This window comes from Strix aluco, chromosome W, assembly GCF_031877795.1.
Source record: "Strix aluco isolate bStrAlu1 chromosome W, bStrAlu1.hap1, whole genome shotgun sequence".
NCBI classification, from domain to species: domain Eukaryota; kingdom Metazoa; phylum Chordata; class Aves; order Strigiformes; family Strigidae; genus Strix; species Strix aluco.
The window spans coordinates 34,552,838-34,841,195 of record NC_133970.1 but is presented as its reverse complement, the minus strand read 5'-3'; positions in this window follow the sequence as shown (position 1 = coordinate 34,841,195).

Sequence of the window (288,358 nt, the reverse complement as noted above, 5' to 3'; positions counted from 1 at the left end):
TCTGCCCTCAGGGCAGGTTTCCGGGTGGTGCTATTGTTGGAGAAGTACCGCATGGCCCAAAACAAGATCTGGCAGACATTTAGAAAGCACAGTGCCGCAAGCACACTGGCCTGGGTGCTCCAGGGATAGCTGAAACTCTCAAAAACCGTGAGGATCTCTTCCCCTGGCTCACCCATAGAGGGGGTGAGACCCCTAAGACAAGCCCAGGCAGCAAACAGGTACTGGTTCACCTCCACAAGCAGTGATGACTTGCAGAAACATGACCCCACAACCTATAAGGTTGTAAAGTAGGTGTGTTTATTCAGTGCTGAGGTGCACGGGGGATCGGTCCACCACAAACGTGCGCCCCTCTCGTGGCACCTTGTCTTGGCTTTATGCTACAAAGCATCACATATTCATAATATGTCCATACATATGCATGACCTATCCCCGCTTCGTATTATAATGAGCCTGAAAGTCTTTTTCATATGTTCCGCCCCGGTCTCCTCCTAATCACGTCTGCGCAGTGTGTCCCGGTGGTCGTGGGCTGGGGTCGCAGAGATGAAGGAGCTCCTCTTCCTCACTGTTGAACTTTTTACCCCGGTTTCTTGCGCAGTCTCTGTAGCCTCCTGGACTCAGGCCGGACCATAGGGTTGGTTTTGACCAGTTTTTAGGGCTGTCTTCCTATTCCATCAGGAAGCGTTCCCTCACAGCTTCCATTAATCAAGGTTTCCATATTGTTCTGCTCTCTGGCCCATCGACTATGATCTATTATCCTATTCAATCTTAGTTATCTTTTAACTAATGGGCCTCTAGCCCCTAGCCTGATCTCTAAGTCTTCCATCTTTATCTCTAAACTCAGTTATACCTTCATTTCTTGAGTGCCTAATTTCTATATCCTATTTTAATTTCCTAGCTCCTCATCTCAATTCCCCCCTTTTCTAATACATTAGTAAATTCTTTTACTACCTTTAATAAATTGACTCCTGATCTAACACTTTAGAAAAGTACTTGTTTGATTCCAGCCTATGCCTAAGCTGATTTTTTTTCCATGTGACATAAGCATCTCCAGTGTTCTGGCAGCACCAAAAGAAACATTTGATTAAAATACAAATTAATAGTACTAAAATCAACAGTGTCACTACCAGAACAAAAAACTGTTTTAACCATGCAAAATTAGGTAGCCATGAAGTCAATTTTTCCCAAAGATTTGTGAAACCCCAAGACGTATCATCTTGTGCTATTAAATGAAATAGTTTTGAAGCTTCCCAAATCCTATGCACATCTGTCTCAATTTGGGCCTCACGATTTACAAAGACATAGCAGCTTTGATTAATTACTGTACAGACCCCTCCTTCTTTAGCCATCAATAGATCCAAAGCCATGCGATTTTGTATAGTTACTTCTGCCAATCACAGAATCACAGAATCATCTAGGTTGGAAAGGACCCTGAAGATCATCTAGTCCAACCATTAACCTAGCACTGCCAGTTCCCATCTACACCATATCTCTCAGCGCTATGTCGACTCTACTCTTAAACACCTCCAGGGATGGGGACTCCACCACCTCCCTGGGCAATCCATTCCACTGCCTAATAACCCGTTCTGTAAAGAAATACTTCCTGACATCTAGTCTAAACCTTCCCTGGTGCAACTTGAGGCCATTCCCTCTTGTCCTATCACTTGTTACTTGGTTAAAGAGACTCATCCCCAGCTCTCTGCAACCTCCTTGCAGGTAGCTGTAGAGGGTGATGAGGTCTCCCCTCAGCCTCCTCTTCTCCAGACTAAACAACCCCAGTTCCCTCAGCCGCTCCTCATACGACATGTGCTCCAGACCCTTCACCAGCTTCGTTGCCCTTCTCTGGACACGCTCGAGTAATTCAATGTTCTTTTTGTAGTGAGGGGCCCAAAACTGAACACAGTCATCGAGGTGCGGCCTCACCAGTGCCGAGTACAGGGGCAAGATCACTTCCCTGTCCCTGCTGGCCACGCTATTTCTGATACAAGCCAGGATGCCATTGGCCTTCTTGGCCACCTGGGCACACTGCTGGGTCATGTTCAGCCGGCTGTCAATCAACACCCCCAGGTCCCTCTCTGACTGGCAGCTCTCCAGCCACTCCTCCCCAAGCCTGTAGTGCTGCTGGGGGTTGTTGTGGCCCAAGTGCAGCACCCAGCATTTGGCCTTATTGAACTTCATACAGTTGGCCTTAGCCCATCGCTCCAGCCTGTCCAGGTCTCTCTGCAGAGCCTCCCTACCCTCGAGCAGATCAACACTCCCACTCACCTTGGTGTCGTCTGCAAACTTGCTGAGGGTGCATTCGATCCCCTCGTCTAGGTCATCAATAAAGATGTTAAACAGGAGTGGCCCCAAAACCGAGCCCTGGGGGACACCACTCGTGACCGGCCTCCAACCAGATTTAACTCCGTTCACCACAACTCTTTGGGCCCGGCCATCCAGCCAGTTTTTTACCCAGCAAAGCGTGCGATCATCCAAGCCTCGAGCAGCCAGTTTTGCCAGAAGAATGCTGTGGGAAACGGTGTCAAAGGCCTTGCTAAAGTCAAGGTAAACTACATCCACAGCCTTTCCCTCATCCAATAAGTAGGTCGCCCTGTCGTAGAAGGAGATCAGGTTTGTCAAGCAGGACCTGCCTTTCATAAACCCATGCTGACTGGGCCTGATCCCCTGGTTGTCCCGCATGTGTTGTGTGATGGTACTCAGGATGAGCTGCTCCATCAGCTTCCCGGGTACCGAAGTCAAGCTGACAGGCCTGTAATTTCCTGGATCATCCTTCCGACCCTTCTTATAGATGGGTGTGACATTGGCCAGTTTCCAATCTGTCGGGACCTCCCCGGTCAGCCAGGACTGCTGGTAAATGATGGAAAGTGGCTTGGCGAGCACCCCAGCCAGCTCCTTCAGCACCCTCGAGTGTATCCCATCTGGTCCCATAGACTTGTGTGTGTCTATGTGGTGTAGCAGGTCACTGACTCTCTCCTGGATTGCGGGTGGGTCGTTCTCCCAGTCTCTATCATCTGGCTGAGGGGGCTGGATTCCCTCAATACAACTAGTCTTGTTATTAAAGACTGAGGCAAAGAAGGCATTAAGTACCTCAGCCTTCCCCTCATCACTTTTTACCAAGTTTCCTTCAGCATCTAGCAGGGGATGGAGACTCTCCCTGGTCTTTCTTTTGCTGTTGACATACTTATGGAAACATTTCTTGTTATCTTTGATTGCTGAAGCCAGATTAATTTCCAGCTGGGCTTTGGACCTCCTGATTTCCGCCCTGCATAGCCTCACAGCCTCTTTGTAATCACTGTGAGTGGCTAGCCCCTTCCTCCAAAGACTGTAAACTCCCCTTTTCTCCCTGAGTTGTAGCCAAAGCTCCCTGTTCAGCCAGGGGGGTCTTCTCTGCCGCCTGCTCCTCTTAGAGCACCGGGGGACTGCCTGCTCCTGAGCCATAAACACTTCCTTCTTAAAGAGCGCCCAGCCTTCCTGGACCCCTATACCCTTCAGGACCATCTCCCAAGGGATCCTGTCAAGCTGGTGCCTAAACAAGACAAAGTCAGCTCTTTTGAAGTCCAGAATGTCAGTCCTGCTTAGCCCTTTCCTGGCCTCTCTAAGAATAGAGAACTCTATTATTTCATGATCGCTGTGCCCTAGTCGTCCTCCAACCACCACATCATCCACCAGTCCATCTCTGTTCACAAAGAGGAGATCTAGCAGGGCACCTTCTCTGGTTGGTTCTCTCACCAGCTGTGTTAGGAAGTTGTCTCCCACACATTCCAGGAATCTTCGGGAATGGTCCCGCTCTGCTGTGTTGTATTTCCAGCAGATGTCTGGGAAGTTGAAGTCCCCCACAAGAACAAGGGCAAGCGATCGTGAGATTTCACCCAAGTGCCTATAGAATATTTCATCCACCTCTCTGTCCTGGGTGGGTGGCCTATAGTAGACTCCTACTACAACATCTGCCCTGTTGGCCTTCCCCCTGATTCTAACGCAAAGACACTCCACCCTGTCTTCACTGCACTTGTATTCAAGGCAATCATAACAGTCCCTAACATACAGTGCTACCCCACCGCCTCTCCTTCCTTGTCTATCCCTTCTAAAGAGCTTGTAGCCATCAACAGGCGCACTCCAGTCATGGGAGGCATCCCACCATGTTTCTGTGATAGCCACAACATCATAATTTTCCTGTTTCATCACGGCTTCAAGCTCCTCCTGTTTGTTACCCATGCTGTGTGCATTGGTATACATGCACTTCAGATGGGCTGGTGTTTTGCCCCCTTCCCCCTTCAAATTTAGTTTAAAGCTCTGTCAATGAGCCCAGCTAACTCCTGCCCCAAGATCCTCTTCCCCTTCTGGGACAAGTGCATCCCATGTAACGCCCAGAGGTCTGGTGCCCTGTATACCAACCCATGATCAAAAAAACCAAAGCCCTGATGGTGACACCAGTCTTGAAGCCACGAATTCATCTGCTGTGTTCTTCGGTGTTCATCCTCATCCATCCCCCCAACTGGAGGGATGGAGGAGAACACAACCTGTGCCCCCGACCCCTTGATCAGTTTCCCCAAGGCCCTGAAATCTCTCTTCATTGATTTAATACTTCTCCTGCTAATGTCATCGCTACCTACCTGAAAAACCAGAAGAGGGTAATAGTCCTTGGGTTTAACTAGAGAGGGGAGTCTTCTTGTGAGGTCCTTGATGCGGACCCCAGGGAGGCAGCAGACTTCCCTATGATGCGGGTCTGGTCTGCATATGGGGCCTTCGATACCCTTCAGAATGGAGTCCCCCACTACAATGGCTCTTCTGGGGTTCCTTTCAGAGCTGGTTTTAATACCTTTTCTAGAGTGACCTGGCCTTGGTGATCCTTGATCTTCCTCATTGTTTGTCTCATTCTCTTCCTCCATGTCTTCATTCAAAAGTTCCAGGGCCCCGAATCTATTGTGAAGGGGCACCATGGAGGGTGAGGGAGGTTGGGAGAGAATTTTCTTGCCTCCCTGAGCAGGGACCTGTTTCCAGTCTCCCTCATCTCTTAAGTCCCCTCCTTCTGCCTGGTAGCATGAGGGTGAGGGATCACCTGCCTTGCCTGGAGCCTCTATTTGCTCCTGTTGATTCATGGGTGCTGTGATAGACAGTAAACTGTTTGTTCATCAAATTCCATTGAAGATACTGGGAACTCGTGACATGTTATTCCATAAACTATGTTGGCCTAAGCTTAATCTTAACTATTACACTGTGTAACGACTAACTGACTGTAAGTGCTTATCTAAGTTGAAATGCTGAAGCAAGGACTCCTACTAGGCAAAAGACTGAAAAGAGGGAGAAAGGGAAGAAGGACAAAGGGGAGAAAGACAAAGGGGAGAAGAAGAAGAAAAAAAAAAAGGGGGTAGTGTCTATATTCTGTAAGATATAAACAAAGACTTTGTGAGCCACTCTCAGGAAAGTAGGAAATATGAGAAGCTGGTGACGTGAGGAAGACCCGGATGAAGCGACCCCCTAGCTGCAAAGTGCGCAGACGCAGGATACACCTCTCAGAGAGACCCGATAACGGAAGGCGGAGGATATAAAAAAGACGGACCCTCGGGAAGTGGGTGCGCGCCGTTGGTGGAGCAGGGACTCCCCGGCCGCCCAGCGCTGTTTTGCTTATTGCCGCTTGCTAAAATAAATAATTGAAATTTAATTTGTCCTAACTTGCATCATTTTGGCAAGATAGTCTATAACAAAATTGGTGCCGTGACTCGGATAGAGGCAATCTGGTGGGAAGCCCCATACGGGGAGGCGCGCCCCGCTGAGTTCAGCGGCCCTGGCTGAGTGCTATCACATCACACCCTCTACCGACGAACTCCAAAACTCGGCAACAAGCAAAAAAATACCGCTAACCCCGTAATCTTTGTGCACGAAGCCCCGGACGAAGACGCAGGGTTGCGTGAGTATAGGCCGGTTATCCGTTCGGTTGGGGTTGGGTTTCCCGGAGCGTGGTGTGTGAGACGCCCAGCAGGGCGAAGCGAGTGCGGACCCCTCGGTAGTGCAGTTCCCATATCCCGCGAGGGACTGGGTCACGAAAAGGGGGAAGCGAATTGTGTGAGTGTGTGAAGGCGCTCCGGAAGATGGGACAGAAGAAAAGCAAGCCTTCTGATCCCATGGGTGATTTGGGACCCGAGGTGAGGTACCCCCAAATACCACCAGATAGCCCTTTAGGCTTGATGTTAAACCATTGGGAAGATTACCCCTCTAGGCGGGGTAAGGACAAAGCAAAAATGATTTATTATTGTATGGAAGTTTGGGGAGGGAAACAAATCAGAGGCGATCATCTCTATTGGCCTGTTTTTGGGTCCTTTGAAGAATGGGTCTGCCAAGCCCTAAACATTTATGTCAACTCAAGGGAACCCTTTAATTTAGAGGAGAGTGAATATACACAGGTATGGATAGCATCAGATACCCGAATAAATCTATATCCTCTAAAAAAAAAAGTTAAGAAAAAGAAGGTATGTGATGAGGATGAACCTCCCACCTCTCCTCCTCCTTACATACCTCCACCCCCACCTCCGGCGCCTTCACCTCCTCCGACTGCGCCGGAGGACCCAGAGAATTCAGACTCCCCACCTGAATCCCCGAAAGAACCGAGACGAATAACCCGTAGTCAAACTAGAATGGGGTGGGGTGACAGTAGCTTGTACCCCCTAAGGGAGGTTGCGATGGGAGGACCCCAGCCTGGCATGGGATATGTGACTGTCCCTCTTAATTCAGGGGACGTCAGAGAATTTAAAAAAGAGATGGGGAATCTATTGGAGGATCCCTTAGGTGTGGCGGAGCGGGTGGATCAGTTTTTAGGACCAAACATCTATACCTGGGATGAAATACAAGCCATAATGGCTATACTATTCACTGTTGAAGAAAGGGATATGATCAGGAGAGCAGGAATGAGAATTTGGGATCAACAGCATCAGCAAGGTCCGGCAGCAGATGTAAAATGGCCTCTAAATCGACCTAATTGGAATAATCAAAATGAAATCGATAGAGGTCATATGCAAGACCTGAGGACGATTGTAATCCAGGGTATAAGAGAATCAGTCCCTAGAGGACAAAATATAAACAAAGCCTTTAGTGAACATCAGAAAAAGGATGAAACTCCTACTGAGTGGTTAGAGAGACTGAGGAAAAATCTTCAGCTTTACTCAGGACTAGACCCTAATACCCCAGTGGGACAGGCATTGTTAAAGACACAATTTGTGGCAAAAGCATGGATAGATATTAGAAAGAAGCTAGAAAAAATAGAAGATTGGCAGGATCGGGAGTTGGATGAATTACTGAGAGAAGCACAGAAAGTCTATGTCCGAAGGGAGGACGAGACTCAAAAGAAACATACCAGAATGATGGTAGCTGCGATAAGGGAAGGACAGAGAGTGAACAGTGCTGGGAGAAAACAAGAAGGTCAAAGAACAGGCTATAGATCAAAGGAACCGGAGAGAGAGAGAGAGAAAGGGAGTATTGTCTGCTTTTATTGCGGAAGAAAAGGTCACACAAAGAAGAGCTGCAGAAGGAGAATGATGGATGAGAGAATGTTTAAAGAAGATTAGGGGTGTCAGGGGCTCTATTTGCTGGGGACCCGAGAACGAACTGAGCCCTTGATAAAGTTAAAAGTAGATCCTCAGCAACAGGAGGTAGAATTTTTAGTAGATTCAGGAGCGGAGAGATCTACTGTTCAATCATTGCCCCAAGGATGTAAGATTTCATCAGAAAAAGTACAAGTAGTTGGGGCGAAAGGAGAACCATTCGGAGTACCGGTAATTAAAGATGTACTCCTTGAAACAGATTCTAAAGTGGGGGTGGGATCCTTATTGTTAGTACCTGAGGCAGATTATAACCTACTGGGGAGAGATCTAATGATTGAATTAGGAATTAGTTTGGAAGTAACAGAACACAAATTTGAAATCAAATTATGCCCCCTACGGGTTGAAGATGAGACTAAAATCAACCCTGAAGTATGGTACACTCCAGATACGGTGGGAAAATTGAATGTTGAACCTTTTATGGTAACCATCCGGGATCCTGAAGTACCGGTGAGGATTAAGCAATATCCCATACCTCTGGAGGGAAGGCAAGGATTAAAACCAGAAATTCAGAGATTAATAAAGCAGGGATTATTGGAACCCTGCATGTCCCCTTTTAATACTCCCATTTTACCTGTCAAGAAGGCGGATGGGGGGTACAGATTAGTCCATGACCTAAGGGAAATTAACAAAAGGACTGTAACTAGATTCCCTGTAGTAGCTAACCCACACACTCTCTTAAGTCAATTAGGCCCGAACGACCGGTGGTACAGTGTAATAGACTTGAAGGACGCTTTCTGGGCATGTCCCTTAAAAGAGGAGTGTAGAAACTATTTTGCTTTTGAGTGGGAGGACCCAGACACCCACAGGAAAACTCAACTCCCGTGGACAGTCCTACCCCAAGGTTTCACTGAATCCCCAAACCTGTTTGGGCAAGCTTTAGAACAAATTTTGCAGGATTACCAGATAGGAGATACCCTTACCCTAGTCCAGTATGTAGATGATCTTTTAATAGCAGGGGAGGATGAGGAAAGGGTTCGGGAAGAAAGCATCAAGTTGTTAAATTTCCTGAGCTTAAAGGAACTGAAGGTGTCAAAATCCAAATTGCAATTTGTTGTAAAGGAAGTTAAATACCTAGGACATCGATTAAGTCAAGGAACTAAGAAATTGGATCCAGAAAGAGTGAAAGGGATACTTTCCCTACCAAGTCCAAAAACTAAAAAACAAGTCCGGCAGCTATTAGGACTATTTGGATATTGTAGGCAGTGGATCGAAGGGTATAGTGGAAAGGTAAAGTTTTTATACACCAAAATAACTAAAAATGGATTATTAAAATGGACTCAGGAAGATGATCAACGGTTAAAAGAACTAAAAACTGAATTAGTAAATGCTCCTGTTCTGAGCTTGCCCGACCTAAAAAGACCATTTTTCTTATTTGTCAATACAGAGGAAGGAACTGCATTTGGAGTATTAGCCCAGGAATGGGCAGGAAAAAAGAAACCAGTAGCATATATCTCAAAATTACTGGACCCCGTAAGTCGAGGATGGCCTACGTGCCTACAAGTTGTGGTGGCAGCTGCTTTGTTAGTTGAGGAAGCGCATAAAATAACTTTTGGTAGTGAATTAAGGGTACTATCACCCCATAATATTAGAGGTGTGTTACAGCAAAAAACAGAAAAATGGATAACCGATGCTAGACTGGTAAAATATGAGGCAATCCTCATTACGTCCCCCCACCTGACCCTTGAAACAACATCGTTACAAAATCCAGCCCAATTTTTGTATGGAGAACCTAGTCAAGATCTTTTTCATGATTGCCTCCGTAACATCGAGGAGCAGACTAAGATAAGACCAGATTTGGAAGAAGAGGAATTAGGGAAAGGAGAAAAATTATTTGTAGATGGATCCTCTCGAGTGGTAGAAGGAAAAAGAAAATCAGGGTATGCCATAATTGATGGAAAAACTTTTAAGGTGATAGAATCAGGACCCTTGAGTCCCAGCTGGTCAGCACAGGCATGTGAATTATATGCAGTATTAAAGGCTTTACAATTACTAAATGGAAAAGTGGGAACTATATACACCGATTCTAGATATGCCTTCGGAATAGTACATACCTTTGGGAAAATATGGGAAGAAAGAGGTTTAATCAATTCTCGGGGGAAGAGCCTAGTACATCAGGAGTTAATATCACAAATTTTGCAAGCTATACGAGGGCCCAGCGAAATTGCGGTAGTACACGTAAAAGGACACCAGAGGGGGCTAAATCCTTTAGTACGAGGGAATAACCTTACTAATCAAGAGGCAAAGAGAGCAGCGCTATCAGCACTGCACTTGGATGATCCGATAGAGGACAGAAAGCGGTGTGTTAATTGTGGAAATAATTACCTCCCCTGTTATGGTTGCTGGAAAGAATACGGAGTAGACGGTATAGAATGTGTATGTGAAAGACCAGAATTTAAGTGGTACTTTTTCCATGGAAAATCCTATGAACTTTTAAGTTTTACTGTTCAAGAACAAGCAAAATTAAATCAAATGGGGATTAAACAGAAAGCTAATGGAAAATGGGAACTCCCGGACGGCCGAGAAGTTCTCCCAAAACCCATAGCTACCAAGATAATGCAGCAATTCCATAAAAACACTCATTGGGGAACTCAGGCATTAGTGGATCAATTTGCAACTAAATACATGTGCATTGGGATATATGATATAGCCAAACGAGTGATAGGAGAATGTCTCGTTTGTCAAAAAGTAAATAAACATCAAATAAGAAAACGAGTATATGGGGGGCGAGAATTGGCTCATAGACCTTTTGCAAGAATACAAATAGACTTTACTGAATTACCAAAGGTGGGGAGGTATAAATACCTATTAGTAATTATAGATCATTTAACCCAATTCGTAGAAGCCTTTCCCACAGCCCGAGCCACAGCTCACACAGTAACAAGGATATTACTTGAAGAAATTATACCTCGGTATGGAGCAATAGAAGCAATAGACTCAGATAGGGGTCCACACTTTGTATCCAGAGTAGCCAAAGAGACTTTGGCTGCTCTGGGTACACAGTGGCAGTACCACACTCCGTGGCACCCGCAGAGCTCAGGGAAAGTTGAACGTATGAATGGAGAAATAAAAAAACAACTTACCAAACTAATGTTAGAAACCAAAATGTCATGGGTAAAGTGTCTCCCTTTAGCCTTGTTAAATATCAGAACTCAGCCCCGAACTGATGTAGGCATTTCTCCCTTTGAAATGCTATATGGGATGCCCTATGATTTAGAAATGCCACCGGATCACCCCCAACTTGAAGAATTAAAGATAAAATCCTACCTGATACAGCTAATAGCAAGGAGAAAACAACTGCAGGCCCGGGGGATGGTAGTACAAAGGCCTCCATTGGATGTGGCCATGCATCAAATCCAACCAGGAGATAAAGTACTAATCAAATCATGGAAAGAATCTTCTTTGACCCCCCGTTGGGAAGGACCCTATGTTGCTCTTATCACTACAGAAACTGCTGTTCGGACTGCTGAGAAGGGGTGGACACACGCAAGCCGAGTAAAGGGACCTATACAGGATTCGGCCTGGAAAGTGACCAGCCCTCCTGGGGATCTACGAGTCACCCTTCGGAAAACCTGAAAGAGCTCTCTACACATTGTGAGATAAGAACCTACGAAGGACTCGATGAGTGAGACCCTGATATTTTTGTCCAATTGAAACTTATATTTGTTTTCCTTTTATATGCATAAAGTGTAAAGTGTAATGTATGTAAAGAAGGCTGGGGGATTCATAATGCACATGGAATAAATCTTCGGTCTAGCTGTAATCAGTGTTATTAACGAGAACGGAGATTAACTAATCAGGCCCTAAAACTGGAGTAAAAACAGGAAAATAATTGAAGATTCTAAAACTTGGTAGAAAATATTTACTAAAGGGATAAATCCTGAAAGAGAGTGCACTCACTCTAATTGACCTACTCAATAGCACTCTCAAATCCTAAGGGTGATCTGTAGAAAGCACATCCCCTGGGTCCCCTGTCGTGAACCCGAGGTCAAAGATAAAAACTGGGAGACCTATGTGTCCCGGAGTAGAGGCAAACGTACCCCTGAAGAATACGGCTGCTGCCGAGAAGATGGAACACCCTGCTGCTCTAAGCAACAGAGTAGGCAGAGGAGGCAGAGACGTATCAAAGTGGGGAAAACTTTACTGCCCTACTCTGAAGAAAAAAGGACCTCTGAGGGAGAAGGACCAGACGAGAGTGTCAGACACCCCAATACAAAAGAGACTAAGAAAAAATATACAAATCTATAGAATCCCATCAGCCTTCTATTGGAGCTATTGGATAGTCTGGCTAGGTGTATTAACTACAATGAATACACTACCAGGATGGGCTAGAACGACTAACCAATCCCACCAACCTTTTGAACATACCCTAACTAATCAAATTATATGACCTTGGACAGATGCTTATTATGGACATACAGGAAGTATGGATGCAGATTTGTATGGGACAGAGTTAGCAACCGCCATACTAAGCAATAACCTAACACTCCAAACATATAAATGGGAGAATTCATCCCATACCTGGACAGCTAAAAAAGGAGATGAGATACAGATAGGCTGCAGAGTATTCAATGTAAATGTGATAATAAGTCGGCACCCTTTAATTCAAACCGTCCGTCAGCCCCCTTTTACTCAAATCGTTATCAGAAACAAAACGGAATCTAAAATAACTCAAACCCGTTGTGAGTCGGAAGCCTGTTGGTATGCATTTACTGCAACCCAACCGGTGTCCATAGTTTGTTTGGGAGGGACCAGGTCAGGAGATCAAGCTATATCTTTCCGATTTCCATTGAATATACAGGAGGAAACTACAACAACCACAACCCACGCTCCCAAAGAGACTACTCAGACTACTCATACTGTTCCAACACAACCAACAGTCATGCTTAGCCCAAGAATTTTTAAAATTGGACCATATACAATTAGAAATACAGGTCAACAACAAATGCTGTTTAACCCGGCGTGGTCTCTCAAACAAGTTGAATTGTTAATGCAAAATAATGTTTCAAATATTCAACCAGCATGTTCACCTTTCCTAAAGACTTCTTACGAGAGATGGACAACCTGGCTGCAAAAACAAACTCCTCACACAAAAAGAACGCAGAGAGACTTAACCAGTGCTTTGGGAACAGGATTGGGAGTTTTAAATAGTATTGATTCGGAGGTGATAATGAACAAATTAGCTACCTCAATTAGTGATTTAACTAATATACAAAGGCCTTTGTGATCTTCCTTATTGGCTTTGGGGGCTAACCAGTGGCTGTTGTCGAATATATTACCAAAAGGGGAAAAGGTAAATATAAAGGATCATGAATTGATTACAGATGCACTCAGTGTGCTCCAAAATAACCTCTCTTTAGCTCTCAGCTGCATCCAGGCTCAAATATGGATGCAGTCGATAGCTGCCTCAATTATAAGAGAAGGTGAAGAAGGTATTCTTCCTACTGAAATTCGGAGAATAATTTGGGACAGTGCTACTAATTTTGAAAAGAAACTCCAATCCTGGTGGAACCTGGTAAACTTTACCTATGACCCCATCACAAACACAGCTACTACCTTTATACTCACTATTTACAATGCCACCATATACCAAATTTATCCTGTCATTGCATTAGGGCTGAATCACAACGGGACCATACTCTATCCTTCTGAGCATAGAGCATGGGCCCGAAAGGTAAACGAAAAATGGCAAACTGTCAATCTAGAGTCTTGCATTGTACGGGAACAACAAGGATTCATTTGTGAAGGCAATGCAATTGAGGCACAAGATATTTGTTTAGATACCGAACAAAATATTTGTCACTTTGAGGTCCATCCCAATGAAAATCCTAAAACAGTACTTATATATATTGGCGAAGGTTGTGTATGTTTGAGAACGGTTTGTGAATTCTTAACCGTAGACAAGATCATAATAGAGACAAAAAATTATTCAAATTTCTGTGTTTGCAATTTCACAAAGATAATCGGATGTGACTTTTCCTATTTAGCCCCGGTCACGTCTTACCAACTCCTGCAATCCAATTATACATTAATACATAATCTACAACCTACACCCATTGGAATGAACCTCACTTTGGTTAAACAGTTACTTCAACACAAAGACTTAGTTAGAATTTTAGAGAAAGTTAGAGAAAACGGACAGAAAACTCTAATAACTGTTCATCACGATGTGGAAGAAATACACCGAGTCTTGGAAAGAGCAAAAAAGAATGCAGAACATAACTGGTGGGACACCCTTTTTGGATGGTCACCTACTGCTACAGGCATCTTGAACAAGTTATGTCACCCCATTGTGGTTCTCTTGATATTAATCTTAATCAGTTTGACTTTGTCAATAATATTATATGTCATAACTTGGAGAATGATGCAACGGGTAACATATCTGATGTCTGTCACCCGTCCAATACTCATTAAAGCCAAAAACAATCAATTAGATGATGACTTTAAATTGAAAAAAACTCTCCTGTTAAGTCAACAAGAATTGCAACGATTTGATGAACAAAATGATAAAAAGAAAAAGGGGGGATTGTGATAGACAGTAAACTGTTTGTTCATCAAATTCCATTGAAGATACTGGGAGCTCGTGACATGTTATTCCATAAACTATGTTGGCCTAAGCTTAATCTTAACTATTACACTGTGTAACGACTAACTGACTGTAAGTGCTTATCTAAGTTGAAATGCTGAAGCAAGGACTCCTACTAGGCAAAAGACTGAAAAGAGGGAGAAAGGGAAGAAGGACAAAGGGGAGAAAGACAAAGGGGAGAAGAAGAAGAAAAAAAAAAAAGGGGGTAGTGTCTATATTCTGTAAGATATAAACAAAGACTTTGTGAGCCACTCTCAGGAAAGTAGGAAATACGAGAAGCTGGTGACGTGAGGAAGACCCGGATGGAGCGACCCCCTAACTGCAAAGTGCGCAGACGCAGGATACACCTCTCAGAGAGACCCGATACCGGAAGGCGGAGGATATAAAAAAGACGGACCCTCGGGAAGTGAGTGCGCGCCGTTGGTGGAGCAGGGACTCCCCGGCCGCCCAGCGCTGTTTTGCTTATTGCCGCTTGCTAAAATAAATAATTGAAATTTAATTTGTCCTAACTTGCATCATTTTGGCAAGATAGTCTATAACAGGTGCCAAGGTGGAACTCCACCAATCAATCTCCCTTTCACATTCCCTAATACTTCTTAATCTCTCGACCTCTTCTTTGAGTTCTGCCACAAGGCTGAGCAGGTCATCCAGCTGGTCGCAGCGCACACAGGCGCTGTCACTGCGGCCCTCCAACAGCACTGACAGGCTCAGGCACTCCCTGCAGCCTGGGACCTGGACTGCTGCATGTTTGCGTGGTTGCTCAGTCTGGGTCACCATGTTCTTGCTGGTGGTGCTTTTGAGGCGAGTGGAGACCATGGCTCAGGCTACCGGTGGTTGACAAGTACTATTAACCGGTGGTTTACAGGTACTGTCTGATCACCCTGACCTCCCACAGGGTTCTTATCTCCGAATTAACGGTGGGTGGTGATGGTTCCGCCCACGCTAACTAGGAAGCCCTCCCAGCTCGTTACCGAGGGGTGGGTGTGAGCTGCTCTCCTCGGCGAGTGAATTAATCTCCTTTTGTAAATTGACAATGGCATCAGCAGTAGCGTTAGCCAAGATTTCAACAGTGGCAGAGATATTTACTATGGCTTTTTCTAATTCGCTTACTCCTAGTATAGGGATGAGCCATCTTACAAAGCTATGAAATCCGGTTCCTCTAATTACCAGGGGGTTCTCAACCTCTCTTTTCTGTTTAACCTGGTACCACAGGGTCCGTGAGACACCTTGTAGATTCCTAATGGGGTATGAGATAGGCAATAATATACCTGTTGTACATTCTCCCCACCAATTTTGAGGTAAACACTTCCTGGCCTTTCTGTTTGCACATTGTTTTGCTGATTAAGGATACCAATTAAACTCGGACACCAGACTGAAAGGAGTAGGCATATTTTACTGGTGACAACCAAATAATGTAACAGAGTAATACAGAAAACATGCAGTAAGAAAAAAGCAGAATAGTGCACTTAAAGCAACAAACAGGAAAATACAGGGTAATGCATCAAATCATTACTACATGAGAGGGAGAATAGTGATTAAGAGAAATACATCACCACTTGCATATATTATCATCACCATCCAGATCCGCAGACGCTGGGCAGCCCCGGTTACAGCGAGGATTTGGAGAGCCTGTCCCGGCAAGTGGGAAATCCTACGCGGTGCGTCCACCCATAGGTAAGGCTTCCAAAGTCACTGCAAACAGGCCCAGCCTTATATACCAGAGATCGACAAGCCAGAATAGCTGGCACCTTTGTTTTGAGCGGAAAATTTCTGGTTTCATTCTCCTGTTGGATTCCACCCAAAGCCTGGCCAGGGCTCGGGGGGGGAACCAAGGGAGTTTCTAACAAGGCCAAATACTTGGGTTCTCAGCCTTGAACAAGGCTGCAAAAGGGAAGTTGAATACATTCTCTCCTCACTACTGATTATATTTTGTCTTTCACTAGTGTCCTGGTTTAACCAGGATAGGGTTAAGTTTCCCCAGCAGTGGGGGGGGAGCTCTAGCCGGGTTATTCAGATACCATGTGGACATCACATCCTGGCGCGGGAGCGCGGGGCGCGTGGTTTTATACATCTGCTCCTCTCACTCCTGTATTGGTAGATATACTTTGCTCTGTTCATTGTTATCACTGTTATTCTTATTGTTGCTGTTTGTTGTGTTGCTGTTGCTCTGTTGTATTAAACCTTTCCTTATCTCAGTCTCGGGGCTTTGTATTTCACTCCCTTTGTGGGGGAGGGGCAGCGGCCGCGTGATCTCAGACCCCGGCAGGGGCTAAACCACCACAACTAGCGAGTTTACATATTTTATTGATGACTACATGCTAAGTTAGCAGCTTCAGCTTGGGGCCTGTTGTTCAGGCTTCAGTATTTCAATGCTTTAGCACTTTTTACACCAGCATAAGTGGGTTGTTATAACTTAGTACAATACCTACTCGCACAATGGTTATCAGTTATAAAATATACAGGATTCATCTATAGGTCAACTCTGGCTTGGGCCTGTTGTCCAAGCCTTAGCACTTCACACATAAGTACCACCAACCTGGCGGTAAACTGCACCTTTTCTCACTGGGACCATGCTTCCACTCAGCGGTATCATGGCATTCACCTGGGAATTTCCCCCATCCCGTGTAGCTGGTTGTTACGGAGGCTCCCAAATGAGCAACCAACCACCAAAAATTTAAAAAGTTAATTATTAATACAGTTAACTAGCTCTCCATAAATTACAGGTTCAAATGTCTGTGAGAGGAGAACAGAACAACTTTTTAGGGTTTAATGGCAACCCAAAACGCAGAACATAGCCCCACTCCCTAGGGTTTAATGGCAACCCAAAACGCTTTATCACTCACCTAGAAAGTGAGGGCTCTCAACCTCGAGGACCTGCTCAGGGCAGCGTCCCGACCCAAAGCACCTCAAGGAGTTTCCTTGGGCAGCGTCCTGACCCAAGGGGAGAGTCCTCGACCGCAGCATGCAGCTCCAGGGGACGAGCTCAAAATGGCTCCCCCAGGGGACTCCATTTATACCCAGGCCCAATCTGACCTGTAGTCAATAGCGGCTCCCATTGGCCAAAGGCCCCAATTACCGCGAAGCCCTGAGAACAAAGGCAGCCAGGAGCTGCTGCACTTCAGCAGCCAAGAAGCTCTGCTTTCATTGGGCGGATGCACCTGCCACAGTGGTCTTCCTTATTGACCCTCTGGTGTACATATTATTGCAAGTTTGATAAGCCCCCTTTTTTGTGCCTAAGAACTGGACCGAATTACTTCCCCTGTTTCGCATCATTATTGGCTGTCAGAGTGGCCATGTGCTTTTTGCCCACATTTGTTCAATGGCTTTGGATTCATTATACAAGGCATCATTTCGGTCAACTTGATCTAATATCCATTGATATTCTAGCTCAATTTTTAAATCTAGTCCATAAAGACAATACCTGTCATAATTGCCATCGGGTGGTCTCCATACTCCCGTCAGATCATGAGGGGTGGGTCCCCCTACCCAACCTGTCGTATTTGTAAACCGTGGGATGTTAAATTTGGGAATACCTAGAAAAGGAAATTGACCTGATTTTGGTAATTCTGTGCATACCCAACAATCTGACAAATTATTTCCTTGAGCCATCCCGTGAAGAAGGCCTACAAAGAAATTCTGATTCCATGCTACCACAACGGCATAGACGGTGACCAAAATTATCGTGAAAAATACAATTTTCCTGGCTGAATTTTTGTAACCTTCCATGGAGATCTATGGGCCTTCTTCACTCTGGTATGATGGATCCAGGCGCTCTGCTCCTTGATCTTAATTGCCGTAAAGGAGGTGAGGAGTACTTGGAACGGTCCTTCCCATTGCGGTTCCAGAGTCTTTTCTGCAAGAGACTTAACATACACATAATCCCCAGGCTGTATATTATGCACAGGTCCATCTAACCCTCTACTTCGGGTTCCAAACACATGTTTTCCAATTTTATTGAGCTGTTTACCCAATGCCACCAGATATGAAGTTATAGTCTCATCCCCTGCCTGCGTGGATATGCCCTTTTTGTATGCTATAGGGTCGTCCGTACAGAATTTCAAAAGGACTTAACCCCTCTCTTGCCCTTGGCTTAGTTCGTATGCGCAGAAGGGCCACAGGAAGAGACTGAGGCCAAGCCAAATTAGTTTCCTGTCCAAGTTTCACAATCTGCTGTTTGATTAAATGATTCATCTTTTCTACTTGGCCACTTGACTGGGGATGATACGTGGTATGAAGCTGCCAATCTATACCTAAATGGTGGCTGATTTGTTGCACCACCTTTGAAATGAAATGTGGCCCTCTGTCAGAGGATATTGTTGCTGGAACCCCAAAGCATGGTATTATTTCTTGTATTAATATTCTGGTCACCTCCCGAGCTTTGGCGGTTCTGGTAGGGAACGCTTCCGGCCAGCCTGAAAAGGTATCTGTTAGTACCAATAGGTATCTATACCCCCCTTTTCTTGGAAGTTCTGAAAAATCAATCTACCATTGTTGCCCGGGCCCATTGCCTTTCCCAATTCGGCCCATTTCCAATCTGGGGGTATTTTTAGGATTAGTCTGGAGGCAAAGATCACACTGTTGGGTCACTTGTCTTACTGTAGTATATAAATTTCTAGCTCTAATATCTTTAATTAAGTGTTTATATAGGGCCTCTGCTCCCCAATGTCCTTTCTTATGTTCCTCCCTTACTAGGGACCATGTTAGAGAAGAAGGAATGACTATCTTTCCTTGCGGGGTGAGGGCCCAACCTTCCTCATTATATGATCCTTCCAGATCTGTGATAAGTTTTTGATCTTCTTTAGTATAATTAGGCTTACCCTCTAAGGAAATTTGCCCATCAGGGATTAAAGCTCCTTCTACTTTTACCTCTCCTTTGGCTGCTCGTTTTGCCTCTCTGTCCGCCAGCTCATTTCCCTTCTCCAAATCCGAGTTCACCTTTTGGTGTGCCTTGATGTGCATGATTGCTACTTTTTTAGGAAGCTGGACTGCTTCCAACAGTCTCAGAATTTCCTCTGCATGTCTGATGTTTTTACCCTGTGAGTTCAATAGTCCTCTCTCTTTCCAAATTGCTCCATGCGCGTGTATGACTCCAAAGGCGTATTTTGAGTCCGTATAGATATTCACAGCCTTGCCTTGGGCCAACTCCAAAGCGCAGGTCAGGGCAATTATTTCTGCCTTTTGCGCAGAGGTATTCATGGGCAAATGCCCTGATTCTATTATTTCCCGGCTGGTAGTAACGGCATACCCAGCATGTCTTTTACCACTTAGGACATAGCTGCTTCCATCCATGAACCAGTTCTCTGTGTTCTCCATAGGGCTGTCTCTCAAGTCCATGCAGCTTGAATACGTCGCTTCAATGGTCTCTAGACAGTCATGTTGTACTGGTTCTCCTGTGTTCCCACTGAGGAAAGAGGCTGGATTGACAATGTTAGTAACCACAATCTCTACATCATCTTGTTCTACCATTGCAGCCTGATATTTCAAGAATCTTTGCGGGAAAAGCCAATGTCCACCTTTCGCCTCCAGCACTGCAGACACTGTATGGGATACTAACACAGTCATTTTTTGTCCCAAGGTGAATTTTCGGGCTTCCTGGATGTTTAATACCACAGCCGCGACTGCTCGCAAGCATCCAGGCCAACCCTTGGCAGTTGTATCCAACTGTTTGGAAAAGTAGGCAACTGCTCGACGATACGGGCCCAGGTCTTGTGCTAATATCCCCAGGGCAATCCCCTGCTTCTCGTGAGAGAAAAGGAAAAATGGCTTACTTACATCTGGGAGTCCCAAGGCCGGAGCCGACATCAGAGCCTTTTTCAGTAGCTCAAAGGCCTGTATAGTTTCTTTATTCCATTGAAGGTGTTTTTGTTCAGTGGTTGTCAATGCATACAAGGGTTTGACAAGCAGTCCATAATTATAAATCCATAGTCAGCACCACACGGTCATTCCCAGGAAAGTCCGTAACTCTTTCACCGTTTGTGGCCTCGGGGTCTGACATATTGCTTCTTTTCGAGCTTGTCCTAAAGTTCTTTTTCCAGCACTAATTTCATAACCCAGATAAATCACTTCGCGCTGCATTACTTGGGCCTTTTTCTTAGACACTCGGTATCCCTGAAGCCCCCAAAACATTTAGCAGGCTTACCGTCCAAGTCATGCAAGCATCTTTTGTCTTGGTGGCAATCAAGATATCATCCACGTATTGTAACAGTTTCCCTTCCTCAGGCGGGGTTGGGGCTTCCCACGACTCGAGGTCTTTCGCGAGTTGATTGCCAAATATAGTGGGGCTGTTTTTAAACCCCTGTGGTAACACCGTCCAGGTCAGCTGGGTTTTACGTCCGCTTTTAGGATTTTCCCATTCGAATGCAAATATTTTCTGGCTGGCTTCGTGGAGAGGGAGGCAAAAGAAAGCATCCTTAAGGTCTAAAACAGTAAACCAGGTTAGTTCAGGTGTCAATACAGTCAATAAAGTGTATGGATTTGCCACCACCGGGTAGAGGTCTTCAGTTATCTTATTCACTGCCCGCAGGTCCTGAACCACCCGATATGACCCGTCAGGTTTACGGACAGGTAATATGGGAGTATTAAAATTAGACTCACATTCTTTCAGTAATCCTAGTTGTAGGAACTTCTCTATAACTGGCTGAATCCCTTCCTGATCCTCTCTCTTCAGAGGATATTGTTTGATTCTTACCGGCTGTTGTCCTTCTTTAAGTCTGACCTCAACAGGTGGGGCATTCTTTGCTTTCCCGGGCACATCAGTGGCCCATACTCCGGGATATACCTGGTCAATAATTTCTTTGCTGATTCTTCCTTCTGTGGGAACACTAGTTAGGGATAAGCTCATTATTTGTATAAACTCTTGGTCATTTACCTCCAGAGTAATCTCTCCTTCTTTAAATTTAATTATTGCACCCAATTGTTCTAATAAATCTCTCCCCAGAAGTGCCTTCGGGGAGTTAGGCATATATAAAAATTTGTGTATGCCCCATTGTTTTCCTAATTTATACCTTAGGGGTTTGCAAAACTATGCCTTTTCACTTTGGCCAGTCGCCCCCTTTACCATAATATAGTTGTCTTCTAAGGGCATTAGGCCTTGGTTTAAAACTGAGTATGTCGCTCCAGTGTCCACTAAAAATTCTACCTTCTTTTGTTCTTTCCCTAGCTTTATTGTAACCAGCGGATCCACTAGGGTAGATTCCTCAGGTCCCCGTCAGTCCTCTTTCATACGGGCCACTGCCCTTCCTTTCTGATTACTTCGTCCCCTTTCCTTAACTTTCCATTTTTTCGGACACTCATTTTTCCAGTGCCCAAACCATTTGCATATTGCACATTGATTTTTTCTTAATTGAGGCAGTCCTCGCCTAGGTTTCCTTTCTTCTTCTTCCCTAACAACTGCCAGTACCCTTCTCTGTCCTCGCTTATAATCCTCTTCTCTATTTCTGAACACTCTCCATGCTTCATCCAGTAATACTTCCAGGTTTCTACTTTCTGTGGAACGCAGCTTCTGAAGCTTGCATCTAATGTCCCCTGTAGATTGTCCTAAAAACAGAGAAACTAATTGTTGTATTCCTACCTCTGACCCCGGATCCAATGGTGTGTTGCGACGCATTACGTCCCTCAGTCGATCCAGGAATTCTGATGGTGACTCAGAAGGACCTTGTTTAATTTCATATAATATTGACCAATTTATTGCTTTGGGAATAGCCCTCTCCATTCCTTTTACAATCCACTCCTGGTATGCCTGCAATCTTTCCATATGTGCAGACCTGTTTGCCTCCCATTTTGGATCTTGGAGGGGGAGATATTCTTTAACGTCTCCTCCCGTAGTCTTATAATAATCCTCAGCCAAATTCCCTGCAGTTTTTAAAACCAGTTGCTTTTCCGTCTCAGTCAAATGATCTAACAATAGCTGTATATCATTCCAATCGGGATTATGTTGTTTTACAATAAACTGAAAGTATCTGGTCACGCTTGTCGGATCGTTACGGTAATCCCTGGCAACCTTTTTCCATGCCTCTAAATCGGTAGTAGAGAAAGATACCTTAATTAACATTGTCCCTCCGTTAGGTCCTACTGCCTCTCAGAGAGGTGCCTGCAAGACCATTGGAGCAGACTTTTTCCTGGTGTGGGAGGATACTGGACTACCCGGGGGAGTGGAGGGTCCATCCGAGTCCTCATCCTGTTCCTGTGGTCGAGGGGGAGGCTTAAACAAATCGGTTAGATCCTGCTCTGGTGCCTGATGAATCTTATCTGCTCTAGTGCATCTTTGCCCAATACTGCACGCTGAGCAACACCGTTTCAGTTTGCCTTTAAATTCCTTTTTATTATCTTGTTCAAGGGCGAGTACCAAAGGGTCCTGTGGAGGTACGATCCCGCAGTCCCTTTGCCGCTCTGGATGATTTCGGAGAGTGAAAAACATGTCTGCATATGATACCTCATCCCACTTCCCTTCTCTCCTCAAAAACAACATTAGTTGTAAAAGGGTGTTATAAACGAGAGTCCCATTAAACGGCCACTTGGCTTCATTCTCTAATTTATATAGTGGCCACCATTGATTACAATATTTAACAAGATTTCTTTTGCTTTCTGTGCTTCCTGTCCCAGCAATATCTTTCCAGTGGGCCAATATGCATCCCAGAGGGCTGCTCTTTATAACTCCCCCTTGTGTGTTTCCCATTTTTTTAAATTATCTTCTTTTTAATTTCCACTTAAAGCGTTTCTTACACTGCATTTTAACTCTGTCCCAGTTCTTTTCCCATACGTCCCAAAGCTCTGAAATTAAGCTACTCTTACCACATACAAATTTTATTATTGCTGACTCCTGTCTAGCCCTTTCCCAATTATAAAGATTCGGAAGTGCCGTTTCGGGTAAGCATTTAGGGCATTCAGGCCTTCGCCTATCAGATGCACAATACCACCTTTGTTTACAGAGCTTACACTCCAGCAATACCCAGGCTTGATGGTAACCCCCTCTATTATAAAAGTTATAAGGTATTAATCCACAAACAAAACAAGGAATTCTGTCTTCAATTGGGGGAAGAGCGATTTCAGAGGGTTGTTCCCAATCTAATGCTACAGGTCTCGCTAGAGGGGTTACATATAATCCCTCCAATCGATATAGACCGTTTTCCCTTCTTATCCACTCACTCTCATCATTCAAATAATCACTGGGTTCCAGCCCAAACCACCGGAGGAGAGACTCACTATTCCTTCTCCTCCTACTCATTCATTCATTCCTGCATGCTTCAGAGGCATTCAACACAAAGATCGGATTACAAGAAAAACCTCGGACTTGTATATAGGGACACCAAAAATTAATCACAGGCTCAAATAACACTTTTTACAATCTGACATACACTTCATTCGCTTCGGTTGTCTCCGGCCGCTCTCCTCGCGGAGAACACGGAACCGCGGATCAGAACTCCACACTCGCTTCGCAGCTGTGCTGCGTCTCATACACACACACAGATACTCATTCACTCGTCTAAAAGCTAGCTTAATATAATGTTGGTTATAACTGATCTGAGTTGTTTACTCTTGGATCCACAATTTGCTGATGTTATAGCTTGGTACCGGGCACACCATACAAACGTTTTTAGATGGTAATACGGTTTCCTAAACATACATAAAATTCCTAGGCATTTCACAAATTAAATACACAGTTACTACATGCCAGTTGATATCCTTCCAACAGCTGTTAATGTTTTACCAAAACCACTTAAGAGGTTCCACTTACCCTTCTCCTGCTTCTTACACAGTCATTAGCAGGTCCATCCTGGCTCCCAAAACTGGGATGCAGCGGTGACCTCGGATTCACTCGATCTACTCCCAAGATCGCTAGCGGCTGCTCTATCAGTCAGCGAATCCCCTTTACCAACATACAGGGTACCCTCCTCCCATACGGGGACTATGCTGTACACCAGACATCTCTGCGCGATTTATCAGCAGCCCCAGCCAAGCGTACGACTTATTGGCTTCCCTCGTTAAACATACCATTTGTCCGCAGCTGCAGATGGTCGTTGTTTGCCCGGCAGTGAGTGGCTGGGAGGGGAGTTCCTCCGAGAAAGGACTCAGGGCGCGCCTAGGATGTCCGCTCCTCAGTCTATCCTGCAGCCGAGCAAAGCACGTCCCATCTGGGCCAACAAAATGACTTGCAGAAACACGACTCCACAACCTATAAGGTTATAAAGTAGGTGTGTTTATTCAGCGCTGAGACGCGCGGGGGATCGGTCCACCACAAACGTGCGCCCCTCTCGTGGCACCTTGTCTTGGCTTTATGCTACAAAGCATCACATATTCATAATATGTCCATACATATGCATGACCTATCCCCGCTTCATATTATAATGAGCCTGAAAGTCTTTTTCATATGTTCCGCCCCGGTCTCCTCCTAATCATGTCTGCGCAGTGTGTCCCAGTGGTCATGGGCTGGGGTCGCAGAGATGAAGGAGCTCCTCTTCCTCACTGTTGAACTTTTTACCTCCGTTCCTTGCGCAGTCTCTGTCGCCTCCTGGACTCAGGCCGGACCATAGGGTTGGTTTTGACCAGTTTTTAGGGCTGTCTTCCTATTCCATCAGGAAGCGTTCCCTCACAGCTTCCATTAATCAAGGTTTCCATATTGTTCTGCTCTCTGGCCCATCGACTATGATCTATTATCCTATTCAATCTTAGTTATCTTTTAACTAATGGGCCTCTAGCCCCTAGCCTGATCTCTAAGTCTTCCATCTTTATCTCTAAACTAAGTTATACCTTCATTTCTTGAGTGCCTGATTTCTATATCCTATTTTAATTTCCTAGCTCCTCATCTCAGTAGTACGCCTATTTGACGTTTTATTATACTCATGTCTGTGTTTATTCTCCCTGTTTCATCTATATATGTACAGCAGCTAGTATTTACAACCGCACAAATCCCACCGTGTGAAGCCAACATCATGTCTAAAGCCATTCTATTTTGGAGAGTAATTTTAGAAAGCTCCGTAACTTCTCTCTGCAATGCTCCAATTGCATCGGTTGTGGCATTCCCAATTTCTTCCATTACCCCGGAAATATTCACTATAGCTTTTTCTAATTCACTAACCCCCAGTGCAGGAATGAGCCATCTTACAAAAGAGTGAAAAGCAGTCAGACGAATGACTAATGGATTTGGTATATTCCTATTTTGTCTTCCAATGTGTATTCTGGCCCATCCTAGTCCGTGTAATTGAGGTACTATTTTAATTTGGGGAAGAACTATCCCTAACGTGCAGGCTCCAGTCCACCAAGGGGGTAGTGACTTTCTAGCCACATTCCCACAAAGCCAGTACCAACCTTTCCCTTTTGGGACTTTCCAATATAGATCTCTTAAATTTTCATGTCTCTTTGGTAGGTGAAACTGGAAATACCAATCACACTGAGGATAGTTTCCCACCGAGTTGTTACCTCGTAGGGTGGTTTTTCGATCTGTGACACACTTAACTTTTTCCTCTAATTGAGGAACTCTGACCACCCAAGTTTGTGGGTCTTCATTTTGTTCTTTAAAGTAATCTCTAGGGGATTCCCAAAGATTATTCTAGGTAGTATTGGAAGGAATGGGAAGGCCGATCAGTGAGAGATTTGCAGCAGAGCTATGTCTTGGAAATTTAGCACACACCCAGCATTCACTCATATTAACCGCTAATGCTACCCGCTTTATCAATTGTATATGAGTGTTATCATTCCACAATGTCCCTAAACTTTGTGAGGTGCCCCCTCGGTACATTACCAACTGTAGCAGAAAGATAATTATTGCCTCTTCAGCCGAAGCTTTAAAGGGGCTTCTTCCTGAGACGTCCATGGTGCTGGGGCTTTCTTGACTCGCGAATAATGTATCCAAGGGTCCTTGCCATTTAATTTAACAGCAGTATACGTTGTCAGCAAAATCTGATAAGGTCCCTTCCATTTTTCTTGTAGTGGGTCAGAAGTCCATGATTTGAGGTAGACCCAATCTCCCGGCTGAAAGGAATGAACTGCGAATCAAGATTTAATGATCTATTCATTACAACAGATTTATTTATTTACTGTATAACCTTCCCTAGAAGAATCATGTAATTTGATAGATCATTTTCTCCCTGAATTTTCATTTTTCCAGGTAAACCTGGAATCTGGTATGGCCTTCCATAAAGGAGTTCATATGGACTCAGTCGTTGTCTACCCCTTGGCTGGACTCTTATTCTCAGCAGAGCTAGAGGTAGAACCTGTGTCCAATCCATTGAAGTCTCCTGGCACAGTTTGCTTATTTGCAATTTAAGGGTGTAATTCATTCTCTCCACCTTTCCACTCGCTTGTGGTCAATAGGGGGTGTGGCATCCCTGGAGAACAACGGACATGTTGTGAGTGATCCAGACCAAGGGGCCTCACTGTAACAGCAAGCTGCAGCTGTGTTCAAGGACATAAACAAGGCCGAGACGCCCTGAGAAACTACATTCCTGGCCAAGAGATAAAGATGTTGGAATGTCGAAAACAGGGGGTCTACCTGGGGGGAGAGCAGCGCGTGGACACCACACCGGGACCAATCATAGGGGGCAGAAGGGCGCGTGAACAAGTAGCTTTAGCCTATTAGCAATAAGATAGCGGCGCGTGAAGCTTGAGATAGAGTATAAATTGCTGTGTAGCCTTTAATAAAGTGGCATCAACTCGATCACATTGGTCGTCTAAGTTGTGTCCGGGACTTCTGCGTCAGCAAGTGGCACCCGACCAGGGACCCGAGGGAGCCTCATCGAAGATACGCGGGACTCAAGCCCTGGGGAATCGGGACCCTCCCGTCGGTGCTCGCCCGAGCAAGAGAAGACGGCCCAGAGGGGGCAGAAGCAGCCGTAGCAGGCGCTGCCCCGGCGCCTGGGAAGACGCGCGCGCGATCGTCGGGAATCTCGCCCTGATCAGGTGAGCGGCTGGGGAGGAGATGGGGTCCGCGCTGGGTAAAGAAGAAGCGGCAGTGGTTAAGCTCCTCCAACATATACTCTCTGAGAGAGGATTATCTTATCAGGGGAACCTGAGGAGGGTGCTGTTGTGGGCTCGGCAGCACGGACTAATCCCCTCAGTGAGCGCAGCCTTTGAAGCAGCTACTTGGGCGCAGCACTGTGGGACGACATTAGCTCAGGCTCTAAAGACAGTGGGAAACTCTCCACCGTGTGGAGATTGGTCCTAGACACTCTGACAGAACTGAAAGCGGAACGGCAGACCCCCGCCTCCGCTTTCGCTGCCTGGTCAGCAGAGGCCGAACGCGCTGGCGCTCAGGATTCCGCCACTGCTGGGACGTTCGCGGGATCCCTGTTCCCCAAGGCGGCTCCTAAAAGGAGGGACGGGGACGCTGCACGCGCAGCACCCGTGCGGCAGGGAAGGCAAGAGCAAAAGTCAACAGATTCACCACCGCTTGAGTCCCCCCCTCAAGCTCAAAGGACCAATCCCCGGAGCGCCCCGCCCCGCCCCCGCCGCCCCCCGCCGCCGCCTCGCCAGAGGAAGGCGCCGACCCAGCCCTGCCCCCGTCCTCGCCCCCGTCACCCCGACCGGTGCAGGAACAATCTCGTTATGGTTTACAAGATCAGCACTTGCGAGACCTAACGAGAAAATTAGAGCAACTTGAGGTCCGAATGCAGCAAGCGGCTCAGCCCACCCCTACGGCACCGCCTCCACTCTCTGTGTTAACCCCTTCTTTCGCAACACGGGGAGGGGGGGGGGTGGTCAGAGGGAAACGGTGGCGATCGGGCCGCTGCCATCGTCGGCTCAAATGGGAGGGGGGCACTGGGAGGCGCGGGTGGTAATGCTAATCCGGCACATCGATGGCGGGGAGTTACTCGGGATGCGATAATTGAGGGGCAGTTTAACGAGCTGGGACCAATGGCGTTCCCGGTAACAGTAACCCCACAGGGCAATGAGTGGGAGGCCTGAGACTGGAAAGTGATGGGGATGTGCTGGGTTACGGAATTAGTATATGGTGAAAATGAGTTAAAATCACCATGTACTGGTTCAGTAATTCAACTTCCCAGCAGCCACACCCTGTCAGCAAGGAGATCCTCTATATGGGGTGCAAGCACAAATGCTGATGGGTGCAGGCCCTTTTGCTAGCCCCGACTGCCAAGTTAGATTTCAACCAGAAGTGTTACGGTTAACCCAAGAATTGGCCTTAAAAACGATTTTAGCCGTACATGATGAAAAAGCAGCACCAGCATTTACAGGAGTAAGACAGGGGCCCACGGAGCCCTATCCAAAATTTATTGCTAGACTACATGCCGCTATTGATGGTAATCCTGAGGCTTGGGGGGCTTGGGACTTTCTTAGTTTTATCATTAGCATTACTTATGATGGTGCTGATGGGAGGGCTGAGAAAGTCTTCAGTCTTTTACACGCCTGCGGCCGAGCCCGGCACCGCACTCTCGGCCCCACCCCTCCACCCCGCCAAAAGCGGCAGTTTTTACAGAAGCTGCTGACACTGGGATGCAGCGCCCCTTGTCTGCCAACACCACATAATCAATAAGCAATGGCTTTATATATTCTTAACAGTGTTTTGATGTTTGCACCATTTATCATTTTATGTTGTGTGAGTAATAAGGGTAAGAGGCCTCTTTGTCTGATTGTTCTGCGTGTGCGAGACGCAGCCCAGCGGCAGCTGCGGAGTGCGGAGTTCTCTGACAGAGCGTCCTAGTGCCCGCTGGGTCATCGGTGCTGCCTGTTTGTTCGGGCTCAGTGTTTGAAGTGTCACAGGTGAAATATCTCCTCTAGCAGGAGGCAGTAATTCTGTGTTAATTGTTGTCTTGAATTTAGGTGCACACTCTGTGGGGAGAGTGCACCCTTGTACCATCTAGCTGAGAAGGGTATTGTCATAAAAATCATCTACAACCTTACAGGGGTTGTTCGTTTTACCAGAGGTCAAACTTACTCAGCTTGTTTATTTTACTACAGCTGGGGTGACTCAGGATTTGGATCAGCACTTACTCCTCAAACATTTTGAGCTCAGACAGGGAGACAAAGTCGACCTCTGATAAAATGTGCCCTCACTAAAGCCGAAGAATCTGTTGAACTGACAGGCATTTTACATACTGGTGCGGATGTGACTGTAATGTCTGCAACCAGATTTGCTGTTAGCTCGGGTAACTCGAGTGCTTTTCGGGGTTGGTGGTCACGCTGTAACATTTCAAAGCAAAGATCTCATTCAGGTAAGGGGCCCACAAAACCGGGTAGCAAATATTCATCCATTTATATTGGAAACCCCTGCTACATCATGGGGTCGTGACTGTATGGCTCAATGGGGAACTCAAATTGGATCAAATTTGTCTTAATGGCCACTGCAGCACAACCCACCCCTAAACCCACCCTGCAACTAACCTGGAAAACAGAATCACCTGTGTGGGTGGGTCAGTGGCCCTTGCCAATGGAACAGTTGTTCCACCTGAATGATTTAATTCATGAACAGTTAAGTGCAGGACATATCATACCTACCAGTCCTTGGAACCCCTGGTGTTTGTTATATCAAATAAAAGTGGTAAATTGTGACTTTTATATGATCTCCAACACATTGATTCCCCTAAACTGGCATTTTCTAATAATTGATCTGAAAGATTTATTTTTTCTCCATTCCCTTGCATCCGGATGATGCATCTAAATTTCCCTTTTTTGTTCCCAGTATTAATGTTAGTGAACCTACAACACGGTACCACTGGGTTGTTTTACCATAAGGCATAAAGAATACTCCCACAATGCAGGTCCCCCAGGCTGTTATCTATCATTATATGGATGACATCCTTATAGCAGCAGAAACACAGGAGATCATGGAAAAGCCTCTTGCTTTACCCAAAGACTCAGTACCTCAAATGGGGTGACAAATAGCACCTGAAAAGGTACAGCGATCATCACCGTGGCAGTACCTGGGGTGGAGAATTTGTGAACAGACCATTGTCCCCCAACACCTTAAACTTAAAACTGATGTTAAGACTTTAAATGATTGACAGAAACTGTTGGGAGCCATAAATTGGATACAGCTGTTGTTGGGCCTAACTAATGATGATCTCCATAGCTTGCTTTATATTTTGCGAGGAGATCCTTCACTGACATCACCCAGAGTACTTACAGAGAAAGCGAAACAAGATCTCTACTGTGCAGCTAATGCCATCTCAGAAACACAGCAAGCACGGCTTTCACATGCAATTTTTCCACCAAAATGCCAGGGCAATACAAAACCAGTTTTCTTTATCAAGGCCTCACGCTGAAGACATCATTGCGACTTGCCCTGAATGCCAGAAGGACTCTCTCTTCAACAGCCAGTGGTGTCAACCCTCGGGGACTCACCTCCTCAGAATTATGGCAATCTGACGTCACTCGCTTTGCTGCATTTGGATCATTAAAATAGGTGCCGTCAATATTGCATCACTTCTCATCACAGATACCAGATCAACAAGAAGTCCAGGGCAAGGCTCAAGTGTTAGCAAAAACCCTGGAAAGTGGTAACTGGGAAGGACCATATCCTTTAATAACCTGGGGAAGAGGTTATGCTTGTGTCTCCACAGGTCACGGTCCCCGGTGGTTACCGGCAAGGTGTGTGCGACCACACCTGAGGCGTGAGAGGCAGCTTTTGGTGGACACTCAGGAGCCGGCTGTGGGTGCTGTGGGTGCCCCTGTGCCGACAGTTCGTGGTCTCTTCAACTGATCATTTAAGCAGAATGGATGGGTAATGCTTGCTGCTGCAATAGGACAAAATACACTATCTCTGTCCTTAATCACACTACAGTTGCCAACTCTTTTAAGAGAAAATGCTAACAGGAATTGCAACTCCTCAAAGAACTATATAGGCTTACTAGTCACTAGTGAAAGATGTAGCTTAGACAAAATGTAGTTATTAATAAGGATGAAATGCTATAAGAATGTGTGTATTCAACTTTCTTTGTTTAGCAATGTTAAGACTTAAGAACCCAACTGTTTACCCTTATTAGAAACTCCCTTGGTTTTCCCCCCTGAGTGGTGGCCAGGCTCTGGGTGGAACCCAACAGGAGGATGAAATCAGATGTTTCCGCTCAAAGAAAATTGCCAGTTATTTTGGCCTGTTGATTTGGAGGCTGGACCTGCTTGCAGCGATGTTGGATGCCTCACCTACGGATGGACGCATCGCGTAGGATTTCCGGTTTGCGAGGAAGGGCACTCTAAATTCTCGCTGCGTCCAGGGTTCCCCAGTAATTGCGGATCTGAATGTTAGTACCCCATTAAGTGAGTGTACTATTCCGTAATTTGCCATACTATTTATTTTTGTAGCATTTAGTCATATCCCTTAGTTATGGGTACTGAAATTAGCCTACTCTTTTTTACCTAATAACTGTAACTGCTGTTTTGTTTCTAGCCTCCTGTGGAACATTTTTGACTATACTGTGTTTTTTGAAATTTGCCTAACCCTTAATTCATAAAGTCTCGAAACAAGTCTTGCAGGTGCAGCTGCAAAACAAAGAAAGGGGAGATGTGGGAGGCATTGGCCTGTCAGCCTTACACAGCCTCTGAGCAATAGCTAGGGTTGATGAAGAACAGGCCTTGGAAGACAGATAAGAAACTGCTGAGCTGTGCCAAGGGGGCAGGCAAAAACAGCGGACAGCTGTAACACTGAACTGTGAAAAAGCACTAAGCTGTGAGAAGTTACCATCGCGGTAGGGCGGAATGGGCCGGGGAATATGGGGAATTAGTTCAATTGACCCGTGAAACTCATAATGGACCAGTCTCTACCTCTCAAAAATTTGCTCTTTTTTGCCAACTCTGGGGTACACGTCACATCACAGCTATACCACATTCCCCCACGGGGCAAGCCATAGTGGAGAGAGCGCATCAAACTTTAAAAGCGCTTTTGCAAAAACAAAAAGGGGGAGAGGTCTTGGCTGCTGCAGAACCACTTGCAAAAGCGGTGTATGTGTTAAATTACTTACGGCTCACAGGTGATAGGGAGGAACCACCAGTAGTAATACATAGTATGGGTCTGAAATCTGATATAAGCCGGTGTGGAGATGGTGCTTTTGCTCAGTACAAAGATGTTGCTACAGGAGAGTGGAAAGGACCTGCAGAACTAACAATGACGGGTCGAGGCTATGCCTGCGTTATTACCGATACCGGCACTAGATGGGTTCCGAGTCGATGGGTGCGACCCTGGAAGAAGGAAGTTAAGAAAGATGAAACAGAAACCGAATGAGATATTAACTTGGAGCAAGGGTTATGTTTGTGTCTTCACAGATGCCGGCTCTCGCTGGGTTCCTGCTCGGTGTGTTCGGCCTCTATTGGAACCTGCCTCAGGGTGAAGGATGGGTGGTCTCACAACCAAACGCCACCGCAAGCCCTGAAAATCCGTTCTCTACATGCTTGGTAGAAATACCTGTGGATACATGGCCGAACCCACTGCAGTTTTGGCTTAGCAAACAAACTAATGCTACTTCTTTGGCTTTAAGTGGTCTTTTAACTGATGTTGATAGTGTCAGACATGCTACGTTACAAAATAGAGCTGCGATTGACTTTTGCTTCTAGCGCAAGGACATGGTTGTGCTGAATTTGGAGGAATGTGTTGTATGAATCTATCCGATCATTCAGAATCTGTTTTTAAAAGCATTCAGCAATTGAAGGATGGAGTCAAACGCTTAACAGAAGATGATGGCTTGGACTGGCTGACAAGGATGTTTAAAGGTTGGGGATTATCTGGTGGGTTGATAACATTAGTCAAAACTCGGAGTAGTCCTTTTGATTGTAGTGACTGTGCTCTCAACGTTGCCTTGCCTTATAGGCCTTCTGCAAAGGGCCCTGCAGAGGACTGTCGGTGCAATGTTTTTAGCACAGGAACACAGGGGAGTCTGGATCGCTCAAAAACAAAAAGGGGGATTTGTGGCATCGCTGGAGAACAACGGACATGTTGTGAGTGATCCAGACCAAGGGGCCTCGCTGTAACAGCAAGCTGCAGCTGTGTTCAAGGACATAAACAAGGCCGAGACGCCCTGAGAAACTACATTCCTGGCCAAGAGATAAAGATGTTGGAATGTCGAAAACAGGGGGTCTACCTGGGGGGAGAGCAGCGCGTGGACACCACACCGGGACCAATCATAGGGGGCAGAAGGGCGCGTGAACAAGTAGCTTTAGCCTATTAGCAATAAGATAGCGGCGCGTGAAGCTTGAGATAGAGTATAAATTGCTGTGTAGCCTTTAATAAAGTGGCATCAACTTGATCACATTGGTCGTCTAAGTTGTGTCCGAGACTTCTGCGTCGGCAAGGGGGTATGTAAGTCCCAAGCAATATTCAATACACTTGATATTCTTGAGATGATAGATGCTATAAAATGAGGACCCCTATCTGATGACATGCCTATCGGCACTCCAAACCTGGGAATTATTTCCTTTAGCAATATTTTTGCAACTTCTAGTGCTTTATTGGTGCGGCAGGGAAAAGCTTCTGGCCATCCTGTGTATGTATCCACTAACACCAATAGGTATCTCAAATTTCTTTTTCTGGGTAATTCAGTAAAGTCAATCTGCTAGTACTCTCCTGGAGCTCCCCCTTCTGTCACTTTCCCAAAGTGTATCTTATTCTGTGTTTTGGGATTGTTCTTACAACAGATTTCACACCTCTCTCTAACTGACCTTATGGTTTCTACCATATTTCGGCCAATCACAAATTTCTGTAAATGTTTTAGGAGATTCTCAGTACCCCAATGGGCGGAGTTGTGTTCCCTCTTTACTACCTCGTATAATAAGGTGTATGGGATTACTACTAAACCTGAAGATGTCACAGCCCACCCACTCTCTTTCTTTTCAGCTTCTAATTTCTCAATTAATTTTAAATCTTGATTATCATATATTGGATGTTCAGGTAAGTCTAACTGACGTTCTGGGACTAATGCCTGAACTTCTATTGAGATGCCTTTTTGTGCAGCCCATTTAGCAGCCTCATCAGCCAGTCTATTTCCACGTTGTTGTTTGCTGTCTCCTGTCTGATGGGCCTTGCAGTACATTACAGCAACTTCTGCAGGTAGCTGTACACTTTCAAGGAGTCTTAGGACTTCCTCCTTATGTTTGATTGCTGTTCCTTGTGATGTTAAGAGTCCTCGCTCCTTCCATATAGCCCCATGGGCATGAATTACTCTGAATACATATTTCGAGTCAGTCCAGATATTTACTTTCTTTTCTCTGCTCAGTTCTAATGCTCTTGTTAAGGCAATTAATTCAGCCTTTTGAGCGGATACGCTTGGTGACAATGGTTCAGCTTCTATGACATCAGTCACAGTAGTCACCGCGTATCCAGATGCATGCTGTCCATTTACAACAGAGCTGCTTCCGTCTGTATACACCTTTTCCTGATCCTGATCTAGAATTGTATCTTTTAGGTCTGTTCTGCTGGCATATACTTCCTCAATAGTTCGTAGACAGTCATGTTCTAATTCCTTTGCCTCTCTTAGGTCACCAGATAGGAAGGTTGCAGGATTTAATATAGTTGTTGTTTTTAATGTTGTGTCATCCTGGTCCAACAAGACAGCTTGGTACTTAAGCATTCGGCTTGGAGACAGCAAATGATTTCCTTTTTGCTCCAAAACTGAAATTACCATGTGGGGCACATATACAGTTATGTGCTGCCCCAAGGTAAATTTCTGAGCCTCTTTTATTAACATGACTGTTGCTGCTACTGCTCTCAGGCATCCTGGCTACCCCTGACTTGCGGTATTGTTTTGCTGATTAAGGATACCAATTAAACTCAGACACCAGAGTGAAAAGAGTAGGCGTACTTTACTGGTAATAACCAAGTAATGTAACAGCGTAATACAGAGAACATGCAGTAAGAAGAAGCAGAATAGTGCACTTAAAGCAACAGAGTAATGCATCAAATCATTACTACACGAGAGAGAGAGAGAATAGTAATTAAGAGAAATACATCACCACTTGCATATATTATCATCATCATCCAGACCCGCAGACGCTGGGCAGCCCCGGTTACAGCGAGGATTTGGAGAGCCTGTCCCGGCAAGTGGGAAATCCTACGTGGTGCGTCCACCCATAGGTGAGGCATCCAAAGTCGCTGCAAACGGGTCCAGCCTTATATACCAGAGATCGACAAGCCAGAATAGCTGGCACCTTTGTTTTGAGCAGAAAGTTTCTGGTTTCATTCTCCTGTTGGATTCCACCCGAAGCCTGGCCAGGGCTCGGGGGGGGAACCAAGGGAGTTTCTAACAAGGCCAAATACTTGGGTTCTCAGCCTTGAACAAGGCTGCGAAAGGAAAGTTGGATACATTCTCTCCTCTCTACTGATTATATTTTGTCTTTCACTAGCGAGTTTACATATTTCACTAATGACTACATGCTAAGTTAGCAGCTTCAGCTTGGGGCCTGTTGTTCAGGCTGCAGTATTTCAATGCTTTAGCACTTTTTACACCAGCATAAGTGGGTTGTTATAACTTAATACAATACCTACTAACACGATGGTTATCAGTTATAAAATATACAGGATTCATCTATAGGTCAACTCTGGCTTGGGCCTGTTGTCCAAGCCTTAGCACTTCATTCGGTCCTTTGACCTATAGGTGAATCATGGCTCTCCAACCATTTCTATGGTTAGTGACATTAGTTTTCGTTCATCAGTTGGGGATCTCCCATCAGGTACAACTACAAATTGCATTTCCATTACTGCCTGCCTAATCAACCATATACCGCAAGGAATTAAGCAAGGAATAAACACTAGACTAGTGCCAGCACATAGGAAGAAGAAAAGGACACGTTTGACCCAAGGGCCCCCTGGCAACCATGAGAATGGGTCCAGGTCCCAGCCCTTCCATGTTTGGATTGGTACATGAGCTAATTTTCGCATCTCTTGAATTATTTGTTTTACTACCTTTCCATTATCATCAATTTGCAAACAACAATTGGATTCATTTAATTTCCCACAGACTCCACCTTCTTCTGACAACAGATAATCCAAGACCATGCGATGCTGAAAGATTGCACTCCTCATTTGAGTGGATTGGTCAGCCAGAAGGTCGAGAGCTGTAGCTGTTTGGTTAGTTATCATTTCTAAGACAGCTTGTAACCGAATTATCCGATTCAAGTTATAGATTGGTTCTCTGGCACTTGCTATTATTTCATTGGGATTCCAAGAGGCTGGTCCATAATATTCTATGATTCTTTCAGGTGGCCATTCATCTTGTCCCCATTTTTGCGCACTCCCCTTAGTTAGGGAAGTGTCAATGGACCGTTTTTCCCTAACCACATCATCATATACTTTAACTCCAGGCCCCTTTCCCTGATCTTGTGATAGTAAAAAGAATAGGGGTCTGATGTATCCTACATAGCATATTCCTGACCAATTCGGGGGTAACCTCCAATAAGCATGTTGGCCACAAATCCAATAATGTCCCTTTAAAGCCCAAGCTCCATTGGCAAAGGGACCTTCCCAGGTCTCGTCATCAATTGGTGGGTCAAAATATAATGTGTTTCCCGGGCCTAGTGGCCCTCCGACCACAGTTGATTCACCATAAGAATCACAATAGGTGCATCTCCAAGCTCCCACATGAGGCAATAGGTGCATCTCCAAGCTCCCACATGAGGCTTCCATCTACAATCGCACCCCCAAGATGTTTTGTTAGATTTAGACCAGAATTCGCTAAAGTAAGTTCGTGTGCCATTTTGGTGTTGCCACTTCCACTGATAATCACGGACAACATGGGTCTTACTTGTAGAGTTATCTCTGGGACAGCTTAGAAATAGATGATCAAAAAAACTATCCCGTCCTACTGCTTTACAACCTTCAAAATCTTGTCTATAATTGTGGTAGGAACACCTCACCCAACTACCATTAGTAAGTTTAGCATGTGTCTGATTCCATCTGCCCCGATATTTGAAACAATCATAGGGGGGACAATTAGGAGTCCAACAATCAAAACCTAAAGATAAAGTCCATTCACAAACACTTTTCCCCACTTGAACCCTATGTTCTCTTGTCCGATTGAGACAATAAAGACCCTTTCCGGGAAAGTGCAGTCGCCAAGGGTCGCTATCGTCAGTCCAAAATCCCGTCATGTCATTTACATCACTTTGTGTGCTGATCCACCATTTAGGTGACACTGGCTGGGCTATCCAAGGCCAATCCTCAAATCTGGCTGGGCTTCCGCAAACCCAACAGTTGCGGAGGTCAAATATGCTTGCTATTGTTTCTCCAAGGGATAAGAATCTATTTTCCCAATTTGCAATCTGATTAAAGTGATAACATATAATTAGTAATACCAACAATGGTTCCATTGTCCTCGTATCCGCTGTTCGTCATGAAGATCAGTTTCTCAAATCGGGTGATGTGGGTAGCATCCTCTCCTGAAGGGTCTGTTGTGGTGGACAGGTAGGTTCAATGGCGTAGAACCTATAAAACAAAATTCTATACCATCTCGTTACTCTCTCAAATAACATGTTGTGGCAGGTACATATTCTCATCTTTCTTGCCCAGGTCTCACAATCAGAATAGTATTGTCTTTTCCCATAGCTATTACTTCAGCTGGTTCGGGGGGGCCATCCGGCCTTTGGACCCATACTTTGGCTCCATTATTAATACCTGTTGATCCAAACTCCTTATTTCCTTGGACTGTGGTGACTGGGGGTGGATCCCCTTTCTTAACCCCTGCTTGTAAAACTGGCAGTATTAACAGTTGTGCTACTCGGTCATGGGGCTGAATAGTCAAGCCCTGCTCACCATTGTTTAACAAGATTACTTTAATTTCACCTTGGTAGTCTGCATTAATCACCCCTACCATGACATGAACACCTTTCAGGGCTAGGCTCGAGCGGGCTGTTATTAATCCAAAATGTCCGGTAGGAATTTGAATTCCTATACCAGTATCTATCACCCTTATCTCTTTTGGGTCTACTATTGTCAATTTTAATGCATAAAGGTCTAATCCTGCAGCCTCTGGGGTGGCCCGATAAGGGGCCAGGGCACCTGGGACAATTTCCCAATAAGTTAAGGTCTCATTCACTGTCAAAGGCTTTATTTGTAGATTGGGGGTAGTCATACGCATTAAGGGGGTTTCCATCTCCCCAATGGGCCTGTTGTTGAGAATGTGTAATGCATCTGTGAGATGGGTCCTCCATTGGGATAGCTTTCCATCCCCCAATTTTCTCAATTGCTCTTTTAACAACCCATTCATTCGCTCGATCAGCCCAGCAGCTTGTGGGTAATACGGTATATGAAAAACCCATTGAATATTCTGTTGTTCAGCATATTGCTGTACAAACTTGTTCCGAAAATGAGAGCCATTGTCAGTTTGAATTTGCAGTGGAATTCCATAGTACAAAATTATTAGGTCTATGGTGCAAATAGTGCTGTGGTGGGTGGCCCTTTTACAGGGATGAGCAATCAGATATCCAGAGTAGGTGTCTACAGCTGTGCAAATGTATCTGCACCCTCGATCTTGAGGTAAGGGCCCCACATAATCCATTTGCCAAATTTGTCCTGGTAATTTTCCTCTCCCCAATTGTCCCTTTACCACATGTGGTACCGGGCATTTATGGGTGTGCTGGCACACGGGGCACCGAGCAATTATGGTTTTAATCATATCAAGTGACATTACAATGCCACGATCCTGAGCCCACCTATAAGTGGCTTTTTCCCCGAGGTGCCCACACTTTTGGTGTGCCCATTTCGCCAAACCTTCATGATCCTCCTTCTGAGGGAATTCTAATCCAGCTTGGGAAATCTTTGCCCTGTTGTCTGTAACAGTTATAAAGTCCTTCTAGAGTGTCAGTATTACTGTGGGCATCAACGTGGAACACAGTGACCTTAGTTCTTTGTACTATTTCCCAAATATCTCTCCACAGCTCCTTTCCCCAAACTTCTTTGGAATATATTTTCCAGTCCTTGGCTACCCATGTTGGCAGCCAAGTGGTCAATCCATTAGCTACTGACCAAGAGTCAGTATATAAATGACATTCTCCTAAGTCTTCTTGTCTCAAAGCCATATGCACTGCATACAATTCAGCATACTGACTGCTTTTCCCTTCTCCTGTAGTTTCTAAAAATTTTCCTGAATGAGGGTGATAAGCTACTGCTTTCCAAAACCTTTTCCCTCCTAGGTACTTTGCTGATCCATCGGTGAACCAGACATGTTCCTTTGCAGAGGGTTCTAATTGATTTAAAGCCTTTCCCCATTGTACTGGGGATTCCAGTTCAGCTGTAAAATCAGGGTTTATTTCTTGACCCTTTGTGGGGGTAGTAGCCACTTGCTCATGGAGAGTGGCTACTCCACCCACTCCCACCTTAGCTCTATCTTGTATATACCATTTCCATTTTATAATACTTGATTCCTGAGCATGCCCAATACGATGAGTTTTTGGAGAGCTTTTTACCCATTGCATAATAGGAATCTCAGGGCGAAGAGCCACTTCATGTCCTAACGTGAGTTGTTCAGTTTCAACTAATGCCCAATAACATGCTAGTAATTGTTTCTCAAAAGGAGTATAGTTGTTTCCTGCCTCTGGCAGCTTTCTTCCCCAAAATCCTAACAGAACCTTTTTCTTCCCTTGTTTCTGCCACAGACTCCAGTTAGCATGTGATTTATTTACTGACACATTTAACTCTACCTCCCCTTCCTGCAAGGGCCATAAATCTAAAGCCTTTTGAATGGCTTCTTTAGCTAACTCAAAAGCTGCTTGCTGTTCATCTCCCCATTCAAATTCGTATTTTTTCCTGGTTACCTTGTACAAAGGGGTTAAAATTTGTCCTAAATGGGGAATATGTTGTCTCCAGAAGCCGAATAACCCAATAAATCTTTGAGCTTCTTCTTTATTTTGTGGTACAGCAAAATCTAAAATTTTTTCTCGGGCTTTAGGCAGTATTTCTCGACGCCCACAGTGCCACTGAATTCCTAGAAACTTTACTGTCTGGGACGGTCCTTGGATTTTTTCAGGGTTAATTTCCCAACCTTTCTGTTTCATGTGGTCTATCACTAATTCAAGAGCTTGTTGTACCTCCCCCTCATCATTTCCTTGAATCAAAATACCATCTATATAGTGACTTAATTGTGTGTGAGGAGGCAGCTGTATTTCATCTAAGTGTTCAGCTATAATTCTATGACAGATAGTGGGGCTATGCAACCACCCCTGTGGTAATCTAGTAAAGGTGTATTGCCGGCCCTGCCATGTGAAGGCAAATTGGTCCTGGTTCTCTTCTGCAATAGGGATAGTAAAAAATGCATTAGCCAAATCTATTACAGCGTACCAGGTTTCTGGATGTTTCTGAACCTTCTCTATTAAAGTGACAATGTCTGGCACAGCTGCTGCAAGCAGTGGAGTATGTTTGTTTAGTTCTCTAAAATCCACCGTCATTCTCCAGGATCCATCACTTTTCTTAACAGGCCATATTGGATTGTTCCATGCTGTGGTGGTCGGCTTTAAAACTCCTACATCTAATAAATCTCTGTCTGTGATATCTCTTCATGTCCTCCTGGAATTCTATACTGCTTCAATGTGACTAACTTAGTTGCAGCCGGGATCTGCACAGGAGGCATTTTTACTCTACCGACTGTAACAGGTCTGGCACTAATATAGGGTCTGACTCCAAATTGATACAGACCGTCAGAAAGATTTAAAGTCAATCCTTTCAAAATGTCTATGCCAATTATATATTCAGGAATAGGAACTATCATTACCGGGTACAATCTCTTTGGGAGGTTCCCTATTTTCATTTCTATTTGTGTTTGCACTGCCTCAATCTGTTTCCCTCCTAACCCAGTAATAACTAGATTGTCCCCTATACTTCTTGGGGTTTCCAAATATTAAAGAGGCCTCCGCTCCAGTGTCAATTAGGGCATTTACAGTTTGCGGGGACCGGTTGTTCCAAAAGATTTTAAGCTCCACATGAGGCCACCGGTCCTTCCGTACCCCCTGCACTGGAGCTTGGCCATTAATTCATTTGTGCTGATCATAATGTTGACTCACCTCCCTTGCCTCCTGCAAAGGGTACAAGTCAGAGAACGGTGCCCAATCCTCCTCCTCCCCCGGAACCGGTGATCCACTCGTGGTGGGCCCCCCGCGAGCAGATGGAGGGTCCCGTTGAGGCTCGAGAGGTGGCGCCGTAGGCTGAGTTGTCCCTGCCTTTTTGGCCTGTGAATTTTGTACCTTTTTGTTGGGTTTATGCAACCCTCTCTTTTTATATATCTTCCACAATTCTGGGGTTGAAATGCCATCAATTTTATCACGGGGCATACCATCCCTTAATAAGGCAGTAAACATTTCTCGCCGAGAGATCCTGTTATCATTTCTGTTGGAATTCTCTCGGTTCCCTGCACTTCCCCGGGGGCCCCACTCTCCAAGGTCGCGTAGCTGTTGCACCTTCTCAATTACTTCACTGAGGGGATTCCCCGTTTCATTAATGAGAAGGGTCATAATTACATTCTTATAGGCAGGTGGAGCAGTTTTAATCACCCTGTTTCTCATAGTGACTGACAAAGGACACTGCATCATAATGTCAGCGTCTCCCAAAAAAATAGCTGCTTTCATCCCTTCCTCTTTCATTCGGTGTATACAATCTCGCAAAGTATACCACTGACGGTCAGATGCCAGCCAATCATTTTCTGTAGGATATTTGTTATTACATCCCAGAGCAGCCAATGCTAACAAATTAGTATCCTGAGCATTGTTTCGAAATGCATCTTGCACAAAAGAATCTGAGCATAAAATCAAAAACTTTCTAGAATCTCCTGCATCTAGGATTATCCCTGCAGCTCCCTGATCATGCAAACGCACCATCCAAGCAAGCAGGGGTTCCCCTGGTTTCTGCTTAAATCTTTCAATTATATCATTTACTTCATGCTGTGTATAGTCCTCTATTGTATCCTTCCTTATAGGTTGCCCGTGAGAATCGGCTTCTACCTTTCGCCTCCACACAGGTTTTGCATCTACAAATTCATCTGTGGAACCAACCTCATCAGAATCTGTGGAATCCCAAATATCACCATCCCACTTCTCTGGGTCCCACTGCGCACCGGCATCCGCAATCACTGCGTGCACCTTTTTATGATCCACTCGCCCCCTCCTTTTCTTATACTTATATTGTGCTACTCGCACTGCGGCTTTCTCCGCCACTGCCTGATAAGTATCCAGCTTATCAGCAAGCAACTTATTCTGGCATTGCAACATCACTATTTGACTCTGCAAATCACATCTCTGTCGCTCCATCTGGGAGCGTTCCAACAACAGCCTCTCTTTACTCTGGTGTTGTTTTCTATATGCAGTTAACAAAATCCATCCTCGTTTACTCGAGTTTGTGATCTCTTTTCCTTTTCCAATAGGTATCCTTTTCATGCAATTTAGAACATCTGATGGTTCGGCTTCTTTCAGCCAGGTCTCCCATTGTTCGCACGGCCCTCCGACCTGAGCCCACTCCTGGGCCAGTGAACTATAGGGAGGATTTTCCCAGCCAGGAATATCTGGTAGACTTGACAAATTACCTTTGAACTTGAATAATGGCATTTTGTTGGATCCCACTTCTGACACCAATTTATGTTTTGCTGATTAAGGATACCAATTAAACCCAGACACCAGAGTGAAAAGAGTAGGCGTACTTTACTGGTAATAACCAAGTAATGTAACAGCGTAATACAGAGAACATGCAGTAAGAAGAAGCAGAATAGTGCACTTAAAGCAACAAACAGAGTAATGCATCAAATCATTACTACACGAGAGAGAGAGAGAATAGTAATTAAGAGAAATACATCACCACTTGCATATATAATCATCATCATCCAGACCCGCAGACTCTGGGCAGCCCCGGTTACAGCGAGGATTTGGAGAGCCTGTCCCGGCAAGTGGGAAATCCTATGCGGTGCGTCCACCCATAGGTGAGGCATCCAAAGTCTCTGTGAACGGGCCCAGCCTTATATACCAGAGATCGACAAGCCAGAATAGCTGGCACCTTTGTTTTGAGCAGAAAGTTTCTGGTTTCATTCTCCTGTTGGATTCCACCCAAAGCCTGGCCAGGGCTCAGGGGGGAACCAAGGGAGTTTCTAACAAGGCCAAATACTTGGGTTCTCAGCCTTGAACAAGGCTGCGAAAGGAAAGTTGGATACATTCTCTCCTCACTACTGATTTTATTTTGTCTTTCACTAGCGAGTTTACATATTTTATTAATGACTACATGCTAAGTTAGCAGCTTCAGCTTGGGGCCTGTTGTTCAGGCTGCAGTATTTCAATGCTTTAGCACTTTTTACACCAGCATAAATAGGTTGTTATAACTTAATACAATACCTACTAACACGATGGTTATCAGTTATAAAATATACAGGATTCATCTATAGGTCAACTCAGGCTTGGGCCTGTTGTCCAAGCCTTAGCACTTCAGGTATCTAGTTGCTTAGAGAAGTAAGCAACTGCTCAGCGTAAGGGCCCGAGAAATTGTGCCAGCACCCCTAAGGCTATTCCTTTTCTCTCATGCACAAACAGTTCAAAAAGCTTCTTGATATTCGGCAATGCTAGCGCCGGTGCTTTTAACAGCGATTGTTTTAATTCCTTGAAGGACTGCCTCCCTTCTCTGGTCCATGTTAAACAGGAATCAGCAGAGGTTTTTAATATTTCATATAACGGTCTCACCATCAGTCCATAGTCATCAATCCATAAATGACACCAACCAGTCATCCCGAGGAAGGTTCGTAGTTCTCAGAGAGTCCTGGGTTCTGGGAGTTGACAGATGGCTCTCTTCCTTTCGGCTGACAGCTGCCGGTGTCCCTTAAAAATCTCAAAGCCCAAATACATTACAGTCTCTTGGGCAATTCTAGCTTTTTCTTGCGACACTCGGTAGCCACTCATCCCCAGGAAATTCAGGAGGCTAATGGTTACCTGCAAACATTCTTCCCTGGTTTCCCTGACTATGAGGATATCATCTACGTACTGTAGAACACCGCCCTCCCAATTTTCTAATCGCCAATCCTCGAGTTCTTTGGCGAGCTGGTTTCCAAAAATCGTCGGGCTGTTCTTAAATCCTTGTGGAAGCACCGTCCAGGTGTACTGAGTCTTTCTGCCAGTCTCTGGATTTTCCCATTCAAAGGCGAATAGGTCTTGGCTTTCTGGGGCCACGGGAATGCAGAAAAAGGCATCTTTTAAATCTAGTACAGAAAACCATCCTTGTTTATCTGTCAGTGTGGTTAGCAAAGTATAGGGATTTGCCACAACTGGATGGATATCCTGTACTATTTGATTGATGGCTCTCAAATCCTGGACCATCCTATATGTTTTCCCATCTGCTTTCTTTACTGGCAATATTGGGGTATTGTATTTGGACTCACATTCTCTTATTAAACCATGCTTTAGAAATTTTTGTATGAGAGGTAACAATCCCAATCTAGCTTCAATCTTTAAGGGGTACTGTTTCAACCTTACCGGTGTCGAATCTGGTTTTACATCTATTTTCACAGGTTCAGCTATCCGGGATCTCCCCGGTACCTCTCCAGCCCAAACAAGAGGGATTACTGCTTCTTCTATTTCTTTTGGTATTTCTCCTTCACCCTCTTTGTCTTCCTGTAACAGAAATATTGAAGCCTGGACATATTTAGTTTCTGGTATTAATACTTCTACATCTCCATCTTTAAATTTAATCTCGGCTTCCAATTTTTCTAGCAGATCCCTGCCTATTAGAGGCTTTGGAGCTCCCAGTAAGTAAAGGAATTCATGTGTTACCCACTGTTTTCCAATTTTAAATTTCAGTGGCTTGAAAAAGGGCCTTTGTTCTGCTTTTCCCGTTGCACCAATGATTTTTATCATGTTATCCCCTAATTCATGATCTTTTGTATTTAAAACTGAAAAGGTTGCCCCTGTATCTACCAAGCACTCCACTTCCTCATTTCCCAGCTCAATTGTAACCAGAGGCTCTGCTGGGGAAGAGTGCTCTGGTCCCCTTCAGTCCTCTAATGTTACTATAGGTGCTGCTCCTTTATTTTTCGCTAGTACGGGGCATTCTCTTTTCCAGTGTCCCCTTTCTCTACAGTAAGCACACTGATTCATGCTCAGAGTATTCGGCAGTGCTCTTCTGCTTCCCCTGCTTCGTGTCCCACCTCTTGCGTTCACAAACCGTCCTCGACTTTTCTGAATATCCTCCAAAACCGCTACTAACTTAGCATTAGTCCTCTGTGTCTCCTCTTCTCTGTTCCGATATACCATCCATGCCACTTCCAGCATCTTTCCTAGATCTCTAGCCTCTGTCCCCTGCAGTTTCTGTAACTTCCGCCTGATGTCGTCCATGGCCTGTCCCATGAATAGGGAAGCCAGCTGTCCTGCCCCTTCCTCTGATTCGATTCTCAGAGTAGTATATTTTCTAGCCGCCTCCTTTAGCCGATTTAAAAATTCAGTTGGGGATTCGTCCTTATTTTGCTTGATTTCGTATAATTTAGACCAATTAACAGCTTTTGGAGTTGCGTGCCATATCCCAAATACGACTAATCTCTGGTACCGTATAATCATTTCTCTATCATCTGGATTATTAGGATCCCAGTGTGGATCTTCTATGGGGAAGTGCTGTTCCACTCGCCCCTGCAGTGCGTTTGAGGCTATTAGACCTTCCAGATGCAATCGCACTGCTCTCTGGATCATTTCTCGCTCAGTGCTGTCAAACAATACTTGTAGTATTGCTTCTATATCCTGCCAATCTGGATTTTGGGTTTTAACCATCATTTCAAACGCACTGGCGACTTTTTCCAGATCTTCCCTATAACTTCCGGCAGCTAACTTCCAATTGTTTAAATCGGCGATTGAAAATGGAACTTTTACAAAAACCGGACCACTATTCCCAACTGCTTGCTGTAAGGGGGCTTGTAAGGGGGTTTGCAGCTCTGGTTTCTGCCTACTCCGAGTTCTTTCTGAGATAGGCGTGGAGCTCTCTGCTTCTGCTTCCACTGCCTCCTCTGCCTCGTCACCTCTTTCCTGCCTTACTTCAGCTTGTCTGCCCGTTACTTGTAATCTCAGTGCAGCCAACAGGTCTTAATCTTCCTCTATCTCCTCCTGAGTCCATTTTAAGCACCTCTGCCCTATGCTACATGCGGAGCAGCACCTTTTTAGTTCCGTCTTGCCCTTTTTATCTTTTTCTAATGCCAGGACAAGAGGATCTGCCGGAGCAAGATTAATCCCACACTCTTTCTGCCACTCTGGATGTTGCCGTAGCGCGAAAAACATATCAGCATACATTACTTCGTCCCACTTTCTTACCCTTCTTAGAAAAAGCATCAGCTGCAACAAGGTATCATAATTTAAAGTCCCGTTAACTGGCCACTTTTCTCCTTCATCTAGCTTATATAGTGGCCACCACTGATTGCAATATTTTATCAAATCCTCCCTTTTGGGAGACCCTCCGGGAGGACCTCCAATATATTTCCAATGTTGTAATATACAGCCTAAGGGAGATTTCTTTAGTATTCCACCTGTAGAGCTTCCAGCCCCCATTGTATAGAGTAAATAAGATATATATATCTCAATATAGCAGCAAGGAAAAAAAAATGTGCACACGCAATAGCAGCAAAAGTATACGCGTATATGAAATACAATATTTAAATAATTAATTATCAATCACTTCATCCGTCTCCGGCTGCACCTCTCGCGAGATAACAGAACCGCAGATCTGGACTCTGCACTCGCTTCGTACGTAATTGTACGTCTCACATCTCACTATCTCACACACCACTCATACAATCACACAAGTTTGAGAGCTCAGAACAGTTGTTTCATGGAAGCTGCTTAAACAAACCAAACAAAACTCACTTTGTACAAAGTTATTAAATACACCAAACCAGAGCATATGCTAGGGAGCTATATTCCCCTTGTGGGTGTTCTCCCCGTTCGGGGCGCTCCCCCATTTATTCTGCACAGCTATGCACCTGCCACCTATAAGCAGGAAACCAGGAAATCAGAAATTTTAAAATCATGAAAGAATGCCTTTACTTACAATTTGAAGTTCTTACTTCTGGCCCTTCAGTCCAGGGATCAGGGTCCCTCTCCGAGAAATCCCAGTGCCGGCTGAGGCTCTGTGATCCCAGGATCTGTCGAGCTTCAGAAGCAGAGTCCCATTTGGGGTGCCAAAACTGATACCGTAAGAGCCGGTTGGAGAACTCTCTAAAACTCAAAAGTCAGAGTGTTAGAAAGCAGGCATTCTTTATTACAGCGCTGGGTGCACGGGGGATCTCTCCACCAAACGTGCACACCTAGGCCAGTGAACCCATGACTTAAATGCAGGTAACTTATACATATTCATAAGGTCTTACAATACAAACATACATATTTGTAACAAAGTGTAATTAGTCCTAAAGTTTCTGTATCAACAGTTCCTTCCATCTTATCTGAAACGTGATGCGTATCCTTGAGATAGGAGTCATCCATTTAGGCCATAAATGTATCAACATTGTCATGCTTTCCTCCATCTTATCGAAAACATAGAATCACAGAATCACAGAATCAACTAGGTTGGAAAGGACCTTGAAGATCATCTAGTCCAACCATTAACCTAGCACTGCCAGTTCCCATCTACACCATATCTCTCAGCGCTATATCGACCCTACTCTTAAACACCTCCAGGGATGGGGATTCCACCACCTCCCTGGGCAATCCATTCCACTGCCTAATAACCCGTTCTGTAAAGAAATACTTCCTGACATCTAGTCTAAACCTTCCCTGGTGCAACTTGAGGCCATTCCCTCTTGTCCTATCACTTGTTACTTGGTTAAAGAGACTCATTCCCAGCTCCCTGCAACCTCCTTTCAGGTAGTTGTAGAGGGCGATGAGGTCTCCCCTCAGCCTCCTCTTCTCCAGACTAAACAACCCCAGTTCCCTCAGCCGCTCCTCATACGACCTGTGCTCAAGACCCTTCATCAGCTTCGTTGCCCTTCTCTGGACACGCTCGAGTAATTCAATGTCCTTTTTGTAGTGAGGGGCCCAAAACTGAACACAGGAATCGAGGTGCGGCCTCACCAGTGCCGAGTCCAGGGGTAAGATCCCTTCCCTGTCTCTGCTGGCCACGCTATTTCTGATGCAAGCCAGGATGCCATTGGCCTTCTTGGCCACCTGGGCACACTGCTGGCTCATGTTCAGCCGGCTGTCAATCAACACCCCCAGGTCCCTCTCTGACTGGCAGCTCTCCAGCCACTCCTCCCCAAGCCTGTAATGCTGCTGGGGGTTGTTGTGGCCCAAGTGCAGCACCCGGCATTTGGCCTTATTGAACTTCATACAGTTGGCCTTGGCCCATCGCTCCAGCCTGTCCAGGTCTCTCTGCAGAGCCTCCCTACACTCAAGCAGATCAACACTCCCACCCAGCTTGGTGTCGTCTGCAAACTTACTGAGGGTGCATTCGATCCCCTCGTCTAGATCATCAATAAAGATGTTGAACAGGAGTGGCCCCAAAACCGAGCCCTGGGGGACACCACTCGTGACCGGCCTCCAACCAGATTTAACTCCGTTCACCACAACTCTCTGGGCCCGGCCATCCAGCCAGTTTTTTACCCAGCAAAGTGTGCGATCATCTAAGCCTCGAGCAGCCAGTTTCGCCAGAAGAATGTTGTGGGAAACGGTGTCAAAGGCCTTGCTAAAGTCAAGGTAAACTACATCCACAGCCTTTCCCTCATCCAATAAGTAGGTTACTTTGTCATAGAAGGAGATCAGGTTTGTCAAGCAGGACCTGCCTTTCATAAACCCATGCTGACTGGGCCTGATCCCCTGGTTGTCTCGCATGTGTTGTAAGATGGTACTCTGGATGAGCTGCTCCATCAGCTTCCCGGGTATCGAAGTCAAGCTGACAGGCCTGTAATTTCCCGGATCATCCTTCCGACCCTTCTTATAGATGGGCGTCACATTGGCCAGTTTCCAATCTGTCGGGACCTCCCCGGTCAGCCAGGACTGCTGGTAAATGATGGAAAGCGGCTTGGCGAGCACCCCAGCCAGCTCCTTCAGCACCCTTGGGTGTATCCCATCTGGTCCCATAGACTTCTGTGTGTCTACATGATGCGATGTGCATCCTTGAGTGGAGCCATCCCTCCTGGTTCCCATGTTTGATGTGTGATGCGCATCCTTTGGTAATTGGTCCTCGTGTTTGATATGTGGTGCACATCCTTGAATGGGGAGTCATCCTCTTGAATTACAGATCACAGATGTCCTCCATCTCTGGGTATACAGATGTCCTCCATCTCTGGGTGTCAGAGGCCCCAGTCTCACTTCACTGAGTCATAAAATGCCCGTATATCTCTTGTCACCCTAATGCTACATCCTCTGTCCTTGGGGCCTCTATGTTTATTTATGTATGCTTGTGTTCTTTGTTCTCACAGTTCAGAAATGACTTGCTCTTACAGCTCAAAAGGATTTTTTTTAGTTTAAACGAACAATTCAACTTTACTATGGCTAACTATTCTATAGTTATATATATTTGATTTTCTTAATATTCCTATATCACCAAAGCCTTTATTTTATGTCCCAAATTTCATTTTATGATTCCAAAGATGGATTCTAGGTTTGAAAGCCTCCTTTCTATGCTCCAAACACTCATGTTTAGGGCCCAAAGCCTCCATAGGATGTCCCAAACCTTCAGTTTTAGAGTCCTAAGCTTTGATTCTAGGGGTGACAGCCTCCATTTTATGCTCCACACCCTCATTTTAGGCTTGAAACACCTTCTTTTATGCTCCAACCCGCTCATGTTTGGGGTAGTAACTCCCTTTTTTCTGGGTACAAACGCTGTACCGGGTCTGGCTGAGCCAGAATTGGTTTTCCCCTGTAGCAGCCCTCATGGTGCTGTGTTTTATGTTGGGAGCTGGCAGGGTGTTGATAGCACACTGGTGGTGTGGCTACTGCTGAGTAGTGCTTACACAGCACCAAGGCTCTTTATGACATTTCCCCCCCCACAGTGGGACGGGGTGGGCAAGATCTTGGGAGGGGACACAACCAGGACAGCTGACCCGAACTGACCAAAGGGATATTCCAGACCATATGACGTCTGCTCAGTATAAAGCTGGGAGAAAGGAGGAAGGGGGTGGGGTCACCCTTGGTCCTCCGAGGCAACCACTACGCGTATTGGAGCCCTGCTTCCTGAGAAGGCCCGACATCGCCTGTTCATGGGAAGTAGAGAATAAATCTGTTTTCTTTTTTTTGCTTCCGCGCGCGGACCTTTGCTTTGCTTTTCTTACATTAAAACTGCTGTTGTTTTACCCACAAGGGTTGTTTTGTTTTCCTATCTTATTTTCTTTCCCTTCTTTGCCCTATTGAGAAAAAAAGGGGAAAGGGGGGGAAGTGATAGAGCGACATGGTGGGTATCTGGCATTTAGCCAAGGTCAAACCACCACAAACACTCATTTTTATGCTCCAAATGCTCATTTTTAGGGCCCAAAGTCTCAATTTGAGGTACAAAAGTTTCACTGTGAGAGTCCAAAGCGTGGATTCTAGGGATGAAATCCTCCCTTTGATGCTCTGAACCCTCATTTTCTGGGGACAAACCCTCATTTCTAGGCTCCTGACCCTCATTTATAGGGTAAAACCCCTCCATAGTAGGGCCCAAAGCCTTTATTTTCTGTCCCAAATTTCATTTTGCGATTCCAAAGATTGGATTCTAGGTTTGAAAGCCTCCTTTCTATGCTCCAAACGCTCATTTTAGGGCCCAAAGCCTCCATTTTAGGGCCCAAAGTTTCATTTTGGTCCAAAGATTTGACTCTGGGGGTGACACCCTCCAGTTTTTATGCTCCAAACCCTCATTTTAGGCTTCAAAGCCTGAATTTTTGGGGACAAACCCTCATTTTCCGGGAGCAAGCCCTCATTTTCACATCCCAAAGCTTCGTTTTGAGAGTCCATGGCGTGGATTCTAGGGATGAAATCCTCCCTTTGATGCTCCAAACCCTCATTTTCTTGGGACAAACCCTCATTTTTAGGCTGCTGACCCTCATTTATAGGGTAAAACCCCTCCATAGTAGGGCCCAAAGCCTTTATTTTCTGTCCCAAATTTCCTTTTGCGATTCCAAAGATTGGATTCTAGGTTTGAAAGCCTCCTTTCTATGCTCCAAACGCTCATTTTAGGGCCCAAAGCCTCCATTTTAGGTCCCAAATTTTCATTTTGGTCCAAAGCTTTGACTCTGGGGGTGACACCCTCCAGTTTTTATGCTCCAAACCCTCATTTTAGGCTTCAAACCCTGATTTTTTTGGGGACAAACCCTCATTTTCCGGGAGCAAGCCCTCATTTTCACATCCCAAAGCTTCGTTTTGAGAGTCCATGGCATGGATTCTAGGGATGAAATCCTCCCTTTGATGCTCCGAACCCTCATGTTCTGGGGGCAAACCCACATTTTTAGGCTCCTGACCCTCATTTATAGGGTAAAACCCCTCCATAGTAGGGTCCAAAGCCTTTACTTTATGTCCCAAATTTCCTTTTGCGATTCCAAAGATTGGATTCTAGGTTTGAAAGCCTCCTTTCTATGCTCCAAACGCTCATGTTTAGGGCCCAAAGCCTCCATTTTAGGTCCCAAAGTTTCATTTTGGTCCAAAGCTTTGACTCTGGGGGTGACACCCTCCAGTTTTTATGCCCCAAACCCTCATTTTAGGCTTCAAAGCATGAATTTTTGGGGACAAACCCTCATTTTCCGGGAGCAAGCCCTCATTTTCACATCCCAAAGCTTCGTTTTGAGAGTCCATGGCGTGGATTCTAGGGATGAAATCCTCCCTTTGATGCTCCGAACCCTCATGTTCTGGGGACAAACCCTCATTTTTAGGCTCCTGACCCTCATTTATAGGTTAAAACCCCTCCATAGTAGGGCCCAAAGCCTTTATTTTCTGTCCCAAATTTCATTTTGCGATTCCAAAGATTGGATTCTAGGTTTGAAAGCCTCCTTTCTATGCTCCAAACGCTCATTTTAGGGCCCAAAGCCTCCATTTTAGGTCCCAAAGTTTCATTTTGGTCCAAAGCTTTGACTCTGGGGGTGACACCCTCCAGTTTTTATGCTCCTAACCCTCATTTTAGGCTTCAAAGCATGAATTTTTGGGGACAAACCCTCATTTTCTGGGGAGCAAGCACTCGTTTTCACATCCCAAAGCTTCGTTTTGAGAGTCCATGGCGTGGATTCTAGGGATGAAATCCTCCCTTTGATGCTCCGAACCCTCATGTTCTGGGGGCAAACCCACATTTTTAGGCTCCTGACCCTCATTTATAGGGTAAAACCCCTCCATAGTAGGGCCCAAAGCCTTTATTTTCTGTCCCAAATTTCATTTTGCGATTCCAAAGATTGGATTCTAGGTTTGAAAGCCTCCTTTCTATGCTCCAAACGCTCATTTTAGGGCCCAAAGCCTCCATTTTAGGTCCCAAAGTTTCATTTTGGTCCAAAGCTTTGACTCTGGGGGTGACACCCTCCAGTTTTTATGCTCCAAACCCTCATGTTAGGCTTCAAAGCCTGAATTTTTAGGGACAAACCCTCATTTTCTTGGGACAAACCCTCATTTTTAGGCTGCTGACCCTCATTTATAGGGTAAAACCCCTCCATAGTAGGGCCCAAAGCCTTTATTATATGTCCCAAATTTCATTTTGCGATTCCAAAGATTGGATTCTAGGTTTGAAAGCCTCCTTTCTATGCTCCAAACGCTCATTTTAGGGCCCAAAGCCTCCATTTTAGGTCCCAAAGTTTCATTTTGGTCCAAAGCTTTGACTCTGGGGGTGACACCCTCCAGTTTTTATGCTCCTAACCCTCATTTTAGGCTTCAAAGCATGAATTTTTGGGGACAAACCCTCATTTTCTGGGGAGCAAGCACTCGTTTTCACATCCCAAAGCTTCGTTTTGAGAGTCCATGGCGTGGATTCTAGGGATGAAATCCTCCCTTTGATGCTCCGAACCCTCATGTTCTGGGGGCAAACCCACATTTTTAGGCTGCTGACCCTCATTTATAGGGTAAAACCCCTCCATAGTAGGGCCCAAAGCCTTTATTTTCTGTCCCAAATTTCATTTTGCGATTCCAAAGATTGGATTCTAGGTTTGAAAGCCTCCTTTCTATGCTCCAAACGCTCATTTTAGGGCCCAAAGCCTCCATTTTAGGTCCCAAAGTTTCATTTTGGTCCAAAGCTTTGACTCTGGGGGTGACACTCTCCAGTTTTTATGCCCCAAACCCTCATTTTAGGCTTCAAACACTGATTTTTTTGGGGACAAACCCTCATTTTCCGGGAGCAAGCCCTCATTTTCACATCCCAAAGCTTCGTTTTGAGAGTCCATGGCGTGGATTCTAGGGATGAAATCCTCCCTTTGATGCTCCGAACCCTCATGTTCTGGGGACAAACCCTCATTTTTAGGCTCCTGACCCTCATTTATAGGGTAAAACCCCTCCATAGTAGGGCCCAAAGCCTTTATTTTCTGTCCCAAATTTCCTTTTGCGATTCCAAAGATTGGATTCTAGGTTTGAAAGCCTCCTTTCTATGCTCCAAACGCTCATGTTTAGGGCCCAAAGCCTCCATTTTAGGTCCCAAAGTTTCATTTTGGTCCAAAGCTTTGACTCTGGGGGTGACACCCTCCAGTTTTTATGCTCCAAACCCTCATGTTAGGCTTCAAAGCCTGAATTTTTAGGGACAAACCCTCATTTTCTTGGGACAAACCCTCATTTTTAGGCTGCTGACCCTCATTTATAGGGTAAAACCCCTCCATAGTAGGGCCCAAAGCCTTTATTATATGTCCCAAATTTCATTTTGCGATTCCAAAGATTGGATTCTAGGTTTGAAAGCCTCCTTTCTATGCTCCAAACGCTCATTTTAGGGCCCAAAGCCTCCATTTTAGGTCCCAAATTTTCATTTTGGTCCAAAGCTTTGACTCTGGGGGTGACACCCTCCAGTTTTTATGCTCCTAACCCTCATTTTAGGCTTCAAAGCGTGAATTTTTGGGGACAAACCCTCATTTTCCGGGAGCAAGCCCTCATTTTCACATCCCAAAGCTTCGTTTTGAGAGTCCATGGCGTGGATTCTAGGGATGAAATCCTCCCTTTGATGCTCCGAACCCTCATGTTCTGGGGGCAAACCCACATTTTTAGGCTCCTGACCCTCATTTATAGGGTAAAACCCCTCCATAGTAGGGTCCAAAGCCTTTACTTTATGTCCCAAATTTCCTTTTGCGATTCCAAAGATTGGATTCTAGGTTTGAAAGCCTCCTTTCTATGCTCCAAACGCTCATGTTTAGGGCCCAAAGCCTCCATTTTAGGTCCCAAAGTTTCATTTTGGTCCAAAGCTTTGACTCTGGGGGTGACACTCTCCAGTTTTTATGCCCCAAACCCTCATTTTAGGCTTCAAAGCGTGAATTTTTGGGGACAAACCCTCATTTTCCGGGAGCAAGCCCTCATTTTCACATCCCAAAGCTTCGTTTTGAGAGTCCATGGCGTGGATTCTAGGGATGAAATCCTCCCTTTGATGCTCCGAACCCTCATGTTCTGGGGACAAACCCTCATTTTTAGGCTCCTGACCCTCATTTATAGGTTAAAACCCCTCCATAGTAGGGCCCAAAGCCTTTACTTTATGTCCCAAATTTCATTTTGCGATTCCAAAGATTGGATTCTAGGTTTGAAAGCCTCCTTTCTATGCTCCAAACGCTCATTTTAGGGCCCAAAGCCTCCATTTTAGGTCCCAAAGTTTCATTTTGGTCCAAAGCTTTGACTCTGGGGGTGACACCCTCCAGTTTTTATGCTCCTAACCCTCATTTTAGGCTTCAAAGCATGAATTTTTGGGGACAAACCCTCATTTTCTGGGGAGCAAGCACTCGTTTTCACATCCCAAAGCTTCGTTTTGAGAGTCCATGGCGTGGATTCTAGGGATGAAATCCTCCCTTTGATGCTCCGAACCCTCATGTTCTGGGGGCAAACCCACATTTTTAGGCTGCTGACCCTCATTTATAGGGTAAAACCCCTCCATAGTAGGGCCCAAAGCCTTTATTTTCTGTCCCAAATTTCATTTTGCGATTCCAAAGATTGGATTCTAGGTTTGAAAGCCTCCTTTCTATGCTCCAAACGCTCATTTTAGGGCCCAAAGCCTCCATTTTAGGTCCCAAAGTTTCATTTTGGTCCAAAGCTTTGACTCTGGGGGTGACACTCTCCAGTTTTTATGCCCCAAACCCTCATTTTAGGCTTCAAACACTGATTTTTTTGGGGACAAACCCTCATTTTCCGGGAGCAAGCCCTCATTTTCACATCCCAAAGCTTCGTTTTGAGAGTCCATGGCGTGGATTCTAGGGATGAAATCCTCCCTTTGATGCTCCGAACCCTCATGTTCTGGGGACAAACCCTCATTTTTAGGCTCCTGACCCTCATTTATAGGGTAAAACCCCTCCATAGTAGGGCCCAAAGCCTTTATTTTCTGTCCCAAATTTCCTTTTGCGATTCCAAACATTGGATTCTAGGTTTGAAAGCCTCCTTTCTATGCTCCAAACGCTCATGTTTAGGGCCCAAAGCCTCCATTTTAGGTCCCAAAGTTTCATTTTGGTCCAAAGCTTTGACTCTGGGGGTGACACCCTCCAGTTTTTATGCTCCAAACCCTCATGTTAGGCTTCAAAGCCTGAATTTTTAGGGACAAACCCTCATTTTCTTGGGACAAACCCTCATTTTTAGGCTGCTGACCCTCATTTATAGGGTAAAACCCCTCCATAGTAGGGCCCAAAGCCTTTATTATATGTCCCAAATTTCATTTTGCGATTCCAAAGATTGGATTCTAGGTTTGAAAGCCTCCTTTCTATGCTCCAAACGCTCATTTTAGGGCCCAAAGCCTCCATTTTAGGTCCCAAAGTTTCATTTTGGTCCAAAGCTTTGACTCTGGGGGTGACACCCTCCAGTTTTTATGCTCCTAACCCTCATTTTAGGCTTCAAAGCATGAATTTTTGGGGACAAACCCTCATTTTCTGGGGAGCAAGCACTCGTTTTCACATCCCAAAGCTTCGTTTTGAGAGTCCATGGCGTGGATTCAAGGGATGAAATCCTCCCTTTGATGCTCCGAACCCTCATGTTCTGGGGGCAAACCCACATTTTTAGGCTCCTGACCCTCATTTATAGGGTAAAACCCCTCCATAGTAGGGCCCAAAGCCTTTATTTTCTGTCCCAAATTTCATTTTGCGATTCCAAAGATTGGATTCTAGGTTTGAAAGCCTCCTTTCTATGCTCCAAACGCTCATTTTAGGGCCCAAAGCCTCCATTTTAGGTCCCAAAGTTTCATTTTGGTCCAAAGCTTTGACTCTGGGGGTGACACTCTCCAGTTTTTATGCCCCAAACCCTCATTTTAGGCTTCAAAGCGTGAATTTTTGGGGACAAACCCTCATTTTCCGGGAGCAAGCCCTCATTTTCACATCCCAAAGCTTCGTTTTGAGAGTCCATGGCGTGGATTCTAGGGATGAAATCCTCCCTTTGATGCTCCGAACCCTCATGTTCTGGGGACAAACCCTCATTTTTAGGCTCCTGACCCTCATTTATAGGGTAAAATCCCTCCATAGTAGGGCCCAAAGCCTTTACTTTATGTCCCAAATTTCCTTTTGCGATTCCAAAGATTGGATTCTAGGTTTGAAAGCCTCCTTTCTATGCTCCAAACGCTCATTTTAGGGCCCAAAGCCTCCATTTTAGGTCCCAAAGTTTCATTTTGGTCCAAAGCTTTGACTCTGGGGGTGACACCCTCCAGTTTTTATGCTCCTAACCCTCATTTTAGGCTTCAAAGCATGAATTTTTGGGGACAAACCCTCATTTTCTGGGGAGCAAGCACTCGTTTTCACATCCCAAAGCTTCGTTTTGAGAGTCCATGGCGTGGATTCTAGGGATGAAATCCTCCCTTTGATGCTCCGAACCCTCATGTTCTGGGGGCAAACCCACATTTTTAGGCTCCTGACCCTCATTTATAGGGTAAAACCCCTCCATAGTAGGGCCCAAAGCCTTTATTTTCTGTCCCAAATTTCATTTTGCGATTCCAAAGATTGGATTCTAGGTTTGAAAGCCTCCTTTCTATGCTCCAAACGCTCATTTTAGGGCCCAAAGCCTCCATTTTAGGTCCCAAAGTTTCATTTTGGTCCAAAGCTTTGACTCTGGGGGTGACACCCTCCAGTTTTTATGCTCCAAACCCTCATGTTAGGCTTCAAAGCCTGAATTTTTAGGGACAAACCCTCATTTTCTTGGGACAAACCCTCATTTTTAGGCTGCTGACCCTCATTTATAGGGTAAAACCCCTCCATAGTAGGGCCCAAAGCCTTTATTTTCTGTCCCAAATTTCCTTTTGCGATTCCAAAGATTGGATTCTAGGTTTGAAAGCCTCCTTTCTATGCTCCAAACGCTCATTTTAGGGCCCAAAGCCTCCATTTTAGGTCCCAAAGTTTCATTTTGGTCCAAAGCTTTGACTCTGGGGGTGACACCCTCCAGTTTTTATGCTCCTAACCCTCATTTTAGGCTTCAAAGCATGAATTTTTGGGGACAAACCCTCATTTTCTGGGGAGCAAGCACTCGTTTTCACATCCCAAAGCTTCGTTTTGAGAGTCCATGGCGTGGATTCTAGGGATGAAATCCTCCCTTTGATGCTCCGAACCCTCATGTTCTGGGGGCAAACCCACATTTTTAGGCTGCTGACCCTCATTTATAGGGTAAAACCCCTCCATAGTAGGGCCCAAAGCCTTTATTTTCTGTCCCAAATTTCATTTTGCGATTCCAAAGATTGGATTCTAGGTTTGAAAGCCTCCTTTCTATGCTCCAAACGCTCATTTTAGGGCCCAAAGCCTCCATTTTAGGTCCCAAAGTTTCATTTTGGTCCAAAGCTTTGACTCTGGGGGTGACACCCTCCAGTTTTTATGCCCCAAACCCTCATTTTAGGCTTCAAACACTGATTTTTTTGGGGACAAACCCTCATTTTCCGGGAGCAAGCCCTCATTTTCACATCCCAAAGCTTCATTTTGAGAGTCCATGGCGTGGATTCTAGGGATGAAATCCTCCCTTTGATGCTCCGAACCCTCATGTTCTGGGGACAAACCCTCATTTTTAGGCTCCTGACCCTCATTTATAGGGTAAAACCCCTCCATAGTAGGGCCCAAAGCCTTTATTTTCTGTCCCAAATTTCCTTTTGCGATTCCAAAGATTGGATTCTAGGTTTGAAAGCCTCCTTTCTATGCTCCAAACGCTCATGTTTAGGGCCCAAAGCCTCCATTTTAGGTCCCAAAGTTTCATTTTGGTCCAAAGCTTTGACTCTGGGGGTGACACCCTCCAGTTTTTATGCTCCAAACCCTCATGTTAGGCTTCAAAGCCTGAATTTTTAGGGACAAACCCTCATTTTCTTGGGACAAACCCTCATTTTTAGGCTGCTGACCCTCATTTATAGGGTAAAACCCCTCCATAGTAGGGCCCAAAGCCTTTATTATATGTCCCAAATTTCATTTTGCGATTCCAAAGATTGGATTCTAGGTTTGAAAGCCTCCTTTCTATGCTCCAAACGCTCATTTTAGGGCCCAAAGCCTCCATTTTAGGTCCCAAATTTTCATTTTGGTCCAAAGCTTTGACTCTGGGGGTGACACCCTCCAGTTTTTATGCTCCAAACCCTCATTTTAGGCTTCAAACCCTGATTTTTTTGGGGACAAACCCTCATTTTCCGGGAGCAAGCCCTCATTTTCACATCCCAAAGCTTCGTTTTGAGAGTCCATGGCGTGGATTCTAGGGATGAAATCCTCCCTTTGATGCTCCGAACCCTCATGTTCTGGGGGCAAACCCACATTTTTAGGCTCCTGACCCTCATTTATAGGGTAAAACCCCTCCATAGTAGGGTCCAAAGCCTTTACTTTATGTCCCAAATTTCCTTTTGCGATTCCAAAGATTGGATTCTAGGTTTGAAAGCCTCCTTTCTATGCTCCAAACGCTCATGTTTAGGGCCCAAAGCCTCCATTTTAGGTCCCAAAGTTTCATTTTGGTCCAAAGCTTTGACTCTGGGGGTGACACTCTCCAGTTTTTATGCCCCAAACCCTCATTTTAGGCTTCAAAGCGTGAATTTTTGGGGACAAACCCTCATTTTCCGGGAGCAAGCCCTCATTTTCACATCCCAAAGCTTCGTTTTGAGAGTCCATGGCGTGGATTCTAGGGATGAAATCCTCCCTTTGATGCTCCGAACCCTCATGTTCTGGGGACAAACCCTCATTTTTAGGCTCCTGACCCTCATTTATAGGTTAAAACCCCTCCATAGTAGGGCCCAAAGCCTTTATTTTCTGTCCCAAATTTCCTTTTGCGATTCCAAAGATTGGATTCTAGGTTTGAAAGCCTCCTTTCTATGCTCCAAACGCTCATTTTAGGGCCCAAAGCCTCCATTTTAGGTCCCAAAGTTTCATTTTGGTCCAAAGCTTTGACTCTGGGGGTGACACCCTCCAGTTTTTATGCTCCTAACCCTCATTTTAGGCTTCAAAGCATGAATTTTTGGGGACAAACCCTCATTTTCTGGGGAGCAAGCACTCGTTTTCACATCCCAAAGCTTCGTTTTGAGAGTCCATGGCGTGGATTCTAGGGATGAAATCCTCCCTTTGATGCTCCGAACCCTCATGTTCTGGGGGCAAACCCACATTTTTAGGCTCCTGACCCTCATTTATAGGGTAAAACCCCTCCATAGTAGGGCCCAAAGCCTTTATTTTCTGTACCAAATTTCATTTTGCGATTCCAAAGATTGGATTCTAGGTTTGAAAGCCTCCTTTCTATGCTCCAAACGCTCATTTTAGGGCCCAAAGCCTCCATTTTAGGTCCCAAAGTTTCATTTTGGTCCAAAGCTTTGACTCTGGGGGTGACACTCTCCAGTTTTTATGCCCCAAACCCTCATTTTAGGCTTCAAACACTGATTTTTTTGGGGACAAACCCTCATTTTCCGGGAGCAAGCCCTCATTTTCACATCCCAAAGCTTCGTTTTGAGAGTCCATGGCGTGGATTCTAGGGATGAAATCCTCCCTTTGATGCTCCGAACCCTCATGTTCTGGGGACAAACCCTCATTTTTAGGCTCCTGACCCTCATTTATAGGGTAAAACCCCTCCATAGTAGGGCCCAAAGCCTTTATTTTCTGTCCCAAATTTCCTTTTGCGATTCCAAAGATTGGATTCTAGGTTTGAAAGCCTCCTTTCTATGCTCCAAACGCTCATGTTTAGGGCCCAAAGCCTCCATTTTAGGTCCCAAAGTTTCATTTTGGTCCAAAGCTTTGACTCTGGGGGTGACACCCTCCAGTTTTTATGCTCCAAACCCTCATGTTAGGCTTCAAAGCCTGAATTTTTAGGGACAAACCCTCATTTTCTTGGGACAAACCCTCATTTTTAGGCTGCTGACCCTCATTTATAGGGTAAAACCCCTCCATAGTAGGGCCCAAAGCCTTTATTATATGTCCCAAATTTCATTTTGCGATTCCAAAGATTGGATTCTAGGTTTGAAAGCCTCCTTTCTATGCTCCAAACGCTCATTTTAGGGCCCAAAGCCTCCATTTTAGGTCCCAAAGTTTCATTTTGGTCCAAAGCTTTGACTCTGGGGGTGACACCCTCCAGTTTTTATGCTCCTAACCCTCATTTTAGGCTTCAAAGCATGAATTTTTGGGGACAAACCCTCATTTTCTGGGGAGCAAGCACTCGTTTTCACATCCCAAAGCTTCGTTTTGAGAGTCCATGGCGTGGATTCAAGGGATGAAATCCTCCCTTTGATGCTCCGAACCCTCATGTTCTGGGGGCAAACCCACATTTTTAGGCTCCTGACCCTCATTTATAGGGTAAAACCCCTCCATAGTAGGGCCCAAAGCCTTTATTTTCTGTCCCAAATTTCATTTTGCGATTCCAAAGATTGGATTCTAGGTTTGAAAGCCTCCTTTCTATGCTCCAAACGCTCATTTTAGGGCCCAAAGCCTCCATTTTAGGTCCCAAAGTTTCATTTTGGTCCAAAGCTTTGACTCTGGGGGTGACACTCTCCAGTTTTTATGCCCCAAACCCTCATTTTAGGCTTCAAACCCTGATTTTTTTGGGGACAAACCCTCATTTTCCGGGAGCAAGCCCTCATTTTCACATCCCAAAGCTTCGTTTTGAGAGTCCATGGCGTGGATTCTAGGGATGAAATCCTCCCTTTGATGCTCCGAACCCTCATGTTCTGGGGACAAACCCTCATTTTTAGGCTCCTGACCCTCATTTATAGGGTAAAACCCCTCCATAGTAGGGCCCAAAGCCTTTATTTTCTGTCCCAAATTTCCTTTTGCGATTCCAAAGATTGGATTCTAGGTTTGAAAGCCTCCTTTCTATGCTCCAAACGCTCATGTTTAGGGCCCAAAGCCTCCATTTTAGGTCCCAAAGTTTCATTTTGGTCCAAAGCTTTGACTCTGGGGGTGACACCCTCCAGTTTTTATGCTCCAAACCCTCATGTTAGGCTTCAAAGCCTGAATTTTTAGGGACAAACCCTCATTTTCTTGGGACAAACCCTCATTTTTAGGCTGCTGACCCTCATTTATAGGGTAAAACCCCTCCATAGTAGGGCCCAAAGCCTTTATTATATGTCCCAAATTTCATTTTGCGATTCCAAAGATTGGATTCTAGGTTTGAAAGCCTCCTTTCTATGCTCCAAACGCTCATTTTAGGGCCCAAAGCCTCCATTTTAGGTCCCAAAGTTTCATTTTGGTCCAAAGCTTTGACTCTGGGGGTGACACCCTCCAGTTTTTATGCTCCTAACCCTCATTTTAGGCTTCAAAGCATGAATTTTTGGGGACAAACCCTCATTTTCTGGGGAGCAAGCACTCGTTTTCACATCCCAAAGCTTCGTTTTGAGAGTCCATGGCGTGGATTCTAGGGATGAAATCCTCCCTTTGATGCTCCGAACCCTCATGTTCTGGGGGCAAACCCACATTTTTAGGCTCCTGACCCTCATTTATAGGGTAAAACCCCTCCATAGTAGGGCCCAAAGCCTTTATTTTCTGTCCCAAATTTCATTTTGCGATTCCAAAGATTGGATTCTAGGTTTGAAAGCCTCCTTTCTATGCTCCAAACGCTCATGTTTAGGGCCCAAAGCCTCCATTTTAGGTCCCAAAGTTTCATTTTGGTCCAAAGCTTTGACTCTGGGGGTGACACTCTCCAGTTTTTATGCCCCAAACCCTCATTTTAGGCTTCAAACCCTGATTTTTTTGGGGACAAACCCTCATTTTCCGGGAGCAAGCCCTCATTTTCACATCCCAAAGCTTCGTTTTGAGAGTCCATGGCGTGGATTCTAGGGATGAAATCCTCCCTTTGATGCTCCGAACCCTCATGTTCTGGGGACAAACCCTCATTTTTAGGCTCCTGACCCTCATTTATAGGGTAAAACCCCTCCATAGTAGGGCCCAAAGCCTTTATTTTCTGTCCCAAATTTCCTTTTGCGATTCCAAAGATTGGATTCTAGGTTTGAAAGCCTCCTTTCTATGCTCCAAACGCTCATGTTTAGGGCCCAAAGCCTCCATTTTAGGTCCCAAAGTTTCATTTTGGTCCAAAGCTTTGACTCTGGGGGTGACACCCTCCAGTTTTTATGCTCCAAACCCTCATGTTAGGCTTCAAAGCCAGAATTTTTGGGACAAACCCTCATTTTCTTGGGACAAACCCTCATTTTTAGGCTGCTGACCCTCATTTATAGGGTAAAACCCCTCCATAGTAGGGCCCAAAGCCTTTATTATATGTCCCAAATTTCATTTTGCGATTCCTAAGATTGGATTCTAGGTTTGAAAGCCTCCTTTCTATGCTCCAAACGCTCATTTTAGGGCCCAAAGCCTCCATTTTAGGTCCCAAATTTTCATTTTGGTCCAAAGCTTTGACTCTGGGGGTGACACCCTCCAGTTTTTATGCTCCAAACCCTCATTTTAGGCTTCAAACCCTGATTTTTTTGGGGACAAACCCTCATTTTCCGGGAGCAAGCCCTCATTTTCACATCCCAAAGCTTCGTTTTGAGAGTCCATGGCGTGGATTCTAGGGATGAAATCCTCCCTTTGATGCTCCGAACCCTCATGTTCTGGGGGCAAACCCACATTTTTAGGCTCCTGACCCTCATTTATAGGGTAAAACCCCTCCATAGTAGGGCCCAAAGCCTTTATTTTCTGTCCCAAATTTCATTTTGCGATTCCAAAGATTGGATTCTAGGTTTGAAAGCCTCCTTTCTATGCTCCAAACGCTCATTTTAGGGCCCAAAGCCTCCATTTTAGGTCCCAAAGTTTCATTTTGGTCCAAAGCTTTGACTCTGGGGGTGACACTCTCCAGTTTTTATGCCCCAAACCCTCATTTTAGGCTTCAAACACTGATTTTTTTGGGGACAAACCCTCATTTTCCGGGAGCAAGCCCTCATTTTCACATCCCAAAGCTTCGTTTTGAGAGTCCATGGCGTGGATTCTAGGGATGAAATCCTCCCTTTGATGCTCCGAACCCTCATGTTCTGGGGACAAACCCTCATTTTTAGGCTCCTGACCCTCATTTATAGGGTAAAACCCCTCCATAGTAGGGCCCAAAGCCTTTATTTTCTGTCCCAAATTTCCTTTTGCGATTCCAAAGATTGGATTCTAGGTTTGAAAGCCTCCTTTCTATGCTCCAAACGCTCATGTTTAGGGCCCAAAGCCTCCATTTTAGGTCCCAAAGTTTCATTTTGGTCCAAAGCTTTGACTCTGGGGGTGACACCCTCCAGTTTTTATGCTCCAAACCCTCATGTTAGGCTTCAAAGCCTGAATTTTTAGGGACAAACCCTCATTTTCTTGGGACAAACCCTCATTTTTAGGCTCCTGACCCTCATTTATAGGGTAAAACCCCTCCATAGTAGGGCCCAAAGCCTTTATTATATGTCCCAAATTTCATTTTGCGATTCCAAAGATTGGATTCTAGGTTTGAAAGCCTCCTTTCTATGCTCCAAACGCTCATTTTAGGGCCCAAAGCCTCCATTTTAGGTCCCAAAGTTTCATTTTGGTCCAAAGCTTTGACTCTGGGGGTGACACCCTCCAGTTTTTATGCTCCTAACCCTCATTTTAGGCTTCAAAGCATGAATTTTTGGGGACAAACCCTCATTTTCTGGGGAGCAAGCACTCGTTTTCACATCCCAAAGCTTCGTTTTGAGAGTCCATGGCGTGGATTCTAGGGATGAAATCCTCCCTTTGATGCTCCGAACCCTCATGTTCTGGGGGCAAACCCACATTTTTAGGCTCCTGACCCTCATTTATAGGGTAAAACCCCTCCATAGTAGGGCCCAAAGCCTTTATTTTCTGTCCCAAATTTCATTTTGCGATTCCAAAGATTGGATTCTAGGTTTGAAAGCCTCCTTTCTATGCTCCAAACGCTCATTTTAGGGCCCAAAGCCTCCATTTTAGGTCCCAAAGTTTCATTTTGGTCCAAAGCTTTGACTCTGGGGGTGACACTCTCCAGTTTTTATGCCCCAAACCCTCATTTTAGGCTTCAAACCCTGATTTTTTTGGGGACAAACCCTCATTTTCCGGGAGCAAGCCCTCATTTTCACATCCCAAAGCTTCGTTTTGAGAGTCCATGGCGTGGATTCTAGGGATGAAATCCTCCCTTTGATGCTCCGAACCCTCATGTTCTGGGGACAAACCCTCATTTTTAGGCTCCTGACCCTCATTTATAGGGTAAAACCCCTCCATAGTAGGGCCCAAAGCCTTTATTTTCTGTCCCAAATTTCCTTTTGCGATTCCAAAGATTGGATTCTAGGTTTGAAAGCCTCCTTTCTATGCTCCAAACGCTCATGTTTAGGGCCCAAAGCCTCCATTTTAGGTCCCAAAGTTTCATTTTGGTCCAAAGCTTTGACTCTGGGGGTGACACCCTCCAGTTTTTATGCTCCAAACCCTCATGTTAGGCTTCAAAGCCTGAATTTTTAGGGACAAACCCTCATTTTCTTGGGACAAACCCTCATTTTTAGGCTGCTGACCCTCATTTATAGGGTAAAACCCCTCCATAGTAGGGCCCAAAGCCTTTATTATATGTCCCAAATTTCATTTTGCGCTTCCTAAGATTGGATTCTAGGTTTGAAAGCCTCCTTTCTATGCTCCAAACGCTCATTTTAGGGCCCAAAGCCTCCATTTTAGGTCCCAAAGTTTCATTTTGGTCCAAAGCTTTGACTCTGGGGGTGACACCCTCCAGTTTTTATGCTCCTAACCCTCATTTTATGCTTCAAAGCATGAATTTTTGGGGACAAACCCTCATTTTCTGGGGACAAGCACTCGTTTTCACATCCCAAAGCTTCGTTTTGAGAGTCCATGGCGTGGATTCTAGGGATGAAATCCTCCCTTTGATGCTCCGAACCCTCATGTTCTGGGGACAAACCCTCATTTTTAGGCTGCTGACCCTCATTTATAGGGTAAAACCCCTCCATAGTAGGGCCCAAAGCCTTTAATTTCTGTCCCAAATTTCCTTTTGCGATTCCAAAGATTGGATTCTAGGTTTGAAAGCCTCCTTTCTATCCTCCAAACGCTCATTTTAGGGCCCAAAGCCTCCATTTTAGGTCCCAAAGTTTCATTTTGGTCCAAAGCTTTGACTCTGGGGGTGACACCCTCCAGTTTTTATGCTCCAAACCCTCATGTTAGGCTTCAAAGCCTGAATTTTTGGGGACAAACCCTCATTTTCTTGGGACAAACCCTCATTTTTAGGCTGCTGACCCTCATTTATAGGGTAAAACCCCTCCATAGTAGGGCCCAAAGCCTTTATTATATGTCCCAAATTTCATTTTGCGATTCCAAAGATTGGATTCTAGGTTTGAAAGCCTCCTTTCTATGCTCCAAACGCTCATTTTAGGGCCCAAAGCCTCCATTTTAGGTCCCAAAGTTTCATTTTGGTCCAAAGCTTTGACTCTGGGGGTGACACCCTCCAGTTTTTATGCTCCTAACCCTCATTTTAGGCTTCAAAGCATGAATTTTTGGGGACAAACCCTCATTTTCTGGGGAGCAAGCACTCGTTTTCACATCCCAAAGCTTCGTTTTGAGAGTCCATGGCGTGGATTCTAGGGATGAAATCCTCCCTTTGATGCTCCGAACCCTCATGTTCTGGGGGCAAACCCACATTTTTAGGCTCCTGACCCTCATTTATAGGGTAAAACCCCTCCATAGTAGGGCCCAAAGCCTTTATTTTCTGTCCCAAATTTCATTTTGCGATTCCAAAGATTGGATTCTAGGTTTGAAAGCCTCCTTTCTATGCTCCAAACGCTCATGTTTAGGGCCCAAAGCCTCCATTTTAGGTCCCAAAGTTTCATTTTGGTCCAAAGCTTTGACTCTGGGGGTGACACTCTCCAGTTTTTATGCCCCAAACCCTCATTTTAGGCTTCAAACCCTGATTTTTTTGGGGACAAACCCTCATTTTCCGGGAGCAAGCCCTCATTTTCACATCCCAAAGCTTCGTTTTGAGAGTCCATGGCGTGGATTCTAGGGATGAAATCCTCCCTTTGATGCTCCGAACCCTCATGTTCTGGGGACAAACCCTCATTTTTAGGCTCCTGACCCTCATTTATAGGGTAAAACCCCTCCATAGTAGGGCCCAAAGCCTTTATTTTCTGTCCCAAATTTCCTTTTGCGATTCCAAAGATTGGATTCTAGGTTTGAAAGCCTCCTTTCTATGCTCCAAACGCTCATGTTTAGGGCCCAAAGCCTCCATTTTAGGTCCCAAAGTTTCATTTTGGTCCAAAGCTTTGACTCTGGGGGTGACACCCTCCAGTTTTTATGCTCCAAACCCTCATGTTAGGCTTCAAAGCCAGAATTTTTGGGACAAACCCTCATTTTCTTGGGACAAACCCTCATTTTTAGGCTGCTGACCCTCATTTATAGGGTAAAACCCCTCCATAGTAGGGCCCAAAGCCTTTATTATATGTCCCAAATTTCATTTTGCGATTCCTAAGATTGGATTCTAGGTTTGAAAGCCTCCTTTCTATGCTCCAAACGCTCATTTTAGGGCCCAAAGCCTCCATTTTAGGTCCCAAATTTTCATTTTGGTCCAAAGCTTTGACTCTGGGGGTGACACCCTCCAGTTTTTATGCTCCAAACCCTCATTTTAGGCTTCAAACCCTGATTTTTTTGGGGACAAACCCTCATTTTCCGGGAGCAAGCCCTCATTTTCACATCCCAAAGCTTCGTTTTGAGAGTCCATGGCGTGGATTCTAGGGATGAAATCCTCCCTTTGATGCTCCACACCCTCATGTTCTGGGGGCAAACCCACATTTTTAGGCTCCTGACCCTCATTTATAGGGTAAAACCCCTCCATAGTAGGGCCCAAAGCCTTTATTTTCTGTCCCAAATTTCATTTTGCGATTCCAAAGATTGGATTCTAGGTTTGAAAGCCTCCTTTCTATGCTCCAAACGCTCATTTTAGGGCCCAAAGCCTCCATTTTAGGTCCCAAAGTTTCATTTTGGTCCAAAGCTTTGACTCTGGGGGTGACACCCTCCAGTTTTTATGCCCCAAACCCTCATTTTAGGCTTCAAACACTGATTTTTTTGGGGACAAACCCTCATTTTCCGGGAGCAAGCCCTCATTTTCACATCCCAAAGCTTCGTTTTGAGAGTCCATGGCGTGGATTCTAGGGATGAAATCCTCCCTTTGATGCTCCGAACCCTCATGTTCTGGGGACAAACCCTCATTTTTAGGCTCCTGACCCTCATTTATAGGGTAAAACCCCTCCATAGTAGGGCCCAAAGCCTTTATTTTCTGTCCCAAATTTCCTTTTGCGATTCCAAAGATTGGATTCTAGGTTTGAAAGCCTCCTTTCTATGCTCCAAACGCTCATGTTTAGGGCCCAAAGCCTCCATTTTAGGTCCCAAAGTTTCATTTTGGTCCAAAGCTTTGACTCTGGGGGTGACACCCTCCAGTTTTTATGCTCCAAACCCTCATGTTAGGCTTCAAAGCCTGAATTTTTAGGGACAAACCCTCATTTTCTTGGGACAAACCCTCATTTTTAGGCTCCTGACCCTCATTTATAGGGTAAAACCCCTCCATAGTAGGGCCCAAAGCCTTTATTATATGTCCCAAATTTCATTTTGCGATTCCAAAGATTGGATTCTAGGTTTGAAAGCCTCCTTTCTATGCTCCAAACGCTCATTTTAGGGCCCAAAGCCTCCATTTTAGGTCCCAAAGTTTCATTTTGGTCCAAAGCTTTGACTCTGGGGGTGACACCCTCCAGTTTTTATGCTCCTAACCCTCATTTTAGGCTTCAAAGCATGAATTTTTGGGGACAAACCCTCATTTTCTGGGGAGCAAGCACTCGTTTTCACATCCCAAAGCTTCGTTTTGAGAGTCCATGGCGTGGATTCTAGGGATGAAATCCTCCCTTTGATGCTCCGAACCCTCATGTTCTGGGGACAAACCCTCATTTTTAGGCTGCTGACCCTCATTTATAGGGTAAAACCCCTCCATAGTAGGGCCCAAAGCCTTTAATTTCTGTCCCAAATTTCCTTTTGCGATTCCAAAGATTGGATTCTAGGTTTGAAAGCCTCCTTTCTATCCTCCAAACGCTCATTTTAGGGCCCAAAGCCTCCATTTTAGGTCCCAAAGTTTCATTTTGGTCCAAAGCTTTGACTCTGGGGGTGACACCCTCCAGTTTTTATGCTCCAAACCCTCATGTTAGGCTTCAAAGCCTGAATTTTTAGGGACAAACCCTCATTTTCTTGGGACAAACCCTCATTTTTAGGCTGCTGACCCTCATTTATAGGGTAAAACCCCTCCATAGTAGGGCCCAAAGCCTTTATTATATGTCCCAAATTTCATTTTGCGATTCCAAAGATTGGATTCTAGGTTTGAAAGCCTCCTTTCTATGCTCCAAACGCTCATTTTAGGGCCCAAAGCCTCCATTTTAGGTCCCAAAGTTTCATTTTGGTCCAAAGCTTTGACTCTGGGGGTGACACCCTCCAGTTTTTATGCTCCTAACCCTCATTTTAGGCTTCAAAGCATGAATTTTTGGGGACAAACCCTCATTTTCTGGGGAGCAAGCACTCGTTTTCACATCCCAAAGCTTCGTTTTGAGAGTCCATGGCGTGGATTCTAGGGATGAAATCCTCCCTTTGATGCTCCGAACCCTCATGTTCTGGGGGCAAACCCACATTTTTAGGCTCCTGACCCTCATTTATAGGGTAAAACCCCTCCATAGTAGGGCCCAAAGCCTTTATTTTCTGTCCCAAATTTCATTTTGCGATTCCAAAGATTGGATTCTAGGTTTGAAAGCCTCCTTTCTATGCTCCAAACGCTCATGTTTAGGGCCCAAAGCCTCCATTTTAGGTCCCAAAGTTTCATTTTGGTCCAAAGCTTTGACTCTGGGGGTGACACTCTCCAGTTTTTATGCCCCAAACCCTCATTTTAGGCTTCAAACCCTGATTTTTTTGGGGACAAACCCTCATTTTCCGGGAGCAAGCCCTCATTTTCACATCCCAAAGCTTCGTTTTGAGAGTCCATGGCGTGGATTCTAGGGATGAAATCCTCCCTTTGATGCTCCGAACCCTCATGTTCTGGGGACAAACCCTCATTTTTAGGCTCCTGACCCTCATTTATAGGGTAAAACCCCTCCATAGTAGGGCCCAAAGCCTTTATTTTCTGTCCCAAATTTCCTTTTGCGATTCCAAAGATTGGATTCTAGGTTTGAAAGCCTCCTTTCTATGCTCCAAACGCTCATGTTTAGGGCCCAAAGCCTCCATTTTAGGTCCCAAAGTTTCATTTTGGTCCAAAGCTTTGACTCTGGGGGTGACACCCTCCAGTTTTTATGCTCCAAACCCTCATGTTAGGCTTCAAAGCCAGAATTTTTGGGACAAACCCTCATTTTCTTGGGACAAACCCTCATTTTTAGGCTGCTGACCCTCATTTATAGGGTAAAACCCCTCCATAGTAGGGCCCAAAGCCTTTATTATATGTCCCAAATTTCATTTTGCGATTCCTAAGATTGGATTCTAGGTTTGAAAGCCTCCTTTCTATGCTCCAAACGCTCATTTTAGGGCCCAAAGCCTCCATTTTAGGTCCCAAATTTTCATTTTGGTCCAAAGCTTTGACTCTGGGGGTGACACCCTCCAGTTTTTATGCTCCAAACCCTCATTTTAGGCTTCAAACCCTGATTTTTTTGGGGACAAACCCTCATTTTCCGGGAGCAAGCCCTCATTTTCACATCCCAAAGCTTCGTTTTGAGAGTCCATGGCGTGGATTCTAGGGATGAAATCCTCCCTTTGATGCTCCGAACCCTCATGTTCTGGGGGCAAACCCACATTTTTAGGCTCCTGACCCTCATTTATAGGGTAAAACCCCTCCATAGTAGGGCCCAAAGCCTTTATTTTCTGTCCCAAATTTCATTTTGCGATTCCAAAGATTGGATTCTAGGTTTGAAAGCCTCCTTTCTATGCTCCAAACGCTCATTTTAGGGCCCAAAGCCTCCATTTTAGGTCCCAAAGTTTCATTTTGGTCCAAAGCTTTGACTCTGGGGGTGACACCCTCCAGTTTTTATGCTCCTAACCCTCATTTTAGGCTTCAAAGCATGAATTTTTGGGGACAAACCCTCATTTTCTGGGGAGCAAGCACTCGTTTTCACATCCCAAAGCTTCGTTTTGAGAGTCCATGGCGTGGATTCTAGGGATGAAATCCTCCCTTTGATGCTCCGAACCCTCATGTTCTGGGGGCAAACCCACATTTTTAGGCTCCTGACCCTCATTTATAGGGTAAAACCCCTCCATAGTAGGGCCCAAAGCCTTTATTTTCTGTCCCAAATTTCATTTTGCGATTCCAAAGATTGGATTCTAGGTTTGAAAGCCTCCTTTCTATGCTCCAAACGCTCATTTTAGGGCCCAAAGCCTCCATTTTAGGTCCCAAAGTTTCATTTTGGTCCAAAGCTTTGACTCTGGGGGTGACACTCTCCAGTTTTTATGCCCCAAACCCTCATTTTAGGCTTCAAACACTGATTTTTTTGGGGACAAACCCTCATTTTCCGGGAGCAAGCCCTCATTTTCACATCCCAAAGCTTCGTTTTGAGAGTCCATGGCGTGGATTCTAGGGATGAAATCCTCCCTTTGATGCTCCGAACCCTCATGTTCTGGGGACAAACCCTCATTTTTAGGCTCCTGACCCTCATTTATAGGGTAAAACCCCTCCATAGTAGGGCCCAAAGCCTTTATTTTCTGTCCCAAATTTCCTTTTGCGATTCCAAAGATTGGATTCTAGGTTTGAAAGCCTCCTTTCTATGCTCCAAACGCTCATGTTTAGGGCCCAAAGCCTCCATTTTAGGTCCCAAAGTTTCATTTTGGTCCAAAGCTTTGACTCTGGGGGTGACACCCTCCAGTTTTTATGCTCCAAACCCTCATGTTAGGCTTCAAAGCCTGAATTTTTAGGGACAAACCCTCATTTTCTTGGGACAAACCCTCATTTTTAGGCTCCTGACCCTCATTTATAGGGTAAAACCCCTCCATAGTAGGGCCCAAAGCCTTTATTATATGTCCCAAATTTCATTTTGCGATTCCAAAGATTGGATTCTAGGTTTGAAAGCCTCCTTTCTATGCTCCAAACGCTCATTTTAGGGCCCAAAGCCTCCATTTTAGGTCCCAAAGTTTCATTTTGGTCCAAAGCTTTGACTCTGGGGGTGACACCCTCCAGTTTTTATGCTCCTAACCCTCATTTTAGGCTTCAAAGCATGAATTTTTGGGGACAAACCCTCATTTTCTGGGGAGCAAGCACTCGTTTTCACATCCCAAAGCTTCGTTTTGAGAGTCCATGGCGTGGATTCTAGGGATGAAATCCTCCCTTTGATGCTCCGAACCCTCATGTTCTGGGGGCAAACCCACATTTTTAGGCTCCTGACCCTCATTTATAGGGTAAAACCCCTCCATAGTAGGGCCCAAAGCCTTTATTTTCTGTCCCAAATTTCATTTTGCGATTCCAAAGATTGGATTCTAGGTTTGAAAGCCTCCTTTCTATGCTCCAAACGCTCATTTTAGGGCCCAAAGCCTCCATTTTAGGTCCCAAAGTTTCATTTTGGTCCAAAGCTTTGACTCTGGGGGTGACACTCTCCAGTTTTTATGCCCCAAACCCTCATTTTAGGCTTCAAACCCTGATTTTTTTGGGGACAAACCCTCATTTTCCGGGAGCAAGCCCTCATTTTCACATCCCAAAGCTTCGTTTTGAGAGTCCATGGCGTGGATTCTAGGGATGAAATCCTCCCTTTGATGCTCCGAACCCTCATGTTCTGGGGACAAACCCTCATTTTTAGGCTCCTGACCCTCATTTATAGGGTAAAACCCCTCCATAGTAGGGCCCAAAGCCTTTATTTTCTGTCCCAAATTTCCTTTTGCGATTCCAAAGATTGGATTCTAGGTTTGAAAGCCTCCTTTCTATGCTCCAAACGCTCATGTTTAGGGCCCAAAGCCTCCATTTTAGGTCCCAAAGTTTCATTTTGGTCCAAAGCTTTGACTCTGGGGGTGACACCCTCCAGTTTTTATGCTCCAAACCCTCATGTTAGGCTTCAAAGCCTGAATTTTTAGGGACAAACCCTCATTTTCTTGGGACAAACCCTCATTTTTAGGCTGCTGACCCTCATTTATAGGGTAAAACCCCTCCATAGTAGGGCCCAAAGCCTTTATTATATGTCCCAAATTTCATTTTGCGCTTCCTAAGATTGGATTCTAGGTTTGAAAGCCTCCTTTCTATGCTCCAAACGCTCATTTTAGGGCCCAAAGCCTCCATTTTAGGTCCCAAAGTTTCATTTTGGTCCAAAGCTTTGACTCTGGGGGTGACACCCTCCAGTTTTTATGCTCCTAACCCTCATTTTATGCTTCAAAGCATGAATTTTTGGGGACAAACCCTCATTTTCTGGGGACAAGCACTCGTTTTCACATCCCAAAGCTTCGTTTTGAGAGTCCATGGCGTGGATTCTAGGGATGAAATCCTCCCTTTGATGCTCCGAACCCTCATGTTCTGGGGACAAACCCTCATTTTTAGGCTGCTGACCCTCATTTATAGGGTAAAACCCCTCCATAGTAGGGCCCAAAGCCTTTAATTTCTGTCCCAAATTTCCTTTTGCGATTCCAAAGATTGGATTCTAGGTTTGAAAGCCTCCTTTCTATCCTCCAAACGCTCATTTTAGGGCCCAAAGCCTCCATTTTAGGTCCCAAAGTTTCATTTTGGTCCAAAGCTTTGACTCTAGGGGTGACACCCTCCAGTTTTTATGCTCCAAACCCTCATGTTAGGCATCAAAGCCTGAATTTTTGGGGACAAACCCTCATTTTCTTGGGACAAACCCTCATTTCTAGGCTCCTGACCCTCATTTATAGGGTAAAACCCCTCCATAGTAGGGCCCAAAGCCTTTACTTTATGTCCCAAATTTCATTTTGCGATTCCAAAGATTGGATTCTAGGTTTGAAAGCCTCCTTTCTATGCTCCAAACGCTCATCTTTAGGGCCCAAAGCCTCCATTTTAGGTCCCAAAGTTTCATTTTGGTCCAAAGCTTTGACTCTGGGGGTGACACCCTCCAGTTTTTATGCTCCTAACCCTCATTTTAGGCTTCAAAGCCTGAATTTTTGGGGACAAACCCTCATTACCTGGGAGCAAGCCCTCATTTTCACATCCCAAAGCTTCGTTTTGAGAGTCCATGGCGTGGATTCTAGGGATGAAATCCTCCCTTTGATGCTCCACACCCTCATTTTCTTGGCACAAACCCTCATTTTTAGGCTCCTGACCCTCATTTATAGGGTAAAACCCCTCCATAGTAGGGCCCAAAGCCTTTACTTTATGTCCCAAATTTCCTTTTGCGATTCCAAAGATTGGATTCTAGGTTTGAAAGCCTCCTTTCTATGCTCCAAACGCTCATTTTTAGGGCCCAAAGCCTCCATTTGAGGTCCCAAAGTTTCATTTTGGTTCAAAGCTTTGACTCTGGGGGTGACACCCTCCAGTTTTTATGCTCCAAACCCTCATGTTAGGCATCAAAGCCTGAATTTTTGGGGACAAACCCTCATTTTTAGGCTCCTGACCCTCATTTATAGGGTAAAACCCCTCCATAGTAGGGCCCAAAGCCTTTACTTTATGTCCCAAATTTCCTTTTGCAATTCCAAAGATTGGATTCTAGGTTTGAAAGCCTCCTTTCTATGCTCCAAACGCTCATTTTAGGGCCCAAAGCCTCCATTTTAGGTCCCAAAGTTTCATTTTGGTCCAAAGCTTTGACTCTGGGGGTGACACCCTCCAGTTTTTATGCTCCTAACCCTCATTTTAGGCTTCAAAGCCTGAATTTTTGGGGACAAACCCTCATTTTCTGTGGACAAACCCTCATTTTCACATCCCAAAGCTTCGTTTTGAGAGTCCATGGCGTGGATTCTAGGGATGAAATCCTCCCTTTGATGCTCCGAACCCTCATTTTCTTGGCACAAACCCTCATTTTTAGGCTCCTGACCCTCATTTATAGGGTAAAACCCCTCCATAGTAGGGCCCAAAGCCTTTAATTTCTGTCCCAAATTTCCTTTTGCGATTCCAAAGATTGGATTCTAGGTTTGAAAGCCTCCTTTCTATCCTCCAAACGCTCATTTTAGGGCCCAAAGCCTCCATTTTAGTTCCCAAAGTTTCATTTTGGTCCAAAGCTTTGACTCTGGGGGTGACACCCTCCAGTTTTTATGCTCCTAACCCTCATTTTAGGCTTCAAAGCGTGAATTTTTGGGGACAAACCTTCATTTTCTGTGGACAAACCCTCATTTTCACATCCCAAAGCTTCGTTTTGAGAGTCCATGGCGTGGATTCTAGGGATGAAATCCTCCCTTTGATGCTCCGAACCCTCATGTTCTGGGGGCAAACCCACATTTTTAGGCTCCTGACCCTCATTTATAGGGTAAAACCCCTCCATAGTAGGGCCCAAAGCCTTTATTTTCTGTCCCAAATTTCCTTTTGCGATTCCAAAGATTGGATTCTAGGTTTGAAAGCCTCCTTTCTATGCTCCAAACGCTCATTTTTAGGGCCCAAAGCCTCCATTTTAGGTCCCAAAGTTTCATTTTGGTCCAAAGCTTTGACTCTGGGGGTGACACCCTCCAGTTTTTATGCTCCTAACCCTCATTTTAGGCTTCAAAGCCTGAATTTTTGGGGACAAACCCTCATTACCTGGGAGCAAGCACTCATTTTCACATTCCAAAGCTTCGTTTTGAGAGTCCATGGCGTGGATTCTAGGGATGAAATCCTCCCTTTGATGCTCCGAACCCTCATTTTCTTGGGACAAACCCTCATTTTTAGGCTGCTGACCCTCATTTATAGGGTAAAACCCCTCCATAGTAGGGCCCAAAGCCTTTAATTTCTGTCCCAAATTTCCTTTTGCGATTCCAAAGATTGGATTCTAGGTTTGAAAGCCTCCTTTCTATGCTCCAAACGCTCATTTTAGGGCCCAAAGCCTCCATTTTAGGGCCCAAAGTTTCATTTTGGTCCAAAGCTTTGACTCTGGGGGTGACACCCTCCAGTTTTTATGCTCCTAACCCTCATTTTAGGCTTCAAAGCGTGATTTTTTGGGGACAAACCCTCATTATCTGGGAGCAAGCCCTCATTTTCACATCCCAAAGCTTCGTTTTGAGAGTCCATGGCGTGGATTCTAGGGATGAAATCCTCCCTTTGATGCTCCACACCCTCATTTTCTTGGCACAAACCCTCATTTTTAGGCTCCTGACCCTCATTTATAGGGTAAAACCCCTCCATAGTAGGGCCCAAAGCCTTTATTTTCTGTCCCAAATTTCATTTTGCGATTCCAAAGATTGGATTCTAGGTTTGAAAGCCTCCTTTCTATGCTCCAAATGCTCATGTTTAGGGCCCAAAGCCTCCATTTTAGGTCCCAAAGTTTCATTTTGGTCCAAAGCTTTGACTCTGGGGGTGACACCCTCCAGTTTTTATGCTCCTAACCCTCATTTTAGGCTTCAAAGCCTGAATTTTTGGGGACAAACCCTCATTTTCCGGGAGCAAGCCCTCATTTTCACATCCCAAAGCTTCGTTTTGAGAGTCCATGGCGTGGATTCTAGGGATCAAATCCTCCCTTTGATGCTCCGAACCCTCATGTTCTGGGGACAAACCCTCATTTTTAGGCTCCTGACCCTCATTTATAGGGTAAAACCCCTCCATAGTAGGGCCCAAAGCCTTTACTTTATGTCCCAAATTTCCTTTTGCGATTCCAAAGATTGGATTCTAGGTTTGAAAGCCTCCTTTCTATGCTCCAGACGCTCATGTTTAGGGCCCAAAGCCTCCATTTTAGGTCCCAAAGTTTCATTTTGGTCCAAAGCTTTGACTCTAGGGGTGACACCCTCCAGTTTTTATGCTCCAAACCCTCATGTTAGGCATCAAAGCCTGAATTTTTGGGGACAAACCCTCATTTTCTTGGGACAAACCCTCATTTCTAGGCTGCTGACCCTCATTTATAGGGTAAAACCCCTCCATAGTAGGGCCCAAAGCCTTTATTATATGTCCCAAATTTCATTTTGCGATTCCAAAGATTGGATTCTAGGTTTGAAAGCCTCCTTTCTATGCTCCAAACGCTCATCTTTAGGGCCCAAAGCCTCCATTTTAGGTCCCAAAGTTTCATTTTGGTCCAAAGCTTTGACTCTGGGGGTGACACCCTCCAGTTTTTATGCTCCAAACCCTCATGTTAGGCATCAAAGCCTGAATTTTTGGGTACAAACCCTCATTATCTGGGAGCAAGCCCTCATTTTCACATCCCAAAGCTTCGTTTTGAGAGTCCATGGCGTGGATTCTAGGGATGAAATCCTCCCTTTGATGCTCCACACCCTCATTTTCTTGGCACAAACCCTCACTTTTAGGCTGCTGACCCTCATTTATAGGGTAAAACCCCTCCATAGTAGGGCCCAAAGCCTTTATTTTCTGTCCCAAATTTCCTTTTGCGATTCCAAAGATTGGATTCTAGGTTTGAAAGCCTCCTTTCTATGCTCCAAACGCTCATTTTAGGGCCCAAAGCCTCCATTTTAGGTCCCAAAGTTTCATTTTGGTTCAAAGTTTGACTCTGGGGGTGACACCCTCCAGTTTTTATGCTCCAAACCCTCATGTTAGGCATCAAAGCCTGAATTTTTGGGTACAAACCCTCATTTTTAGGCTCCTGACCCTCATTTATAGGGTAAAACCCCTCCATAGTAGGGCCCAAAGCCTTTACTTTATGTCCCAAATTTCATTTTGCGATTCCAAAGATTGGATTCTAGGTTTGAAAGCCTCCTTTCTATGCTCCAAACGCTCATCTTTAGGGCCCAAAGCCTCCATTTTAGGTCCCAAAGTTTCATTTTGGTCCAAAGCTTTGACTCTGGGGGTGACACCCTCCAGTTTTTATGCTCCTAACCCTCATTTTAGGCTTCAAAGCCTGAATTTTTGGGGACAAACCCTCATTACCTGGGAGCAAGCCCTCATTTTCACATCCCAAAGCTTCGTTTTGAGAGTCCATGGCGTGGATTCTAGGGATGAAATCCTCCCTTTGATGCTCCACACCCTCATTTTCTTGGCACAAACCCTCATTTTTAGGCTCCTGACCCTCATTTATAGGGTAAAACCCCTCCATAGTAGGGCCCAAAGCCTTTACTTTATGTCCCAAATTTCCTTTTGCGATTCCAAAGATTGGATTCTAGGTTTGAAAGCCTCCTTTCTATGCTCCAAACGCTCATTTTTAGGGCCCAAAGCCTCCATTTGAGGTCCCAAAGTTTCATTTTGGTTCAAAGCTTTGACTCTGGGGGTGACACCCTCCAGTTTTTATGCTCCAAACCCTCATGTTAGGCATCAAAGCCTGAATTTTTGGGGACAAACCCTCATTTTTAGGCTCCTGACCCTCATTTATAGGGTAAAACCCCTCCATAGTAGGGCCCAAAGCCTTTACTTTATGTCCCAAATTTCCTTTTGCAATTCCAAAGATTGGATTCTAGGTTTGAAAGCCTCCTTTCTATGCTCCAAACGCTCATTTTAGGGCCCAAAGCCTCCATTTTAGGTCCCAAAGTTTCATTTTGGTCCAAAGCTTTGACTCTGGGGGTGACACCCTCCAGTTTTTATGCTCCTAACCCTCATTTTAGGCTTCAAAGCGTTAATTTTTGGGGACAAACCCTCATTTTCTGTGGACAAACCCTCATTTTCACATCCCAAAGCTTCGTTTTGAGAGTCCATGGCGTGGATTCTAGGGATGAAATCCTCCCTTTGATGCTCCGAACCCTCATTTTCTTGGCACAAACCCTCATTTTTAGGCTCCTGACCCTCATTTATAGGGTAAAACCCCTCCATAGTAGGGCCCAAAGCCTTTATTTTCTGTCCCAAATTTCCTTTTGCGATTCCAAAGATTGGATTCTAGGTTTGAAAGCCTCCTTTCTATCCTCCAAACGCTCATTTTAGGGCCCAAAGCCTCCATTTTAGTTCCCAAAGTTTCATTTTGGTCCAAAGCTTTGACTCTGGGGGTGACACCCTCCAGTTTTTATGCTCCTAACCCTCATTTTAGGCTTCAAAGCGTGAATTTTTGGGGACAAACCTTCATTTTCTGTGGACAAACCCTCATTTTCACATCCCAAAGCTTCGTTTTGAGAGTCCATGGCGTGGATTCTAGGGATGAAATCCTCCCTTTGATGCTCCGAACCCTCATGTTCTGGGGGCAAACCCACATTTTTAGGCTCCTGACCCTCATTTATAGGGTAAAACCCCTCCATAGTAGGGCCCAAAGCCTTTATTTTCTGTCCCAAATTTCCTTTTGCGATTCCAAAGATTGGATTCTAGGTTTGAAAGCCTCCTTTCTATGCTCCAAACGCTCATTTTTAGGGCCCAAAGCCTCCATTTTAGGTCCCAAAGTTTCATTTTGGTCCAAAGCTTTGACTCTGGGGGTGACACTCTCCAGTTTTTATGCTCCAAACCCTCATTTTAGGCTTCAAAGCCTGAATTTTTGGGGACAAACCCTCATTTTCTGGGGAGCAAGCCCTCATTTTCACATCCCAAAGCTTCGTTTTGAGAGTCCATGGCGTGGATTCTAGGGATGAAATCCTCCCTTTGATGCTCCGAACCCTCATGTTCTGGGGACAAACCCTCATTTTTAGGCTCCTGACCCTCATTTATAGGGTAAAACCCCTCCATAGTAGGGCCCAAAGCCTTTAATTTCTGTCCCAAATTTCCTTTTGCGATTCCAAAGATTGGATTCTAGGTTTGAAAGCCTCCTTTCTATCCTCCAAACGCTCATTTTAGGGCCCAAAGCCTCCATTTTAGGTCCCAAAGTTTCATTTTGGTCCAAAGCTTTGACTCTAGGGGTGACACCCTCCAGTTTTTATGCTCCAAACCCTCATGTTAGGCATCAAAGATTGAATTTTTGGGGACAAACCCTCATTTTCTTGGGACAAACCCTCATTTTTAGCCTCCTGACCCTCATTTATAGGGTAAAACCCCTCCATAGTAGGGCCCAAAGCCTTTATTTTCTGTCCCAAATTTCCTTTTGCGATTCCAAAGATTGGATTCTAGGTTTGAAAGCCTCCTTTCTATGCTCCAAACGCTCATTTTAGGGCCCAAAGCCTCCATTTTAGGTCCCAAAGTTTCATTTTGGTCCAAAGCTTTGACTCTGGGGGTGACACCCTCCAGTTTTTATGCTCCTAACCCTCATTTTAGGCTTCAAAGCGTGATTTTTTGGGGACAAACCCTCATTATCTGGGAGCAAGCCCTCATTTTCACATCCCAAAGCTTCGTTTTGAGAGTCCATGGCGTGGATTCTAGGGATGAAATCCTCCCTTTGATGCTCCACACCCTCATTTTCTTGGCACAAACCCTCATTTTTAGGCTCCTGACCCTCATTTATAGGGTAAAACCCCTCCATAGTAGGGCCCAAAGCCTTTATTTTCTGTCCCAAATTTCATTTTGCGATTCCAAAGATTGGATTCTAGGTTTGAAAGCCTCCTTTCTATGCTCCAAATGCTCATGTTTAGGGCCCAAAGCCTCCATTTTAGGTCCCAAAGTTTCATTTTGGTCCAAAGCTTTGACTCTGGGGGTGACACCCTCCAGTTTTTATGCTCCTAACCCTCATTTTAGGCTTCAAAGCCTGAATTTTTGGGGACAAACCCTCATTTTCCGGGAGCAAGCCCTCATTTTCACATCCCAAAGCTTCGTTTTGAGAGTCCATGGCGTGGATTCTAGGGATCAAATCCTCCCTTTGATGCTCCGAACCCTCATTTTCTTGGCACAAACCCTCATTTTTAGGCTCCTGACCCTCATTTATAGGGTAAAACCCCTCCATAGTAGGGCCCAAAGCCTTTACTTTATGTCCCAAATTTCCTTTTGCGATTCCAAAGATTGGATTCTAGGTTTGAAAGCCTCCTTTCTATGCTCCAAACGCTCATGTTTAGGGCCCAAAGCCTCCATTTTAGGTCCCAAAGTTTCATTTTGGTCCAAAGCTTTGACTCTAGGGGTGACACCCTCCAGTTTTTATGCTCCAAACCCTCATGTTAGGCATCAAAGCCTGAATTTTTGGGGACAAACCCTCATTTTCTTGGGACAAACCCTCATTTCTAGGCTGCTGACCCTCATTTATAGGGTAAAACCCCTCCATAGTAGGGCCCAAAGCCTTTATTATATGTCCCAAATTTCATTTTGCGATTCCAAAGATTGGATTCTAGGTTTGAAAGCCTCCTTTCTATGCTCCAAACGCTCATCTTTAGGGCCCAAAGCCTCCATTTTAGGTCCCAAAGTTTCATTTTGGTCCAAAGCTTTGACTCTGGGGGTGACACCCTCCAGTTTTTATGCTCCAAACCCTCATGTTAGGCATCAAAGCCTGAATTTTTGGGTACAAACTCTCATTATCTGGGAGCAAGCCCTCATTTTCACATCCCAAAGCTTCGTTTTGAGAGTCCATGGCGTGGATTCTAGGGATGAAATCCTCCCTTTGATGCTCCACACCCTCATTTTCTTGGCACAAACCCTCATTTTTAGGCTGCTGACCCTCATTTATAGGGTAAAACCCCTCCATAGTAGGGCCCAAAGCCTTTATTTTCTGTCCCAAATTTCCTTTTGCGATTCCAAAGATTGGATTCTAGGTTTGAAAGCCTCCTTTCTATGCTCCAAACGCTCATTTTAGGGCCCAAAGCCTCCATTTTAGGTCCCAAAGTTTCATTTTGGTTCAAAGCTTTGACTCTGGGGGTGACACCCTCCAGTTTTTATGCTCCAAACCCTCATGTTAGGCATCAAAGCCTGAATTTTTGGGTACAAACCCTCATTTTTAGGCTCCTGACCCTCATTTATAGGGTAAAACCCCTCCATAGTAGGGCCCAAAGCCTTTACTTTATGTCCCAAATTTCCTTTTGCAATTCCAAAGATTGGATTCTAGGTTTGAAAGCCTCCTTTCTATGCTCCAAACGCTCATTATAGGGCCCAAAGCCTCCATTTTAGGTCCCAAAGTTTCATTTTGGTCCAAACCTTTGACTCTGGGGGTGACACCCTCCAGTTTTTATGCTCCTAACCCTCATTTTAGGCTTCAAAGCGTTAATTTTTGGGGACAAACCCTCATTTTCTGGGGACAAACCCTCATTTTCACATCCCAAAGCTTCGTTTTGAGAGTCCATGGCGTGGATTCTAGGGATGAAATCCTCCCTTTGATGCTCCGAACCCTCATTTTCTTGGCACAAACCCTCATTTTTAGGCTCCTGACCCTCATTTATAGGGTAAAACCCCTCCATAGTAGGGCCCAACGCCTTTAATTTCTGTCCCAAATTTCCTTTTGCGATTCCAAAGATTGGATTCTAGGTTTGAAAGCCTCCTTTCTATGCTCCAAACGCTCATTTTAGGGCCCAAAGCCTCCATTTTAGTTCCCAAAGTTTCATTTTGGTCCAAAGCTTTGACTCTGGGGGTGACACCCTCCAGTTTTTATGCTCCTAACCCTCATTTTAGGCTTCAAAGCGTGAATTTTTGGGGACAAACCTTCATTTTCTGTGGACAAACCCTCATTTTCACATCCCAAAGCTTCGTTTTGAGAGTCCATGGCGTGGATTCTAGGGATGAAATCCTCCCTTTGATGCTCCGAACCCTCATGTTCTGGGGGCAAACCCACATTTTTAGGCTCCTGACCCTCATTTATAGGGTAAAACCCCTCCATAGTAGGGCCCAAAGCCTTTATTTTCTGTCCCAAATTTCCTTTTGCGATTCCAAAGATTGGATTCTAGGTTTGAAAGCCTCCTTTCTATGCTCCAAACGCTCATTTTTAGGGCCCAAAGCCTCCATTTTAGGTCCCAAAGTTTCATTTTGGTCCAAAGCTTTGACTCTGGGGGTGACACTCTCCAGTTTTTATGCTCCTAACCCTCATTTTAGGCTTCAAAGTGTGAATTTTTGGGGACAAACCCTTATTTTCCGGGAGCAAGCACTCATTTTCACATCCCAAAGCTTCGTTTTGAGAGTCCATGGCGTGGATTCTAGGGATGAAATCCTCCCTTTGATGCTCCGAACCCTCATGTTCTGGGGACAAACCCTCATTTTTAGGCTGCTGACCCTCATTTATAGGGTAAAACCCCTCCATAGTAGGGCCCAAAGCCTTTATTTTCTGTCCCAAATTTCCTTTTGTGATTCCAAAGATTGGATTCTAGGTTTGAAAGCCTCCTTTCTATGCTCCAAACGCTCATTTTAGGGCCCAAAGCCTCCATTTTAGGTCCCAAAGTTTCATTTTGGTCCAAAGCTTTGACTCTGGGGGTGACACCCTCCAGTTTTTATGCTCCAAACCCTCATGTTAGGCATCAAAGCCTGAATTTTTGGGGACAAACCCTCATTTTTAGGCTCCTGACCCTCATTTATAGGGTAAAACCCCTCCATAGTAGGGCCCAAAGCCTTTACTTTATGTCCCAAATTTCCTTTTGCGATTCCAAAGTTTGGATTCTAGGTTTGAAAGCCTCCTTTCTATGCTCCAAACGCTCATTTTTAGGGCCCAAAGCCTCCATTTTAGGTCCCAAAGTTTCATTTTGGTCCAAACCTTTGACTCTTGGGGTGACACCCTCCAGTTTTTATGCTCCTAACCCTCATTTTAGGCTTCAAAGTGTGAATTTTTGGGGACAAACCCTCATTTTCCGGGAGCAAGCCCTCATTTTCACATCCCAAAGCTTCGTTTTGAGAGTCCATGGCGTGGATTCTAGGGATGAAATCCTCCCTTTGATGCTCCGAACCCTCATGTTCTGGGGACAAACCCTCATTTTTAGCCTCCTGACCCTCATTTATAGGGTAAAACCCCTCCATAGTAGGGCCCAAAGCCTTTATTTTCTGTCCCAAATTTCCTTTTGCGATTCCAAAGATTGGATTCTAGGTTTGAAAGCCTCCTTTCTATGCTCCAAACGCTCATGTTTAGGGCCCAAAGCCTCCATTTTAGGTCCCAAAGTTTCATTTTGGTCCAAAGCTTTGACTCTGGGGGTGACACCCTCCAGTTTTTATGCTCCTAACCCTCATTTTAGGCTTCAAAGCGTGATTTTTTGGGGACAAACCCTCATTTTCCGGGAGCAAGCCCTCATTTTCACATCCCAAAGCTTCGTTTTGAGAGTCCATGGCGTGGATTCTAGGGATGAAATCCTCCCTTTGATGCTCCAAACCCTCATTTTCTTGGGACAAACCCTCATTTTTAGGCTGCTGACCCTCATTTATAGGGTAAAACCCCTCCATAGTAGGGCCCAAAGCCTTTATTTTCTGTCCCAAATTTCCTTTTGCGATTCCAAAGATTGGATTCTAGGTTTGAAAGCCTCCTTTCTATGCTCCAAACGCTCATTTTAGGGCCCAAAGCCTCCATTTTAGGTCCCAAAGTTTCATTTTGGTCCAAAGCTTTGACTCTGGGGGTGACACCCTCCAGTTTTTATGCTCCTAACCCTCATTTTAGGCTTCAAAGCCTGAATTTTTGGGGACAAACCCTCATTTTCTTGGGACAAACCCTCATTTTCACATCCCAAAGCTTCGTTTTGAGAGTCCATGGCGTGGATTCTAGGGATGAAATCCTCCCTTTGATGCTCCAAACCCTCATGTTCTGGGGACAAACCCTCATTTTTAGCCTCCTGACCCTCATTTATAGGGTAAAACCTCTCCATAGTAGGGCCCAAAGCCTTTACTTTATGTCCCAAATTTCCTTTTGCGATTCCAAAGATTGGATTCTAGGTTTGAAAGCCTCCTTTCTATGCTCCAAACGCTGATGTTTAGGGCCTAAAGCCTCCATTTTAGTTCCCAAAGTTTCATTTTGGTCCAAAGCTTTGACTCTGGGGGTGACACCCTCCAGTTTTTATGCTCCTAAACCTCATTTTAGGCTTCAAACCCTGAATTTTTGGGGACAAACCCTCATTTTCCTGGGACAAACCCTCATTTCTAGGCTCCTGACCCTCATTTATAGAGTAAAACCCCTCCATAGTAGGGCCCAAAGCCTTTACTTTATGTCCCAAATTTCCTTTTGCGATTCCAAAGATTGGATTCTAGGTTTGAAAGCCTCCTTTCTATGCTCCAAACGCTCATGTTTAGGGCCCAAAGCCTCCATTTTAGTTCCCAAAGTTTCATTTTGGTCCAAAGCTTTGACTCTGGGGGTGACACCCTCCAGTTTTTATGCTCCTAACCCTCATTTTAGGCTTCAAAGCGTTAATTTTTGGGGACAAACCCTCATTTTCTGTGGACAAACCCTCATTTTCACATCCCAAAGCTTCGTTTTGAGAGTCCATGGCGTGGATTCTAGGGATGAAATCCTCCCTTTGATGCTCCGAACCCTCATTTTCTTGGCACAAACCCTCATTTTTAGGCTCCTGACCCTCATTTATAGGGTAAAACCCCTCCATAGTAGGGCCCAAAGCCTTTAATTTCTGTCCCAAATTTCCTTTTGCGATTCCAAAGATTGGATTCTAGGTTTGAAAGCCTCCTTTCTATCCTCCAAACGCTCATTTTAGGGCCCAAAGCCTCCATTTTAGGTCCCAAAGTTTCATTTTGGTCCAAAGCTTTGACTCTGGGGGTGACACCCTCCAGTTTTTATGCTCCTAACCCTCATTTTAGGCTTCAAAGCGTGAATTTTTGGGGACAAACCTTCATTTTCTGTGGACAAACCCTCATTTTCACATCCCAAAGCTTCGTTTTGAGAGTCCATGGCGTGGATTCTAGGGATGAAATCCTCCCTTTGATGCTCCGAACCCTCATGTTCTGGGGGCAAACCCACATTTTTAGGCTCCTGACCCTCATTTATAGGGTAAAACCCCTCCATAGTAGGGCCCAAAGCCTTTATTTTCTGTCCCAAATTTCCTTTTGCGATTCCAAAGATTGGATTCTAGGTTTGAAAGCCTCCTTTCTATGCTCCAAACGCTCATTTTTAGGGCCCAAAGCCTCCATTTTAGGTCCCAAAGTTTCATTTTGGTCCAAAGCTTTGACTCTGGGGGTGACACTCTCCAGTTTTTATGCTCCAAACCCTCATTTTAGGCTTCAAAGCCTGAATTTTTGGGGACAAACCCTCATTTTCTGGGGAGCAAGCACTCATTTTCACATTCCAAAGCTTCGTTCTGAGAGTCCATGGCGTGGATTCTAGGGATGAAATCCTCCCTTTGATGCTCCGAACCCTCATGTTCTGGGGACAAACCCTCATTTTTAGGCTCCTGACCCTCATTTATAGGGTAAAACCCCTCCATAGTAGGGCCCAAAGCCTTTATTTTCTGTCCCAAATTTCCTTTTGTGATTCCAAAGATTGGATTCTAGGTTTGAAAGCCTCCTTTCTATGCTCCAAACGCTCATGTTTAGGGCCCAAAGCCTCCATTTTAGGTCCCAAAGTTTCATTTTGGTCCAAAGCTTTGACTCTGGGGGTGACACCCTCCAGTTTTTATGCTCCAAACCCTCATGTTAGGCATCAAAGCCTGAATTTTTGGGGACAAACCCTCATTTTTAGGCTGCTGACCCTCATTTATAGGGTAAAACCCCTCCATAGTAGGGCCCAAAGCCTTTACTTTATGTCCCAAATTTCCTTTTGCGATTCCAAAGTTTGGATTCTAGGTTTGAAAGCCTCCTTTCTATGCTCCAAACGCTCATGTTTAGGGCCCAAAGCCTCCATTTGAGGTCCCAAAGTTTCATTTTGGTCCAAAGCTTTGACTCTGGGGGTGACACCCTCCAGTTTTTATGCTCCTAACCCTCATTTTAGGCTTCAAAGTGTGAATTTTTGGGGACAAACCCTCATTTTCTGGGAGCAAGCCCTCATTTTCACATCCCAAAGCTTCGTTTTGAGAGTCCATGGCGTGGATTCTAGGGATGAAATCCTCCCTTTGATGCTCCGAACCCTCATGTTCTGGGGACAAACCCTCATTTTTAGGCTCCTGACCCTCATTTATAGGGTAAAACCCCTCCATAGTAGGGCCCAAAGCCTTTATTTTCTGTCCCAAATTTCCTTTTGCGATTCCAAAGATTGGATTCTAGGTTTGAAAGCCTCCTTTCTATGCTCCAAACGCTCATTTTTAGGGCCCAAAGCCTCCATTTTAGGTCCCAAAGTTTCATTTTGGTCCAAAGCTTTGACTCTGGGGGTGACACTCTCCAGTTTTTATGCTCCAAACCCTCATTTTAGGCTTCAAAGCCTGAATTTTTGGGGACAAACCCTCATTTTCTGGGGAGCAAGCACTCATTTTCACATTCCAAAGCTTCGTTCTGAGAGTCCATGGCGTGGATTCTAGGGATGAAATCCTCCCTTTGATGCTCCGAACCCTCATGTTCTGGGGACAAACCCTCATTTTTAGGCTCCTGACCCTCATTTATAGGGTAAAACCCCTCCATAGTAGGGCCCAAAGCCTTTATTTTCTGTCCCAAATTTCCTTTTGTGATTCCAAAGATTGGATTCTAGGTTTGAAAGCCTCCTTTCTATGCTCCAAACGCTCATGTTTAGGGCCCAAAGCCTCCATTTTAGGTCCCAAAGTTTCATTTTGGTCCAGAGCTTTGACTCTGGGGGTGACACTCTCCAGTTTTTATGCTCCTAACCCTCATTTTAGGCTTCAAAGCCTGAATTTTTGGGGACAAACCCTCATTTTCTTGGGACAAACCCTCATTTTCACATCCCAAAGCTTCGTTTTGAGAGTCCATGGCGTGGATTCTAGGGATGAAATCCTCCCTTTGATGCTCCAAACCCTCATGTTCTGGGGACAAACCCTCATTTTTAGCCTCCTGACCCTCATTTATAGGGTAAAACCTCTCCATAGTAGGGCCCAAAGCCTTTACTTTATGTCCCAAATTTCCTTTTGCGATTCCAAAGATTGGATTCTAGGTTTGAAAGCCTCCTTTCTATGCTCCAAACGCTGATGTTTAGGGCCTAAAGCCTCCATTTTAGTTCCCAAAGTTTCATTTTGGTCCAAAGCTTTGACTCTGGGGGTGACACCCTCCAGTTTTTATGCTCCTAAACCTCATTTTAGGCTTCAAAGCCTGAATTTTTGGGGACAAACCCTCATTTTCTTGGGACAAACCCTCATTTCTAGGCTCCTGACCCTCATTTATAGGGTAAAACCCCTCCATAGTAGGGCCCAAAGCCTTTACTTTATGTCCCAAATTTCATTTTGCGATTCCAAAGATTGGATTCTAGGTTTGAAAGCCTCCTTTCTATGCTCCAAACGCTCATTTTAGGGCCCAAAGCCTCCATTTTAGGGCCCAAAGTTTCATTTTGGTCCAAAGCTTTGACTCTGGGGGTGACACCCTCCGGTTTTTATGCTCCTAACCCTCATTTTAGGCTTCAAAGCGTTAATTTTTGGGGACAAACCCTCATTTTCTGTGGAAAAACCCTCATTTTCACATCCCAAAGCTTCGTTTTGAGAGTCCATGGCGTGGATTCTAGGGATGAAATCCTCCCTTTGATGCTCCACACCCTCATTTTCTTGGCACAAACCCTCATTTTTAGGCTCCTGACCCTCATTTATAGGGTAAAACCCCTCCATAGTAGGGCCCAAAGCCTTTAATTTCTGTCCCAAATTTCCTTTTGCGATTCCAAAGATTGGATTCTAGGTTTGAAAGCCTCCTTTCTATCCTCCAAACGCTCATTTTAGGGCCCAAAGCCTCCATTTTAGGTCCCAAAGTTTCATTTTGGTCCAAAGCTTTGACTCTGGGGGTGACACCCTCCAGTTTTTATGCTCCTAACCCTCATTTTAGGCTTCAAAGCCTGAATTTTTGGGGACAAACCCTCATTTTTAGGCTCCTGACCCGCATTTATAGGGTAAAACCCCTCCATAGTAGGGCCCAAAGCCTTTACTTTATGTCCCAAATTTCCTTTTGCTTTTCCAAAGTTTGGATTCTAGGTTTGAAAGCCTCCTTTCTATGCTCCAAATGCTCATTTTTAGGGCCCAAAGCCTCCATTTTAGGTCCCAAAGTTTCATTTTGGTCCAAAGCTTTGACTCTGGGGGTGACACCCTCCAGTTTTTATGCTCCTAACCCTCATTTTAGGCTTCAAAGCGTGAATTTTTGGGGACAAACCCTCATTTTCCGGGAGCAAGCCCTCATTTTCACATCCCAAAGCTTCGTTTTGAGAGTCCATGGCGTGGATTCTAGGGATGAAATCCTCCCTTTGATGCTCCGAACCCTCATGTTCTGGGGACAAACCCTCATTTTTAGCCTCCTGACCCTCATTTATAGAGTAAAACCCCTCCATAGTAGGGCCCAAAGCCTTTACTTTATGTCCCAAATTTCATTTTGCGATTCCAAAGATTGGATTCTAGGTTTGAAAGCCTCCTTTCTATGCTCCAAATGCTCATTTTAGGGCCCAAAGCCTCCATTTTAGGTCCCAAAGTTTCATTTTGGTCCAAAGCTTTGACTCTGGGGGTGACACCCTCCAGTTTTTATGCTCCTAACCCTCATTTTAGGCTTCAAAGCCTGAATTTTTGGGACAAACCCTCATTTTCTGTGGACAAACCCTCATTTTCACATCCCAAAGCTTCGTTTTGAGAGTCCATGGCATGGATTCTAGGGATGAAATCCTCCCTTTGATGCTCCGAACCCTCATGTTCTGGGGGCAAACCCACATTTTTAGGCTCCTGACCCTCATTTATAGGGTAAAACCCCTCCATAGTAGGGCCCAAAGCCTTTATTTTCTGTCCCAAATTTCCTTTTGCGATTCCAAAGATTGGATTCTAGGTTTGAAAGCCTCCTTTCTATGCTCCAAACGCTCATTTTAGGGCCCAAAGCCTCCATTTTAGGTCCCAAAGTTTCATTTTGGTCCAAAGCTTTGACTCTGGGGGTGACACCCTCCAGTTTTTATGCTCCTAACCCTCATTTTAGGCTTCAAAGCCTGAATTTTTGGGGACAAACCCTCATTTTCTTGGGACAAACCCTCATTTTTAGGCTCCTGACCCTCATTTATAGGGTAAAACCCCTCCATAGTAGGGCCCAAAGCCTTTACTTTATGTCCCAAATTTCATTTTGCGATTCCAAAGATTGGATTCTAGGTTTGAAAGCCTCCTTTCTATGCTCCAAACGCTCATTTTAGGGCCCAAAGCCTCCATTTTAGGGCCCAAAGTTTCATTTTGGTCCAAAGCTTTGACTCTGGGGGTGACACCCTCCGGTTTTTATGCTCCTAACCCTCATTTTAGGCTTCAAAGCGTTAATTTTTGGGGACAAACCCTCATTTTCTGTGGACAAACCCTCATTTTCACATCCCAAAGCTTCGTTTTGAGAGTCCATGGCGTGGATTCTAGGGATGAAATCCTCCCTTTGATGCTCCACACCCTCATTTTCTTGGCACAAACCCTCATTTTTAGGCTCCTGACCCTCATTTATAGGGTAAAACCCCTCCATAGTAGGGCCCAAAGCCTTTAATTTCTGTCCCAAATTTCCTTTTGCGATTCCAAAGATTGGATTCTAGGTTTGAAAGCCTCCTTTCTATCCTCCAAACGCTCATTTTAGGGCCCAAAGCCTCCATTTTAGGTCCCAAAGTTTCATTTTGGTCCAAAGCTTTGACTCTGGGGGTGACACCCTCCAGTTTTTATGCTCCTAACCCTCATTTTAGGCTTCAAAGCCTGAATTTTTGGGGACAAACCCTCATTTTCCGGGAGCAAGCCCTCATTTTCACATCCCAAAGCTTCGTTTTGAGAGTCCATGGCGTGGATTCTAGGGATGAAATCCTCCCTTTGATGCTCCGAACCCTCATGTTCTGGGGGCAAACCCACATTTTTAGGCTCCTGACCCTCATTTATAGGGTAAAACCCCTCCATAGTAGGGCCCAAAGCCTTTATTTTCTGTCCCAAATTTCCTTTTGCGATTCCAAAGATTGGATTCTAGGTTTGAAAGCCTCCTTTCTATGCTCCAAACGCTCATGTTTAGGGCCCAAAGCCTCCATTTTAGGTCCCAAAGTTTCATTTTGGTCCAAAGCTTTGACTCTGGGGGTGACACCCTCCAGTTTTTATGCTCCAAACCCTCATGTTAGGCATCAAAGCCTGAATTTTTGGGGACAAACCCTCATTTTTAGGCTCCTGACCCTCATTTATAGGGTAAAACCCCTCCATAGTAGGGCCCAAAGCCTTTACTTTATGTCCCAAATTTCCTTTTGCGATTCCAAAGTTTGGATTCTAGGTTTGAAAGCCTCCTTTCTATGCTCCAAACGCTCATTTTTAGGGCCCAAAGCCTCCATTTTAGGTCCCAAAGTTTCATTTTGGTCCAAAGCTTTGACTCTGGGGGTGACACCCTCCAGTTTTTATGCTCCTAACCCTCATTTTAGGCTTCAAAGTGTGAATTTTTGGGGACAAACCCTCATTTTCCGGGAGCAAGCCCTCATTTTCACATCCCAAAGCTTCGTTTTGAGAGTCCATGGCGTGGATTCTAGGGATGAAATCCTCCCTTTGATGCTCCGAACCCTCATGTTCTGGGGACAAACCCTCATTTTTAGGCTGCTGACCCTCATTTATAGGGTAAAACCCCTCCATAGTAGGGCCCAAAGCCTTTACTTTATGTCCCAAATTTCATTTTGCGATTCCAAAGATTGGATTCTAGGTTTGAAAGCCTCCTTTCTATGCTCCAAATGCTCATTTTAGGGCCCAAAGCCTCCATTTTAGGTCCCAAAGTTCCATTTTGGTCCAAAGCTTTGACTCTGGGGGTGACACCCTCCAGTTTTTATGCTCCTAACCCTCATTTTAGGCTTCAAAGCCTGAATTTTTGGGACAAACCCTCATTTTCTGTGGACAAACCCTCATTTTCACATCCCAAAGCTTCGTTTTGAGAGTCCATGGCGTGGATTCTAGGGATGAAATCCTCCCTTTGATGCTCTGAACCCTCATGTTCTGGGGACAAACCCTCATTTTTAGCCTCCTGACCCTCATTTATAGGGTAAAACCCCTCCATAGTAGGGCCCAAAGCCTTTATTTTCTGTCCCAAATTTCCTTTTGCGATTCCAAAGATTGGATTCTAGGTTTGAAAGCCTCCTTTCTATGCTCCAAACGCTCATTTTAGGGCCCAAAGCCTCCATTTTAGGTCCCAAAGTTTCATTTTGGTCCAAAGCTTTGACTCTGGGGGTGACACCCTCCAGTTTTTATGCTCCTAACCCTCATTTTAGGCTTCAAAGCCTGAATTTTTGGGGACAAACCCTCATTTTCTTGGGACAAACCCTCATTTCTAGGCTCCTGACCCTCATTTATAGGGTAAAACCCCTCCATAGTAGGGCCCAAAGCCTTTACTTTATGTCCCAAATTTCATTTTGCGATTCCAAAGATTGGATTCTAGGTTTGAAAGCCTCCTTTCTATGCTCCAAACGCTCATTTTAGGGCCCAAAGCCTCCATTTTAGGTCCCAAAGTTTCATTTTGGTCCAAAGCTTTGACTCTGGGGGTGACACCCTCCGGTTTTTATGCTCCTAACCCTCATTTTAGGCTTCAAAGCGTTAATTTTTGGGGACAAACCCTCATTTTCTGTGGACAAACCCTCATTTTCACATCCCAAAGCTTCGTTTTGAGAGTCCATGGCGTGGATTCTAGGGATGAAATCCTCCCTTTGATGCTCCACACCCTCATTTTCTTGGCACAAACCCTCATTTTTAGGCTCCTGACCCTCATTTATAGGGTAAAACCCCTCCATAGTAGGGCCCAAAGCCTTTATTTTCTGTCCCAAATTTCCTTTTGCGATTCCAAAGATTGGATTCTAGGTTTGAAAGCCTCCTTTCTATCCTCCAAACGCTCATTTTAGGGCCCAAAGCCTCCATTTTAGGTCCCAAAGTTTCATTTTGGTCCAAAGCTTTGACTCTGGGGGTGACACCCTCCAGTTTTTATGCTCCTAACCCTCATTTTAGGCTTCAAAGCGTGAATTTTTGGGGACAAACCCTCATTTTCCGGGAGCAAGCCCTCATTTTCACATCCCAAAGCTTCGTTTTGAGAGTCCATGGCGTGGATTCTAGGGATGAAATCCTCCCTTTGATGCTCCGAACCCTCATGTTCTGGGGGCAAACCCACATTTTTAGGCTCCTGACCCTCATTTATAGGGTAAAACCCCTCCATAGTAGGGCCCAAAGCCTTTATTTTCTGTCCCAAATTTCCTTTTGCGATTCCAAAGATTGGATTCTAGGTTTGAAAGCCTCCTTTCTATGCTCCAAACGCTCATGCTTAGGGCCCAAAGCCTCCATTTTAGGTCCCAAAATTTCATTTTGGTCCAAAGCTTTGACTCTGGGGGTGACACTCTCCAGTTTTTATGCTCCAAACCCTCATTTTAGGCTTCAAAGCATGAATTTTTGGGGACAAACCCTCATTTTCTGGGGAGCAAGCACTCATTTTCACATCCCAAAGCTTCGTTTTGAGAGTCCATGGCGTGGATTCTAGGGATGAAATCCTCCCTTTGATGCTCCGAACCCTCATGTTCTGGGGACAAACCCTCATTTTTAGGCTGCTGACCCTCATTTATAGGGTAAAACCCCTCCATAGTAGGGCCCAAAGCCTTTACTTTATGTCCCAAATTTCCTTTTGTGATTCCAAAGATTGGATTCTAGGTTTGAAAGCCTCCTTTCTATGCTCCAAACGCTCATTTTAGGGCCCAAAGCCTCCATTTTAGGTCCCAAAGTTTCATTTTGGTCCAAAGCTTTGACTCTGGGGGTGACACCCTCCAGTTTTTAATGCTCCAAACCCTCATGTTAGGCATCAAAGCCTGAATTTTTGGGGACAAACCCTCATTTTTAGGCTCCTGACCCTCATTTATAGGGTAAAACCCCTCCATAGTAGGGCCCAAAGCCTTTACTTTATGTCCCAAATTTCCTTTTGCTTTTCCAAAGTTTGGATTCTAGGTTTGAAAGCCTCCTTTCTATGCTCCAAACGCTCATTTTTAGGGCCCAAAGCCTCCATTTTAGGTCCCAAAGTTTCATTTTGGTCCAAAGCTTTGACTCTGGGGGTGACACCCTCCAGTTTTTATGCTCCTAACCCTCATTTTAGGCTTCAAAGTGTGAATTTTTGGGGACAAACCCTCATTTTCCGGGAGCAAGCACTCATTTTCACATCCCAAAGCTTCGTTTTGAGAGTCCATGGCGTGGATTCTAGGGATGAAATCCTCCCTTTGATGCTCCGAACCCTCATGTTCTGGGGACAAACCCTCATTTTTAGCCTCCTGACCCTCATTTATAGAGTAAAACCCCTCCATAGTAGGGCCCAAAGCCTTTACTTTATGTCCCAAATTTCATTTTGCGATTCCAAAGATTGGATTCTAGGTTTGAAAGCCTCCTTTCTATGCTCCAAATGCTCATTTTAGGGCCCAAAGCCTCCATTTTAGGTCCCAAAGTTTCATTTTGGTCCAAAGCTTTGACTCTGGGGGTGACACCCTCCAGTTTTTATGCTCCTAACCCTCATTTTAGGCTTCAAAGCCTGAATTTTTGGGACAAACCCTCATTTTCTGTGGACAAACCCTCATTTTCACATCCCAAAGCTTCGTTTTGAGAGTCCATGGCGTGGATTCTAGGGATGAAATCCTCCCTTTGATGCTCCGAACCCTCATGTTCTGGGGGCAAACCCACATTTTTAGGCTCCTGACCCTCATTTATAGGGTAAAACCCCTCCATAGTAGGGCCCAAAGCCTTTATTTTCTGTCCCAAATTTCCTTTTGCGATTCCAAAGATTGGATTCTAGGTTTGAAAGCCTCCTTTCTATGCTCCAAACGCTCATGTTTAGGGCCCAAAGCCTCCATTTTAGGTCCCAAAGTTTCATTTTGGTCCAAAGCTTTGACTCTGGGGGTGACACCCTCCAGTTTTTATGCTCCAAACCCTCATGTTAGGCATCAAAGCCTGAATTTTTGGGGACAAACCCTCATTTTTAGGCTGCTGACCCTCATTTATAGGGTAAAACCCCTCCATAGTAGGGCCCAAAGCCTTTACTTTATGTCCCAAATTTCCTTTTGCGATTCCAAAGATTGGATTCTAGGTTTGAAAGCCTCCTTTCTATGCTCCAAACGCTCATTTTTAGGGCCCAAAGCCTCCATTTTAGGTCCCAAAGTTTCATTTTGGTCCAAAGCTTTGACTCTGGGGGTGACACCCTCCAGTTTTTATGCTCCTAACCCTCATTTTAGGCTTCAAAGTGTGAATTTTTGGGGACAAACCCTCATTTTCCGGGAGCAAGCCCTCATTTTCACATCCCAAAGCTTCGTTTTGAGAATCCATGGCGTGGATTCTAGGGATGAAATCCTCCCTTTGATGCTCCGAACCCTCATGTTCTGGGGACAAACCCTCATTTTTAGCCTCCTGACCCTCATTTATAGGGTAAAACCCCTCCATAGTAGGGCCCAAAGCCTTTATTTTCTGTCCCAAATTTCCTTTTGCGATTCCAAAGATTGGATTCTAGGTTTGAAAGCCTCCTTTCTATGCTCCAAACGCTCATTTTAGGGCCCAAAGCCTCCATTTTAGGGCCCAAAGTTTCATTTTGGTCCAAAGCTTTGACTCTGGGGGTGACACCCTCCGGTTTTTATGCTCCTAACCCTCATTTTAGGCTTCAAAGCGTTAATTTTTGGGGACAAACCCTCATTTTCTGTGGACAAACCCTCATTTTCACATCCCAAAGCTTCGTTTTGAGAGTCCATGGCGTGGATTCTAGGGATGAAATCCTCCCTTTGATGCTCCACACCCTCATTTTCTTGGCACAAACCCTCATTTTTAGGCTCCTGACCCTCATTTATAGGGTAAAACCCCTCCATAGTAGGGCCCAAAGCCTTTAATTTCTGTCCCAAATTTCCTTTTGCGATTCCAAGGATTGGATTCTAGGTTTGAAAGCCTCCTTTCTATCCTCCAAACGCTCATTTTAGGGCCCAAAGCCTCCATTTTAGGTCCCAAAGTTTCATTTTGGTCCAAAGCTTTGACTCGGGGGGTGACACCCTCCAGTTTTTATGCTCCTAACCCTCATTTTAGGCTTCAAAGCCTGAATTTTTGGGACAAACCCTCATTTTCTGTGGACAAACCCTCATTTTCACATCCCAAAGCTTCGTTTTGAGAGTCCATGGCGTGGATTCTAGGGATGAAATCCTCCCTTTGATGCTCCGAACCCTCATGTTCTGGGGGCAAACCCACATTTTTAGGCTCCTGACCCTCATTTATAGGGTAAAACCCCTCCATAGTAGGGCCCAAAGCCTTTATTTTCTGTCCCAAATTTCCTTTTGCGATTCCAAAGATTGGATTCTAGGTTTGAAAGCCTCCTTTCTATGCTCCAAACGCTCATGTTTAGGGCCCAAAGCCTCCATTTGAGGTCCCAAAGTTTCATTTTGGTCCAAAGCTTTGACTCTGGGGGTGACACCCTCCAGTTTTTATGCTCCTAACCCTCATTTTAGGCTTCAAAGCCTGAATTTTTGGGGACAAACCCTCATTTTCTTGGGACAAACCCTCATTTTTAGGCTCCTGACCCTCATTTATAGGGTAAAACCCCTCCATAGTAGGGCCCAAAGCCTTTACTTTATGTCCCAAATTTCATTTTGCGATTCCAAAGATTGGATTCTAGGTTTGAAAGCCTCCTTTCTATGCTCCAAACGCTCATTTTAGGGCCCAAAGCCTCCATTTTAGGGCCCAAAGTTTCATTTTGGTCCAAAGCTTTGACTCTGGGGGTGACACCCTCCGGTTTTTATGCTCCTAACCCTCATTTTAGGCTTCAAAGCGTTAATTTTTGGGGACAAACCCTCATTTTCTGTGGACAAACCCTCATTTTCACATCCCAAAGCTTCGTTTTGAGAGTCCATGGCGTGGATTCTAGGGATGAAATCCTCCCTTTGATGCTCCACACCCTCATTTTCTTGGCACAAACCCTCATTTTTAGGCTCCTGACCCTCATTTATAGGGTAAAACCCCTCCATAGTAGGGCCCAAAGCCTTTAATTTCTGTCCCAAATTTCCTTTTGCGATTCCAAAGATTGGATTCTAGGTTTGAAAGCCTCCTTTCTATCCTCCAAACGCTCATTTTAGGGCCCAAAGCCTCCATTTTAGGTCCCAAAGTTTCATTTTGGTCCAAAGCTTTGACTCTGGGGGTGACACCCTCCAGTTTTTATGCTCCTAACCCTCATTTTAGGCTTCAAAGCCTGAATTTTTGGGGACAAACCCTCATTTTCTGTGGACAAGCCCTCATTTTCACATCCCAAAGCTTCGTTTTGAGAGTCCATGGCGTGGATTCTAGGGATGAAATCCTCCCTTTGATGCTCCGAACCCTCATGTTCTGGGGGCAAACCCACATTTTTAGGCTCCTGACCCTCATTTATAGGGTAAAACCCCTCCATAGTAGGGCCCAAAGCCTTTACTTTATGTCCCAAATTTCCTTTTGCGATTCCAAAGTTTGGATTCTAGGTTTGAAAGCCTCCTTTCTATGCTCCAAACGCTCATTTTTAGGGCCCAAAGCCTCCATTTTAGGTCCCAAAGTTTCATTTTGGTCCAAAGCTTTGACTCTGGGGGTGACACCCTCCAGTTTTTATGCTCCTAACCCTCATTTTAGGCTTCAAAGTGTGAATTTTTGGGGACAAACCCTCATTTTCCGGGAGCAAGCCCTCATTTTCACATCCCAAAGCTTCGTTTTGAGAGTCCATGGCGTGGATTCTAGGGATGAAATCCTCCCTTTGATGCTCCGAACCCTCATGTTCTGGGGACAAACCCTCATTTTTAGGCTCCTGACCCTCATTTATAGGGTAAAACCCCTCCATAGTAGGGCCCAAAGCCTTTATTTTCTGTCCCAAATTTCCTTTTGTGATTCCAAAGATTGGATTCTAGGTTTGAAAGCCTCCTTTCTATGCTCCAAACGCTCATTTTAGGGCCCAAAGCCTCCATTTTAGGTCCCAAAGTTTCATTTTGGTCCAAAGCTTTGACTCTGGGGGTGACACCCTCCAGTTTTTATGCTCCAAACCCTCATGTTAGGCATCAAAGCCTGAATTTTTGGGGACAAACCCTCATTTTTAGGCTCCTGACCCTCATTTATAGGGTAAAACCCCTCCATAGTAGGGCCCAAAGCCTTTACTTTATGTCCCAAATTTCCTTTTGCGATTCCAAAGTTTGGATTCTAGGTTTGAAAGCCTCCTTTCTATGCTCCAAACGCTCATTTTTAGGGCCCAAAGCCTCCATTTTAGGTCCCAAAGTTTCATTTTGGTCCAAACCTTTGACTCTGGGGGTGACACCCTCCAGTTTTTATGCTCCTAACCCTCATTTTAGGCTTCAAAGTGTGAATTTTTGGGGACAAACCCTCATTTTCCGGGAGCAAGCCCTCATTTTCACATCCCAAAGCTTCGTTTTGAGAATCCATGGCGTGGATTCTAGGGATGAAATCCTCCCTTTGATGCTCCGAACCCTCATGTTCTGGGGACAAACCCTCATTTTTAGCCTCCTGACCCTCATTTATAGGGTAAAACCCCTCCATAGTAGGGCCCAAAGCCTTTATTTTCTGTCCCAAATTTCCTTTTGCGATTCCAAAGATTGGATTCTAGGTTTGAAAGCCTCCTTTCTATGCTCCAAACGCTCATTTTAGGGCCCAAAGCCTCCATTTTAGGGCCCAAAGTTTCATTTTGGTCCAAAGCTTTGACTCTGGGGGTGACACCCTCCGGTTTTTATGCTCCTAACCCTCATTTTAGGCTTCAAAGCGTTAATTTTTGGGGACAAACCCTCATTTTCTGTGGACAAGCCCTCATTTTCACATCCCAAAGCTTCGTTTTGAGAGTCCATGGCGTGGATTCTAGGGATGAAATCCTCCCTTTGATGCTCCAAACCCTCATGTTCTTGGCACAAACCCTCATTTTTAGGCTCCTGACCCTCATTTATAGGGTAAAACCCCTCCATAGTAGGGCCCAAAGCCTTTAATTTCTGTCCCAAATTTCCTTTTGCGATTCCAAAGATTGGATTCTAGGTTTGAAAGCCTCCTTTCTATGCTCCAAACGCTCATGTTTAGGGCCCAAAGCCTCCATTTTAGGTCCCAAAGTTTCATTTTGGTCCAAAGCTTTGACTCTGGGGGTGACACCCTCCAGTTTTTATGCTCCTAACCCTCATTTTAGGCTTCAAAGCGTGAATTTTTGGGGACAAACCCTCATTTTCCGGGAGCAAGCCCTCATTTTCACATCCCAAAGCTTCGTTTTGAGAGTCCATGGCGTGGATTCTAGGGATGAAATCCTCCCTTTGATGCTCCGAACCCTCATGTTCTGGGGGCAAACCCACATTTTTAGGCTCCTGACCCTCATTTATAGGGTAAAACCCCTCCATAGTAGGGCCCAAAGCCTTTATTTTCTGTCCCAAATTTCCTTTTGCGATTCCAAAGATTGGATTCTAGGTTTGAAAGCCTCCTTTCTATGCTCCAAATGCTCATTTTAGGGCCCAAAGCCTCCATTTTAGGTCCCAAAGTTTCATTTTGGTCCAAAGCTTTGACTCTGGGGGTGACACCCTCCAGTTTTTATGCTCCTAACCCTCATTTTAGGCTTCAAAGCCTGAATTTTTGGGACAAACCCTCATTTTCTGTGGACAAACCCTCATTTTCACATCCCAAAGCTTCGTTTTGAGAGTCCATGGCGTGGATTCTAGGGATGAAATCCTCCCTTTGATGCTCCGAACCCTCATGTTCTGGGGGCAAACCCACATTTTTAGGCTCCTGACCCTCATTTATAGGGTAAAACCCCTCCATAGTAGGGCCCAAAGCCTTTATTTTCTGTCCCAAATTTCCTTTTGCGATTCCAAAAATTGGATTCTAGGTTTGAAAGCCTCCTTTCTATGCTCCAAACGCTCATTTTAGGGCCCAAAGCCTCCATTTTAGGTCCCAAAGTTTCATTTTGGTCCAAAGCTTTGACTCTGGGGGTGACACCCTCCAGTTTTTATGCTCCTAACCCTCATTTTAGGCTTCAAAGCCTGAATTTTTGGGGACAAACCCTCATTTTCTTGGGACAAACCCTCATTTTTAGGCTGCTGACCCTCATTTATAGGGTAAAACCCCTCCATAGTAGGGCCCAAAGCCTTTACTTTATGTCCCAAATTTCCTTTTGTGATTCCAAAGATTGGATTCTAGGTTTGAAAGCCTCCTTTCTATGCTCCAAACGCTCATTTTAGGGCCCAAAGCCTCCATTTTAGGGCCCAAAGTTTCATTTTGGTCCAAAGCTTTGACTCTGGGGGTGACACCCTCCGGTTTTTATGCTCCTAACCCTCATTTTAGGCTTCAAAGCGTTAATTTTTGGGGACAAACCCTCATTTTCTGTGGACAAACCCTCATTTTCACATCCCAAAGCTTCGTTTTGAGAGTCCATGGCGTGGATTCTAGGGATGAAATCCTCCCTTTGATGCTCCACACCCTCATTTTCTTGGCACAAACCCTCATTTTTAGGCTCCTGACCCTCATTTATAGGGTAAAACCCCTCCATAGTAGGGCCCAAAGCCTTTAATTTCTGTCCCAAATTTCCTTTTGCGATTCCAAAGATTGGATTCTAGGTTTGAAAGCCTCCTTTCTATCCTCCAAACGCTCATTTTAGGGCCCAAAGCCTCCATTTTAGGTCCCAAAGTTTCATTTTGGTCCAAAGCTTTGACTCTGGGGGTGACACCCTCCAGTTTTTATGCTCCTAACCCTCATTTTAGGCTTCAAAGCGTGAATTTTTGGGGACAAACCCTCATTTTCCGGGAGCAAGCCCTCATTTTCACATCCCAAAGCTTCGTTTTGAGAGTCCATGGCGTGGATTCTAGGGATGAAATCCTCCCTTTGATGCTCCGAACCCTCATGTTCTGGGGGCAAACCCACATTTTTAGCCTCCTGACCCTCATTTATAGGGTAAAACCCCTCCATAGTAGGGCCCAAAGCCTTTATTTTCTGTCCCAAATTTCCTTTTGCGATTCCAAAGATTGGATTCTAGGTTTGAAAGTCTCCTTTCTATGCTCCAAATGCTCATGTTTAGGGCCCAAAGCCTCCATTTTAGGTCCCAAAGTTTCATTTTGGTCCAAAGCTTTGACTCTGGGGGTGACACCCTCCAGTTTTTATGCTCCAAACCCTCATGTTAGGCATCAAAGCCTGAATTTTTGGGGACAAACCCTCATTTTTAGGCTCCTGACCCTCATTTATAGGGTAAAACCCCTCCATAGTAGGGCCCAAAGCCTTTACTTTATGTCCCAAATTTCCTTTTGCGATTCCAAAGTTTGGATTCTAGGTTTGAAAGCCTCCTTTCTATGCTCCAAACGCTCATTTTTAGGGCCCAAAGCCTCCATTTTAGGTCCCAAAGTTTCATTTTGGTCCAAAGCTTTGACTCTGGGGGTGACACCCTCCAGTTTTTATGCTCCTAACCCTCATTTTAGGCTTCAAAGTGTGAATTTTTGGGGACAAACCCTCATTTTCCGGGAGCAAGCCCTCATTTTCACATCCCAAAGCTTCGTTTTGAGAGTCCATGGCGTGGATTCTAGGGATGAAATCCTCCCTTTGATGCTCCGAACCCTCATGTTCTGGGGACAAACCCTCATTTTTAGGCTCCTGACCCTCATTTATAGGGTAAAACCCCTCCATAGTAGGGCCCAAAGCCTTTACTTTATGTCCCAAATTTCCTTTTGTGATTCCAAAGATTGGATTCTAGGTTTGAAAGCCTCCTTTCTATGCTCCAAACGCTCATTTTAGGGCCCAAAGCCTCCATTTTAGGTCCCAAAGTTTCATTTTGGTCCAAAGCTTTGACTCTGGGGGTGACACCCTCCAGTTTTTATGCTCCAAACCCTCATGTTAGGCATCAAAGCCTGAATTTTTGGGGACAAACCCTCATTTTTAGGCTCCTGACCCTCATTTATAGGGTAAAACCCCTCCATAGTAGGGCCCAAAGCCTTTACTTTATGTCCCAAATTTCCTTTTGCGATTCCAAAGTTTGGATTCTAGGTTTGAAAGCCTCCTTTCTATGCTCCAAACGCTCATTTTTAGGGCCCAAAGCCTCCATTTTAGGTCCCAAAGTTTCATTTTGGTCCAAACCTTTGACTCTGGGGGTGACACCCTCCAGTTTTTATGCTCCTAACCCTCATTTTAGGCTTCAAAGTGTGAATTTTTGGGGACAAACCCTCATTTTCCGGGAGCAAGCCCTCATTTTCACATCCCAAAGCTTCGTTTTGAGAATCCATGGCGTGGATTCTAGGGATGAAATCCTCCCTTTGATGCTCCGAACCCTCATGTTCTGGGGACAAACCCTCATTTTTAGCCTCCTGACCCTCATTTATAGGGTAAAACCCCTCCATAGTAGGGCCCAAAGCCTTTATTTTCTGTCCCAAATTTCCTTTTGCGATTCCAAAGATTGGATTCTAGGTTTGAAAGCCTCCTTTCTATGCTCCAAACGCTCATTTTAGGGCCCAAAGCCTCCATTTTAGGGCCCAAAGTTTCATTTTGGTCCAAAGCTTTGACTCTGGGGGTGACACCCTCCGGTTTTTATGCTCCTAACCCTCATTTTAGGCTTCAAAGCGTTAATTTTTGGGGACAAACCCTCATTTTCTGTGGACAAACCCTCATTTTCACATCCCAAAGCTTCGTTTTGAGAGTCCATGGCGTGGATTCTAGGGATGAAATCCTCCCTTTGATGCTCCACACCCTCATTTTCTTGGCACAAACCCTCATTTTTAGGCTCCTGACCCTCATTTATAGGGTAAAACCCCTCCATAGTAGGGCCCAAAGCCTTTAATTTCTGTCCCAAATTTCCTTTTGCGATTCCAAAGATTGGATTCTAGGTTTGAAAGCCTCCTTTCTATCCTCCAAACGCTCATTTTAGGGCCCAAAGCCTCCATTTTAGGTCCCAAAGTTTCATTTTGGTCCAAAGCTTTGACTCTGGGGGTGACACCCTCCAGTTTTTATGCTCCTAACCCTCATTTTAGGCTTCAAAGCGTGAATTTTTGGGGACAAACCCTCATTTTCCGGGAGCAAGCCCTCATTTTCACATCCCAAAGCTTCGTTTTGAGAGTCCATGGCGTGGATTCTAGGGATGAAATCCTCCCTTTGATGCTCCAAACCCTCATGTTCTGGGGGCAAACCCACATTTTTAGCCTCCTGACCCTCATTTATAGGGTAAAACCCCTCCATAGTAGGGCCCAAAGCCTTTATTTTCTGTCCCAAATTTCCTTTTGCGATTCCAAAGATTGGATTCTAGGTTTGAAAGCCTCCTTTCTATGCTCCAAATGCTCATGTTTAGGGCCCAAAGCCTCCATTTTAGGTCCCAAAGTTTCATTTTGGTCCAAAGCTTTGACTCTGGGGGTGACACCCTCCAGTTTTTATGCTCCAAACCCTCATGTTAGGCATCAAAGCCTGAATTTTTGGGGACAAACCCTCATTTTTAGGCTCCTGACCCTCATTTATAGGGTAAAACCCCTCCATAGTAGGGCCCAAAGCCTTTACTTTATGTCCCAAATTTCCTTTTGCGATTCCAAAGTTTGGATTCTAGGTTTGAAAGCCTCCTTTCTATGCTCCAAACGCTCATTTTAGGGCCCAAAGCCTCCATTTTAGGGCCCAAAGTTTCATTTTGGTCCAAAGCTTTGACTCTGGGGGTGACACCCTCCGGTTTTTATGCTCCTAACCCTCATTTTAGGCTTCAAAGCGTTAATTTTTGGGGACAAACCCTCATTTTCTGTGGACAAACCCTCATTTTCACATCCCAAAGCTTCGTTTTGAGAGTCCATGGCGTGGATTCTAGGGATGAAATCCTCCCTTTGATGCTCCACACCCTCATTTTCTTGGCACAAACCCTCATTTTTAGGCTCCTGACCCTCATTTATAGGGTAAAACCCCTCCATAGTAGGGCCCAAAGCCTTTAATTTCTGTCCCAAATTTCCTTTTGCGATTCCAAAGATTGGATTCTAGGTTTGAAAGCCTCCTTTCTATCCTCCAAACGCTCATTTTAGGGCCCAAAGCCTCCATTTTAGGTCCCAAAGTTTCATTTTGGTCCAAAGCTTTGACTCTGGGGGTGACACCCTCCAGTTTTTATGCTCCTAACCCTCATTTTAGGCTTCAAAGCGTGAATTTTTGGGGACAAACCCTCATTTTCCGGGAGCAAGCCCTCATTTTCACATCCCAAAGCTTCGTTTTGAGAGTCCATGGCGTGGATTCTAGGGATGAAATCCTCCCTTTGATGCTCCGAACCCTCATGTTCTGGGGGCAAACCCACATTTTTAGCCTCCTGACCCTCATTTATAGGGTAAAACCCCTCCATAGTAGGGCCCAAAGCCTTTATTTTCTGTCCCAAATTTCCTTTTGCGATTCCAAAGATTGGATTCTAGGTTTGAAAGTCTCCTTTCTATGCTCCAAATGCTCATGTTTAGGGCCCAAAGCCTCCATTTTAGGTCCCAAAGTTTCATTTTGGTCCAAAGCTTTGACTCTGGGGGTGACACCCTCCAGTTTTTATGCTCCAAACCCTCATGTTAGGCATCAAAGCCTGAATTTTTGGGGACAAACCCTCATTTTTAGGCTCCTGACCCTCATTTATAGGGTAAAACCCCTCCATAGTAGGGCCCAAAGCCTTTACTTTATGTCCCAAATTTCCTTTTGCGATTCCAAAGTTTGGATTCTAGGTTTGAAAGCCTCCTTTCTATGCTCCAAACGCTCATTTTTAGGGCCCAAAGCCTCCATTTTAGGTCCCAAAGTTTCATTTTGGTCCAAAGCTTTGACTCTGGGGGTGACACCCTCCAGTTTTTATGCTCCTAACCCTCATTTTAGGCTTCAAAGTGTGAATTTTTGGGGACAAACCCTCATTTTCCGGGAGCAAGCCCTCATTTTCACATCCCAAAGCTTCGTTTTGAGAGTCCATGGCGTGGATTCTAGGGATGAAATCCTCCCTTTGATGCTCCGAACCCTCATGTTCTGGGGACAAACCCTCATTTTTAGGCTCCTGACCCTCATTTATAGGGTAAAACCCCTCCATAGTAGGGCCCAAAGCCTTTACTTTATGTCCCAAATTTCCTTTTGTGATTCCAAAGATTGGATTCTAGGTTTGAAAGCCTCCTTTCTATGCTCCAAACGCTCATTTTAGGGCCCAAAGCCTCCATTTTAGGTCCCAAAGTTTCATTTTGGTCCAAAGCTTTGACTCTGGGGGTGACACCCTCCAGTTTTTATGCTCCAAACCCTCATGTTAGGCATCAAAGCCTGAATTTTTGGGGACAAACCCTCATTTTTAGGCTCCTGACCCTCATTTATAGGGTAAAACCCCTCCATAGTAGGGCCCAAAGCCTTTACTTTATGTCCCAAATTTCCTTTTGCGATTCCAAAGTTTGGATTCTAGGTTTGAAAGCCTCCTTTCTATGCTCCAAACGCTCATTTTTAGGGCCCAAAGCCTCCATTTTAGGTCCCAAAGTTTCATTTTGGTCCAAACCTTTGACTCTGGGGGTGACACCCTCCAGTTTTTATGCTCCTAACCCTCATTTTAGGCTTCAAAGTGTGAATTTTTGGGGACAAACCCTCATTTTCCGGGAGCAAGCCCTCATTTTCACATCCCAAAGCTTCGTTTTGAGAATCCATGGCGTGGATTCTAGGGATGAAATCCTCCCTTTGATGCTCCGAACCCTCATGTTCTGGGGACAAACCCTCATTTTTAGCCTCCTGACCCTCATTTATAGGGTAAAACCCCTCCATAGTAGGGCCCAAAGCCTTTATTTTCTGTCCCAAATTTCCTTTTGCGATTCCAAAGATTGGATTCTAGGTTTGAAAGCCTCCTTTCTATGCTCCAAACGCTCATTTTAGGGCCCAAAGCCTCCATTTTAGGGCCCAAAGTTTCATTTTGGTCCAAAGCTTTGACTCTGGGGGTGACACCCTCCGGTTTTTATGCTCCTAACCCTCATTTTAGGCTTCAAAGCGTTAATTTTTGGGGACAAACCCTCATTTTCTGTGGACAAACCCTCATTTTCACATCCCAAAGCTTCGTTTTGAGAGTCCATGGCGTGGATTCTAGGGATGAAATCCTCCCTTTGATGCTCCACACCCTCATTTTCTTGGCACAAACCCTCATTTTTAGGCTCCTGACCCTCATTTATAGGGTAAAACCCCTCCATAGTAGGGCCCAAAGCCTTTAATTTCTGTCCCAAATTTCCTTTTGCGATTCCAAAGATTGGATTCTAGGTTTGAAAGCCTCCTTTCTATCCTCCAAACGCTCATTTTAGGGCCCAAAGCCTCCATTTTAGGTCCCAAAGTTTCATTTTGGTCCAAAGCTTTGACTCTGGGGGTGACACCCTCCAGTTTTTATGCTCCTAACCCTCATTTTAGGCTTCAAAGCGTGAATTTTTGGGGACAAACCCTCATTTTCCGGGAGCAAGCCCTCATTTTCACATCCCAAAGCTTCGTTTTGAGAGTCCATGGCGTGGATTCTAGGGATGAAATCCTCCCTTTGATGCTCCAAACCCTCATGTTCTGGGGGCAAACCCACATTTTTAGCCTCCTGACCCTCATTTATAGGGTAAAACCCCTCCATAGTAGGGCCCAAAGCCTTTATTTTCTGTCCCAAATTTCCTTTTGCGATTCCAAAGATTGGATTCTAGGTTTGAAAGCCTCCTTTCTATGCTCCAAATGCTCATGTTTAGGGCCCAAAGCCTCCATTTTAGGTCCCAAAGTTTCATTTTGGTCCAAAGCTTTGACTCTGGGGGTGACACCCTCCAGTTTTTATGCTCCAAACCCTCATGTTAGGCATCAAAGCCTGAATTTTTGGGGACAAACCCTCATTTTTAGGCTCCTGACCCTCATTTATAGGGTAAAACCCCTCCATAGTAGGGCCCAAAGCCTTTACTTTATGTCCCAAATTTCCTTTTGCGATTCCAAAGTTTGGATTCTAGGTTTGAAAGCCTCCTTTCTATGCTCCAAACGCTCATTTTTAGGGCCCAAAGCCTCCATTTTAGGTCCCAAAGTTTCATTTTGGTCCAAAGCTTTGACTCTGGGGGTGACACCCTCCAGTTTTTATGCTCCTAACCCTCATTTTAGGCTTCAAAGTGTGAATTTTTGGGGACAAACCCTCATTTTCCGGGAGCAAGCCCTCATTTTCACATCCCAAAGCTTCGTTTTGAGAGTCCATGGCGTGGATTCTAGGGATGAAATCCTCCCTTTGATGCTCCGAACCCTCATGTTCTGGGGACAAACCCTCATTTTTAGGCTCCTGACCCTCATTTATAGGGTAAAACCCCTCCATAGTAGGGCCCAAAGCCTTTACTTTATGTCCCAAATTTCCTTTTGTGATTCCAAAGATTGGATTCTAGGTTTGAAAGCCTCCTTTCTATGCTCCAAACGCTCATTTTAGGTCCCAAAGTTTCATTTTGGTCCAAAGCTTTGACTCTGGGGGTGACACCCTCCAGTTTTTATGCTCCAAACCCTCATGTTAGGCATCAAAGCCTGAATTTTTGGGGACAAACCCTCATTTTTAGGCTCCTGACCCTCATTTATAGGGTAAAACCCCTCCATAGTAGGGCCCAAAGCCTTTACTTTATGTCCCAAATTTCCTTTTGCGATTCCAAAGTTTGGATTCTAGGTTTGAAAGCCTCCTTTCTATGCTCCAAACGCTCATTTTTAGGGCCCAAAGCCTCCATTTTAGGTCCCAAAGTTTCATTTTGGTCCAAACCTTTGACTCTGGGGGTGACACCCTCCAGTTTTTATGCTCCTAACCCTCATTTTAGGCTTCAAAGTGTGAATTTTTGGGGACAAACCCTCATTTTCCAGGAGCAAGCCCTCATTTTCACATCCCAAAGCTTCGTTTTGAGAATCCATGGCGTGGATTCTAGGGATGAAATCCTCCCTTTGATGCTCCGAACCCTCATGTTCTGGGGACAAACCCTCATTTTTAGCCTCCTGACCCTCATTTATAGGGTAAAACCCCTCCATAGTAGGGCCCAAAGCCTTTATTTTCTGTCCCAAATTTCCTTTTGCGATTCCAAAGATTGGATTCTAGGTTTGAAAGCCTCCTTTCTATGCTCCAAACGCTCATTTTAGGGCCCAAAGCCTCCATTTTAGGGCCCAAAGTTTCATTTTGGTCCAAAGCTTTGACTCTGGGGGTGACAGCCTCCGGTTTTTATGCTCCTAACCCTCATTTTAGGCTTCAAAGCGTTAATTTTTGGGGACAAACCCTCATTTTCTGTGGACAAACCCTCATTTTCACATCCCAAAGCTTCGTTTTGAGAGTCCATGGCGTGGATTCTAGGGATGAAATCCTCCCTTTGATGCTCCACACCCTCATTTTCTTGGCACAAACCCTCATTTTTAGGCTCCTGACCCTCATTTATAGGGTAAAACCCCTCCATAGTAGGGCCCAAAGCCTTTAATTTCTGTCCCAAATTTCCTTTTGCGATTCCAAAGATTGGATTCTAGGTTTGAAAGCCTCCTTTCTATCCTCCAAACGCTCATTTTAGGGCCCAAAGCCTCCATTTTAGGTCCCAAAGTTTCATTTTGGTCCAAAGCTTTGACTCTGGGGGTGACACCCTCCAGTTTTTATGCTCCTAACCCTCATTTTAGGCTTCAAAGCGTGAATTTTTGGGGACAAACCCTCATTTTCCGGGAGCAAGCCCTCATTTTCACATCCCAAAGCTTCGTTTTGAGAGTCCATGGCGTGGATTCTAGGGATGAAATCCTCCCTTTGATGCTCCGAACCCTCATGTTCTGGGGGCAAACCCACATTTTTAGGCTCCTGACCCTCATTTATAGGGTAAAACCCCTCCATAGTAGGGCCCAAAGCCTTTATTTTCTGTCCCAAATTTCCTTTTGCGATTCCAAAGATTGGATTCTAGGTTTGAAAGCCTCCTTTCTATGCTCCAAACGCTCATGTTTAGGGCCCAAAGCCTCCATTTTAGGTCCCAAAGTTTCATTTTGGTCCAAAGCTTTGACTCTGGGGGTGACACTCTCCAGTTTTTATGCTCCAAACCCTCATTTTAGGCTTCAAAGCATGAATTTTTGGGGACAAACCCTCATTTTCTGGGGAGCAAGCACTCATTTTCACATCCCAAAGCTTCGTTTTGAGAGTCCATGGCGTGGATTCTAGGGATGAAATCCTCCCTTTGATGCTCCGAACCCTCATGTTCTGGGGACAAACCCTCATTTTTAGGCTGCTGACCCTCATTTATAGGGTAAAACCCCTCCATAGTAGGGCCCAAAGCCTTTACTTTATGTCCCAAATTTCCTTTTGTGATTCCAAAGATTGGATTCTAGGTTTGAAAGCCTCCTTTCTATGCTCCAAACGCTCATTTTAGGGCCCAAAGCCTCCATTTTAGGTCCCAAAGTTTCATTTTGGTCCAAAGCTTTGACTCTGGGGGTGACACCCTCCAGTTTTTAATGCTCCAAACCCTCATGTTAGGCATCAAAGCCTGAATTTTTGGGGACAAACCCTCATTTTTAGGCTCCTGACCCTCATTTATAGGGTAAAACCCCTCCATAGTAGGGCCCAAAGCCTTTACTTTATGTCCCAAATTTCCTTTTGCTTTTCCAAAGTTTGGATTCTAGGTTTGAAAGCCTCCTTTCTATGCTCCAAACGCTCATTTTTAGGGCCCAAAGCCTCCATTTTAGGTCCCAAAGTTTCATTTTGGTCCAAAGCTTTGACTCTGGGGGTGACACCCTCCAGTTTTTATGCTCCTAACCCTCATTTTAGGCTTCAAAGTGTGAATTTTTGGGGACAAACCCTCATTTTCCGGGAGCAAGCCCTCATTTTCACATCCCAAAGCTTCGTTTTGAGAGTCCATGGCGTGGATTCTAGGGATGAAATCCTCCCTTTGATGCTCCGAACCCTCATGTTCTGGGGACAAACCCTCATTTTTAGCCTCCTGACCCTCATTTATAGGGTAAAACCCCTCCATAGTAGGGCCCAAAGCCTTTACTTTATGTCCCAAATTTCATTTTGCGATTCCAAAGATTGGATTCTAGGTTTGAAAGCCTCCTTTCTATGCTCCAAATGCTCATTTTAGGGCCCAAAGCCTCCATTTTAGGTCCCAAAGTTTCATTTTGGTCCAAAGCTTTGACTCTGGGGGTGACACCCTCCAGTTTTTATGCTCCTAACCCTCATTTTAGGCTTCAAAGCCTGAATTTTTGGGACAAACCCTCATTTTCTGTGGACAAACCCTCATTTTCACATCCCAAAGCTTCGTTTTGAGAGTCCATGGCGTGGATTCTAGGGATGAAATCCTCCCTTTGATGCTCCGAACCCTCATGTTCTGGGGGCAAACCCACATTTTTAGGCTCCTGACCCTCATTTATAGGGTAAAACCCCTCCATAGTAGGGCCCAAAGCCTTTACTTTATGTCCCAAATTTCCTTTTGCGATTCCAAAAATTGGATTCTAGGTTTGAAAGCCTCCTTTCTATGCTCCAAACGCTCATTTTAGGGCCCAAAGCCTCCATTTTAGGTCCCAAAGTTTCATTTTGGTCCAAAGCTTTGACTCTGGGGGTGACACCCTCCAGTTTTTATGCTCCTAACCCTCATTTTAGGCTTCAAAGCCTGAATTTTTGGGGACAAACCCTCATTTTCTTGGGACAAACCCTCATTTCTAGGCTCCTGACCCTCATTTATAGGGTAAAACCCCTCCATAGTAGGGCCCAAAGCCTTTACTTTATGTCCCAAATTTCATTTTGCGATTCCAAAGATTGGATTCTAGGTTTGAAAGCCTCCTTTCTATGCTCCAAACGCTCATTTTAGGGCCCAAAGCCTCCATTTTAGGGCCCAAAGTTTCATTTTGGTCCAAAGCTTTGACTCTGGGGGTGACACCCTCCGGTTTTTATGCTCCTAACCCTCATTTTAGGCTTCAAAGCGTTAATTTTTGGGGACAAACCCTCATTTTCTGTGGACAAACCCTCATTTTCACATCCCAAAGCTTCGTTTTGAGAGTCCATGGCGTGGATTCTAGGGATGAAATCCTCCCTTTGATGCTCCACACCTCATTTTCTTGGCACAAACCCTCATTTTTAGGCTCCTGACCCTCATTTATAGGGTAAAACCCCTCCATAGTAGGGCCCAAAGCCTTTAATTTCTGTCCCAAATTTCCTTTTGCGATTCCAAAGATTGGATTCTAGGTTTGAAAGCCTCCTTTCTATGCTCCAAACGCTCATTTTAGGGCCCAAAGCCTCCATTTTAGGTCCCAAAGTTTCATTTTGGTCCAAAGCTTTGACTCTGGGGGTGACACCCTCCAGTTTTTATGCTCCTAACCCTCATTTTAGGCTTCAAAGCGTGAATTTTTGGGGACAAACCCTCATTTTCCGGGAGCAAGCCCTCATTTTCACATCCCAAAGCTTCGTTTTGAGAGTCCATGGCGTGGATTCTAGGGATGAAATCCTCCCTTTGATGCTCCGAACCCTCATGTTCTGGGGGCAAACCCACATTTTTTGGCTCCTGACCCTCATTTATAGGGTAAAACCCCTCCATAGTAGGGCCCAAAGCCTTTATTTTCTGTCCCAAATTTCCTTTTGCGATTCCAAAGATTGGATTCTAGGTTTGAAAGCCTCCTTTCTATGCTCCAAACGCTCATGTTTAGGGCCCAAAGCCTCCATTTTAGGTCCCAAAGTTTCATTTTGGTCCAAAGCTTTGACTCTGGGGGTGACACCCTCCAGTTTTTATGCTCCAAACCCTCATGTTAGGCATCAAAGCCTGAATTTTTGGGGACAAACCCTCATTTTTAGGCTCCTGACCCTCATTTATAGGGTAAAACCCCTCCATAGTAGGGCCCAAAGCCTTTACTTTATGTCCCAAATTTCCTTTTGCGATTCCAAAGTTTGGATTCTAGGTTTGAAAGCCTCCTTTCTATGCTCCAAACGCTCATTTTTAGGGCCCAAAGCCTCCATTTTAGGTCCCAAAGTTTCATTTTGGTCCAAAGCTTTGACTCTGGGGGTGACACCCTCCAGTTTTTATGCTCCTAACCCTCATTTTAGGCTTCAAAGTGTGAATTTTTGGGGACAAACCCTCATTTTCCGGGAGCAAGCCCTCATTTTCACATCCCAAAGCTTCGTTTTGAGAGTCCATGGCGTGGATTCTAGGGATGAAATCCTCCCTTTGATGCTCCGAACCCTCATGTTCTTGGCACAAACCCTCATTTTTAGGCTGCTGACCCTCATTTATAGGGTAAAACCCCTCCATAGTAGGGCCCAAAGCCTTTATTTTCTGTCCCAAATTTCCTTTTGTGATTCCAAAGATTGGATTCTAGGTTTGAAAGCCTCCTTTCTATGCTCCAAACGCTCATTTTAGGGCCCAAAGCCTCCATTTTAGGTCCCAAAGTTTCATTTTGGTCCAAAGCTTTGACTCTGGGGGTGACACCCTCCAGTTTTTATGCTCCAAACCCTCATGTTAGGCATCAAAGCCTGAATTTTTGGGGACAAACCCTCATTTTTAGGCTCCTGACCCTCATTTATAGGGTAAAACCCCTCCATAGTAGGGCCCAAAGCCTTTACTTTATGTCCCAAATTTCCTTTTGCGATTCCAAAGATTGGATTCTAGGTTTGAAAGCCTCCTTTCTATGCTCCAAACGCTGATGTTTAGGGCCTAAAGCCTCCATTTTAGTTCCCAAAGTTTCATTTTGGTCCAAAGCTTTGACTCTGGGGGTGACACCCTCCAGTTTTTATGCTCCTAAACCCTCATTTTAGGCTTCAAACCCTGAATTTTTGGGGACAAACCCTCATTTTCTTGGGACAAACCCTCATTTCTAGGCTCCTGACCCTCATTTATAGAGTAAAACCCCTCCATAGTAGGGCCCAAAGCCTTTACTTTATGTCCCAAATTTCATTTTGCGATTCCAAAGATTGGATTCTAGGTTTGAAAGCCTCCTTTCTATGCTCCAAACGCTCATGTTTAGGGCCCAAAGCCTTTACTTTATGTCCCAAATTTCATTTTGCGATTCCAAAGATTGGATTCCAGGTTTGAAAGCCTCCTTTCTATGCTCCAAACGCTCATGTTTAGGGCCCAAAGCCTCCATTTTAGGTCCCAAAGTTTCATTTTGGTCCAAAGCTTTGACTCTGGGGGTGACACCCTCCAGTTTTTATGCTCCAAACCCTCATTTTAGGCTTCAAACCCTGATTTTTTTGGGGATAAACCCTCATTTTCTGGGGACAAGCCCTCATTTTCACATCCCAAAGCTTCGTTTTGAGAGTCCATGGCGTGGATTCTAGGGATGAAATCCTCCCTTTGATGCTCCACACCCTCATTTTCTTGGCACAAACCCTCATTTTTAGGCTCCTGACCCTCATTTATAGGGTAAAACCCCTCCATAGTAGGGCCCAAAGCCTTTATTTTCTGTCCCAAATTTCCTTTTGCGATTCCAAAGTTTGGATTCTAGGTTTGAAAGCCTCCTTTCTATGCTCCAAACGCTCATTTTTAGGGCCCAAAGCCTCCATTTTAGGTCCCAAAGTTTCATTTTGGTCCAAACCTTTGACTCTGGGGGTGACACCCTCCAGTTTTTATGCTCCTAACCCTCATTTTAGGCTTCAAAGTGTGAATTTTTGGGGACAAACCCTCATTTTCCGGGAGCAAGCCCTCATTTTCACATCCCAAAGCTTCGTTTTGAGAGTCCATGGCGTGGATTCTAGGGATGAAATCCTCCCTTTGATGCTCCGAACCCTCATGTTCTGGGGACAAACCCTCATTTTTAGCCTCCTGACCCTCATTTATAGGGTAAAACCCCTCCATAGTAGGGCCCAAAGCCTTTATTTTCTGTCCCAAATTTCCTTTTGCGATTCCAAAGATTGGATTCTAGGTTTGAAAGCCTCCTTTCTATGCTCCAAATGCTCATGTTTAGGGCCCAAAGCCTCCATTTTAGGTCCCAAAGTTTCATTTTGGTCCAAAGCTTTGACTCTGGGGGTGACACCCTCCAGTTTTTATGCTCCAAACCCTCATTTTAGGCTTCAAACCCTGAATTTTTTTGGGAAAAACCCTCATTTTCTGGGGACAAGCCCTCATTTTCACATCCCAAAGCTTCGTTTTGAGAGTCCATGGCGTGGATTCTAGGGATGAAATCCTCCCTTTGATGCTCCGAACCCTCATGTTCTTGGCACAAACCCTCATTTTTAGGCTGCTGACCCTCATTTATAGGGTAAAACCCCTCCATAGTAGGGCCCAAAGCCTTTACTTTATGTCCCAAATTTCCTTTTGCGATTCCAAAGTTTGGATTCTAGGTTTGAAAGCCTCCTTTCTATGCTCCAAACGCTCATTTTTAGGGCCCAAAGCCTCCATTTTAGGTCCCAAAGTTTCATTTTGGTCCAAAGCTTTGACTCTGGGGGTGACACCCTCCAGTTTTTATGCTCCAAACCCTCATTTTAGGCTTCAAAGTGTGAATTTTTGGGGACAAACCCTCATTTTCCGGGAGCAAGCCCTCATTTTCACATCCCAAAGCTTCGTTTTGAGAGTCCATGGCGTGGATTCTAGGGATGAAATCCTCCCTTTGATGCTCCGAACCCTCATGTTCTGGGGACAAACCCTCATTTTTAGCCTCCTGACCCTCATTTATAGGGTAAAACCCCTCCATAGTAGGGCCCAAAGCCTTTATTTTCTGTCCCAAATTTACTTTTGCGATTCCAAAGATTGGATTCTAGGTTTGAAAGCCTCCTTTCTATGCTCCAAATGCTCATGTTTAGGGCCCAAAGCCTCCATTTTAGGTCCCAAAGTTTCATTTTGGTCCAAAGCTTTGACTCTGGGGGTGACACCCTCCAGTTTTTATGCTCCAAACCCTCATTTTAGGCTTCAAACCCTGAATTTTTTTGGGAAAAACCCTCATTTTCTGGGGACAAGCCCTCATTTTCACATCCCAAAGCTTCGTTTTGAGAGTCCATGGCGTGGATTCTAGGGATGAAATCCTCCCTTTGATGCTCCGAACCCTCATGTTCTTGGCACAAACCCTCATTTTTAGGCTGCTGACCCTCATTTATAGGGTAAAACCCCTCCATAGTAGGGCCCAAAGCCTTTATTTTCTGTCCCAAATTTACTTTTGCGATTCCAAAGATTGGATTCTAGGTTTGAAAGCCTCCTTTCTATGCTCCAAATGCTCATGTTTAGGGCCCAAAGCCTCCATTTTAGGTCCCAAAGTTTCATTTTGGTCCAAAGCTTTGACTCTGGGGGTGACACCCTCCAGTTTTTATGCTCCTAACCCTCATTTTAGGCTTCAAAGCGTGATTTTTTGGGGACAAACCCTCATTTTCCGGGAGCAAGCCCTCATTTTCACATCCCAAAGCTTCGTTTTGAGAGTCCATGGCGTGGATTCTAGGGATGAAATCCTCCCTTTGATGCTCCAAACCCTCATTTTCTTGGGACAAACCCTCATTTTTAGGCTGCTGACCCTCATTTATAGGGTAAAACCCCTCCATAGTAGGGCCCAAAGCCTTTACTTTATGTCCCAAATTTCCTTTTGCGATTCCAAAGATTGGATTCTAGGTTTGAAAGCCTCCTTTCTATGCTCCAAACGCTCATGTTTAGGGCCCAAAGCCTCCATTTTAGGTCCCAAAGTTTCATTTTGGTCCAAACCTTTGACACTGGGGGTGACACCCTCCAGTTTTTATGCTCCTAACCCTCATTTTAGGCTTCAAAGCGTGAATTTTTGGGGACAAACCCTCATTTTCCGGGAGCAAGCCCTCATTTTCACATCCCAAAGCTTCGTTTTGAGAGTCCATGGCGTGGATTCTAGGGATGAAATCCTCCCTTTGATGCTCCGAACCCTCATGTTCTGGGGACAAACCCTCATTTTTAGGCTGCTGACCCTCATTTATAGGGTAAAACCCCTCCATAGTAGGGCCCAAAGCCTTTATTTTCTGTCCCAAATTTCCTTTTGCGATTCCAAAGATTGGATTCTAGGTTTGAAAGCCTCCTTTCTATGCTCCAAACGCTCATTTTAGGGCCCAAAGCCTCCATTTTAGGTCCCAAAGTTTCATTTTGGTCCAAAGCTTTGACTCTGGGGGTGACACCCTCCAGTTTTTATGCTCCTAACCCTCATTTTAGGCTTCAAAGCGTTAATTTTTGGGGACAAACTCTCATTTTCTGTGGACAAACCCTCATTTTCACATCCCAGAGCTTCGTTTTGAGAGTCCATGGCGTGGATTCTAGGGATGAAATCCTCCCTTTGATGCTCCGAACCCTCATGTTCTGGGGACAAACCCTCATTTTTAGGCTCCTGACCCTCATTTATAGGGTAAAACCCCTCCATAGTAGGGCCCAAAGCCTTTATTTTCTGTCCCAAATTTCCTTTTGCGATTCCAAAGATTGGATTCTAGGTTTGAAAGCCTCCTTTCTATGCTCCAAACGCTCATTTTAGGGCCCAAAGCCTCCATTTTAGGTCCCAAAGTTTCATTTTGGTCCAAAGCTTTGACTCTGGGGGTGACACCCTCCAGTTTTTATGCTCCTAACCCTCATTTTAGGCTTCAAAGCGTGATTTTTTGGGGACAAACCCTCATTTTCCGGGAGCAAGCCCTCATTTTCACATCCCAAAGCTTCGTTTTGAGAGTCCATGGCGTGGATTCTAGGGATGAAATCCTCCCTTTGATGCTCTGAACCCTCATGTTCTGGGGACAAACCCTCATTTTTAGCCTCCTGACCCTCATTTATAGGGTAAAACCCCTCCATAGTAGGGCCCAAAGCCTTTATTTTCTGTCCCAAATTTCATTTTGCGATTCCAAAGATTGGATTCTAGGTTTGAAAGCCTCCTTTCTATGCTCCAAACGCTCATGTTTAGGGCCCAAAGCCTCCATTTTAGGTCCCAAAGTTTCATTTTGGTCCAAAGCTTTGACTCTGGGGGTGACACCCTCCAGTTTTTATGCTCCTAACCCTCATTTTAGGCTTCAAAGCGTGAATTTTTGGGGACAAACCCTCATTTTCTGTGGACAAACCCTCATTTTCACATCCCAAAGCTTCGTTTTGAGAGTCCATGGCGTCGAATCTAGGGATGAAATCCTCCCTTTGATGCTCCGAACCCTCATGTTCTGGGGGCAAACCCTCATTTTTAGCCTCCTGACCCTCATTTATAGGGTAAAACCCCTCCATAGTAGGGCCCAAAGCCTTTATTTTCTGTCCCAAATTTCCTTTTGCGATTCCAAAGATTGGATTCTAGGTTTGAAAGCCTCCTTTCTATGCTCCAAACGCTCATGTTTAGGGCCCAAAGCCTCCATTTTAGGTCCCAAAGTTTCATTTTGGTCCAAAGCTTTGACTCTGGGGGTGACACCCTCCAGTTTTTATGCTCCAAACCCTCATGTTAGGCTTCAAAGCCTGAATTTTTGGGGACAAACCCTCATTTTCCGGGAGCAAGCCCTCATTTTCACATCCCAAAGCTTCGTTTTGAGAGTCCATGGCGTGGATTCTAGGGATGAAATCCTCCCTTTGATGCTCCGAACCCTCATGTTCTGGGGACAAACCCTCATTTTTAGGCTGCTGACCCTCATTTATAGGGTAAAACCCCTCCATAGTAGGGCCCAAAGCCTTTACTTTATGTCCCAAATTTCCTTTTGCGATTCCAAAGATTGGATTCTAGGTTTGAAAGCCTCCTTTCTATGCTCCAAACGCTCATTTTAGGGCCCAAAGCCTCCATTTTAGGTCCCAAAGTTTCATTTTGGTCCAAACCTTTGACACTGGGGGTGACACCCTCCAGTTTTTATGCTCCTAACCCTCATTTTAGGCTTCAAAGCGTGAATTTTTGGGGACAAACCCTCATTTTCCGGGAGCAAGCCCTCATTTTCACATCCCAAAGCTTCGTTTTGAGAGTCCATGGCGTGGATTCTAGGGATGAAATCCTCCCTTTGATGCTCCGAACCCTCATGTTCTGGGGACAAACCCTCATTTTTAGGCTGCTGACCCTCATTTATAGGGTAAAACCCCTCCGCAGTAGGGCCCAAAACCTTTAGTTTATGTCCCAAATCTCATTTTGCGATTCCAAAGATTGGATTCTAGGTTTGAAAGCCTCCTTTCTATGCTCCAAACGCTCATTTTAGGGCCCAAAGCCTCCATTTTAGGTCCCAAAGTTTCATTTTGGTCCAAAGCTTTGACTCTGGGGGTGACACCCTCCAGTTTTTATGCTCCTAACCCTCATTTTAGGCTTCAAAGCGTTAATTTTTGGGGACAAACTCTCATTTTCTGTGGACAAACCCTCATTTTCACATCCCAGAGCTTCGTTTTGAGAGTCCATGGCGTGGATTCTAGGGATGAAATCCTCCCTTTGATGCTCCGAACCCTCATGTTCTGGGGACAAACCCTCATTTTTAGGCTCCTGACCCTCATTTATAGGGTAAAACCCCTCCATAGTAGGGCCCAAAGCCTTTATTTTCTGTCCCAAATTTCCTTTTGCGATTCCAAAGATTGGATTCTAGGTTTGAAAGCCTCCTTTCTATGCTCCAAACGCTCATTTTAGGGCCCAAAGCCTCCATTTTAGGTCCCAAAGTTTCATTTTGGTCCAAAGCTTTGACTCTGGGGGTGACACCCTCCAGTTTTTATGCTCCTAACCCTCATTTTAGGCTTCAAAGCGTGATTTTTTGGGGACAAACCCTCATTTTCCGGGAGCAAGCCCTCATTTTCACATCCCAAAGCTTCGTTTTGAGAGTCCATGGCGTGGATTCTAGGGATGAAATCCTCCCTTTGATGCTCCGAACCCTCATGTTCTGGGGACAAACCCTCATTTTTAGCCTCCTGACCCTCATTTATAGGGTAAAACCCCTCCATAGTAGGGCCCAAAGCCTTTATTTTCTGTCCCAAATTTCCTTTTGCGATTCCAAAGATTGGATTCTAGGTTTGAAAGCCTCCTTTCTATGCTCCAAACGCTCATGTTTAGGGCCCAAAGCCTCCATTTTAGGTCCCAAAGTTTCATTTTGGTCCAAAGCTTTGACTCTGGGGGTGACACCCTCCAGTTTTTATGCTCCTAACCCTCATTTTAGGCTTCAAAGCGTGAATTTTTGCGGACAAACCCTCATTTTCTGTGGACAAACCCTCATTTTCACATCCCAAAGCTTCGTTTTGAGAGTCCATGGCGTCGAATCTAGGGATGAAATCCTCCCTTTGATGCTCCGAACCCTCATGTTCTGGGGGCAAACCCTCATTTTTAGCCTCCTGACCCTCATTTATAGGGTAAAACCCCTCCATAGTAGGGCCCAAAGCCTTTATTTTCTGTCCCAAATTTCCTTTTGCGATTCCAAAGATTGGATTCTAGGTTTGAAAGCCTCCTTTCTATGCTCCAAACGCTCATGTTTAGGGCCCAAAGCCTCCATTTTAGGTCCCAAAGTTTCATTTTGGTCCAAAGCTTTGACTCTGGGGGTGACACCCTCCAGTTTTTATGCTCCTAACCCTCATTTTAGGCTTCAAAGCGTGAATTTTTGGGGACAAACCCTCATTTTCTGTGGACAAACCCTCATTTTCACATCCCAAAGCTTCGTTTTGAGAGTCCATGGCGTGGAATCTAGGGATGAAATCCTCCCTTTGATGCTCCGAACCCTCATGTTCTGGGGGCAAACCCTCATTTTTAGGCTCCTGACCCTCATTTATAGGGTAAAACCCCTCCATAGTAGGGCCCAAAGCCTTTATTTTCTGTCCCAAATTTCATTTTGCGATTCCAAAGATTGGATTCTAGGTTTGAAAGCCTCCTTTCTATGCTCCAAACGCTCATGTTAGGGCCCAAAGCCTCCATTTTAGGTCCCAAAGTTTCATTTTGGTCCAAAGCTTTGACTCTGGGGGTGACACCCTCCAGTTTTTATGCTCCTAACCCTCATTTTAGGCTTCAAAGCGTGAATTTTTTTGGGAAAAAACCTCATTTTCTGGGGACAAGCCCTCATTTTCACATCCCAAAGCTTCATTTTGAGAGTCCATGGCGTGGATTCTAGGGATGAAATCCTCCCTTTGATGCTCCGAACCCTCATGTTCTGGGGACAAACCCTCATTTTTAGGCTGCTGACCCTCATTTATAGGGTAAAACCCCTCCATAGTAGGGCCCAAAGCCTTTATTTTCTGTCCCAAATTTCATTTTGCGATTCCAAAGATTGGATTCTAGGTTTGAAAGCCTCCTTTCTATGCTCCAAACGCTCATGTTTAGGGCCCAAAGCCTCCATTTTAGGTCCCAAAGTTTCATTTTGGTCCAAAGCTTTGACTCTGGGGGTGACACCCTCCAGTTTTTATGCTCCAAACCCTCATGTTAGGCTTCAAAGCCTGAATTTTTGGGGACAAACCCTCATTTTCCGGGAGCAAGCCCTCATTTTCACATCCCAAAGCTTCGTTTTGAGAGTCCATGGCGTGGATTCTAGGGATGAAATCCTCCCTTTGATGCTCCGAACCCTCATGTTCTGGGGACAAACCCTCATTTTTAGGCTGCTGACCCTCATTTATAGGGTAAAACCCCTCCATAGTAGGGCCCAAAGCCTTTACTTTATGTCCCAAATTTCCTTTTGCGATTCCAAAGATTGGATTCTAGGTTTGAAAGCCTCCTTTCTATGCTCCAAACGCTCATGTTTAGGGCCCAAAGCCTCCATTTTAGGTCCCAAAGTTTCATTTTGGTCCAAACTTTTGACACTGGGGGTGACACCCTCCAGTTTTTATGCTCCTAACCCTCATTTTAGGCTTCAAAGCGTGAATTTTTGGGGACAAACCCTCATTTTCCGGGAGCAAGCCCTCATTTTCACATCCCAAAGCTTCGTTTTGAGAGTCCATGGCGTGGATTCTAGGGATGAAATCCTCCCTTTGATGCTCCGAACCCTCATGTTCTGGGGACAAACCCTCATTTTTAGGCTGCTGACCCTCATTTATAGGGTAAAACCCCTCCGCAGTAGGGCCCAAAACCTTTACTTTATGTCCCAAATCTCATTTTGCGATTCCAAAGATTGGATTCTAGGTTTGAAAGCCTCCTTTCTATGCTCCAAACGCTCATTTTAGGGCCCAAAGCCTCCATTTTAGGTCCCAAAGTTTCATTTTGGTCCAAAGCTTTGACTCTGGGGGTGACACCCTCCGGTTTTTATGCTCCTAACCCTCATTTTAGGCTTCAAAGCGTTAATTTTTGGGGACAAACCCTCATTTTCTGTGGACAAACCCTCATTTTCACATCCCAGAGCTTCGTTTTGAGAGTCCATGGCGTGGATTCTAGGGATGAAATCCTCCCTTTGATGCTCTGAACCCTCATGTTCTGGGGACAAACCCTCATTTTTAGGCTCCTGACCCTCATTTATAGGGTAAAACCCCTCCATAGTAGGGCCCAAAGCCTTTATTTTCTGTACCACATTTCCTTTTGCGATTCCAAAGATTGGATTCTAGGTTTGAAAGCCTCCTTTCTATGCTCCTAACGCTCATGTTTAGGGCCCAAAGCCTCCATTTTAGGTCCCAAAGTTTCATTTTGGTCCAAAGCTTTGACTCTGGGGGTGACACCCTCCAGTTTTTATGCTCCTAACCCTCATTTTAGGCTTCAAAGCGTGAATTTTTGGGGACAAACCCTCATTTTCCGGGAGCAAGCCCTCATTTTCACATCCCAAAGCTTCGTTTTGAGAGTCCATGGTGTGGATTCTAGGGATGAAATCCTCCCTTTGATGCTCCGAACCCTCATGTTCTGGGGACAAACCCTCATTTTTAGCCTCCTGACCCTCATTTATAGGGTAAAACCCCTCCATAGTAGGGCCCAAAGCCTTTATTTTCTGTACCAAATTTCCTTTTGCGATTCCAAAGATTGGATTCTAGGTTTGAAAGCCTCCTTTCTATGCTCCAAACGCTCATTTTAGGGCCCAAAGCCTCCATTTTAGGTCCCAAAGTTTCATTTTGGTCTAAAGCTTTGACTCTGGGGTTGACACCCTCCAGTTTTTATGCTACTAACCCTCATTTTAGGCTTCAAAGCGTGAATTTTTGGGGACAAACCCTCATTTTCTGTGGACAAGCCCTCATTTTCACATCCCAAAGCTTCGTTTTGAGAGTCCATGGCGTGGGTTCTAGGGATGAAATCCTCCCTTTGATGCTCTGAACCCTCATGTTCTGGGGACAAACCCTCATTTTTAGCCTCCTGACCCTCATTTATAGGGTAAAACCCCTCCATAGTAGGGCCCAAAGCCTTTATTTTCTGTCCCAAATTTCATTTTGCAATTCCAAAGATTGGATTCTAGGTTTGAAAGCCTCCTTTCTATGCTCCAAACGCTCATGTTTTGGGCCCAAAGCCGCCATTTTAGGTCCCAAAGTTTCATTTTGGTCCAGAGCTTTGACTCTGGGGGTGACACCCTCCAGTTTTTATGCTCCTAACCCTCATTTTAGGCTTCAAACCCTGAATTTTTTGGGGACAAACCCTCATTTTCTGTGGACAAGCCCTCATTTTCACATCCCAAAGCTTCATTTTGAGAGTCCATGGTGTGGATTCTAGGGATGAAATCCTCCCTTTGATGCTCCGAACCCTCATGTTCTGGGGACAAACCCTCATTTTTAGGCTCCTGACCCTCATTTATAGGGTAAAACCCCTCCATAGTAGGGCCCAAAGCCTTTACTTTATGTCCCAAATTTCCTATTGCGATTCCAAAGATTGGATTCTAGGTTTGAAAGCCTCCTTTCTATGCTCCAAACGCTCATGTTTAGGGCCCAAAGCCTCCATTTTAGGTCCCAAAGTTTCATTTTGGTCCAAAGCTTTGACTCTGGGGGTGACACCCTCCAGTTTTTATGCTCCAAACCCTCATTTTAGGCTTCAAAGCGTGAATTTTTGGGTACAAACCCTCATTTTCCGGGAGCAAGCCCTCATTTTCACATCCCAAAGCTTCGTTTTGAGAGTCCATGGCGTGGATTCTAGGGATGAAATCCTCCCTTTGATGCTCCACACCCTCATTTTCTTGGCACAAACCCTCATTTTTAGGCTCCTGACCCTCATTTATAGGGTAAAACCCCTCCATAGTAGGGCCCAAAGCCTTTATTTTCTGTACCACATTTCCTTTTGCGATTCCAAAGATTGGATTCTAGGTTTGAAAGCCTCCTTTCTATGCTCCTAACGCTCATGTTTAGGGCCCAAAGCCTCCATTTTAGGTCCCAAAGTTTCATTTTGGTCCAAAGCTTTGACTCTGGGGGTGACACCCTCCAGTTTTTATGCTCCTAACCCTCATTTTAGGCTTCAAAGCCTGAATTTTTGGGGACAAACCCTCATTTTCCGGGAGCAAGCCCTCATTTTCACATCCCAAAGCTTCGTTTTGAGAGTCCATGGCGTGGATTCTAGGGATGAAATCCTCCCTTTGATGCTCCGAACCCTCATGTTCTGGGGACAAAACCTCATTTTTAGCCTCCTGACCCTCATTTATAGGGTAAAACCCCTCCATAGTAGGGCCCAAAGCCTTTATTTTCTGTCCCAAATTTCCTTTTGCGATTCCAAAGATTGGATTCTAGGTTTGAAAGCCTCCTTTCTATGCTCCAAACGCTCATTTTAGGGCCCAAAGTCTCCATTTTAGGTCCCAAAGTTTCATTTTGGTCTAAAGCTTTGACTCTGGGGTTGACACCCTCCAGTTTTTATGCTACTAACCCTCATTTTAGGCTTCAAAGCCTGAATTTTTGGGGACAAACCCTCATTATCCGGGAGCAAGCCCTCATTTTCACATCCCAAAGCTTCGTTTTGAGAGTCCATGGCGTGGATTCTAGGGATGAAATCCTCCCTTTGATGCTCTGAACCCTCATGTTCTGGGGACAAACCCTCATTTTTAGCCTCCTGACCCTCATTTATAGGGTAAAACCCCTCCATAGTAGGGCCCAAAGCCTTTATTTTCTGTCCCAAATTTCATTTTGCAATTCCAAAGATTGGATTCTAGGTTTGAAAGCCTCCTTTCTATGCTCCAAACGCTCATGTTTAGGGCCCAAAGCCTCCATTTTAGGTCCCAAAGTTTCATTTTGGTCCAAAGCTTTGACTCTGGGGGTGACACCCTCCAGTTTTTATGCTCCAAACCCTCATTTTAGGCTTCAAAGCCTGAATTTTTGGGGACAAACCCTCATTTTCCGGGAGCAAGCCCTCATTTTCACATCCCAAAGCTTCGTTTTGAGAGTCCATGACGTGGATTCTAGGGATGAAATCCTCCCTTTGATGCTCTGAACCCTCATGTTCTGGGGACAAACCCACATTTTTAGCCTCCTGACCCTCATTTATAGGGTAAAACCCCTCCATAGTAGGGCCCAAAGCCTTTATTTTCTGTCCCAAATTTCATTTTGCGATTCCAAAGATTGGATTCTAGGTTTGAAAGCCTCCTTTCTATGCTCCAAACGCTCATTTTAGGGCCCAAAGCCGCCATTTTAGGTCCCAAAGTTTCATTTTGGTCCAGAGCTTTGACTCTGGGGGTGACACCCTCCAGTTTTTATGCTCCTAACCCTCATTTTAGGCTTCAAACCCTGAATTTTTTGGGGACAAACCCTCATTTTCTGTGGACAAGCCCTCATTTTCACATCCCAAAGCTTCATTTTGAGAGTCCATGGTGTGGATTCTAGGGATGAAATCCTCCCTTTGATGCTCCGAACCCTCATGTTCTGGGGACAAACCCTCATTTTTAGGCTCCTGACCCTCATTTATAGGGTAAAACCCCTCCATAGTAGGGCCCAAAGCCTTTACTTTATGTCCCAAATTTCCTATTGCGATTCCAAAGATTGGATTCTAGGTTTGAAAGCCTCCTTTCTATGCTCCAAACGCTCATGTTTAGGGCCCAAAGCCTCCATTTTAGGTCCCAAAGTTTCATTTTGGTCCAAAGCTTTGACTCTGGGGGTGACACCCTCCAGTTTTTATGCTCCAAACCCTCATTTTAGGCTTCAAAGCGTGAATTTTTGGGTACAAACCCTCATTATCCGGGAGCAAGCCCTCATTTTCACATCCCAAAGCTTCGTTTTGAGAGTCCATGGCGTGGATTCTAGGGATGAAATCCTCCCTTTGATGCTCCGAACCCTCATGTTCTGGGGACAAACCCTCATTTTTAGCCTCCTGACCCTCATTTATAGGGTAAAACCCCTCCATAGTAGGGCCCAAAGCCTTTATTTTCTGTACCAAATTTCCTTCTGCGATTCCAAAGATTGGATTCTAGGTTTGAAAGCCTCCTTTCTATGCTCCTAACGCTCATGTTTAGGGCCCAAAGCCTCCATTTTAGGTCCCAAAGTTTCATTTTGGTCCAAAGCTTTGACTCTGGGGGTGACACCCTCCAGTTTTTATGCTCCTAACCCTCATTTTAGGCTTCAAAGCGTGAATTTTTGGGGACAAACCCTCATTTTCCGGGAGCAAGCCCTCATTTTCACATCCCAAAGCTTCGTTTTGAGAGTCCATGGTGTGGATTCTAGGGATGAAATCCTCCCTTTGATGCTCCGAACCCTCATGTTCTGGGGACAAACCCTCATTTTTAGCCTCCTGACCCTCATTTATAGGGTAAAACCCCTCCATAGTAGGGCCCAAAGCCTTTATTTTCTGTACCAAATTTCCTTTTGCGATTCCAAAGATTGGATTCTAGGTTTGAAAGCCTCCTTTCTATGCTCCAAACGCTCATGTTTAGGGCCCAAAGTCTCCATTTTAGGTCCCAAAGTTTCATTTTGGTCCAAAGCTTTGACTCTGGGGGTGACACCCTCCAGTTTTTATGCTCCTAACCCTCATTTTAGGCTTCAAAGCGTGAATTTTTGGGGACAAACCCTCATTTTCCGGGAGCAAGCCCTCATTTTCACATCCCAAAGCTTCGTTTTGAGAGTCCATGCGTGGATTCTAGGGATGAAATCCTCCCTTTGATGCTCTGAACCCTCATGTTCTGGGGACAAACCCTCATTTTTAGCCTCCTGACCCTCATTTATAGGGTAAAACCCCTCCATAGTAGGGCCCAAAGCCTTTATTTTCTGTCCCAAATTTCATTTTGCGATTCCAAAGATTGGATTCTAGGTTTGAAAGCCTCCTTTCTATGCTCCAAACGCTCATGTTTAGGGCCCAAAGCCTCCATTTTAGGTCCCAAAGTTTCATTTTGGTCCAGAGCTTTGACTCTGGGGGTGACACCCTCCAGTTTTTATGCTCCAAACCCTCATTTTAGGCTTCAAAGCCTGAATTTTTGGGGACAAACCCTCATTTTCTGTGGACAAGCCCTCATTTTCACATCCCAAAGCTTCGTTTTGAGAGTCCATGGCGTGGATTCTAGGGATGAAATCCTCCCTTTGATGCTCCGAACCCTCATGTTCTGGGGACAAACCCTCATTTTTAGGCTCCTGACCCTCATTTATAGGGTAAAACCCCTCCATAGTAGGGCCCAAAGCCTTTATTTTCTGTACCACATTTCCTTTTGCGATTCCAAAGATTGGATTCTAGGTTTGAAAGCCTCCTTTCTATGCTCCTAACGCTCATGTTTAGGGCCCAAAGCCTCCATTTTAGGTCCCAAAGTTTCATTTTGGTCCAAAGCTTTGACTCTGGGGGTGACACCCTCCAGTTTTTATGCTCCTAACCCTCATTTTAGGCTTCAAAGCCTGAATTTTTGGGGACAAACCCTCATTTTCCGGGAGCAAGCCCTCATTTTCACATCCCAAAGCTTCGTTTTGAGAGTCCATGGCGTGGATTCTAGGGATGAAATCCTCCCTTTGATGCTCCGAACCCTCATGTTCTTGGCACAAACCCTCATTTTTAGCCTCCTGACCCTCATTTATAGGGTAAAACCCCTCCATAGTAGGGCCCAAAGCCTTTATTTTCTGTACCAAATTTCCTTTTGCGATTCCAAAGATTGGATTCTAGGTTTGAAAGCCTCCTTTCTATGCTCCAAACGCTCATTTTCTGGCCCAAAGTCTCCATTTTAGGTCCCAAAGTTTCATTTTGGTCTAAAGCTTTGACTCTGGGGGTGACACCCTCCAGTTTTTATGCTACTAACCCTCATTTTAGGCTTCAAAGCGTTAATTTTTGGGGACAAACCCTCATTATCCGGGAGCAAGCCCTCATTTTCACATCCCAAAGCTTCGTTTTGAGAGTCCATGGCGTGGATTCTAGGGATGAAATCCTCCCTTTGATGCTCTGAACCCTCATGTTCTGGGGACAAACCCTCATTTTTAGGCTCCTGACCCTCATTTATAGGGTAAAACCCCTCCATAGTAGGGCCCAAAGCCTTTATTTTCTGTCCCAAATTTCCTTTTGCGATTCCAAAGATTGGATTCTAGGTTTGAAAGCCTCCTTTCTATGCTCCAAACGCTCATGTTTAGGGCCCAAAGCCTCCATTTTAGGTCCCAAAGTTTCATTTTGGTCCAAAGCTTTGACTCTGGGGGTGACACCCTCCAGTTTTTATGCTCCTAACCCTCATTTTAGGCTTCAAAGCGTGAATTTTTGGGTACAAACCCTCATTTTCCGGGAGCAAGCCCTCATTTTCACATCCCAAAGCTTCGTTTTGAGAGTCCATGGCGTGGATTCTAGGGATGAAATCCTCCCTTTGATGCTCCGAACCCTCATGTTCTGGGGACAAATCCTCATTTTTAGGCTCCTGACCCTCATTTATAGGGTAAAACCCCTCCATAGTAGGGCCCAAAGCCTTTATTTTCTGTCCCAAATTTCCTTTTGCGATTCCAAAGATTGGATTCTAGGTTTGAAAGCCTCCTTTCTATGCTCCAAACGCTCATGTTTAGGGCCCAAAGCCTCCATTTTAGGTCCCAAAGTTTCATTTTGGTCCAAAGCTTTGACTCTGGGGGTGACACCCTCCAGTTTTTATGCTCCTAACCCTCATTTTAGGCTTCAAACCCTGAATTTTTTGGGGACAAACCCTCATTTTCTGTGGACAAGCCCTCATTTTCACATCCCAAAGCTTCGTTTTGAGAGTCCATGGCGTGGATTCTAGGGATGAAATCCTCCCTTTGATGCTCCGAACCCTCATGTTCTGGGGACAAAACCTCATTTTTAGCCTCCTGACCCTCATTTATAGGGTAAAACCCCTCCATAGTAGGGCCCAAAGCCTTTACTTTCTGTCCCAAATTTCCTATTGCGATTCCAAAGATTGGATTCTAGGTTTGAAAGCCTCCTTTCTATGCTCCAAACGCTCATGTTTAGGGCCCAAAGCCTCCATTTTAGGTCCCAAAGTTTCATTTTGGTCCAAAGCTTTGACTCTGGGGGTGACACCCTCCAGTTTTTATGCTCCAAACCCTCATTTTAGGCTTCAAAGCGTGAATTTTTGGGTACAAACCCTCATTTTCCGGGAGCAAGCCCTCATTTTCACATCCCAAAGCTTCGTTTTGAGAGTCCATGGCGTGGATTCTAGGGATGAAATCCTCCCTTTGATGCTCCGAACCCTCATGTTCTGGGGACAAATCCTCATTTTTAGCCTCCTGACCCTCATTTATAGGGTAAAACCCCTCCATAGTAGGGCCCAAAGCCTTTATTTTCTGTCCCAAATTTCCTATTGCGATTCCAAAGATTGGATTCTAGGTTTGAAAGCCTCCTTTCTATGCTCCAAACGCTCATGTTTAGGGCCCAAAGCCTCCATTTTAGGTCCCAAAGTTTCATTTTGGTCCAAAGCTTTGACTCTGGGGGTGACACCCTCCAGTTTTTATGCTCCAAACCCTCATTTTAGGCTTCAAAGCGTGAATTTTTGGGTACAAACCCTCATTTTCCGGGAGCAAGCCCTCATTTTCACATCCCAAAGCTTCGTTTTGAGAGTCCATGGCGTGGATTCTAGGGATGAAATCCTCCCTTTGATGCTCCACACCCTCATTTTCTTGGCACAAACCCTCATTTTTAGGCTCCTGACCCTCATTTATAGGGTAAAACCCCTCCATAGTAGGGCCCAAAGCCTTTATTTTCTGTACCACATTTCCTTTTGCGATTCCAAAGATTGGATTCTAGGTTTGAAAGCCTCCTTTCTATGCTCCTAACGCTCATGTTTAGGGCCCAAAGCCTCCATTTTAGGTCCCAAAGTTTCATTTTGGTCCAAAGCTTTGACTCTGGGGGTGACACCCTCCAGTTTTTATGCTCCAAACCCTCATTTTAGGCTTCAAAGCGTGAATTTTTGGGTACAAACCCTCATTTTCCGGGAGCAAGCCCTCATTTTCACATCCCAAAGCTTCGTTTTGAGAGTCCATGGCGTGGATTCTAGGGATGAAATCCTCCCTTTGATGCTCCGAACCCTCATGTTCTGGGGACAAATCCTCATTTTTAGCCTCCTGACCCTCATTTATAGGGTAAAACCCCTCCATAGTAGGGCCCAAAGCCTTTATTTTCTGTCCCAAATTTCCTATTGCGATTCCAAAGATTGGATTCTAGGTTTGAAAGCCTCCTTTCTATGCTCCAAACGCTCATGTTTAGGGCCCAAAGCCTCCATTTTAGGTCCCAAAGTTTCATTTTGGTCCAAAGCTTTGACTCTGGGGGTGACACCCTCCAGTTTTTATGCTCCAAACCCTCATTTTAGGCTTCAAAGCGTGAATTTTTGGGTACAAACCCTCATTTTCCGGGAGCAAGCCCTCATTTTCACATCCCAAAGCTTCGTTTTGAGAGTCCATGGCGTGGATTCTAGGGATGAAATCCTCCCTTTGATGCTCCACACCCTCATTTTCTTGGCACAAACCCTCATTTTTAGGCTCCTGACCCTCATTTATAGGGTAAAACCCCTCCATAGTAGGGCCCAAAGCCTTTATTTTCTGTACCACATTTCCTTTTGCGATTCCAAAGATTGGATTCTAGGTTTGAAAGCCTCCTTTCTATGCTCCTAACGCTCATGTTTAGGGCCCAAAGCCTCCATTTTAGGTCCCAAAGTTTCATTTTGGTCCAAAGCTTTGACTCTGGGGGTGACACCCTCCAGTTTTTATGCTCCAAACCCTCATTTTAGGCTTCAAAGCGTGAATTTTTGGGTACAAACCCTCATTTTCCGGGAGCAAGCCCTCATTTTCACATCCCAAAGCTTCGTTTTGAGAGTCCATGGCGTGGATTCTAGGGATGAAATCCTCCCTTTGATGCTCCGAACCCTCATGTTCTGAGGACAAATCCTCATTTTTAGCCTCCTGACCCTCATTTATAGGGTAAAACCCCTCCATAGTAGGGCCCAAAGCCTTTATTTTCTGTACCAAATTTCCTTCTGCGATTCCAAAGATTGGATTCTAGGTTTGAAAGCCTCCTTTCTATGCTCCAAACGCTCATGTTTAGGGCCCAAAGCCTCCATTTTAGGTCCCAAAGTTTCATTTTGGTCCAAAGCTTTGACTCTGGGGGTGACACCCTCCAGTTTTTATGCTCCAAACCCTCATTTTAGGCTTCAAAGCGTGAATTTTTGGGTACAAACCCTCATTTTCCGGGAGCAAGCCCTCATTTTCACATCCCAAAGCTTCGTTTTGAGAGTCCATGGCGTGGATTCTAGGGATGAAATCCTCCCTTTGATGCTCCACACCCTCATTTTCTTGGCACAAACCCTCATTTTTAGGCTCCTGACCCTCATTTATAGGGTAAAACCCCTCCATAGTAGGGCCCAAAGCCTTTACTTTATGTCCCAAATTTCCTATTGCGATTCCAAAGATTGGATTCTAGGTTTGAAAGCCTCCTTTCTATGCTCCAAACGCTCATGTTTAGGGCCCAAAGCCTCCATTTTAGGTCCCAAAGTTTCATTTTGGTCCAAAGCTTTGACTCTGGGGGTGACACCCTCCAGTTTTTATGCTCCAAACCCTCATTTTAGGCTTCAAAGCGTGAATTTTTGGGTACAAACCCTCATTATCCGGGAGCAAGCCCTCATTTTCACATCCCAAAGCTTCGTTTTGAGAGTCCATGGCGTGGATTCTAGGAATGAAATCCTCCCTTTGATGCTCCGAACCCTCATGTTCTGGGGACAAACCCTCATTTTTAGGCTCCTGACCCTCATTTATAGGGTAAAACCCCTCCATAGTAGGGCCCAAAGCCTTTATTTTCTGTCCCAAATTTCCTATTGCGATTCCAAAGATTGGATTCTAGGTTTGAAAGCCTCCTTTCTATGCTCCAAACGCTCATGTTTAGGGCCCAAAGCCTCCATTTTAGGTCCCAAAGTTTCATTTTGGTCCAAAGCTTTGACTCTGGGGGTGACACCCTCCAGTTTTTATGCTCCTAACCCTCATTTTAGGCTTCAAAGCGTGAATTTTTGGGGACAAACCCTCATTTTCCGGGAGCAAGCCCTCATTTTCACATCCCAAAGCTTCGTTTTGAGAGTCCATGGTGTGGATTCTAGGGATGAAATCCTCCCTTTGATGCTCCGAACCCTCATGTTCTGGGGACAAACCCTCATTTTTAGCCTCCTGACCCTCATTTATAGGGTAAAACCCCTCCATAGTAGGGCCCAAAGCCTTTATTTTCTGTACCAAATTTCCTTTTGCGATTCCAAAGATTGGATTCTAGGTTTGAAAGCCTCCTTTCTATGCTCCAAACGCTCATGTTTAGGGCCCAAAGTCTCCATTTTAGGTCCCAAAGTTTCATTTTGGTCCAAAGCTTTGACTCTGGGGGTGACACCCTCCAGTTTTTATGCTCCTAACCCTCATTTTAGGCTTCAAAGCGTGAATTTTTGGGGACAAACCCTCATTTTCCGGGAGCAAGCCCTCATTTTCACATCCCAAAGCTTCGTTTTGAGAGTCCATGCGTGGATTCTAGGGATGAAATCCTCCCTTTGATGCTCCAAACCCTCATGTTCTGGGGACAAACCCTCATTTTTAGCCTCCTGACCCTCATTTATAGGGTAAAACCCCTCCATAGTAGGGCCCAAAGCCTTTATTTTCTGTCCCAAATTTCATTTTGCGATTCCAAAGATTGGATTCTAGGTTTGAAAGCCTCCTTTCTATGCTCCAAACGCTCATTTTAGGGCCCAAAGCCTCCATTTTAGGTCCCAAAGTTTCATTTTGGTCTAAAGCTTTGACTCTGGGGGTGACACCCTCCAGTTTTTATGCTCCTAACCCTCATTTTAGGCTTCAAACCCTGAATTTTTTGGGGACAAACCCTCATTTTCTGTGGACAAGCCCTCATTTTCACATCCCAAAGCTTCGTTTTGAGAGTCCATGGCGTGGATTCTAGGGATGAAATCCTCCCTTTGATGCTCCGAACCCTCATGTTCTGGGGACAAAACCTCATTTTTAGCCTCCTGACCCTCATTTATAGGGTAAAACCCCTCCATAGTAGGGCCCAAAGCCTTTACTTTCTGTCCCAAATTTCCTATTGCGATTCCAAAGATTGGATTCTAGGTTTGAAAGCCTCCTTTCTATGCTCCAAACGCTCATGTTTAGGGCCCAAAGCCTCCATTTTAGGTCCCAAAGTTTCATTTTGGTCCAAAGCTTTGACTCTGGGGGTGACACCCTCCAGTTTTTATGCTCCAAACCCTCATTTTAGGCTTCAAAGCGTGAATTTTTGGGTACAAACCCTCATTTTCCGGGAGCAAGCCCTCATTTTCACATCCCAAAGCTTCGTTTTGAGAGTCCATGGCGTGGATTCTAGGGATGAAATCCTCCCTTTGATGCTCCGAACCCTCATGTTCTGGGGACAAACCCTCATTTTTAGGCTCCTGACCCTCATTTATAGGGTAAAACCCCTCCATAGTAGGGCCCAAAGCCTTTATTTTCTGTCCCAAATTTCCTATTGCGATTCCAAAGATTGGATTCTAGGTTTGAAAGCCTCCTTTCTATGCTCCAAACGCTCATGTTTAGGGCCCAAAGCCTCCATTTTAGGTCCCAAAGTTTCATTTTGGTCCAAAGCTTTGACTCTGGGGGTGACACCCTCCAGTTTTTATGCTCCAAACCCTCATTTTAGGCTTCAAAGCGTGAATTTTTGGGTACAAACCCTCATTTTCCGGGAGCAAGCCCTCATTTTCACATCCCAAAGCTTCGTTTTGAGAGTCCATGGCGTGGATTCTAGGGATGAAATCCTCCCTTTGATGCTCCACACCCTCATTTTCTTGGCACAAACCCTCATTTTTAGGCTCCTGACCCTCATTTATAGGGTAAAACCCCTCCATAGTAGGGCCCAAAGCCTTTATTTTCTGTACCACATTTCCTTTTGCGATTCCAAAGATTGGATTCTAGGTTTGAAAGCCTCCTTTCTATGCTCCTAACGCTCATGTTTAGGGCCCAAAGCCTCCATTTTAGGTCCCAAAGTTTCATTTTGGTCCAAAGCTTTGACTCTGGGGGTGACACCCTCCAGTTTTTATGCTCCAAACCCTCATTTTAGGCTTCAAAGCGTGAATTTTTGGGTACAAACCCTCATTTTCCGGGAGCAAGCCCTCATTTTCACATCCCAAAGCTTCGTTTTGAGAGTCCATGGCGTGGATTCTAGGGATGAAATCCTCCCTTTGATGCTCCGAACCCTCATGTTCTGAGGACAAATCCTCATTTTTAGCCTCCTGACCCTCATTTATAGGGTAAAACCCCTCCATAGTAGGGCCCAAAGCCTTTATTTTCTGTACCACATTTCCTTTTGCGATTCCAAAGATTGGATTCTAGGTTTGAAAGCCTCCTTTCTATGCTCCTAACGCTCATGTTTAGGGCCCAAAGCCTCCATTTTAGGTCCCAAAGTTTCATTTTGGTCCAAAGCTTTGACTCTGGGGGTGACACCCTCCAGTTTTTATGCTCCTAACCCTCATTTTAGGCTTCAAAGCCTGAATTTTTGGGGACAAACCCTCATTTTCCGGGAGCAAGCCCTCATTTTCACATCCCAAAGCTTCGTTTTGAGAGTCCATGGCGTGGATTCTAGGGATGAAATCCTCCCTTTGATGCTCTGAACCCTCATGTTCTGGGGACAAACCCTCATTTTTAGCCTCCTGACCCTCATTTATAGGGTAAAACCCCTCCATAGTAGGGCCCAAAGCCTTTATTTTCTGTCCCAAATTTCATTTTGCAATTCCAAAGATTGGATTCTAGGTTTGAAAGCCTCCTTTCTATGCTCCAAACGCTCATGTTTAGGGCCCAAAGCCTCCATTTTAGGTCCCAAAGTTTCATTTTGGTCCAGAGCTTTGACTCTGGGGGTGACACCCTCCAGTTTTTATGCTCCTAACCCTCATTTTAGGCTTCAAACCCTGAATTTTTTGGGGACAAACCCTCATTTTCTGTGGACAAGCCCTCATTTTCACATCCCAAAGCTTCATTTTGAGAGTCCATGGTGTGGATTCTAGGGATGAAATCCTCCCTTTGATGCTCCGAACCCTCATGTTCTGGGGACAAACCCTCATTTTTAGGCTCCTGACCCTCATTTATAGGGTAAAACCCCTCCATAGTAGGGCCCAAAGCCTTTATTTTCTGTCCCAAATTTCCTATTGCGATTCCAAAGATTGGATTCTAGGTTTGAAAGCCTCCTTTCTATGCTCCAAACGCTCATGTTTAGGGCCCAAAGCCTCCATTTTAGGTCCCAAAGTTTCATTTTGGTCCAAAGCTTTGACTCTGGGGGTGACACCCTCCAGTTTTTATGCTCCAAACCCTCATTTTAGGCTTCAAAGCGTGAATTTTTGGGTACAAACCCTCATTATCCGGGAGCAAGCCCTCATTTTCACATCCCAAAGCTTCGTTTTGAGAGTCCATGGCGTGGATTCTAGGAATGAAATCCTCCCTTTGATGCTCCGAACCCTCATGTTCTGGGGACAAACCCTCATTTTTAGGCTCCTGACCCTCATTTATAGGGTAAAACCCCTCCATAGTAGGGCCCAAAGCCTTTATTTTCTGTCCCAAATTTCCTATTGCGATTCCAAAGATTGGATTCTAGGTTTGAAAGCCTCCTTTCTATGCTCCAAACGCTCATGTTTAGGGCCCAAAGCCTCCATTTTAGGTCCCAAAGTTTCATTTTGGTCCAAAGCTTTGACTCTGGGGGTGACACCCTCCAGTTTTTATGCTCCTAACCCTCATTTTAGGCTTCAAAGCGTGAATTTTTGGGGACAAACCCTCATTTTCCGGGAGCAAGCCCTCATTTTCACATCCCAAAGCTTCGTTTTGAGAGTCCATGGTGTGGATTCTAGGGATGAAATCCTCCCTTTGATGCTCCGAACCCTCATGTTCTGGGGACAAACCCTCATTTTTAGCCTCCTGACCCTCATTTATAGGATAAAACCCCTCCATAGTAGGGCCCAAAGCCTTTATTTTCTGTACCAAATTTCCTTTTGCGATTCCAAAGATTGGATTCTAGGTTTGAAAGCCTCCTTTCTATGCTCCAAACGCTCATGTTTAGGGCCCAAAGTCTCCATTTTAGGTCCCAAAGTTTCATTTTGGTCCAAAGCTTTGACTCTGGGGGTGACACCCTCCAGTTTTTATGCTCCTAACCCTCATTTTAGGCTTCAAAGCGTGAATTTTTGGGGACAAACCCTCATTTTCCGGGAGCAAGCCCTCATTTTCACATCCCAAAGCTTCGTTTTGAGAGTCCATGCGTGGATTCTAGGGATGAAATCCTCCCTTTGATGCTCCAAACCCTCATGTTCTGGGGACAAACCCTCATTTTTAGCCTCCTGACCCTCATTTATAGGGTAAAACCCCTCCATAGTAGGGCCCAAAGCCTTTATTTTCTGTCCCAAATTTCCTTTTGCGATTCCAAAGATTGGATTCTAGGTTTGAAAGCCTCCTTTCTATGCTCCAAACGCTCATTTTAGGGCCCAAAGCCTCCATTTTAGGTCCCAAAGTTTCATTTTGGTCTAAAGCTTTGACTCTGGGGGTGACACCCTCCAGTTTTTATGCTCCTAACCCTCATTTTAGGCTTCAAACCCTGAATTTTTTGGGGACAAACCCTCATTTTCTGTGGACAAGCCCTCATTTTCACATCCCAAAGCTTCGTTTTGAGAGTCCATGGCGTGGATTCTAGGGATGAAATCCTCCCTTTGATGCTCCGAACCCTCATGTTCTGGGGACAAAACCTCATTTTTAGCCTCCTGACCCTCATTTATAGGGTAAAACCCCTCCATAGTAGGGCCCAAAGCCTTTACTTTCTGTCCCAAATTTCCTATTGCGATTCCAAAGATTGGATTCTAGGTTTGAAAGCCTCCTTTCTATGCTCCAAACGCTCATGTTTAGGGCCCAAAGCCTCCATTTTAGGTCCCAAAGTTTCATTTTGGTCCAAAGCTTTGACTCTGGGGGTGACACCCTCCAGTTTTTATGCTCCAAACCCTCATTTTAGGCTTCAAAGCGTGAATTTTTGGGTACAAACCCTCATTTTCCGGGAGCAAGCCCTCATTTTCACATCCCAAAGCTTCGTTTTGAGAGTCCATGGCGTGGATTCTAGGGATGAAATCCTCCCTTTGATGCTCCGAACCCTCATGTTCTGGGGACAAACCCTCATTTTTAGGCTCCTGACCCTCATTTATAGGGTAAAACCCCTCCATAGTAGGGCCCAAAGCCTTTATTTTCTGTCCCAAATTTCCTATTGCGATTCCAAAGATTGGATTCTAGGTTTGAAAGCCTCCTTTCTATGCTCCAAACGCTCATGTTTAGGGCCCAAAGCCTCCATTTTAGGTCCCAAAGTTTCATTTTGGTCCAAAGCTTTGACTCTGGGGGTGACACCCTCCAGTTTTTATGCTCCAAACCCTCATTTTAGGCTTCAAAGCGTGAATTTTTGGGTACAAACCCTCATTTTCCGGGAGCAAGCCCTCATTTTCACATCCCAAAGCTTCGTTTTGAGAGTCCATGGCGTGGATTCTAGGGATGAAATCCTCCCTTTGATGCTCCACACCCTCATTTTCTTGGCACAAACCCTCATTTTTAGGCTCCTGACCCTCATTTATAGGGTAAAACCCCTCCATAGTAGGGCCCAAAGCCTTTATTTTCTGTACCACATTTCCTTTTGCGATTCCAAAGATTGGATTCTAGGTTTGAAAGCCTCCTTTCTATGCTCCTAACGCTCATGTTTAGGGCCCAAAGCCTCCATTTTAGGTCCCAAAGTTTCATTTTGGTCCAAAGCTTTGACTCTGGGGGTGACACCCTCCAGTTTTTATGCTCCAAACCCTCATTTTAGGCTTCAAAGCGTGAATTTTTGGGTACAAACCCTCATTTTCCGGGAGCAAGCCCTCATTTTCACATCCCAAAGCTTCGTTTTGAGAGTCCATGGCGTGGATTCTAGGGATGAAATCCTCCCTTTGATGCTCCGAACCCTCATGTTCTGAGGACAAATCCTCATTTTTAGCCTCCTGACCCTCATTTATAGGGTAAAACCCCTCCATAGTAGGGCCCAAAGCCTTTATTTTCTGTACCACATTTCCTTTTGCGATTCCAAAGATTGGATTCTAGGTTTGAAAGCCTCCTTTCTATGCTCCTAACGCTCATGTTTAGGGCCCAAAGCCTCCATTTTAGGTCCCAAAGTTTCATTTTGGTCCAAAGCTTTGACTCTGGGGGTGACACCCTCCAGTTTTTATGCTCCTAACCCTCATTTTAGGCTTCAAAGCCTGAATTTTTGGGGACAAACCCTCATTTTCCGGGAGCAAGCCCTCATTTTCACATCCCAAAGCTTCGTTTTGAGAGTCCATGGCGTGGATTCTAGGGATGAAATCCTCCCTTTGATGCTCTGAACCCTCATGTTCTGGGGACAAACCCTCATTTTTAGCCTCCTGACCCTCATTTATAGGGTAAAACCCCTCCATAGTAGGGCCCAAAGCCTTTATTTTCTGTCCCAAATTTCATTTTGCAATTCCAAAGATTGGATTCTAGGTTTGAAAGCCTCCTTTCTATGCTCCAAACGCTCATGTTTAGGGCCCAAAGCCTCCATTTTAGGTCCCAAAGTTTCATTTTGGTCCAGAGCTTTGACTCTGGGGGTGACACCCTCCAGTTTTTATGCTCCTAACCCTCATTTTAGGCTTCAAACCCTGAATTTTTTGGGGACAAACCCTCATTTTCTGTGGACAAGCCCTCATTTTCACATCCCAAAGCTTCATTTTGAGAGTCCATGGTGTGGATTCTAGGGATGAAATCCTCCCTTTGATGCTCCGAACCCTCATGTTCTGGGGACAAACCCTCATTTTTAGGCTCCTGACCCTCATTTATAGGGTAAAACCCCTCCATAGTAGGGCCCAAAGCCTTTATTTTCTGTCCCAAATTTCATTTTGCGATTCCAAAGATTGGATTCTAGGTTTGAAAGCCTCCTTTCTATGCTCCAAACGCTCATGTTTAGGGCCCAAAGCCTCCATTTTAGGTCCCAAAGTTTCATTTTGGTCCAGAGCTTTGACTCTGGGGGTGACACCCTCCAGTTTTTATGCTCCAAACCCTCATTTTAGGCTTCAAAGCCTGAATTTTTGGGGACAAACCCTCATTTTCTGTGGACAAGCCCTCATTTTCACATCCCAAAGCTTCGTTTTGAGAGTCCATGGCGTGGATTCTAGGGATGAAATCCTCCCTTTGATGCTCCGAACCCTCATGTTCTGGGGACAAACCCTCATTTTTAGCCTCCTGACCCTCATTTATAGGGTAAAACCCCTCCATAGTAGGGCCCAAAGCCTTTATTTTCTGTACCAAATTTCCTTTTGCGATTCCAAAGATTGGATTCTAGGTTTGAAAGCCTCCTTTCTATGCTCCTAACGCTCATGTTTAGGGCCCAAAGCCTCCATTTTAGGTCCCAAAGTTTCATTTTGGTCCAAAGCTTTGACTCTGGGGGTGACACCCTCCAGTTTTTATGCTCCTAACCCTCATTTTAGGCTTCAAAGCCTGAATTTTTGGGGACAAACCCTCATTTTCGGGGAGCAAGCCCTCATTTTCACATCCCAAAGCTTCGTTTTGAGAGTCCATGGCGTGGATTCTAGGGATGAAATCCTCCCTTTGATGCTCCGAACCCTCATGTTCTGGGGACAAACCCTCATTTTTAGCCTCCTGACCCTCATTTATAGGGTAAAACCCCTCCATAGTAGGGCCCAAAGCCTTTATTTTCTGTACCAAATTTCCTTTTGCGATTCCAAAGATTGGATTCTAGGTTTGAAAGCCTCCTTTCTATGCTCCAAACGCTCATTTTCTGGCCCAAAGTCTCCATTTTAGGTCCCAAAGTTTCATTTTGGTCTAAAGCTTTGACTCTGGGGGTGACACCCTCCAGTTTTTATGCTACTAACCCTCATTTTAGGCTTCAAAGCGTTAATTTTTGGGGACAAACCCTCATTATCCGGGAGCAAGCCCTCATTTTCACATCCCAAAGCTTCGTTTTGAGAGTCCATGGCGTGGATTCTAGGGATGAAATCCTCCCTTTGATGCTCTGAACCCTCATGTTCTGGGGACAAACCCTCATTTTTAGCCTCCTGACCCTCATTTATAGGGTAAAACCCCTCCATAGTAGGGCCCAAAGCCTTTATTTTCTGTCCCAAATTTCATTTTGCGATTCCAAAGATTGGATTCTAGGTTTGAAAGCCTCCTTTCTATGCTCCAAACGCTCATGTTTAGGGCCCAAAGCCTCCATTTTAGGTCCCAAAGTTTCATTTTGGTCCAAAGCTTTGACTCTGGGGGTGACACCCTCCAGTTTTTATGCTCCTAACCCTCATTTTAGGCTTCAAAGCGTGAATTTTTGGGTACAAACCCTCATTTTCCGGGAGCAAGCCCTCATTTTCACATCCCAAAGCTTCGTTTTGAGAGTCCATGGCGTGGATTCTAGGGATGAAATCCTCCCTTTGATGCTCCAAACCCTCATGTTCTGGGGACAAATCCTCATTTTTAGGCTCCTGACCCTCATTTATAGGGTAAAACCCCTCCATAGTAGGGCCCAAAGCCTTTATTTTCTGTCCCAAATTTCCTTTTGCGATTCCAAAGATTGGATTCTAGGTTTGAAAGCCTCCTTTCTATGCTCCAAACGCTCATGTTTAGGGCCCAAAGCCTCCATTTTAGGTCCCAAAGTTTCATTTTGGTCCAAAGCTTTGACTCTGGGGGTGACACCCTCCAGTTTTTATGCTCCTAACCCTCATTTTAGGCTTCAAACCCTGAATTTTTTGGGGACAAACCCTCATTTTCTGTGGACAAGCCCTCATTTTCACATCCCAAAGCTTCGTTTTGAGAGTCCATGGCGTGGATTCTAGGGATGAAATCCTCCCTTTGATGCTCCGAACCCTCATGTTCTGGGGACAAAACCTCATTTTTAGCCTCCTGACCCTCATTTATAGGGTAAAACCCCTCCATAGTAGGGCCCAAAGCCTTTACTTTCTGTCCCAAATTTCCTATTGTGATTCCAAAGATTGGATTCTAGGTTTGAAAGCCTCCTTTCTATGCTCCAAACGCTCATGTTTAGGGCCCAAAGCCTCCATTTTAGGTCCCAAAGTTTCATTTTGGTCCAAAGCTTTGACTCTGGGGGTGACACCCTCCAGTTTTTATGCTCCAAACCCTCATTTTAGGCTTCAAAGCGTGAATTTTTGGGTACAAACCCTCATTTTCCGGGAGCAAGCCCTCATTTTCACATCCCAAAGCTTCGTTTTGAGAGTCCATGGCGTGGATTCTAGGGATGAAATCCTCCCTTTGATGCTCCGAACCCTCATGTTCTGGGGACAAACCCTCATTCTTAGGCTCCTGACCCTCATTTATAGGGTAAAACCCCTCCATAGTAGGGCCCAAAGCCTTTATTTTCTGTCCCAAATTTCCTTTTGCGATTCCAAAGATTGGATTCTAGGTTTGAAAGCCTCCTTTCTATGCTCCAAACGCTCATGTTTAGGGCCCAAAGCCTCCATTTTAGGTCCCAAAGTTTCATTTTGGTCCAGAGCTTTGACTCTGGGGGTGACACCCTCCAGTTTTTATGCTCCTAACCCTCATTTTAGGCTTCAAAGCCTGAATTTTTTGGGGACAAACCCTCATTTTCTGTGGACAAGCCCTCATTTTCACATCCCAAAGCTTCGTTTTGAGAGTCCATGGCGTGGATTCTAGGGATGAAATCCTCCCTTTGATGCTCCGAACCCTCATGTTCTGGGGACAAAACCTCATTTTTAGCCTCCTGACCCTCATTTATAGGGTAAAACCCCTCCATAGTAGGGCCCAAAGCCTTTATTTTCTGTCCCAAATTTCCTATTGCGATTCCAAAGATTGGATTCTAGGTTTGAAAGCCTCCTTTCTATGCTCCAAACGCTCATGTTTAGGGCCCAAAGCCTCCATTTTAGGTCCCAAAGTTTCATTTTGGTCCAAAGCTTTGACTCTGGGGGTGACACCCTCCAGTTTTTATGCTCCTAACCCTCATTTTAGGCTTCAAAGCGTGAATTTTTGGGTACAAACCCTCATTTTCCGGGAGCAAGCCCTCATTTTCACATCCCAAAGCTTCGTTTTGAGAGTCCATGGCGTGGATTCTAGGGATGAAATCCTCCCTTTGATGCTCCACACCCTCATTTTCTTGGCACAAACCCTCATTTTTAGGCTCCTGACCCTCATTTATAGGGTAAAACCCCTCCATAGTAGGGCCCAAAGCCTTTATTTTCTGTACCACATTTCCTTTTGCGATTCCAAAGATTGGATTCTAGGTTTGAAAGCCTCCTTTCTATGCTCCTAACGCTCATGTTTAGGGCCCAAAGCCTCCATTTTAGGTCCCAAAGTTTCATTTTGGTCCAAAGCTTTGACTCTGGGGGTGACACCCTCCAGTTTTTATGCTCCAAACCCTCATTTTAGGCTTCAAAGCGTGAATTTTTGGGTACAAACCCTCATTTTCCGGGAGCAAGCCCTCATTTTCACATCCCAAAGCTTCGTTTTGAGAGTCCATGGCGTGGATTCTAGGGATGAAATCCTCCCTTTGATGCTCCGAACCCTCATGTTCTGGGGACAAACCCTCATTCTTAGGCTCCTGACCCTCATTTATAGGGTAAAACCCCTCCATAGTAGGGCCCAAAGCCTTTATTTTCTGTCCCAAATTTCCTTTTGCGATTCCAAAGATTGGATTCTAGGTTTGAAAGCCTCCTTTCTATGCTCCAAACGCTCATGTTTAGGGCCCAAAGCCTCCATTTTAGGTCCCAAAGTTTCATTTTGGTCCAGAGCTTTGACTCTGGGGGTGACACCCTCCAGTTTTTATGCTCCTAACCCTCATTTTAGGCTTCAAAGCCTGAATTTTTTGGGGACAAACCCTCATTTTCTGTGGACAAGCCCTCATTTTCACATCCCAAAGCTTCGTTTTGAGAGTCCATGGCGTGGATTCTAGGGATGAAATCCTCCCTTTGATGCTCCGAACCCTCATGTTCTGGGGACAAAACCTCATTTTTAGCCTCCTGACCCTCATTTATAGGGTAAAACCCCTCCATAGTAGGGCCCAAAGCCTTTATTTTCTGTCCCAAATTTCCTATTGCGATTCCAAAGATTGGATTCTAGGTTTGAAAGCCTCCTTTCTATGCTCCAAACGCTCATGTTTAGGGCCCAAAGCCTCCATTTTAGGTCCCAAAGTTTCATTTTGGTCCAAAGCTTTGACTCTGGGGGTGACACCCTCCAGTTTTTATGCTCCTAACCCTCATTTTAGGCTTCAAAGCGTGAATTTTTGGGTACAAACCCTCATTTTCCGGGAGCAAGCCCTCATTTTCACATCCCAAAGCTTCGTTTTGAGAGTCCATGGCGTGGATTCTAGGGATGAAATCCTCCCTTTGATGCTCCACACCCTCATTTTCTTGGCACAAACCCTCATTTTTAGGCTCCTGACCCTCATTTATAGGGTAAAACCCCTCCATAGTAGGGCCCAAAGCCTTTATTTTCTGTACCACATTTCCTTTTGCGATTCCAAAGATTGGATTCTAGGTTTGAAAGCCTCCTTTCTATGCTCCAAACGCTCATGTTTAGGGCCCAAAGCCTCCATTTTAGGTCCCAAAGTTTCATTTTGGTCCAAAGCTTTGACTCTGGGGGTGACACCCTCCAGTTTTTATGCTCCAAACCCTCATTTTAGGCTTCAAAGCGTGAATTTTTGGGTACAAACCCTCATTTTCCGGGAGCAAGCCCTCATTTTCACATCCCAAAGCTTCGTTTTGAGAGTCCATGGCGTGGATTCTAGGGATGAAATCCTCCCTTTGATGCTCCGAACCCTCATGTTCTGGGGACAAATCCTCATTTTTAGCCTCCTGACCCTCATTTATAGGGTAAAACCCCTCCATAGTAGGGCCCAAAGCCTTTATTTTCTGTCCCAAATTTCCTATTGCGATTCCAAAGATTGGATTCTAGGTTTGAAAGCCTCCTTTCTATGCTCCAAACGCTCATGTTTAGGGCCCAAAGCCTCCATTTTAGGTCCCAAAGTTTCATTTTGGTCCAAAGCTTTGACTCTGGGGGTGACACCCTCCAGTTTTTATGCTCCAAACCCTCATTTTAGGCTTCAAAGCGTGAATTTTTGGGTACAAACCCTCATTTTCCGGGAGCAAGCCCTCATTTTCACATCCCAAAGCTTCGTTTTGAGAGTCCATGGCGTGGATTCTAGGGATGAAATCCTCCCTTTGATGCTCCACACCCTCATTTTCTTGGCACAAACCCTCATTTTTAGGCTCCTGACCCTCATTTATAGGGTAAAACCCCTCCATAGTAGGGCCCAAAGCCTTTATTTTCTGTCCCAAATTTCATTTTGCGATTCCAAAGATTGGATTCTAGGTTTGAAAGCCTCCTTTCTATGCTCCTAACGCTCATGTTTAGGGCCCAAAGCCTCCATTTTAGGTCCCAAAGTTTCATTTTGGTCCAAAGCTTTGACTCTGGGGGTGACACCCTCCAGTTTTTATGCTCCTAACCCTCATTTTAGGCTTCAAAGCCTGAATTTTTGGGGACAAACCCTCATTTTCCGGGAGCAAGCCCTCATTTTCACATCCCAAAGCTTCGTTTTGAGAGTCCATGGCGTGGATTCTAGGGATGAAATCCTCCCTTTGATGCTCTGAACCCTCATGTTCTGGGGACAAACCCTCATTTTTAGCCTCCTGACCCTCATTTATAGGGTAAAACCCCCCCATAGTAGGGCCCAAAGCCTTTATTTTCTGTCCCAAATTTCATTTTGCAATTCCAAAGATTGGATTCTAGGTTTGAAAGCCTCCTTTCTATGCTCCAAACGCTCATGTTTTGGGCCCAAAGCCGCCATTTTAGGTCCCAAAGTTTCATTTTGGTCCAGAGCTTTGACTCTGGGGGTGACACCCTCCAGTTTTTATGCTCCTAACCCTCATTTTAGGCTTCAAACCCTGAATTTTTTGGGGACAAACCCTCATTTTCTGTGGACAAGCCCTCATTTTCACATCCCAAAGCTTCATTTTGAGAGTCCATGGTGTGGATTCTAGGGATGAAATCCTCCCTTTGATGCTCCGAACCCTCATGTTCTGGGGACAAACCCTCATTTTTAGGCTCCTGACCCTCATTTATAGGGTAAAACCCCTCCATAGTAGGGCCCAAAGCCTTTACTTTATGTCCCAAATTTCCTATTGCGATTCCAAAGATTGGATTCTAGGTTTGAAAGCCTCCTTTCTATGCTCCAAACGCTCATGTTTAGGGCCCAAAGCCTCCATTTTAGGTCCCAAAGTTTCATTTTGGTCCAAAGCTTTGACTCTGGGGGTGACACCCTCCAGTTTTTATGCTCCAAACCCTCATTTTAGGCTTCAAAGCGTGAATTTTTGGGTACAAACCCTCATTATCCGGGAGCAAGCCCTCATTTTCACATCCCAAAGCTTCGTTTTGAGAGTCCATGGCGTGGATTCTAGGAATGAAATCCTCCCTTTGATGCTCCGAACCCTCATGTTCTGGGGACAAACCCTCATTTTTAGGCTCCTGACCCTCATTTATAGGGTAAAACCCCTCCATAGTAGGGCCCAAAGCCTTTATTTTCTGTCCCAAATTTCCTATTGCGATTCCAAAGATTGGATTCTAGGTTTGAAAGCCTCCTTTCTATGCTCCAAACGCTCATGTTTAGGGCCCAAAGCCTCCATTTTAGGTCCCAAAGTTTCATTTTGGTCCAAAGCTTTGACTCTGGGGGTGACACCCTCCAGTTTTTATGCTCCTAACCCTCATTTTAGGCTTCAAAGCGTGAATTTTTGGGGACAAACCCTCATTTTCCGGGAGCAAGCCCTCATTTTCACATCCCAAAGCTTCGTTTTGAGAGTCCATGGCGTGGATTCTAGGGATGAAATCCTCCCTTTGATGCTCCGAACCCTCATGTTCTGGGGACAAACCCTCATTTTTAGGCTGCTGACCCTCATTTATAGGGTAAAACCCCTCCATAGTAGGGCCCAAAGCCTTTATTTTCTGTACCACATTTCCTTTTGCGATTCCAAAGATTGGATTCTAGGTTTGAAAGCCTCCTTTCTATGCTCCAAACGCTCATGTTTAGGGCCCAAAGTCTCCATTTTAGGTCCCAAAGTTTCATTTTGGTCCAAAGCTTTGACTCTGGGGGTGACACCCTCCAGTTTTTATGCTCCTAACCCTCATTTTAGGCTTCAAAGCGTGAATTTTTGGGGACAAACCCTCATTTTCCGGGAGCAAGCCCTCATTTTCACATCCCAAAGCTTCGTTTTGAGAGTCCATGCGTGGATTCTAGGGATGAAATCCTCCCTTTGATGCTCCGAACCCTCATGTTCTGGGGACAAACCCTCATTTTTAGGCTGCTGACCCTCATTTATAGGGTAAAACCCCTCCATAGTAGGGCCCAAAGCCTTTATTTTCTGTCCCAAATTTCCTTTTGCGATTCCAAAGATTGGATTCTAGGTTTGAAAGCCTCCTTTCTATGCTCCAAACGCTCATGTTTAGGGCCCAAAGCCTCCATTTTAGGTCCCAAAGTTTCATTTTGGTCCAGAGCTTTGACTCTGGGGGTGACACCCTCCAGTTTTTATGCTCCAAACCCTCATTTTAGGCTTCAAAGCCTGAATTTTTGGGGACAAACCCTCATTTTCTGTGGACAAGCCCTCATTTTCACATCCCAAAGCTTCGTTTTGAGAGTCCATGGCGTGGATTCTAGGGATGAAATCCTCCCTTTGATGCTCCGAACCCTCATGTTCTGGGGACAAACCCTCATTTTTAGCCTCCTGACCCTCATTTATAGGGTAAAACCCCTCCATAGTAGGGCCCAAAGCCTTTATTTTCTGTACCAAATTTCCTTTTGCGATTCCAAAGATTGGATTCTAGGTTTGAAAGCCTCCTTTCTATGCTCCTAACGCTCATGTTTAGGGCCCAAAGCCTCCATTTTAGGTCCCAAAGTTTCATTTTGGTCCAAAGCTTTGACTCTGGGGGTGACACCCTCCAGTTTTTATGCTCCTAACCCTCATTTTAGGCTTCAAAGCCTGAATTTTTGGGGACAAACCCTCATTTTCGGGGAGCAAGCCCTCATTTTCACATCCCAAAGCTTCGTTTTGAGAGTCCATGGCGTGGATTCTAGGGATGAAATCCTCCCTTTGATGCTCCGAACCCTCATGTTCTGGGGACAAACCCTCATTTTTAGCCTCCTGACCCTCATTTATAGGGTAAAACCCCTCCATAGTAGGGCCCAAAGCCTTTATTTTCTGTACCAAATTTCCTTTTGCGATTCCAAAGATTGGATTCTAGGTTTGAAAGCCTCCTTTCTATGCTCCAAACGCTCATTTTCTGGCCCAAAGTCTCCATTTTAGGTCCCAAAGTTTCATTTTGGTCTAAAGCTTTGACTCTGGGGGTGACACCCTCCAGTTTTTATGCTACTAACCCTCATTTTAGGCTTCAAAGCGTTAATTTTTGGGGACAAACCCTCATTATCCGGGAGCAAGCCCTCATTTTCACATCCCAAAGCTTCGTTTTGAGAGTCCATGGCGTGGATTCTAGGGATGAAATCCTCCCTTTGATGCTCTGAACCCTCATGTTCTGGGGACAAACCCTCATTTTTAGCCTCCTGACCCTCATTTATAGGGTAAAACCCCTCCATAGTAGGGCCCAAAGCCTTTATTTTCTGTCCCAAATTTCATTTTGCGATTCCAAAGATTGGATTCTAGGTTTGAAAGCCTCCTTTCTATGCTCCAAACGCTCATGTTTAGGGCCCAAAGCCTCCATTTTAGGTCCCAAAGTTTCATTTTGGTCCAAAGCTTTGACTCTGGGGGTGACACCCTCCAGTTTTTATGCTCCTAACCCTCATTTTAGGCTTCAAAGCGTGAATTTTTGGGTACAAACCCTCATTTTCCGGGAGCAAGCCCTCATTTTCACATCCCAAAGCTTCGTTTTGAGAGTCCATGGCGTGGATTCTAGGGATGAAATCCTCCCTTTGATGCTCCAAACCCTCATGTTCTGGGGACAAATCCTCATTTTTAGGCTCCTGACCCTCATTTATAGGGTAAAACCCCTCCATAGTAGGGCCCAAAGCCTTTATTTTCTGTCCCAAATTTCCTTTTGCGATTCCAAAGATTGGATTCTAGGTTTGAAAGCCTCCTTTCTATGCTCCAAACGCTCATGTTTAGGGCCCAAAGCCTCCATTTTAGGTCCCAAAGTTTCATTTTGGTCCAAAGCTTTGACTCTGGGGGTGACACCCTCCAGTTTTTATGCTCCTAACCCTCATTTTAGGCTTCAAAGCGTGAATTTTTGGGTACAAACCCTCATTTTCCGGGAGCAAGCCCTCATTTTCACATCCCAAAGCTTCGTTTTGAGAGTCCATGGCGTGGATTCTAGGGATGAAATCCTCCCTTTGATGCTCCAAACCCTCATGTTCTGGGGACAAATCCTCATTTTTAGGCTCCTGACCCTCATTTATAGGGTAAAACCCCTCCATAGTAGGGCCCAAAGCCTTTATTTTCTGTCCCAAATTTCCTTTTGCGATTCCAAAGATTGGATTCTAGGTTTGAAAGCCTCCTTTCTATGCTCCAAACGCTCATGTTTAGGGCCCAAAGCCTCCATTTTAGGTCCCAAAGTTTCATTTTGGTCCAGAGCTTTGACTCTGGGGGTGACACCCTCCAGTTTTTATGCTCCTAACTGTTTTGCTGATCAGGGATATCAATTAAACTCAGACACCAGAGTGAAAAGAGCAGGCATATTTTACTAGAAATAACTAAATAATGTAACAGAATAATACAGAAAACATACAGTAAGAAAAGACAGAATAGTGCACTTAAACAAATAGGAAAATACAGGGTAATGCATCAAATCATTACTGCTTGAGAGAGAGAGAGAATAGTGATTAAGAAAGATCCATCACCACTTGCATACGTTACCATCATCCAGATCCGCAGTCGCTGGGGAGCCCCGGTTACAGCGAGGATTTGGAGAACCTTTCCCTGCAAGTGGGAAATCCTACGCGGTGCGTCCACCCGTAGGTGAGGCTTCCAAAGTCGCTGTGAGCGGGCCCAGCCTTATATACCTAAAAATCAGTAAGCCAGAATAGCTGACACCTTTGTTTTAAGCGGAAATATCTGGTTTTCATCTCAGTTAGGTTCCCCCCAGAGCCTGGCCAGGGCTTAAGGGAGAAGCTAAGGGAGTTTCCCTGCTTATCTAGTTAATTTATGAGCAAGGTCACAAGGCCAGACAACTGTTTCCGTGGCCTTGTTATCTTGCCCACACATAAAGAAATATAAGGATACATTCAGGATAGACATGTTTTATGATGTTTAAACTACATCTTCTATGCATATTTCACTAATGACTACATACAGAGTTAGCAGTTTCAGTTCAGGGCCTGTTGCTCAGGCTTCAGTATTCCCACCTTTTACATCAGAACAGTTGGTTTGCTATAACTTAGTATAATACCTAATAGCACAATGGTTATCAGTTATAAAATGTACAGGATTCATCTATAGGTCAACTCTGGCTTGGGCTTATTGTCCAAGCCTTAGCACTTCATTCGGTCCTTTGACCTATAGGTGAATCATGGCTCTCAAACCATCTCTATGGTTAGTGACATTAGTTTTCGTTCATCAGTTGATGATGTTTTGTCAGGCGTGTCCCGATCCAATATCAGGGAGGGTTCTTAAATGATCTTAGTAGTGATCTTAAGACACAAACGAGGTTAGATACCATGCAACCTTGTAAACTCTATTTCCTGTAACAAGCAATAATAGCGATAGGACAGAGGGAAGAAGAAAGAAAAAGTCAGAATACCTAAGCAAGCAAACAGAAGAGATGCAGCAAAATCAGTTACCACCACGAATCCAGTGATGTCCTGTTGGTTCAGTCTCTCCTGAAATCTCAGCTCTGAGCCCTGAGAGAGGAGTACGCAGTCTTTTTATTGTCAAAGTCCCCACAATTTCTCCAAAGAGTCCACCCATTTCCACGGAGCTCATTGTCATACGTGCCGCTCCGTGTTCCTCCAGGTGCACATGTCCAGGTGTTCTCAGTGGTCGTGCTGGAGGAGGGGTGTCGGCCTGTGGTGTCTTCAGCTTCCGCACGCCTTCCTCACCCTGATTTCTTCTCCACCTGGCTCGTGCACAAGCGCAGCTTGGCAGGCACTGCCAAGGATGATGTTGTTCTGGTTTCAGGCAGATATAGTGGTTTCTTCGGGGACAATTCATCTCCTTCAGAGCGTACTCCTTCACGGCGACAGGATGTTGAGGTCATGTAGTGGTAGTGGTGCAGCAGCAATGTCGAGGCAATACAGTCTCTCACACTGCCCCATGGTTTGACATTGCTGTCCTCGTGGTGGTGCGAAGGATAGAGATATAAAGAGAGAGAGAAAGAAAGGACAGAAATAGCGTGCAACATGACAACTAACGATATTTCTGACTAACATATAACTAATAACATCTTTAACAGATATATAAATTTTCTGTTAATAAACATGTAACTAACAATATATTTAACAAATATGAATATCTTCAGTTAATAAGCATATAGCTAACAACATCTCTAACAAACATGTCATGCTCAAAATTAACTAACTCTACAAAACCAAAACATTTTACAAACCAATTTTAAGGTTGCAAGGAATCAGTAGAAGAACACAATGGCAGTTTACATGATTGACATTCACAGGGACAAAAAAGATGTATTATAAAAACAAATAAGAAAATTATTATCAAGGCTCAGGCTATAAAGTGAATTGAAATTATTACTAACATATTATCCATTATTTCTCCGTGATTCTGGTAATATATCACTGAGTGTTTGTGGCTGTGGTAGTCCACGCAGTCTGTTGCCCTGGTCTGCCGAAGTTGGGGTCAGCATACACAGCAGGAAAATCGCTTTCCACGCCCCTTTATCCTAAAGCGTATGTGTCATCTGGGCCTAGAAACTTCTATCCCAGATTTAAACAAAGGTAAATGAGCAATAACACTACAAATAACAAATAAAACAATATTAACACTGACAATGGTTAACAACATCCTAACCAAACATATAATAAAGGTAACAGTGACAATAACAATGTCAATTAACAATATTTTAACCAAACATATTTAACTAAAATGTGTCCCACGCTGGGCCTAATGGATGTACTCCCGGTCCTTGGGGATTGGGGGAAGAAGGTGGTTGTCTGCATGAACAAGTACAATTACAGGATGTTTTACATGGACACTTATAAGACTAACACATACATATCACAAGGGAAAATATTCTGGTTGTTGTTGTCAATTGTGGAGCTGAAGATGGTCTGGCTCGCTGGAGCTGGGGTCTGCCTTTGCAGCAGGAAAATGAATTTCCATGCTCCCAGCCCAGAGTGCATGTGTGGTTTAGGTCTTGGTATTTCCATCTTGCCTTCATGGGCCCAGTAATGACCTTTTAAAGCCCAGGCCCCATTAGCAAAGGGACCTTCCCCTGATTTGGTGTCTGTTGTTTGCTCATAATACTGGTAACTGACTTAAATCCACAAATTCGTTTTCCTCCCATTCTTGGTTAACACTTAGGAAGCCGGTGCTTCCCCCAGAACCAAGGGAGAGGGGAACAGTCACCCAAAGCAATTTTTGCAATGATAGACAATACATCTTAGAAATATTAATAAGACAATGAACATCAACACTATACAAAAATTTAAATTCACATAAGGATCCCCTGTCGTGACTCAGGATATCTTTCTCCGGGGGGTTTACCTGCAAGAAAAAGGAAAGAAAAGCTTCTCGGTTCATTTTGAGAACCGGAAGTGGGTTATAATTAGAAAGATGGGATAATCCACATTGTATTAATTTCGTGCTCCTTTCCATGAGCATCTTTGCTTTCCAGGTATACTTGTTTATTTGGGTATCCAATACCAATAGTACTGCTCCCACCATGGGGAGTTTGACTAAGACAGGTTGTCCTGTAAAATAGGATGGATTTCTGGTGTGGTCAGGGCCATGTGGGGCTGGCTTGATGCCCACAATGCCACTGAATTCCCAGAAACTTCACTGTCTCAGACGGTCCTTGGATTTTTGCAGAGTTAATTTCCCAACCCTTCTGTTTCATATGATCTACCACTAATTCAAGAACTTGTTGTATTTCCTCCTCATCATTTCCTTAAATCAAAATACCATCTATATAGTGGCTTAATTGTGTGTGAGAAGGCAGCTGTATTTTATCTAAGTGTTCAGCTACAATTCTATAACAGATAGTGGGGCTCTGCAGCCACCCTTGAGAAAGCAAATGCTTTTCTGCAATTGGGATAGTAAAAATAAAAAAATAAAAATGCACTAGTTAAATTTATTACAGCGTACCAAGTTCCTGGATGTTTCTGAACTTCTTCTATTAAAGTGACAGTGTCTGGCACAGCTGCTGCAAGCGGTGCAGTATGTTTGTTTACTTCTCTAAAATCCACTGTCATTCTCTAGGATCCATCACTTTTCTTGACAGGCCACACCGGACTGCCACCTCAAAACTTCTACATCTAATAAATTTCTAATTGTCTGTGATATCTCTTCATGTCCTCCCAGAATTCTATATTGCCTCATTGTAACTAACTTAGTTGCAGCCAGGATCTGCTCAGGAGGCATTTTTTTTTTTTTTTTTTTTTTTTTTTTACTTTGCTGACCGTAACAGGTCTGGTACTAATACAGGGTTTAACTCCAAATTGATACTGACTATCAGAAAGATTTAAAGTTAGTCTTCTTAGAATGTCTATATTGATTTTATATTCAGGAATGGGGACAATCATGACTGAATATAATAATTTTGGGAGGTTTCCTGTTTTCATTTCCATTTGTGTTTGTACAGTTTTAATTTATTTTTCTCCCAAACCTGTAATAATTACAGGTTGTCTTTTAGATTTCCTGGGATTCCCATATATTAAGGAGGCCTCTGCTCCATCCTCAATTAGGGTATTTACAGTTTGTGGGAACTGGTTGTTCTAGATAAAAAACAAACAAACAACAACAAAAGAAAAAAAATAAAAGAACCAAAACTTTAAGTTCTACATGGGGCCATCGGTCCTTCTGCACTCACTGCCCTGGAGCTTGGCCATTAATTCATATGTGCTGATTATAACATTGATTCCCCTCCCTTGCCTCCTGCAAAGGGTACAAGTCAGAAAATGCTGCCACATCCTCTTTCACCCCCGGAACCGGTGATCCACTCACGGGGGGCCCTCCGTGGGCAGATGGAGGGTCCCGTTGAGGTTCGAGAAGGGGTGCCATAGGCTGAGTTGTCCCTGGATCCTTAGTTTTAGCACTCTGCACTCTCTTGCTAGGTTTATTCAGCCCTCTCTGTGTATATATTCGCCACGGCTCGTTAGTTGGAATACCATAAATTTTTTCATGAGACATGCTGTCTTTTAACAAAGCCGTAAACATTTCCGTACGAGAAATCCTGTTTTCACTGCCTTTAGGGCTGTCTCGAGTATCTCGATTCCCTGCACTCCCTCGGGGGCTCCACTCTTCATGGTCACGTAACTGTTGCACTTTTTCTATTACTTCATCGAGGGGATCCCCCATTTCATTAATGCAAAGGGGCATAATTACATTTTTATATGCCAGTGGAATGGTTTTAATCACTCTGTTTCTCATAGTGACCGGCAAAGGATGCCACATCATAAAGTCAGCGTCTCCTACAAAAATAGCTGCTTTCATCCCTTCCTCTTTCATTCGCTGTATACAATCTCGCAAAGTATACCACTGACGGTCAGATGCCGGCCAATCATTCTCTGTAGGATATTTGGTATTACATCCCAGAGCAGCCAGTGCTAACAAATTAATATCCTGAGTGTTGTTTTGAAATGCATCCTGCACAAAAGCATTTGAACTTAAAATCAAAAACTTTTTAGAATCTCCTGCGTCTAGGGTTACCCCTGCCACTCCCTGATCCTGCAAATGCACCATCCAAGAGAGCAAGGATTCCCCCGGTCTCTGCTTAAATCTTTCAATTATATCATTTACTTGATACTGTGTATAATCCTCTATCATATCCTTCCTCACAGCTTGCCCAATATTAGGATCTCTACCAGGATCCCACTGCACACTCGCTTCTGCAATCACTGCATGAACTTTCTTACACTTTCTCCTTTTCCTATACTTATATTGTGCTACTTGCACCGCAGCTTTCTTTGCCACTGTCTGATAAGTATCCAGCTTATCAGCAAACAACTTATTCTGGCATTGCAACATCACTATTTGACTCTTCAAATCACATATCTGTCGCTCCATCTGGGAGCGCTCTAACAACAGCCTCTCTTTACTCTGGTGTTGTTTTCTACATGCAGTTAACAAAATCCACCCTCGTTTACTTGAATTTGTAGTTTCTTTTCCTTTTTCAATAGGTACCTTTTCATACAATTTAAAACATCCAATGGTCACTTTAAATAATGGCATTTTTGTCGGATCCCACTTCTGACACCAATTTATGTTTTGCTGATCAGGGATATCAATTAAACTCAGACACCAGAGTGAAAAGAGCAGGCATATTTTACTAGAAATAACTAAATAATGTAACAGAATAATACAGAAAACATACAGTAAGAAAAGACAGAATAGTGCACTTAAACAAATAGGAAAATACAGGGTAATGCATCAAATCATTACTGCTTGAGAGAGAGAGAGAATAGTGATTAAGAAAGATCCATCACCACTTGCATACGTTACCATCATCCAGATCCGCAGTCGCTGGGGAGCCCCGGTTACAGCGAGGATTTGGAGAACCTTTCCCTGCAAGTGGGAAATCCTACGCGGTGCGTCCACCCGTAGGTGAGGCTTCCAAAGTCGCTGTGAGCGGGCCCAGCCTTATATACCTAAAAATCAGTAAGCCAGAATAGCTGACACCTTTGTTTTAAGCGGAAATATCTGGTTTTCATCTCAGTTAGGTTCCCCCCAGAGCCTGGCCAGGGCTTAAGGGAGAAGCTAAGGGAGTTTCCCTGCTTATCTAGTTAATTTATGAGCAAGGTCACAAGGCCAGACAACTGTTTCCGTGGCCTTGTTATCTTGCCCACACATAAAGAAATATAAGGATACATTCAGGATAGACATGTTTTATGATGTTTAAACTACATCTTCTATGCATATTTCACTAATGACTACATACAGAGTTAGCAGTTTCAGTTCAGGGCCTGTTGCTCAGGCTTCAGTATTCCCACCTTTTACATCAGAACAGTTGGTTTGCTATAACTTAGTATAATACCTAATAGCACAATGGTTATCAGTTATAAAATGTACAGGATTCATCTATAGGTCAACTCTGGCTTGGGCTTATTGTCCAAGCCTTAGCACTTCACTAACCCTCATTTTAGGCTTCAAAGCCTGAATTTTTTGGGGACAAACCCTCATTTTCTGTGGACAAGCCCTCATTTTCACATCCCAAAGCTTCGTTTTGAGAGTCCATGGCGTGGATTCTAGGGATGAAATCCTCCCTTTGATGCTCCGAACCCTCATGTTCTGGGGACAAATCCTCATTTTTAGGCTCCTGACCCTCATTTATAGGGTAAAACCCCTCCATAGTAGGGCCCAAAGCCTTTATTTTCTGTCCCAAATTTCATTTTGCGATTCCAAAGATTGGATTCTAGGTTTGAAAGCCTCCTTTCTATGCTCCAAACGCTCATTTTAGGGCCCAAAGCCTCCATTTTAGGTCCCAAAGTTTCATTTTGGTCCAAAGCTTTGACTCTGGGGGTGACACCCTCCAGTTTTTATGCTCCAAACCCTCATTTTAGGCTTCAAAGCCTGAATTTTTGGGGACAAACCCTCATTTTTCGGGAGCAAGCCCTCATTTTCACATCCCAAAGCTTCGTTTTGAGAGTCCATGGCGTGGATTCTAGGGATGAAATCCTCCCTTTGATGCTCCGAACCCTCATGTTCTGGGGACAAACCCTCATTTTTAGGCTCCTGACCCTCATTTATAGGGTAAAACCCCTCCATAGTAGGGCCCAAAGCCTTTACTTTATGTCCCAAATTTCATTTTGCGATACCAAAGATTGGATTCTAGGTTTGAAAGCCTCCTTTCTATGCTCCAAACGCTCATGTTTAGGGCCCAAAGCCTCCATTTTAGGTCCCAAAGTTTCATTTTGGTCCAAAGCTTTGACTCTAGGGGTGACACCCTCCAGTTTTTATGCTCCAAACCCTCATTTTAGGCTTCAAAGCGTGAATTTTTGGGGACAAACCCTCATTTTCGGGAGGAAGCCCTCATTTTCACATCCCAAAGCTTCGTTTTGAGAGTCCATGGCGTGGATTCTAGGGATGAAATCCTCCCTTTGATGCTCCGAACCCTCATGTTCTGGGGACAAACCCTCATTTTTAGCCTCCTGACCCTCATTTATAGGGTAAAACCCCTCCATAGTAGGGCCCAAAGCCTTTATTTTCTGTACCAAATTTCCTTTTGCGATTCCAAAGATTGGATTCTAGGTTTGAAAGCCTCCTTTCTATGCTCCTAACGCTCATGTTTAGGGCCCAAAGCCTCCATTTTAGGTCCCAAAGTTTCATTTTGGTCCAAAGCTTTGACTCTGGGGGTGACACCCTCCAGTTTTTATGCTCCTAACCCTCATTTTAGGCTTCAAAGCCTGAATTTTTGGGGACAAACCCTCATTTTCCGGGAGCAAGCCCTCATTTTCACATCCCAAAGCTTCGTTTTGAGAGTCCATGGTGTGGATTCTAGGGATGAAATCCTCCCTTTGATGCTCCGAACCCTCATGTTCTGGGGACAAACCCTCATTTTTAGCCTCCTGACCCTCATTTATAGGGTAAAACCCCTCCATAGTAGGGCCCAAAGCCTTTATTTTCTGTCCCAAATTTCCTATTGCGATTCCAAAGATTGGATTCTAGGTTTGAAAGCCTCCTTTCTATGCTCCAAACGCTCATGTTTAGGGCCCAAAGCCTCCATTTTAGGTCCCAAAGTTTCATTTTGGTCTAAAGCTTTGACTCTGGGGGTGACACCCTCCAGTTTTTATGCTACTAACCCTCATTTTAGGCTTCAAAGCGTGAATTTTTGGGGACAAACCCTCATTATCCGGGAGCAAGCCCTCATTTTCACATCCCAAAGCTTCGTTTTGAGAGTCCATGGCGTGGATTCTAGGGATGAAATCCTCCCTTTGATGCTCCGAACCCTCATGTTCTGGGGACAAACCCTCATTTTTAGGCTCCTGACCCTCATTTATAGGGTAAAACCCCTCCATAGTAGGGCCCAAAGCCTTTATTTTCTGTCCCAAATTTCCTTTTGCGATTCCAAAGATTGGATTCTAGGTTTGAAAGCCTCCTTTCTATGCTCCAAACGCTCATGTTTAGGGCCCAAAGCCTCCATTTTAGGTCCCAAAGTTTCATTTTGGTCCAGAGCTTTGACTCTGGGGGTGACACCCTCCAGTTTTTATGCTCCTAACCCTCATTTTAGGCTTCAAACCCTGAATTTTTTGGGGACAAACCCTCATTTTCTGTGGACAAGCCCTCATTTTCACATCCCAAAGCTTCGTTTTGAGAGTCCATGGCGTGGATTCTAGGGATGAAATCCTCCCTTTGATGCTCCGAACCCTCATGTTCTGGGGACAAACCCTCATTTTTAGCCTCCTGACCCTCATTTATAGGGTAAAACCCCTCCATAGTAGGGCCCAAAGCCTTTACTTTATGTCCCAAATTTCCTTTTGCGATTCCAAAGATTGGATTCTAGGTTTGAAAGCCTCCTTTCTATGCTCCAAACGCTCATGTTTAGGGCCCAAAGCCTCCATTTTAGGTCCCAAAGTTTCATTTTGGTCCAAAGCTTTGACTCTGGGGGTGACACCCTCCAGTTTTTATGCTCCAAACCCTCATTTTAGGCTTCAAAGCGTGAATTTTTGGGTACAAACCCTCATTTTCCGGGAGCAAGCCCTCATTTTCACATCCCAAAGCTTCGTTTTGAGAGTCCATGGCGTGGATTCTAGGGATGAAATCCTCCCTTTGATGCTCCGAACCCTCATGTTCTGGGGACAAACCCTCATTTTTAGGCTGCTGACCCTCATTTATAGGGTAAAACCCCTCCATAGTAGGGCCCAAAGCCTTTACTTTATGTCCCAAATTTCCTTTTCCGATTCCAAAGATTGGATTCTAGGTTTGAAAGCCTCCTTTCTATGCTCCAAACGCTCATTTTAGGGCCCAAAGCCTCCATTTTAGGTCCCAAAGTTTCATTTTGGTCCAAAGCTTTGACTCTGGGGGTGACACCCTCCAGTTTTTATGCTCCAAACCCTCATGTTAGGCTTCAAAGACTGAATTTTTGGGGACAAACCCTCATTTTCCGGGAGCAAGCCCTCATTTTCACATCCCAAAGCTTCGTTTTGAGAGTCCATGACGTGGATTCTAGGGATGAAATCCTCCCTTTGATGCTCTGAACCCTCATGTTCTGGGGACAAACCCACATTTTTAGCCTCCTGACCCTCATTTATAGGGTAAAACCCCTCCATAGTAGGGCCCAAAGCCTTTATTTTCTGTCCCAAATTTCATTTTGCGATTCCAAAGATTGGATTCTAGGTTTGAAAGCCTCCTTTCTATGCTCCAAACGCTCATTTTAGGGCCCAAAGCCTCCATTTTAGGTCCCAAAGTTTCATTTTGGTCCAAAGCTTTGACTCTGGGGGTGACACCCTCCAGTTTTTATGCTCCTAACCCTCATTTTAGGCTTCAAAGCCTGAATTTTTGGGGACAAACCCTCATTTTCTGGGGACAAGCCCTCATTTTCACATCCCAAAGCTTCGTTTTGAGAGTCCATGGCGTGGATTCTAGGGATGAAATCCTCCCTTTGATGCTCCGAACCCTCATGTTCTGGGGACAAACCCTCATTTTTAGCCTCCTGACCCTCATTTATAGGGTAAAACCCCTCCATAGTAGGGCCCAAAGCCTTTATTTTCTGTACCAAATTTCCTTTTGCGATTCCAAAGATTGGATTCTAGGTTTGAAAGCCTCCTTTCTATGCTCCTAACGCTCATGTTTAGGGCCCAAAGCCTCCATTTTAGGTCCCAAAGTTTCATTTTGGTCCAAAGCTTTGACTCTGGGGGTGACACCCTCCAGTTTTTATGCTCCAAACCCTCATGTTAGGCTTCAAAGCCTGAATTTTTGGGGACAAACCCTCATTTTCCGGGAGCAAGCCCTCATTTTCACATCCCAAAGCTTCGTTTTGAGAGTCCATGACGTGGATTCTAGGGATGAAATCCTCCCTTTGATGCTCTGAACCCTCATGTTCTGGGGACAAACCCACATTTTTAGCCTCCTGACCCTCATTTATAGGGTAAAACCCCTCCATAGTAGGGCCCAAAGCCTTTATTTTCTGTCCCAAATTTCATTTTGCGATTCCAAAGATTGGATTCTAGGTTTGAAAGCCTCCTTTCTATGCTCCAAACGCTCATTTTAGGGCCCAAAGCCGCCATTTTAGGTCCCAAAGTTTCATTTTGGTCCAGAGCTTTGACTCTGGGGGTGACACCCTCCAGTTTTTATGCTCCTAACCCTCATTTTAGGCTTCAAACCCTGAATTTTTTGGGGACAAACCCTCATTTTCTGTGGACAAGCCCTCATTTTCACATCCCAAAGCTTCGTTTTGAGAGTCCATGGCGTGGATTCTAGGGATGAAATCCTCCCTTTGATGCTCCGAACCCTCATGTTCTGGGGACAAACCCTCATTTTTAGGCTCCTGACCCTCATTTATAGGGTAAAACCCCTCCATAGTAGGGCCCAAAGCCTTTACATTATGTCCCAAAGTTCATTTTGCGATACCAAAGATTGGATTCTAGGTTTGAAAGCCTCCTTTCTATGCTCCAAACGCTCATGTTAGGGCCCAAAGCCTCCATTTTAGGTCCCAAAGTTTCATTTTGGTCCAAAGCTTTGACTCTGGGGGTGACACCCTCCAGTTTTTATGCTCCAAACCCTCATTTTAGGCTTCAAAGCCTGAATTTTTGGGGACAAACCCTCATTTTTCGTGAGCAAGCCCTCATTTTCACATCCCAAAGCTTCGTTTTGAGAGTCCATGGCGTGGATTCTAGGGATGAAATCCTCCCTTTGATGCTCCGAACCCTCATGTTCTGGGGACAAACCCTCATTTTTAGGCTGCTGACCCTCATTTATAGGGTAAAACCCCTCCATAGTAGGGCCCAAAGCCTTTATTTTCTGTCCCAAATTTCCTATTGCGATTCCAAAGATTGGATTCTAGGTTTGAAAGCCTCCTTTCTATGCTCCAAACGCTCATGTTTAGGGCCCAAAGCCTCCATTTTAGGTCCCAAAGTTTCATTTTGGTCCAAAGCTTTGACTCTGGGGGTGACACCCTCCAGTTTTTATGCTCCAAACCCTCATGTTAGGCTTCAAAGCCTGAATTTTTGGGGGCAAACCCTCATTTTCCGGGAGCAAGCCCTCATTTTCACATCCCAAAGCTTCGTTTTGAGAGTCCATGGCGTGGATTCTAGGGATGAAATCCTCCCTTTGATGCTCCGAACCCTCATGTTCTGGGGACAAACCCTCATTTTTAGGCTCCTGACCCTCATTTATAGGGTAAAACCCCTCCATAGTAGGGCCCAAAGCCTTTACATTATGTCCCAAATTTCATTTTGCGATACCAAAGATTGGATTCTAGGTTTGAAAGCCTCCTTTCTATGCTCCAAACGCTCATGTTAGGGCCCAAAGCCTCCATTTTAGGTCCCAAAGTTTCATTTTGGTCCAAAGCTTTGACTCTGGGGGTGACACCCTCCAGTTTTTATGCTCCAAACCCTCATTTTAGGCTTCAAAGCCTGAATTTTTGGGGACAAACCCTCATTTTCCGGGAGCAAGCCCTCATTTTCACATCCCAAAGCTTCGTTTTGAGAGTCCATGGTGTGGATTCTAGGGATGAAATCCTCCCTTTGATGCTCCGAACCCTCATGTTCTGGGGACAAACCCTCATTTTTAGCCTCCTGACCCTCATTTATAGGGTAAAACCCCTCCATAGTAGGGCCCAAAGCCTTTATTTTCTGTACCAAATTTCCTTTTGCGATTCCAAAGATTGGATTCTAGGTTTGAAAGCCTCCTTTCTATGCTCCAAACGCTCATTTTAGGGCCCAAAGTCTCCATTTTAGGTCCCAAAGTTTCATTTTGGTCTAAAGCTTTGACTCTGGGGGTGACACCCTCCAGTTTTTATGCTACTAACCCTCATTTTAGGCTTCAAAGCGTGAATTTTTGGGGACAAACCCTCATTATCCGGGAGCAAGCCCTCATTTTCACATCCCAAAGCTTCGTTTTGAGAGTCCATGGCGTGGATTCTAGGGATGAAATCCTCCCTTTGATGCTCTGAACCCTCATGTTCTGGGGACAAACCCTCATTTTTAGCCTCCTGACCCTCATTTATAGGGTAAAACCCCTCCATAGTAGGGCCCAAAAACTTTATTTTCTGTCCCAAATTTCATTTTGCGATTCCAAAGATTGGATTCTAGGTTTGAAAGCCTCCTTTCTATGCTCCAAACGCTCATGTTTAGGGCCCAAAGCCTCCATTTTAGGTCCCAAAGTTTCATTTTGGTCCAGAGCTTTGACTCTGGGGGTGACACCCTCCAGTTTTTATGCTCCTAACCCTCATGTTAGGCATCAAAGCCTGAATTTTTGGGGACAAACCCTCATTTTCTTGGGGCAAACCCACATTTTTAGGCTCCTGACCCTCATTTATAGGGTAAAACCCCTCCATAGTAGGGCCCAAAGCCTTTATTTTCTGTACCAAATTTCCTTTTGCGATTCCAAAGATTGGATTCTAGGTTTGAAAGCCTCCTTTCTATGCTCCAAACGCTCATTTTAGGGCCCAAAGCCTCCATTTTAGGTCCCAAAGTTTCATTTTGGTCCAAAGCTTTGACTCTGGGGGTGACACTCTCCAGTTTTCATGCTCCTAACCCTCATTTTAGGCTTCAAAGCATGAATTTTTGGTGACAAACCCTCATTTTCTGGGGAGCAAGCACTCATTTTCACATCCCAAAGCTTCGTTTTGAGAGTCCATGGCGTGGATTCTAGGGATGAAATCCTCCCTTTGATGCTCCGAACCCTCATGTTCTGGGGACAAACCCTCATTTTTAGGCTGCTGACCCTCATTTATAGGGTAAAACCCCTCCATAGTAGGGCCCAAAGCCTTTATTTTCTGTCCCAAATTTCCTTTTGCGATTCCAAAGATTGGATTCTAGGTTTGAAAGCCTCCTTTCTATGCTCCAAACGCTCATGTTTAGGGCCCAAAGCCTCCATTTTAGGTCCCAAAGTTTCATTTTGGTCCAGAGCTTTGACTCAAGGGGTGACACCCTCCAGTTTTTATGCTCCAAACCCTCATGTTAGGCATCAAAGTCTGAATTTTTGGGGACAAATCCTGATTTTCTTGGGACAAACCCTCATTTTTAGGCTGCTGACCCTCATTTATAGGGTAAAACCCCTCCATAGTAGGGCCCAAAGCCTTTATTTTCTGTCCCAAATTTCATTTTGCGATTCCAAAGATTGGATTCTAGGTTTGAAAGCCTCCTTTCTATGCTCCAAATGCTCATTTTTAGGGCCCAAAGCCTCCATTTTAGGTCCCAAAGTTTCAGTTTGGTCCAAAGCTTTGACTCTGGGGGTGACATCCTCCAGTTTTTATGCTCCTAACCCTCATTTTAGGCTTCAAAGCGTGAATTTTTGGGGACAAACCCTCATTTTCCAGGAGCAAGCCCTCATTTTCACATCCCAAAGCTTCGTTTTGAGAGTCCATGGCGTGGATTCTAGGGATGAAATCCTCCCTTTGATGCTCCGAACCCTCATGTTCTGGGGACAAACCCTCATTTTTAGGCTCCTGACCCTCATTTATAGGGTAAAACCCCTCCATAGTAGGGCCCAAAGCCTTTACTTTCTGTCCCAAATTTCCTTTTGCGTTTCCAAAGATTGGATTCTAGGTTTGAAAGCCTCCTTTCTATGCTCCAAACGCTCATTTTAGGGCCCAAAGCCTCCATTTTAGGTCCCAAAGTTTCATTTTGGTCCAAAGCTTTGACTCTGGGGGTGACACCCTCCAGTTTTTATGCTCCTAACCCTCATTTTAGGCTTCAAACCCTGAATTTTTTTGGGAAAAAACCTCATTTTCTGGGGACAAGCCCTCATTTTCACATCCCAAAGCTTCATTTTGAGAGTCCATGGCGTGGATTCTAGGGATGAAATCCTCCCTTTGATGCTCCGAACCCTCATGTTCTGGGGACAAACCCTCATTTTTAGGCTCCTGACCCTCATTTATAGGGTAAAACCCCTCCATAGTAGGGCCCAAAGCCTTTATTTTCTGTCCCAAATTTCCTTTTGCGATTCCAAAGATTGGATTCTAGGTTTGAAAGCCTCCTTTCTATGCTCCAAACGCTCATTTTAGGGCCCAAAGCCTCCATTTTAGGTCCCAAAGTTTCATTTTGGACCAAAGCTTTGACTCTAGGGGTGACACTCTCCAGTTTTTATGCTCCAAACCCTCATGTTAGGCATCAAAGCCTGAATTTTTGGGGACAAACCCTCATTTTCTTGGGGCAAACCCACATTTTTAGGCTCCTGACCCTCATTTATAGGGTAAAACCCCTCCATAGTAGGGCCCAAAGCCTTTATTTTCTGTCCCAAATTTCCTTTTGCGATTCCAAAGATTGGATTCTAGGTTTGAAAGCCTCCTTTCTATGCTCCAAACGCTCATTTTAGGGCCCAAAGCCTCCATTTTAGGTCCCAAAGTTTCATTTTGGTCCAAAGCTTTGACTCTGGGGGTGACACTCTCCAGTTTTTATGCTCCTAACCCTCATTTTAGGCTTCAAAGCATGAATTTTTGGTGACAAACCCTCATTTTCTGGGGAGCAAGCACTCATTTTCACATCCCAAAGCTTCGTTTTGAGAGTCCATGGCGTGGATTCTAGGGATGAAATCCTCCCTTTGATGCTCCGAACCCTCATGTTCTGGGGACAAACCCTCATTTTTAGGCTGCTGACCCTCATTTATAGGGTAAAACCCCTCCGTAGTAGGGCCCAAAGCCTTTATTTTCTGTCCCAAATTTCCTTTTGCGATTCCAAAGATTGGATTCTAGGTTTGAAAGCCTCCTTTCTATGCTCCAAACGCTCATGTTTAGGGCCCAAAGCCTCCATTTTAGGTCCCAAAGTTTCATTTTGGTCCAGAGCTTTGACTCTGGGGGTGACACCCTCCAGTTTTTATGCTCCTAACCCTCATTTTAGGCTTCAAAGCCTGAATTTTTGGGGACAAACCCTCATTTTCCGGGAGCAAGCCCTCATTTTCACATCCCAAAGCTTCGTTTTGAGAGTCCATGACGTGGATTCTAGGGATGAAATCCTCCCTTTGATGCTCTGAACCCTCATGTTCTGGGGACAAACCCACATTTTTAGCCTCCTGACCCTCATTTATAGGGTAAAACCCCTCCATAGTAGGGCCCAAAGCCTTTATTTTCTGTCCCAAATTTCATTTTGCGATTCCAAAGATTGGATTCTAGGTTTGAAAGCCTCCTTTCTATGCTCCAAACGCTCATTTTAGGGCCCAAAGCCGCCATTTTAGGTCCCAAAGTTTCATTTTGGTCCAGAGCTTTGACTCTGGGGGTGACACCCTCCAGTTTTTATGCTCCTAACCCTCATTTTAGGCTTCAAACCCTGAATTTTTTGGGGACAAACCCTCATTTTCTGTGGACAAGCCCTCATTTTCACATCCCAAAGCTTCGTTTTGAGAGTCCATGGCGTGGATTCTAGGGATGAAATCCTCCCTTTGATGCTCCGAACCCTCATGTTCTGGGGACAAACCCTCATTTTTAGGCTCCTGACCCTCATTTATAGGGTAAAACCCCTCCATAGTAGGGCCCAAAGCCTTTACATTATGTCCCAAAGTTCATTTTGCGATACCAAAGATTGGATTCTAGGTTTGAAAGCCTCCTTTCTATGCTCCAAACGCTCATGTTAGGGCCCAAAGCCTCCATTTTAGGTCCCAAAGTTTCATTTTGGTCCAAAGCTTTGACTCTGGGGGTGACACCCTCCAGTTTTTATGCTCCAAACCCTCATTTTAGGCTTCAAAGCCTGAATTTTTGGGGACAAACCCTCATTTTTCGTGAGCAAGCCCTCATTTTCACATCCCAAAGCTTCGTTTTGAGAGTCCATGGCGTGGATTCTAGGGATGAAATCCTCCCTTTGATGCTCCGAACCCTCATGTTCTGGGGACAAACCCTCATTTTTAGGCTGCTGACCCTCATTTATAGGGTAAAACCCCTCCATAGTAGGGCCCAAAGCCTTTATTTTCTGTCCCAAATTTCCTATTGCGATTCCAAAGATTGGATTCTAGGTTTGAAAGCCTCCTTTCTATGCTCCAAACGCTCATGTTTAGGGCCCAAAGCCTCCATTTTAGGTCCCAAAGTTTCATTTTGGTCCAAAGCTTTGACTCTGGGGGTGACACCCTCCAGTTTTTATGCTCCAAACCCTCATGTTAGGCTTCAAAGCCTGAATTTTTGGGGGCAAACCCTCATTTTCCGGGAGCAAGCCCTCATTTTCACATCCCAAAGCTTCGTTTTGAGAGTCCATGGCGTGGATTCTAGGGATGAAATCCTCCCTTTGATGCTCCGAACCCTCATGTTCTGGGGACAAACCCTCATTTTTAGGCTCCTGACCCTCATTTATAGGGTAAAACCCCTCCATAGTAGGGCCCAAAGCCTTTACATTATGTCCCAAATTTCATTTTGCGATACCAAAGATTGGATTCTAGGTTTGAAAGCCTCCTTTCTATGCTCCAAACGCTCATGTTAGGGCCCAAAGCCTCCATTTTAGGTCCCAAAGTTTCATTTTGGTCCAAAGCTTTGACTCTGGGGGTGACACCCTCCAGTTTTTATGCTCCAAACCCTCATTTTAGGCTTCAAAGCCTGAATTTTTGGGGACAAACCCTCATTTTCCGGGAGCAAGCCCTCATTTTCACATCCCAAAGCTTCGTTTTGAGAGTCCATGGTGTGGATTCTAGGGATGAAATCCTCCCTTTGATGCTCCGAACCCTCATGTTCTGGGGACAAACCCTCATTTTTAGCCTCCTGACCCTCATTTATAGGGTAAAACCCCTCCATAGTAGGGCCCAAAGCCTTTATTTTCTGTACCAAATTTCCTTTTGCGATTCCAAAGATTGGATTCTAGGTTTGAAAGCCTCCTTTCTATGCTCCAAACGCTCATTTTAGGGCCCAAAGTCTCCATTTTAGGTCCCAAAGTTTCATTTTGGTCTAAAGCTTTGACTCTGGGGGTGACACCCTCCAGTTTTTATGCTACTAACCCTCATTTTAGGCTTCAAAGCGTGAATTTTTGGGGACAAACCCTCATTATCCGGGAGCAAGCCCTCATTTTCACATCCCAAAGCTTCGTTTTGAGAGTCCATGGCGTGGATTCTAGGGATGAAATCCTCCCTTTGATGCTCTGAACCCTCATGTTCTGGGGACAAACCCTCATTTTTAGCCTCCTGACCCTCATTTATAGGGTAAAACCCCTCCATAGTAGGGCCCAAAAACTTTATTTTCTGTCCCAAATTTCATTTTGCGATTCCAAAGATTGGATTCTAGGTTTGAAAGCCTCCTTTCTATGCTCCAAACGCTCATGTTTAGGGCCCAAAGCCTCCATTTTAGGTCCCAAAGTTTCATTTTGGTCCAGAGCTTTGACTCTGGGGGTGACACCCTCCAGTTTTTATGCTCCTAACCCTCATGTTAGGCATCAAAGCCTGAATTTTTGGGGACAAACCCTCATTTTCTTGGGGCAAACCCACATTTTTAGGCTCCTGACCCTCATTTATAGGGTAAAACCCCTCCATAGTAGGGCCCAAAGCCTTTATTTTCTGTACCAAATTTCCTTTTGCGATTCCAAAGATTGGATTCTAGGTTTGAAAGCCTCCTTTCTATGCTCCAAACGCTCATTTTAGGGCCCAAAGCCTCCATTTTAGGTCCCAAAGTTTCATTTTGGTCCAAAGCTTTGACTCTGGGGGTGACACTCTCCAGTTTTCATGCTCCTAACCCTCATTTTAGGCTTCAAAGCATGAATTTTTGGTGACAAACCCTCATTTTCTGGGGAGCAAGCACTCATTTTCACATCCCAAAGCTTCGTTTTGAGAGTCCATGGCGTGGATTCTAGGGATGAAATCCTCCCTTTGATGCTCCGAACCCTCATGTTCTGGGGACAAACCCTCATTTTTAGGCTGCTGACCCTCATTTATAGGGTAAAACCCCTCCATAGTAGGGCCCAAAGCCTTTATTTTCTGTCCCAAATTTCCTTTTGCGATTCCAAAGATTGGATTCTAGGTTTGAAAGCCTCCTTTCTATGCTCCAAACGCTCATGTTTAGGGCCCAAAGCCTCCATTTTAGGTCCCAAAGTTTCATTTTGGTCCAGAGCTTTGACTCAAGGGGTGACACCCTCCAGTTTTTATGCTCCAAACCCTCATGTTAGGCATCAAAGTCTGAATTTTTGGGGACAAATCCTGATTTTCTTGGGACAAACCCTCATTTTTAGGCTGCTGACCCTCATTTATAGGGTAAAACCCCTCCATAGTAGGGCCCAAAGCCTTTATTTTCTGTCCCAAATTTCATTTTGCGATTCCAAAGATTGGATTCTAGGTTTGAAAGCCTCCTTTCTATGCTCCAAATGCTCATTTTTAGGGCCCAAAGCCTCCATTTTAGGTCCCAAAGTTTCAGTTTGGTCCAAAGCTTTGACTCTGGGGGTGACATCCTCCAGTTTTTATGCTCCTAACCCTCATTTTAGGCTTCAAAGCGTGAATTTTTGGGGACAAACCCTCATTTTCCAGGAGCAAGCCCTCATTTTCACATCCCAAAGCTTCGTTTTGAGAGTCCATGGCGTGGATTCTAGGGATGAAATCCTCCCTTTGATGCTCCGAACCCTCATGTTCTGGGGACAAACCCTCATTTTTAGGCTCCTGACCCTCATTTATAGGGTAAAACCCCTCCATAGTAGGGCCCAAAGCCTTTACTTTCTGTCCCAAATTTCCTTTTGCGTTTCCAAAGATTGGATTCTAGGTTTGAAAGCCTCCTTTCTATGCTCCAAACGCTCATTTTAGGGCCCAAAGCCTCCATTTTAGGTCCCAAAGTTTCATTTTGGTCCAAAGCTTTGACTCTGGGGGTGACACCCTCCAGTTTTTATGCTCCTAACCCTCATTTTAGGCTTCAAACCCTGAATTTTTTTGGGAAAAAACCTCATTTTCTGGGGACAAGCCCTCATTTTCACATCCCAAAGCTTCATTTTGAGAGTCCATGGCGTGGATTCTAGGGATGAAATCCTCCCTTTGATGCTCCGAACCCTCATGTTCTGGGGACAAACCCTCATTTTTAGGCTCCTGACCCTCATTTATAGGGTAAAACCCCTCCATAGTAGGGCCCAAAGCCTTTATTTTCTGTCCCAAATTTCCTTTTGCGATTCCAAAGATTGGATTCTAGGTTTGAAAGCCTCCTTTCTATGCTCCAAACGCTCATTTTAGGGCCCAAAGCCTCCATTTTAGGTCCCAAAGTTTCATTTTGGACCAAAGCTTTGACTCTAGGGGTGACACTCTCCAGTTTTTATGCTCCAAACCCTCATGTTAGGCATCAAAGCCTGAATTTTTGGGGACAAACCCTCATTTTCTTGGGGCAAACCCACATTTTTAGGCTCCTGACCCTCATTTATAGGGTAAAACCCCTCCATAGTAGGGCCCAAAGCCTTTATTTTCTGTCCCAAATTTCCTTTTGCGATTCCAAAGATTGGATTCTAGGTTTGAAAGCCTCCTTTCTATGCTCCAAACGCTCATTTTAGGGCCCAAAGCCTCCATTTTAGGTCCCAAAGTTTCATTTTGGTCCAAAGCTTTGACTCTGGGGGTGACACTCTCCAGTTTTTATGCTCCTAACCCTCATTTTAGGCTTCAAAGCATGAATTTTTGGTGACAAACCCTCATTTTCTGGGGAGCAAGCACTCATTTTCACATCCCAAAGCTTCGTTTTGAGAGTCCATGGCGTGGATTCTAGGGATGAAATCCTCCCTTTGATGCTCCGAACCCTCATGTTCTGGGGACAAACCCTCATTTTTAGGCTGCTGACCCTCATTTATAGGGTAAAACCCCTCCGTAGTAGGGCCCAAAGCCTTTATTTTCTGTCCCAAATTTCCTTTTGCGATTCCAAAGATTGGATTCTAGGTTTGAAAGCCTCCTTTCTATGCTCCAAACGCTCATGTTTAGGGCCCAAAGCCTCCATTTTAGGTCCCAAAGTTTCATTTTGGTCCAGAGCTTTGACTCTGGGGGTGACACCCTCCAGTTTTTATGCTCCTAACCCTCATTTTAGGCTTCAAAGCCTGAATTTTTGGGGACAAACCCTCATTTTCCGGGAGCAAGCCCTCATTTTCACATCCCAAAGCTTCGTTTTGAGAGTCCATGGCGTGGATTCTAGGGATGAAATCCTCCCTTTGATGCTCCGAACCCTCATGTTCTGGGGACAAACCCTCATTTTTAGGCTCCTGACCCTCATTTATAGGGTAAAACCCCTCCATAGTAGGGCCCAAAGCCTTTACATTATGTCCCAAATTTCATTTTGCGATACCAAAGATTGGATTCTAGGTTTGAAAGCCTCCTTTCTATGCTCCAAACGCTCATGTTAGGGCCCAAAGCCTCCATTTTAGGTCCCAAAGTTTCATTTTGGTCCAAAGCTTTGACTCTGGGGGTGACACCCTCCAGTTTTTATGCTCCAAACCCTCATTTTAGGCTTCAAAGCATGAATTTTTGGGGACAAACCCTCATTTTCCGGGAGCAAGCCCTCATTTTCACATCCCAAAGCTTCGTTTTGAGAGTCCATGGTGTGGATTCTAGGGATGAAATCCTCCCTTTGATGCTCCGAACCCTCATGTTCTGGGGACAAACCCTCATTTTTAGCCTCCTGACCCTCATTTATAGGGTAAAACCCCTCCATAGTAGGGCCCAAAGCCTTTATTTTCTGTACCAAATTTCCTTTTGCGATTCCAAAGATTGGATTCTAGGTTTGAAAGCCTCCTTTCTATGCTCCAAACGCTCATTTTAGGGCCCAAAGTCTCCATTTTAGGTCCCAAAGTTTCATTTTGGTCTAAAGCTTTGACTCTGGGGGTGACACCCTCCAGTTTTTATGCTACTAACCCTCATTTTAGGCTTCAAAGCGTGAACTTTTGGGGACAAACCCTCATTATCCGGGAGCAAGCCCTCATTTTCACATCCCAAAGCTTCGTTTTGAGAGTCCATGGCGTGCATTCTAGGGATGAAATCCTCCCTTTGATGCTCCGAACCCTCATGTTCTGGGGACAAACCCTCATTTTTAGCCTCCTGACCCTCATTTATAGGGTAAAACCCCTCCATAGTAGGGCCCAAAGCCTTTATTTTCTGTACCAAATTTCCTTTTGCGATTCCAAAGATTGGATTCTAGGTTTGAAAGCCTCCTTTCTATGCTCCAAACGCTCATGTTTAGGGCCCAAAGACTCCATTTTAGGTCCCAAAGTTTCATTTTGGTCCAGAGCTTTGACTCTGGGGGTGACACCCTCCAGTTTTTATGCTCCTAACCCTCATTTTAGGCTTCAAAGCCTGAATTTTTTGGGGACAAACCCTCATTTTCTGTGGACAAGCCCTCATTTTCACATCCCAAAGCTTCGTTTTGAGAGTCCATGGCGTGGATTCTAGGGATGAAATCCTCCCTTTGATGCTCCGAACCCTCATGTTCTGGGGACAAACCCTCATTTTTAGGCTCCTGACCCTCATTTATAGGGTAAAACCCCTCCATAGTAGGGCCCAAAGCCTTTACATTATGTCCCAAATTTCATTTTGCGATACCAAAGATTGGATTCTAGGTTTGAAAGCCTCCTTTCTATGCTCCAAACGCTCATGTTAGGGCCCAAAGCCTCCATTTTAGGTCCCAAAGTTTCATTTTGGTCCAAAGCTTTGACTCTGGGGGTGACACCCTCCAGTTTTTATGCTCCAAACCCTCATTTTAGGCTTCAAAGCATGAATTTTTGGGGACAAACCCTCATTTTCCGGGAGCAAGCCCTCATTTTCACATCCCAAAGCTTCGTTTTGAGAGTCCATGGTGTGGATTCTAGGGATGAAATCCTCCCTTTGATGCTCCGAACCCTCATGTTCTGGGGACAAACCCTCATTTTTAGCCTCCTGACCCTCATTTATAGGGTAAAACCCCTCCATAGTAGGGCCCAAAGCCTTTATTTTCTGTACCAAATTTCCTTTTGCGATTCCAAAGATTGGATTCTAGGTTTGAAAGCCTCCTTTCTATGCTCCAAACGCTCATTTTAGGGCCCAAAGTCTCCATTTTAGGTCCCAAAGTTTCATTTTGGTCTAAAGCTTTGACTCTGGGGGTGACACCCTCCAGTTTTTATGCTACTAACCCTCATTTTAGGCTTCAAAGCGTGAACTTTTGGGGACAAACCCTCATTATCCGGGAGCAAGCCCTCATTTTCACATCCCAAAGCTTCGTTTTGAGAGTCCATGGCGTGCATTCTAGGGATGAAATCCTCCCTTTGATGCTCCGAACCCTCATGTTCTGGGGACAAACCCTCATTTTTAGCCTCCTGACCCTCATTTATAGGGTAAAACCCCTCCATAGTAGGGCCCAAAGCCTTTATTTTCTGTACCAAATTTCCTTTTGCGATTCCAAAGATTGGATTCTAGGTTTGAAAGCCTCCTTTCTATGCTCCAAACGCTCATGTTTAGGGCCCAAAGACTCCATTTTAGGTCCCAAAGTTTCATTTTGGTCCAGAGCTTTGACTCTGGGGGTGACACCCTCCAGTTTTTATGCTCCTAACCCTCATTTTAGGCTTCAAAGCCTGAATTTTTTGGGGACAAACCCTCATTTTCTGTGGACAAGCCCTCATTTTCACATCCCAAAGCTTCGTTTTGAGAGTCCATGGCGTGGATTCTAGGGATGAAATCCTCCCTTTGATGCTCCGAACCCTCATGTTCTGGGGACAAACCCTCATTTTTAGGCTCCTGACCCTCATTTATAGGGTAAAACCCCTCCATAGTAGGGCCCAAAGCCTTTACATTATGTCCCAAATTTCCTATTGCGATACCAAAGATTGGATTCTAGGTTTGAAAGCCTCCTTTCTATGCTCCAAACGCTCATGTTAGGGCCCAAAGCCTCCATTTTAGGTCCCAAAGTTTCATTTTGGTCCAAAGCTTTGACTCGGGGGGTGACACCCTCCAGTTTTTATGCTCCAAACCCTCATTTTAGGCTTCAAAGCGTGAATTTTTGGGGACAAACCCTCATTTTCCGGGAGCAAGCCCTCATTTTCACATCCCAAAGCTTCGTTTTGAGAGTCCATGGCGTGGATTCTAGGGATGAAATCCTCCCTTTGATGCTCCGAATCCTCATGTTCTGGGGACAAACCCTCATTTTTAGCCTCCTGACCCTCATTTATAGGGTAAAACCCCTCCATAGTAGGGCCCAAAGCCTTTATTTTCTGTCCCAAATTTCATTTTGCGATTCCAAAGATTGGATTCTAGGTTTGAAAGCCTCCTTTCTATGCTCCAAATGCTCATTTTTAGGGCCCAAAGCCTCCATTTTAGGTCCCAAAGTTTCAGTTTGGTCCAAAGCTTTGACTCTGGGGGTGACACCCTCCAGTTTTTATGCTCCTAACCCTCATTTTAGGCTTCAAACCCTGAATTTTTTTGGGAAAAAACCTCATTTTCTGGGGACAAGCCCTCATTTTCACATCCCAAAGCTTCGTTTTGAGAGTCCATGGCATGGATTCTAGGGATGAAATCCTCCCTTTGATGCTCCGAACCCTCATGTTCTGGGGACAAACCCTCATTTTTAGCCTCCTGACCCTCATTTATAGGGTAAAACCCCTCCATAGTAGGGCCCAAAGCCTTTACATTATGTCCCAAATTTCATTTTGCGATACCAAAGATTGGGTTCTAGGTTTGAAAGCCTCCTTTCTATGCTCCAAACGCTCATGTTTAGGGCCCAAAGCCTCCATTTTAGGTCCCAAAGTTTCATTTTGGTCCAAAGCTTTGACTCTGGGGGTGACACCCTCCAGTTTTTATGCTCCAAATCCTCATTTTAGGCTTCAAACCCTGATTTTTTGGGGGATAAACCCTCATTTTCTGGGGACAAGCCCTCATTTTCACATCCCAAAGCTTCGTTTTGAGAGTCCATGGCGTGGATTCTAGGGATGAAATCCTCCCTTTGATGCTCCACACCCTCATTTTCTTGGCACAAACCCTCATTTTTAGGCTCCTGACCCTCATTTATAGGGTAAAACCCCTCCATAGTAGGGCCCAAAGCCTTTACATTATGTCCCAAATTTCATTTTGCGATACCAAAGATTGGATTCTAGGTTTGAAAGCCTCCTTTCTATGCTCCAAACGCTCATTTTAGGGCCCAAAGCCTCCATTTTAGGTCCCAAAGTTTCATTTTGGACCAAAGCTTTGACTCTAGGGGTGACACCCTCCAGTTTTTATGCTCCAAACCCTCATGTTAGGCATCAAAGCCTGAATTTTTGGGGACAAACCCTCATTTTCTTGGGGCAAACCCACATTTTTAGGCTCCTGACCCTCATTTATAGGGTAAAACCCCTCCATAGTAGGGCCCAAAGCCTTTATTTTCTGTACCAAATTTCCTTTTGCGATTCCAAAGATTGGATTCTAGGTTTGAAAGCCTCCTTTCTATGCTCCAAACGCTCATTTTAGGGCCCAAAGCCTCCATTTTAGGTCCCAAAGTTTCATTTTGGTCCAAAGCTTTGACTCTGGGGGTGACACTCTCCAGTTTTCATGCTCCTAACCCTCATTTTAGGCTTCAAAGCATGAATTTTTGGTGACAAACCCTCATTTTCTGGGGAGCAAGCACTCATTTTCACATCCCAAAGCTTCGTTTTGAGAGTCCATGGCGTGGATTCTAGGGATGAAATCCTCCCTTTGATGCTCCGAACCCTCATGTTCTGGGGACAAACCCTCATTTTTAGGCTGCTGACCCTCATTTATAGGGTAAAACCCCTCCATAGTAGGGCCCAAAGCCTTTATTTTCTGTCCCAAATTTCCTTTTGCGATTCCAAAGATTGGATTCTAGGTTTGAAAGCCTCCTTTCTATGCTCCAAACGCTCATGTTTAGGGCCCAAAGCCTCCATTTTAGGTCCCAAAGTTTCATTTTGGTCCAGAGCTTTGACTCTAGGGGTGACACCCTCCAGTTTTTATGCTCCAAACCCTCATGTTAGGCATCAAAGTCTGAATTTTTGGGGACAAATCCTGATTTTCTTGGGAGAAACCCTCATTTTTAGGCTGCTGACCCTCATTTATAGGGTAAAACCCCTCCATAGTAGGGCCCAAAGCCTTTATTTTCTGTCCCAAATTTCATTTTGCGATTCCAAAGATTGGATTCTAGGTTTGAAAGCCTCCTTTCTATGCTCCAAATGCTCATTTTTAGGGCCCAAAGCCTCCATTTTAGGTCCCAAAGTTTCAGTTTGGTCCAAAGCTTTGACTCTGGGGGTGACATCCTCCAGTTTTTATGCTCCTAACCCTCATTTTAGGCTTCAAAGCGTGAATTTTTGGGGACAAACCCTCATTTTCCAGGAGCAAGCCCTCATTTTCACATCCCAAAGCTTCGTTTTGAGAGTCCATGGCGTGGATTCTAGGGATGAAATCCTCCCTTTGATGCTCCGAACCCTCATGTTCTGGGGACAAACCCTCATTTTTAGGCTCCTGACCCTCATTTATAGGGTAAAACCCCTCCATAGTAGGGCCCAAAGCCTTTACTTTCTGTCCCAAATTTCCTTTTGCGTTTCCAAAGATTGGATTCTAGGTTTGAAAGCCTCCTTTCTATGCTCCAAACGCTCATTTTAGGGCCCAAAGCCTCCATTTTAGGTCCCAAAGTTTCATTTTGGTCCAAAGCTTTGACTCTGGGGGTGACACCCTCCAGTTTTTATGCTCCTAACCCTCATTTTAGGCTTCAAACCCTGAATTTTTTTGGGAAAAAACCTCATTTTCTGGGGACAAGCCCTCATTTTCACATCCCAAAGCTTCATTTTGAGAGTCCATGGCGTGGATTCTAGGGATGAAATCCTCCCTTTGATGCTCCGAACCCTCATGTTCTGGGGACAAACCCTCATTTTTAGGCTCCTGACCCTCATTTATAGGGTAAAACCCCTCCATAGTAGGGCCCAAAGCCTTTATTTTCTGTCCCAAATTTCCTTTTGCGATTCCAAAGATTGGATTCTAGGTTTGAAAGCCTCCTTTCTATGCTCCAAACGCTCATTTTAGGGCCCAAAGCCTCCATTTTAGGTCCCAAAGTTTCATTTTGGTCCAAAGCTTTGACTCTGGGGGTGACACTCTCCAGTTTTTATGCTCCTAACCCTCATTTTAGGCTTCAAAGCATGAATTTTTGGTGACAAACCCTCATTTTCTGGGGAGCAAGCACTCATTTTCACATCCCAAAGCTTCGTTTTGAGAGTCCATGGCGTGGATTCTAGGGATGAAATCCTCCCTTTGATGCTCCGAACCCTCATGTTCTGGGGACAAACCCTCATTTTTAGGCTGCTGACCCTCATTTATAGGGTAAAACCCCTCCATAGTAGGGCCCAAAGCCTTTATTTTCTGTCCCAAATTTCCTTTTGCGATTCCAAAGATTGGATTCTAGGTTTGAAAGCCTCCTTTCTATGCTCCAAACGCTCATGTTTAGGGCCCAAAGCCTCCATTTTAGGTCCCAAAGTTTCATTTTGGTCCAGAGCTTTGACTCTGGGGGTGACACCCTCCAGTTTTTATGCTCCAAACCCTCATGTTAGGCATCAAAGTCTGAATTTTTGGGGACAAATCCTGATTTTCTTGGGACAAACCCTCATTTTTAGGCTGCTGACCCTCATTTATAGGGTAAAACCCCTCCATAGTAGGGCCCAAAGCCTTTACTTTATGTCCCAAATTTCCTTTTGCGATTCCAAAGATTGGATTCTAGGTTTGAAAGCCTCCTTTCTATGCTCCAAATGCTCATTTTTAGGGCCCAAAGCCTCCATTTTAGGTCCCAAAGTTTCAGTTTGGTCCAAAGCTTTGACTCTGGGGGTGACACCCTCCAGTTTTTATGCTCCTAACCCTCATTTTAGGCTTCAAAGCGTGAATTTTTGGGGACAAACCCTCATTTTCCAGGAGCAAGCCCTCATTTTCACATCCCAAAGCTTCGTTTTGAGAGTCCATGGCGTGGATTCTAGGGATGAAATCCTCCCTTTGATGCTCCGAACCCTCATGTTCTGGGGACAAACCCTCATTTTTAGGCTCCTGACCCTCATTTATAGGGTAAAACCCCTCCATAGTAGGGCCCAAAGCCTTTATTTTCTGTCCCAAATTTCCTTTTGCGATTCCAAAGATTGGATTCTAGGTTTGAAAGCCTCCTTTCTATGCTCCAAACGCTCATTTTAGGGCCCAAAGCCTCCATTTTAGGTCCCAAAGTTTCATTTTGGTCCAAAGCTTTGACTATGGGGGTGACACCCTCCAGTTTTTATGCTCCAAACCCTCATTTTAGGCTTCAAACCCTGAATTTTTTTGGGAAAAACCCTCATTTTCTGTGGACAAGCCCTCATTTTCACATCCCAAAGCTTCGTTTTGAGAGTCCATGGCGTGGATTCTAGGGATGAAATCCTCCCTTTGATGCTCCGAACCCTCATGTTCTGGGGACAAACCCTCATTTTTAGGCTGCTGACCCTCATTTATAGGGTAAAACCCCTCCATAGTAGGGCCCAAAGCCTTTACATTATGTCCCAAATTTCATTTTGCGATACCAAAGATTGGATTCTAGGTTTGAAAGCCTCCTTTCTATGCTCCAAACGCTCATGTTTAGGGCCCAAAGCCTCCATTTTAGGTCCCAAAGTTTCATTTTGGTCCAAAGCTTTGACTCTGGGGTGACACCCTCCAGTTTTTATGCTCCAAATCCTCATTTTAGGCTTCAAACCCTGATTTTTTGGGGGATAAACCCTCATTTTCTGGGGACAAGCCCTCATTTTCACATCCCAAAGCTTCGTTTTGAGAGTCCATGGCGTGGATTCTAGGGATGAAATCCTCCCTTTGATGCTCCGAACCCTCATGTTCTGGGGACAAACCCTCATTTTTAGGCTGCTGACCCTCATTTATAGGGTAAAACCCCTCCATAGTAGGGCCCAAAGCCTTTATTTTCTGTCCCAAATTTCCTTTTGCGATTCCAAAGATTGGATTCTAGGTTTGAAAGCCTCCTTTCTATGCTCCAAACGCTCATGTTTAGGGCCCAAAGCCTCCATTTTAGGTCCCAAAGTTTCATTTTGGTCCAGAGCTTTGACTCTAGGGGTGACACCCTCCAGTTTTTATGCTCCAAACCCTCATGTTAGGCATCAAAGCCTGAATTTTTGGGGACAAATCCTGATTTTCTTGGGACAAACCCTCATTTTTAGGCTGCTGACCCTCATTTATAGGGTAAAACCCCTCCATAGTAGGGCCCAAAGCCTTTATTTTCTGTCCCAAATTTCATTTTGCGATTCCAAAGATTGGATTCTAGGTTTGAAAGCCTCCTTTCTATGCTCCAAATGCTCATTTTTAGGGCCCAAAGCCTCCATTTTAGGTCCCAAAGTTTCAGTTTGGTCCAAAGCTTTGACTCTGGGGGTGACACCCTCCAGTTTTTATGCTCCTAACCCTCATTTTAGGCTTCAAAGCGTGAATTTTTGGGGACAAACCCTCATTTTCCGGGAGCAAGCCCTCATTTTCACATCCCAAAGCTTCGTTTTGAGAGTCCATGGCGTGGATTCTAGGGATGAAATCCTCCCTTTGATGCTCCGAACCCTCATGTTCTGGGGACAAACCCTCATTTTTAGGCTCCTGACCCTCATTTATAGGGTAAAACCCCTCCATAGTAGGGCCCAAAGCCTTTACTTTCTGTCCCAAATTTCCTTTTGCGATTCCAAAGATTGGATTCTAGGTTTGAAAGCCTCCTTTCTATGCTCCAAACGCTCATTTTAGGGCCCAAAGCCTCCATTTTAGGTCCCAAAGTTTCATTTTGGTCCAAAGCTTTGACTCTGGGGGTGACACCCTCCAGTTTTTATGCTCCTAACCCTCATTTTAGGCTTCAAACCCTGAATTTTTTTGGGAAAAAACCTCATTTTCTGGGGACAAGCCCTCATTTTCACATCCCAAAGCTTCATTTTGAGAGTCCATGGCGTGGATTCTAGGGATGAAATCCTCCCTTTGATGCTCCGAACCCTCATGTTCTGGGGACAAACCCTCATTTTTAGGCTGCTGACCCTCATTTATAGGGTAAAACCCCTCCATAGTAGGGCCCAAAGCCTTTATTTTCTGTCCCAAATTTCCTTTTGCGATTCCAAAGATTGGATTCTAGGTTTGAAAGCCTCCTTTCTATGCTCCAAACGCTCATTTTAGGGCCCAAAGCCTCCATTTTAGGTCCCAAAGTTTCATTTTGGTCCAAAGCTTTGACTCTGGGGGTGACACCCTCCAGTTTTTATGCTCCAAACCCTCATTTTAGGCTTCAAACCCTGAATTTTTTTGGGAAAAACCCTCATTTTCTTTGGACAAGCCCTCATTTTCACATCCCAAAGCTTCGTTTTGAGAGTCCATGGCGTGGATTCTAGGGATGAAATCCTCCCTTTGATGCTCCGAACCCTCATGTTCTGGGGACAAACCCTCATTTTTAGGCTGCAGACCCTCATTTATAGGGTAAAACCCCTCCATAGTAGGGCCCAAAGCCTTTATTTTCTGTCCCAAATTTCCTTTTGCGATTCCAAAGATTGGATTCTAGGTTTGAAAGCCTCCTTTCTATGCTCCAAATGCTCATTTTAGGGCCCAAAGCCTCCATTTTAGGTCCCAAAGTTTCATTTTGGTCCAAAGCTTTGACTCTGGGGGTGACACCCTCCAGTTTTTATGCTCCTAACCCTCATTTTAGGCTTCAAAGCCTGAATTTTTGGGGACAAACCCTCATTTTCCGGGAGCAAGCCCTCATTTTCACATCCCAAAGCTTCGTTTTGAGAGTCCATGGCATGGATACTAGGGATGAAATCCTCCCTTTGATGCTCCGAACCCTCATGTTCTGGGGACAAACCCTCATTTTCACATCCCAAAGCTTCGTTTTGAGAGTCCATGGCGTGGATTCTAGGGATGAAATCCTCCCTTTGATGCTCCGAACCCTCATGTTCTGGGGACAAACCCTCATTTTTAGGCTCCTGACCCTCATTTATAGGGTAAAACCCCTCCATAGTAGGGCCCAAAGCCTTTACATTATGTCCCAAATTTCATTTTGCGATACCAAAGATTGGATTCTAGGTTTGAAAGCCTCCTTTCTATGCTCCAAACGCTCATGTTTAGGGCCCAAAGCCTCCATTTTAGGTCCCAAAGTTTCATTTTGGTCCAAAGCTTTGACTCTGGGGGTGACACCCTCCAGTTTTTATGCTCCAAACCCTCATTTTAGGCTTCAAACCCTGATTTTTTGGGGGATAAACCCTCATTTTCTGGGGACAAGCCCTCATTTTCACATCCCAAAGCTTCGTTTTGAGAGTCCATGGCGTGGATTCTAGGGATGAAATCCTCCCTTTGATGCTCCACACCCTCATTTTCTTGGCACAAACCCTCATTTTTAGGCTCCTGACCCTCATTTGTAGGGTAAAACCCCTCCATAGTAGGGCCCAAAGCCTTTATTTTCTGTCCCAAATTTCCTTTTGCGATTCCAAAGATTGGATTCTAGGTTTGAAAGCCTCCTTTCTATGCTCCAAACGCTCATGTTTAGGGCCCAAAGCCTCCATTTTAGGTCCCAAAGTTTCATTTTGGTCCAAAGCTTTGACTCTGGGGGTGACACCCTCCAGTTTTTATGCTCCTAACCCTCATTTTAGGCTTCAAAGCCTGAATTTTTGGGGACAAACCCTCATTTTCCGGGAGCAAGCCCTCATTTTCACATCCCAAAGCTTCGTTTTGAGAGTCCATGGCGTGGATTCTAGGGATGAAATCCTCCCTTTGATGCTCCAAACCCTCATGTTCTGGGGACAAACCCTCATTTTTAGCCTCCTGACCCTCATTTATAGGGTAAAACCCCTCCATAGTAGGGCCCAAAGCCTTTATTTTCTGTCCCAAATTTCCTTTTGCGATTCCAAAGATTGGATTCTAGGTTTGAAAGCCTCCTTTCTATGCTCCAAACGCTCATGTTAGGGCCCAAAGCCTCCATTTTAGGTCCCAAAGTTTCATTTTGGTCCAAAGCTTTGACTCTGGGGGTGACACCCTCCAGTTTTTATGCTCCTAACCCTCATTTTAGGCTTCAAAGCCTGAATTTTTGGGGACAAACCCTCATTTTCCGGGAGCAAGCCCTCATTTTCACATCCCAAAGCTTCGTTTTGAGAGTCCATGACGTGGATTCTAGGGATGAAATCCTCCCTTTGATGCTCCGAACCCTCATGTTCTGGGGACAAACCCTCATTTTTAGGCTGCTGACCCTCATTTATAGGGTAAAACCCCTCCATAGTAGGGCCCAAAGCCTTTACATTATGTCCCAAATTTCATTTTGCGATTCCAAAGATTGGATTCTAGGTTTGAAAGCCTCCTTTCTATGCTCCAAACGCTCATGTTTAGGGCCCAAAGCCTCCATTTTAGGTCCCAAAGTTTCATTTTGGTCCAAAGCTTTGACTCTAGGGGTGACAGCCTCCAGTTTTTATGCTCCAAACCCTCATGTTAGGCATAAAAGCCTGAATTTTTGGGGACAAACCCTCATTTTCTTGGGACAAACCCTCATTTCTAGACTCCTGACCCTCATTTATAGGGTAAAACCCCTCCATAGTAGGGCCCAAAGCCTTTACTTTATGTCCCAAATTTCCTTTTGCGATTCCAAAGATTGGATTCTAGGTTTGAAAGCCTCCTTTCTATGCTCCAAACGCTCATGTTTAGGGCCCAAAGCCTCCATTTTAGGTCCCAAAGTTTCATTTTGGTCCAAAGCTTTGACTCTGGGGGTGACACCCTCCAGTTTTTATGCTCCTAACCCTCATTTTAGGCTTCAAAGTGTGAATTTTTGGGGACAAACCCTCATTATATGGGAGCAAGCCCTCATTTTCACATCCCAAAGCTTCGTTTTGAGAGTCCATGGCGTGGATTCTAGGGATGAAATCCTCCCTTTGATGCTCCACACCCTCATTTTCTTGGCACAAACCCTCATTTTTAGGCTCCTGACCCTCATTTATAGGGTAAAACCCCTCCATAGTAGGGCCCAAAGCCTTTATTTTCTGTCCCAAATTTCCTTTTGCGATTCCAAAGATTGGATTCTAGGTTTGAAAGCCTCCTTTCTATGCTCCAAACGCTCATTTTAGGGCCCAAAGCCTCCATTTTAGTTCCCAAAGTTTCATTTTGGTCCAAAGCTTTGACTCTGGGGGTGACACCCTCCAGTTTTTATGCTCCTAACCCTCATTTTAGGCTTCAAAGCCTGAATTTTTGGGGACAAACCCTCATTTTCCGGGAGCAAGCCCTCATTTTCACATCCCAAAGCTTCGTTTTGAGAGTCCATGGCGTGGATTCTAGGGATGAAATCCTCCCTTTGATGCTCCGAACCCTCATGTTCTGGGGACAAACCCTCATTTTTAGGCTCCTGACCCTCATTTATAGGGTAAAACCCCTCCATAGTAGGGCCCAAAGCCTTTACTTTATGTCCCAAATTTCCTTTTGCGATTCCAAAGATTGGATTCTAGGTTTGAAAGCCTCCTTTCTATGCTCCAAACGCTCATGTTTAGGGCCTAAAGCCTCCATTTTAGTTCCCAAAGTTTCATTTTGGTCCAAAGCTTTGACTCTGGGGGTGACACCCTCCAGTTTTTATGCTCCTAATCCTCATTGTAGGCTTCAAAGCCTGAATTTTTGGGGACAAACCCTCATTTTCTTGGGACAAACCCTCATTTCTAGGCTCCTGACCCTCATTTATAGGGTAAAACCCCTCCATAGTAGGGCCCAAAGCCTTTACTTTATGTCCCAAATTTCATTTTGCGATTCCAAAGATTGGATTCTAGGTTTGAAAGCCTCCTTTCTATGCTCCAAACGCTCATGTTTAGGGCCCAAAGCCTCCATTTTAGGTCCCAAAGTTTCATTTTGGTCCAAAGCTTTGACTCTGGGGGTGACACCCTCCAGTTTTTATGCTCCAAACCCTCATTTTAGGCTTCAAACCCTGATTTTTTGGGGGATAAACCCTCATTTTCTGGGGACAAGACCTCATTTTCACATCCCAAAGCTTCGTTTTGAGAGTCCATGGCGTGGATTCTAGGGATGAAATCCTCCCTTTGATGCTCCACACCCTCATTTTCTTGGCACAAACCCTCATTTTTAGGCTCCTGACCCTCATTTATAGGGTAAAACCCCTCCATAGTAGGGCCCAAAGCCTTTATTTTCTGTCCCAAATTTCCTTTTGCGATTCCAAAGATTGGATTCTAGGTTTGAAAGCCTCCTTTCTATGCTCCAAACGCTCATTTAAGGCCCAAAGCCTCCATTTTAGGTCCCAAAGTTTCATTTTGGTCCAAAGCTTTGACTCTGGGGGTGACACCCTCCAGTTTTTATGCTCCTAACCCTCATTTTAGGCTTCAAAGCGTGAATTTTTGGGGACAAACCCTCATTTTCCGGGAGCAAGCCCTCATTTTCACATCCCAAAGCTTCGTTTTGAGAGTCCATGGCGTGGATTCTAGGGATGAAATCCTCCCTTTGATGCTCCGAACCCTCGTGTTCTGGGGACAAACCCTCATTTTTAGGCTGCTGACCCTCATTTATAGGGTAAAACCCCTCCATAGTAGGGCCCAAAGCCTTTACTTTATGTCCCAAATTTCCTTTTGCGATTCCAAAGATTGGATTCTAGGTTTGAAAGCCTCCTTTCTATGCTCCAAACGCTCATTTTAGGGCCCAAAGCCTCCATTTTAGGTCCCAAAGTTTCATTTTGGTCCAAAGCTTTGACTCTAGGGGTGACACCCTCCAGTTTTTATGCTCCAAACCCTCATGTTAGGCATCAAAGCCTGAATTTTTGGGGACAAACCCTCATTTTCTTGGGACAAACCCTCATTTCTAGGCTCCTGACCCTCATTTATAGGGTAAAACCCCTCCATAGTAGGGCCCAAAGCCTTTATTTTCTGTCCCAAATTTCCTTTTGCGATTCCAAAGATTGGATTCTAGGTTTGAAAGCCTCCTTTCTATGCTCCAAACGCTCATGTTTAGGGCCCAAAGCCTCCATTTTAGGTCCCAAAGTTTCATTTTGGTCCAAAGCTTTGACTCTGGGGGTGACACCCTCCAGTTTTTATGCTCCAAACCCTCATTTTAGGCTTCAAACCCTGATTTTTTGGGGGATAAACCCTCATTTTCTGGGGACAAGACCTCATTTTCACATCCCAAAGCTTCGTTTTGAGAGTCCATGGCGTGGATTCTAGGGATGAAATCCTCCCTTTGATGCTCCACACCCTCATTTTCTTGGCACAAACCCTCATTTTTAGGCTCCTGACCCTCATTTATAGGGTAAAACCCCTCCATAGTAGGGCCCAAAGCCTTTATTTTCTGTCCCAAATTTCCTTTTGCGATTCCAAAGATTGGATTCTAGGTTTGAAAGCCTCCTTTCTATGCTCCAAACGCTCATTTAAGGCCCAAAGCCTCCATTTTAGGTCCCAAAGTTTCATTTTGGTCCAAAGCTTTGACTCTGGGGGTGACACCCTCCAGTTTTTATGCTCCAAACCCTCATGTTAGGCATCAAAGCCTGAATTTTTGGGGACAAACCCTCATTTTCTTGGGACAAACCCTCATTTCTAGGCTCCTGACCCTCATTTATAGGGTAAAACCCCTCCATAGTAGGGCCCAAAGCCTTTATTTTCTGTCCCAAATTTCCTTTTGCGATTCCAAAGATTGGATTCTAGGTTTGAAAGCCTCCTTTCTATGCTCCAAACGCTCATGTTTAGGGCCCAAAGCCTCCATTTTAGGTCCCAAAGTTTCATTTTGGTCCAAAGCTTTGACTCTGGGGGTGACACCCTCCAGTTTTTATGCTCCTAACCCTCATTTTAGGCTTCAAAGCCTGAATTTTTGGGGACAAACCCTCATTATATGGGAGCAAGCCCTCATTTTCACATCCCAAAGCTTCGTTTTGAGAGTCCATGGCGTGGATTCTAGGGATGAAATCCTCCCTTTGATGCTCCACACCCTCATTTTCTTGGCACAAACCCTCATTTTTAGGCTCCTGACCCTCATTTATAGGGTAAAACCCCTCCATAGTAGGGCCCAAAGCCTTTATTTTCTGTCCCAAATTTCCTTTTGCGATTCCAAAGATTGGATTCTAGGTTTGAAAGCCTCCTTTCTATGCTCCAAACGCTCATTTTAGGGCCCAAAGCCTCCATTTTAGGTCCCAAAGTTTCATTTTGGTCCAAAGCTTTGACTCTGGGGGTGACACCCTCCAGTTTTTATGCTCCTAACCCTCATTTTAGGCTTCAAAGCCTGAATTTTTGGGGACAAACCCTCATTTTCCGGGAGCAAGCCCTCATTTTCACATCCCAAAGCTTCGTTTTGAGAGTCCATGGCGTGGATTCTAGGGATGAAATCCTCCCTTTGATGCTCCGAACCCTCATGTTCTGGGGACAAACCCTCATTTTTAGGCTGCTGACCCTCATTTATAGGGTAAAACCCCTCCATAGTAGGGCCCAAAGCCTTTATTTTCTGTCCCAAATTTCCTTTTGTGATTCCAAAGATTGGATTCTAGGTTTGAAAGCCTCCTTTCTATGCTCCAAACGCTCATTTTTAGGGCCCAAAGCCTCCATTTTAGGTCCCAAAGTTTCATTTTGGTCCAAAGCTTTGACTCTGGGGGTGACACCCTCCAGTTTTTATGCTCCTAACCCTCATTTTAGGCTTCAAAGCGTGAATTTTTGGGGACAAACCCTCATTTTCCGGGAGCAAGCCCTCATTTTCACATCCCAAAGCTTCGTTTTGAGAGTCCATGGCGTGGATTCTAGGGATGAAATCCTCCCTTTGATGCTCCGAACCCTCATGTTCTGGGGACAAACCCTCATTTTTAGGCTCCTGACCCTCATTTATAGGGTAAAACCCCTCCATAGTAGGTCCCAAAGCCTTTACTTTATGTCCCAAATTTCATTTTGCGATTCCAAAGATTGGATTCTAGGTTTGAAAGCCTCCTTTCTATGCTCCAAACGCTCATGTTTAGGGCCCAAAGCCTCCATTTTAGGTCCCAAAGTTTCATTTTGGTCCAAAGCTTTGACTCTGGGGGTGACACCCTCCAGTTTTTATGCTCCAAACCCTCATTTTAGGCTTCAAACCCTGATTTTTTGGGGGATAAACCCTCATTTTCTGGGGACAAGCCCTCATTTTCACATCCCAAAGCTTCATTTTGAGAGTCCATGGCGTGGATTCTAGGGATGAAATCCTCCCTTTGATGCTCCGAACCCTCATGTTCTGGGGACAAACCCTCATTTTTAGGCTCCTGACCCTCATTTGTAGGGTAAAACCCCTCCATAGTAGGGCCCAAAGCCTTTATTTTCTGTACCAAATTTCCTCTTGCGATTCCAAAGATTGGATTCTAGGTTTGAAAGCCTCCTTTCTATGCTCCAAACGCTCATTTTAGGGCCCAAAGCCTCCATTTTAGGTCCCAAAGTTTCATTTTGGTCCAAAGCTTTGACTCTAGGGGTGACACCCTCCAGTTTTTATGCTCCAAACCCTCATGTTAGGCATCAAAGCCTGAATTTTTGGGGACAAACCCTCATTTTCTTGGGACAAACCCTCATTTCTAGGCTCCTGACCCTCATTTATAGGGTAAAACCCCTCCATAGTAGGGCCCAAAGCCTTTATTTTCTGTCCCAAATTTCCTTTTGCGATTCCAAAGATTGGATTCTAGGTTTGAAAGCCTCCTTTCTATGCTCCAAACGCTCATGTTTAGGGCCCAAAGCCTCCATTTTAGGTCCCAAAGTTTCATTTTGGTCCAAAGCTTTGACTCTAGGGGTGACACCCTCCAGTTTTTATGCTCCAAACCCTCATTTTAGGCTTCAAAGCGTGAATTTTTGGGGACAAACCCTCATTTTTCGGGAGCAAGCCCTCATTTTCACATCCCAAAGCTTCGTTTTGAGAGTCCATGGCGTGGATTCTAGGGATGAAATCCTCCCTTTGATGCTCCGAACCCTCATGTTCTGGGGACAAACCCTCATTTTTAGGCTCCTGACCCTCATTTATAGGGTAAAACCCCTCCATAGTAGGGCCCAAAGCCTTTACATTATGTCCCAAATTTCATTTTGCGATACCAAAGATTGGATTCTAGGTTTGAAAGCCTCCTTTCTATGCTCCAAACGCTCATGTTTAGGGCCCAAAGCCTCCATTTTAGGTCCCAAAGTTTCATTTTGGTCCAAACCTTTGACTCGGGGGGTGACACCCTCCAGTTTTTATGCTCCAAACCCTCATATTAGGCTTCAAAGCGTGAATTTTTGGGGACAAACCCTCATTTTCCGGGAGCAAGCCCTCATTTTCACATCCCAAAGCTTCGTTTTGAGAGTCCATGGCGTGGATTCTAGGGATCAAATCCTCCCTTTGATGCTCCGAACCCTCATGTTCTGGGGACAAACCCTCATTTTTAGGCTCCTGACCCTCATTTATAGGGTAAAACCCCTCCATAGTAGGGCCCAAAGCCTTTACATTATGTCCCAAATTTCATTTTGCGATACCAAAGATTGGATTCTAGGTTTGAAAGCCTCCTTTCTATGCTCCAAACGATCATTTTAGGGCCCAAAGCCTCCATTTTAGGTCCCAAAGTTTCAGTTTGGTCCAAAGCTTTGACTCTGGGGGTGACACCCTCCAGTTTTTATGCTCCAAACCCTCATTTTAGGCTTCAAAGCGTGAATTTTTGGGGACAAACCCTCATTTTCCGGGAGCAAGCCCTCATTTTCACATCCCAAAGCTTCGTTTTGAGAGTCCATGGCGTGGATTCTAGGGATGAAATCCTCCCTTTGATGCTCCGAACCCTCATGTTCTGGGGACAAACCCTCATTTTTAGGCTCCTGACCCTCATTTATAGGGTAAAACCCCTCCATAGTAGGGCCCAAAGCCTTTATTTTCTGTCCCAAATTTCCTTTTGCGATTCCAAAGATTGGATTCTAGGTTTGAAAGCCTCCTTTCTATGCTCCAAACGCTCATGTTTAGGGCCCAAAGCCTCCATTTTAGGTCCCAAAGATTCATTTTGGTCCAGAGCTTTGACTCTGGGGGTGACACCCTCCAGTTTTTATGCTCCTAACGCTCATTTTAGGCTTCAAACCCTGAATTTTTTGGGGACAAACCCTCATTTTCTGGGGACAAGCCCTCATTTTCACATCCCAAAGCTTCGTTTTGAGAGTCCATGGCATGGATTCTAGGGATGAAATCCTCCCTTTGATGCTCCGAACCCTCATGTTCTGGGGACAAACCCTCATTTTTAGCCTCCTGACCCTCATTTATAGGGTAAAACCCCTCCATAGTAGGGCCCAAAGCCTTTACATTATGTCCCAAATTTCATTTTGCGATACCAAAGATTGGATTCTAGGTTTGAAAGCCTCCTTTCTATGCTCCAAACGCTCATGTTTAGGGCCCAAAGCCTCCATTTTAGGTCCCAAAGTTTCATTTTGGTCCAAAGCTTTGTCTCTGGGGGTGACACCCTCCAGTTTTTATGCTCCAAACCCTCATTTTAGGCTTCAAAGCGTGAATTTTTGGGGACAAACCCTCATTTTCCGGGAGCAAGTCCTCATTTTCACATCCCAAAGCTTCGTTTTGAGAGTCCATGGCGTGGATTCTAGGGATGAAATCCTCCCTTTGATGCTCCGAACCCTCATGTTCTGGGGACAAACCCTCATTTTTAGGCTCCTGACCCTCATTTATAGGGTAAAACCCCTCCATAGTAGGGCCCAAAGCCTTTATTTTCTGTCGCAAATTTCCTTTTGCGATTCCAAAGATTGGATTCTAGGTTTGAAAGCCTCTTTTCTATGCTCCAAACGGTCATGTTTAGGGCCCAAAGCCTCCATTTTAGGTCCCGAAGTTTCATTTTGGTCCAAAGCTTTGACTCTGGGGGTGACACCCTCCAGTTTTTATGCTCCAAACCCTCATGTTAGGCTTAAAAGCCTGACTTTTTGGGGACAAACCCTCATTTTCCGGGAGCAAGCCCTCATTTTCACATCCCAAAGCTTCGTTTTGAGAGTCCATGGCGTGGATTCTAGGGATGAAATCCTCCCTTTGATGCTCCGAACCCTCATGTTCTGGGGACAAACCCTCATTTTTAGGCTCCTGACCCTCATTTGTAGGGTAAAACCCCTCCATAGTAGGGCCCAAAGCCTTTATTTTCTGTACCAAATTTCCTCTTGCGATTCCAAAGATTGGATTCTAGGTTTGAAAGCCTCCTTTCTATGCTCCAAACGCTCATGTTCAGGGCCCAAAGCCTCCATTTTAGGTCCCAAAGTTTCATTTTGGTCCAAAGCTTTGACTCTGGGGGTGACACCCTCCAGTTTTTATGCTCCTAACCCTCATTTTAGGCTTCAAAGCCTGAATTTTTGGGGACAAACCCTCATTTTCCGGGAGCAAGCCCTCATTTTCACATCCCAAAGCTTCGTTTTGAGAGTCCATGGCGTGGATTCTAGGGATGAAATCCTCCCTTTGATGCTCCGAACCCTCATGTTCTGGGGACAAACCCTCATTTTTAGGCTCCTGACCCTCATTTGTAGGGTAAAACCCCTCCATAGTAGGGCCCAAAGCCTTTATTTTCTGTACCAAATTTCCTTTTGCGATTCCAAAGATTGGATTCTAGGTTTGAAAGCCTCCTTTCTATGCTCCTAACGCTCATGTTTAGGGCCCAAAGCCTCCATTTTAGGTCCCAAAGTTTCATTTTGGTCCAAAGCTTTGACTCTGGGGGTGACACCCTCCAGTTTTTATGCTCCTAACCCTCATTTTAGGCTTCAAAGCGTGAATTTTTGGGGACAAACCCTCATTTTCCGGGAGCAAGCCCTCATTTTCACATTCCAAAGCTTCGTTTTGAGAGTCCATGGCGTGGATTCTAGGGATGAAATCCTCCCTTTGATGCTCCGAACCCTCATGTTCTGGGGACAAACCCTCATTTTTAGGCTCCTGACCCTCATTTGTAGGGTAAAACCCCTCCATAGTAGGGCCCAAAGCCTTTATTTTCTGTACCAAATTTCCTCTTGCGATTCCAAAGATTGGATTCTAGGTTTGAAAGCCTCCTTTCTATGCTCCAAACGCTCATGTTCAGGGCCCAAAGCCTCCATTTTAGGTCCCAAAGTTTCATTTTGGTCCAAAGCTTTGACTCTGGGGGTGACACCCTCCAGTTTTTATGCTCCTAACCCTCATTTTAGGCTTCAAAGCCTGAATTTTTGGGGACAAACCCTCATTTTCTGTGGACAAGCCCTCATTTTCACATCCCAAAGCTTCGTTTTGAGAGTCCATGGCGTGGATTCTAGGGATGAAATCCTCCCTTTGATGCTCCACACCTTCATTTTCTTGGCACAAACCCTCATTTTTAGGCTCCTGACCCTCATTTATAGGGTAAAACCCCTCCATAGTAGGGCCCAAAGCCTTTATTTTCTGTCCCAAATTTCATTTTGCGATTCCAAAGATTGGATTCTAGGTTTGAAAGCCTCCTTTCTATGCTCCAAACGCTCATGTTTAGGGCCCAAAGCCTCCATTTTAGGTCCCAAAGTTTCATTTTGGTCCAAAGCTTTGACTCGGGGGGTGACACCCTCCAGTTTTTATGCTACTAACCCTCATTTTAGGCTTCAAAGCCTGAATTTTTGGGGACAAACCCTCATTATCCGGGAGCAAGCCCTCATTTTCACATCCCAAAGCTTCGTTTTGAGAGTCCATGGCGTGGATTCTAGGGATGAAATCCTCCCTTTGATGCTCTGAACCCTCATGTTCTGGGGACAAACCCTCATTTTTAGCCTCCTGACCCTCATTTATAGGGTAAAACCCCTCCATAGTAGGGCCCAAAGCCTTTATTTTCTGTCCCAAATTTCATTTTGCGATTCCAAAGATTGGATTCTAGGTTTGAAAGCCTCCTTTCTATGCTCCAGACGCTCATTTCAGGGCCCAAAGCCTCCATTTTAGGTCCCAAAGTTTCATTTTGGTCCAAAGCTTTGACTCTGGGGGTGACACCCTCCAGTTTTTATGCTCCTAACCCTCATTTTAGGCTTCAAAGCCTGAATTTTTGGGGACAAACCCTCATTTTCTGTGGACAAACCCTCATTTTCACATCTCAAAGCTTCGTTTTGAGAGTCCATGGCGTGGATTCTAGGGATGAAATCCTCCCTTTGATGCTCCACACCTTCATTTTCTTGGCACAAACCCTCATTTTTAGGCTGCTGACCCTCATTTATAGGGTAAAACCCCTCCATAGTAGGGCCCAAAGCCTTTATTTTCTGTCCCAAATTTCCTTTTGCGATTCCAAAGATTGGATTCTAGGTTTGAAAGCCTCCTTTCTATGCTCCAAACGCTCATTTTTAGGGCACAAAGCCTCCATTTTAGTTCCCAAAGTTTCATTTTGGTCCAAAGCTTTGACTCTGGGGGTGACACCCTCCAGTTTTTATGCTCCTAACCCTCATTTTAGGCTTCAAAGCCTGAATTTTTGGGGACAAACCCTCATTTTCTGGGGACAAGCCCTCATTTTCACATCCCAAAGCTTCGTTTTGAGAGTCCATGGCGTGGATTCTAGGGATGAAATCCTCCCTTTGATGCTCCGAACCCTCATGTTCTGGGGACAAACCCTCATTTTTAGCCTCCTGACCCTCATTTATAGGGTAAAACCCCTCCATAGTAGGGCCCAAAGCCTTTACTTTATGTCCCAAATTTCCTTTTGCGATTCCAAAGATTGGATTCTAGGTTTGAAAGCCTCCTTTCTATGCTCCAAACGCTCATGTTTAGGGCCCAAAGCCTCCATTTTAGGTCCCAAAGTTTCATTTTGGTCCAAAGCTTTGACTCGGGGGGTGACACCCTCCAGTTTTTATGCTACTAACCCTCATTTTAGTCTTCAAAGCGTGAATTTTTGGGGACAAACTCTCATTATCCGGGAGCAAGCCCTCATTTTCACATCCCAAAGCTTCGTTTTGAGAGTCCATGGCGTGGATTCTAGGGATGAAATCCTCCCTTTGATGCTCTGAACCCTCATGTTCTGGGGACAAACCCTCATTTTTAGCCTCCTGACCCTCATTTATAGGGTAAAACCCCTCCATAGTAGGGCCCAAAGCCTTTATTTTCTGTCCCAAATTTCATTTTGCGATTCCAAAGATTGGATTCTAGGTTTGAAAGCCTCCTTTCTATGCTCCAGACGCTCATTTTAGGGCCCAAAGCCTCCATTTTAGGTCCCAAAGTTTCATTTTGGTCCAAAGCTTTGACTCTGGGGGTGACACCCTCCAGTTTTTATGCTCCTAACCCTCATTTTAGGCTTCAAAGCCTGAATTTTTGGGGACAAACCCTCATTTTCTGTGGACAAACCCTCATTTTCACATCTCAAAGCTTCATTTTGAGAGTCCATGGCGTGGATTCTAGGGATGAAATCCTCCCTTTGATGCTCCACACCTTCATTTTCTTGGCACAAACCCTCATTTTTAGGCTGCTGACCCTCATTTATAGGGTAAAACCCCTCCATAGTAGGGCCCAAAGCCTTTATTTTCTGTCCCAAATTTCCTTTTGCGATTCCAAAGATTGGATTCTAGGTTTGAAAGCCTCCTTTCTATGCTCCAAACGCTCATTTTAGGGCCCAAAGCCTCCATTTTAGGTCCCAAAGTTTCATTTTGGTCCAAAGCTTTGACTCTGGGGGTGACACCCTCCAGTTTTTATGCTCCTAACCCTCATTTTAGGCTTCAAAGCGTGAATTTTTGGGGACAAACCCTCATTTTCCGGGAGCAAGCCCTCATTTTCACATCCCAAAGCTTCGTTTTGAGAGTCCATGGCGTGGATTCTAGGGATGAAATCCTCCCTTTGATGCTCCGAACCCTCATGTTCTGGGGACAAACCCTCATTTTTAGGCTCCTGACCCTCATTTATAGGGTAAAACCCCTCCATAGTAGGGCCCAAAGACTTTACATTATGTCCCAAATTTCCTTTTGCGATTCCAAAGATTGGATTCTAGGTTTGAAAGCCTCCTTTCTATGCTCCAAACGCTCATGTTTAGGGCCCAAAGCCTCCATTTGAGGTCCCAAAGTTTCATTTTGGTCCAAAGCTTTGACTCTGGGGGTGACACCCTCCAGTTTTTATGCTTCTAACCCTCATTTTAGGCTTCAAAGCCTGAATTTTTTGGGGACAAACCCTCATTTTCTGGGGACAAGCCCTCATTTTCACATCCCAAAGCTTCGTTTTGAGAGTCCATGGCGTGGATTCTAGGGATGAAATCCTCCCTTTGATGCTCCGAACCCTCATGTTCTGGGGACAAACCCTCATTTTTAGGCTGCTGACCCTCATTTATAGGGTAAAACCCCTCCATAGTAGGGCCCAAAGCCTTTACTTTATGTCCCAAATTTCACTTTGCGATTCCAAAGATTGGATTCTAGGTTTGAAAGCCTCCTTTCTATGCTCCAAACGCTCATGTTTAGGGCCCAAAGCCTCCATTTTAGGTCCCAAAGTTTCATTTTGGTCCAAAGCTTTGACTCTGGGGGTGACACCCTCCAGTTTTTATGCTCCTAACCCTCATTTTAGGCTTCAAAGCGTGAATTTTTGGGGACAAACCCTCATTTTCTGGGGACAAGCCCTCATTTTCACATCCCAAAGCTTCGTTTTGAGAGTCCATGGCGTGGATTCTAGGGATGAAATCCTCCCTTTGATGCTCCGAACCCTCATGTTCTGCGGACAAATCCTCATTTTTAGGCTCCTGACCCTCATTTATAGGGTAAAACCCCTCCATAGTAGGGCCCAAAGCCTTTACTTTATGTCCCAAATTTCATTTTGCGATTCCAGAGATTGGATTCTAGGTTTGAAAGCCTCCTTTCTATGCTCCAAACGCTCATTTTAGGGCCCAAAGCCTCCATTTGAGGTCCCAAAGTTTCATTTTGGTCCAAAGCTTTGACTCTGGGGGTGACACCCTCCAGTTTTTATGCTCCTAACCCTCATTTTAGGCTTCAAAGCCTGAATTTTGGGGACAAACCCTCATTTTCCGGGAGCAAGCCCTCATTTTCACATCCCAAAGCTTCGTTTTGAGAGTCCATGGCGTGGATTCTAGGGATGAAATCCTCCCTTTGATGCTCCGAACCCTCATGTTCTGGGGACAAACCCTCATTTTTAGGCTGCTGACACTCATTTATAGGGTAAAACCCCTCCATAGTAGGGCCCAAAGACTTTACATTATGTCCCAAATTTCCTTTTGCGATTCCAAAGATTGGATTCTAGGTTTGAAAGCCTCCTTTCTATGCTCCAAACGCTCATTTTAGGGCCCAAAGCCTCCATTTTAGGTCCCAAAGTTTCATTTTGGTCCAAAGCTTTGACTCTGGGGGTGACACCCTCCAGTTTTTATGCTCCTAACCCTCATTTTAGGCTTCAAAGCCTGAATTTTTGGGGACAAACCCTCATTTTCCGGGAGCAAGCCCTCATTTTCACATCCCAAAGCTTCGTTTTGAGAGTCCATGGCGTGGATTCTAGGGATGAAATCCTCCCTTTGATGCTCCGAACCCTCATGTTCTGGGGACAAACCCTCATTTTTAGCCTCCTGACCCTCATTTATAGGGTAAAACCCCTCCATAGTAGGGCCCAAAGCCTTTACTTTATGTCCCAAATTTCATTTTGCGATTCCAAAGATTGGATTCTAGGTTTGAAAGCCTCCTTTCTATGCTCCAAACGCTCATGTTTAGGGCCCAAAGCCTCCATTTTAGGTCCCAAAGTTTCCTTTTGGTCCAAAGCTTTGACTCTGGGGGTGACACCCTCCAGATTTATGCTCCTAACCCTCATTTTAGGCTTCAAAGCCTGAATTTTGGGGACAAACCCTCATTTTCCGGGAGCAAGCCCTCATTTTCACATCCCAAAGCTTCGTTTTGAGAGTCCATGGCGTGGATTCTAGGGATGAAATCCTCCCTTTGATGCTCCGAACCCTCATGTTCTGGGGACAAACCCTCATTTTTCGGCTGCTGACACTCATTTATAGGGTAAAACCCCTCCATAGTAGGGCCCAAAGACTTTACATTATGTCCCAAATTTCCTTTTGCGATTCCAAAGATTGGATTCTAGGTTTGAAAGCCTCCTTTCTATGCTCCAAACGCTCATGTTTAGGGCCCAAAGCCTCCATTTTAGGTCCCAAAGTTTCATTTTGGTCCAAAGCTTTGACTCTGGGGGTGACACCCTCCAGTTTTTATGCTCCTAACCCTCATTTTAGGCTTCAAAGTGTGAATTTTTGGGGACAAACCCTCATTTTCCGGGAGCAAGCCCTCATTTTCACATCCCAAAGCTTCGTTTTGAGAGTCCATGGCGTGGATTCTAGGGATGAAATCCTCCCTTTGATGCTCCGAACCCTCATGTTCTGGGGACAAACCCTCATTTTTAGGCTCCTGACCCTCATTTATAGGGTAAAACCCCTCCATAGTAGGGCCCAAAGCCTTTACTTTATGTCCCAAATTTCATTTTGCGATTCCAAAGATTGGATTCTAGGTTTGAAAGCCTCCTTTCTATGCTCCAAACGCTCATGTTTAGGGCCCAAAGCCTCCATTTTAGGTCCCAAAGTTTCATTTTGGTCCAAAGCTTTGACTCTGGGGGTGACACCCTCCAGTTTTTATGCTCCTAACCCTCATTTTAGGCTTCAAACCCTGAATTTTTTGGGGACAAACCCTCATTTTCTGGGGACAAGCCCTCATTTTCACATCCCAAAGCTTCGTTTTGAGAGTCCATGGCGTGGATTCTAGGGATGAAATCCTCCCTTTGATGCTCCGAACCCTCATGTTCTGCGGACAAATCCTCATTTTTAGGCTGCTGACCCTCATTTATAGGGTAAAACCCCTCCATAGTAGGGCCCAAAGCCTTTACTTTATGTCCCAAATTTCCTTTTGCGATTCCAAAGATTGGATTCTAGGTTTGAAAGCCTCCTTTCTATGCTCCAAACGCTCATGTTTAGGGCCCAAAGCCTCCATTTGAGGTCCCAAAGTTTCATTTTGGTCCAAAGCTTTGACTCTGGGGGTGACACCCTCCAGTTTTTATGCTCCTAACCCCCATTTTAGGCTTCAAAGTGTGAATTTTTGGGGACAAACCCTCATTTTCCGGGAGCAAGCCCTCATTTTCACATCCCAAAGCTTCGTTTTGAGAGTCCATGGCGTGGATTCTAGGGATGAAATCCTCCCTTTCATGCTCCGAACCCTCATGTTCTGGGGACAAACCCTCATTTTTAGCCTCCTGACCCTCATTTATAGGGTAAAACCCCTCCATAGTAGGGCCCAAAGCCTTTACTTTATGTCCCAAATTTCATTTTGCGATTCCAAAGATTGGATTCTAGGTTTGAAAGCCTCCTTTCTATGCTCCAAACGCTCATGTTTAGGGCCCAAAGCCTCCATTTTAGGTCCCAAAGTTTCATTTTGGTCCAAAGCTTTGACTCTGGGGGTGACACCCTCCAGTTTTTATGCTCCTAACCCTCATTTTAGGCTTCAAACCCTGAATTTTTTGGGGACAAACCCTCATTTTCTGGGGACAAGCCCTCATTTTCACATCCCAAAGCTTCGTTTTGAGAGTCCATGGCGTGGATTCTAGGGATGAAATCCTCCCTTTGATGCTCCGAACCCTCATGTTCTTGGCACAAACCCTCATTTTTAGGCTCCTGACCCTCATTTATAGGGTAAAACCCCTCCATAGTAGGGCCCAAAGCCTTTACTTTATGTCCCAAATTTCATTTTGCGATTCCAAAGATTGGATTCTAGGTTTGAAAGCCTCCTTTCTATGCTCCAAACGCTCATGTTTAGGGCCCAAAGCCTCCATTTTAGGTCCCAAAGTTTCATTTTGGTCCAAAGCTTTGACTCTGGGGGTGACACCCTCCAGTTTTTATGCTCCTAACCCTCATTTTAGGCTTCAAAGCGTGAATTTTTGGGGACAAACCCTCATTTTCTGGGGACAAGCCCTCATTTTCACATCCCAAAGCTTCGTTTTGAGAGTCCATGGCGTGGATTCTAGGGATGAAATCCTCCCTTTGATGCACCGAACCCTCATGTTCTGGGGACAAACCCTCATTTTTAGGCTCCTGACCCTCATTTATAGGGTAAAACCCCTCCATAGTAGGGCCCAAAGCCTTTACTTTATGTCCCAAATTTCATTTTGCGATTCCAAAGATTGGATTCTAGGTTTGAAAGCCTCCTTTCTATGCTCCAAACGCTCATGTTTAGGGCCCAAAGCCTCCATTTTAGGTCCCAAAGTTTCATTTTGGTCCAAAGCTTTGACTCTGGGGGTGACACCCTCCAGTTTTTATGCTCCTAACCCTCATTTTAGGCTTCAAAGCGTGAATTTTTGGGGACAAACCCTCATTTTCCGGGAGCAAGCCCTCATTTTCACATCCCAAAGCTTCGTTTTGAGAGTCCATGGCGTGGATTCTAGGGATGAAATCCTCCCTTTGATGCTCCGAACCCTCATGTTCTGGGGACAAACCCTCATTTTTAGGCTGCTGACCCTCATTTATAGGGTAAAACCCCTCCATAGTAGGGCCCAAAGCCTTTACTTTATGTCCCAAATTTCCTTTTGCGATTCCAAAGATTGGATTCTAGGTTTGAAAGCCTCCTTTCTATGCTCCAAACGCTCATTTTAGGGCCCAAAGCCTCCATTTTAGGTCCCAAAGTTTCATTTTGGTCCAAAGCTTTGACTCTGGGGGTGACACCCTCCAGTTTTTATGCTCCTAACCCTCATTTTAGGCTTCAAAGCGTGAATTTTGGGGACAAACCCTCATTTTCCGGGAGCAAGCCCTCATTTTCACATCCCAAAGCTTCGTTTTGAGAGTCCATGGCGTGGATTCTAGGGATGAAATCCTCCCTTTGATGCTCCGAACCCTCATGTTCTGGGGACAAACCCTCATTTTTCGGCTGCTGACACTCATTTATAAGGTAAAACCCCTCCATAGTAGGGCCCAAAGACTTTACATTATGTCCCAAATTTCCTTTTGCGATTCCAAAGATTGGATTCTAGGTTTGAAAGCCTCCTTTCTATGCTCCAAACGCTCATGTTTAGGGCCCAAAGCCTCCATTTGAGGTCCCAAAGTTTCATTTTGGTCCAAAGCTTTGACTCTGGGGGTGACACCCTCCAGTTTTTATGCTCCTAACCCCCATTTTAGGCTTCAAAGTGTGAATTTTTGGGGACAAACCCTCATTTTCCGGGAGCAAGCCCTCATTTTCACATCCCAAAGCTTCGTTTTGAGAGTCCATGGCGTGGATTCTAGGGATGAAATCCTCCCTTTGATGCTCCGAACCCTCATTTTCTTGGGACAAACCCTCATTTTTAGGCTCCTGACCCTCATTTATAGGGTAAAACCCCTCCATAGTAGGGCCCAAAGCCTTTACTTTATGTCCCAAATTTCCTATTGCGATTCCAAAGATTGGATTCTAGGTTTGAAAGCCTCCTTTCTATGCTCCAAACGCTCATGTTTAGGGCCCAAAGCCTCCATTTTAGGTCCCAAAGTTTCATTTTGGTCCAAAGCTTTGACTCTGGGGGTGACACCCTCCAGTTTTTATGCTCCTAACCCTCATTTTAGGCTTCAAAGCGTGAATTTTTGGGGACAAACCCTCATTTTCCGGGAGCAAGCCCTCATTTTCACATCCCAAAGCTTCGTTTTGAGAGTCCATGGCGTGGATTCTAGGGATGAAATCCTGCCTTTGATGCTCCGAACCCTCATGTTCTGGGGACAAACCCTCATTTTTAGGCTGCTGACCCTCATTTATAGGGTAAAACCCCTCCATAGTAGGGCCCAAAGCCTTTACTTTATGTCCCAAATTTCCTTTTGCGATTCCAAAGATTGGATTCTAGGTTTGAAAGCCTCCTTTCTATGCTCCAAACGCTCATGTTTAGGGCCCAAAGCCTCCATTTGAGGTCCCAAAGTTTCATTTTGGTCCAAAGCTTTGACTCTGGGGGTGACACCCTCCAGTTTTTATGCTCCTAACCCTCATTTTAGGCTTCAAACCCTGAATTTTTTGGGGAAAAACCCTCATTTTCTGGGGACAAGCCCTCATTTTCACATCCCAAAGCTTCGTTTTGAGAGTCCATGGCGTGGATTCTAGGGATGAAATCCTCCCTTTGATGCTCCGAACCCTCATGTTCTGGGGACAAACCCTCATTTTTAGGCTCCTGACCCTCATTTATAGGGTAAAACCCCTCCATAGTAGGGCCCAAAGCCTTTACTTTATGTCCCAAATTTCCTTTTGCGATTCCAAAGATTGGATTCTAGGTTTGAAAGCCTCCTTTCTATGCTCCAAACGCTCATGTTTAGGGCCCAAAGCCTCCATTTTAGGTCCCAAAGTTTCATTTTGGTCCAAAGCTTTGACTCTGGGGGTGACACCCTCCAGTTTTTATGCTCCTAACCCTCATTTTAGGCTTCAAAGCGTGAATTTTTGGGGACAAACCCTCATTTTCTGGGGACAAGCCCTCATTTTCACATCCCAAAGCTTCGTTTTGAGAGTCCATGGCGTGGATTCTAGGGATGAAATCCTCCCTTTGATGCTCCGAACCCTCATGTTCTGCGGACAAATCCTCATTTTTAGGCTCCTGACCCTCATTTATAGGGTAAAACCCCTCCATAGTAGGGCCCAAAGCCTTTACTTTATGTCCCAAATTTCCTTTTGCGATTCCAAAGATTGGATTCTAGGTTTGAAAGCCTCCTTTCTATGCTCCAAACGCTCATTTTAGGGCCCAAAGCCTCCATTTTAGGTCCCAAAGTTTCATTTTGGTCCAAAGCTTTGACTCTGGGGGTGACACCCTCCAGTTTTTATGCTCCTAACCCTCATTTTAGGCTTCAAAGCCTGAATTTTGGGGACAAACCCTCATTTTCCGGGAGCAAGCCCTCATTTTCACATCCCAAAGCTTCGTTTTGAGAGTCCATGGCGTGGATTCTAGGGATGAAATCCTCCCTTTGATGCTCCGAACCCTCATGTTCTGGGGACAAACCCTCATTTTTCGGCTGCTGACACTCATTTATAGGGTAAAACCCCTCTATAGTAGGGCCCAAAGACTTTACATTATGTCCCAAATTTCCTTTTGCGATTCCAAAGATTGGATTCTAGGTTTGAAAGCCTCCTTTCTATGCTCCAAACGCTCATGTTTAGGGCCCAAAGCCTCCATTTTAGGTCCCAAAGTTTCATTTTGGTCCAAAGCTTTGACTCTGGGGGTGACACCCTCCAGTTTTTATGCTCCTAACCCCCATTTTAGGCTTCAAAGTGTGAATTTTTGGGGACAAACCCTCATTTTCCGGGAGCAAGCCCTCATTTTCACATCCCAAAGCTTCGTTTTGAGAGTCCATGGCGTGGATTCTAGGGATGAAATCCTCCCTTTGATGCTCCGAACCCTCATGTTCTGGGGACAAACCCTCATTTTTAGCCTCCTGACCCTCATTTATAGGGTAAAACCCCTCCATAGTAGGGCCCAAAGCCTTTACTTTATGTCCCAAATTTCATTTTGCGATTCCAAAGATTGGATTCTAGGTTTGAAAGCCTCCTTTCTATGCTCCAAACGCTCATTTTAGGGCCCAAAGCCTCCATTTTAGGTCCCAAAGTTTCATTTTGGTCCAAAGCTTTGACTCTGGGGGTGACACCCTCCAGTTTTTATGCTCCTAACCCTCATTTTAGGCTTCAAAGCGTGAATTTTTGGGGACAAACCCTCATTTTCCGGGAGCAAGCCCTCATTTTCACATCCCAAAGCTTCGTTTTGAGAGTCCATGGCGTGGATTCTAGGGATGAAATCCTCCCTTTGATGCTCCGAACCCTCATGTTCTGGGGACAAACCCTCATTTTTAGGCTCCTGACCCTCATTTATAGGGTAAAACCCCTCCATAGTAGGGCCCAAAGCCTTTACTTTATGTCCCAAATTTCATTTTGCGATTCCAAAGATTGGATTCTAGGTTTGAAAGCCTCCTTTCTATGCTCCAAACGCTCATGTTTAGGGCCCAAAGCCTCCATTTGAGGTCCCAAAGTTTCATTTTGGTCCAAAGCTTTGACTCTGGGGGTGACACCCTCCAGTTTTTATGCTCCTAACCCTCATTTTAGGCTTCAAAGTGTGAATTTCTGGGGACAAACCCTCATTTTCCGGGAGCAAGCCCTCATTTTCACATCCCAAAGCTTCGTTTTGAGAGTCCATGGCGTGGATTCTAGGGATGAAATCCTCCCTTTGATGCTCCGAACCCTCATGTTCTGGGGACAAACCCTCATTTTTAGGCTCCTGACGCTCATTTATAGGGTAAAACCCCTCCATAGTAGGGCCCAAAGCCTTTACTTTATGTCCCAAATTTCATTTTGCGATTCCAAAGATTGGATTCTAGGTTTGAAAGCCTCCTTTCTGTGCTCCAAACGCTCATGTTTAGGGCCCAAAGCCTCCATTTTAGGTCCCAAAGTTTCATTTTGGTCCAAAGCTTTGACTCTGGGGGTGACACCCTCCAGTTTTTATGCTCCTAACCCTCATTTTAGGCTTCAAAGCGTGAATTTTTGGGGACAAACCCTCATTTTCTGGGGACAAGCCCTCATTTTCACATCCCAAAGCTTCGTTTTGAGAGTCCATGGCGTGGATTCTAGGGATGAAATCCTCCCTTTGATGCTCCGAACCCTCATGTTCTGGGGACAAACCCTCATTTTTAGGCTCCTGACCCTCATTTATAGGGTAAAACCCCTCCATAGTAGGGCCCAAAGCCTTTACTTTATGTCCCAAATTTCCTTTTGCGATTCCAAAGATTGGATTCTAGGTTTGAAAGCCTCCTTTCTATGCTCCAAACGCTCATGTTTAGGGCCCAAAGCCTCCATTTGAGGTCCCAAAGTTTCATTTTGGTCCAAAGCTTTGACTCTGGGGGTGACACCCTCCAGTTTTTATGCTCCTAACCCTCATTTTAGGCTTCAAAGTGTGAATTTCTGGGGACAAACCCTCATTTTCCGGGAGCAAGCCCTCATTTTCACATCCCAAAGCTTCGTTTTGAGAGTCCATGGCGTGGATTCTAGGGATGAAATCCTCCCTTTGATGCTCCGAACCCTCATGTTCTGGGGACAAACCCTCATTTTTAGGCTCCTGACCCTCATTTATAGGGTAAAACCCCTCCATAGTAGGGCCCAAAGCCTTTACTTTATGTCCCAAATTTCATTTTGCGATTCCAAAGATTGGATTCTAGGTTTGAAAGCCTCCTTTCTATGCTCCAAACGCTCATGTTTAGGGCCCAAAGCCTCCATTTGAGGTCCCAAAGTTTCATTTTGGTCCAAAGCTTTGACTCTGGGGGTGACACCCTCCAGTTTTTATGCTCCTAACCCTCATTTTAGGTTTCAAAGCGTGAATTTTTGGGGACAAACCCTCATTTTCTGGGGACAAGCCCTCATTTTCACATCCCAAAGCTTCGTTTTGAGAGTCCATGGCGTGGATTCTAGGGATGAAATCCTCCCTTTGATGCTCCGAACCCTCATGTTCTGGGGACAAACCCTCATTTTTAGGCTCCTGACCCTCATTTATAGGGTAAAACCCCTCCATAGTAGGGCCCAAAGCCTTTACTTTATGTCCCAAATTTCATTTTGCGATTCCAAAGATTGGATTCTAGGTTTGAAAGCCTCCTTTCTATGCTCCAAACGCTCATGTTTAGGGCCCAAAGCCTCCATTTTAGGTCCCAAAGTTTCATTTTGGTCCAAAGCTTTGACTCTGGGGGTGACACCCTCCAGTTTTTATGCTCCTAACCCTCATTTTAGGCTTCAAAGCGTGAATTTTTGGGGACAAACCCTCATTTTCCGGGAGCAAGCCCTCATTTTCACATCCCAAAGCTTCGTTTTGAGAGTCCATGGCGTGGATTCTAGGGATGAAATCCTCCCTTTGATGCTCCGAACCCTCATTTTCTTGGGACAAACCCTCATTTTTAGGCTCCTGACCCTCATTTATAGGGTAAAACCCCTCCATAGTAGGGCCCAAAGCCTTTATTTTCTGTCCCAAATTTCCTTTTGCGATTCCAAAGATTGGATTCTAGGTTTGAAAGCCTCCTTTCTATGCTCCAAACGCTCATGTTTAGGGCCCAAAGCCTCCATTTTAGGTCCCAAAGTTTCATTTTGGTCCAAAGCTTTGACTCTGGGGGTGACACCCTCCAGTTTTTATGCTCCAAACCCTCATTTTAGGCTTCAAACCCTGAATTTTTTGGGGACAAACCCTCATTTTCTGGGGACAAGCCCTCATTTTCACATCCCAAAGCTTCGTTTTGAGAGTCCATGGCGTGGATTCTAGGGATGAAATCCTCCCTTTGATGCTCCGAACCCTCATGTTCTGGGGACAAACCCTCATTTTTAGGCTCCTGACCCTCATTTATAGGGTAAAACCCCTCCATAGTAGGGCCCAAAGCCTTTATTTTCTGTCCCAAATTTCCTTTTGCGATTCCAAAGATTGGATTCTAGGTTTGAAAGCCTCCTTTCTATGCTCCAAACGCTCATTTTAGGGCCCAAAGCCTCCATTTGAGGTCCCAAAGTTTCATTTTGGTCCAAAGCTTTGACTCTGGGGGTGACACCCTCCAGTTTTTATGCTCCTAACCCTCATTTTAGGCTTCAAAGCGTGAATTTTTGGGGACAAACCCTCATTTTCCGGGAGCAAGCCCTCATTTTCACATCCCAAAGCTTCGTTTTGAGAGTCCATGGCGTGGATTCTAGGGATGAAATCCTCCCTTTGATGCTCCGAACCCTCATTTTCTTGGGACAAACCCTCATTTTTAGGCTCCTGACCCTCATTTATAGGGTAAAACCCCTCCATAGTAGGGCCCAAAGCCTTTATTTTCTGTCCCAAATTTCCTTTTGCGATTCCAAAGATTGGATTCTAGGTTTGAAAGCCTCCTTTCTATGCTCCAAACGCTCATGTTTAGGGCCCAAAGCCTCCATTTTAGGTCCCAAAGTTTCATTTTGGTCCAAAGCTTTGACTCTGGGGGTGACACCCTCCAGTTTTTATGCTCCTAACCCTCATTTTAGGCTTCAAACCCTGAATTTTTTGGGGACAAACCCTCATTTTCCGGGAGCAAGCCCTCATTTTCACATCCCAAAGCTTCGTTTTGAGAGTCCATGGCGTGGATTCTAGGGATGAAATCCTCCCTTTGATGCTCCGAACCCTCATGTTCTGGGGACAAACCCTCATTTTTCGGCTGCTGACACTCATTTATAGGGTAAAACCCCTCTATAGTAGGGCCCAAAGACTTTACATTATGTCCCAAATTTCCTTTTGCGATTCCAAAGATTGGATTCTAGGTTTGAAAGCCTCCTTTCTATGCTCCAAACGCTCATGTTTAGGGCCCAAAGCCTCCATTTTAGGTCCCAAAGTTTCATTTTGGTCCAAAGCTTTGACTCTGGGGGTGACACCCTCCAGTTTTTATGCTCCTAACCCCCATTTTAGGCTTCAAAGTGTGAATTTTTGGGGACAAACCCTCATTTTCCGGGAGCAAGCCCTCATTTTCACATCCCAAAGCTTCGTTTTGAGAGTCCATGGCGTGGATTCTAGGGATGAAATCCTCCCTTTGATGCTCCGAACCCTCATGTTCTGGGGACAAACCCTCATTTTTAGCCTCCTGACCCTCATTTATAGGGTAAAACCCCTCCATAGTAGGGCCCAAAGCCTTTACTTTATGTCCCAAATTTCATTTTGCGATTCCAAAGATTGGATTCTAGGTTTGAAAGCCTCCTTTCTATGCTCCAAACGCTCATTTTAGGGCCCAAAGCCTCCATTTTAGGTCCCAAAGTTTCATTTTGGTCCAAAGCTTTGACTCTGGGGGTGACACCCTCCAGTTTTTATGCTCCTAACCCTCATTTTAGGCTTCAAAGCGTGAATTTTTGGGGACAAACCCTCATTTTCCGGGAGCAAGCCCTCATTTTCACATCCCAAAGCTTCGTTTTGAGAGTCCATGGCGTGGATTCTAGGGATGAAATCCTCCCTTTGATGCTCCGAACCCTCATGTTCTGGGGACAAACCCTCATTTTTAGGCTCCTGACCCTCATTTATAGGGTAAAACCCCTCCATAGTAGGGCCCAAAGCCTTTACTTTATGTCCCAAATTTCATTTTGCGATTCCAAAGATTGGATTCTAGGTTTGAAAGCCTCCTTTCTATGCTCCAAACGCTCATGTTTAGGGCCCAAAGCCTCCATTTGAGGTCCCAAAGTTTCATTTTGGTCCAAAGCTTTGACTCTGGGGGTGACACCCTCCAGTTTTTATGCTCCTAACCCTCATTTTAGGCTTCAAAGTGTGAATTTCTGGGGACAAACCCTCATTTTCCGGGAGCAAGCCCTCATTTTCACATCCCAAAGCTTCGTTTTGAGAGTCCATGGCGTGGATTCTAGGGATGAAATCCTCCCTTTGATGCTCCGAACCCTCATGTTCTGGGGACAAACCCTCATTTTTAGGCTCCTGACGCTCATTTATAGGGTAAAACCCCTCCATAGTAGGGCCCAAAGCCTTTACTTTATGTCCCAAATTTCATTTTGCGATTCCAAAGATTGGATTCTAGGTTTGAAAGCCTCCTTTCTGTGCTCCAAACGCTCATGTTTAGGGCCCAAAGCCTCCATTTTAGGTCCCAAAGTTTCATTTTGGTCCAAAGCTTTGACTCTGGGGGTGACACCCTCCAGTTTTTATGCTCCTAACCCTCATTTTAGGCTTCAAAGCGTGAATTTTTGGGGACAAACCCTCATTTTCTGGGGACAAGCCCTCATTTTCACATCCCAAAGCTTCGTTTTGAGAGTCCATGGCGTGGATTCTAGGGATGAAATCCTCCCTTTGATGCTCCGAACCCTCATGTTCTGGGGACAAACCCTCATTTTTAGGCTCCTGACCCTCATTTATAGGGTAAAACCCCTCCATAGTAGGGCCCAAAGCCTTTACTTTATGTCCCAAATTTCCTTTTGCGATTCCAAAGATTGGATTCTAGGTTTGAAAGCCTCCTTTCTATGCTCCAAACGCTCATGTTTAGGGCCCAAAGCCTCCATTTGAGGTCCCAAAGTTTCATTTTGGTCCAAAGCTTTGACTCTGGGGGTGACACCCTCCAGTTTTTATGCTCCTAACCCTCATTTTAGGCTTCAAAGTGTGAATTTCTGGGGACAAACCCTCATTTTCCGGGAGCAAGCCCTCATTTTCACATCCCAAAGCTTCGTTTTGAGAGTCCATGGCGTGGATTCTAGGGATGAAATCCTCCCTTTGATGCTCCGAACCCTCATGTTCTGGGGACAAACCCTCATTTTTAGGCTCCTGACCCTCATTTATAGGGTAAAACCCCTCCATAGTAGGGCCCAAAGCCTTTACTTTATGTCCCAAATTTCATTTTGCGATTCCAAAGATTGGATTCTAGGTTTGAAAGCCTCCTTTCTATGCTCCAAACGCTCATGTTTAGGGCCCAAAGCCTCCATTTGAGGTCCCAAAGTTTCATTTTGGTCCAAAGCTTTGACTCTGGGGGTGACACCCTCCAGTTTTTATGCTCCTAACCCTCATTTTAGGTTTCAAAGCGTGAATTTTTGGGGACAAACCCTCATTTTCTGGGGACAAGCCCTCATTTTCACATCCCAAAGCTTCGTTTTGAGAGTCCATGGCGTGGATTCTAGGGATGAAATCCTCCCTTTGATGCTCCGAACCCTCATGTTCTGGGGACAAACCCTCATTTTTAGGCTCCTGACCCTCATTTATAGGGTAAAACCCCTCCATAGTAGGGCCCAAAGCCTTTACTTTATGTCCCAAATTTCATTTTGCGATTCCAAAGATTGGATTCTAGGTTTGAAAGCCTCCTTTCTATGCTCCAAACGCTCATGTTTAGGGCCCAAAGCCTCCATTTTAGGTCCCAAAGTTTCATTTTGGTCCAAAGCTTTGACTCTGGGGGTGACACCCTCCAGTTTTTATGCTCCTAACCCTCATTTTAGGCTTCAAAGCGTGAATTTTTGGGGACAAACCCTCATTTTCCGGGAGCAAGCCCTCATTTTCACATCCCAAAGCTTCGTTTTGAGAGTCCATGGCGTGGATTCTAGGGATGAAATCCTCCCTTTGATGCTCCGAACCCTCATTTTCTTGGGACAAACCCTCATTTTTAGGCTCCTGACCCTCATTTATAGGGTAAAACCCCTCCATAGTAGGGCCCAAAGCCTTTATTTTCTGTCCCAAATTTCCTTTTGCGATTCCAAAGATTGGATTCTAGGTTTGAAAGCCTCCTTTCTATGCTCCAAACGCTCATGTTTAGGGCCCAAAGCCTCCATTTTAGGTCCCAAAGTTTCATTTTGGTCCAAAGCTTTGACTCTGGGGGTGACACCCTCCAGTTTTTATGCTCCAAACCCTCATTTTAGGCTTCAAACCCTGAATTTTTTGGGGACAAACCCTCATTTTCTGGGGACAAGCCCTCATTTTCACATCCCAAAGCTTCGTTTTGAGAGTCCATGGCGTGGATTCTAGGGATGAAATCCTCCCTTTGATGCTCCGAACCCTCATGTTCTGGGGACAAACCCTCATTTTTAGGCTCCTGACCCTCATTTATAGGGTAAAACCCCTCCATAGTAGGGCCCAAAGCCTTTATTTTCTGTCCCAAATTTCCTTTTGCGATTCCAAAGATTGGATTCTAGGTTTGAAAGCCTCCTTTCTATGCTCCAAACGCTCATTTTAGGGCCCAAAGCCTCCATTTGAGGTCCCAAAGTTTCATTTTGGTCCAAAGCTTTGACTCTGGGGGTGACACCCTCCAGTTTTTATGCTCCTAACCCTCATTTTAGGCTTCAAAGCGTGAATTTTTGGGGACAAACCCTCATTTTCCGGGAGCAAGCCCTCATTTTCACATCCCAAAGCTTCGTTTTGAGAGTCCATGGCGTGGATTCTAGGGATGAAATCCTCCCTTTGATGCTCCGAACCCTCATTTTCTTGGGACAAACCCTCATTTTTAGGCTCCTGACCCTCATTTATAGGGTAAAACCCCTCCATAGTAGGGCCCAAAGCCTTTATTTTCTGTCCCAAATTTCCTTTTGCGATTCCAAAGATTGGATTCTAGGTTTGAAAGCCTCCTTTCTATTCTCCAAACGCTCATGTTTAGGGCCCAAAGCCTCCATTTTAGGTCCCAAAGTTTCATTTTGGTCCAAAGCTTTGACTCTGGGGGTGACACCCTCCAGTTTTTATGCTCCTAACCCTCATTTTAGGCTTCAAACCCTGAATTTTTTGGGGACAAACCCTCATTTTCTGGGGACAAGCCCTCATTTTCACATCCCAAAGCTTCGTTTTGAGAGTCCATGGCGTGGATTCTAGGGATGAAATCCTCCCTTTGATGCTCCGAACCCTCATTTTCTTGGGACAAACCCTCATTTTTAGGCTGCTGACCCTCATTTATAGGGTAAAACCCCTCCATAGTAGGGCCCAAAGCCTTTATTTTCTGTCCCAAATTTCCTTTTGCGATTCCAAAGATTGGATTCTAGGTTTGAAAGCCTCCTTTCTATGCTCCAAACGCTCATGTTTAGGGCCCAAAGCCTCCATTTTAGGTCCCAAAGTTTCATTTTGGTCCAAAGCTTTGACTCTGGGGGTGACACCCTCCAGTTTTTATGCTCCTAACCCTCATTTTAGGCTTCAAAGCGTGAATTTTTGGGGACAAACCCTCATTTTCTGGGGACAAGCCCTCATTTTCACATCCCAAAGCTTCGTTTTGAGAGTCCATGGCGTGGATTCTAGGGATGAAATCCTCCCTTTGATGCTCCGAACCCTCATGTTCTGGGGACAAACCCTCATTTTTAGGCTCCTGACCCTCATTTATAGGGTAAAACCCCTCCATAGTAGGGCCCAAAGCCTTTACTTTATGTCCCAAATTTCATTTTGCGATTCCAAAGATTGGATTCTAGGTTTGAAAGCCTCCTTTCTATGCTCCAAACGCTCATGTTTAGGGCCCAAAGCCTCCATTTGAGGTCCCAAAGTTTCATTTTGGTCCAAAGCTTTGACTCTGGGGGTGACACCCTCCAGTTTTTATGCTCCTAACCCTCATTTTAGGTTTCAAAGCGTGAATTTTTGGGGACAAACCCTCATTTTCTGGGGACAAGCCCTCATTTTCACATCCCAAAGCTTCGTTTTGAGAGTCCATGGCGTGGATTCTAGGGATGAAATCCTCCCTTTGATGCTCCGAACCCTCATTTTCTTGGGACAAACCCTCATTTTTAGGCTCCTGACCCTCATTTATAGGGTAAAACCCCTCCATAGTAGGGCCCAAAGCCTTTATTTTCTGTCCCAAATTTCCTTTTGCGATTCCAAAGATTGGATTCTAGGTTTGAAAGCCTCCTTTCTATGCTCCAAACGCTCATGTTTAGGGCCCAAAGTCTCCATTTTAGGTCCCAAAGTTTCATTTTGGTCCAAAGCTTTGACTCTGGGGGTGACACCCTCCAGTTTTTATGCTCCAAACCCTCATTTTAGGCTTCAAACCCTGAATTTTTTGGGGACAAACCCTCATTATCTGGGGACAAGCCCTCATTTTCACATCCCAAAGCTTCGTTTTGAGAGTCCATGGCGTGGATTCTAGGGATGAAATCCTCCCTTTGATGCTCCGAACCCTCATGTTCTGGGGACAAACCCTCATTTTTAGCCTCCTGACCCTCATTTATAGGGTAAAACCCCTCCATAGTAGGGCCCAAAGCCTTTATTTTCTGTCCCAAATTTCCTTTTGCGATTCCAAAGATTGGATTCTAGGTTTGAAAGCCTCCTTTCTATGCTCCAAACGCTCATGTTTAGGGCCCAAAGCCTCCATTTGAGGTCCCAAAGTTTCATTTTGGTCCAAAGCTTTGACTCTGGGGGTGACACCCTCCAGTTTTTATGCTTCTAACCCTCATTTTAGGCTTCAAAGCCTGAATTTTTTGGGGACAAACCCTCATTTTCTGGGGACAAGCCCTCATTTTCACATCCCAAAGCTTCGTTTTGAGAGTCCATGGCGTGGATTCTAGGGATGAAATCCTCCCTTTGATGCTCCGAACCCTCATGTTCTGGGGACAAACCCTCATTTTTAGGCTGCTGACCCTCATTTATAGGGTAAAACCCCTCCATAGTAGGGCCCAAAGCCTTTACTTTATGTCCCAAATTTCATTTTGCGATTCCAAAGATTGGATTCTAGGTTTGAAAGCCTCCTTTCTATGCTCCAAACGCTCATGTTTAGGGCCCAAAGCCTCCATTTTAGGTCCCAAAGTTTCATTTTGGTCCAAAGCTTTGACTCTGGGGGTGACACCCTCCAGTTTTTATGCTCCTAACCCTCATTTTAGGCTTCAAAGCGTGAATTTTTGGGGACAAACCCTCATTTTCTGGGGACAAGCCCTCATTTTCACATCCCAAAGCTTCGTTTTGAGAGTCCATGGCGTGGATTCTAGGGATGAAATCCTCCCTTTGATGCTCCGAACCCTCATGTTCTGCGGACAAATCCTCATTTTTAGGCTCCTGACCCTCATTTATAGGGTAAAACCCCTCCATAGTAGGGCCCAAAGCCTTTACTTTATGTCCCAAATTTCATTTTGCGATTCCAGAGATTGGATTCTAGGTTTGAAAGCCTCCTTTCTATGCTCCAATCGCTCATTTTAGGGCCCAAAGCCTCCATTTGAGGTCCCAAAGTTTCATTTTGGTCCAAAGCTTTGACTCTGGGGGTGACACCCTCCAGTTTTTATGCTCCTAACCCTCATTTTAGGCTTCAAAGCCTGAATTTTGGGGACAAACCCTCATTTTCCGGGAGCAAGCCCTCATTTTCACATCCCAAAGCTTCGTTTTGAGAGTCCATGGCGTGGATTCTAGGGATGAAATCCTCCCTTTGATGCTCCGAACCCTCATGTTCTGGGGACAAACCCTCATTTTTAGGCTGCTGACACTCATTTATAGGGTAAAACCCCTCCATAGTAGGGCCCAAAGACTTTACATTATGTCCCAAATTTCCTTTTGCGATTCCAAAGATTGGATTCTAGGTTTGAAAGCCTCCTTTCTATGCTCCAAACGCTCATTTTAGGGCCCAAAGCCTCCATTTTAGGTCCCAAAGTTTCATTTTGGTCCAAAGCTTTGACTCTGGGGGTGACACCCTCCAGTTTTTATGCTCCTAACCCTCATTTTAGGCTTCAAAGCGTGAATTTTTGGGGACAAACCCTCATTTTCCGGGAGCAAGCCCTCATTTTCACATCCCAAAGCTTCGTTTTGAGAGTCCATGGCGTGGATTCTAGGGATGAAATCCTCCCTTTGATGCTCCGAACCCTCATGTTCTGGGGACAAACCCTCATTTTTAGCCTCCTGACCCTCATTTATAGGGTAAAACCCCTCCATAGTAGGGCCCAAAGCCTTTACTTTATGTCCCAAATTTCATTTTGCGATTCCAGAGATTGGATTCTAGGTTTGAAAGCCTCCTTTCTATGCTCCAAACGCTCATGTTTAGGGCCCAAAGCCTCCATTTTAGGTCCCAAAGTTTCATTTTGGTCCAAAGCTTTGACTCTGGGGGTGACACCCTCCAGTTTTTATGCTCCTAACCCTCATTTTAGGCTTCAAACCCTGAATTTTTTGGGGACAAACCCTCATTTTCTGGGGACAAGCCCTCATTTTCACATCCCAAAGCTTCGTTTTGAGAGTCCATGGCGTGGATTCTAGGGATGAAATCCTCCCTTTGATGCTCCGAACCCTCATGTTCTGGGGACAAACCCTCATTTTTAGGCTCCTGACCCTCATTTATAGGGTAAAACCCCTCCATAGTAGGGCCCAAAGCCTTTACTTTATGTCCCAAATTTCATTTTGCGATTCCAGAGATTGGATTCTAGGTTTGAAAGCCTCCTTTCTATGCTCCAAACGCTCATGTTTAGGGCCCAAAGCCTCCATTTTAGGTCCCAAAGTTTCATTTTGGTCCAAAGCTTTGACTCTGGGGGTGACACCCTCCAGATTTATGCTCCTAACCCTCATTTTAGGCTTCAAAGCCTGAATTTTTGGGGACAAACCCTCATTTTCCGGGAGCAAGCCCTCATTTTCACATCCCAAAGCTTCGTTTTGAGAGTCCATGGCGTGGATTCTAGGGATGAAATCCTCCCTTTGATGCTCCGAACCCTCATGTTCTGGGGACAAACCCTCATTTTTCGGCTGCTGACACTCATTTATAGGGTAAAACCCCTCCATAGTAGGGCCCAAAGACTTTACATTATGTCCCAAATTTCCTTTTGCGATTCCAAAGATTGGATTCTAGGTTTGAAAGCCTCCTTTCTATGCTCCAAACGCTCATGTTTAGGGCCCAAAGCCTCCATTTTAGGTCCCAAAGTTTCATTTTGGTCCAAAGCTTTGACTCTGGGGGTGACACCCTCCAGTTTTTATGCTCCTAACCCTCATTTTAGGCTTCAAAGTGTGAATTTTTGGGGACAAACCCTCATTTTCCGGGAGCAAGCCCTCATTTTCACATCCCAAAGCTTCGTTTTGAGAGTCCATGGCGTGGATTCTAGGGATGAAATCCTCCCTTTGATGCTCCGAACCCTCATGTTCTGGGGACAAACCCTCATTTTTAGGCTCCTGACCCTCATTTATAGGGTAAAACCCCTCCATAGTAGGGCCCAAAGCCTTTACTTTATGTCCCAAATTTCATTTTGCGATTCCAAAGATTGGATTCTAGGTTTGAAAGCCTCCTTTCTATGCTCCAAACGCTCATGTTTAGGGCCCAAAGCCTCCATTTTAGGTCCCAAAGTTTCATTTTGGTCCAAAGCTTTGACTCTGGGGGTGACACCCTCCAGTTTTTATGCTCCTAACCCTCATTTTAGGCTTCAAACCCTGAATTTTTTGGGGACAAACCCTCATTTTCTGGGGACAAGCCCTCATTTTCACATCCCAAAGCTTCGTTTTGAGAGTCCATGGCGTGGATTCTAGGGATGAAATCCTCCCTTTGATGCTCCGAACCCTCATGTTCTGGGGACAAACCCTCATTTTTAGGCTGCTGACCCTCATTTATAGGGTAAAACCCCTCCATAGTAGGGCCCAAAGCCTTTACTTTATGTCCCAAATTTCATTTTGCGATTCCAAAGATTGGATTCTAGGTTTGAAAGCCTCCTTTCTATGCTCCAAACGCTCATGTTTAGGGCCCAAAGCCTCCATTTTAGGTCCCAAAGTTTCATTTTGGTCCAAAGCTTTGACTCTGGGGGTGACACCCTCCAGTTTTTATGCTCCTAACCCTCATTTTAGGCTTCAAAGCGTGAATTTTTGGGGACAAACCCTCATTTTCTGGGGACAAGCCCTCATTTTCACATCCCAAAGCTTCGTTTTGAGAGTCCATGGCGTGGATTCTAGGGATGAAATCCTCCCTTTGATGCTCCGAACCCTCATGTTCTGCGGACAAATCCTCATTTTTAGGCTCCTGACCCTCATTTATAGGGTAAAACCCCTCCATAGTAGGGCCCAAAGCCTTTACTTTATGTCCCAAATTTCATTTTGCGATTCCAGAGATTGGATTCTAGGTTTGAAAGCCTCCTTTCTATGCTCCAATCGCTCATTTTAGGGCCCAAAGCCTCCATTTGAGGTCCCAAAGTTTCATTTTGGTCCAAAGCTTTGACTCTGGGGGTGACACCCTCCAGTTTTTATGCTCCTAACCCTCATTTTAGGCTTCAAAGCCTGAATTTTGGGGACAAACCCTCATTTTCCGGGAGCAAGCCCTCATTTTCACATCCCAAAGCTTCGTTTTGAGAGTCCATGGCGTGGATTCTAGGGATGAAATCCTCCCTTTGATGCTCCGAACCCTCATGTTCTGGGGACAAACCCTCATTTTTAGGCTGCTGACACTCATTTATAGGGTAAAACCCCTCCATAGTAGGGCCCAAAGACTTTACATTATGTCCCAAATTTCCTTTTGCGATTCCAAAGATTGGATTCTAGGTTTGAAAGCCTCCTTTCTATGCTCCAAACGCTCATTTTAGGGCCCAAAGCCTCCATTTTAGGTCCCAAAGTTTCATTTTGGTCCAAAGCTTTGACTCTGGGGGTGACACCCTCCAGTTTTTATGCTCCTAACCCTCATTTTAGGCTTCAAAGCGTGAATTTTTGGGGACAAACCCTCATTTTCCGGGAGCAAGCCCTCATTTTCACATCCCAAAGCTTCGTTTTGAGAGTCCATGGCGTGGATTCTAGGGATGAAATCCTCCCTTTGATGCTCCGAACCCTCATGTTCTGGGGACAAACCCTCATTTTTAGCCTCCTGACCCTCATTTATAGGGTAAAACCCCTCCATAGTAGGGCCCAAAGCCTTTACTTTATGTCCCAAATTTCATTTTGCGATTCCAAAGATTGGATTCTAGGTTTGAAAGCCTCCTTTCTATGCTCCAAACGCTCATGTTTAGGGCCCAAAGCCTCCATTTTAGGTCCCAAAGTTTCATTTTGGTCCAAAGCTTTGACTCTGGGGGTGACACCCTCCAGTTTTTATGCTCCTAACCCTCATTTTAGGCTTCAAACCCTGAATTTTTTGGGGACAAACCCTCATTTTCTGGGGACAAGCCCTCATTTTCACATCCCAAAGCTTCGTTTTGAGAGTCCATGGCGTGGATTCTAGGGATGAAATCCTCCCTTTGATGCTCCGAACCCTCATGTTCTGCGGACAAATCCTCATTTTTAGGCTCCTGACCCTCATTTATAGGGTAAAACCCCTCCATAGTAGGGCCCAAAGCCTTTACTTTATGTCCCAAATTTCATTTTGCGATTCCAGAGATTGGATTCTAGGTTTGAAAGCCTCCTTTCTATGCTCCAAACGCTCATGTTTAGGGCCCAAAGCCTCCATTTTAGGTCCCAAAGTTTCATTTTGGTCCAAAGCTTTGACTCTGGGGGTGACACCCTCCAGATTTATGCTCCTAACCCTCATTTTAGGCTTCAAAGCCTGAATTTTTGGGGACAAACCCTCATTTTCCGGGAGCAAGCCCTCATTTTCACATCCCAAAGCTTCGTTTTGAGAGTCCATGGCGTGGATTCTAGGGATGAAATCCTCCCTTTGATGCTCCGAACCCTCATGTTCTGGGGACAAACCCTCATTTTTCGGCTGCTGACACTCATTTATAGGGTAAAACCCCTCCATAGTAGGGCCCAAAGACTTTACATTATGTCCCAAATTTCCTTTTGCGATTCCAAAGATTGGATTCTAGGTTTGAAAGCCTCCTTTCTATGCTCCAAACGCTCATGTTTAGGGCCCAAAGCCTCCATTTTAGGTCCCAAAGTTTCATTTTGGTCCAAAGCTTTGACTCTGGGGGTGACACCCTCCAGTTTTTATGCTCCTAACCCTCATTTTAGGCTTCAAAGTGTGAATTTTTGGGGACAAACCCTCATTTTCCGGGAGCAAGCCCTCATTTTCACATCCCAAAGCTTCGTTTTGAGAGTCCATGGCGTGGATTCTAGGGATGAAATCCTCCCTTTGATGCTCCGAACCCTCATGTTCTGGGGACAAACCCTCATTTTTAGGCTCCTGACCCTCATTTATAGGGTAAAACCCCTCCATAGTAGGGCCCAAAGCCTTTACTTTATGTCCCAAATTTCATTTTGCGATTCCAAAGATTGGATTCTAGGTTTGAAAGCCTCCTTTCTATGCTCCAAACGCTCATGTTTAGGGCCCAAAGCCTCCATTTTAGGTCCCAAAGTTTCATTTTGGTCCAAAGCTTTGACTCTGGGGGTGACACCCTCCAGTTTTTATGCTCCTAACCCTCATTTTAGGCTTCAAACCCTGAATTTTTTGGGGACAAACCCTCATTTTCTGGGGACAAGCCCTCATTTTCACATCCCAAAGCTTCGTTTTGAGAGTCCATGGCGTGGATTCTAGGGATGAAATCCTCCCTTTGATGCTCCGAACCCTCATGTTCTGCGGACAAATCCTCATTTTTAGGCTCCTGACCCTCATTTATAGGGTAAAACCCCTCCATAGTAGGGCCCAAAGCCTTTACTTTATGTCCCAAATTTCCTTTTGCGATTCCAAAGATTGGATTCTAGGTTTGAAAGCCTCCTTTCTATGCTCCAAACGCTCATTTTAGGGCCCAAAGCCTCCATTTTAGGTCCCAAAGTTTCATTTTGGTCCAAAGCTTTGACTCTGGGGGTGACACCCTCCAGTTTTTATGCTCCTAACCCTCATTTTAGGCTTCAAAGCGTGAATTTTTGGGGACAAACCCTCATTTTCCGGGAGCAAGCCCTCATTTTCACATCCCAAAGCTTCGTTTTGAGAGTCCATGGCGTGGATTCTAGGGATGAAATCCTCCCTTTGATGCTCCGAACCCTCATGTTCTGGGGACAAACCCTCATTTTTCGGCTGCTGACACTCATTTATAGGGTAAAACCCCTCTATAGTAGGGCCCAAAGACTTTACATTATGTCCCAAATTTCATTTTGCGATTCCAAAGATTGGATTCTAGGTTTGAAAGCCTCCTTTCTATGCTCCAAACGCTCATGTTTAGGGCCCAAAGCCTCCATTTGAGGTCCCAAAGTTTCATTTTGGTCCAAAGCTTTGACTCTGGGGGTGACACCCTCCAGTTTTTATGCTCCTAACCCCCATTTTAGGCTTCAAAGTGTGAATTTTTGGGGACAAACCCTCATTTTCCGGGAGCAAGCCCTCATTTTCACATCCCAAAGCTTCGTTTTGAGAGTCCATGGCGTGGATTCTAGGGATGAAATCCTCCCTTTCATGCTCCGAACCCTCATGTTCTGGGGACAAACCCTCATTTTTAGCCTCCTGACCCTCATTTATAGGGTAAAACCCCTCCATAGTAGGGCCCAAAGCCTTTACTTTATGTCCCAAATTTCATTTTGCGATTCCAAAGATTGGATTCTAGGTTTGAAAGCCTCCTTTCTATGCTCCAAACGCTCATGTTTAGGGCCCAAAGCCTCCATTTTAGGTCCCAAAGTTTCATTTTGGTCCAAAGCTTTGACTCTGGGGGTGACACCCTCCAGTTTTTATGCTCCAAACCCTCATTTTAGGCTTCAAACCCTGAATTTTTTGGGGACAAACCCTCATTTTCTGGGGACAAGCCCTCATTTTCACATCCCAAAGCTTCGTTTTGAGAGTCCATGGCGTGGATTCTAGGGATGAAATCCTCCCTTTGATGCTCCGAACCCTCATGTTCTGGGGACAAACCCTCATTTTTAGGCTCCTGACCCTCATTTATAGGGTAAAACCCCTCCATAGTAGGGCCCAAAGCCTTTACTTTATGTCCCAAATTTCATTTTGCGATTCCAAAGATTGGATTCTAGGTTTGAAAGCCTCCTTTCTATGCTCCAAACGCTCATGTTTAGGGCCCAAAGCCTCCATTTTAGGTCCCAAAGTTTCATTTTGGTCCAAAGCTTTGACTCTGGGGGTGACACCCTCCAGTTTTTATGCTCCTAACCCTCATTTTAGGCTTCAAAGCGTGAATTTTTGGGGACAAACCCTCATTTTCTGGGGACAAGCCCTCATTTTCACATCCCAAAGCTTCGTTTTGAGAGTCCATGGCGTGGATTCTAGGGATGAAATCCTCCCTTTGATGCACCGAACCCTCATGTTCTGGGGACAAACCCTCATTTTTAGGCTCCTGACCCTCATTTATAGGGTAAAACCCCTCCATAGTAGGGCCCAAAGCCTTTACTTTATGTCCCAAATTTCATTTTGCGATTCCAAAGATTGGATTCTAGGTTTGAAAGCCTCCTTTCTATGCTCCAAACGCTCATTTTAGGGCCCAAAGCCTCCATTTTAGGTCCCAAAGTTTCATTTTGGTCCAAAGCTTTGACTCTGGGGGTGACACCCTCCAGTTTTTATGCTCCTAACCCTCATTTTAGGCTTCAAAGCGTGAATTTTTGGGGACAAACCCTCATTTTCCGGGAGCAAGCCCTCATTTTCACATCCCAAAGCTTCGTTTTGAGAGTCCATGGCGTGGATTCTAGGGATGAAATCCTCCCTTTGATGCTCCGAACCCTCATGTTCTGGGGACAAACCCTCATTTTTAGGCTGCTGACCCTCATTTATAGGGTAAAACCCCTCCATAGTAGGGCCCAAAGCCTTTACTTTATGTCCCAAATTTCCTTTTGCGATTCCAAAGATTGGATTCTAGGTTTGAAAGCCTCCTTTCTATGCTCCAAACGCTCATGTTTAGGGCCCAAAGCCTCCATTTTAGGTCCCAAAGTTTCATTTTGGTCCAAAGCTTTGACTCTGGGGGTGACACCCTCCAGTTTTTATGCTCCTAACCCTCATTTTAGGCTTCAAAGCGTGAATTTTTTGGGGAAAAACCCTCATTTTCTGGGGACAAGCCCTCATTTTCACATCCCAAAGCTTCGTTTTGAGAGTCCATGGCGTGGATTCTAGGGATGAAATCCTCCCTTTGATGCTCCGAACCCTCATGTTCTGGGGACAAACCCTCATTTTTAGGCTCCTGACCCTCATTTATAGGGTAAAACCCCTCCATAGTAGGGCCCAAAGCCTTTACTTTATGTCCCAAATTTCATTTTGCGATTCCAAAGATTGGATTCTAGGTTTGAAAGCCTCCTTTCTATGCTCCAAACGCTCATGTTTAGGGCCCAAAGCCTCCATTTTAGGTCCCAAAGTTTCATTTTGGTCCAAAGCTTTGACTCTGGGGGTGACACCCTCCAGTTTTTATGCTCCTAACCCTCATTTTAGGCTTCAAACCCTGAATTTTTTGGGGACAAACCCTCATTTTCTGGGGACAAGCCCTCATTTTCACATCCCAAAGCTTCGTTTTGAGAGTCCATGGCGTGGATTCTAGGGATGAAATCCTCCCTTTGATGCTCCGAACCCTCATGTTCTGCGGACAAATCCTCATTTTTAGGCTCCTGACCCTCATTTATAGGGTAAAACCCCTCCATAGTAGGGCCCAAAGCCTTTACTTTATGTCCCAAATTTCCTTTTGCGATTCCAAAGATTGGATTCTAGGTTTGAAAGCCTCCTTTCTATGCTCCAAACGCTCATTTTAGGGCCCAAAGCCTCCATTTTAGGTCCCAAAGTTTCATTTTGGTCCAAAGCTTTGACTCTGGGGGTGACACCCTCCAGTTTTTATGCTCCTAACCCTCATTTTAGGCTTCAAAGCGTGAATTTTGGGGACAAACCCTCATTTTCCGGGAGCAAGCCCTCATTTTCACATCCCAAAGCTTCGTTTTGAGAGTCCATGGCGTGGATTCTAGGGATGAAATCCTCCCTTTGATGCTCCGAACCCTCATGTTCTGGGGACAAACCCTCATTTTTAGGCTCCTGACCCTCATTTATAGGGTAAAACCCCTCCATAGTAGGGCCCAAAGACTTTACATTATGTCCCAAATTTCCTTTTGCGATTCCAAAGATTGGATTCTAGGTTTGAAAGCCTCCTTTCTATGCTCCAAACGCTCATGTTTAGGGCCCAAAGCCTCCATTTGAGGTCCCAAAGTTTCATTTTGGTCCAAAGCTTTGACTCTGGGGGTGACACCCTCCAGTTTTTATGCTCCTAACCCTCATTTTAGGTTTCAAAGCGTGAATTTTTGGGGACAAACCCTCATTTTCTGGGGACAAGCCCTCATTTTCACATCCCAAAGCTTCGTTTTGAGAGTCCATGGCGTGGATTCTAGGGATGAAATCCTCCCTTTGATGCTCCGAACCCTCATTTTCTTGGGACAAACCCTCATTTTTAGGCTCCTGACCCTCATTTATAGGGTAAAACCCCTCCATAGTAGGGCCCAAAGCCTTTATTTTCTGTCCCAAATTTCCTTTTGCGATTCCAAAGATTGGATTCTAGGTTTGAAAGCCTCCTTTCTATGCTCCAAACGCTCATGTTTAGGGCCCAAAGCCTCCATTTTAGGTCCCAAAGTTTCATTTTGGTCCAAAGCTTTGACTCTGGGGGTGACACCCTCCAGTTTTTATGCTCCAAACCCTCATTTTAGGCTTCAAACCCTGAATTTTTTGGGGACAAACCCTCATTATCTGGGGACAAGCCCTCATTTTCACATCCCAAAGCTTCGTTTTGAGAGTCCATGGCGTGGATTCTAGGGATGAAATCCTCCCTTTGATGCTCCGAACCCTCATGTTCTGGGGACAAACCCTCATTTTTAGCCTCCTGACCCTCATTTATAGGGTAAAACCCCTCCATAGTAGGGCCCAAAGCCTTTATTTTCTGTCCCAAATTTCCTTTTGCGATTCCAAAGATTGGATTCTAGGTTTGAAAGCCTCCTTTCTATGCTCCAAACGCTCATGTTTAGGGCCCAAAGCCTCCATTTGAGGTCCCAAAGTTTCATTTTGGTCCAAAGCTTTGACTCTGGGGGTGACACCCTCCAGTTTTTATGCTTCTAACCCTCATTTTAGGCTTCAAAGCCTGAATTTTTTGGGGACAAACCCTCATTTTCTGGGGACAAGCCCTCATTTTCACATCCCAAAGCTTCGTTTTGAGAGTCCATGGCGTGGATTCTAGGGATGAAATCCTCCCTTTGATGCTCCGAACCCTCATGTTCTGGGGACAAACCCTCATTTTTAGGCTGCTGACCCTCATTTATAGGGTAAAACCCCTCCATAGTAGGGCCCAAAGCCTTTACTTTATGTCCCAAATTTCATTTTGCGATTCCAAAGATTGGATTCTAGGTTTGAAAGCCTCCTTTCTATGCTCCAAACGCTCATGTTTAGGGCCCAAAGCCTCCATTTTAGGTCCCAAAGTTTCATTTTGGTCCAAAGCTTTGACTCTGGGGGTGACACCCTCCAGTTTTTATGCTCCTAACCCTCATTTTAGGCTTCAAAGCGTGAATTTTTGGGGACAAACCCTCATTTTCTGGGGACAAGCCCTCATTTTCACATCCCAAAGCTTCGTTTTGAGAGTCCATGGCGTGGATTCTAGGGATGAAATCCTCCCTTTGATGCTCCGAACCCTCATGTTCTGCGGACAAATCCTCATTTTTAGGCTCCTGACCCTCATTTATAGGGTAAAACCCCTCCATAGTAGGGCCCAAAGCCTTTACTTTATGTCCCAAATTTCATTTTGCGATTCCAGAGATTGGATTCTAGGTTTGAAAGCCTCCTTTCTATGCTCCAATCGCTCATTTTAGGGCCCAAAGCCTCCATTTGAGGTCCCAAAGTTTCATTTTGGTCCAAAGCTTTGACTCTGGGGGTGAAACCCTCCAGTTTTTATGCTCCTAACCCTCATTTTAGGCTTCAAAGCCTGAATTTTGGGGACAAACCCTCATTTTCCGGGAGCAAGCCCTCATTTTCACATCCCAAAGCTTCGTTTTGAGAGTCCATGGCGTGGATTCTAGGGATGAAATCCTCCCTTTGATGCTCCGAACCCTCATGTTCTGGGGACAAACCCTCATTTTTAGGCTGCTGACACTCATTTATAGGGTAAAACCCCTCCATAGTAGGGCCCAAAGACTTTACATTATGTCCCAAATTTCCTTTTGCGATTCCAAAGATTGGATTCTAGGTTTGAAAGCCTCCTTTCTATGCTCCAAACGCTCATTTTAGGGCCCAAAGCCTCCATTTTAGGTCCCAAAGTTTCATTTTGGTCCAAAGCTTTGACTCTGGGGGTGACACCCTCCAGTTTTTATGCTCCTAACCCTCATTTTAGGCTTCAAAGCGTGAATTTTTGGGGACAAACCCTCATTTTCCGGGAGCAAGCCCTCATTTTCACATCCCAAAGCTTCGTTTTGAGAGTCCATGGCGTGGATTCTAGGGATGAAATCCTCCCTTTGATGCTCCGAACCCTCATGTTCTGGGGACAAACCCTCATTTTTAGCCTCCTGACCCTCATTTATAGGGTAAAACCCCTCCATAGTAGGGCCCAAAGCCTTTACTTTATGTCCCAAATTTCATTTTGCGATTCCAAAGATTGGATTCTAGGTTTGAAAGCCTCCTTTCTATGCTCCAAACGCTCATGTTTAGGGCCCAAAGCCTCCATTTTAGGTCCCAAAGTTTCATTTTGGTCCAAAGCTTTGACTCTGGGGGTGACACCCTCCAGTTTTTATGCTCCTAACCCTCATTTTAGGCTTCAAACCCTGAATTTTTTGGGGACAAACCCTCATTTTCTGGGGACAAGCCCTCATTTTCACATCCCAAAGCTTCGTTTTGAGAGTCCATGGCGTGGATTCTAGGGATGAAATCCTCCCTTTGATGCTCCGAACCCTCATGTTCTGCGGACAAATCCTCATTTTTAGGCTCCTGACCCTCATTTATAGGGTAAAACCCCTCCATAGTAGGGCCCAAAGCCTTTACTTTATGTCCCAAATTTCATTTTGCGATTCCAGAGATTGGATTCTAGGTTTGAAAGCCTCCTTTCTATGCTCCAAACGCTCATGTTTAGGGCCCAAAGCCTCCATTTTAGGTCCCAAAGTTTCATTTTGGTCCAAAGCTTTGACTCTGGGGGTGACACCCTCCAGATTTATGCTCCTAACCCTCATTTTAGGCTTCAAAGCCTGAATTTTTGGGGACAAACCCTCATTTTCCGGGAGCAAGCCCTCATTTTCACATCCCAAAGCTTCGTTTTGAGAGTCCATGGCGTGGATTCTAGGGATGAAATCCTCCCTTTGATGCTCCGAACCCTCATGTTCTGGGGACAAACCCTCATTTTTCGGCTGCTGACACTCATTTATAGGGTAAAACCCCTCCATAGTAGGGCCCAAAGACTTTACATTATGTCCCAAATTTCCTTTTGCGATTCCAAAGATTGGATTCTAGGTTTGAAAGCCTCCTTTCTATGCTCCAAACGCTCATGTTTAGGGCCCAAAGCCTCCATTTTAGGTCCCAAAGTTTCATTTTGGTCCAAAGCTTTGACTCTGGGGGTGACACCCTCCAGTTTTTATGCTCCTAACCCTCATTTTAGGCTTCAAAGTGTGAATTTTTGGGGACAAACCCTCATTTTCCGGGAGCAAGCCCTCATTTTCACATCCCAAAGCTTCGTTTTGAGAGTCCATGGCGTGGATTCTAGGGATGAAATCCTCCCTTTGATGCTCCGAACCCTCATGTTCTGGGGACAAACCCTCATTTTTAGGCTCCTGACCCTCATTTATAGGGTAAAACCCCTCCATAGTAGGGCCCAAAGCCTTTACTTTATGTCCCAAATTTCATTTTGCGATTCCAAAGATTGGATTCTAGGTTTGAAAGCCTCCTTTCTATGCTCCAAACGCTCATGTTTAGGGCCCAAAGCCTCCATTTTAGGTCCCAAAGTTTCATTTTGGTCCAAAGCTTTGACTCTGGGGGTGACACCCTCCAGTTTTTATGCTCCTAACCCTCATTTTAGGCTTCAAAGCCTGAATTTTTTGGGGACAAACCCTCATTTTCTGGGGACAAGCCCTCATTTTCACATCCCAAAGCTTCGTTTTGAGAGTCCATGGCGTGGATTCTAGGGATGAAATCCTCCCTTTGATGCTCCGAACCCTCATGTTCTGCGGACAAATCCTCATTTTTAGGCTCCTGACCCTCATTTATAGGGTAAAACCCCTCCATAGTAGGGCCCAAAGCCTTTACTTTATGTCCCAAATTTCCTTTTGCGATTCCAAAGATTGGATTCTAGGTTTGAAAGCCTCCTTTCTATGCTCCAAACGCTCATTTTAGGGCCCAAAGCCTCCATTTTAGGTCCCAAAGTTTCATTTTGGTCCAAAGCTTTGACTCTGGGGGTGACACCCTCCAGTTTTTATGCTCCTAACCCTCATTTTAGGCTTCAAAGCGTGAATTTTTGGGGACAAACCCTCATTTTCCGGGAGCAAGCCCTCATTTTCACATCCCAAAGCTTCGTTTTGAGAGTCCATGGCGTGGATTCTAGGGATGAAATCCTCCCTTTGATGCTCCGAACCCTCATGTTCTGGGGACAAACCCTCATTTTTCGGCTGCTGACACTCATTTATAGGGTAAAACCCCTCTATAGTAGGGCCCAAAGACTTTACATTATGTCCCAAATTTCATTTTGCGATTCCAAAGATTGGATTCTAGGTTTGAAAGCCTCCTTTCTATGCTCCAAACGCTCATGTTTAGGGCCCAAAGCCTCCATTTGAGGTCCCAAAGTTTCATTTTGGTCCAAAGCTTTGACTCTGGGGGTGACACCCTCCAGTTTTTATGCTCCTAACCCCCATTTTAGGCTTCAAAGTGTGAATTTTTGGGGACAAACCCTCATTTTCCGGGAGCAAGCCCTCATTTTCACATCCCAAAGCTTCGTTTTGAGAGTCCATGGCGTGGATTCTAGGGATGAAATCCTCCCTTTCATGCTCCGAACCCTCATGTTCTGGGGACAAACCCTCATTTTTAGCCTCCTGACCCTCATTTATAGGGTAAAACCCCTCCATAGTAGGGCCCAAAGCCTTTACTTTATGTCCCAAATTTCATTTTGCGATTCCAAAGATTGGATTCTAGGTTTGAAAGCCTCCTTTCTATGCTCCAAACGCTCATGTTTAGGGCCCAAAGCCTCCATTTTAGGTCCCAAAGTTTCATTTTGGTCCAAAGCTTTGACTCTGGGGGTGACACCCTCCAGTTTTTATGCTCCAAACCCTCATTTTAGGCTTCAAACCCTGAATTTTTTGGGGACAAACCCTCATTTTCTGGGGACAAGCCCTCATTTTCACATCCCAAAGCTTCGTTTTGAGAGTCCATGGCGTGGATTCTAGGGATGAAATCCTCCCTTTGATGCTCCGAACCCTCATGTTCTGGGGACAAACCCTCATTTTTAGGCTCCTGACCCTCATTTATAGGGTAAAACCCCTCCATAGTAGGGCCCAAAGCCTTTACTTTATGTCCCAAATTTCATTTTGCGATTCCAAAGATTGGATTCTAGGTTTGAAAGCCTCCTTTCTATGCTCCAAACGCTCATGTTTAGGGCCCAAAGCCTCCATTTTAGGTCCCAAAGTTTCATTTTGGTCCAAAGCTTTGACTCTGGGGGTGACACCCTCCAGTTTTTATGCTCCTAACCCTCATTTTAGGCTTCAAAGCGTGAATTTTTGGGGACAAACCCTCATTTTCTGGGGACAAGCCCTCATTTTCACATCCCAAAGCTTCGTTTTGAGAGTCCATGGCGTGGATTCTAGGGATGAAATCCTCCCTTTGATGCACCGAACCCTCATGTTCTGGGGACAAACCCTCATTTTTAGGCTCCTGACCCTCATTTATAGGGTAAAACCCCTCCATAGTAGGGCCCAAAGCCTTTACTTTATGTCCCAAATTTCATTTTGCGATTCCAAAGATTGGATTCTAGGTTTGAAAGCCTCCTTTCTATGCTCCAAACGCTCATTTTAGGGCCCAAAGCCTCCATTTTAGGTCCCAAAGTTTCATTTTGGTCCAAAGCTTTGACTCTGGGGGTGACACCCTCCAGTTTTTATGCTCCTAACCCTCATTTTAGGCTTCAAAGCGTGAATTTTTGGGGACAAACCCTCATTTTCCGGGAGCAAGCCCTCATTTTCACATCCCAAAGCTTCGTTTTGAGAGTCCATGGCGTGGATTCTAGGGATGAAATCCTCCCTTTGATGCTCCGAACCCTCATGTTCTGGGGACAAACCCTCATTTTTAGGCTGCTGACCCTCATTTATAGGGTAAAACCCCTCCATAGTAGGGCCCAAAGCCTTTACTTTATGTCCCAAATTTCCTTTTGCGATTCCAAAGATTGGATTCTAGGTTTGAAAGCCTCCTTTCTATGCTCCAAACGCTCATGTTTAGGGCCCAAAGCCTCCATTTTAGGTCCCAAAGTTTCATTTTGGTCCAAAGCTTTGACTCTGGGGGTGACACCCTCCAGTTTTTATGCTCCTAACCCTCATTTTAGGCTTCAAAGCGTGAATTTTTTGGGGAAAAACCCTCATTTTCTGGGGACAAGCCCTCATTTTCACATCCCAAAGCTTCGTTTTGAGAGTCCATGGCGTGGATTCTAGGGATGAAATCCTCCCTTTGATGCTCCGAACCCTCATGTTCTGGGGACAAACCCTCATTTTTAGGCTCCTGACCCTCATTTATAGGGTAAAACCCCTCCATAGTAGGGCCCAAAGCCTTTACTTTATGTCCCAAATTTCATTTTGCGATTCCAAAGATTGGATTCTAGGTTTGAAAGCCTCCTTTCTATGCTCCAAACGCTCATGTTTAGGGCCCAAAGCCTCCATTTTAGGTCCCAAAGTTTCATTTTGGTCCAAAGCTTTGACTCTGGGGGTGACACCCTCCAGTTTTTATGCTCCTAACCCTCATTTTAGGCTTCAAACCCTGAATTTTTTGGGGACAAACCCTCATTTTCTGGGGACAAGCCCTCATTTTCACATCCCAAAGCTTCGTTTTGAGAGTCCATGGCGTGGATTCTAGGGATGAAATCCTCCCTTTGATGCTCCGAACCCTCATGTTCTGCGGACAAATCCTCATTTTTAGGCTCCTGACCCTCATTTATAGGGTAAAACCCCTCCATAGTAGGGCCCAAAGCCTTTACTTTATGTCCCAAATTTCCTTTTGCGATTCCAAAGATTGGATTCTAGGTTTGAAAGCCTCCTTTCTATGCTCCAAACGCTCATTTTAGGGCCCAAAGCCTCCATTTTAGGTCCCAAAGTTTCATTTTGGTCCAAAGCTTTGACTCTGGGGGTGACACCCTCCAGTTTTTATGCTCCTAACCCTCATTTTAGGCTTCAAAGCGTGAATTTTGGGGACAAACCCTCATTTTCCGGGAGCAAGCCCTCATTTTCACATCCCAAAGCTTCGTTTTGAGAGTCCATGGCGTGGATTCTAGGGATGAAATCCTCCCTTTGATGCTCCGAACCCTCATGTTCTGGGGACAAACCCTCATTTTTAGGCTCCTGACCCTCATTTATAGGGTAAAACCCCTCCATAGTAGGGCCCAAAGACTTTACATTATGTCCCAAATTTCCTTTTGCGATTCCAAAGATTGGATTCTAGGTTTGAAAGCCTCCTTTCTATGCTCCAAACGCTCATTTTAGGGCCCAAAGCCTCCATTTTAGGTCCCAAAGTTTCATTTTGGTCCAAAGCTTTGACTCTGGGGGTGACACCCTCCAGTTTTTATGCTCCTAACCCTCATTTTAGGCTTCAAAGCGTGAATTTTTGGGGACAAACCCTCATTTTCCGGGAGCAAGCCCTCATTTTCACATCCCAAAGCTTCGTTTTGAGAGTCCATGGCGTGGATTCTAGGGATGAAATCCTCCCTTTGATGCTCCGAACCCTCATGTTCTGGGGACAAACCCTCATTTTTAGCCTCCTGACCCTCATTTATAGGGTAAAACCCCTCCATAGTAGGGCCCAAAGCCTTTACTTTATGTCCCAAATTTCATTTTGCGATTCCAAAGATTGGATTCTAGGTTTGAAAGCCTCCTTTCTATGCTCCAAACGCTCATGTTTAGGGCCCAAAGCCTCCATTTTAGGTCCCAAAGTTTCATTTTGGTCCAAAGCTTTGACTCTGGGGGTGACACCCTCCAGTTTTTATGCTCCTAACCCTCATTTTAGGCTTCAAACCCTGAATTTTTTGGGGACAAACCCTCATTTTCTGGGGACAAGCCCTCATTTTCACATCCCAAAGCTTCGTTTTGAGAGTCCATGGCGTGGATTCTAGGGATGAAATCCTCCCTTTGATGCTCCGAACCCTCATGTTCTGCGGACAAATCCTCATTTTTAGGCTCCTGACCCTCATTTATAGGGTAAAACCCCTCCATAGTAGGGCCCAAAGCCTTTACTTTATGTCCCAAATTTCATTTTGCGATTCCAGAGATTGGATTCTAGGTTTGAAAGCCTCCTTTCTATGCTCCAAACGCTCATGTTTAGGGCCCAAAGCCTCCATTTTAGGTCCCAAAGTTTCATTTTGGTCCAAAGCTTTGACTCTGGGGGTGACACCCTCCAGATTTATGCTCCTAACCCTCATTTTAGGCTTCAAAGCCTGAATTTTTGGGGACAAACCCTCATTTTCCGGGAGCAAGCCCTCATTTTCACATCCCAAAGCTTCGTTTTGAGAGTCCATGGCGTGGATTCTAGGGATGAAATCCTCCCTTTGATGCTCCGAACCCTCATGTTCTGGGGACAAACCCTCATTTTTCGGCTGCTGACACTCATTTATAGGGTAAAACCCCTCCATAGTAGGGCCCAAAGACTTTACATTATGTCCCAAATTTCCTTTTGCGATTCCAAAGATTGGATTCTAGGTTTGAAAGCCTCCTTTCTATGCTCCAAACGCTCATGTTTAGGGCCCAAAGCCTCCATTTTAGGTCCCAAAGTTTCATTTTGGTCCAAAGCTTTGACTCTGGGGGTGACACCCTCCAGTTTTTATGCTCCTAACCCTCATTTTAGGCTTCAAAGTGTGAATTTTTGGGGACAAACCCTCATTTTCCGGGAGCAAGCCCTCATTTTCACATCCCAAAGCTTCGTTTTGAGAGTCCATGGCGTGGATTCTAGGGATGAAATCCTCCCTTTGATGCTCCGAACCCTCATGTTCTGGGGACAAACCCTCATTTTTAGGCTCCTGACCCTCATTTATAGGGTAAAACCCCTCCATAGTAGGGCCCAAAGCCTTTACTTTATGTCCCAAATTTCATTTTGCGATTCCAAAGATTGGATTCTAGGTTTGAAAGCCTCCTTTCTATGCTCCAAACGCTCATGTTTAGGGCCCAAAGCCTCCATTTTAGGTCCCAAAGTTTCATTTTGGTCCAAAGCTTTGACTCTGGGGGTGACACCCTCCAGTTTTTATGCTCCTAACCCTCATTTTAGGCTTCAAACCCTGAATTTTTTGGGGACAAACCCTCATTTTCTGGGGACAAGCCCTCATTTTCACATCCCAAAGCTTCGTTTTGAGAGTCCATGGCGTGGATTCTAGGGATGAAATCCTCCCTTTGATGCTCCGAACCCTCATGTTCTGCGGACAAATCCTCATTTTTAGGCTCCTGACCCTCATTTATAGGGTAAAACCCCTCCATAGTAGGGCCCAAAGCCTTTACTTTATGTCCCAAATTTCCTTTTGCGATTCCAAAGATTGGATTCTAGGTTTGAAAGCCTCCTTTCTATGCTCCAAACGCTCATTTTAGGGCCCAAAGCCTCCATTTTAGGTCCCAAAGTTTCATTTTGGTCCAAAGCTTTGACTCTGGGGGTGACACCCTCCAGTTTTTATGCTCCTAACCCTCATTTTAGGCTTCAAAGCGTGAATTTTTGGGGACAAACCCTCATTTTCCGGGAGCAAGCCCTCATTTTCACATCCCAAAGCTTCGTTTTGAGAGTCCATGGCGTGGATTCTAGGGATGAAATCCTCCCTTTGATGCTCCGAACCCTCATGTTCTGGGGACAAACCCTCATTTTTCGGCTGCTGACACTCATTTATAGGGTAAAACCCCTCTATAGTAGGGCCCAAAGACTTTACATTATGTCCCAAATTTCATTTTGCGATTCCAAAGATTGGATTCTAGGTTTGAAAGCCTCCTTTCTATGCTCCAAACGCTCATGTTTAGGGCCCAAAGCCTCCATTTGAGGTCCCAAAGTTTCATTTTGGTCCAAAGCTTTGACTCTGGGGGTGACACCCTCCAGTTTTTATGCTCCTAACCCCCATTTTAGGCTTCAAAGTGTGAATTTTTGGGGACAAACCCTCATTTTCCGGGAGCAAGCCCTCATTTTCACATCCCAAAGCTTCGTTTTGAGAGTCCATGGCGTGGATTCTAGGGATGAAATCCTCCCTTTCATGCTCCGAACCCTCATGTTCTGGGGACAAACCCTCATTTTTAGCCTCCTGACCCTCATTTATAGGGTAAAACCCCTCCATAGTAGGGCCCAAAGCCTTTACTTTATGTCCCAAATTTCATTTTGCGATTCCAAAGATTGGATTCTAGGTTTGAAAGCCTCCTTTCTATGCTCCAAACGCTCATGTTTAGGGCCCAAAGCCTCCATTTTAGGTCCCAAAGTTTCATTTTGGTCCAAAGCTTTGACTCTGGGGGTGACACCCTCCAGTTTTTATGCTCCAAACCCTCATTTTAGGCTTCAAACCCTGAATTTTTTGGGGACAAACCCTCATTTTCTGGGGACAAGCCCTCATTTTCACATCCCAAAGCTTCGTTTTGAGAGTCCATGGCGTGGATTCTAGGGATGAAATCCTCCCTTTGATGCTCCGAACCCTCATGTTCTGGGGACAAACCCTCATTTTTAGGCTCCTGACCCTCATTTATAGGGTAAAACCCCTCCATAGTAGGGCCCAAAGCCTTTACTTTATGTCCCAAATTTCATTTTGCGATTCCAAAGATTGGATTCTAGGTTTGAAAGCCTCCTTTCTATGCTCCAAACGCTCATGTTTAGGGCCCAAAGCCTCCATTTTAGGTCCCAAAGTTTCATTTTGGTCCAAAGCTTTGACTCTGGGGGTGACACCCTCCAGTTTTTATGCTCCTAACCCTCATTTTAGGCTTCAAAGCGTGAATTTTTGGGGACAAACCCTCATTTTCTGGGGGACAAGCCCTCATTTTCACATCCCAAAGCTTCGTTTTGAGAGTCCATGGCGTGGATTCTAGGGATGAAATCCTCCCTTTGATGCACCGAACCCTCATGTTCTGGGGACAAACCCTCATTTTTAGGCTCCTGACCCTCATTTATAGGGTAAAACCCCTCCATAGTAGGGCCCAAAGCCTTTACTTTATGTCCCAAATTTCATTTTGCGATTCCAAAGATTGGATTCTAGGTTTGAAAGCCTCCTTTCTATGCTCCAAACGCTCATTTTAGGGCCCAAAGCCTCCATTTTAGGTCCCAAAGTTTCATTTTGGTCCAAAGCTTTGACTCTGGGGGTGACACCCTCCAGTTTTTATGCTCCTAACCCTCATTTTAGGCTTCAAAGCGTGAATTTTTGGGGACAAACCCTCATTTTCCGGGAGCAAGCCCTCATTTTCACATCCCAAAGCTTCGTTTTGAGAGTCCATGGCGTGGATTCTAGGGATGAAATCCTCCCTTTGATGCTCCGAACCCTCATGTTCTGGGGACAAACCCTCATTTTTAGGCTGCTGACCCTCATTTATAGGGTAAAACCCCTCCATAGTAGGGCCCAAAGCCTTTACTTTATGTCCCAAATTTCCTTTTGCGATTCCAAAGATTGGATTCTAGGTTTGAAAGCCTCCTTTCTATGCTCCAAACGCTCATGTTTAGGGCCCAAAGCCTCCATTTTAGGTCCCAAAGTTTCATTTTGGTCCAAAGCTTTGACTCTGGGGGTGACACCCTCCAGTTTTTATGCTCCTAACCCTCATTTTAGGCTTCAAAGCGTGAATTTTTTGGGGAAAAACCCTCATTTTCTGGGGACAAGCCCTCATTTTCACATCCCAAAGCTTCGTTTTGAGAGTCCATGGCGTGGATTCTAGGGATGAAATCCTCCCTTTGATGCTCCGAACCCTCATGTTCTGGGGACAAACCCTCATTTTTAGGCTCCTGACCCTCATTTATAGGGTAAAACCCCTCCATAGTAGGGCCCAAAGCCTTTACTTTATGTCCCAAATTTCATTTTGCGATTCCAAAGATTGGATTCTAGGTTTGAAAGCCTCCTTTCTATGCTCCAAACGCTCATGTTTAGGGCCCAAAGCCTCCATTTTAGGTCCCAAAGTTTCATTTTGGTCCAAAGCTTTGACTCTGGGGGTGACACCCTCCAGTTTTTATGCTCCTAACCCTCATTTTAGGCTTCAAACCCTGAATTTTTTGGGGACAAACCCTCATTTTCTGGGGACAAGCCCTCATTTTCACATCCCAAAGCTTCGTTTTGAGAGTCCATGGCGTGGATTCTAGGGATGAAATCCTCCCTTTGATGCTCCGAACCCTCATGTTCTGCGGACAAATCCTCATTTTTAGGCTCCTGACCCTCATTTATAGGGTAAAACCCCTCCATAGTAGGGCCCAAAGCCTTTACTTTATGTCCCAAATTTCCTTTTGCGATTCCAAAGATTGGATTCTAGGTTTGAAAGCCTCCTTTCTATGCTCCAAACGCTCATTTTAGGGCCCAAAGCCTCCATTTTAGGTCCCAAAGTTTCATTTTGGTCCAAAGCTTTGACTCTGGGGGTGACACCCTCCAGTTTTTATGCTCCTAACCCTCATTTTAGGCTTCAAAGCGTGAATTTTGGGGACAAACCCTCATTTTCCGGGAGCAAGCCCTCATTTTCACATCCCAAAGCTTCGTTTTGAGAGTCCATGGCGTGGATTCTAGGGATGAAATCCTCCCTTTGATGCTCCGAACCCTCATGTTCTGGGGACAAACCCTCATTTTTAGGCTCCTGACCCTCATTTATAGGGTAAAACCCCTCCATAGTAGGGCCCAAAGACTTTACATTATGTCCCAAATTTCCTTTTGCGATTCCAAAGATTGGATTCTAGGTTTGAAAGCCTCCTTTCTATGCTCCAAACGCTCATGTTTAGGGCCCAAAGCCTCCATTTGAGGTCCCAAAGTTTCATTTTGGTCCAAAGCTTTGACTCTGGGGGTGACACCCTCCAGTTTTTATGCTCCTAACCCCCATTTTAGGCTTCAAAGTGTGAATTTTTGGGGACAAACCCTCATTTTCCGGGAGCAAGCCCTCATTTTCACATCCCAAAGCTTCGTTTTGAGAGTCCATGGCGTGGATTCTAGGGATGAAATCCTCCCTTTGATGCTCCGAACCCTCATTTTCTTGGGACAAACCCTCATTTTTAGGCTCCTGACCCTCATTTATAGGGTAAAACCCCTCCATAGTAGGGCCCAAAGCCTTTACTTTATGTCCCAAATTTCCTATTGCGATTCCAAAGATTGGATTCTAGGTTTGAAAGCCTCCTTTCTATGCTCCAAACGCTCATGTTTAGGGCCCAAAGCCTCCATTTTAGGTCCCAAAGTTTCATTTTGGTCCAAAGCTTTGACTCTGGGGGTGACACCCTCCAGTTTTTATGCTCCTAACCCTCATTTTAGGCTTCAAAGCGTGAATTTTTGGGGACAAACCCCCATTTTCCGGGAGCAAGCCCTCATTTTCACATCCCAAAGCTTCGTTTTGAGAGTCCATGGCGTGGATTCTAGGGATGAAATCCTCCCTTTGATGCTCCGAACCCTCATGTTCTGGGGACAAACCCTCATTTTTAGGCTCCTGACCCTCATTTATAGGGTAAAACCCCTCCATAGTAGGGCCCAAAGCCTTTACTTTATGTCCCAAATTTCCTTTTGCGATTCCAAAGATTGGATTCTAGGTTTGAAAGCCTCCTTTCTATGCTCCAAACGCTCATGTTTAGGGCCCAAAGCCTCCATTTGAGGTCCCAAAGTTTCATTTTGGTCCAAAGCTTTGACTCTGGGGGTGACACCCTCCAGTTTTTATGCTCCTAACCCTCATTTTAGGCTTCAAACCCTGAATTTTTTGGGGAAAAACCCTCATTTTCTGGGGACAAGCCCTCATTTTCACATCCCAAAGCTTCGTTTTGAGAGTCCATGGCGTGGATTCTAGGGATGAAATCCTCCCTTTGATGCTCCGAACCCTCATGTTCTGGGGACAAACCCTCATTTTTAGGCTCCTGACCCTCATTTATAGGGTAAAACCCCTCCATAGTAGGGCCCAAAGCCTTTACTTTATATCCCAAATTTCCTTTTGCGATTCCAAAGATTGGATTCTAGGTTTGAAAGCCTCCTTTCTATGCTCCAAACGCTCATGTTTAGGGCCCAAAGCCTCCATTTGAGGTCCCAAAGTTTCATTTTGGTCCAAAGCTTTGACTCTGGGGGTGACACCCTCCAGTTTTTATGCTCCTAACCCTCATTTTAGGCTTCAAACCCTGAATTTTTTGGGGACAAACCCTCATTTTCTGGGGACAAGCCCTCATTTTCACATCCCAAAGCTTCGTTTTGAGAGTCCATGGCGTGGATTCTAGGGATGAAATCCTCCCTTTGATGCTCCGAACCCTCATGTTCTGCGGACAAATCCTCATTTTTAGGCTCCTGACCCTCATTTATAGGGTAAAACCCCTCCATAGTAGGGCCCAAAGCCTTTACTTTATGTCCCAAATTTCCTTTTGCGATTCCAAAGATTGGATTCTAGGTTTGAAAGCCTCCTTTCTATGCTCCAAACGCTCATTTTAGGGCCCAAAGCCTCCATTTTAGGTCCCAAAGTTTCATTTTGGTCCAAAGCTTTGACTCTGGGGGTGACACCCTCCAGTTTTTATGCTCCTAACCCTCATTTTAGGCTTCAAAGCCTGAATTTTGGGGACAAACCCTCATTTTCCGGGAGCAAGCCCTCATTTTCACATCCCAAAGCTTCGTTTTGAGAGTCCATGGCGTGGATTCTAGGGATGAAATCCTCCCTTTGATGCTCCGAACCCTCATGTTCTGGGGACAAACCCTCATTTTTCGGCTGCTGACACTCATTTATAGGGTAAAACCCCTCTATAGTAGGGCCCAAAGACTTTACATTATGTCCCAAATTTCCTTTTGCGATTCCAAAGATTGGATTCTAGGTTTGAAAGCCTCCTTTCTATGCTCCAAACGCTCATGTTTAGGGCCCAAAGCCTCCATTTTAGGTCCCAAAGTTTCATTTTGGTCCAAAGCTTTGACTCTGGGGGTGACACCCTCCAGTTTTTATGCTCCTAACCCCCATTTTAGGCTTCAAAGTGTGAATTTTTGGGGACAAACCCTCATTTTCCGGGAGCAAGCCCTCATTTTCACATCCCAAAGCTTCGTTTTGAGAGTCCATGGCGTGGATTCTAGGGATGAAATCCTCCCTTTGATGCTCCGAACCCTCATGTTCTGGGGACAAACCCTCATTTTTAGCCTCCTGACCCTCATTTATAGGGTAAAACCCCTCCATAGTAGGGCCCAAAGCCTTTACTTTATGTCCCAAATTTCATTTTGCGATTCCAAAGATTGGATTCTAGGTTTGAAAGCCTCCTTTCTATGCTCCAAACGCTCATTTTAGGGCCCAAAGCCTCCATTTTAGGTCCCAAAGTTTCATTTTGGTCCAAAGCTTTGACTCTGGGGGTGACACCCTCCAGTTTTTATGCTCCTAACCCTCATTTTAGGCTTCAAAGCGTGAATTTTTGGGGACAAACCCTCATTTTCCGGGAGCAAGCCCTCATTTTCACATCCCAAAGCTTCGTTTTGAGAGTCCATGGCGTGGATTCTAGGGATGAAATCCTCCCTTTGATGCTCCGAACCCTCATGTTCTGGGGACAAACCCTCATTTTTAGGCTCCTGACCCTCATTTATAGGGTAAAACCCCTCCATAGTAGGGCCCAAAGCCTTTACTTTATGTCCCAAATTTCATTTTGCGATTCCAAAGATTGGATTCTAGGTTTGAAAGCCTCCTTTCTATGCTCCAAACGCTCATGTTTAGGGCCCAAAGCCTCCATTTGAGGTCCCAAAGTTTCATTTTGGTCCAAAGCTTTGACTCTGGGGGTGACACCCTCCAGTTTTTATGCTCCTAACCCTCATTTTAGGCTTCAAAGTGTGAATTTCTGGGGACAAACCCTCATTTTCCGGGAGCAAGCCCTCATTTTCACATCCCAAAGCTTCGTTTTGAGAGTCCATGGCGTGGATTCTAGGGATGAAATCCTCCCTTTGATGCTCCGAACCCTCATGTTCTGGGGACAAACCCTCATTTTTAGGCTCCTGACGCTCATTTATAGGGTAAAACCCCTCCATAGTAGGGCCCAAAGCCTTTACTTTATGTCCCAAATTTCATTTTGCGATTCCAAAGATTGGATTCTAGGTTTGAAAGCCTCCTTTCTATGCTCCAAACGCTCATGTTTAGGGCCCAAAGCCTCCATTTTAGGTCCCAAAGTTTCATTTTGGTCCAAAGCTTTGACTCTGGGGGTGACACCCTCCAGTTTTTATGCTCCTAACCCTCATTTTAGGCTTCAAAGCGTGAATTTTTGGGGACAAACCCTCATTTTCTGGGGACAAGCCCTCATTTTCACATCCCAAAGCTTCGTTTTGAGAGTCCATGGCGTGGATTCTAGGGATGAAATCCTCCCTTTGATGCTCCGAACCCTCATGTTCTGGGGACAAACCCTCATTTTTAGGCTCCTGACCCTCATTTATAGGGTAAAACCCCTCCATAGTAGGGCCCAAAGCCTTTACTTTATGTCCCAAATTTCCTTTTGCGATTCCAAAGATTGGATTCTAGGTTTGAAAGCCTCCTTTCTATGCTCCAAACGCTCATTTTAGGGCCCAAAGCCTCCATTTGAGGTCCCAAAGTTTCATTTTGGTCCAAAGCTTTGACTCTGGGGGTGACACCCTCCAGTTTTTATGCTCCTAACCCTCATTTTAGGCTTCAAAGTGTGAATTTCTGGGGACAAACCCTCATTTTCCGGGAGCAAGCCCTCATTTTCACATCCCAAAGCTTCGTTTTGAGAGTCCATGGCGTGGATTCTAGGGATGAAATCCTCCCTTTGATGCTCCGAACCCTCATGTTCTGGGGACAAACCCTCATTTTTAGGCTCCTGACCCTCATTTATAGGGTAAAACCCCTCCATAGTAGGGCCCAAAGCCTTTACTTTATGTCCCAAATTTCATTTTGCGATTCCAAAGATTGGATTCTAGGTTTGAAAGCCTCCTTTCTATGCTCCAAACGCTCATGTTTAGGGCCCAAAGCCTCCATTTGAGGTCCCAAAGTTTCATTTTGGTCCAAAGCTTTGACTCTGGGGGTGACACCCTCCAGTTTTTATGCTCCTAACCCTCATTTTAGGCTTCAAAGTGTGAATTTCTGGGGACAAACCCTCATTTTCCGGGAGCAAGCCCTCATTTTCACATCCCAAAGCTTCGTTTTGAGAGTCCATGGCGTGGATTCTAGGGATGAAATCCTCCCTTTGATGCTCCGAACCCTCATGTTCTGGGGACAAACCCTCATTTTTAGGCTCCTGACGCTCATTTATAGGGTAAAACCCCTCCATAGTAGGGCCCAAAGCCTTTACTTTATGTCCCAAATTTCATTTTGCGATTCCAAAGATTGGATTCTAGGTTTGAAAGCCTCCTTTCTATGCTCCAAACGCTCATGTTTAGGGCCCAAAGCCTCCATTTTAGGTCCCAAAGTTTCATTTTGGTCCAAAGCTTTGACTCTGGGGGTGACACCCTCCAGTTTTTATGCTCCTAACCCTCATTTTAGGCTTCAAAGCGTGAATTTTTGGGGACAAACCCTCATTTTCTGGGGACAAGCCCTCATTTTCACATCCCAAAGCTTCGTTTTGAGAGTCCATGGCGTGGATTCTAGGGATGAAATCCTCCCTTTGATGCTCCGAACCCTCATGTTCTGGGGACAAACCCTCATTTTTAGGCTCCTGACCCTCATTTATAGGGTAAAACCCCTCCATAGTAGGGCCCAAAGCCTTTACTTTATGTCCCAAATTTCCTTTTGCGATTCCAAAGATTGGATTCTAGGTTTGAAAGCCTCCTTTCTATGCTCCAAACGCTCATGTTTAGGGCCCAAAGCCTCCATTTGAGGTCCCAAAGTTTCATTTTGGTCCAAAGCTTTGACTCTGGGGGTGACACCCTCCAGTTTTTATGCTCCTAACCCTCATTTTAGGCTTCAAAGTGTGAATTTCTGGGGACAAACCCTCATTTTCCGGGAGCAAGCCCTCATTTTCACATCCCAAAGCTTCGTTTTGAGAGTCCATGGCGTGGATTCTAGGGATGAAATCCTCCCTTTGATGCTCCGAACCCTCATGTTCTGGGGACAAACCCTCATTTTTAGGCTCCTGACCCTCATTTATAGGGTAAAACCCCTCCATAGTAGGGCCCAAAGCCTTTACTTTATGTCCCAAATTTCATTTTGCGATTCCAAAGATTGGATTCTAGGTTTGAAAGCCTCCTTTCTATGCTCCAAACGCTCATGTTTAGGGCCCAAAGCCTCCATTTGAGGTCCCAAAGTTTCATTTTGGTCCAAAGCTTTGACTCTGGGGGTGACACCCTCCAGTTTTTATGCTCCTAACCCTCATTTTAGGCTTCAAAGTGTGAATTTCTGGGGACAAACCCTCATTTTCCGGGAGCAAGCCCTCATTTTCACATCCCAAAGCTTCGTTTTGAGAGTCCATGGCGTGGATTCTAGGGATGAAATCCTCCCTTTGATGCTCCGAACCCTCATGTTCTGGGGACAAACCCTCATTTTTAGGCTCCTGACGCTCATTTATAGGGTAAAACCCCTCCATAGTAGGGCCCAAAGCCTTTACTTTATGTCCCAAATTTCATTTTGCGATTCCAAAGATTGGATTCTAGGTTTGAAAGCCTCCTTTCTATGCTCCAAACGCTCATGTTTAGGGCCCAAAGCCTCCATTTTAGGTCCCAAAGTTTCATTTTGGTCCAAAGCTTTGACTCTGGGGGTGACACCCTCCAGTTTTTATGCTCCTAACCCTCATTTTAGGCTTCAAAGCGTGAATTTTTGGGGACAAACCCTCATTTTCTGGGGACAAGCCCTCATTTTCACATCCCAAAGCTTCGTTTTGAGAGTCCATGGCGTGGATTCTAGGGATGAAATCCTCCCTTTGATGCTCCGAACCCTCATGTTCTGGGGACAAACCCTCATTTTTAGGCTCCTGACCCTCATTTATAGGGTAAAACCCCTCCATAGTAGGGCCCAAAGCCTTTACTTTATGTCCCAAATTTCCTTTTGCGATTCCAAAGATTGGATTCTAGGTTTGAAAGCCTCCTTTCTATGCTCCAAACGCTCATGTTTAGGGCCCAAAGCCTCCATTTGAGGTCCCAAAGTTTCATTTTGGTCCAAAGCTTTGACTCTGGGGGTGACACCCTCCAGTTTTTATGCTCCTAACCCTCATTTTAGGCTTCAAAGTGTGAATTTCTGGGGACAAACCCTCATTTTCCGGGAGCAAGCCCTCATTTTCACATCCCAAAGCTTCGTTTTGAGAGTCCATGGCGTGGATTCTAGGGATGAAATCCTCCCTTTGATGCTCCGAACCCTCATGTTCTGGGGACAAACCCTCATTTTTAGGCTCCTGACCCTCATTTATAGGGTAAAACCCCTCCATAGTAGGGCCCAAAGCCTTTACTTTATGTCCCAAATTTCATTTTGCGATTCCAAAGATTGGATTCTAGGTTTGAAAGCCTCCTTTCTATGCTCCAAACGCTCATGTTTAGGGCCCAAAGCCTCCATTTGAGGTCCCAAAGTTTCATTTTGGTCCAAAGCTTTGACTCTGGGGGTGACACCCTCCAGTTTTTATGCTCCTAACCCTCATTTTAGGTTTCAAAGCGTGAATTTTTGGGGACAAACCCTCATTTTCTGGGGACAAGCCCTCATTTTCACATCCCAAAGCTTCGTTTTGAGAGTCCATGGCGTGGATTCTAGGGATGAAATCCTCCCTTTGATGCTCCGAACCCTCATGTTCTGGGGACAAACCCTCATTTTTAGGCTCCTGACCCTCATTTATAGGGTAAAACCCCTCCATAGTAGGGCCCAAAGCCTTTACTTTATGTCCCAAATTTCATTTTGCGATTCCAAAGATTGGATTCTAGGTTTGAAAGCCTCCTTTCTATGCTCCAAACGCTCATGTTTAGGGCCCAAAGCCTCCATTTTAGGTCCCAAAGTTTCATTTTGGTCCAAAGCTTTGACTCTGGGGGTGACACCCTCCAGTTTTTATGCTCCTAACCCTCATTTTAGGCTTCAAAGCGTGAATTTTTGGGGACAAACCCTCATTTTCCGGGAGCAAGCCCTCATTTTCACATCCCAAAGCTTCGTTTTGAGAGTCCATGGCGTGGATTCTAGGGATGAAATCCTCCCTTTGATGCTCCGAACCCTCATTTTCTTGGGACAAACCCTCATTTTTAGGCTCCTGACCCTCATTTATAGGGTAAAACCCCTCCATAGTAGGGCCCAAAGCCTTTATTTTCTGTCCCAAATTTCCTTTTGCGATTCCAAAGATTGGATTCTAGGTTTGAAAGCCTCCTTTCTATGCTCCAAACGCTCATGTTTAGGGCCCAAAGCCTCCATTTTAGGTCCCAAAGTTTCATTTTGGTCCAAAGCTTTGACTCTGGGGGTGACACCCTCCAGTTTTTATGCTCCAAACCCTCATTTTAGGCTTCAAACCCTGAATTTTTTGGGGACAAACCCTCATTTTCTGGGGACAAGCCCTCATTTTCACATCCCAAAGCTTCGTTTTGAGAGTCCATGGCGTGGATTCTAGGGATGAAATCCTCCCTTTGATGCTCCGAACCCTCATGTTCTGGGGACAAACCCTCATTTTTAGGCTCCTGACCCTCATTTATAGGGTAAAACCCCTCCATAGTAGGGCCCAAAGCCTTTATTTTCTGTCCCAAATTTCCTTTTGCGATTCCAAAGATTGGATTCTAGGTTTGAAAGCCTCCTTTCTATGCTCCAAACGCTCATTTTAGGGCCCAAAGCCTCCATTTGAGGTCCCAAAGTTTCATTTTGGTCCAAAGCTTTGACTCTGGGGGTGACACCCTCCAGTTTTTATGCTCCTAACCCTCATTTTAGGCTTCAAAGCGTGAATTTTTGGGGACAAACCCTCATTTTCCGGGAGCAAGCCCTCATTTTCACATCCCAAAGCTTCGTTTTGAGAGTCCATGGCGTGGATTCTAGGGATGAAATCCTCCCTTTGATGCTCCGAACCCTCATTTTCTTGGGACAAACCCTCATTTTTAGGCTCCTGACCCTCATTTATAGGGTAAAACCCCTCCATAGTAGGGCCCAAAGCCTTTATTTTCTGTCCCAAATTTCCTTTTGCGATTCCAAAGATTGGATTCTAGGTTTGAAAGCCTCCTTTCTATGCTCCAAACGCTCATGTTTAGGGCCCAAAGCCTCCATTTTAGGTCCCAAAGTTTCATTTTGGTCCAAAGCTTTGACTCTGGGGGTGACACCCTCCAGTTTTTATGCTCCTAACCCTCATTTTAGGCTTCAAACCCTGAATTTTTTGGGGACAAACCCTCATTTTCTGGGGACAAGCCCTCATTTTCACATCCCAAAGCTTCGTTTTGAGAGTCCATGGCGTGGATTCTAGGGATGAAATCCTCCCTTTGATGCTCCGAACCCTCATTTTCTTGGGACAAACCCTCATTTTTAGGCTGCTGACCCTCATTTATAGGGTAAAACCCCTCCATAGTAGGGCCCAAAGCCTTTATTTTCTGTCCCAAATTTCCTTTTGCGATTCCAAAGATTGGATTCTAGGTTTGAAAGCCTCCTTTCTATGCTCCAAACGCTCATGTTTAGGGCCCAAAGCCTCCATTTTAGGTCCCAAAGTTTCATTTTGGTCCAAAGCTTTGACTCTGGGGGTGACACCCTCCAGTTTTTATGCTCCTAACCCTCATTTTAGGCTTCAAAGCGTGAATTTTTGGGGACAAACCCTCATTTTCTGGGGACAAGCCCTCATTTTCACATCCCAAAGCTTCGTTTTGAGAGTCCATGGCGTGGATTCTAGGGATGAAATCCTCCCTTTGATGCTCCGAACCCTCATGTTCTGGGGACAAACCCTCATTTTTAGCCTCCTGACCCTCATTTATAGGGTAAAACCCCTCCATAGTAGGGCCCAAAGCCTTTACTTTATGTCCCAAATTTCATTTTGCGATTCCAAAGATTGGATTCTAGGTTTGAAAGCCTCCTTTCTATGCTCCAAACGCTCATGTTTAGGGCCCAAAGCCTCCATTTGAGGTCCCAAAGTTTCATTTTGGTCCAAAGCTTTGACTCTGGGGGTGACACCCTCCAGTTTTTATGCTCCTAACCCTCATTTTAGGCTTCAAAGCGTGAATTTTTGGGGACAAACCCTCATTTTCTGGGGACAAGCCCTCATTTTCACATCCCAAAGCTTCGTTTTGAGAGTCCATGGCGTGGATTCTAGGGATGAAATCCTCCCTTTGATGCTCCGAACCCTCATGTTCTGGGGACAAACCCTCATTTTTAGGCTCCTGACCCTCATTTATAGGGTAAAACCCCTCCATAGTAGGGCCCAAAGCCTTTACTTTATGTCCCAAATTTCATTTTGCGATTCCAAAGATTGGATTCTAGGTTTGAAAGCCTCCTTTCTATGCTCCAAACGCTCATGTTTAGGGCCCAAAGCCTGCATTTGAGGTCCCAAAGTTTCATTTTGGTCCAAAGCTTTGACTCTGGGGGTGACACCCTCCAGTTTTTATGCTCCTAACCCTCATTTTAGGTTTCAAAGCGTGAATTTTTGGGGACAAACCCTCATTTTCTGGGGACAAGCCCTCATTTTCACATCCCAAAGCTTCGTTTTGAGAGTCCATGGCGTGGATTCTAGGGATGAAATCCTCCCTTTGATGCTCCGAACCCTCATGTTCTTGGGACAAACCCTCATTTTTAGGCTCCTGACCCTCATTTATAGGGTAAAACCCCTCCATAGTAGGGCCCAAAGCCTTTATTTTCTGTCCCAAATTTCCTTTTGCGATTCCAAAGATTGGATTCTAGGTTTGAAAGCCTCCTTTCTATGCTCCAAACGCTCATGTTTAGGGCCCAAAGTCTCCATTTTAGGTCCCAAAGTTTCATTTTGGTCCAAAGCTTTGACTCTGGGGGTGACACCCTCCAGTTTTTATGCTCCAAACCCTCATTTTAGGCTTCAAACCCTGAATTTTTTGGGGACAAACCCTCATTTTCTGGGGACAAGCCCTCATTTTCACATCCCAAAGCTTCGTTTTGAGAGTCCATGGCGTGGATTCTAGGGATGAAATCCTCCCTTTGATGCTCCGAACCCTCATGTTCTGGGGACAAACCCTCATTTTTAGCCTCCTGACCCTCATTTATAGGGTAAAACCCCTCCATAGTAGGGCCCAAAGCCTTTATTTTCTGTCCCAAATTTCCTTTTGCGATTCCAAAGATTGGATTCTAGGTTTGAAAGCCTCCTTTCTATGCTCCAAACGCTCATGTTTAGGGCCCAAAGCCTCCATTTGAGGTCCCAAAGTTTCATTTTGGTCCAAAGCTTTGACTCTGGGGGTGACACCCTCCAGTTTTTATGCTCCTAACCCTCATTTTAGGCTTCAAAGCCTGAATTTTTGGGGACAAACCCTCATTTTCCGGGAGCAAGCCCTCATTTTCACATCCCAAAGCTTCGTTTTGAGAGTCCATGGCGTGGATTCTAGGGATGAAATCCTCCCTTTGATGCTCCGAACCCTCATTTTCTTGGGACAAACCCTCATTTTTAGGCTGCTGACCCTCATTTATAGGGTAAAACCCCTCCATAGTAGGGCCCAAAGCCTTTATTTTCTGTCCCAAATTTCCTTTTGCGATTCCAAAGATTGGATTCTAGGTTTGAAAGCCTCCTTTCTATGCTCCAAACGCTCATGTTTAGGGCCCAAAGCCTCCATTTTAGGTCCCAAAGTTTCATTTTGGTCCAAAGCTTTGACTCTGGGGGTGACACCCTCCAGTTTTTATGCTCCTAACCCTCATTTTAGGCTTCAAAGCGTGAATTTTTGGGGACAAACCCTCATTTTCTGGGGACAAGCCCTCATTTTCACATCCCAAAGCTTCGTTTTGAGAGTCCATGGCGTGGATTCTAGGGATGAAATCCTCCCTTTGATGCTCCGAACCCTCATGTTCTGGGGACAAACCCTCATTTTTAGGCTCCTGACCCTCATTTATAGGGTAAAACCCCTCCATAGTAGGGCCCAAAGCCTTTACTTTATGTCCCAAATTTCATTTTGCGATTCCAAAGATTGGATTCTAGGTTTGAAAGCCTCCTTTCTATGCTCCAAACGCTCATGTTTAGGGCCCAAAGCCTCCATTTGAGGTCCCAAAGTTTCATTTTGGTCCAAAGCTTTGACTCTGGGGGTGACACCCTCCAGTTTTTATGCTCCTAACCCTCATTTTAGGCTTCAAAGCGTGAATTTTTGGGGACAAACCCTCATTTTCTGGGGACAAGCCCTCATTTTCACATCCCAAAGCTTCGTTTTGAGAGTCCATGGCGTGGATTCTAGGGATGAAATCCTCCCTTTGATGCTCCGAACCCTCATGTTCTGGGGACAAACCCTCATTTTTAGGCTCCTGACCCTCATTTATAGGGTAAAACCCCTCCATAGTAGGGCCCAAAGCCTTTACTTTATGTCCCAAATTTCATTTTGCGATTCCAAAGATTGGATTCTAGGTTTGAAAGCCTCCTTTCTATGCTCCAAACGCTCATGTTTAGGGCCCAAAGCCTCCATTTGAGGTCCCAAAGTTTCATTTTGGTCCAAAGCTTTGACTCTGGGGGTGACACCCTCCAGTTTTTATGCTCCTAACCCTCATTTTAGGTTTCAAAGCGTGAATTTTTGGGGACAAACCCTCATTTTCTGGGGACAAGCCCTCATTTTCACATCCCAAAGCTTCGTTTTGAGAGTCCATGGCGTGGATTCTAGGGATGAAATCCTCCCTTTGATGCTCCGAACCCTCATTTTCTTGGGACAAACCCTCATTTTTAGGCTCCTGACCCTCATTTATAGGGTAAAACCCCTCCATAGTAGGGCCCAAAGCCTTTATTTTCTGTCCCAAATTTCCTTTTGCGATTCCAAAGATTGGATTCTAGGTTTGAAAGCCTCCTTTCTATGCTCCAAACGCTCATGTTTAGGGCCCAAAGTCTCCATTTTAGGTCCCAAAGTTTCATTTTGGTCCAAAGCTTTGACTCTGGGGGTGACACCCTCCAGTTTTTATGCTCCAAACCCTCATTTTAGGCTTCAAACCCTGAATTTTTTGGGGACAAACCCTCATTTTCTGGGGACAAGCCCTCATTTTCACATCCCAAAGCTTCGTTTTGAGAGTCCATGGCGTGGATTCTAGGGATGAAATCCTCCCTTTGATGCTCCGAACCCTCATGTTCTGGGGACAAACCCTCATTTTTAGCCTCCTGACCCTCATTTATAGGGTAAAACCCCTCCATAGTAGGGCCCAAAGCCTTTATTTTCTGTCCCAAATTTCCTTTTGCGATTCCAAAGATTGGATTCTAGGTTTGAAAGCCTCCTTTCTATGCTCCAAACGCTCATGTTTAGGGCCCAAAGCCTCCATTTGAGGTCCCAAAGTTTCATTTTGGTCCAAAGCTTTGACTCTGGGGGTGACACCCTCCAGTTTTTATGCTCCTAACCCTCATTTTAGGCTTCAAAGCCTGAATTTTTGGGGACAAACCCTCATTTTCCGGGAGCAAGCCCTCATTTTCACATCCCAAAGCTTCGTTTTGAGAGTCCATGGCGTGGATTCTAGGGATGAAATCCTCCCTTTGATGCTCTGAACCCTCATTTTCTTGGGACAAACCCTCATTTTTAGGCTCCTGACCCTCATTTATAGGGTAAAACCCCTCCATAGTAGGGCCCAAAGCCTTTATTTTCTGTCCCAAATTTCCTTTTGCGATTCCAAAGATTGGATTCTAGGTTTGAAAGCCTCCTTTCTATGCTCCAAACGCTCATGTTTAGGGCCCAAAGCCTCCATTTTAGGTCCCAAAGTTTCATTTTGGTCCAAAGCTTTGACTCTGGGGGTGACACCCTCCAGTTTTTATGCTCCTAACCCTCATTTTAGGCTTCAAACCCTGAATTTTTTGGGGACAAACCCTCATTTTCTGGGGACAAGCCCTCATTTTCACATCCCAAAGCTTCGTTTTGAGAGTCCATGGCGTGGATTCTAGGGATGAAATCCTCCCTTTGATGCTCCGAACCCTCATGTTCTGGGGACAAACCCTCATTTTTAGGCTCCTGACCCTGATTTATAGGGTAAAACCCCTCCATAGTAGGGCCCAAAGCCTTTATTTTCTGTCCCAAATTTCCTTTTGCGATTCCAAAGATTGGATTCTAGGTTTGAAAGCCTCCTTTCTATGCTCCAAACGCTCATGTTTAGGGCCCAAAGCCTCCATTTGAGGTCCCAAAGTTTCATTTTGGTCCAAAGCTTTGACTCTGGGGGTGACACCCTCCAGTTTTTATGCTCCAAACCCTCATTTTAGGCTTCAAACCCTGAATTTTTTGGGGACAAACCCTCATTTTCTTGGGACAAACCCTCATTTTTAGGCTGCTGACCCTCATTTATAGGGTAAAACCCCTCCATAGTAGGGCCCAAAGCCTTTATTTTCTGTCCCAAATTTCATTTTGCGATTCCAAAGATTGGATTCTAGGTTTGAAAGCCTCCTTTCTATGCTCCAAACGCTCATGTTTAGGGCCCAAAGCCTCCATTTTAGGTCCCAAAGTTTCATTTTGGTCCAAAGCTTTGACTCTGGGGGTGACACCCTCCAGTTTTTATGCTCCTAACCCTCATTTTAGGCTTCAAAGCGTGAATTTTTGGGGACAAACCCTCATTTTCCGGGAGCAAGCCCTCATTTTCACATCCCAAAGCTTCGTTTTGAGAGTCCATGGCGTGGATTCTAGGGATGAAATCCTCCCTTTGATGCTCCGAACCCTCATTTTCTTGGGACAAACCCTCATTTTTAGGCTCCTGACCCTCATTTATAGGGTAAAACCCCTCCATAATAGGGCCCAAAGCCTTTATTTTCTGTCCCAAATTTCATTTTGCGATTCCAAAGATTGGATTCTAGGTTTGAAAGCCTCCTTTCTATGCTCCAAACGCTCATTTTTAGGGCCCAAAGCCTCCATTTTAGGTCCCAAAGTTTCATTTTGGTCCAAAGCTTTGACTCTGGGGGTGACACCCTCCAGTTTTTATGCTCCAAACCCTCATTTTAGGCTTCAAAGCCTGAATTTTTTGGGGAAAAACCCTCATTTTCTGGGGACAAACCCTCATTTTCACATCCCAAAGCTTCGTTTTGAGAGTCCATGGCGTGGATTCTAGGGATGAAATCCTCCCTTTGATGCTCCGAACCCTCATGTTCTGGGGACAAACCCTCATTTTTACGCTGCTGACCCTCATTTATAGGGTAAAACCCCTCCATAGTAGGGCCCAAAGCCTTTACTTTATGTCCCAAATTTCCTTTTGCGATTCCAAAGATTGGATTCTAGGTTTGAAAGCCTCCTTTCTATGCTCCAAATGCTCATGTTTAGGGCCCAAAGCCTCCATTTGAGGTCCCAAAGTTTCATTTTGGTCCAAAGCTTTGACTCTGGGGGTGACACCCTCCAGTTTTTATGCTCCAAACCCTCATTTTAGGCTTCAAACCCTGAATTTTTGGGGACAAACCCTCATTTTCCGGGAGCAAGCCCTCATTTTCACATCCCAAAGCTTCGTTTTGAGAGTCCATGGCGTGGATTCTAGGGATGAAATCCTCCCTTTGATGCTCCGAACCCTCATGTTCTGGGGACAAACCCTCATTTTTAGGCTCCTGACCCTCATTTATAGGGTAAAACCCCTCCATAGTAGGGCCCAAAGCCTTTACTTTATGTCCCAAATTTCATTTTGCGATTCCAAAGATTGGATTCTAGGTTTGAAAGCCTCCTTTCTATGCTCCAAACGCTCATGTTTAGGGCCCAAAGCCTCCATTTGAGGTCCCAAAGTTTCATTTTGGTCCAAAGCTTTGACTCTGGGGGTGACACCCTCCAGTTTTTATGCTCCTAACCCTCATTTTAGGCTTCAAAGCCTGAATTTTTGGGGACAAACCCTCATTTTCCGGGAGCAAGCCCTCATTTTCACATCCCAAAGCTTCGTTTTGAGAGTCCATGGCGTGGATTCTAGGGATGAAATCCTCCCTTTGATGCTCCGAACCCTCATGTTCTGGGGACAAACCCTCATTTTTAGGCTCCTGACCCTCATTTATAGGGTAAAACCCCTCCATAGTAGGGCCCAAAGCCTTTATTTTATGTCCCAAATTTCATTTTGCGATTCCAAAGATTGGATTCTAGGTTTGAAAGCCTCCTTTCTATGCTCCAAACGCTCATGTTTAGGGCCCAAAGCCTCCATTTTAGGTCCCAAAGTTTCATTTTGGTCCAAAGCTTTGACTCTGGGGGTGACACCCTCCAGTTTTTATGCTCCTAACCCTCATTTTAGGCTTCAAAGCCTGAATTTTTGGGGACAAACCCTCATTTTCCGGGAGCAAGCCCTCATTTTCACATCCCAAAGCTTCGTTTTGAGAGTCCATGGCGTGGATTCTAGGGATGAAATCCTCCCTTTGATGCTCCGAACCCTCATGTTCTGGGGACAAACCCTCATTTTTAGGCTGCTGACCCTCATTTATAGGGTAAAACCCCTCCATAGTAGGGCCCAAAGCCTTTACTTTATGTCCCAAATTTCCTATTGCGATTCCAAAGATTGGATTCTAGGTTTGAAAGCCTCCTTTCTATGCTCCAAACGCTCATGTTTAGGGCCCAAAGCCTCCATTTTAGGTCCCAAAGTTTCATTTTGGTCCAAAACTTTGACTCTGGGGGTGACACCCTCCAGTTTTTATGCTCCTAACCCTCATTTTAGGCTTCAAACCCTGAATTTTTTGGGGACAAACCCTCATTTTCCAGGACAAACCCTCATTTTTAGGCTGCTGACCCTCATTTATAGGGTAAAACCCCTCCATAGTAGGGCCAAAAGCCTTTATTTTCTGTCTCAAATTTCATTTTGCAATTCCAAAGATTGGATTCTAGGTTTGAAAGCCTCCTTTCTATGCTCCAAACGCTCATTTTAGGGCCCAAAGCCTCCATTTTAGGTCCCAAAGTTTCATTTTGGTCCAAAGCTTTGACTCTGGGGGTGACACCCTCCAGTTTTTATGCTCCAAACCCTCATTTTAGGCTTCAAACCCTGAATTTTTTGGGGACAAACCCTCATTTTCTGGGGACAAGCCCTCATTTTCACATCCCAAAGCTTCGTTTTGAGAGTCCATGGCGTGGATTCTAGGGATGAAATCCTCCCTTTGATGCTCCGAACCCTCATGTTCTGGGGACAAACCCTCATTTTTAGCCTCCTGACCCTCATTTATAGGGTAAAACCCCTCCATAGTAGGGCCCAAAGCCTTTATTTTCTGTCCCAAATTTCCTTTTGCGATTCCAAAGATTGGATTCTAGGTTTGAAAGCCTCCTTTCTATGCTCCAAACGCTCATGTTTAGGGCCCAAAGCCTCCATTTGAGGTCCCAAAGTTTCATTTTGGTCCAAAGCTTTGACTCTGGGGGTGACACCCTCCAGTTTTTATGCTCCTAACCCTCATTTTAGGCTTCAAAGCCTGAATTTTTGGGGACAAACCCTCATTTTCCGGGAGCAAGCCCTCATTTTCACATCCCAAAGCTTCGTTTTGAGAGTCCATGGCGTGGATTCTAGGGATGAAATCCTCCCTTTGATGCTCTGAACCCTCATTTTCTTGGGACAAACCCTCATTTTTAGGCTCCTGACCCTCATTTATAGGGTAAAACCCCTCCATAGTAGGGCCCAAAGCCTTTATTTTCTGTCCCAAATTTCCTTTTGCGATTCCAAAGATTGGATTCTAGGTTTGAAAGCCTCCTTTCTATGCTCCAAACGCTCATGTTTAGGGCCCAAAGCCTCCATTTTAGGTCCCAAAGTTTCATTTTGGTCCAAAGCTTTGACTCTGGGGGTGACACCCTCCAGTTTTTATGCTCCAAACCCTCATTTTAGGCTTCAAACCCTGAATTTTTTGGGGACAAACCCTCATTTTCTTGGGACAAACCCTCATTTTTAGGCTGCTGACCCTCATTTATAGGGTAAAACCCCTCCATAGTAGGGCCCAAAGCCTTTATTTTCTGTCCCAAATTTCATTTTGCGATTCCAAAGATTGGATTCTAGGTTTGAAAGCCTCCTTTCTATGCTCCAAACGCTCATGTTTAGGGCCCAAAGCCTCCATTTTAGGTCCCAAAGTTTCATTTTGGTCCAAAGCTTTGACTCTGGGGGTGACACCCTCCAGTTTTTATGCTCCTAACCCTCATTTTAGGCTTCAAAGCGTGAATTTTTGGGGACAAACCCTCATTTTCCGGGAGCAAGCCCTCATTTTCACATCCCAAAGCTTCGTTTTGAGAGTCCATGGCGTGGATTCTAGGGATGAAATCCTCCCTTTGATGCTCCGAACCCTCATTTTCTTGGGACAAACCCTCATTTTTAGGCTCCTGACCCTCATTTATAGGGTAAAACCCCTCCATAATAGGGCCCAAAGCCTTTATTTTCTGTCCCAAATTTCATTTTGCGATTCCAAAGATTGGATTCTAGGTTTGAAAGCCTCCTTTCTATGCTCCAAACGCTCATTTTTAGGGCCCAAAGCCTCCATTTTAGGTCCCAAAGTTTCATTTTGGTCCAAAGCTTTGACTCTGGGGGTGACACCCTCCAGTTTTTATGCTCCAAACCCTCATTTTAGGCTTCAAAGCCTGAATTTTTTGGGGAAAAACCCTCATTTTCTGGGGACAAACCCTCATTTTCACATCCCAAAGCTTCGTTTTGAGAGTCCATGGCGTGGATTCTAGGGATGAAATCCTCCCTTTGATGCTCCGAACCCTCATGTTCTGGGGACAAACCCTCATTTTTACGCTGCTGACCCTCATTTATAGGGTAAAACCCCTCCATAGTAGGGCCCAAAGCCTTTACTTTATGTCCCAAATTTCCTTTTGCGATTCCAAAGATTGGATTCTAGGTTTGAAAGCCTCCTTTCTATGCTCCAAATGCTCATGTTTAGGGCCCAAAGCCTCCATTTGAGGTCCCAAAGTTTCATTTTGGTCCAAAGCTTTGACTCTGGGGGTGACACCCTCCAGTTTTTATGCTCCAAACCCTCATTTTAGGCTTCAAACCCTGAATTTTTGGGGACAAACCCTCATTTTCCGGGAGCAAGCCCTCATTTTCACATCCCAAAGCTTCGTTTTGAGAGTCCATGGCGTGGATTCTAGGGATGAAATCCTCCCTTTGATGCTCCGAACCCTCATGTTCTGGGGACAAACCCTCATTTTTAGGCTCCTGACCCTCATTTATAGGGTAAAACCCCTCCATAGTAGGGCCCAAAGCCTTTACTTTATGTCCCAAATTTCATTTTGCGATTCCAAAGATTGGATTCTAGGTTTGAAAGCCTCCTTTCTATGCTCCAAACGCTCATGTTTAGGGCCCAAAGCCTCCATTTTAGGTCCCAAAGTTTCATTTTGGTCCAAAGCTTTGACTCTGGGGGTGACACCCTCCAGTTTTTATGCTCCTAACCCTCATTTTAGGCTTCAAAGCCTGAATTTTTGGGGACAAACCCTCATTTTCCGGGAGCAAGCCCTCATTTTCACATCCCAAAGCTTCGTTTTGAGAGTCCATGGCGTGGATTCTAGGGATGAAATCCTCCCTTTGATGCTCCGAACCCTCATGTTCTGGGGACAAACCCTCATTTTTAGGCTCCTGACCCTCATTTATAGGGTAAAACCCCTCCATAGTAGGGCCCAAAGCCTTTACTTTATGTCCCAAATTTCATTTTGCGATTCCAAAGATTGGATTCTAGGTTTGAAAGCCTCCTTTCTATGCTCCAAACGCTCATGTTTAGGGCCCAAAGCCTCCATTTTAGGTCCCAAAGTTTCATTTTGGTCCAAAGCTTTGACTCTGGGGGTGACACCCTCCAGTTTTTATGCTCCTAACCCTCATTTTAGGCTTCAAAGCCTGAATTTTTGGGGACAAACCCTCATTTTCCGGGAGCAAGCCCTCATTTTCACATCCCAAAGCTTCGTTTTGAGAGTCCATGGCGTGGATTCTAGGGATGAAATCCTCCCTTTGATGCTCCGAACCCTCATGTTCTGGGGACAAACCCTCATTTTTAGGCTGCTGACCCTCATTTATAGGGTAAAACCCCTCCATAGTAGGGCCCAAAGCCTTTACTTTATGTCCCAAATTTCCTATTGCGATTCCAAAGATTGGATTCTAGGTTTGAAAGCCTCCTTTCTATGCTCCAAACGCTCATGTTTAGGGCCCAAAGCCTCCATTTTAGGTCCCAAAGTTTCATTTTGGTCCAAAACTTTGACTCTGGGGGTGACACCCTCCAGTTTTTATGCTCCTAACCCTCATTTTAGGCTTCAAACCCTGAATTTTTTGGGGACAAACCCTCATTTTTCAGGACAAACCCTCATTTTTAGGCTGCTGACCCTCATTTATAGGGTAAAACCCCTCCATAGTAGGGCCAAAAGCCTTTATTTTCTGTCTCAAATTTCATTTTGCAATTCCAAAGATTGGATTCTAGGTTTGAAAGCCTCCTTTCTATGCTCCAAACGCTCATTTTAGGGCCCAAAGCCTCCATTTTAGGTCCCAAAGTTTCATTTTGGTCCAAAGCTTTGACTCTGGGGGTGACACCCTCCAGTTTTTATGCTCCAAACCCTCATTTTAGGCTTCAAACCCTGAATTTTTTGGGGACAAACCCTCATTTTCTGGGGACAAGCCCTCATTTTCACATCCCAAAGCTTCGTTTTGAGAGTCCATGGCGTGGATTCTAGGGATGAAATCCTCCCTTTGATGCTCCGAACCCTCATGTTCTGGGGACAAACCCTCATTTTTAGGCTCCTGACCCTCATTTATAGGGTAAAACCTCTCCATAGTAGGGCCCAAAGCCTTTACTTTATGTCCCAAATTTCCTTTTGCGATTCCAAAGATTGGATTCTAGGTTTGAAAGCCTCCTTTCTATGCTCCAAACGCTCATGTTTAGGGCCCAAAGCCTCCATTTTAGGTCCCAAAGTTTCATTTTGGTCCAAAGCTTTGACTCTGGGGGTGACACCCTCCAGTTTTTATGCTCCTAACCCTCATTTTAGGCTTCAAAGCCTGAATTTTTGGGGACAAACCCTCATTTTCCGGGAGCAAGCCCTCATTTTCACATCCCAAAGCTTCGTTTTGAGAGTCCATGGCGTGGATTCTAGGGATGAAATCCTCCCTTTGATGCTCCGAACCCTCATGTTCTGGGGACAAACCCTCATTTTTAGGCTGCTGACCCTCATTTATAGGGTAAAACCCCTCCATAGTAGGGCCCAAAGCCTTTACTTTATGTCCCAAATTTCCTATTGCGATTCCAAAGATTGGATTCTAGGTTTGAAAGCCTCCTTTCTATGCTCCAAACGCTCATGTTTAGGGCCCAAAGCCTCCATTTTAGGTCCCAAAGTTTCATTTTGGTCCAAAACTTTGACTCTGGGGGTGACACCCTCCAGTTTTTATGCTCCTAACCCTCATTTTAGGCTTCAAACCCTGAATTTTTTGGGGACAAACCCTCATTTTCCGGGACAAACCCTCATTTTTAGGCTGCTGACCCTCATTTATAGGGTAAAACCCCTCCATAGTAGGGCCAAAAGCCTTTATTTTCTGTCTCAAATTTCATTTTGCAATTCCAAAGATTGGATTCTAGGTTTGAAAGCCTCCTTTCTATGCTCCAAACGCTCATTTTAGGGCCCAAAGCCTCCATTTTAGGTCCCAAAGTTTCATTTTGGTCCAAAGCTTTGACTCTGGGGGTGACACCCTCCAGTTTTTATGCTCCAAACCCTCATTTTAGGCTTCAAACCCTGAATTTTTTGGGGACAAACCCTCATTTTCTGGGGACAAGCCCTCATTTTCACATCCCAAAGCTTCGTTTTGAGAGTCCATGGCGTGGATTCTAGGGATGAAATCCTCCCTTTGATGCTCCGAACCCTCATGTTCTTGGGACAAACCCTCATTTTTAGGCTCCTGACCCTCATTTATAGGGTAAAACCCCTCCATAGTAGGGCCCAAAGCCTTTACTTTATGTCCCAAATTTCATTTTGCGATTCCAAAGATTGGATTCTAGGTTTGAAAGCCTCCTTTCTATGCTCCAAACGCTCATGTTTAGGGCCCAAAGCCTCCATTTTAGATCCCAAAGTTTCATTTTGGTCCAAAGCTTTGACTCTGGGGGTGACACCCTCCAGTTTTTATGCTCCTAACCCTCATTTTAGGCTTCAAAGCGTGAATTTTTGGGGACAAACCCTCATTTTCCGGGAGCAAGCCCTCATTTTCACATCCCAAAGCTTCGTTTTGAGAGTCCATGGCGTGGATTCTAGGGATGAAATCCTCCCTTTGATGCTCCGAACCCTCATGTTCTGGGGACAAACCCTCATTCTTAGGCTCCTGACCCTCATTTATAGGGTAAAACCCCTCCGTAGTAGGGCCCAAAGCCTTTATTTTCTGTCCCAAATTTCATTTTGCGATTCCAAAGATTGGATTCTAGGTTTGAAAGCCTCCTTTCTATGCTCCAAACGCTCATTTTAGGGCCCAAAGCCTCCATTTTAGGTCCCAAAGTTTCATTTTGGTCCAAAGCTTTGACTCTGGGGGTGACATCCTCCAGTTTTATGCTCCAAACCCTCATTTTAGGCTTCAAAGCGTGAATTTTTGGGGACAAACCCTCATTTTCCGGGAGCAAGCCCTCATTTTCACATCCCAAAGCTTCGTTTTGAGAGTCCATGGCGTGGATTCTAGGGATGAAATCCTCCCTTTGATGTTCCGAACCCTCATGTTCTGGGGACAAACCCTCATTTTTAGGCTCCTGACCCTCATTTATAGGGTAAAACCCCTCCATAGTAGGGCCCAAAGCCTTTACTTTATGTCCCAAATTTCCTTTTGCGATTCCAAAGATTGGATTCTAGGTTTGAAAGCCTCCTTTCTATGCTCCAAACGCTCATGTTTAGGGCCCAAAGCCTCCATTTGAGGTCCCAAAGTTTCATTTTGGTCCAAAACTTTGACTCTGGGGGTGACACCCTCCAGTTTTTATGCTCCTAACCCTCATTTTAGGCTTCAAACCCTGAATTTTTTGGGGACAAACCCTCATTTTCCGGGACAAACCCTCATTTTTAGGCTGCTGACCCTCATTTATAGGGTAAAACCCCTCCATAGTAGGGCCAAAAGCCTTTATTTTCTGTCTCAAATTTCATTTTGCAATTCCAAAGATTGGATTCTAGGTTTGAAAGCCTCCTTTCTATGCTCCAAACGCTCATTTTAGGGCCCAAAGCCTCCATTTTAGGTCCCAAAGTTTCATTTTGGTCCAAAGCTTTGACTCTGGGGGTGACACCCTCCAGTTTTTATGCTCCAAACCCTCATTTTAGGCTTCAAACCCTGAATTTTTTGGGGACAAACCCTCATTTTCTGGGGACAAGCCCTCATTTTCACATCCCAAAGCTTCGTTTTGAGAGTCCATGGCGTGGATTCTAGGGATGAAATCCTCCCTTTGATGCTCCGAACCCTCATGTTCTTGGGACAAACCCTCATTTTTAGGCTCCTGACCCTCATTTATAGGGTAAAACCCCTCCATAGTAGGGCCCAAAGCCTTTACTTTATGTCCCAAATTTCATTTTGCGATTCCAAAGATTGGATTCTAGGTTTGAAAGCCTCCTTTCTATGCTCCAAACGCTCATTTTAGGGCCCAAAGCCTCCATTTGAGGTCCCAAAGTTTCATTTTGGTCCAAAGCTTTGACTCTGGGGGTGACACCCTCCAGTTTTTATGCTCCTAACCCTCATTTTAGGCTTCAAAGCGTGAATTTTTGGGGACAAACCCTCATTTTCCGGGAGCAAGCCCTCATTTTCACATCCCAAAGCTTCGTTTTGAGAGTCCATGGCGTGGATTCTAGGGATGAAATCCTCCCTTTGATGCTCCGAACCCTCATGTTCTGGGGACAAACCCTCATTCTTAGGCTCCTGACCCTCATTTATAGGGTAAAACCCCTCCGTAGTAGGGCCCAAAGCCTTTATTTTCTGTCCCAAATTTCATTTTGCGATTCCAAAGATTGGATTCTAGGTTTGAAAGCCTCCTTTCTATGCTCCAAACGCTCATTTTAGGGCCCAAAGCCTCCATTTTAGGTCCCAAAGTTTCATTTTGGTCCAAAGCTTTGACTCTGGGGGTGACATCCTCCAGTTTTATGCTCCAAACCCTCATTTTAGGCTTCAAAGCGTGAATTTTTGGGGACAAACCCTCATTTTCCGGGAGCAAGCCCTCATTTTCACATCCCAAAGCTTCGTTTTGAGAGTCCATGGCGTGGATTCTAGGGATGAAATCCTCCCTTTGATGTTCCGAACCCTCATGTTCTGGGGACAAACCCTCATTTTTAGGCTCCTGACCCTCATTTATAGGGTAAAACCCCTCCATAGTAGGGCCCAAAGCCTTTACTTTATGTCCCAAATTTCCTTTTGCGATTCCAAAGATTGGATTCTAGGTTTGAAAGCCTCCTTTCTATGCTCCAAACGCTCATGTTTAGGGCCCAAAGCCTCCATTTGAGGTCCCAAAGTTTCATTTTGGTCCAAAACTTTGACTCTGGGGGTGACACCCTCCAGTTTTTATGCTCCAAACCCTCATTTTAGGCTTCAAACCCTGAATTTTTTGGGGACAAACCCTCATTTTCTTGGGACAAACCCTCATTTTTAGGCTGCTGACCCTCATTTATAGGGTAAAACCCCTCCATAGTAGGGCCCAAAGCCTTTACTTTATGTCCCAAATTTCATTTTGCGATTCCAAAGATTGGATTCTAGGTTTGAAAGCCTCCTTTCTATGCTCCAAACGCTCATGTTTAGGGCCCAAAGCCTCCATTTTAGGTCCCAAAGTTTCATTTTGGTCCAAAGCTTTGACTCTGGGGGTGACACCCTCCAGTTTTTATGCTCCAAACCCTCATTTTAGGCTTCAAACCCTGAATTTTTTGGGGACAAACCCTCATTTTCTTGGGACAAACCCTCATTTTTAGGCTCCTGACCCTCATTTATAGGGTAAAACCCCTCCATAGTAGGGCCCAAAGCCTTTACTTTATGTCCCAAATTTCATTTTGCAATTCCAAAGATTGGATTCTAGGTTTGAAAGCCTCCTTTCTATGCTCCAAACGCTCATGTTTAGGGCCCAAAGCCTCCATTTGAGGTCCCAAAGTTTCATTTTGGTCCAAAGCTTTGACTCTGGGGGTGACACCCTCCAGTTTTTATGCTCCTAACCCTCATTTTAGGCTTCAAAGCCTGAATTTTTGGGGACAAACCCTCATTTTCCGGGAGCAAGCCCTCATTTTCACATCCCAAAGCTTCGTTTTGAGAGTCCATGGCGTGGATTCTAGGGATGAAATCCTCCCTTTGATGCTCCGAACCCTCATGTTCTGGGGACAAACCCTCATTTTTAGGCTCCTGACCCTCATTTATAGGGTAAAACCCCTCCATAGTAGGGCCCAAAGCCTTTATTTTCTGTCCCAAATTTCCTATTGCGATTCCAAAGATTGGATTCTAGGTTTGAAAGCCTCCTTTCTATGCTCCAAACGCTCATGTTTAGGGCCCAAAGCCTCCATTTTAGGTCCCAAAGTTTCATTTTGGTCCAAAGCTTTGACTCTGGGGGTGACACCCTCCAGTTTTTATGCTCCAAACCCTCATTTTAGGCTTCAAACCCTGAATTTTTTGGGGACAAACCCTCATTTTCTGGGGACAAGCCCTCATTTTCACATCCCAAAGCTTCGTTTTGAGAGTCCATGGCGTGGATTCTAGGGATGAAATCCTCCCTTTGATGCTCCGAACCCTCATGTTCTGGGACAAACCCTCATTTTTAGGCTGCTGACCCTCATTTATAGGGTAAAACCCCTCCATAGTAGGGCCCAAAGCCTTTATTTTATGTCCCAAATTTCATTTTGCGATTCCAAAGATTGGATTCTAGGTTTGAAAGCCTCCTTTCTATGCTCCAAACGCTCATGTTTAGGGCCCAAAGCCTCCATTTTAGGTCCCAAAGTTTCATTTTGGTCCAAAGCTTTGACTCTGGGGGTGACACCCTCCAGTTTTTATGCTCCTAACCCTCATTTTAGGCTTCAAAGCGTGAATTTTTGGGGACAAACCCTCATTTTCCGGGAGCAAGCCCTCATTTTCACATCCCAAAGCTTCGTTTTGAGAGTCCATGGCGTGGATTCTAGGGATGAAATCCTCCCTTTGATGCTCCGAACCCTCATGTTCTGGGGACAAACCCTCATTCTTAGGCTCCTGACCCTCATTTATAGGGTAAAACCCCTCCGTAGTAGGGCCCAAAGCCTTTATTTTATGTCCCAAATTTCCTTTTGCGATTCCAAAGATTGGATTCTAGGTTTGAAAGCCTCCTTTCTATGCTCCAAACGCTCATTTTAGGGCCCAAAGCCTCCATTTTAGGTCCCAAAGTTTCATTTTGGTCCAAAGCTTTGACTCTGGGGGTGACATCCTCCAGTTTTATGCTCCAAACCCTCATTTTAGGCTTCAAAGCGTGAATTTTTGGGGACAAACCCTCATTTTCCGGGAGCAAGCCCTCATTTTCACATCCCAAAGCTTCGTTTTGAGAGTCCATGGCGTGGATTCTAGGGATGAAATCCTCCCTTTGATGTTCCGAACCCTCATGTTCTGGGGACAAACCCTCATTTTTAGGCTCCTGACCCTCATTTATAGGGTAAAACCCCTCCATAGTAGGGCCCAAAGCCTTTACTTTATGTCCCAAATTTCCTTTTGCGATTCCAAAGATTGGATTCTAGGTTTGAAAGCCTCCTTTCTATGCTCCAAACGCTCATGTTTAGGGCCCAAAGCCTCCATTTGAGGTCCCAAAGTTTCATTTTGGTCCAAAACTTTGACTCTGGGGGTGACACCCTCCAGTTTTTATGCTCCAAACCCTCATTTTAGGCTTCAAACCCTGAATTTTTTGGGGACAAACCCTCATTTTCTTGGGACAAACCCTCATTTTTAGGCTGCTGACCCTCATTTATAGGGTAAAACCCCTCCATAGTAGGGCCCAAAGCCTTTACTTTATGTCCCAAATTTCCTTTTGCGATTCCAAAGATTGGATTCTAGGTTTGAAAGCCTCCTTTCTATGCTCCAAACGCTCATGTTTAGGGCCCAAAGCCTCCATTTTAGGTCCCAAAGTTTCATTTTGGTCCAAAGCTTTGACTCTGGGGGTGACACCCTCCAGTTTTTATGCTCCAAACCCTCATTTTAGGCTTCAAACCCTGAATTTTTTGGGGACAAACCCTCATTTTCTTGGGACAAACCCTCATTTTTAGGCTCCTGACCCTCATTTATAGGGTAAAACCCCTCCATAGTAGGGCCCAAAGCCTTTACTTTATGTCCCAAATTTCATTTTGCAATTCCAAAGATTGGATTCTAGGTTTGAAAGCCTCCTTTCTATGCTCCAAACGCTCATGTTTAGGGCCCAAAGCCTCCATTTGAGGTCCCAAAGTTTCATTTTGGTCCAAAGCTTTGACTCTGGGGGTGACACCCTCCAGTTTTTATGCTCCTAACCCTCATTTTAGGCTTCAAAGCCTGAATTTTTGGGGACAAACCCTCATTTTCCGGGAGCAAGCCCTCATTTTCACATCCCAAAGCTTCGTTTTGAGAGTCCATGGCGTGGATTCTAGGGATGAAATCCTCCCTTTGATGCTCCGAACCCTCATGTTCTGGGGACAAACCCTCATTTTTAGGCTCCTGACCCTCATTTATAGGGTAAAACCCCTCCATAGTAGGGCCCAAAGCCTTTATTTTCTGTCCCAAATTTCCTATTGCGATTCCAAAGATTGGATTCTAGGTTTGAAAGCCTCCTTTCTATGCTCCAAACGCTCATGTTTAGGGCCCAAAGCCTCCATTTTAGGTCCCAAAGTTTCATTTTGGTCCAAAGCTTTGACTCTGGGGGTGACACCCTCCAGTTTTTATGCTCCAAACCCTCATTTTAGGCTTCAAACCCTGAATTTTTTGGGGACAAACCCTCATTTTCTGGGGACAAGCCCTCATTTTCACATCCCAAAGCTTCGTTTTGAGAGTCCATGGCGTGGATTCTAGGGATGAAATCCTCCCTTTGATGCTCCGAACCCTCATGTTCTTGGGACAAACCCTCATTTTTAGGCTCCTGACCCTCATTTATAGGGTAAAACCCCTCCATAGTAGGGCCCAAAGCCTTTATTTTCTGTCCCAAATTTCCTTTTGCGATTCCAAAGATTGGATTCTAGGTTTGAAAGCCTCCTTTCTATGCTCCAAACGCTCATGTTTAGGGCCCAAAGCCTCCATTTTAGGTCCCAAAGTTTCATTTTGGTCCAAAGCTTTGACTCTGGGGGTGACACCCTCCAGTTTTTATGCTCCTAACCCTCATTTTAGGCTTCAAAGCGTGAATTTTTGGGGACAAACCCTCATTTTCCGGGAGCAAGCCCTCATTTTCACATCCCAAAGCTTCGTTTTGAGAGTCCATGGCGTGGATTCTAGGGATGAAATCCTCCCTTTGATGCTCCGAACCCTCATTTTCTTGGGACAAACCCTCATTTTTAGGCTGCTGACCCTCATTTATAGGGTAAAACCCCTCCATAGTAGGGCCCAAAGCCTTTATTTTATGTCCCAAATTTCATTTTGCGATTCCAAAGATTGGATTCTAGGTTTGAAAGCCTCCTTTCTATGCTCCAAACGCTCATGTTTAGGGCCCAAAGCCTCCATTTTAGGTCCCAAAGTTTCATTTTGGTCCAAAGCTTTGACTCTGGGGGTGACACCCTCCAGTTTTTATGCTCCAAACCCTCATTTTAGGCTTCAAAGCCTGAATTTTTTGGGGAAAAACCCTCATTTTCTGGGGACAAACCCTCATTTTCACATCCCAAAGCTTCGTTTTGAGAGTCCATGGCGTGGATTCTAGGGATGAAATCCTCCCTTTGATGCTCCGAACCCTCATGTTCTGGGGACAAACCCTCATTTTTACGCTGCTGACCCTCATTTATAGGGTAAAACCCCTCCATAGTAGGGCCCAAAGCCTTTACTTTATGTCCCAAATTTCCTTTTGCGATTCCAAAGATTGGATTCTAGGTTTGAAAGCCTCCTTTCTATGCTCCAAACGCTCATGTTTAGGGCCCAAAGCCTCCATTTGAGGTCCCAAAGTTTCATTTTGGTCCAAAGCTTTGAGTCTGGGGGTGACATCCTCCAGTTTTATGCTCCAAACCCTCATTTTAGGCTTCAGAGCCTGAATTTTTGGGGACAAACCCTCATTTTCCGGGAGCAAGCCCTCATTTTCACATCCCAAAGCTTCGTTTTGAGAGTCCATGGCGTGGATTCTAGGGATGAAATCCTCCCTTTGATGCTCCGAACCCTCATGTTCTGGGGACAAACCCTCATTTTTAGGCTCCTGACGCTCATTTATAGGGTAAAACCCCTCCATAGTAGGGCCCAAAGCCTTTAATTTATGTCCCAAATTTCATTTTGCGATTCCAAAGATTGGATTCTAGGTTTGAAAGCCTCCTTTCTATGCTCCAAACGCTCATGTTTAGGGCCCAAAGCCTCCATTTGAGGTCCCAAAGTTTCATTTTGGTCCAAAGCTTTGACTCTGGGGGTGACACCCTCCAGTTTTTATGCTCCAAACCCTCATTTTAGGCTTCAAACCCTGAATTTTTTGGGGACAAACCCTCATTTTCTTGGGACAAACCCTCATTTTTAGGCTGCTGACCCTCATTTATAGGGTAAAACCCCTCCATAGTAGGGCCGAAAGCCTTTATTTTCTGTCCCAAATTTCATTTTGCGATTCCAAAGATTGGATTCTAGGTTTGAAAGCCTCCTTTCTATGCTCCAAACGCTCATGTTTAGGGCCCAAAGCCTCCATTTTAGGTCCCAAAGTTTCATTTTGGTCCAAAGCTTTGACTCTGGGGGTGACACCCTCCAGTTTTTATGCTCCTAACCCTCATTTTAGGCTTCAAAGCGTGAATTTTTGGGGACAAACCCTCATTTTCCGGGAGCAAGCCCTCATTTTCACATCCCAAAGCTTCGTTTTGAGAGTCCATGGCGTGGATTCTAGGGATGAAATCCTCCCTTTGATGCTCCGAACCCTCATGTTCTGGGGACAAACCCTCATTTTTAGGCTCCTGACCCTCATTTATAGGGTAAAACCCCTCCATAGTAGGGCCCAAAGCCTTTACTTTATGTCCCAAATTTCCTTTTGCGATTCCAAAGATTGGATTCTAGGTTTGAAAGCCTCCTTTCTATGCTCCAAACGCTCATGTTTAGGGCCCAAAGCCTCCATTTTAGGTCCCAAAGTTTCATTTTGGTCCAAAGCTTTGACTCTGGGGGTGACACCCTCCAGTTTTTATGCTCCTAACCCTCATTTTAGGCTTCAAAGCCTGAATTTTTGGGGACAAACCCTCATTTTCCGGGAGCAAGCCCTCATTTTCACATCCCAAAGCTTCGTTTTGAGAGTCCATGGCGTGGATTCTAGGGATGAAATCCTCCCTTTGATGCTCCGAACCCTCATTTTCTTGGGACAAACCCTCATTTTTAGGCTCCTGACCCTCATTTATAGGGTAAAACCCCTCCATAGTAGGGCCCAAAGCCTTTATTTTATGTCCCAAATTTCATTTTGCGATTCCAAAGATTGGATTCTAGGTTTGAAAGCCTCCTTTCTATGCTCCAAACGCTCATGTTTAGGGCCCAAAGCCTCCATTTTAGGTCCCAAAGTTTCATTTTGGTCCAAAGCTTTGACTCTGGGGGTGACACCCTCCAGTTTTTATGCTCCAAACCCTCATTTTAGGCTTCAAAGCCTGAATTTTTTGGGGAAAAACCCTCATTTTCTGGGGATAAACCCTCATTTTCACATCCCAAAGCTTCGTTTTGAGAGTCCATGGCGTGGATTCTAGGGATGAAATCCTCCCTTTGATGCTCCGAACCCTCATTTTCTTGGGACAAACCCTCATTTTTAGGCTCCTGACCCTCATTTATAGGGTAAAACCCCTCCATAGTAGGGCCCAAAGCCTTTATTTTATGTCCCAAATTTCATTTTGCGATTCCAAAGATTGGATTCTAGGTTTGAAAGCCTCCTTTCTATGCTCCAAACGCTCATGTTTAGGGCCCAAAGCCTCCATTTTAGGTCCCAAAGTTTCATTTTGGTCCAAAGCTTTGACTCTGGGGGTGACACCCTCCAGTTTTTATGCTCCAAACCCTCATTTTAGGCTTCAAAGCCTGAATTTTTTGGGGAAAAACCCTCATTTTCTGGGGACAAACCCTCATTTTCACATCCCAAAGCTTCGTTTTGAGAGTCCATGGCGTGGATTCTAGGGATGAAATCCTCCCTTTGATGCTCCGAACCCTCATGTTCTGGGGACAAACCCTCATTTTTACGCTGCTGACCCTCATTTATAGGGTAAAACCCCTCCATAGTAGGGCCCAAAGCCTTTATTTTCTGTCCCAAATTTCCTTTTGCGATTCCAAAGATTGGATTCTAGGTTTGAAAGCCTCCTTTCTATGCTCCAAACGCTCATTTTAGGGCCCAAAGCCTCCATTTTAGGTCCCAAAGTTTCATTTTGGTCCAAAGCTTTGACTCGGGGGGTGACACCCTCCAGTTTTTATGCTCCTAACCCTCATTTTAGGCTTCAAAGCGTGAATTTTTGGGGACAAACCCTCATTTTCCGGGAGCAAGCCCTCATTTTCACATCCCAAAGCTTCGTTTTGAGAGTCCATGGCGTGGATTCTAGGGATGAAATCCTCCCTTTGATGCTCCGAACCCTCATGTTCTTGGGACAAACCCTCATTCTTAGGCTCCTGACCCTCATTTATAGGGTAAAACCCCTCCATAGTAGGGCCCAAAGCCTTTATTTTCTGTCCCAAATTTCATTTTGCGATTCCAAAGATTGGATTCTAGGTTTGAAAGCCTCCTTTCTATGCTCCAAACGCTCATTTTAGGGCCCAAAGCCTCCATTTTAGGTCCCAAAGTTTCATTTTGGTCCAAAGCTTTGACTCTGGGGGTGACACCCTCCAGTTTTTATGCTCCTAACCCTCATTTTAGGCTTCAAAGCCTGAATTTTTGGGGACAAACCCTCATTTTCCGGGAGCAAGCCCTCATTTTCACATCCCAAAGCTTCGTTTTGAGAGTCCATGGCGTGGATTCTAGGGATGAAATCCTCCCTTTGATGCTCCGAACCCTCATGTTCTGGGGACAAACCCTCATTCTTAGGCTCCTGACCCTCATTTATAGGGTAAAACCCCTCCATAGTAGGGCCAAAAGCCTTTATTTTCTGTCCCAAATTTCCTTTTGCGATTCCAAAGATTGGATTCTAGGTTTGAAAGCCTCCTTTCTATGCTCCAAACGCTCATGTTTAGGGCCCAAAGCCTCCATTTTAGGTCCCAAAGTTTCATTTTGGTCCAAAGCTTTGACTCTGGGGGTGACACCCTCCAGTTTTTATGCTCCTAACCCTCATTTTAGGCTTCAAAGCCTGAATTTTTGGGGACAAACCCTCATTTTCCGGGAGCAAGCCCTCATTTTCACATCCCAAAGCTTCGTTTTGAGAGTCCATGGCGTGGATTCTAGGGATGAAATCCTCCCTTTGATGCTCCGAACCCTCATTTTCTTGGGACAAACCCTCATTTTTAGGCTCCTGACCCTCATTTATAGGGTAAAACTCCTCCATAGTAGGGCCCAAAGCCTTTACTTTATGTCCCAAATTTCATTTTGCGATTCCAAAGATTGGATTCTAGGTTTGAAAGCCTCCTTTCTATGCTCCAAACGCTCATGTTTAGGGCCCAAAGCCTCCATTTTAGGTCCCAAAGTTTCATTTTGGTCCAAAGCTTTGACTCTGGGGGTGACACCCTCCAGTTTTTATGCACCTAACCCTCATTTTAGGCTTCAAAGCGTGAATTTTTGGGGACAAACCTTCATTTTCCGGGAGCAAGCCCTCATTTTCACATCCCAAAGCTTCGTTTTGAGAGTCCATGGCGTGGATTCTTGGGATGAAATCCTCCCTTTGATGCTCCGAACCCTCATTTTCTTGGGACAAACCCTCATTTTTAGGCTCCTGACCCTCATTTATAGGGTAAAACCCCTCCATAGTAGGGCCCAAAGCCTTTATTTTCTGTCCCAAATTTCCTTTTGCGATTCCAAAGATTGGATTCTAGGTTTGAAAGCCTCCTTTCTATGCTCCAAACGCTCATGTTTAGGGCCCAAAGCCTCCATTTTAGGTCCCAAAGTTTCATTTTGGTCCAAAGCTTTGACTCTGGGGGTGACACCCTCCAGTTTTTATGCTCCTAACCCTCATTTTAGGCTTCAAACCCTGAATTTTTTGGGGACAAACCCTCATTTTCTGGGGACAAGCCCTCATTTTCACATCCCAAAGCTTCGTTTTGAGAGTCCATGGCGTGGATTCTAGGGATGAAATCCTCCCTTTGATGCTCCGAACCCTCATGTTCTGGGGACAAACCCTCATTCTTAGGCTCCTGACCCTCATTTATAGGGTAAAACCCCTCCATAGTAGGGCCCAAAGCCTTTATTTTCTGTCCCAAATTTCCTTTTGCGATTCCAAAGATTGGATTCTAGGTTTGAAAGCCTCCTTTCTATGCTCCAAACGCTCATTTTAGGGCCCAAAGCCTCCATTTTAGGTCCCAAAGTTTCATTTTGGTCCAAAGCTTTGACTCTGGGGGTGACACCCTCCAGTTTTTATGCTCCTAACCCTCATTTTAGGCTTCAAAGCGTGAATTTTTGGGGACAAACCTTCATTTTCCGGGAGCAAGCCCTCATTTTCACATCCCAAAGCTTCGTTTTGAGAGTCCATGGCGTGGATTCTAGGGATGAAATCCTCCCTTTGATGCTCCGAACCCTCATGTTCTTGGGACAAACCCTCATTTTTAGGCTCCTGACGCTCATTTATAGGGTAAAACCCCTCCATAGTAGGGCCCAAAGCCTTTACTTTATGTCCCAAATTTCATTTTGCGATTCCAAAGATTGGATTCTAGGTTTGAAAGCCTCCTTTCTATGCTCCAAACGCTCATGTTTAGGGCCCAAAGCCTCCATTTGAGGTCCCAAAGTTTCATTTTGGTCCAAAGCTTTGACTCTGGGGGTGACACCCTCCAGTTTTTATGCTCCAAACCCTCATTTTAGGCTTCAAACCCTGAATTTTTTGGGGACAAACCCTCATTTTCTTGGGACAAACTCTCATTTTTAGGCTGCTGACCCTCATTTATAGGGTAAAACCCCTCCATAGTAGGGCCCAAAGCCTTTATTTTCTGTCCCAAATTTCATTTTGCGATTCCAAAGATTGGATTCTAGGTTTGAAAGCCTCCTTTCTATGCTCCAAACGCTCATGTTTAGGGCCCAAAGCCTCCATTTGAGGTCCCAAAGTTTCATTTTGGTCCAAAGCTTTGACTCTGGGGGTGACACCCTCCAGTTTTTATGCTCCTAACCCTCATTTTAGGCTTCAAACCCTGAATTTTTTGGGGACAAACCCTCATTTTCTGGGGACAAGCCCTCATTTTCACATCCCAAAGCTTCGTTTTGAGAGTCCATGGCGTGGATTCTAGGGATGAAATCCTCCCTTTGATGCTCCGAACCCTCATGTTCTGGGGACAAACCCTCATTCTTAGGCTCCTGACCCTCATTTATAGGGTAAAACCCCTCCATAGTAGGGCCCAAAGCCTTTATTATATGTCCCAAATTTCCTTTTGCGATTCCAAAGATTGGATTCTAGGTTTGAAAGCCTCCTTTCTATGCTCCAAACGCTCATGTTTAGGGCCCAAAGCCTCCATTTTAGGTCCCAAAGTTTCATTTTGGTCCAAAGCTTTGACTCTGGGGGTGACACCCTCCAGTTTTTATGCTCCTAACCCTCATTTTAGGCTTCAAAGCGTGAATTTTTGGGGACAAACCTTCATTTTCCGGGAGCAAGCCCTCATTTTCACATCCCAAAGCTTCGTTTTGAGAGTCCATGGCGTGGATTCTAGGGATGAAATCCTCCCTTTGATGCTCCGAACCCTCATTTTCTTGGGACAAACCCTCATTTTTAGGCTCCTGACGCTCATTTATAGGGTAAAACCCCTCCATAGTAGGGCCCAAAGCCTTTACTTTATGTCCCAAATTTCATTTTGCGATTCCAAAGATTGGATTCTAGGTTTGAAAGCCTCCTTTCTATGCTCCAAACGCTCATGTTTAGGGCCCAAAGCCTCCATTTGAGGTCCCAAAGTTTCATTTTGGTCCAAAGCTTTGACTCTGGGGGTGACACCCTCCAGTTTTTATGCTCCAAACCCTCATTTTAGGCTTCAAACCCTGAATTTTTTGGGGACAAACCCTCATTTTCTTGGGACAAACCCTCATTTTTAGGCTGCTGACCCTCATTTATAGGGTAACACCCCTCCATAGTAGGGCCCAAAGCCTTTATTTTCTGTCCCAAATTTCATTTTGCGATTCCAAAGATTGGATTCTAGGTTTGAAAGCCTCCTTTCTATGCTCCAAACGCTCATGTTTAGGGCCCAAAGCCTCCATTTTAGGTCCCAAAGTTTCATTTTGGTCCAAAGCTTTGACTCTGGGGGTGACACCCTCCAGTTTTTATGCTCCTAACCCTCATTTTAGGCTTCAAAGCCTGAATTTTTGGGGACAAACCCTCATTTTCCGGGAGCAACCCCTCATTTTCACATCCCAAAGCTTCGTTTTGAGAGTCCATGGCGTGGATTCTAGGGATGAAATCCTCCCTTTGATGCTCCGAACCCTCATGTTCTTGGGACAAACCCTCATTTTTAGGCTCCTGACCCTCATTTATAGGGTAAAACCCCTCCATAGTAGGGCCCAAAGCCTTTATTTTCTGTCCCAAATTTCCTTTTGCGATTCCAAAGATTGGATTCTAGGTTTGAAAGCCTCCTTTCTATGCTCCAAACGCTCATGTTTAGGGCCCAAAGCCTCCATTTTAGGTCCCAAAGTTTCATTTTGGTCCAAAGCTTTGACTCTGGGGGTGACACCCTCCAGTTTTTATGCTCCAAACCCTCATTTTAGGCTTCAAAGCCTGAATTTTTTGGGGACAAACCCTCATTTTCCGGGAGCAAGCCCTCATTTTCACATCCCAAAGCTTCGTTTTGAGAGTCCATGGCGTGGATTCTAGGGATGAAATCCTCCCTTTGATGCTCCGAACCCTCATGTTCTGGGGACAAACCCTCATTTTTACGCTGCTGACCCTCATTTATAGGGTAAAACCCCTCCATAGTAGGGCCCAAAGCCTTTACTTTATGTCCCAAATTTCCTTTTGCGATTCCAAAGATTGGATTCTAGGTTTGAAAGCCTCCTTTCTATGCTCCAAACGCTCATGTTTAGGGCCCAAAGCCTCCATTTTAGGTCCCAAAGTTTCATTTTGGTCCAAAGCTTTGACTCTGGGGGTGACATCCTCCAGTTTTATGCTCCAAACCCTCATTTTAGGCTTCAGAGCCTGAATTTTTGGGGACAAACCCTCATTTTCCGGGAGCAAGCCCTCATTTTCACATCCCAAAGCTTCGTTTTGAGAGTCCATGGCGTGGATTCTAGGGATGAAATCCTCCCTTTGATGCTCCGAACCCTCATGTTCTGGGGACAAACCCTCATTCTTAGGCTCCTGACGCTCATTTATAGGGTAAAACCCCTCCATAGTAGGGCCCAAAGCCTTTACTTTATGTCCCAAATTTCATTTTGCGATTCCAAAGATTGGATTCTAGGTTTGAAAGCCTCCTTTCTATGCTCCAAACGCTCATGTTTAGGGCCCAAAGCCTCCATTTTAGGTCCCAAAGTTTCATTTTGGTCCAAAGCTTTGACTCTGGGGGTGACACCCTCCAGTTTTTATGCTACTAACCCTCATTTTAGGCTTCATAGCGTGAATTTTTGGGGACAAACCCTCATTTTCCGGGAGCAAGCCCTCATTTTCACATCCCAAAGCTTCGTTTTGAGAGTCCATGGCGTGGATTCTAGGGATGAAATCCTCCCTTTGATGCTCCGAACCCTCATGTTCTGGGGACAAACCCTCATTTTTAGGCTCCTGACCCTCATTTATAGGGTAAAACCCCTCCATAGTAGGGCCCAAAGCCTTTACTTTATGTCCCAAATTTCCTATTGCGATTCCAAAGATTGGATTCTAGGTTTGAAAGCCTCCTTTCTATGCTCCAAACGCTCATGTTTAGGGCCCAAAGCCTCCATTTTAGGTCCCAAAGTTTCATTTTGGTCCAAAGCTTTGACTCTGGGGGTGACACCCTCCAGTTTTTATGCTCCTAACCCTCATTTTAGGCTTCAAAGCCTGAATTTTTGGGGACAAACCCTCATTTTCCGGGAGCAAGCCCTCATTTTCACATCCCAAAGCTTCGTTTTGAGAGTCCATGGCGTGGATTCTAGGGATGAAATCCTCCCTTTGATGCTCCGAACCCTCATGTTCTGGGGACAAACCCTCATTTTTAGGCTGCTGACCCTCATTTATAGGGTAAAACCCCTCCATAGTAGGGCCCAAAGCCTTTATTTTCTGTCCCAAATTTCCTTTTGCGATTCCAAAGATTGGATTCTAGGTTTGAAAGCCTCCTTTCTATGCTCCAAACGCTCATTTTAGGGCCCAAAGCCTCCATTTTAGGTCCCAAAGTTTCATTTTGGTCCAAAGCTTTGACTCTGGGGGTGACACCCTCCAGTTTTTATGCTCCTAACCCTCATTTTAGGCTTCAAACCCTGAATTTTTGGGGACAAACCCTCATTTTCCGGGAGCAAGCCCTCATTTTCACATCCCAAAGCTTCGTTTTGAGAGTCCATGGCGTGGATTCTAGGGATGAAATCCTCCCTTTGATGCTCCGAACCCTCATGTTCTTGGGACAAACCCTCATTCTTAGGCTCCTGACCCTCATTTATAGGGTAAAACCCCTCCATAGTAGGGCCCAAAGCCTTTATTTTCTGTCCCAAATTTCATTTTGCGATTCCAAAGATTGGATTCTAGGTTTGAAAGCCTCCTTTCTATGCTCCAAACGCTCATGTTTAGGGCCCAAAGCCTCCATTTGAGGTCCCAAAGTTTCATTTTGGTCCAAAGCTTTGACTCTGGGGGTGACACCCTCCAGTTTTTATGCTCCTAACCCTCATTTTAGGCTTCAAAGCCTGAATTTTTGGGGACAAACCCTCATTTTCCGGGAGCAAGCCCTCATTTTCACATCCCAAAGCTTCGTTTTGAGAGTCCATGGCGTGGATTCTAGGGATGAAATCCTCCCTTTGATGCTCCGAACCCTCATGTTCTGGGGACAAACCCTCATTCTTAGGCTCCTGACCCTCATTTATAGGGTAAAACCCCTCCATAGTAGGGCCAAAAGCCTTTATTTTCTGTCCCAAATTTCCTTTTGCGATTCCAAAGATTGGATTCTAGGTTTGAAAGCCTCCTTTCTATGCTCCAAACGCTCATGTTTAGGGCCCAAAGCCTCCATTTGAGGTCCCAAAGTTTCATTTTGGTCCAAAGCTTTGACTCTGGGGGTGACACCCTCCAGTTTTTATGCTCCTAACCCTCATTTTAGGCTTCAAAGCGTGAATTTTTGGGGACAAACCCTCATTTTCCGGGAGCAAGCCCTCATTTTCACATCCCAAAGCTTCGTTTTGAGAGTCCATGGCGTGGATTCTAGGGATGAAATCCTCCCTTTGATGCTCCGAACCCTCATTTTCTTGGGACAAACCCTCATTTTTAGGCTCCTGACCCTCATTTATAGGGTAAAACTCCTCCATAGTAGGGCCCAAAGCCTTTACTTTATGTCCCAAATTTCATTTTGCGATTCCAAAGATTGGATTCTAGGTTTGAAAGCCTCCTTTCTATGCTCCAAACGCTCATGTTTAGGGCCCAAAGCCTCCATTTTAGGTCCCAAAGTTTCATTTTGGTCCAAAGCTTTGACTCTGGGGGTGACACCCTCCAGTTTTTATGCACCTAACCCTCATTTTAGGCTTCAAAGCGTGAATTTTTGGGGACAAACCTTCATTTTCCGGGAGCAAGCCCTCATTTTCACATCCCAAAGCTTCGTTTTGAGAGTCCATGGCGTGGATTCTAGGGATGAAATCCTCCCTTTGATGCTCCGAACCCTCATTTTCTTGGGACAAACCCTCATTTTTAGGCTCCTGACCCTCATTTATAGGGTAAAACCCCTCCATAGTAGGGCCCAAAGCCTTTATTTTCTGTCCCAAATTTCCTTTTGCGATTCCAAAGATTGGATTCTAGGTTTGAAAGCCTCCTTTCTATGCTCCAAACGCTCATGTTTAGGGCCCAAAGCCTCCATTTTAGGTCCCAAAGTTTCATTTTGGTCCAAAGCTTTGACTCTGGGGGTGACACCCTCCAGTTTTTATGCTCCTAACCCTCATTTTAGGCTTCAAACCCTGAATTTTTTGGGGACAAACCCTCATTTTCTGGGGACAAGCCCTCATTTTCACATCCCAAAGCTTCGTTTTGAGAGTCCATGGCGTGGATTCTAGGGATGAAATCCTCCCTTTGATGCTCCGAACCCTCATGTTCTGGGGACAAACCCTCATTCTTAGGCTCCTGACCCTCATTTATAGGGTAAAACCCCTCCATAGTAGGGCCCAAAGACTTTACATTATGTCCCAAATTTCCTTTTGCGATTCCAAAGATTGGATTCTAGGTTTGAAAGCCTCCTTTCTATGCTCCAAACGCTCATTTTAGGGCCCAAAGCCTCCATTTTAGGTCCCAAAGTTTCATTTTGGTCCAAAGCTTTGACTCTGGGGGTGACACCCTCCAGTTTTTATGCTCCTAACCCTCATTTTAGGCTTCAAAGCCTGAATTTTTGGGGACAAACCCTCATTTACCGGGAGCAAGCCCTCATTTTCACATCCCAAAGCTTCGTTTTGAGAGTCCATGGCGTGGATTCTAGGGATGAAATCCTCCCTTTGATGCTCCGAACCCTCATGTTCTGGGGACAAACCCTCATTTTTAGGCTCCTGACCCTCATTTATAGGGTAAAACCCCTCCATAGTAGGGCCCAAAGCGTTTACTTTATGTCCCAAATTTCATTTTGCGATTCCAAAGATTGGATTCTAGGTTTGAAAGCCTCCTTTCTATGCTCCAAACGCTCATGTTTAGGGCCCAAAGCCTCCATTTTAGGTCCCAAAGTTTCATTTTGGTCCAAAACTTTGACTCTGGGGGTGACACCCTCCAGTTTTTATGCTCCAAACCCTCATTTTAGGCTTCAAACCCTGAATTTTTTGGGGACAAACCCTCATTTTCTTGGGACAAACCCTCATTTTTAGGCTGCTGACCCTCATTTATAGGGTAAAACCCCTCCATAGTAGGGCCAAAAGCCTTTATTTTCTGTCCCAAATTTCATTTTGCGATTCCAAAGATTGGATTCTAGGTTTGAAAGCCTCCTTTCTATGCTCCAAACGCTCATGTTTAGGGCCCAAAGCCTCCATTTTAGGTCCCAAAGTTTCATTTTGGTCCAAAGCTTTGACTCTGGGGGTGACACCCTCCAGTTTTTATGCTCCTAACCCTCATTTTAGGCTTCAAAGCCTGAATTTTTTGGGGACAAACCCTCATTTTCTGGGGACAAGCCCTCATTTTCACATCCCAAAGCTTCGTTTTGAGAGTCCATGGCGTGGATTCTAGGGATGAAATCCTCCCTTTGATGCTCCGAACCCTCATGTTCTGGGGACAAACCCTCATTTTTAGGCTCCTGACCCTCATTTATAGGGTAAAACCCCTCCATAGTAGGGCCCAAAGCCTTTACTTTATGTCCCAAATTTCATTTTGCGATTCCAAAGATTGGATTCTAGGTTTGAAAGCCTCCTTTCTATGCTCCAAACGCTCATGTTTAGGGCCCAAAGCCTCCATTTTAGATCCCAAAGTTTCATTTTGGTCCAAAGCTTTGACTCTGGGGGTGACACCCTCCAGTTTTTATGCTCCTAACCCTCATTTTAGGCTTCAAAGCGTGAATTTTTGGGGACAAACCTTCATTTTCCGGGAGCAAGCCCTCATTTTCACATCCCAAAGCTTCGTTTTGAGAGTCCATGGCGTGGATTCTAGGGATGAAATCCTCCCTTTGATGCTCTGAACCCTCATTTTCTTGGGACAAACCCTCATTTTTAGGCTCCTGACCCTCATTTATAGGGTAAAACCCCTCCATAGTAGGGCCCAAAGCCTTTATTTTCTGTCCCAAATTTCCTTTTGCGATTCCAAAGATTGGATTCTAGGTTTGAAAGCCTCCTTTCTATGCTCCAAACGCTCATGTTTAGGGCCCAAAGCCTCCATTTTAGGTCCCAAAGTTTCATTTTGGTCCAAAGCTTTGACTCTGGGGGTGACACCCTCCAGTTTTTATGCTCCTAACCCTCATTTTAGGCTTCAAAGCCTGAATTTTTGGGGACAAACCCTCATTTTCCGGGAGCAAGCCCTCATTTTCACATCCCAAAGCTTCGTTTTGAGAGTCCATGGCGTGGATTCTAGGGATGAAATCCTCCCTTTGATGCTCCGAACCCTCATGTTCTGGGGACAAACCCTCATTTTTAGGCTGCTGACCCTCATTTATAGGGTAAAACCCCTCCATAGTAGGGCCCAAAGCCTTTATTTTCTGTCCCAAATTTCATTTTGCGATTCCAAAGATTGGATTCTAGGTTTGAAAGCCTCCTTTCTATGCTCCAAACGCTCATGTTTAGGGCCCAAAGCCTCCATTTGAGGTCCCAAAGTTTCATTTTGGTCCAAAGCTTTGACTCTGGGGGTGACACCCTCCAGTTTTTATGCTCCTAACCCTCATTTTAGGCTTCAAAGCCTGAATTTTTGGGGACAAACCCTCATTTTCCGGGAGCAAGCCCTCATTTTCACATCCCAAAGCTTCGTTTTGAGAGTCCATGGCGTGGATTCTAGGGATGAAATCCTCCCTTTGATGCTCCGAACCCTCATGTTCTGGGGACAAACCCTCATTTTTAGGCTCCTGACCCTCATTTATAGGGTAAAACCCCTCCATAGTAGGGCCCAAAGCCTTTACTTTATGTCCCAAATTTCATTTTGCGATTCCAAAGATTGGATTCTAGGTTTGAAAGCCTCCTTTCTATGCTCCAAACGCTCATGTTTAGGGCCCAAAGCCTCCATTTTAGGTCCCAAAGTTTCATTTTGGTCCAAAACTTTGACTCTGGGGGTGACACCCTCCAGTTTTTATGCTCCAAACCCTCATTTTAGGCTTCAAACCCTGAATTTTTTGGGGACAAACCCTCATTTTCTTGGGACAAACCCTCATTTTTAGGCTGCTGACCCTCATTTATAGGGTAAAACCCCTCCATAGTAGGGCCAAAAGCCTTCATTTTCTGTCCCAAATTTCATTTTGCGATTCCAAAGATTGGATTCTAGGTTTGAAAGCCTCCTTTCTATGCTCCAAACGCTCATGTTTAGGGCCCAAAGCCTCCATTTTAGGTCCCAAAGTTTCATTTTGGTCCAAAGCTTTGACTCTGGGGGTGACACCCTCCAGTTTTTATGCTCCTAACCCTCATTTTAGGCTTCAAAGCCTGAATTTTTTGGGGACAAACCCTCATTTTCTGGGGACAAGCCCTCATTTTCACATCCCAAAGCTTCGTTTTGAGAGTCCATGGCGTGGATTCTAGGGATGAAATCCTCCCTTTGATGCTCCGAACCCTCATGTTCTGGGGACAAACCCTCATTTTTACGCTGCTGACCCTCATTTATAGGGTAAAACCCCTCCATAGTAGGGCCCAAAGCCTTTACTTTATGTCCCAAATTTCATTTTGCGATTCCAAAGATTGGATTCTAGGTTTGAAAGCCTCCTTTCTATGCTCCAAACGCTCATGTTTAGGGCCCAAAGCCTCCATTTTAGATCCCAAAGTTTCATTTTGGTCCAAAGCTTTGACTCTGGGGGTGACACCCTCCAGTTTTTATGCTCCTAACCCTCATTTTAGGCTTCAAAGCGTGAATTTTTGGGGACAAACCTTCATTTTCCGGGAGCAAGCCCTCATTTTCACATCCCAAAGCTTCGTTTTGAGAGTCCATGGCGTGGATTCTAGGGATGAAATCCTCCCTTTGATGCTCTGAACCCTCATTTTCTTGGGACAAACCCTCATTTTTAGGCTCCTGACCCTCATTTATAGGGTAAAACCCCTCCATAGTAGGGCCCAAAGCCTTTATTTTCTGTCCCAAATTTCATTTTGCGATTCCAAAGATTGGATTCTAGGTTTGAAAGCCTCCTTTCTATGCTCCAAACGCTCATGTTTAGGGCCCAAAGCCTCCATTTGAGGTCCCAAAGTTTCATTTTGGTCCAAAGCTTTGACTCTGGGGGTGACACCCTCCAGTTTTTATGCTCCTAACCCTCATTTTAGGCTTCAAAGCCTGAATTTTTGGGGACAAACCCTCATTTTCCGGGAGCAAGCCCTCATTTTCACATCCCAAAGCTTCGTTTTGAGAGTCCATGGCGTGGATTCTAGGGATGAAATCCTCCCTTTGATGCTCCGAACCCTCATTTTCTTGGGACAAACCCTCATTCTTAGGCTCCTGACCCTCATTTATAGGGTAAAACCCCTCCATAGTAGGGCCAAAAGCCTTTACTTTATGTCCCAAATTTCATTTTGCGATTCCAAAGATTGGATTCTAGGTTTGAAAGCCTCCTTTCTATGCTCCAAACGCTCATGTTTAGGGCCCAAAGCCTCCATTTTAGGTCCCAAAGTTTCATTTTGGTCCAAAGCTTTGACTCTGGGGGTGACACCCTCCAGTTTTTATGCTCCTAACCCTCATTTTAGGCTTCAAAGCGTGAATTTTTGGGGACAAACCTTCATTTTCCGGGAGCAAGCCCTCATTTTCACATCCCAAAGCTTCGTTTTGAGAGTCCATGGCGTGGATTCTAGGGATGAAATCCTCCCTTTGATGCTCCGAACCCTCATGTTCTGGGGACAAACCCTCATTTTTAGGCTCCTGACCCTCATTTATAGGGTAAAACCCCTCCATAGTAGGGCCCAAAGCCTTTACTTTATGTCCCAAATTTCCTATTGCGATTCCAAAGATTGGATTCTAGGTTTGAAAGCCTCCTTTCTATGCTCCAAACGCTCATGTTTAGGGCCCAAAGCCTCCATTTTAGGTCCCAAAGTTTCATTTTGGTCCAAAGCTTTGACTCTGGGGGTGACACCCTCCAGTTTTTATGCTCCTAACCCTCATTTTAGGCTTCAAAGCCTGAATTTTTGGGGACAAACCCTCATTTTCCGGGAGCAAGCCCTCATTTTCACATCCCAAAGCTTCGTTTTGAGAGTCCATGGCGTGGATTCTAGGGATGAAATCCTCCCTTTGATGCTCCGAACCCTCATGTTCTGGGGACAAACCCTCATTTTTAGGCTGCTGACCCTCATTTATAGGGTAAAACCCCTCCATAGTAGGGCCCAAAGCCTTTATTTTCTGTCCCAAATTTCATTTTGCGATTCCAAAGATTGGATTCTAGGTTTGAAAGCCTCCTTTCTATGCTCCAAACGCTCATGTTTAGGGCCCAAAGCCTCCATTTGAGGTCCCAAAGTTTCATTTTGGTCCAAAGCTTTGACTCTGGGGGTGACACCCTCCAGTTTTTATGCTCCTAACCCTCATTTTAGGCTTCAAAGCCTGAATTTTTGGGGACAAACCCTCATTTTCCGGGAGCAAGCCCTCATTTTCACATCCCAAAGCTTCGTTTTGAGAGTCCATGGCGTGGATTCTAGGGATGAAATCCTCCCTTTGATGCTCCGAACCCTCATTTTCTTGGGACAAACCCTCATTCTTAGGCTCCTGACCCTCATTTATAGGGTAAAACCCCTCCATAGTAGGGCCAAAAGCCTTTACTTTATGTCCCAAATTTCATTTTGCGATTCCAAAGATTGGATTCTAGGTTTGAAAGCCTCCTTTCTATGCTCCAAACGCTCATGTTTAGGGCCCAAAGCCTCCATTTTAGGTCCCAAAGTTTCATTTTGGTCCAAAGCTTTGACTCTGGGGGTGACACCCTCCAGTTTTTATGCTCCTAACCCTCATTTTAGGCTTCAAAGCGTGAATTTTTGGGGACAAACCTTCATTTTCCGGGAGCAAGCCCTCATTTTCACATCCCAAAGCTTCGTTTTGAGAGTCCATGGCGTGGATTCTAGGGATGAAATCCTCCCTTTGATGCTCCGAACCCTCATGTTCTGGGGACAAACCCTCATTTTTAGGCTCCTGACCCTCATTTATAGGGTAAAACCCCTCCATAGTAGGGCCCAAAGCCTTTATTTTCTGTCCCAAATTTCATTTTGCGATTCCAAAGATTGGATTCTAGGTTTGAAAGCCTCCTTTCTATGCTCCAAACGCTCATGTTTAGGGCCCAAAGCCTCCATTTGAGGTCCCAAAGTTTCATTTTGGTCCAAAGCTTTGACTCTGGGGGTGACACCCTCCAGTTTTTATGCTCCTAACCCTCATTTTAGGCTTCAAACCCTGAATTTTTTGGGGACAAACCCTCATTTTCTGGGGACAAGCCCTCATTTTCACATCCCAAAGCTTCGTTTTGAGAGTCCATGGCGTGGATTCTAGGGATGAAATCCTCCCTTTGATGCTCCGAACCCTCATGTTCTGGGGACAAACCCTCATTCTTAGGCTCCTGACCCTCATTTATAGGGTAAAACCCCTCCATAGTAGGGCCCAAAGCCTTTATTTTCTGTCCCAAATTTCCTTTTGCGATTCCAAAGATTGGATTCTAGGTTTGAAAGCCTCCTTTCTATGCTCCAAATGCTCATGTTTAGGGCCCAAAGCCTCCATTTGAGGTCCCAAAGTTTCATTTTGGTCCAAAGCTTTGACTCTGGGGGTGACACCCTCCAGTTTTTATGCTCCTAACCCTCATTTTAGGCTTCAAAGCGTGAATTTTTGGGGACAAACCCTCATTTTCCGGGAGCAAGCCCTCATTTTCACATCCCAAAGCTTCGTTTTGAGAGTCCATGGCGTGGATTCTAGGGATGAAATCCTCCCTTTGATGCTCCGAACCCTCATGTTCTGGGGACAAACCCTCATTTTTAGGCTCCTGACCCTCATTTATAGGGTAAAACCCCTCCATAGTAGGGCCCAAAGCCTTTACTTTATGTCCCAAATTTCCTTTTGCGATTCCAAAGATTGGATTCTAGGTTTGAAAGCCTCCTTTCTATGCTCCAAACGCTCATGTTTAGGGCCCAAAGCCTCCATTTTAGATCCCAAAGTTTCATTTTGGTCCAAAGCTTTGACTCTGGGGGTGACACCCTCCAGTTTTTATGCTCCTAACCCTCATTTTAGGCTTCAAAGCGTGAATTTTTGGGGACAAACCTTCATTTTCCGGGAGCAAGCCCTCATTTTCACATCCCAAAGCTTCGTTTTGAGAGTCCATGGCGTGGATTCTAGGGATGAAATCCTCCCTTTGATGCTCCGAACCCTCATGTTCTGGGGACAAACCCTCATTTTTAGGCTGCTGACCCTCATTTATAGGGTAAAACCCCTCCATAGTAGGGCCCAAAGCCTTTACTTTATGTCCCAAATTTCCTATTGCGATTCCAAAGATTGGATTCTAGGTTTGAAAGCCTCCTTTCTATGCTCCAAACGCTCATGTTTAGGGCCCAAAGCCTCCATTTTAGGTCCCAAAGTTTCATTTTGGTCCAAAGCTTTGACTCTGGGGGTGACACCCTCCAGTTTTTATGCTCCTAACCCTCATTTTAGGCTTCAAAGCGTGAATTTTTGGGGACAAACCCTCATTTTCCGGGAGCAAGCCCTCATTTTCACATCCCAAAGCTTCGTTTTGAGAGTCCATGGCGTGGATTCTAGGGATGAAATCCTCCCTTTGATGCTCCGAACCCTCATGTTCTGGGGACAAACCCTCATTTTTAGGCTCCTGACCCTCATTTATAGGGTAAAACCCCTCCATAGTAGGGCCCAAAGCCTTTATTTTCTGTCCCAAATTTCATTTTGCGATTCCAAAGATTGGATTCTAGGTTTGAAAGCCTCCTTTCTATGCTCCAAACGCTCATGTTTAGGGCCCAAAGCCTCCATTTTAGGTCCCAAAGTTTCATTTTGGTCCAAAGCTTTGACTCTGGGGGTGACACCCTCCAGTTTTTATGCTCCTAACCCTCATTTTAGGCTTCAAAGCCTGAATTTTTGGGGACAAACCCTCATTTTCCGGGAGCAAGCCCTCATTTTCACATCCCAAAGCTTCGTTTTGAGAGTCCATGGCGTGGATTCTAGGGATGAAATCCTCCCTTTGATGCTCCGAACCCTCATGTTCTGGGGACAAACCCTCATTCTTAGGCTCCTGACCCTCATTTATAGGGTAAAACCCCTCCATAGTAGGGCCAAAAGCCTTTACTTTATGTCCCAAATTTCATTTTGCGATTCCAAAGATTGGATTCTAGGTTTGAAAGCCTCCTTTCTATGCTCCAAACGCTCATGTTTAGGGCCCAAAGCCTCCATTTTAGGTCCCAAAGTTTCATTTTGGTCCAAAGCTTTGACTCTGGGGGTGACACCCTCCAGTTTTTATGCTCCTAACCCTCATTTTAGGCTTCAAAGCGTGAATTTTTGGGGACAAACCTTCATTTTCCGGGAGCAAGCCCTCATTTTCACATCCCAAAGCTTCGTTTTGAGAGTCCATGGCGTGGATTCTAGGGATGAAATCCTCCCTTTGATGCTCCGAACCCTCATGTTCTGGGGACAAACCCTCATTTTTAGGCTCCTGACCCTCATTTATAGGGTAAAACCCCTCCATAGTAGGGCCCAAAGCCTTTATTTTCTGTCCCAAATTTCATTTTGCGATTCCAAAGATTGGATTCTAGGTTTGAAAGCCTCCTTTCTATGCTCCAAACGCTCATGTTTAGGGCCCAAAGCCTCCATTTGAGGTCCCAAAGTTTCATTTTGGTCCAAAGCTTTGACTCTGGGGGTGACACCCTCCAGTTTTTATGCTCCTAACCCTCATTTTAGGCTTCAAACCCTGAATTTTTTGGGGACAAACCCTCATTTTCTGGGGACAAGCCCTCATTTTCACATCCCAAAGCTTCGTTTTGAGAGTCCATGGCGTGGATTCTAGGGATGAAATCCTCCCTTTGATGCTCCGAACCCTCATGTTCTGGGGACAAACCCTCATTCTTAGGCTCCTGACCCTCATTTATAGGGTAAAACCCCTCCATAGTAGGGCCCAAAGCCTTTATTTTCTGTCCCAAATTTCCTTTTGCGATTCCAAAGATTGGATTCTAGGTTTGAAAGCCTCCTTTCTATGCTCCAAACGCTCATGTTTAGGGCCCAAAGCCTCCATTTTAGGTCCCAAAGTTTCATTTTGGTCCAAAGCTTTGACTCTGGGGGTGACACCCTCCAGTTTTTATGCTCCTAACCCCCATTTTAGGCTTCAAAGTGTGAATTTTTGGGGACAAACCCTCATTTTCCGGGAGCAAGCCCTCATTTTCACATCCCAAAGCTTCGTTTTGAGAGTCCATGGCGTGGATTCTAGGGATGAAATCCTCCCTTTGATGCTCCGAACCCTCATGTTCTGGGGACAAACCCTCATTCTTAGGCTCCTGACCCTCATTTATAGGGTAAAACCCCTCCATAGTAGGGCCCAAAGCCTTTATTTTCTGTCCCAAATTTCCTTTTGCGATTCCAAAGATTGGATTCTAGGTTTGAAAGCCTCCTTTCTATGCTCCAAATGCTCATGTTTAGGGCCCAAAGCCTCCATTTGAGGTCCCAAAGTTTCATTTTGGTCCAAAGCTTTGACTCTGGGGGTGACACCCTCCAGTTTTTATGCTCCTAACCCTCATTTTAGGCTTCAAAGCGTGAATTTTTGGGGACAAACCCTCATTTTCCGGGAGCAAGCCCTCATTTTCACATCCCAAAGCTTCGTTTTGAGAGTCCATGGCGTGGATTCTAGGGATGAAATCCTCCCTTTGATGCTCCGAACCCTCATGTTCTGGGGACAAACCCTCATTTTTACGCTGCTGACCCTCATTTATAGGGTAAAACCCCTCCATAGTAGGGCCCAAAGCCTTTACTTTATGTCCCAAATTTCATTTTGCGATTCCAAAGATTGGATTCTAGGTTTGAAAGCCTCCTTTCTATGCTCCAAACGCTCATGTTTAGGGCCCAAAGCCTCCATTTTAGATCCCAAAGTTTCATTTTGGTCCAAAGCTTTGACTCTGGGGGTGACACCCTCCAGTTTTTATGCTCCTAACCCTCATTTTAGGCTTCAAAGCGTGAATTTTTGGGGACAAACCTTCATTTTCCGGGAGCAAGCCCTCATTTTCACATCCCAAAGCTTCGTTTTGAGAGTCCATGGCGTGGATTCTAGGGATGAAATCCTCCCTTTGATGCTCCGAACCCTCATTTTCTTGGGACAAACCCTCATTTTTAGGCTCCTGACCCTCATTTATAGGGTAAAACCCCTCCATAGTAGGGCCCAAAGCCTTTACTTTATGTCCCAAATTTCCTATTGCGATTCCAAAGATTGGATTCTAGGTTTGAAAGCCTCCTTTCTATGCTCCAAACGCTCATGTTTAGGGCCCAAAGCCTCCATTTTAGGTCCCAAAGTTTCATTTTGGTCCAAAGCTTTGACTCTGGGGGTGACACCCTCCAGTTTTTATGCTCCTAACCCTCATTTTAGGCTTCAAAGCGTGAATTTTTGGGGACAAACCCTCATTTTCCGGGAGCAAGCCCTCATTTTCACATCCCAAAGCTTCGTTTTGAGAGTCCATGGCGTGGATTCTAGGGATGAAATCCTCCCTTTGATGCTCCGAACCCTCATGTTCTGGGGACAAACCCTCATTTTTAGGCTGCTGACCCTCATTTATAGGGTAAAACCCCTCCATAGTAGGGCCCAAAGCCTTTATTTTCTGTCCCAAATTTCCTTTTGCGATTCCAAAGATTGGATTCTAGGTTTGAAAGCCTCCTTTCTATGCTCCAAACGCTCATGTTTAGGGCCCAAAGCCTCCATTTGAGGTCCCAAAGTTTCATTTTGGTCCAAAGCTTTGACTCTGGGGGTGACACCCTCCAGTTTTTATGCTCCTAACCCTCATTTTAGGCTTCAAAGCGTGAATTTTTGGGGACAAACCCTCATTTTCCGGGAGCAAGCCCTCATTTTCACATCCCAAAGCTTCGTTTTGAGAGTCCATGGCGTGGATTCTAGGGATGAAATCCTCCCTTTGATGCTCCGAACCCTCATGTTCTGGGGACAAACCCTCATTCTTAGGCTCCTGACCCTCATTTATAGGGTAAAACCCCTCCATAGTAGGGCCCAAAGCCTTTATTTTCTGTCCCAAATTTCCTTTTGCGATTCCAAAGATTGGATTCTAGGTTTGAAAGCCTCCTTTCTATGCTCCAAACGCTCATGTTTAGGGCCCAAAGCCTCCATTTGAGGTCCCAAAGTTTCATTTTGGTCCAAAGCTTTGACTCTGGGGGTGACACCCTCCAGTTTTTATGCTCCTAACCCTCATTTTAGGCTTCAAAGCGTGAATTTTTGGGGACAAACCCTCATTTTCCGGGAGCAAGCCCTCATTTTCACATCCCAAAGCTTCGTTTTGAGAGTCCATGGCGTGGATTCTAGGGATGAAATCCTCCCTTTGATGCTCCGAACCCTCATGTTCTGGGGACAAACCCTCATTTTTAGGCTCCTGACCCTCATTTATAGGGTAAAACCCCTCCATAGTAGGGCCAAAAGCCTTTACTTTATGTCCCAAATTTCATTTTGCGATTCCAAAGATTGGATTCTAGGTTTGAAAGCCTCCTTTCTATGCTCCAAACGCTCATGTTTAGGGCCCAAAGCCTCCATTTTAGGTCCCAAAGTTTCATTTTGGTCCAAAGCTTTGACTCTGGGGGTGACACCCTCCAGTTTTTATGCTCCTAACCCTCATTTTAGGCTTCAAAGCGTGAATTTTTGGGGACAAACCTTCATTTTCCGGGAGCAAGCCCTCATTTTCACATCCCAAAGCTTCGTTTTGAGAGTCCATGGCGTGGATTCTAGGGATGAAATCCTCCCTTTGATGCTCCGAACCCTCATGTTCTGGGGACAAACCCTCATTTTTAGGCTCCTGACCCTCATTTATAGGGTAAAACCCCTCCATAGTAGGGCCCAAAGCCTTTATTTTCTGTCCCAAATTTCCTTTTGCGATTCCAAAGATTGGATTCTAGGTTTGAAAGCCTCCTTTCTATGCTCCAAACGCTCATGTTTAGGGCCCAAAGCCTCCATTTGAGGTCCCAAAGTTTCATTTTGGTCCAAAGCTTTGACTCTGGGGGTGACACCCTCCAGTTTTTATGCTCCAAACCCTCATTTTAGGCTTCAAACCCTGAATTTTTTGGGGACAAACCCTCATTTTCTGGGGACAAGCCCTCATTTTCACATCCCAAAGCTTCGTTTTGAGAGTCCATGGCGTGGATTCTAGGGATGAAATCCTCCCTTTGATGCTCCGAACCCTCATGTTCTGGGGACAAACCCTCATTTTTAGGCTGCTGACACTCATTTATAGGGTAAAACCCCTCCATAGTAGGGCCCAAAGACTTTACATTATGTCCCAAATTTCCTTTTGCGATTCCAAAGATTGGATTCTAGGTTTGAAAGCCTCCTTTCTATGCTCCAAACGCTCATTTTAGGGCCCAAAGCCTCCATTTTAGGTCCCAAAGTTTCATTTTGGTCCAAAGCTTTGACTCTGGGGGTGACACCCTCCAGTTTTTATGCTCCTAACCCTCATTTTAGGCTTCAAACCCTGAATTTTTTGGGGACAAACCCTCATTTTCCGGGAGCAAGCCCTCATTTTCACATCCTAAAGCTTCGTTTTGAGAGTCCATGGCGTGGATTCTAGGGATGAAATCCTCCCTTTGATGCTCCGAACCCTCATGTTCTGGGGACAAACCCTCATTTTTAGGCTCCTGACCCTCATTTATAGGGTAAAACCCCTCCATAGTAGGGCCCAAAGCCTTTACTTTATGTCCCAAATTTCCTTTTGCGATTCCAAAGATTGGATTCTAGGTTTGAAAGCCTCCTTTCTATGCTCCAAACGCTCATGTTTAGGGCCCAAAGCCTCCATTTGAGGTCCCAAAGTTTCATTTTGGTCCAAAGCTTTGACTCTGGGGGTGACACCCTCCAGTTTTTATGCTCCTAACCCTCATTTTAGGCTTCAAAGCGTGAATTTTTGGGGACAAACCCTCATTTTCCGGGAGCAAGCCCTCATTTTCACATCCCAAAGCTTCGTTTTGAGAGTCCATGGCGTGGATTCTAGGGATGAAATCCTCCCTTTGATGCTCCGAACCCTCATGTTCTGGGGACAAACCCTCATTCTTAGGCTCCTGACCCTCATTTATAGGGTAAAACCCCTCCATAGTAGGGCCCAAAGCCTTTATTTTCTGTCCCAAATTTCCTTTTGCGATTCCAAAGATTGGATTCTAGGTTTGAAAGCCTCCTTTCTATGCTCCAAACGCTCATGTTTAGGGCCCAAAGCCTACATTTGAGGTCCCAAAGTTTCATTTTGGTCCAAAGCTTTGACTCTGGGGGTGACACCCTCCAGTTTTTATGCTCCTAACCCTCATTTTAGGCTTCAAACCCTGAATTTTTTGGGGACAAACACTCATTTTCTGGGGACAAGCCCTCATTTTCACATCCCAAAGCTTCGTTTTGAGAGTCCATGGCGTGGATTCTAGGGATGAAATCCTCCCTTTGATGCTCCGAACCCTCATGTTCTGGGGACAAACCCTCATTCTTAGGCTCCTGACCCTCATTTATAGGGTAAAACCCCTCCATAGTAGGGCCCAAAGCCTTTATTTTCTGTCCCAAATTTCCTTTTGCGATTCCAAAGATTGGATTCTAGGTTTGAAAGCCTCCTTTCTATGCTCCAAACGCTCATGTTTAGGGCCCAAAGCCTCCATTTTAGGTCCCAAAGTTTCATTTTGGTCCAAAGCTTTGACTCTGGGGGTGACACCCTCCAGTTTTTATGCTCCTAACCCTCATTTTAGGCTTCAAACCCTGAATTTTTTGGGGACAAACCCTCATTTTCTGAGGACAAGCCCTCATTTTCACATCCCAAAGCTTCGTTTTGAGAGTCCATGGCGTGGATTCTAGGGATGAAATCCTCCCTTTGATGCTCCGAACCCTCATGTTCTTGGGACAAACCCTCATTTTTAGGCTGCTGACACTCATTTATAGGGTAAAACCCCTCCATAGTAGGGCCCAAAGACTTTACATTATGTCCCAAATTTCCTTTTGCGATTCCAAAGATTGGATTCTAGGTTTGAAAGCCTCCTTTCTATGCTCCAAACGCTCATTTTAGGGCCCAAAGCCTCCATTTTAGGTCCCAAAGTTTCATTTTGGTCCAAAGCTTTGACTCTGGGGGTGACACCCTCCAGTTTTTATGCTCCTAACCCTCATTTTAGGCTTCAAAGCGTGAATTTTTGGGGACAAACCCTCATTTTCCGGGAGCAAGCCCTCATTTTCACATCCCAAAGCTTCGTTTTGAGAGTCCATGGCGTGGATTCTAGGGATGAAATCCTCCCTTTGATGCTCCGAACCCTCATGTTCTGGGGACAAACCCTCATTCTTAGGCTCCTGACCCTCATTTATAGGGTAAAACCCCTCCATAGTAGGGCCCAAAGCCTTTATTTTCTGTCCCAAATTTCCTTTTGCGATTCCAAAGATTGGATTCTAGGTTTGAAAGCCTCCTTTCTATGCTCCAAACGCTCATGTTTAGGGCCCAAAGCCTCCATTTGAGGTCCCAAAGTTTCATTTTGGTCCAAAGCTTTGACTCGGGGGGTGACACCCTCCAGTTTTTATGCTCCTAACCCTCATTTTAGGCTTCAAAGCCTGAATTTTTTGGGGACAAACCCTCATTTTCTGGGGACAAGCCCTCATTTTCACATCCCAAAGCTTCGTTTTGAGAGTCCATGGCGTGGATTCTAGGGATGAAATCCTCCCTTTGATGCTCCGAACCCTCATTTTCTTGGGACAAACCCTCATTTTTAGGCTCCTGACCCTCATTTATAGGGTAAAACCCCTCCATAGTAGGGCCCAAAGCCTTTACTTTATGTCCCAAATTTCCTATTGCGATTCCAAAGATTGGATTCTAGGTTTGAAAGCCTCCTTTCTATGCTCCAAACGCTCATGTTTAGGGCCCAAAGCCTCCATTTTAGGTCCCAAAGTTTCATTTTGGTCCAAAGCTTTGACTCTGGGGGTGACACCCTCCAGTTTTTATGCTCCTAACCCTCATTTTAGGCTTCAAAGCGTGAATTTTTGGGGACAAACCCTCATTTTCCGGGAGCAAGCCCTCATTTTCACATCCCAAAGCTTCGTTTTGAGAGTCCATGGCGTGGATTCTAGGGATGAAATCCTCCCTTTGATGCTCCGAACCCTCATGTTCTGGGGACAAACCCTCATTTTTAGGCTGCTGACCCTCATTTATAGGGTAAAACCCCTCCATAGTAGGGCCCAAAGCCTTTATTTTCTGTCCCAAATTTCCTTTTGCGATTCCAAAGATTGGATTCTAGGTTTGAAAGCCTCCTTTCTATGCTCCAAACGCTCATGTTTAGGGCCCAAAGCCTCCATTTTAGGTCCCAAAGTTTCATTTTGGTCCAAAGCTTTGACTCTGGGGGTGACACCCTCCAGTTTTTATGCTCCTAACCCTCATTTTAGGCTTCAAAGCCTGAATTTTTGGGGACAAACCCTCATTTTCCGGGAGCAAGCCCTCATTTTCACATCCCAAAGCTTCGTTTTGAGAGTCCATGGCGTGGATTCTAGGGATGAAATCCTCCCTTTGATGCTCCGAACCCTCATGTTCTTGGGACAAACCCTCATTTTTAGGCTCCTGACCCTCATTTATAGGGTAAAACTCCTCCATAGTAGGGCCCAAAGCCTTTACTTTTTGTCCCAAATTTCATTTTGCGATTCCAAAGATTGGATTCTAGGTTTGAAAGCCTCCTTTCTATGCTCCAAACGCTCATGTTTAGGGCCCAAAGCCTCCATTTTAGGTCCCAAAGTTTCATTTTGGTCCAAAGCTTTGACTCGGGGGGTGACACCCTCCAGTTTTTATGCTCCTAACCCTCATTTTAGGCTTCAAAGCGTGAATTTTTGGGGACAAACCCTCATTTTCCGGGAGCAAGCCCTCATTTTCACATCCCAAAGCTTCGTTTTGAGAGTCCATGGCGTGGATTCTAGGGATGAAATCCTCCCTTTGATGCTCCGAACCCTCATGTTCTGGGGACAAACCCTCATTTTTAGGCTCCTGACCCTCATTTATAGGGTAAAACTCCTCCATAGTAGGGCCCAAAGCCTTTACTTTATGTCCCAAATTTCATTTTGCGATTCCAAAGATTGGATTCTAGGTTTGAAAGCCTCCTTTCTATGCTCCAAACGCTCATGTTTAGGGCCCAAAGCCTCCATTTTAGGTCCCAAAGTTTCATTTTGGTCCAAAGCTTTGACTCTGGGGGTGACACCCTCCAGTTTTTATGCTCCTAACCCTCATTTTAGGCTTCAAAGCGTGAATTTTTGGGGACAAACCTTCATTTTCCGGGAGCAAGCCCTCATTTTCACATCCCAAAGCTTCGTTTTGAGAGTCCATGGCGTGGATTCTAGGGATGAAATCCTCCCTTTGATGCTCCGAACCCTCATGTTCTTGGGACAAACCCTCATTTTTAGGCTGCTGACACTCATTTATAGGGTAAAACCCCTCCATAGTAGGGCCCAAAGACTTTACATTATGTCCCAAATTTCCTTTTGCGATTCCAAAGATTGGATTCTAGGTTTGAAAGCCTCCTTTCTATGCTCCAAACGCTCATTTTAGGGCCCAAAGCCTCCATTTTAGGTCCCAAAGTTTCATTTTGGTCCAAAGCTTTGACTCTGGGGGTGACACCCTCCAGTTTTTATGCTCCTAACCCTCATTTTAGGCTTCAAACCCTGAATTTTTTGGGGACAAACCCTCATTTTCCGGGAGCAAGCCCTCATTTTCACATCCTAAAGCTTCGTTTTGAGAGTCCATGGCGTGGATTCTAGGGATGAAATCCTCCCTTTGATGCTCCGAACCCTCATGTTCTGGGGACAAACCCTCATTTTTAGGCTCCTGACCCTCATTTATAGGGTAAAACCCCTCCATAGTAGGGCCCAAAGCCTTTACTTTATGTCCCAAATTTCCTTTTGCGATTCCAAAGATTGGATTCTAGGTTTGAAAGCCTCCTTTCTATGCTCCAAACGCTCATGTTTAGGGCCCAAAGCCTCCATTTGAGGTCCCAAAGTTTCATTTTGGTCCAAAGCTTTGACTCTGGGGGTGACACCCTCCAGTTTTTATGCTCCTAACCCTCATTTTAGGCTTCAAAGCGTGAATTTTTGGGGACAAACCCTCATTTTCCGGGAGCAAGCCCTCATTTTCACATCCCAAAGCTTCGTTTTGAGAGTCCATGGCGTGGATTCTAGGGATGAAATCCTCCCTTTGATGCTCCGAACCCTCATGTTCTGGGGACAAACCCTCATTCTTAGGCTCCTGACCCTCATTTATAGGGTAAAACCCCTCCATAGTAGGGCCCAAAGCCTTTATTTTCTGTCCCAAATTTCCTTTTGCGATTCCAAAGATTGGATTCTAGGTTTGAAAGCCTCCTTTCTATGCTCCAAACGCTCATGTTTAGGGCCCAAAGCCTACATTTGAGGTCCCAAAGTTTCATTTTGGTCCAAAGCTTTGACTCTGGGGGTGACACCCTCCAGTTTTTATGCTCCTAACCCTCATTTTAGGCTTCAAACCCTGAATTTTTTGGGGACAAACACTCATTTTCTGGGGACAAGCCCTCATTTTCACATCCCAAAGCTTCGTTTTGAGAGTCCATGGCGTGGATTCTAGGGATGAAATCCTCCCTTTGATGCTCCGAACCCTCATGTTCTGGGGACAAACCCTCATTCTTAGGCTCCTGACCCTCATTTATAGGGTAAAACCCCTCCATAGTAGGGCCCAAAGCCTTTATTTTCTGTCCCAAATTTCCTTTTGCGATTCCAAAGATTGGATTCTAGGTTTGAAAGCCTCCTTTCTATGCTCCAAACGCTCATGTTTAGGGCCCAAAGCCTCCATTTTAGGTCCCAAAGTTTCATTTTGGTCCAAAGCTTTGACTCTGGGGGTGACACCCTCCAGTTTTTATGCTCCTAACCCTCATTTTAGGCTTCAAACCCTGAATTTTTTGGGGACAAACCCTCATTTTCTGAGGACAAGCCCTCATTTTCACATCCCAAAGCTTCGTTTTGAGAGTCCATGGCGTGGATTCTAGGGATGAAATCCTCCCTTTGATGCTCCGAACCCTCATGTTCTTGGGACAAACCCTCATTTTTAGGCTGCTGACACTCATTTATAGGGTAAAACCCCTCCATAGTAGGGCCCAAAGACTTTACATTATGTCCCAAATTTCCTTTTGCGATTCCAAAGATTGGATTCTAGGTTTGAAAGCCTCCTTTCTATGCTCCAAACGCTCATTTTAGGGCCCAAAGCCTCCATTTTAGGTCCCAAAGTTTCATTTTGGTCCAAAGCTTTGACTCTGGGGGTGACACCCTCCAGTTTTTATGCTCCTAACCCTCATTTTAGGCTTCAAAGCGTGAATTTTTGGGGACAAACCCTCATTTTCCGGGAGCAAGCCCTCATTTTCACATCCCAAAGCTTCGTTTTGAGAGTCCATGGCGTGGATTCTAGGGATGAAATCCTCCCTTTGATGCTCCGAACCCTCATGTTCTGGGGACAAACCCTCATTCTTAGGCTCCTGACCCTCATTTATAGGGTAAAACCCCTCCATAGTAGGGCCCAAAGCCTTTATTTTCTGTCCCAAATTTCCTTTTGCGATTCCAAAGATTGGATTCTAGGTTTGAAAGCCTCCTTTCTATGCTCCAAACGCTCATGTTTAGGGCCCAAAGCCTCCATTTGAGGTCCCAAAGTTTCATTTTGGTCCAAAGCTTTGACTCGGGGGGTGACACCCTCCAGTTTTTATGCTCCTAACCCTCATTTTAGGCTTCAAAGCCTGAATTTTTTGGGGACAAACCCTCATTTTCTGGGGACAAGCCCTCATTTTCACATCCCAAAGCTTCGTTTTGAGAGTCCATGGCGTGGATTCTAGGGATGAAATCCTCCCTTTGATGCTCCGAACCCTCATTTTCTTGGGACAAACCCTCATTTTTAGGCTCCTGACCCTCATTTATAGGGTAAAACCCCTCCATAGTAGGGCCCAAAGCCTTTACTTTATGTCCCAAATTTCCTATTGCGATTCCAAAGATTGGATTCTAGGTTTGAAAGCCTCCTTTCTATGCTCCAAACGCTCATGTTTAGGGCCCAAAGCCTCCATTTTAGGTCCCAAAGTTTCATTTTGGTCCAAAGCTTTGACTCTGGGGGTGACACCCTCCAGTTTTTATGCTCCTAACCCTCATTTTAGGCTTCAAAGCGTGAATTTTTGGGGACAAACCCTCATTTTCCGGGAGCAAGCCCTCATTTTCACATCCCAAAGCTTCGTTTTGAGAGTCCATGGCGTGGATTCTAGGGATGAAATCCTCCCTTTGATGCTCCGAACCCTCATGTTCTGGGGACAAACCCTCATTTTTAGGCTGCTGACCCTCATTTATAGGGTAAAACCCCTCCATAGTAGGGCCCAAAGCCTTTATTTTCTGTCCCAAATTTCCTTTTGCGATTCCAAAGATTGGATTCTAGGTTTGAAAGCCTCCTTTCTATGCTCCAAACGCTCATGTTTAGGGCCCAAAGCCTCCATTTTAGGTCCCAAAGTTTCATTTTGGTCCAAAGCTTTGACTCTGGGGGTGACACCCTCCAGTTTTTATGCTCCTAACCCTCATTTTAGGCTTCAAAGCCTGAATTTTTGGGGACAAACCCTCATTTTCCGGGAGCAAGCCCTCATTTTCACATCCCAAAGCTTCGTTTTGAGAGTCCATGGCGTGGATTCTAGGGATGAAATCCTCCCTTTGATGCTCCGAACCCTCATGTTCTTGGGACAAACCCTCATTTTTAGGCTCCTGACCCTCATTTATAGGGTAAAACTCCTCCATAGTAGGGCCCAAAGCCTTTACTTTTTGTCCCAAATTTCATTTTGCGATTCCAAAGATTGGATTCTAGGTTTGAAAGCCTCCTTTCTATGCTCCAAACGCTCATGTTTAGGGCCCAAAGCCTCCATTTTAGGTCCCAAAGTTTCATTTTGGTCCAAAGCTTTGACTCGGGGGGTGACACCCTCCAGTTTTTATGCTCCTAACCCTCATTTTAGGCTTCAAAGCGTGAATTTTTGGGGACAAACCCTCATTTTCCGGGAGCAAGCCCTCATTTTCACATCCCAAAGCTTCGTTTTGAGAGTCCATGGCGTGGATTCTAGGGATGAAATCCTCCCTTTGATGCTCCGAACCCTCATGTTCTGGGGACAAACCCTCATTCTTAGGCTCCTGACCCTCATTTATAGGGTAAAACCCCTCCATAGTAGGGCCCAAAGCCTTTATTTTCTGTCCCAAATTTCCTTTTGCGATTCCAAAGATTGGATTCTAGGTTTGAAAGCCTCCTTTCTATGCTCCAAACGCTCATGTTTAGGGCCCAAAGCCTCCATTTGAGGTCCCAAAGTTTCATTTTGGTCCAAAGCTTTGACTCGGGGGGTGACACCCTCCAGTTTTTATGCTCCTAACCCTCATTTTAGGCTTCAAAGCCTGAATTTTTTGGGGACAAACCCTCATTTTCTGGGGACAAGCCCTCATTTTCACATCCCAAAGCTTCGTTTTGAGAGTCCATGGCGTGGATTCTAGGGATGAAATCCTCCCTTTGATGCTCCGAACCCTCATGTTCTGGGGACAAACCCTCATTTTTAGGCTCCTGACCCTCATTTATAGGGTAAAACCCCTCCATAGTAGGGCCCAAAGCCTTTATTTTCTGTCCCAA